Source organism: Felis catus, chromosome A2 (genome assembly GCF_018350175.1).
Source record: "Felis catus isolate Fca126 chromosome A2, F.catus_Fca126_mat1.0, whole genome shotgun sequence".
Lineage (NCBI taxonomy): Eukaryota > Metazoa > Chordata > Mammalia > Carnivora > Felidae > Felis > Felis catus.
The window spans coordinates 12,720,742-12,990,696 of record NC_058369.1 but is presented as its reverse complement, the minus strand read 5'-3'; the positions used below and the strand labels follow the sequence as shown (position 1 = coordinate 12,990,696).

Genomic DNA, 269,955 nt, shown 5'->3' with positions numbered 1-269,955 from the left:
CGTAGTGAAAAGTCACGCTGACGGCATGTGCCCTGGACACAGTGCACCAAGAAGGACACCTCACCTCTGCGGTCCTCCCCCAAACTGTCACCCCAGGCCAACCATGGAAAAACACCAGACAAATCCCAACTGGGGAGCATCTTACAAAACACCTGACCAGTCTTCAAAACTGTCAAGGTCATCAAGAGCAAGAAAGCCCAAAACTGTTTTTCAGCCCAGAAGAGCCTAAGGAGGTGTGGCAACTAAATGTAACCTGGGGTCCTGGGTCCGAAAGAGGACATTAAGAAAAACTGAGGGAATCTGAATAGTGTATAGACTTTAGTTACTAATAATGCAAGACGTTAGTTATCAGTATTGGTTCAGTCATTATAACAGAGGTGCCATAGACCTGGAAGATGTCAAAAGGAGGAGAAACTGGAATTGGAGCATATGGAACATTTTTGTACCGTCTTCGCTATTTTTCTGCAAATCCAAAACTATTCTAAGATAAAATGATCCTTTAAAAAAAAAAAAAAGTAACAAGGCTAAAATCAGAAAAATGGCAGCCCGTTTCCACTGGAATTTTAGAGGGAAAAACTTACTGTTTGCCAGGGCCAGGGCCAGAGGAAGGGAAGTAAGGCCCTCGCGTCAGCTGCAGAAATTAAGGGCGCACCAAAAGGTTCTATTATCAGTCACACCCATTTTACAGCTGCAGAAACCGAGGCTGAGAGGAAATCACTCGCCCAGGTCCTCCAAGGGCTCTTCACCCACAACCTCGGCCTCTGACCTGCAGTTGTGGTCCCGAGCCGACCCCAAAGTTTGAAGGCCAGCGCAGGGCAAAGTCAGCTTTGCCAAGGGTCACGTGTTTGCACTTAGGGGCCTGGCCAGGGTGGGAGACCCCTCCTCAAGGCGCTTCAGCAAGATCCCCCCCATTCTTTGTTATTTGGCTGCAGAGTCCGGCCCCTTCTGAGGCCTCTCCCTGGACCCCCGACACTCCCCGGGCACTTTGGGTTCACCGTATCCCAAATGGTCCAGGTTGTCTTTCTTCAGAATGGCCGTATTTCTGTGTTACCCACCTTTCTTCCTGCCCGGCATCCATTGAGTGCCTACTGGACACCGAAGCACTTTGCTAGAAACTCCTCACTGGCCCCTACTGACGAGGCCGCTCCTGTTATTGCCCCACTTTACAGATGACAAAATGGAGGTTCAGAGGGTTTACTTGGTGCCCTGGGATAGAGAGGCAGAATCTAGAAGTCGGAGCCTATTTCCTGCTGGAGCCAGGACAGGGACCTGGGCGACTTTATTTGTTGGCTGTGGCGGCCCCTGGTGGCCAAGTTGAGAACTGCGGCCTGCGTGGAGGGCGGGTTCGGAGGGTGGGGGGCATCCAGAGCCTCTCTGGGCTTGGGCTTTCATTTTCCCAGCCTCCAGTCCCTCCTCAGATACCCTGCATGGTTTCCTATAGTCCCCTCGGTGGGCCCAGGGACGCTAAGTGAGCCCCGGCTGGGTCATCACGGAGACCCCTAAACACAATATCCAGCCTGTTGGGTCAGAGCCAGGCCCTGCCCCCAGTCTTCCACACACCTCTCAGCCTCAGTTTCTCCGGCTTGAGGCTGAATCAACGGCAGCTTCTGCCTCCTCAGGTCCTGGTACACGTGAACAGCAGGCTGGCATGCACCAGACGCCTCGTAACTGCAGCTGTCACCCTCAGTTACCTGCAGGGGAGGTGCAGGAACTTGAGATGGGGTGTCCCAGGCAGCCCTAGCTCTCCGCCCACAGGAACTCATTTGCGGACACCAAGCCAGAAAAGCTCAAGGTTTTAATTCAGCACAAATAACCCACCTCTTTCCTGGGAAATAGAAACTGAAAGCCGAAACTTCTGCCTGCAAATACCCATTCCAGAGCCTCCAGGTCAAAGGATTCTCTCGAGCCTTTGTCATTGGCCAGGACGGCCGTTATGTTAATAAGGGGGCGGCCTCAGCCAATAGGACGTCCCAGCACCCCCCTAGCTCCTGCCCAAACTCACTCATTCAGGGGCAGATGTAGAGGCACCTGCTTTTTACCACTATTGGCCTGTGCCCAGGACTGACTACTCAGAGTCAATGGTGCCAGGTCGGAGTCTTGGGTGGCAGAGGTGGCTGGGGGGCTTTCTGATCCTGGCGGTGCTGGGTCTGTCCGTGGCCCTGGTCATCTTTGTTGTCAAGGCCAACAGCAAAGCCTGCAAGGATGGCCTCCTAGCAGAGGAGGAGTGTCACGGTGTCACCCGCCTCCTGGAGGTCCGGCTAACCCAAGCCTGGGAAGGCTTACTGAGGAACGAGGTCCAGGCTGCCACCTGCAACGAGACTTTGGTAAGCTACTGCAGTTCCTGGAGAGGCCCCCCCGTGCTTGGGTGGTCCCCACCGGTCTAGATGGAGATAAAGACAGACCTTGAAACTGCCCCTGGACCCTCATATAGGGACCTGAGTCCCAATAACCCCCCATCAGGCTTTGGGGACCTCTGAATTCTCTCAGCAGTGCTGGTGTGGGGCAGGGCCTTAAAACTCCTTGGAGCATCCAAATCGGGTGTGTCAGTATCCCCGCTAGGATGTGCAAAAACCTCCAGCCTGCTGTGGGGGGGCTAGAAACTCCTCTTGGCACCAATCCTGTATAGCAGAGATCCCATCTAGGGGTTGGGATGGGAAGGGGCTCTTTATACATCCACTGAATGAGAGAGAGACTTTGAAACTTTCATTTGGGTCCCGATATGGGACGCTGACGTCTAACTTGGGCTCAGAAATCCCCCTGTGTTCTGGGCTAGAGGGGACCTCTAAATCTTGGGCAAAAAGAGGTCTAGGAGTTTCTCCTAGGCTTTGGGCATAGGGAGCCTCCAAATTCCCACGTTGGGGGCCTCAACCCCCCTATTTCGAGGATCACATCCTTAGCGGCCCTGGGAGGATGGGAGGTTGTGGCCATACTTGGAGGCGGGAGACTGGGGTGCAGGGAGGATCGGAGGTGAATCTGAAAGGGGTTTGGACCTGGACCCCTCTGAACCTAGGGCCTGGGAAGGGAGTCTGGGGCCCTGGTCTGCAGCCCCCCCTCTAGGCCAGAACCCCAGTCTCTAGCCCTCCCCTCTGTCCCAGGTAACCCTGTTGGCTTCCCTGGAGATGGAGAAGGCCCAGAGCCAGGAGTGGCTCGCGAAAGGGAAGGAGCTTCGGGGTGAGAAAGCACAAAGCTTTCCAAGGAGACGGATTCGGAGGGATGGGTCAAGTATTGAAGAGGGGAGAGGGAGGGCCCCAGGGTTGGGGTCGCTAGGGAGCTGCCAGAAAATCCCAGTGGAGGGTGTGAAAGGAGGACGTCAGGTTTCCAAGATGGGGTGGCGTGGGGGCGGGGCGGAGGCGGTCTTAGGTCCCAGGATGGAGCCCGGTGAAGGACGGTGCCACTGTGCTGACGGGTTCCCCCCCTCCCCCACCCTGCCGTTTCTCTCCCACCTTAGGAGAGATTGAGGAGTTGAAGCACAAGCTGCAGAACGCTTCGGTGGAGGTGGAAAGACTGAGGTTGGCGCCACGCCCCCCCGACCACGCCCCTTCCACCCGCCCGTCCTACCCCGAGACCCCGGACCCCCTTTGCACGCAAAGTTTGAATCCCATCCTTGCCCCTCTGGTCCTACAAGCCCACTCTCCTCCCCACTGACTTGGTGCGGGGGGAGAGGGGAGATTCTGAGGGGCGACGAGGCTAGAGCTGGTGGCAATCAGTCCCGGGCGGTTGCCTGAGTCGTGCCCACATCTTCCCCCAGAAAAGGGACTGAGACCTCGAGCAAGAAAAAGGAAGTCGCGTCTGCCAGCTCCTTGAAAGCGCTCAGCCCCTTGGTGGTCTCTGTGCACCTGCTCCTGGCCTTCGTTGCTCTGCTGGCCTGAGGTCCCTGCGGGTAAGAAGGGGGCGGCCTGGGGTAGAAGAAAGCTGGGGACGGAAAGGAGGGAGTCCAGGATGAGCCAGGATTTGGGGAGGCGGCCTGCCTGCACAGGGAGGGGTTTGGGGGAGGGAGAGAGAGCTCACTGAGTGGGGAGGAGGCCTGGGGCCCGGGGCGAGGCGAGGCTTAGGGAGGGGGCGGGGCGTCTTTTGTTCCCCTTCAGTCCACCCTGAGTCCCTCTTATGATGCCTCTTAGGCCACAGTCTGGACTGGTCCGTTCCTGCTCTGCTTTCGCCTTGGAGGCTTGACCTGACCTGACCGGTTCTGAAGAGGCCACGCTGTGGCACAATTAGGGGAAGGGGGGGGGGGGGGCCGGGCAGCAGCTGGAGGTACACGGAGAAGCCTTGAGGTTGGACAAACAGGGGAGCTGGCCCAGGGCTGCCTCCCCCTCGGGCTTCCCCGCCCCCTCCCCCTTGCAGCGCTAGGCAGGGCGTGGGACGGGGAGACCTGCTTCTTGCTGTCACGGTTTCTGGAAGCTCACTGTCCTCTGAGGTCTCTGACCTCCTTAAAAAGTAAACACCCCTCGGGGCGCCTGGGTGGCGCAGTCGGTTAAGCGGCCGACTTCAGCCAGGTCACGATCTCGCGTCCGTGAGTTCCAGCCCTGCGTCGGGCTCTGGGCTGATGGCTCAGAGCCTGGAGCCTGTTTCCGATTCTGTGTCTCCCTCTCTCTCTGCCCCTCCCCCGTTCATGCTCTGTCTCTCTCTCTCTCTCTCTGTCCCAAAAATAAATAAACGTTGAAAAAAAAATTAAAAAAAAAAAAAAGTAAACACCCCTTCCGGGGAGAAAGACATTGCTCTGAAGTTCTTGGAGTGCCATTGTGTCACCCCGCTGCGTCTGGGCCCTGTCCTGCAGGCAAATGTGGACACCCACAGACATCCACACCAAATGCTGCTCCAGAATGTTCCCAGGAACCCCTAGGGTTTGGGCAGGCAGCATCCCACCGCCTCCCTGGCCCTCCTCAGTGGGACTGTCTTAAAGGACTGTATGTACACCCTCACCAGCTGTGCGCGGGGCAATCTATTCTTGCTCTCCTATCTACTCTCACTTCCTCACTGGATCTTCCGAGGCGTGTCCCAGTAAGGAAACCAAGGCTGTGATGGGGGGACATCCTTTTGTACTTTCCAATCCCATCCCACAGAAAATTCGGGGCTGGTACTCAAACCTGGATCTGCAGACACACACACGCCAGGTCTTTGTCACAAGGCTCGCCCCCGCCCCAAACTCCTATTCATCCTGCAGTGCCCCACTCTGGGAACCCCTCCTACAGAGAGTCCCTCTGCTTCTTCACCATTGAGAGCTGTTGTCCCGATAGACTCTTCATCTGCTTTCTGGGATCCTCGCAGGCTCTACAAAGCCTTCCTCCTCTGTTACCTCCCTTTCTCCAAGTTCTGCTGGAATCCCAACCATTGTCCAGGCAGCTTCCTGCCCTTGGCGCAGGAGCCAGGACCTTTGTGTCTATCAGCACTGCTGACTTTTGAGCTGAATTGTTCTCTGTGGTGCTGGGGGATCTTGAACAACGCCCCTGGCCTCCATCCACCAGATGCCTGTGCCCCTACCCCCGGGCGGCGACGACACAGATTGCCTTCGGGCATTACCAAGTTCCCCGTGGGGGTGCAGACTCCCTTCCTGTGAGAACCTCTGCTCTAGAAGCGGAGATTCTGGTCTTCCTCCTCTCTTGTGTCCCCAGCTCGCAGGAGGGCTCAGGAGGTTGCTTTATGATGACCAAGTCATTTCACCCGTGTGAAATGAGAAGTCCCTGGATTTGCTCGGGATTTCTCAGCTGCTCGAGCAATCGAAACTCCCGATGCCCAGAAGCAAACCCTTCTCGCCGGACCCGGGGCCTCCCCCCACCTGTTACCGCAGCCCATCGCCTGACGGGGGCTCACATTCAAGAGACAAGTTTTGATTGGAAAGGAATATGCGTCTCGTTCTGGAGGCCGGCCACCTGGGGAGAAGGCCGACTCTTGTCCAAAAGGCAACTCCGAGGTTTCTGCCCGGCCCAGAGATTTTTAAAGGGATTGAGGACACAGTTAATCAGTTAAGGGAGTGCAGGGGCCTGTGACAATTCTTAATTATGTGCCATCTCGATGGTGTCAGCTACAGACCTTGCTAGTGTGGTGCTCAGAGGTTGTGCAAGGGATCCTGGTTCCTTGGTGCCCCGGTGGGGGGGGGGAGCCCGGGAGGTGCTAGAGGGTTTGGGTCCTTGGTGCCCAGGGTGGTGCAGAAGCGCTCTGTTCTTTCTGGGAAAGAACGCATGATCTATAAATATACAAAGAAAGGCTTAGTTAATCATTCACATGGGCTCAGCATTCTCTTGCAAAAATTTAATGACTACTAGGGTGGCCTGCGGGCCCACCCACCTCTGTCCTCAACTCCCGCCCCCAGAGCTGCGTTTCGATGATAAAGGGGGACAGGCTTGCCCAACATGATGGACTCAACCCGTTCAGAACATTTCTCCTCCCAAGCCCCTATACGTGGCTGAGTATAAACTTCTCTCCCTCCTAAAGACACCCCTGTAGGGGCCAAGATGGGCCACTTTGGCAGGAAGACTATTTTGAGATAAAAAAGCAATCACGCGGCGCCTGGCTGGCTCCATCAGGAGAGCACGCGACTCTTGGCCGCGGGCTCGTGATTTCGAGGCCCACGTCAGACGTAGAGCCTACTTGAAAAAAGAAACTAAAATAAAAAATAAAAAGCAATCAGGGGCGCCCGGGTGGCTCAGTCAGTGAAACGGCCAACTTCGACTCGGGCCATGATCTCACGGTTCATGAGTCCGGGCCCCGCCTTGGGCTCTGCGCTGACAGTGCGGGCGCCTGCTTGGGATTCTCTCTCCCTCTCTCTCTCTCTCTCTCTGCCCCCCCACTTGCGCTCTCGCTCTCAAAAGAAATAAAGAGACTTTAAAAATAAGCAAATAATAAAAAACAATCAAAGCCCAGCAGATTCAGGAAAAGCTCTGTCCTCCCCACCCCCCCCCACCCCCCCACCCCCCCGCAACCTCCTAAAAAGAATTTAAATAGAGGACCCGCTCCAGGAAGAGAGCTATCACCACAGATGAAAACATCATACTAGATGTGATGTTCACTAGATGTGGTAGACAGGAACTGAGCAAGGCCTCTTTGACCCGAAATCCTCTGTGTCCCATTGTTTCTGAGTGGCCCAGGGCCGGAAGCCAAGCTCTCCAATCAGCCTGATGGCAGGGCCCCGGGGGGGGGGGGGGGGTGGACGGATCGGTGGACGGATCGGGACTGCACGGCGGCCCACGGACAGTGAAGCTTCTTGTACTCCCGCTTTTTATGTAATTTGGCCTTAGCGTTGGTCAGGGCAGCCCCCCCCCCCACCAATGAAAGTACCTGGGGATTTGTCGGTTGGGGAATTGCCCGCGACACGCCCCCCCTTCCCCCCGGGAAGAGAACCATTGGGGAAAGAAACAAGATTCCGCGGGGAAATTATGCCGCCCCACATGCAGCCCTTGCCACCCCCTATAAAGACTCCTCTGCCTAAAGGAAGGATAGCCTCCTACATTTCCCAGCCGAGGAGGGGGACAAATGGGTTGGAAATCCCCACTCCGGCACAAAGGAATGTATCCGTGGATACAAGTTACTCCAACCCCTAGGCCCACTTGGCCCCCAGGAGGCATTCCAGGTGATAGAGGGACCTGGTGGGTTGAGGTACAGAATGGTTCATTAGTTCCTAGGTATCCGTTGTCTCTCTGGGAGCGCATAAGGCGTGGGTTCCCGGGGCCCTCTTGGCTCCCTCCCGGCACCCCAGACCAAAGCGAATACTTCGGTTCCTTGTACCGCAAATGGTTCAAAGGAACAATCAAGAAGCCATGTCCTTGTAAACGTTCCAGTTGAGGCGCTAAATGACCTTTGAGTGTCGAGAGCTAGATGACCTTTCGTGAAAACGGCAAAGCAAATGCTTTAGAGACCGTAGATAAGCGTAGATACATAATGAAAGCAGTATGAAGAAATCAACCAACAAGCAAAGGGCAGGAGGGAACGTTACAGGAAAATAATCATGACGTTCCTTAACGGGTGATTGCACAAAGGGACGTTTCTAGAATTAGGTCACGCCGAGAAACAGAGAACGCGCGCTACAAGGAAATCGCTAACAAACGTAATGCCACGTTCGCCACAATAAAGCGGCCAGGCTAACACGCTGCTGTTGTCTGCATCCATTTGTTATTTTCGCTGACGCCGCCGTTCATCCTTCGGGAACCCCTGCACCTGCTGAGGCTGGACCCCGGCAGCCCAGCACGTATTTGTTTACTAAACGTTCACTCTTTTTCATCTTCCTGTGACTTGTGTTCCTTCCCTTTGAAGTCCCAGACCCCTACCCTCCTCCTCTCTTCAGTTTAGAATGACTTCTAGGGGCACCTGGGTGGCTCAGTCGGTAAAGCGGCCGACTTCAGCTCAGGTCATGATCTCGCGGTCTGTGAGTTCGAGCCCCGCGTCGGGCTCTGTGCTGACCGCTCAGAGACTGGAGCCTGTTTCAGATTCTGTGTCTCCCTCTCTCTCTGACCCTCCTCTGTTCATGCTCTGTCTCTCTCTGTCTCAAAAATAAATAAATGTTTAAAAAAAAAAAAAAAAAAAAGAATGACTTCTATACCCGGGACGCCAGGGTGGCTCAGTCAGTTAAGAGTCCAACTCTTGATTGCGTCTTAACTCAGTTAAGGGTCCAACCCAGCTCAGGTTGTAATCTCACGGGTTCGCGAGTTCGAGCCCAGAGTCAGGCTCCATTCTGACAGCGCGGAGCCGGCTGGAAACTCTCTCTCTCTCTCTCTCCACCTTCCCGCTCTCCCTCTCTCTCTCAAATAAATAAACTTAAAAAAAAAAAAAGGCATAGAATGACATAGATACCTGATTTTGCCTGGCTTTGGAATTTCCCTGTCTGTGTGGATTCCCCATATGTATGAAATTAAACTTTATGTTCTCTTGTTACTCTGTCTCGTGTCAGTTTGATTCTTAGTCTGGCTAGAAAGATGTAGAAGGGGGCAGGAAATTCTTACTCCCTGATAGCCCCCTTTTTTCCCTCACTGGCTGTGACTCAGCGGGGCCCTGAGAAGTCAGTCTTGCAAGTCTGTGGGGTTCCGGCTCCAGCAGGAATCTCCCAGTGGTCAGCCGCTGCTGTGTGACCCTGCCCTGCGACCGGGCCTCTCTGGGCTCTGGTTTCTTTCATGTGGAATGGGGGCAACGGGGAAGGGAGGACACTGAGCTTCTAGTTCACAGTCTCCACTCAGCTCACATTTCACATTTACTGCGTAACTACTGTGTGCCAGGCCCTCGCAGTGACGGTGATAAGGACACGTGCGTGGGCTTTGCTTTTAGGAGCTCACCCAGTCTGGTGGCGGAGGTGATGTGGTTTTTGGAGTGGTGAGCGTCCGGAGCTGAACGGCCAAGAAAGAACTCTTGAAGACGTCTTTGGTGCAAAAAGGTGACCTCATTAAAGCACAGGGACAGGACCCGCGGCCGCACTGGGGTTGTGAGGAGTGACTGATTATATACTATGGAGTGGGGGTAGGTAAAGGCAAAAGAGAGTCCTTTAAAAGGACTTTCACAGGCTAATGAGGGCTTTTTTGTTTTTTAATTTGGAGAGAGAGAGAGAGAGAGAGAGAGAGAGAGAGAAACCCAAGCAGGTTATTCTGAGCTGTCAGTGCAGAGCCCCATGTGGGGCTTGAACTCATGAGCTATGAGATCATGACCTGAGCTGAAACCAAGAGGTGACTTGCCCAACCGACTGAGCTCCCCAGGGCCCCCCAAAGAGGACTCTTAAGATACCAGAGGCCTTGCTACTGTCAGGCTGAGGTTGTGTTTCCTCTAGTAAGGCGTTAACATTAAGACAGTAGGAAGTTCCTGGAGAAATGTTTCACTCTGAATTTGCCTCAAGTATTTGTCAATGGGCTGCAGGTTATAAGGAAACTCAATTTTATTTACCATTTCCTTCCTGCCTTTGTTCTCCGCCTCACTATGGAGGAGAGGGTGGTGTTGGGGCTCCAGGAAACGGAGTCTACAGTCTATGGGTTTCTGGAGATTAGGCTGTTGATAAGATTGCCTTTTTCTTTAATTTTTTTTTTCAACGTTTATTTATTTTATTTTTGGGACAGAGAGAGACAGAGCATGAACGGGGGAGGGGCAGAGAGAGAGGGAGACACAGAATCGGAAACAGGCTCCAGGCTCCGAGCCATCAGCCCAGAGCCAGACGCGGGGCTCGAACTCACAGACCGCGAGATCGTGACCTGGCTGAAGTCGGCCGCTTAACCGACTGCGCCACCCAGGCGCCCCAAGATTGCCTTTTTCTTGTAATTCACTAAGACATCTGTAAACCGATGGGGACTCCCGTCCCGCAGGACTGTGATCTCTAGCAGTTAACCAGCAGGTTTTCCCATTCCTTTGTTCTTGGGCAACCGGGGGTGCCCGAGGAATGTCACCCGTGTCCCACCCTGGGTTGTTGGGGGGGGGGGCGGGTTGCAGGGTGTCAGCGTGCCTTATGCTCCCTCGTCGGCTGGGAATCGAACACCTCAAATGCAAAATTACAAGAAGAGCAGAGACAGTCGAAAGGGGCCTGAGTTAGTGATGAGGACGAAGGATCAGGTACTCCTCGCTGCCCTCAAGCGAAGAGAAAGAGAAAGCCTGATGGTTAACTGCTAGAGATCTCAGTCCTGCAGGGCGGGAGTCCCCATCGGTTTACAGATGCCTTAGTGAATTACAAGAAACAGGCAATCTTATCAACAGCCTAATCTCCAGAAACCCGTAGACTCCGTTTCCTCGAGCCCCAACACCACCCTCCCCTCCGTAGCGAGGTGGCGAACAAAGGCAGGAAGGAAATGGTAAATAAAATTCAGTTTCCTTATAACCTGCAGCCCATTGACACAGTAGAGGCAGGCAGAGTTAAGACATTTCTACAGAACTCCCTACTGTCTTCATGTTAATGCCCTACTAGAGGAAAAAACAACCTCGGCTTGACAATAGCCAGGCCTGTGGTATCTTGGGAGCCCCCTTTAAGCACGTGGAAGTCATTCTAGGTGTTGTTAGGAAAACGCCGTTTATTTACTGTTTAGTAAAACTTCAGTCGTGAGACCCTTCAGATGTATATCCGGGGCCCCGTATGCTTGGAGTATGATTGCCAGCATAGACTTGGGGGCTAAGGATATAGGAGGTTTGCAAAGGAATTTTTATGTGTTTAAGGACACTCACAGGATCCTGGGGGGTGGGGATAATGTTAAGTCAAGATTCTCTTTTGCCCCCAGCAAAGTGTCATCATCCAGGCAGCTGAGCTCCTAGAGGAAGGTCACTCTGCCTGTTTCAAGGACTCGCCAACGGGCCGCAGGCAGTAAGGGAATTTAATTTTTCATTTGCCTTAGTTTCCCACATCGCCGGGGCAAGCACTTAAACCCCCCCTTACGTCTCGATGAGGGTGATATTAGGGCTCCAGGAAATGGAGTCTATAGGCTTCTGGAGATTAGGCTATGGATAAGACTGCCTTTTTCTTGCAGTTTATTAAGTTCCCCACAAACTGAAGGAGACACCTGTCCTGCATGGCTGTGATGTCTATAAGTCAACCACTCCTTTCTCTTTCCTTTCCTTTGTTCTTGGGCTCCAGGTAAACGGGGCTGGAGCTGATTTACAGTGTCAGATCGCCCCCTGGCGGCCTAGTGGAGAAGGGGCTGGGAGTTGGGACCCATCCCCTCCAGCCTCTCACCCTCTCTGGCCCTCGCAGCCAGTCCCAGAAAGTGTGGCAGCTTGAGCCAGGCAGACCTCCGTCGGTCGTGTAGCCTCGCGTCTTTCAGCCTCAGTTTTTCCACGAAAAAACCCTTGCCGTGGGCCCCGCATGCAAATGGGCGCTTTGTGAGGATGGGCTCGCATGGTTCCCACTAAGCCCGATGGGGCAGGAGCCAGAGCACCCCCACTTCAGTGGGGGAGACTGAGGATGAGAGGACAGCACGTGCTGTGCTGGGCACATGCGATGCGGAGGCAGAACTGGAACCCAGGACCCCCAGTCCGGTCCTGGGCGTGGGTAGCCTAGGCTGGCCCCTGGCGGGGGTCCAGCCCCTCCCAACGCACTCGGGAAGCCACGGCCGGGCAGGGCGGAGCCGTGGGTGTCCCTGGCGCCCCAAGGTGCCAATTAAATGCTCGTGGCTGTCTGGGGCCAGAGCTGTGGACGGAGGCATGGCCGAGCTGGGGCCAGAGCCGGGACGCGCCTGGCGGGTGCTAGCCCTGTGCGGGGCTGCGGTGTTCCTGGCGGCCGCGGCAGCCGGCGGGGCCCTGCTGGCCTGGAATCTGGCCTCCTCGGCCTCCCGGGGACCTCGCTGCCCGGAGGCAGGTGCCAACGCCACGGCGCCCCCCAGGGACCTGGCGCCAGAGGTCGAGGAGCTGCGGCGCCAGCTGGCAGAGGCTACCCAACGCCAGGAGGCCCTGGCCAGACAGCTGAACCAGGCCAACCGTGTCCGTCGGGAGCTGGAGGAGGCACTAAGGGCCTGTGAGGGCCGCCAGGTAGGCGGGCAGGGTGGGAGACTGGGGAATCCAGAATCGGGGGAGAGGGCCTGCACACACAACCCCAGGGTTGCCCCCCACCCCCACCCCATGCATTCGTCTCCCTAATTCTTCACCCGAGAGTGGCACCGTCATCCCTTCCAAATCCTGCTGGTTCCCCCTTAAGTCTCCCTGCTGACCAAGGAGGCCCCATGATTCTCTGCCATTTGCCTAGTAGACGGTGGTGGCTAGAAGCCCCAGACCCCTGAGTCCACCTGGGGAGACCCTGTGCTAACCCTCCCCCTGGGTGCCCACTCAACCTCCCCCAGCCAGTGTCCAGCAGCCCTATTTCCAGAGAGGGACATTCACGTCACCTGTAATTAGGAGGCTAAAGTTGGCCTCTTGGGGGAGGTACTGGCCAGGTCCTCCCTTTTCCCCCAGCTACCCCTTCACAAACTCTCTCTTAACCCTTCCCAGCCCTGGGCCTTGCAAAAGAACCGTTCTCAAAGTCCCAATCTTTCATTTACTACTGTGGATCTCTGGGTACCAGGCCCAGCAGGGGCTGGGCGGTGTGAATTTTAGAAATCAAAACAGACCTCCACCCTTTACCTGCCTGCCTGAGGGAAGGGCCCCAAGCCGCCGAGGTCAAGCGCAGCCTGCTCTGGGTTCAAATTCTGGCTCTGCCCCTCAGTGGAAGATGTTCTGAGGAGGCCAGGCCAGTTGTTTTGAAGAACGTCTCACAGAGGTGAGGAAGCATACTCCAGAAACCCAGTCATTGTCAACCACCGGATTGGCTTGTGTTGGTTTGAAACCCCAGGGAGTCTAGATGCAGCTGGGACTGGGACCGCAGAGCTAAACGGTTTCCACATTCGGTGGCTTCGGGGGGGGGGGGGCGGTGGGCCCCGGGCAGAGCAGCGGTCACCACTCGGAACCCCAGGCCACTTCTGTTTTACAACCACAGGAGCCCCAAAGGGCATTGCAAGTAATGCTCAGGGAACGGAGTCACCAGGGTCAGTTCAGTCCTCCCCAGAAAGAGGCGAGACTTCACTTCTCTCCTGGCACCCCGCCCCTCCTTACTTCCTCTCCACTCCCCAGAGCCGGCTTCAGACCCAACTGATGACCCTGAAGACTGAGATCGAGGAGGCGAAGGCACAGGGGACCCAGATGGGGGCTGAGAACGGGGCGCTCACAGGTGTGTTGGGGCGCAAGGGGTGGCCAGGGCTCAGGGCGGGAGGGGCCTAAAAGGTTCCTAGTTATGCAAATGACATGCGCAAGTGCAAACGTAATGTAAACGACATGCAAATAAACGCGAAAACTTACGAGGGAAATGCACGTCACACTCACAAAGGCCACGCAAATGTCAGAAACACAACGCAAATGCAACCAAATACGCAAACGCCACTTACACGACTCCCAAAAGCAACACAAGCCTATGAAGAGCTCTGCAAATGACACGTAAAGGTCATGCAACCAACGCACACACTTAATTCAAATAAGGCAAGGCTGCAAACAGTATGCAGACTGTAAAAAACTCCCAACGCCGGCGTTAGGCGGGCGGGAGCGAGGTCTCGGACCTGACCGGGCTCCCTGGACCCGCAGAAGCGCTGGCGCGCTGGGAGGCGGCGGCCACGGAGTCTGGGCGGCGGCTGGACGAGGCACAGCAGCGCGCACGCGCGGCCGAGGCCGAGGCCGAAGCTTGCGCGGCCCGGGAGGCGGCGCTGCGCGAACGCGCGTGAGTGAAGGGCGGGGCCGGGGGCGGTGGACGGGCGCGGCGCGTGGCCAATGGCTGCGCGAGACTTCGTTCTTTCCGCCCAGCGTCGCCTGGTGGGGAAGGAGGGGAAGGGTCCCCGGGGATGGAGCAGCAGCCTGGCCGTGTGGGCGGGGCCTTGGGGTGTTGCGTGACAAGAAGGTCAAAGACGGGATCCTGGAGTTGGAACCTAGGGGTGGTCAAGGATGTAGGCTGTGTGGGGGCTGGACTCCCCAGGCTGGGGCCGGCACTCCGGAGGCATGAGTCCCTGGGGTCGGGCGCGCATAGAGGAAGGGCGAGGAGCGGAAGAGAAGGACGCAAGTAAAAGGAAGTACCGAGGGAGAGGACGGGGGTTCTGGAGGCTGAGCTCCAGGAAAAGGGGATGGGAGGCCCTGGGGAGGGGTCCCGGGAATGGCTGGGGGGTGGAGAAAGGTTAGGGGAGCTGGGGATCTCTTGGGAGTGGGGTTCTCAGGAAAGATGGAAGAGTACTGGGGGGAGGGTCTCGGGGGCGGGGATCCAGGTGCTGATGGACCCCTCCCCACTTCCTGTCAGTAAAGCCCTGGAAGCCGAGATGGGCCCCCAGCGCAGAGTGCCGCACCCCCGATCCCGCTCCGGGTCCCGACCGCGACCCAGCCCCCGCTCACGTTCTCGCCCAAGAACTTCGGGGGGCTGCCGGCGGCCGGCGCGGCGCGCTCGAGGGTGAGTCGGCCCCTAGCAGGATGAGGGCCCGAGGCCGGGAGGGCACACAATGTGGCGGCCCTGCTGGGACCCATATAGAGGTGTCCACGCTGGATGAGATGCCCAGTCGACAGCCATCAACGCTCAGCTTTGGACCCAGGAGCCACTCTGAACAGAATCTACAGAAAGGAGACTCGACTCTCTCTCCCCAACCAACTAATGCTTTTTTTTTACAGATGGGGAAACTAAGGCCCATTCGATGACCCAATGAGATAGTGCTGATTTGAGACTTCAGTCCCTTCTGATGACAGTGTTGCTTCATCCCACAGGCATGAAGAGTTAGGGTCCAGCCCTGGCTCAGGAGTGACCTGGAAGGGTCACTTCTCCTCTCTGGGCCTCAGTTTACCTTGTCTGTGTATCGAGTGATTAGAATCATGTTTGGCGAGCCAGCCTATCCTTGACAACACAGACCGACCAAGATGGCACAATGGGAAAACTACAGACCCCTCTAGCTATGAGGAGGGTACAGAAGTCCCAAATGGAATTTTAGCAAAAGAGCATTAAGCACCACATTTTAAAAATACATCACAACGAAGGGGCCTTATACCTGAGATGCAGGGATGGCTCAGTATTCAGAAGTCTGCTAATAAGATTTACCATGGTGATGGATCAAACGAGAAAAGTTCTGAAAAGGCCTCAAAATGAGGGCGAACGTGAGGATGACCACTGTGGAGTATTTAATATTGTTCTGGAGGTACTAGCCAACGCACTTAGAGAAGAAAAAGAAAGAAGGGGTATGGATAGTAGGAGAGTGGTAGGGAAATAACAGTTTGGATCGTGGGTAAGCCCTGTTTACATAGGTCAAAAATAATAGAAATACCAACAATTCCATATGGCTCAATTTCACATTAATTTCGTCTTTTACCTTATATTCGACATACCTTCAGACTTACAGAAAAACTGGAGGATTAGTACAAAGAATTCCTGGATATTCTTTATCCAGATTCCACAAAGATTAGTTACCACCTTTGCTTTATTCTTCTTCCTCTCTCTGAACCTCTTCTGAAAAACACACAGAAACGATGTCTCATTACCCATAACAGTTGAGTATGCATTTCCTAAAAACAAGGACATTCTCCCACATAATCACAGTACAATGATGAACATCAGGAAGTGGACATTGATAAAACACCATTATCTAATCTACAGACTTTAATCAGACTTTGCCAACTGTTCTCATAATGTCCTTTATAACAAAAGAATATCCTGGCTCACACATTGTATTTGTCAGGTCTTCTAGCTCTTTTAATCTGGAACATTTCTCAGTATGTCTTTGCCTTTTATGACGTTGGCGTTTTTTAAAGGCCCAAGGCAGTCATTTTCTGGTGTCCTAATTTGGGTTTCTGTGATGTTTCTGTAAGATTAGTTTCAGGTTGGCATTTTGGGCAGGAGAGCCTTGGAAGCAATTTAACATAATTTTACCTGCTGGTAGTGTGGTTTTATATAGAGAAAACCCAAGAGAACTAACTGAAACTTTCTTAGATCTATTTCATATAGTTACTTATCTCCAGGAATAAACTAATTTCCTTCTTACGTAAAGAGCTCTTATCAATTAATTTTTCAAAAAACAGCTCAGTAGAAAAATGGGCAAAGATGGGGCGCCTGGGTGGCGCAGTCGGTTAAGCGTCCGACTTCAGCCAGGTCACGATCTCGCGGTCCGTGGGTTTGAGCCCTGCGTCGGGCTCTGGGCTGATGGCTCAGAGCCTGGAGCCTGTTTCCGATTCTGTGTCTCCCTCTCTGTCTGCCCCTCCCCCGTTCATGCTCTGTCTCTGTCCCAAAAATAAAATAAACGTTGAAAAAAAAAAAAAAAGAAAAATGGGCAAAGAATATAGACAGTCATTTCATAGAAATATGCAAAAAAAAAAAAAAAAGCGACCAACCTCTTTCCTAGAAAAGAATTGCAAATTGAAATGACAAAGTGGTACCACTTTCTACCCGTTAGTCTGGCAAAAATGAAAACGAGCAAATCGCAAAGTACCATGCGCTGGCACTGCTGTGGAGAAACAAGTAATCCCACATGGGGCTAGTGAGAGAGCCCAGTGGTACAACCACTTGGAAGGGCAATTTTCTAGAACCTCTCAAAAAAGTAAAAATAGTATACATCCTTTGACCCATCAATTCCCCTTCTAGAAATTTTTCTACAACCATATTTACATGGGTACAAAATTATGGACCAGGGGCACCTGGCTGGCTCGGTCTGTAGAGCACACTCTTGATCTACAGGTTATGAGTTCAAGCCCCAGGTTGGGTGCAGAGCCTACTTATAAATAAATAAATAAATAAATAAATAAATAAATAAATAAATAAATAAATCAGATTGATGGACAAAATACAATGCAGAACCCTGGGTTGGATCCTGGCACAGAAAAACACTTAGTGAGAAGGTCAAATCAAGTCTAGAGTATAATTATTTTAATGCACTAGAGTTAATTTCTTAGTTTGGACAAATAAAATTTGGATGCCATGGTGTCAAAGAACTTGGCCATGGAAGAAGTTCAGTGACGGCTGTTCAGGGGCTCTGTACTATCTCTGCAACTGTTCTGTAAATCTAAAGTTATTCCAAAAGAAAAGGTTTACTTTTTAAAAAGAGACTAAGCGGGGGGGGGGGGGGGGGTGGGGGTGGACGAGGACATTTGTTATCACATTCTTGGTCATTGTTAAAAATTGGAAACAACCTCAATGTCTTCCGGCTGGTGACTGTTATAAATGAGTGTCCATACATCCATAGAGTGGGATACTATGCACTCTTTAAGGTGAAAAAGCAAATCTCCTCCGAGATACATTAATGTAAAAAGCAGGAGGGTGATAATTGGTGTGCATTTTTCAAAATGCAGGGACGAATGCAAATAACTCTGAAGGAAACACTGGTCACCGACTTCGGGGCAGATAGTACCTGCTGAGAGCTAGGAGCGAGGGGGCTAGAGGGCTGGGCTGGGGTGGAGGGCTGGGGGGTGGGGGGGACAGTCTCTTGTTTCTCTGTATGCCCTTTTGTAAAGTTTGCATTTTTAAAATTTTTTTAATGTTTATTTTTGAGACAGAGGGAGACAGGGGTGGGGGCAGAGAGAGAGGGAGACACAGAATCTGAAACAGGCTCCAGGCTCAGCACAGAGCCCGATGCGGGGCTCGAACCCACGAACCGTGAGATGATCATGACCTGAGCCGAAGTCGGACGCCTAACCGACTGAGGCACCCAGGCGCCCCCTGTAAAGTTTGCATTTTGAAAACCATGCACCTGTATGACATTTAAAATGATTAAAATTTGTTTTAAAAAATTCCTAAGAGGCTGATAATTGAGGGCAGTAGAAGCCCTCGGAACTCTTTCCCCCACCTCATCCAGCCCTGCTCATTACCCCCACTACCACCCTGGGGTTTAGACGTGCCGGATCTGGGGCTTTACCTGGGAGGGGCCCACGTGGAGGAGGAATTGGAGGGTCAACTCCCAAGGAGGAAGTGCGGCTGAGGGGAGGAAGGTCTAATCGCTTAGTTCTGCTGACAGCCACCAGGGGTCGCCCCAACTTGCTCACCCGATTGCTGCCCTTGAAGGCTTCAGCTGGAGAGGTTAAGGGTGGTTCTGAAAGCTGCCCTCACCCCACCCCCAACTCTGGCGTCAATCCAGAAGTGTGCAGGAAGTGGCTTCTTCTGGAGTCAAGCAGAGCTGGAGACCAGGAGACTGATCTTGCTTTGTCTGACTTAAGACCCCTTCACTGGGTCGCTGTGGGATCCAAGGGTAAAAGGGCTGGGCTCAGGGGTGTAAATGGCGCATAAAACATCATTATTACCAACTTACTCTGCGGGCTTCATCTTGGCCCTACCACCGGACCCCTGAAAATCAGTTTCGGGGAGGGAGGGAAATAGGGAGCCAAGGCAGGTGTGTGAGCAGGAATGGCAGTTAGATCTGGTGTCAGAAAGAATTGGGAAGAAAGAGAGGACACAGACTGAGCGAGGGCTTTGAACCTCCAGGGTGTAGGTGAGGTTTGAGGGTGACCTGGGGAGAACAAGCCCAGCCCCCCACCCCTCCTTGCGCTGAGGATCCCTCAGCTGCCCAGGGAAGTAAATAGCGCTCCTTGGTGGGACCTGCCTCCTGGACCCCCATCTGTTCCCACCTCACAGGGCCAGTCTTTGACCTGCCTTTGCTCTGTTCTGCCTCCCACTCTCTAATTATCCCTCCAAGTCTCTGTCTCTCTGTCTCCAAGTCTCTCTCTCTCTGTCTCTTTCTCTCTCTTTTTTATTTATTTATTTTATTTTTTTAACATTTATTTATTTTGGGGACAGAGAGAGACAGAGCATGAACGGGGGAGGGGCAGAGAGAGAGGGAGACACAGAATCGGAAACAGGCTCCAGGCTCCGAGCCATCAGCCCAGAGCCCGACACAGGGCTCGAACTCACGGACCGCGAGATCGTGACCTGGCTGAAGTCAGACGCTTAACCGACTGCGCCACCCAGGCGCCCCTCTCTCTCTTTTTTAAATGTTATTTTTGAGAGAGGGAGAGAGACAGCAGGGGAGAGGCAGAGAGGGGGACAGACGATCCAAAATGGGCTCTGCACTGACAGCAGAGAGCCCGACGTGGGGCTCGAACTCACAAACCTTGAGATCCTGACCTGAGCTGGAGTCGGAGGACGTTTAACCAACTGAGCCACCCAGGCGCCCCTCTGAGTCTCTGTCTCTCTTTATCTGTCCCCGCCCCTATCACCATCGCCCCCTCCTAGGTCCCTGCCCTGGCTTCCCATCCCTGGAGCCCCCCTCCTGTGGCTGTGGTGACAGTAGGAGGGGACAGAAATGGGAAACCTTGGAGCGGCTGCAGGAGAAGCAGGCTGGGACAGCAGCAGCCTGACTCGGTCAACCCCCCAGACCCAGGTAAGAAAGTGGGGTGCCTTTTATCAGCCAGTAACAAGGAGGCCCAGAGGGGACGGGGCTCCTCCTCAGTCACCTCCAAAAGCACAAAACTTAATTTTCATTTGAATTTAACCAAACACACCGATAGTAAAAGTAGAGGGTTTTTTGGATTTCACTGAAATGGTTCTTCACTAGAAATATTATTTCCTTTTTTTTTTTAAATGTTTATTTTTTAAAGGTTTTTTTGTTCTATTTTGTTTTAAGGCTTTATTTTTTATTTTATTTTTTAAATATTTATTTATTTTTGAGAGAGAGAGAGAGAGAGAAAGAGAGCATGAGCAGAGGAGGAACAGACAGAGAGGGAGACAGAGAATCCGAAGCAGGCTCCGGGCTCTGAGCTGTCAGCACACAGCCTGATGTGGGACTTGAACTCACGAACCATGAGATCATGACCTGAGCTAAAGTCAGATGCTTAACTGACTGAGCCATCCAGGTGCCCCAGGTGTTTATTTATTTTTAAGAGGGAGAGAGAGAGAGCACGAGGGGGGGGGGTGCAGAGAGAGAGAGGGAGACACAGAATCTGAAGCAAGCTCCGGGCTCTGAGCTGTCAGCACAGAGCCCGACATGGGGCTCAAACTCACAGACCGCAAGATCATGACCTGAGCCGAAGTCGGACGCTTAACTGACTGAGCCACCCCGGCACCCCAAGAAATATTACTTTCTTAAGGACCTTCCTGACGTTCTGTGAGAGTTTTTTAAAATGTTGCATCTTCTTGAGAACGTCAGTGTCAGTTTCTCGTAGTGACACAAAGTTGACTTACTCATGACACTTCCCTTCTCTGCCCAAACCCACAAATAAAACCAAATGGATTGTTTTTAATTTAGACAACAACAACAACAACAAAACATTGAAAATCAAAGCCTGATTTCGTGATGACCCTCCCAGTGGAATTCAGAAGGGTTCATGGGCAAAATTTCCTGTGAACATGACAAATTGTTTTCGGGAAAAAACCGAACGCTCACATCAGGACCGATGCATTTGACCTCTTGTGAATCGAAGGATCCGTCACTCGCTTCCTCCCTCTGGGATTTTCTGGCCAGGGACACGTGCAAAATGTGTCCAGAAAGCCTGTTTTTGGAGATTTTAGCCACTGCTGGCAGAAATGTCAATGGAAACAACCTTTGGAGGACAAACTGGTGACAAGCTATCAAAATAGAAGATGCGACTGCTCTGGGTCCCAGCAGTTTCATTTGGGGGGGATCTGATATTAAATCTTACTTTGTTCACAGAAGCAAATAATTTAGAAACAGTCTCAATGCCCATTGATAATTATCGTGGTAATGTATGTGGTGAAAACCTAAGCATCAGGCAAAAGGAATCAACTAATCTGGAAGATATTATGTTGAGCAACAAGAGGAAGTTTCATCTGTACTTTCTCCATTAAAAAAAAAATCTAGGTAATAGAACAAATTATTTGAAAAAGAAATATTGCAAAATCAAAGATGTGAGCTCAAATTACCAAAAAGAAACAGAACGCTGTTTTTGAACTTGATGCAAACGACATTAGTATGTCTATTTAAAACTCTGTTCCAGGTCAGGGCACCTGGGTGGCTCAGTCTGTTCAGCGTCCAACTTCAGCTCGGGTCGTGACCTCGCGGTTTGTGAGTTCGGGCCCCGCGTCGGGCTCTGTGCTGACAGCTCGGAGCCTGGAGCCTGATTCAGATTCTGTGCCTCCCTCTCTCTCTGCCCCTCCCCTGCTTGTGCTCTGTCTCTCTCTCAAATATAAATGAAACATTAAAAAAAGTCGTGTCCAACTCTTGATTTTGGCCCAGGTCGACATCTCATAGCTTGTGAGGTCAAGCCCCGCGTCCAGCACTCTTGACATTCTCTCCTTCTCTCTCTGCCCCTCCTCCTCTGTTCTCTCTGTCTCTCTCACTGTCTCAAAATAAATGAATAAAACATTAAAAAAAATAAAAATAAAACTCTGTTTCTTATACTGTGACACTTACTCAAAACTGTACCACTGGGTCTAGGGTGGCTTTTTCTTAAAAATTGTTTTAATGTTTGTTTATGTATTTATTTTTGAGAAAGAGAGGGAGGGAGGGGCAGACACAGAGGGAGACAGAGAATCCCAAGCAGGCTCCTCATTGTCAGCGTGGAGCCCGATTTGGAGTCCGAACTCATGAACCGTGAGATCATGACCTGAGCCGAAATCAAGAGTCGGACGCTTAACCGACAGGGCCACCCAGGCGCCCCTCTACGGTGGCTTTTTAATTTTCTGGGAATTTATGGTTTGCCTTCTTTTTCCTTGACAATAGATGTCAGGCTCAGTATATCATGAAGAGCAGCCAGGATCTCAAGTACCTATGGAGACTGTCACACCTGCTGATGTTGGCCCCGCCACTGCCCCCCCCCTCCCCCGTGTCTGAGCATCTCCCGCCGGACCCACGTTCCCCGGGCCAGACCCCTGTCCTGCCCTTTGTCCCCCAGTGCTCTCACAGGCCCCGAGCACCTGTACTTGGAGGCAGCGCCCCTCCCCCGCATATCAGTTTCTCCGCCCGGCATCAGAGGTGACACAAGACCCAGCCTCTGTGGCCTTAAAAAAAAAGTCCCGCCACTTATTAAGGTTGAACGTGTGCCAGGCGCCGTGACAAATGTTTCCACCCCTGGCTGCGTCGCCTCCGCTTTAGACAAGAGGAAACTGAGGCTGAAGAAAGGAAAGTCACTCGTCTGAGGTCACGCAGCAGTAGGGGGCACAGCCAGACCCGAACCCCAGAGCCCTAAATGGAAGCCGCGGGTCCACTCTGCCTACGCGGCCTCCCACCCTGTTCCAGGGGACTCGGGTGGGCCTGGCCAACCCAGAGAAATAGCTGGTTGGGCACCACTTGCAGCCCCCAACCCTCCTCCCCCCCACTCGCCGCTGGGAAGCTGGGAAGGGTCCGGAATCAGGAATCACCGGGTAGCTGCAAAGGCCAAAGGTCAGACAGGGGTTTCCTGCCTCCCCCTGGGAACTTCCTCTGTCCCAATCCAACTTCTGCCTCTGTGACGAACACCACCCTGGAGGACCCCCTCCCCGCCGTCAACTACCCCCAACTCCGTTGCCCTGGCCGACGGGGGGGGGGATGGGTCCTTCCCCCCACCCCCAACCTTACGCACACAGGCAGTATACAGCGATTGTGTTGTGGTCCAGCCTTCTTGCCACCTGCCGGCCCCTTGCCCGCCCCCCTCCATCCCTCCCTCCTACCAGCCTTGACCCCATGGAGCCAGGGGGCTGTGTCCCACGGTGTCTCCCTAAGACTCAGGGTCCCTCACGGCCAAGCCTGAGGCTAACGCCTCATCCAGCATGGAGCTCCTGGTTCTAAGGGAATGGACAGGAGGACGCACCCAGAATCCTTTGCCCTTGGTCCTCGAATTCCCTTGACGCCCACCTGGAGATGACCCACAGTGAAGTTCAATGCCCACCTATCTGGCACTGCCCCTTCACCGTCTCCCAGAGCCCCGAAATAACGCTCCCAGCACGAAACGATAGTAATAATAACAATGGCAAACCCTTTCTTACGGCCGCCCACCCCCCCCCTCCGGCCCGGTGACCGGGGACGCCACCCATACCCCGTCTCACAGAGGCAGAAACTGAGAAGGGGCAGGAGAAGCCCCTCACTCGAGCTCGCTTGGGTGAGCCTTCTCTCCCAGCTCCAAGTTCACTGCGGCTTACTCTGCTGCTCCCAGAGCACTTATGTAGCACCTATGGGAGCCGGGGCGTCGGGTGGGGCTGACAGCTTGGGGAGCCTGGGCCACTGCCATCCATGGATCAGCCCCTCCCCGGCCCGGGGAAGCACTACTGTGCCAAGTACCTACTGTGCCAAGTACCCCGGGGGCCAAGCACCCCAGCCGACTCAGCTCCCGATTTAGACACACCTCTGCAGCCAGCCCACGGGGTGGGGGAGGTAAGTCCCACTCTGTGCACCAACGGCGTGAGACCCCCAGACGGTCCCTTCACCTCCCCGTGCCTCAGTTTCCTCCTCCGCACGATACAGGGGCCACGACCTGAGATCCTGGGCGGCAAGCGCTGAGAACGGCGCTGGGCCCGGAGCAAGGGCAAGGTGGAGAGAGAGAGACCGAGGCTCGGAGCGGCGAGGAAGCCCCCCCCCCCTCGTCACCCGGCTGGCGCCCCCGCCCGGCGGGAGCGTCAGAAGTCCAGCGGGGGGGAGGGGGGGCGCGGCCCCTCCCTTCACAGCCAGGGTGGGAGTGTCGTGATAACCCGCAGCCCCCACTTCCTCCCGGCCAGGAAGGAGCCAGGCAGAGGAAGTATTAAGAGGAGTAATATAAACACTCCCCCCACCCCCCGTGGCAGGGTGCAGAGGGGGCAGCGGCCGCCACCCGGAGGGAGCAGGCCACGCTGGGCGGGCAGCGGGCGCTTGCACACGATGGGGCTGGCGGCGGAGCACGGCGCGTACTCCCGGGAGGGGGGCGGCCCGAGGGGCTGCTGGTACTACCTGCGCTACTTTTTCCTCTTTGTGTCGCTCATTCAGTTCCTCATCATCCTGGGCCTCGTCCTCTTCATGGTCTACGGCAACGTGCACGTGAGCACGGAATCCAACCTGCAGGCCACCGAGCGCCGGGCCGAGGGCCTGTACAGCCAGCTCGTGGGGCTCACGGCCTCCCAGGCCAACCTGTCCAAGGAGCTCAACCTCACCTCCCGCACCAAGGACACGGTCATGCAGCTGCTGGGGAGCGCCCGCCGCGATCTGGACCGGATCAACGCCAGCTTCCGCCAGTGCCAGGCTGACCGGGTAAGGCCGCCCGCCGGGCCGGAAACGCACCCCGGGGACCCTGGGCAGGTTCCCGTCCGCTCATCCGAGCTGCGGGGTCCTCACCCACGCGCCAGAGACCGTCACAGACGCTGTATTGCACGTGAGGAGCCCGGGGGGGCTTGTTAGTACGAGTATATCCCACACGAGGTTCGGGACACACTTATACTAAGACAGTGGGCTCGTTCTCTCTCTCTGGAATTTAAGGTTAAATTTTTTTTTTAAAGGTTTATTTATTTTTGAGAGACAGAGTGAGACGGAGCATGAGCGGGGGAGAGGCAGAGAGAGAGAGGGAGACACAGATCGGAGGCAGGCTCCGGGCTCCGAGCTGTCGGCACAGAGCCCGACCCGGGGCTCGGACTCACAGACCGCGAGATCGTGACCTGAGCCGAAGTCGGACCCTTAACCGACTGAGCCGCCCAGGCGGCCCCTGGAATTTAAGTTTAACTGGGCATCCTCACTGAATTGGCGGCAGCAACCCTGGGCCCATGACTTAATACGCGCGAAGCGCTCGGAATGTTCCAGCACACACCAGCTGCAAATAAGAACCAGTTAGATGAAAACTCAGAGCATTCGGTTCCTACTAAGAAGTACGAACAGCTCTGCCTTATGCCGGGAAATGTCCCCCCGGGGGCACATGTGGGCGTCTAGTCAGGGAATTGGCCCACTCCTTTCATCCAAGACACGCACCGCCATCCGGTCTGGGAGCCGTCGGGATCGTAAGGTTTTAGACACACGCATCCCGGAATCTGAACTCCCCCGTCATAGAAAATTAGAAGCCTAAGAATGTGGATCTTTACAACGATTAAATTTGAAAAACACAGTTGTTGTTTTTCTTTAATCCCCTTCGTGTTGACAAATGCCTCTGGACTGGAACAGTTTAGGGTTTTCTCCAAGGACCCTAGGGTTTCCCTAGTTTCAGGTCGCCTGCCCCTCGCCCCGGAGGGGCGCCCTGATGCCGGGGAGTATCTCTGCCCCCACCCCCACCGTGGCAGCCCCAGGTATGTGATGTTGGTGTTTCTGGGTCCTGGCCGTGCTGAGAAACAGGATTTTTCTTAAATTCTCTTCCAGTGCAACTGCATTTCTGGCCCTGAGATCCCGGAAGAGAAAAGAGAATTTAACTCACTGATATATTTTTTAAAAACGTGTTCATCTCCCCTGCTTGTTTCTTTTCTCTTTCTTTCTTTCTTTCTTTCTTTCTTTCTTTCTTTCTTTCTTTCTTTCTTTCTTTCTTTTTTCTTTCTTTCTTTCTTCCTTTCTTCCTCTTTCTTTCTTTCTTTCTTTCTTCCTTTTTCTTTCTTTCTTTCTTTCTTCCTTTCTTCCTCTTTCTTTCTTTCTTTCTTTCTTTCTTTCTTTCTTTCTTTCTTTTCCCATCTTATGTTATCCCACCTCATCTTATCTTATCTAGAGAGAATGTGAGTAGGGGGAGAGGGGAGAGGGAGAGAGAGAGACAATCTTAAGCAGGTCCCACATTCGGCCGACACAGGGCTCGATCCCACAGCCTGAGCTTTCCGCCCCTCCTTGTCCTTGCTCCTTTGGGGGCTGGCCCTATGCTAATGGGATCGGGGTCAAGGCAGAAATCGCTCTGGGACCTCCAGTGACTTCTGTTTTCAGAAATCTTAACTGCAAAAGAGGAAGATCTGTAGAAATCAAGAGTCAGACGCTAAACCAACTGAGCCACCCAGGCACCCCTAACTCCATGATATTTTTAGGGTCCGCTCTGTCCTGTCCGTGTCAAGGCAATGGGACCCTCACCTGGCACGTGGGGTCTGGAAGCAGCACCCCGGGACCCCCTTTTATCACTTCCTCCAACTGGAGAAAAACCTCTTTCTCGTTTCGTGTTTGGATCCAACTCACTTTGCTGAAACGTGCAAATCTTCCTCTTCTGTGACTAAGATTTCTGTTCTCTGATCCCCATTAGCATTGGGCCAGCTTCCAAAGGAATAGGACAAGAGGTGGCAGGAAGGTAAACTTCCTGCATTTTTTATATTTTTACCTGTTATATTTCTGCAGAGGATTCTGGTCCAAAGTTTGGAAAGCACACCTTGTTAAGTTGTAAAAACCTCCTTTAAAAACAGCTTTATCGAGATATAATTCATATGCTCTACAAGTCGCACATTAAAAATGTATAGTTCGGGGGCGCCTGGGTGGCTCAGTCGGTTAAGCACCCGACTTCAGCTCAGGTCATGATCTCAGGGTTTGCGAGTTCAAGCCCCGCGTCGGGCTCTGCGCTGACAGCTCGGAGCCTGGAGCTTGCTTCGGAGTCTGTGTCTCCCTCCCTTTCTGCCCCTCCCCCGCTCTCGCTCTCTTTCTCTCTCTCTCAAAAATAAGTAACCATTAAAAAATCTTTTTAAAGCGCACAGTTCAATAATTCTTAGTACCTTCACAGAGCTGGGCGATCATCCCAACTGATTTTGGAATGTTTTCATCACCCCAAAAAGATACCCCATCCCCATAAGTCACTCCCCCACCCCTCCTCCCCCAGCCCCTTGCAACCACTCATCTGCTTTCTGTCTCTGTGAATTTGCTTGTTCTGGACATTTTGTATAAATGGGATCAGACAACATGTGGCCTTTCGTGTCTGGCTCCTATCATCCGGCACGATGTTTTGAAGGTTCACCCGAGCGCGTGTCAGTGCCTCGTTCCTTTTTGTGGCTGAGCAACATTCCATTCTGTGGATGGACCACGTTTTGTTCATTCACCTGTTGATGGACACTTGGGTTGTTTCTGCCTTTTGGTGGTTGTGATAGGCGCTGCTGTGAACGTGCACGTGGAGGTTTTTGTGTGGATGTTTGCTTCAGGGTCTCTCGGATCTACACCTAAGAGTGGAATTGCTGGGTCACGTGACAATTCCCTGCTTAACATTTTGAGGAACTGCCGGGCTGTTTTCCAAGGCCGCTGCCCCATTTTTTACATATTCCAACCAGTACCGTCTGAGAATTCTCCTTTCTCCACACCCTCACCAACGCTTATCACTGCCCGTTCTTGTTTTCTGTTTCCTTTATAACCATCCTCATGGCTGTAAGGGGGTCTCTCATCGTGGTTTTCATTTGCCTTTCCCTGAGGAGTGATAATGGTGAGTATATTTTCATGCGCTTGTCGACCACGTGTGTATCTTCTTTGGAGAAATGTTTCAGTTGCTTTGCCCATTTTTCAATGATCTTTTTATTACTGATCCACAAGAGTTTACTTTTATACATTCTGGATACCCGGTCCTCTCATCAGATACACGCTTTGCAAATATTTCCTCCCGTCGAAGGGTTGTTTTTTCCCTTTCTCTTTTTTAAATTGGAGCATAATTGACATACAGTGTCACGTCAGTCTCGGGTATACAACTTAGCGATGTGATGGTCTTTTCCTAAAAACAAAAGTTTTTAATTTTGATGAAGTTCTCTTTACCTGTTTTCTCTTTGCGCTTTGGGTGTCACACCTAAGAAACCATTGGCAAATCCAAGGTCATGCGGAGTTAACACGTACATTTTCTTCTAAAGAGTTTTGTAGCTTTAGGTCTCGTGTTTGGGTCATTGAGCCATTTTGAGTTAATTGTTGTATATGGTGTGAGGTAGGGGTCCAAATTCATTCCTTAACACGGGGAGATCTAGCTGTGCCGGCTCCATTTTTGAAAAGACTCTTTTCTCCCCCATGAATGATTTTGGCACCTGTATTAATTTTCTTTTTTTGTTTTCTTTTTTCTATTATTTTTTAAAGTTTATTTATTTATTCTGAGAGAGAGAGAGGAAGAGAAAGAGAAAGAAAGCGTGCAAGCGAGGGACGGGCAGAGAGAGAGGAAGAGGGAGAGAATCCCAAGCAGGCTCGGGTCATGATCTCACGGTTCATGAGTTCAAGCTCCACTTTGGTTGAACCCTGCTTCTCTTCCTCTCTCTCCCCCTCTCTCTCTGCGCCTCATGGGATTCTCTCTCTCTCTCCCCCTCGCTCACCTGCGCCCTCTCTCCCTCAATAAAGTAAAATATAGAAAGATAAAACGTAATTCATTGGCCGTACATGTGAATTAATGTTTTCAAGGTTCATCCAAGTCGCAGCAGGTGTGAGGGCTTCATTCCTTTTTATGGCCCAATAGTATTAACTGTAACAACTTTTTTTTTTTTTTAATTTAATTTTGAGAGAGAGAAAGAACAGGAGCAGGGGAGGGGCAGAGAGAGAAAATCCCACTCTCCACACTGTCAGCCTGGAGCCCCACCCGAGGCTCGGACTCATGAACTGCGAGATCATGACCTGAGCTGAAACCAAGAGTCGGACACTCAACCGACTGAGCCCCCCGGGCGCCCCAGTTAAGGACTTTGAAAGATGCGACCAGCATCCCCCATAAAGGAGTCAGGCCCTTGCGAACTGGGTCAACACGGGCCACCCGGGGTGTGGGATCTGGGGCCCCAGCCCGGAGGGTCTGGGCAACCCAGGAGCAAGGGGACCGGCGGGGGCTGGACCGTGAGCTCTGCCCCGTGTCCCGTCTGGTCAGGTGATCTCCATGAACAACGAGCGATATATGGCAGCCATCATCCTGAGTGAGAAGAAATGTCAAGAGCAGCTGAAGGAAGCTAACAAGAGCTCCGATGGTGAGTCGTCTGGGCGGCGGGGAGCCAGGGTGGTAGACCCCTCGCCCGGCCTCTCGGACCCCCCCCCGCCCCCCCCCCCCGCCCCCTCCCCCGACCCTCCCGAGGTGTTTTCTCCTGCACCTGTAGCCTCGCTCCTGGCGCTGAACCAGAAGGTCCAGATGCTGGAGGTGGAACTGGCGAAGGAGAAGCAGGTGTGCGCCAAAGACAAGGAGGGCCTGGCGCTGAACAAGCGGCTGGTGGAGGAGCAGCTGGCCGAGTGTGGCAGGGCCCGGGAGCAGCAGCGGCAGGAGCGACAGCTGGCCGAGGATCGCCTGCAGAAGGTGCAGACCCTCTGCCTCCCGCTGGACAAGGACAAGTTTGAGACGGAGCTGCGGAACCTCTGGCGGGACTCCATCATCCCGCGCACCCTGGACACCATGGGCTACAACCTGTACCACCCTCTCGGCTCCGAGCTGACCTCCATCCGGAGGACCTGCGACCACATGCCCGCCCTCATGAGCACCAAGGTGGACGAGCTGGCCCGGAGCCTGCGGGCCGGCATCGAGCGCGTGGCCCGCGAGAGCTCGGACGTCCAGCGCCAGAAGCTGGAGGTCGAGCGGAGCCTGCAGGCCACTCAGGCGGCCAAGGAGAAGGCGGAGAAGGAGGCCCAGGCCCGAGAGGCCAAGCTCCAGGCCGAATGCGTCCGGCAGACCCAGCTAGCCCTGGAGGAGAAGGCGGCTCTGCGGAAGGAGCGAGACAGCCTGGCAAAGGAGCTGGAGGAGAGGAAGCGGGAGGCAGAGCAGCTCAAGATGCAGCTGGCCGTCAGCCGCTCCGCCTTGGACGCCTGCATCAAGGCCAAGGTGGGCTGGAGGGATTCAGGCTGTACGGGGGTCAGGCCTGCGGGCCCCGGTGGAGGCGATGTCGAACCCGGGCTCGAGGCGAGCCTCCCAGCCTGGGTCCGGTTAGTTAGGACTCACTTGAGAGATTCAATGACATAAGACCGGGGTGGACTTTGGAGTCTGGAATGACCCTGAGAAAGGACTAAGGAGCGGGGTTGAGTTTTGGAGGACGGGTGGACCTCGAAATGGGTGCAGGGGGGAGAACTGGGAACTCACGGTGGGCGGGTCGGTGTCAAGGTCGGGAGGTGTCTGAGGTGAAGGTTGCGGGGGTGATGGCTTAGGTTGGGAGTTAGACTGAAGGTTAAGGCAGGTCTGGGGGAAGGCTTGCTGTGGAGACAGAGCTTGTGTTTGGGTCAAGATGAGTTCTTAGCGACCGCTGTGTTTAGAGTCGGTTTGGGTTAACGTTAGGGTTCCATCGAAGCCTTCGTTGGTCTTGGAACTGGTAGAATTGGGGTCGTGCCGGATGCGGATTGTGAAGAAAGGTTAAAAGTTAAGTCAGGGGTCGCGTGCAGGGCGGCCGGTGGGTCTCACATTGGGTGAGGGGTGAATACAGGGTGTCAGTGGTGGCTGGTAGGGTTGCTTGGGGTTCCAGGGAGAGTCTGGGGTCTCAAGTTGAGTTGGGGTGCGTGGGGCATTGGGAAGCCATGGTGGAGCCCAGGGCTGGGCTGGGGCCATGGCTTAGGGGGCAGATTTTTTTTTTCAATGTTTTTACTTATTTTTGGGACAGAGAGAGACAGAGCATGAACGGGGGAGGGGCAGAGAGAGAGGGAGACACAGAATCGGAAACAGGCTCCAGGCTCCGAGCCATCAGCCCAGAGCCCGACGCAGGGCTCGAACTCATAGACAGCGAGATGGCGACCTGGCTGAAGTCGGACGCTTAACCGACTGCGCCACCCAGGCGCCCCGGGGGCAGATTTTTCATAGCAACCAGGTCTAAGGGATGGGTTGGGGTCAGGGTTGGTTGTAAAGTTCCGGTTGGATCAAGTTTGTCATTCGGATTGGGTTTAGATGAGGCTTTGGGTCTAAGGAAGGTTCTGTTTTCATGTTGGGATTGGATTTTAGGTGATTGAGTTTAGAGCTGGCTTTGGATTTCGGGTTCGGGGGGATTGGCTCAGTTGGGGTCATGGATTGGGATCCATTGGGTTGGCACTGAGGCAGTAATGGAGACTGAGGCAGGCCACAGTGGGGTCTCTGGGGGGCTTCTGAGGGAAGCCAGTCCCTGGAGTCCCCAGTCACTTGAGCGCAGGTGGGTGCAGGTGATCGGACATCCATTGATGTGAGGGTCCTTCTCTGGTATCGGTGTCCCTGCTCTGGAAGGAACTCAGCTCCAGGTACTATGGGGCATGAAGGAACAGGAGCCTCCCTGGCCCTCTGGTTCAGGGGGTCCCGGCTTCTGCCGACCTCCCTCTGTCTCTCTTCCCACAGTCGCAGCCGATACCTGGACCAAGACCTGTGGGCCCTGCCCCCAACCCCCAGCCCATCGGTAAGTGACAGAAGGCAGAGCCGGGAAGGGGTCGGGGGCGATCCTTTCCACTCTTTATCCCATCTCAGCCCTGCCGGCCCATCCTTAGCCCAGGGTTGGGCCAGTTGGGTGGACCTGACCCCTTCCTCTCACGGCAGACCCAGCTGGCCTCGAGGAATTCAAGAGAAGGATCCTGGAATCCCAGAGGCTTCCCGCAGGGGCTGCAGCCCCATCCAGGTGAGGCACTGGCAGACTGGGATGGTTCAGTCTCAGGGCTTCAGAGGAGGATGGGAACAGGACTACAGGTGGAGGGAGGCTCATCTCACACACGCTTGCTGCTTCCTTAATTGAGCGCCTTCTGTCTACCAGGTAACACAGCCAGGGAGTGGCGGGCCTGGGACACGAACCCAGGCTGTTGGACTCCAGGCAGGCAAGGGAGGGCCTTTGAGCTGGGGGATGGGGGCGAGCTGGTTTGGGGACGGGCAGAAGCCACAGTGCTCCCGGTGACATCTTGAAGAGCCAGGGTCAAGGCTCAGAGGCCAGACTAGGGTGGGGAGGGAGGCTGGAGCCGAGGAAGGGAGGAAGGAGGAGAGCGAGGTCAGGAGAGAGACCCTGGGCCTCTCACCCCACCTCTCTGAGCCTCTGTCTCTACCTCTGCAAAAACGGAAGTCTCTGAAGTCAAGGGCACGGAGACTCTCTGCCACCTGTAAAGTGCTGTCCACAAGTGCCTAACACAAGGGGCCGGGGGTTGCAGCAGGGTCGCTTCAAGATACCCCGCACACGCTCAGGTCAGGGCCCGATGCCCGTGCCGCCCTCACCACCTCCCAGACCACAGCCGGCGCATCACAGGGAAGGTGACTCAGACCCCGGCCCCAGGAACATCCTGTGGTCGCTCCCAGGTGGTGGCCAGGCTTCCGTTCAGGACCACATCGCGGACCAAGGAGTCAGCGACTGGCATTGCCGTTCCCAGTTTAGGACCCGGGGCTCCAGGACACCCCTGGGGGTTCTAAGTTAGATCCCACCGACCCCAAGCCTGCGTCAGGCCTTGGCGACCAGTAGACTTCCGGGTTTGTGGTCAAATCCCAGGGCTTCTCCGCATCCAGCTCTATCTCCACTGTGCCTTTTCTTACCTCCCCCCTCCGACGGGGACAGAACTTGTCCCTTTGCTCCAGATGGCTCTCGGCCTGGGAGGGATCCCTTAGCCTCAGGCAGCCTGCGGAGAGGAATGCAAGAGCTGGAGAGAAGACCCTGTTCCAAGCAAACAGTTTTCCTCTCTCCATCTTGGCCTAAAGCCATCATGGCAAGGAAGGAGGTTCTATTATTATCCCCACTTCTCAGAGGAGGGAACTGAGGCCCCAGGGAAGTGACCAGCCCCAGGGTTATGCATCAGTGAGTCAGGGCCAGAGCCAGGCTCCGGGCCCAAGCCTGTCCTAACTGCAAAAGGGGAAGCTCTTGACACTGTTTACCCCAAAAGACATCCCCCTGCAGAGAAAACAATGAGTAGTTAAGGCAGGCCCCTCCTGTTTCTTTCTGCCCGGGCTCAGGAAGGGCCTCTTGTTCTGGGCTCTAGCCTTGATTCGCCTTCCCCTGAGAAAGAGGCCATCAGCTCTGGATTGGGAGTCCCAGTGAGGCCAGGCACATCTGAATTTTAATGTATATTTATTTTTGAGAAAGAGAGACAGAGTGTGAGCGGGGGAGGGGCAGAGAGAGAGGGAGACACAGAATCCGAAGCAGGCTCCAGGCTCCGAGCTGTCAGCACAGAACCCAACACGGGGCTCAAACCCACGGACCATGAGATCATGACCTGAGCCAAAGGCAGACACTTAACCCACTAAGCCACCCAGGCGTCTCAGGCACGTCTGATTTTTAAATCCGTCCAACCGGGGGCCAGGTCTGAGGTCCAGCATCAAATCATCCACCCCCTGATCGGGAGAATCACTTTCATTTCCACCCTTACTCCTTCTGAGCCTTGAGGACGTCTCTGGGGGTGCTAACAGGCCCTAACGCCTCCCACTTGTGGGGATACCTGCGTTCCCAGGGCCGGGGCAAACCCCCAGCCCAGCATCAGCTGGACCTGAGCACAAGGTCTTGCTTTTTCACTGGATGTTTTTTTTTTTTTAATTTTTTTTTCCAACGTTTTTATTTATTTTTGGGACAGAGAGAGACAGAGCATGAACGGGGGAGGGGCAGAGAGAGAGGGAGACACAGAATCGGAAACAGGCTCCAGGCTCCGAGCCATCAGCCCAGAGCCTGACGCGGGGCTCGAACTCACGGACCGTGAGATCGTGACCTGGCTGAAGTTGGACGCTTAACCGACTGCGCCACCCAGGCGCCCCACACTGGATGTTTTTTTATTTAAAGTTTTATTTATTTTGAGAGAAAGGATTCTGCACCGTCAGCACAGAGCCTGATGCGGGGCTCGAACCCACGAGCTGTGAGATCATGATCTGAGCCAAAAACAACTGTCAGATGCTTAGCCGACTGGGCCACCCAGGGGCCCCATCCCTGGACATTTTTTTCAGTATTTATTTTTCAGAGAGAGAGAGAGAGAGAGAAAGACAGAGCACGAGCGGGGGAGGGGCAGAGAGAGAGAAAGAGAGAGAGAGAGAGGGAGACACAGAATCTGAAACAGGCTCCAGGCTCCGAGCTGTCAGCACAGAGCCCGACGCGGGGCTCGAACTCATGGACCGTGAGATCCTGACCTGAGCGGGTCGGACGCTTAACCGACTGCGCCACCCAGGCGGCCCCACTGTTAGACATTTTTAAGTTACATTCTCCTGATGACAAGTGCACTAGTTTTCCTTTTTACCTGATGAGACTGTGTCCTGTGGGTGTCAATTGATTCCCACGCGCGCACACACAGTGGATGTGAAAACAAGTAAGTAAATATTGGGGCAGGGGCTAAGGGGCTGGATAAAGCGAAAGCGGAAGGCTGAAGATGGGAGTCCAGCCCCGGCCCTGAGCCGGGCACGGGGCGAGTGTCACTCAAGTCCATTGCCATCACCGTTGTGATTTGTTTCATTTATTCAACCCGGATACCTTGGGCAGCGGCTGGGTGATGAGAACACAAGGAGGAATGAGGCATGGAAGCCCCCCCTCCCCTTGTGGGGCCCACAGTCTAGCGGGGGGAGACAGATCGCAAACCTGATGCGTGAGATGTCGCTGTGGGGCCCCTTGGCCATGGGCGAGGCAGAAAAGGGATGAGATGGCGTGAGGAGGTGAGAATTTTCCGCAGGAGGGGGCGCCTGGGTGGCTCAGTTAGTTAAGCATCTGACTCTTGACTTTGGCTCAGGTCACGATCTCACGGTTCGTGGGTTCGAGCCCTGCATCGGGCTCTGTGCTGACAGTGGGGAGCCTGCTTGGGATTCTCTGTCTCCCTCTCCCTCTCTGCCCCACCCCTACTCGTGCTCTCTCTCTCTCTCTCTCTCTCTCTCTCTCTCTCTCTCAAAATAAATAAATAAACTTAAAAAAAAAATTAAAGAATTTTCCACAGGAGGCCAGGCAGGCTTCTCTGCCCCGCGTGAGGGTGACCTTTGGGCAAAGAACTAGAAAGGTGAGGAAGGAGCCATGGAGAGTGGGGCATCCCTGAAAGGGTGAGCCAGGCAGAGAGCACAGCCTGTGCAAAGGCCCTGAGACAGGACCGACCGTGCGTGGTGAGGCTCGAGCACAGTGATCCAGGGGGTGAGTAGGAGGTGAGGAGGGGCGGGGGGCACACACAGATCAGGCAGGGCCTTGTGGGTGCGGTGAGAACTTCGGGAGCCCCGGCACAGCAGCGAGCAGAGAAGGACATGACCGGACTCAGGTGTTCCCAGGGACCCCCCCCCCCCCGGTCACTGTCGAGAGGTGAAGGCCGAGCAGCCGAGGACCAGGGCAAAGGCATCCAGACAAGCGATGACGGGGGAGTGAGGAGCCTCAGTCTCTGACAGATGGCCAGGGACCACCCTCCCTTGCAGGCTGGTGGGCAGGGGTGGGTAAAGAAGGAATGTCAGGGCTGGTCGGGAGCCGGGCGCATTCTGGTCAAGCCGGAGCCAGGGACGGGGATCCAGCACCAGCCAAGGAACGTGAGGCTGCTGGGGCCCCAGGGAAGAGCCAGGGAAGGAAGGGAGGGGGCCAGCGGAAGCAGGACTTGGCTGAGGCCCCCTCCTCCCCGACCAGGAAACAGCCTCTGAGCCAACCCCTGACCCCTCACGAGAACCTCACTGAGGCCAAGGAGGGGAAGGGCATCCCAGACGGCAGAGGCCGTTGGGGAGGGGTGAAGTGACAGCTCTTGAAGTTTCTGACAAGGGGGACTGCTGGGGACGGAGTGGGTGGAGCCTGGAAGGCCAGGTAGAAAGGATCTGGCTTTGTCGTCTCGAGGGCACTGGGGAGCCAGGGAGAGCGTGTGAGTCGGGGCAGGCTCGTTGGAGAAACCTTGGGCCACTTCAACGGAGACAAAGGAGGGAGATTGAGACCCTGTCTGCGGGGTGTGGGGTGTGGACAGGGGCTTTGAGGTAAACTCCCGGGATCCCCCGGGCCTTGGGGAACAAAGGTGAAAGTCAGGCCGGAGCAGAGGCCGGGAGCCCAGAAGGTGGCTTCTCCGAGCACTGTCTCGGGAAGGCCGAACCCCAAAAGAGCTGAAGAATCCTTAGGAGCAAGAGCGGGCCTGGGGTGGGAGGAGGCCGGCCCAGGCGAGGTTTGTCCTTCCGTCTGTCTGACTATTGTATCACCCTCTCCTTCCTGCCTTAGTGGCTGAGGAGGCTCCAGGCCCTGAGGACCGAGGCGTGGCCCTGACTGGCCAGTCTGCGGACAAGACGCCGTGAGCCACCCCTGGCACAGGCCGGGAGCCCGGGCCGCACACAGACCAAAGTGGGCGCCCTTGGCCTGCACCCCGCGCTCGCCCTTCCCCACGCCCCACCGCAGCCTCCGCTACTCCCTCACAGGCCCACACCCGCACCACGCGACCCCTCCCCCACCCCTGGATGCTGCAGGATGTCCCGGACCCACAGCACACAGATGTAACAGTGATGTCTCGAGCCGACGGCATCACGCAAAAGCACGGCACAGACACCGGGAGGACATCATACACACACACACACACACACACACACACACACACACACACACACACGAGCTTCCTGCCCCGCCCTCGCACAATGCCACACCCCTCCAACGCACACGGGCCGTCGCACCCACAGCGTCCCGCTTGTCTGCACGTGCCTGTGTCCCCACCACACCGCCCTCCCAATTTTCTTGTCTCCTGACTCTTCCTCACCCCCAGGGTGCCAGGCCTAGGGAAGTGAGAACAGGAAAACATGAGTCTCCCCCCCCTCACCCCCCCCCCCCGAGAGTCCCCAGGCTCCCCTGCCAGGCAGCACCGGTCCCAGGGCAGATGTCGCCCACTGGCCCCATAGTAGCCCATGGGGGCAGCTGTCCCTCCCTCAGTCCCTCTCCCCACCCCCCCTACTCAGCCCTGCCTGTGGCCCATAAAAATATGTTAGTGGCACGAAATAAATATTATTGAATCCTTTCAAAGACTCCAGAGTGGCGATTTCTGCTTGGCGACAAGAGAGGAAAGACTGAGAGCTGGAGAAACCCCTCCCCGCCGTCCCAAGGCCAGAAGAGCCCACAAACTAGAGCAAGCCTGGGGTGACACCAGATTCCCTCAAGGTATAGGCATCACCGTGCGTGAAGAGAAATGGCAAAAGTCATAGTCAATGAGGGCTTCACGAAACGGCCACGCCGGCCCACACCGTGACAGCTTTGTGAGTTGTTTCTTTAAAATAGCAGACGTTTAGGGGCACCTGGGTGGCGTAGTCGGTTAAGCGTCCGACTTCAGCCAGGTCACGATCTCGCGGTCCGGGAGTTCGAGCCCCGCGTCGGGCTCTGGGCTGATGATAGCTCAGAGCCTGGAGCCTGTTTCCGATTCTGTGTCTCCCTCTCTCTCTGCCCCTCCCCCGTTCATGCTCTGTCTCTCTCTGTCCCAAAAATAAAATAAACGTTGAAAAAAAAAATTTAAAAAGCAGTTCCTTAAAAACCAGATGACCCATCTGTAGCTTTCCTCTTCCTAAGATTTGCAAAGATGCCCCCCAAGTTACTGCCAGTTTAGTCCGTGGGGGAAAGCAGGGAACAGTACGTTAGTGGAACACAGGGAAATCACGTTGTTCCCAGGAGACTGGAGGGAAAAAAAGCTAAAAAGCCGTAATACGCCCTGCTGGTGAACATGTAGGGAAAGGGCACTTTCCTATGGGACTGGCAGAAAGGCAAATCTCACGGTGGCCCTTCTGGAAATTAGTTTGGTGACATTTAATAAAAGTAAAAGTGCGCAAACCCTTTGATTCAGCGGTCCCATTCCTGGGACTTTATCCCTGAGGAGTAAAACCTCCAGGAAACCAAGCAAATGGCCATCAGTAGAAAAATGGCCTAAAAGTTGTGGTCGAGAATCTCAACTTGTCGGCTCATCCCCCCCGCCCCCCAACCTTCCCCACTGCCTCAGCCTTGATTCCCTCTCAGCCCACCCCCTGGGACCCTACACGGGGAGGGGATGAGTCACAAGGAACCAGGGCTGGCGACGCAAAGCTTAAAGCAGGCTAGTCAGGAGGGACAAAGGAGCGACATTTCCTGGATACGGAAACTCGGGTGAGAGACGACCTACTGCAGGAAACACTCGGCTGGGGCCCCGCCAAGCCAGGGCAGGGGGGTCAGCCAGGCCAGGCCGCCCAGACGGGCCAGTCTGGAGGCCCCAAGGAAGCGAGGACGTCCCTGACCCTAAGCCTACTGCCTGGGTAGCTAGAGACCTGGAGAGGACGCTGACACCCGCCAGTCCCAGCAACCACAGGATGTCTGAGTTTGGGTTCCGGGGCCAGACATCCCTGGATTCAAATCTTGACTCCGTTGGTCTCAGCCTCCCTCTTCTCATCTGAGAAATAATCATTCTAAACTTTCTGGACACGTGGGCACAGGTCTGACTTTTGGTTGGTCTCTCCCATCCAGAGCATCCTAGGATGTCATCCCTCCAGCTGGCCCCCACTCCCAGCCCTGCTGGTCCAGAGAGACCTTTCCATCATGGGATCTGACCATGTCCCTCTCTGGCTCACACACCCTCCATGGCTCCCCATTACCCTGGGAACAAAGTCCAGCTGCTCATTGGCTCTTATGTCCCTCCCCTCACCCTCACTCCCACCTCCAATGCGGCTCTCGCCTCCAGCTGCCCTGGACCTTTAATTCTCTGGCTAAAGAGTATCTCTAAATTTGTGCTGTCAGATTACAATGCCTTTTTCTCGGCAAATTCTTCTTTCTCCAAGGCCCGCCCCCAGAGTTCCCTCCTCCAGGCAGCCCTCCTGATTGCCCCAGATATAGCCCTTGCTCCCCCTGGGGGAATCCCCAGCTCCGTCCCTCCCTTTTTATAGACCCAGAACATGTAGCTCTGACTCCCCCGAGTTGGTGGCTCCCCCAGGGGCAGGACAGGGACTGAGTACCTATCAGGGAGCATTTGGCAGACGCCCTCCCTGACTCTGCGGCCCAGCCACCGGGAGAGGTTCTGACTCTTTAGGGATTTCCTGTGACCTCTATAAATAACCCCCATGGCTGCTTCCCACAAACCGCCTCACCCTTCTTGGAAAAAAAAGGACTGTAGCCAAGGACCTCAGTCCAGCTGTGTGCCAGGGCCCGGGGGAGGTGGGTGGGGCCCAGGCATCCTGCCCCAAGAGCGGCTCTCTCCCCACCCAGACCCCGCTCACGCCTCCTGGGAGCTCTTCCAGCCCTCCCCATGTGGAGGACATCGGGACCCCCCCCCCCCCCCCACCAGACCTACGGTATTGCTTCTCGTCTCTGGGCATCAGTTCGTATTTCCGAAAAACAGGCATAATAGCGACATTCACGGACACCTAAACCTCACGGAGTGACCCTTTCCCTCCGGGAGCCTCCCATGCTGGGGCAGCCCCAGATGGCCAAACAAGCAAACAAATCAGTAGTGACATATTGCAGTGAAGTCCGTGAAGACACGGGGTCAGGGGGCCCCCGTCGGTTGAGTGGCGGGAGAATTCTCTTCATACCCTGTGTTGGCCCTGGATACCTCCCAGGCTCTGCTCACGTGCCCCCTGAAACCTGAGCGCTTGTATCTTCAATCACTGGAGGCAGGACCCTTTCTCTGATTCTGGAAAAGATCCTGATCCTATTTAAGATTCAGTTTCTGCCAGTGGCAGGGGAAGTTAACCATTTACCTGCTGCCACAGGGGTGTGGAAGCCTGGATCGCAGAGTCCTTAGAGGGCAGGAGCTTTGATAGGAGTTGCCAGGACGGCCTTTTGTTGGAGCAAGGCGCCCCCTGCTGGTCCATCACCAACATATCAGGCCGCTGGGCATCCCCGAATCAAAGGCCTCAACGCCAATTCAAAGGGACACATGCGGGGCACCCGGGTGGCTCAGTCGGTTGAGCTTCCGACTTCGGCTCAGGTCAGGTCTGTGAGTTCGAGCCCCGCATCTGGCTCTGGGCTGACAGCTCAGAGCCTGGAGCCTGTGCAGATTCTGTGTCTCTGACCCTCCCCCATTCATGCTCTGTCTCTGTCTCAAAAATAAATACACATTAAAAATAAATAAAAAACAACAACAACAACAAAGGGACACCTGCGCCCCTATGTTTATAGCAGCATTATCTACAGCAGCCAAATCACGGAAGCAGCCCAAGTGTCCATCCATAGATGAATGGATAAAAAGAGAAGTGGTATTTATACGTATATGATGGGATATCATTCGGCCACAAATTTTTGCGACAACACGGATGGAGTTAGAGATTACAATGCTAAGTGAAACAACTCAGAGGAGGACAAATACCACATGATCTCACTCGCGTGTGGAATCTAAGAAACAAAACACACGGGCAGAGGAAAAACGAGAGACAGAGAGACAAAGTAAGAGACAGACTCTTAACTGGAGAGAACAAACCGATGGCTGCCAGAGGGGAAGTGGGGGAGGGGAGGGGAGGGGAAGGGTAAACGAGGGGATGGGGATTCGAGAGTACACTGACCGCGGTGAGCCCTGAGTGATGTATAGAATTGTCAGATCACTATGTTGCACACCTAATATAATATGTTATCTATATAACATATATATAATATATTATTATATTACATAACATATATGTTATATATGTTATATATATTATATATAATATATGTAATATATATTATATTATATATAACATATATAATAACATATATACTGTTATAACTAATATAACGCCGTGTGTTAACTGCACTGGAATTAAAATGAAAAAACTTGATTCAAGGGCCACGTGGGTGGCTCAGTTGGTTGAGCATCTGACTTCGGCTCAGGTCACGATCTCGTGGTTCATGAGTTCGAGCCCTGCGTCAGTGCAGAGTCTGCTTCGGATCCTCTGCTCCCCTCCCCCCCCCCTTTCTGCCCCTCCTCTGCCTGCACTCTCCTAAATATTAATAAATTAAAAAAAAAAAAAAAGACTCCAAGGCCTCATTATCAGTCAGATCCTCCCTCTCCTCCTCCGCCCATCTCCCTCCTCCTTCCCCCTCGCACACTGCTTCTGCCATACCGGCCACCTGACTGCGGCTTGAACGCACCATGGCGCTCCTACCTCAGGACCTTTGCACATGCTGTGCCCCCTTTCACCAATCTCCTCCATCTGGCTTCCGTCTCACCATTCAGCTGTCAGTACAAACGTCACCTCTGTATGGCGGCCTGCCTTCAAGCCCCTGACCTGGCAGGACTCGTGATCACAAGTTCACACAGCGGCCATCAGCCGTCACTGTTAAGGAACGATGGCTCTAACGAGGGCACGGGCAATGCCTGCAACAATTGTTCCCCTCTGTGTTCCCAGTGTCCTGCACTCAGAAGGCCCGCAGGGCACTCAGATCGGGAGTCCACCAGCTGGGTGCAAATCCCAAAGCTGGGGACCTCCAGCAACTAGCTACTCTTCTCTGAGACTCAGTTTCCTCGTCCGTAAAACTATAACAAAACACTCACCGCCTTGTGCTGTTAGGAAAACCCAATGAAATGATGTGCACGATTCTAGCACATAGCAGGGGCTTGATAAGTCACTAAGGGAATGAAGCTTTTGGAAGGAACAGGGACCCGGGATTTTGCAAGTCTCTTAAAATGTAAGAGGCGGGGCACCCGGGTGGCTCAGTCTGTTAAGCATTGACTCTTGATTGTGGCTCAGCTCATGATCTCACGGTTGTGAGATTAAGCCCACATCAGGTTCTGCGCTGAGAGTGAAGCCTGCTTGGGATTCTTTCTCCCTCTCTCTCTGTGCCTCCTCCACTTGTACTCTCTCTCTCTCTCTCTAAACAAACATACATACATACATACGTTTAAAATATAAGAGGCTAAGGGGCGCCTGGCTGGCTCGGTCAGTCGAGTGTCTGGCTCTTGGTTTTGGCTCAGGTCATGATCTCCTGGTTGGTTCATAAGTTCGAGCCCTGTGTTGGGCTCTGCGCGGATGGCGTGGAGCCTGCTTGGGATTCTCTGTCTCCCTTTTTCTCTCTGCCCTTCCCCTGCTCATCCATGTGCACTCGCTCGCTCTCTCTCCAGAGTATTTTTTTTTTAAAAAGCGTCTTTAAAATACAAGAGTCTAAGCTTTAAGGTTAATACTAAATAAGGAAATGACAACTTCCAAAACAATAAACACATACTGTCTGTACAAAATACAAAACGTATATTTTATGGGTGTATCCACAAGTATGCAAAAGAGCAGAGAAATTTTGGGAGGACACAAGTTAAGCTGTGACCCCAAGGGATGTGGGGGGACGGAGTCTTCCGTGTTTAAGCATTTCTGAATCACCTGAATTTTTTATATTCCTTTGGTATTTGCAAAATAAATTAAAAACCACAAAGCAAAGAACTCTGAGGCCCTCCCACCTCCATCCCAGCCTTCCACCCCTGCTCCTCCAGCATCAGGCACCCAACGCGGTTCCACTCCAGAGCGGCTTGAACCCTGGCACGTCCCTGCAAGGGAATCTGGCTGGCCGTAGCTTGGTCACCGCCAGCCACAGCGGGCTCACCACCTCTGAAGGCAGCGGCTTTGCCTCATTGTTCTGGAGTCAGGCTCTTCCCCCAGGGATGGAGATTCTCACTTGGCCTAAGCTATTCCCACATGCTTCAAGGCTTCTGGGCATCCACTCTGCCTGGCTGAGAGCTCCAGGGGTCCCCTCACTTGCCCACGCAGAAGTCCCGGAAGATGATATCCAGGATCTCCTCAGTGCCCCCTCCGCCGGTGATGCGGGCCAGGTGCCCCCGGGCGAGTCGCAGAGCCTCAGCAGCCAGGGCCAGGTCCTTAGTCTGCGTGTAGTGGCCAAGAGCGTCCAGGCAGCCCTGTAGGTGATGCTGGTGCCTTGCACGCGTCAGGAGCGGTGGGCCTGTGGACGGGTCCCCACACCTGGAGGGGACAAAGGATGCGATCTCTCAACTTTCACAACTACCATTGGCAGGGGGAGGATCGTTTGCATTTTGTAGATACAGAAAATGGGCCTGGGCGTGGCGGGGTGGGCACGTACACGTCCAAAGCCAGAGGCTCAGCCGCGACTTGAACTTGGGTTGAAGGAGGGTGTGGGAAAGGGGGAGGGGATGGGCGCTCACACTTGGGCCAGCTCCTTCCTCAGCGCCTCCAGGAGGCCATCCAGCCCCTCTCCGGTCAAGCAGGACAGCAGCAGGTGCGGGCGCAGGTTGGGACTGGGGTCGGGGCCGCCTGGAGGCAGTAAGTCCGATTTGTTCAGCACCAGCAGGAGGCGCTGGCTGTTCCCATTGGGGCTCCCAGCTCCGGCGGGGGCGACAACGGTGTCCAGGAAGTTGCAGCTGGACGGAGAGGCCAGGTCAGAAGCATCCAGCACGGCTAGAACGAGGTCAGCCTGCTCAAGCCTGGGGGAACAGCGAGAACCAACTGAGCAGTGACCCCAGAGTTGAGCAATTAAGGGCACGGGGGAGGGTGGGGCACGGGCAGAGGCTGAATTTAAATCGCTGTCCTCCCCTCCTCCTCAGAGTCCCCACTGAGCTGAGCAGCCTCTCCGGATTCGGGAGGGATATAAAATAAATGCAGCCAGGACAACCGGGAGTGCCCGCTTCCCCATCCCACCACCCTACCCGCCTACCTCTCCCGGGCGCGCCGCACGCCCTCCTGCTCCACGGGCCCAGCGCCCTCCCGCAACCCCGCCGTGTCGCTCAGCAGCGCCGGGAACCCGGCCAGGTCCACGGGGGTCTCCAGCACGTCGCGGGTGGTCCCGGGTTCCGGAGACACTATGGACACAGGCTTCCGGCCTGGGACGGCGTGGAGAGTAGGGGTAATCTCCACGGAGGCGGGACGGAGGCGATGGAGCCCCTCCCTCGGGCTCCACCTCCTGGCGAGGCGGACTTTTCACCTCCCGGCTCCTCCCCCAACACCTGAACAGCTCAGTTCCCCAGCTCCCGGCCCCGCCCCCGCCCGCCACGCACTGAGTAGGTTCACCAGGCTGCTCTTGCCAGCGTTGGGGGGTCCTGCGACCACTACGTGCGCCCCTGAGCGAAGCCTCTGCCCGCGCCTGGCATCTCGAAGATGTGCGCCCAGTGCCAGCTGCAGCTCCCGCACTTCGCTGTTAGCTGTGGATGGAAGAAAGCAGAGGGGAGGGAGTGAGGGGGCCTCCGGGGGCTGAGATACCGATGTCCCCATCCCTTGGAGGACCCACCTTGCTCCAGGACGCCCTCCTCCAGGTTGTCATCCTCACCAAAGTCGATATAGGCCTCCACATGAGCCAGAGCCTGGGGTGGGGGGAGAGGGGGCAGTGGTGTGGCCACCCAGGAACCCACCCTCCAGTGTGCCCAGGTCCAGCCTGACCTAAGGGACCGGATCGGAGACTCCTGCAATGAGGAAGCTCTCACGCACAGGTTGGGCAGGTCGGGCCGGAAATGGACGCATAGGGGGCTTGCCTTAGTGAGGGTCCTGGCCCAGCCGTGACAGAGGTGGCCCAGTTCTCCGTCCAGCTGTCTCAGCGCCTGCCGCCGCTGCGCCTCGGTTTCCGCATGAATTAGATCCGCCAGCCCCTCCACCTCGGTCAGGCTCAGCTTCCCGTGGGCGAATGCCCGTCTGGTGAACTCACCGGCCTCCGCTGGCCGCAGCCCTGGCACGCAACCTGCGGGAAGGTCCTGGGTCCTGAGCTTCCCGGCCCCCACCCTGGGTCCTGAGCTTCACTGGCAGAGCCGGACCTCGAACCCAAGGCTGCAAACTCACCCAGGGCCTGCAGGACGCCACTCACCACCGCCGGGCCTCCGTGCACGTGGAACTCGGCGCAGTCCTCACCCGTGAAACTTTGGGGACCTAGTGCGGCGAGATGGGAGTCGAGGAGAGTACGGCTAGGCAAACGCCTGGAGGGGGGAAACTGGGTCACGAGAGCTACAGCAGGTTCGGGATCTGGAGCCCCTCACCTGGGAACCAGAGCACCAGCGCGCGATCCAACGGCTCCCCGGAACGGGGGTGGCTGAGCAGGCGCAGGCAGGCGCTGCGAGCCGGGGGCAAGTCCCGGGGCGCCGTGAGGCTCCGGAGGGCGTGGCCGCTGGCGGGGCCGCTGGTTCGGATCACCGCGATGCCGCAGCGGCCGTGGCCGGAACTCAGCGCGAAGATAGTGGCCCCGGAACCGGGGACCGAGACGCCGCTGCCCTGGCGCGTGCACGGTCTGGGACTGGAGAGGAGGAGAATCAGTGCCTCTGGGAGGCTCTTGTGGCAGAGTGGCAGGTGGATAGAGGGCTCGACGGGGGAGATGCCCCAGGTGGAGGGTCTGCGGCTGGAGGATGGGCAGATTGGAGCGTCTGAGGCCAGACCCGATTGAGGTCTCTGAGAGCAATAATTGACTCAGATGTGGGCTCTGCGGCAGGGGCATGGATATATATTGTGAAGCTGAGGGGGCTGATATCAAAGTGTGACTCTGAGGCCAATGCGCGACCCAGATGTGGGCTCTGCGGCAGGGGGATGAACGGATTGGAGCTTGGAAAAATGCGAAAGGTGGTTCGCCGCAGGGAACTGGGCCCTCAGATCCCAGGGAGAGGGTTTGAGCCCAAGCAGCACCCCACGCTGTCACACCCCTTTCCCTTATCGCCCCACCTGCGAGGCCCACGTGCGGCCCGGGCTACCAGGGTCCACAACCCCCGCCACATGGATTCACAACCGGCGATCCGCCTACCCTCTCAGCCTGGGTGACTTCTAGTCCTGACAGGAGGCCCCGCCTACTCCGCGGCGTGACTGGTAAACTGCTCAACGATTCCCGATCACCATTGGGCCCCTTAGAAGACGTACTGCCCACTCACTGAAGATCTTCGTTTCTATTGGCTGGTGACAGGGCAAGAGGCGGGGAGGGGCTGCACGCGGGGGTGCCGCGAAATGGCGTTCCCCCGGCAACCTTAGACCGAATTTTTAGGATCCTAGAACAGTGAGAATCCGAGACACCGGAAATGAAGGGTGGGAGGAAGAACCACGCATGGCCCAGGGCCGTGGGAATTACACCGAGACGAGGGTTCGAGTCCCGTATTTTCCATCGGGCCACTCCAAAGCTTTAGGCGACGCAAGAGATCTCAGGGGCGCAGACGGAAGGGGTCCGGGGAACTCACGCCCTGGCCCTGGTAAAGTCTAGTCCAAATCTCTGGGAAGATTCCTACATGTGTTCTCAGAACTCTCCAAGTTTCTCGCCCCTCCCCCAGCTTTCGCTCCCGCCGTTCCCTCCTCCTCGGATACCCTTCTTCATTTGACAAACTCCTCCTCAGACCCTAGCTCCCAGGTTCCCTCCGACCGGACGCCTTTCTGGAATCCCCAGCACAGCTCTCTCTGCCCTCTGGGCTTTTCCGGCCCAGGCCTGCTCCTGCAGAGCTGAGAATCCGGTCTCCGGTGTGTCCCTGGCTCCCCGAAAGCCAGAAAGGGGAATCTCAGGGATTACTTTCAGGTTAACCCAGGACAGCGCAGGACCGCGGAATAAAGCGCTGATGGAGGAATTCCAGGCACTGGCTGGGCGGGGTTTCCGCGGGCGCTTTCGCACGGCCAATTCTCTGGTTCTTGGACGGAGCGGGCGGGCGGCGCTCTCACAATTTTGGGAAGAAACTGTCGGACCGGCTAAACCCTGCCTCGACCCGCTCAACTTTTTCATTTGTAAAAGAGGGACGAATGCGGACACTCGCCGTCTCCGCGTTGTTCCATCTGCCACAAGTGTACATCAAGCGCCACCTGTGCGCCAAGAACCAGAAAGGGTCCCTGCCCTCCCTGGGCTCTCCGTCTAACAGAAGAGGCTACACAGAATGGTCAGCGGTCTGGATGTCAGACAAATTACAGGACGCCCAGTTAAATGTAAATTTTAGATAAACAACCAATAAAGTTTTGGTGTAACTATGGCCCATGTAATATTTGGGACATACTAAAAATGTATTTATTCGTTTGTCAGAAGTTCATTCACATTTAACTGGAAAGACTGTACTTTTGTTTGCTAAACTTGGCAACTCTATCGGGTCCTCTCTGGGGAGGTGACGTCGTCAGGGGTCCAGGGGTTAACTGGACGGAGAGGGAGCGACGAGGGCCCCATGTAGGTGAACGGCTCAAGCTAAGATTCAGAGGCAGAACCTGCTGTAACTACGTACTCGTCTTCTGTGGCGAAGTTATTGCTACCTGGAATCTCCCCCGACCCGGCCCGCCCCCTCCCACGTCCAGCCGTAGTCAAATCACGCCCAACTCAGATTCCAAACCCCGCACTTGCAGAGATGGGGAAACTAAGGCTCGGAGGCGGAGAATCCAGGCCCGGGGCGGGCGGGGACGAGACCCAGAATATGACGCGGGCAGGGACAAGGAAGAGAATGCACCTTTGGTGCGGGCGGAGACGAGCACCAGAGAGCGAAGTGGGCGGGCGAGAACAAAATCCAGAAAACAACACGGGCGGAGTCGAGAACCCAAGAGCGACGTGCGCGGGGACGAGAAGGAGAATCGAGGTTCCGCGCGGGCGGAGACGAGAAGCAGCGCTCGGGCACGCGGGGACGGCGGCCGGCGCGGGCGGGCGCGGCCTTTGTCTCCACCTCCGGCGCGCTCCGCGGCTGCACCGGCCCGATGAGCCCGCGGCCCCCCGGCGCTCGGGCCGCCCGCAGCCCCTGACCTGACCTGCCCTCGCCATGGCCGAAGCCACCTCCAACGCCGGGGGCACGTCCCTGGAGGGCGAGCGTGGCAAGAGGCCCCCGCCTGAGGGCGAGCCTGCAGCCCCGGCGTCCGGAGTTCTGGGTATGTGTGCGGCGGCTGGATCTGACAGGGTTGCAGGTGCCTGGGGTGCGCACGGCGGTTGGACCGGGAGGGGATTGGGGTCAGCTGTCCCAGGCCTGGAGTCCAGTCGAGGGGCCGGTTCTCCGGGCACTGCGGCTGCGGCGGGGCTAGAGAGGCTGGGAAGATGCAGGGGGCGGGGGTCCCAGAGCAGAGACGCGGACACGCCCCTCTGAGAGCCCCGGCCTGGGGCCGAGCCCAGTCACCCCTTGAGCTTCCGGATCGCAGCCCGGCAGGGGTGCGCTCGAAAGAGCCACTCCGCAGAGGATACAAAATCATACGGTCCTGGGTTCGAATCCCAGCTCGCCTTTGTGACCTTGGGTGCGTGACTTAAACGCCCCGGTCCTCAGTTTCCTCACCTGTGAAATGGGGATAAGAACCGCGCCCAGCTCTGAGGACGCGCTGACATGATGTGGTGTAGCGCTCAGGGCTGCTAGTGAGCGCCCCATCGATCGTGGTTTTGGAGGCGGAGCTGGGCCTCAAGAATGAGTAAGATTTGTAAGGGAGGACCTGGGGGAAGGGCATTTCTGGAGGAGGGCCTGGCTGGTGCAAGGACACGGAGGGAAGGAAATAAGCCGAGGCCAGAGCTTGCAGGCCACTGAATGCCAGGCTGAGTGCTGAGGAGCCCTGGAGAGTGTATGAGCAAGGGCCAGGGCTGGAGGGACTGAACCAGAGGCTGGGGTCCTGGTCTGGGAGTGGCCTGACCTGGGCCCTGCCCCACCTGCCCCCTAGACAAGCTTTTTGGGAAGCGGCTCCTGCAGGCTGGTCGCTACCTGGTGTCCCACAAGGCGTGGATGAAGACGGTGCCCACGGAGAACTGCGATGTGCTGATGACCTTTCCAGGTACTTGTGCCCACTGCCCTGGGCTCCCCTGAGCCGGGCCACCCTGAGTAGGAGTGTGTAAGAAGCCTCAGACCCCTTGTGACAAGAGCCATCAGTCCCTGTGCCCCTTGGCAGACACGACTGATGACCACACGCTGCTATGGCTGCTGAACCACATCCGCGTGGGCATCCCCGAGCTCATCGTACAAGTCCGCCACCACCGCCACACGCGTGCCTATGCCTTCTTCGTCACCGCCACGTATGAGAGGCGAGTCTCTGTCCCTAGCCTCTCGCTGACCCGGCTCCCCAGCTCCCCACCCTTCCAAGCACTAACTGTGAGGTCTAGCGCCCTGCATTTGTCCCAGCTGACTGCCAGGTATACCAACCCTAGCTCCAGGAAGGTGAGCCAGGGACTCTCCATGATGCCACCTCCCTGTCTCCCTGGCAGCCTGCTTCGAGGAGCCGACGAGCTGGGTCTGCGCAAAGCAGTGAAGGCCGAGTTTGGCGGGGGCACCCGCGGCTTCTCCTGCGAGGAGGACTTCATCTACGAGAATGTGGAGAGTGAGCTGCGCTTCTTCACCTCCCAGGTGCGGCCAGCTCTGGCTCCCAGTGTGCATCCCTAGCCCTTGGGCTGCTGCTCCCTGTGCTCAAACCCGGTCCCCTGCAGGAACGCCAGAGCATCATCCGCTTCTGGCTGCAGAACCTGCGAGCCAAGCAGGGCGAGGCACTACACAACGTGCGCTTCCTGGAGGACCAGCCAATCAGTGAGTGGGCGGGACCAACCTCCAATCACACGTGGGGAGTTGGGTGGGGCTGCTAGAGGACAGCCTATCAACGTAAGAGGGCGGGGCCTAGAGCCAAGTGATCAAAGGCTAGTGAAGAGTTGGGTGGGGCCTGGAGGCATCAATCAATGAGGTGAAGGGGTGTGGCCTTAACTAAGAGGTGGGGCTTACTCCCTGGGAGGCTGGTCCCTGAGAAACCTTTTTCTGGGTCTAGCATAAGGTAGGGGCAGGACCATGGACAGCACTCCATGCACTGGGTGGTGCGGCCCTGGGCCTCAGTTTCCTCTCCAAGAGACCAGCTACCCCAAGTTCACCTCCTGACGCCAACTTTGCACCGATCCTCAGACGTTCGGAGCAGTGACCTGAGGCCAAATGGCTTTATTTAAAAACAGGGTTCTACACTGGCCCCACCCTACCAGGTTTCCTGCATCCTCTCCTGCCTGCCTCTGCACCTCCAAATTCCGAAGGAGAACTAGATAATCTGTCCACTCAGAACTTCTCTCCTGGGAAGGGCCCCTGCAGACTTAAAAGCAGGGAAAAGCTGGGACATGGGTTTTGGCCAAGGGGGCTGGCCAGGTCAGGCAGAGGCAGAAGGGCGGGGCTCACGCATTCTTGTCCCCCAACAGTCCCTGAGCTGGCAGCCCGCGGGATCATCCAGCAGGTGTTCCCGGTCCATGAGCAGCGCATCCTGAACCGCCTCATGAAGTCGTGGGTGCAAGCTGTGTGTGAAAACCAGCCTCTAGGTGTGGCCCCAGGCTGGGGGGTGTGTGTGTGTGTGTGCGGGAGTCTCCGGAGCAGGCAGGGCTGACCAGAACACCCCCCACCCCACCCCCGCTGTGTGCCCCTGGCAGATGACATCTGTGACTACTTCGGAGTAAAGATTGCCATGTACTTTGCCTGGCTGGGTTTCTACACATCAGCGATGGTATACCCAGCCGTCTTTGGCTCTGTCCTGTACACGTTTACGGAGGCTGATCAGGTGCTGGGAGTGGGCTGGGCAGGGGCTGGGGTACCTGAGACACCCTCCTTCCTGGGCCAACCTGGCCAACAGCTCGGCCCTCCGCCATCCCCAGACAAGCCGGGATGTATCGTGTGTGGTTTTTGCCCTCTTCAACGTGGTCTGGTCAACCCTGTTCTTGGAGGAGTGGAAACGGAGGGGGGCGGAGCTGGCCTACAAATGGGGGACGCTGGACTCACCTGGGGAAGCAGTGGAGGAGCCACGGCCCCAGTTCAGGGTCAGTCGTGGGTGTCTGGGTCCAAGGACTCCGAAGAATGAGAGGTGGAGGTGGGGGGCCACTGCAGGGACAAAGACAAGATGTGAAATGGGGCTACGGCATCAGAAAGGGTGTGCCATGTCGGGGGATCTGCATGCTCGGAAGGGGAGGGGTGGGAAAATGCATTTAAGGGCCTGGGAAAGGTGTGCTGGGTCGGGGGGGGGGAGCGTCACCACAGAGGTAAAGGCATGGTGGATGGAAATGGAGTTCAGAGCACTGGGAAGGGTGTGTGGGGCAGGGTGCACCTCTGGCCTCACGCTGAGCCCCACCCCCACCCTCTGCCAGGGTATCCGGCGCATCAGCCCTGTGACGCGGGCTGAGGAGTTCTACTACCCACCCTGGAAGCGGCTGCTTTTCCAGCTGCTCGTGAGTCTCCCCTTGTGCCTCACCTGCCTGGCCTGTGTGTTCCTGCTCATGCTCGGCTGCTTCCAGCTGCAGGTGACCTCTGGCCTCCCCCCCCCACCCCCCCACCCCAGCCCCGGCCTTGGCCCTGACCAGACAGCCACCTGCCCGGGTCCACCCCCCAAGCCGAGCCCAGACGCCGGGGTGACCTGTACAACCTCCGCCCCTGCAGGAGCTGGTGCTGAGCGTGAAAGGGCTGCCTCGTCTTGCCCGCTTCCTGCCCAAGGTCGTGCTGGCCCTGCTGGTCAGCGTGAGCGCAGAGGGCTACAAGAAGCTCGCCATCTGGCTCAACGACATGGGTACGCCCTGCAAGGGGAGGTCCCGCTGCCCTGGGGAGGAAGGTCCTCACTGGCCTTCAGGCTCCCCGCTGCTCTCAGGGGGCCTGGGCCACCTCCTCACTCACCCCCTCGGCCCCCAGAGAATTACCGGCTGGAGAGCGCCTATGAGAAGCACCTCATCATCAAAGTCGTCCTGGTGAGTGGCGGCCAGCAGGCGGCCAGTGGGGGTGGCCTACATGGGGCACAGGGGGCGCTCCTGGGGTCAAATTTGCTTGCCTGTCTGCTTCCCACAGTTCCAGTTTGTCAACTCATACCTGAGCCTCTTCTACATTGGCTTCTACCTCAAGGACATGGAGCGCTTGAAAGAGGTGAGACCCCAGCCCACGGCAGTGCCCCCCACAATGGCGGCCAGTGGGGGGCCGGACTTGGCCAAGGGGTCCACGGGCTTTCCAGCCCCTCCCCCCCCTCCTCCATCCTTCTCTCTCTGTCCGTCCGTCCGTCCGTGTGTCCTCTCTCTGCCTGTCACCCACCCCCCATCTGTCCGTCCACCTGTCCGTCGGTCCCTCCACAGCTCCTGCTCGTCCTGTCCCTGTCCCAGAGCCTCGAGCGGCAGCTTCGGGCGGTGCTGGTCCCGCTCGCGGCCCTGCGGTTCCGCCTGCTCCTCCTCTCCCTCCGGGGCCTTCTGCTCGTGGCCCGGGCCAAAGTATGGGCAGGTGGCGAGCCCACAGGGTCTCGCCGGGGTGGGCAGTGTGGCTATGCTTGGGGCCTCACGCTGAGCCAAGGGTGCATGTTCCCAGGGGCTGGGGCTCTGCTGATGGGGTGCAGATGGCAGGGGCCTCTTGAGACCCCGGGCACCAGCTGAGCTCCTGGGCAGTGCTGCAAGCAGGGGACCTTGAGCCACGGCAGGATGAGACATGCATTACAACCCCAGGAGGTTGGCTAGGAGCCCTGGCCTGCCAGGCTATGGTCTGTGGCAGATGAGTGGTGGTAGAGGCTGAGTGCTGGGGTCTCCATGTCCCGGGACATCCAGAGGGGTGGCTTTAGCAATTGGGTTCAGGGCATGTGTCTGGAAGCTTGCTCCTGGAAGGCGGGTGCCCAGTCCCAGCAGCCTGTCCCGGTGCCCGGGGCCTCGCCCGCCCCCCACGTGGCCTCTCTCCACCCCCTTCCTGCCCCCAGATGCTGGCCACTCTGCTGATCACCCGCCAGTTCCTCCAGAACGTGCGTGAGGTCCTGCAGCCGCACCTGTACCGGCGGCTGGGCCGTGGCGAGCTTGGCCTGCAGGCTGCCTGGGAGCTGGCCCGTGCCCTGCTTGGCCTGCTGAGCCTCCAGCGCCCTGCACCCCGCCGCCTTGAACCCCAGGCCGAAGAGGGTGGCGGAGGCGGCAGCGGGGGCCGCAGGTGTCTCAGTGGGGGCTGTGGGGCACCTGAGGAGGAGGAGGAGGCTACCGTGGAGCGGCGGCCTGCGGGGGAAGGTGGGGAGATGGGGGATGGGCCCCGGGGAGGCAAGGAGGAAGAAGAGGAGGAGGAGGAGGATGAGGAGGAGGAGGAGGAGGAGGAAGATGAGGAGGAGGAGGGTGAGGAGAGCGGCCTCCTGGACTGTGGGCTCCGGCTGAAGAAGGTCAGCTTTGCTGAACGAGGGGCTGGGCGGCGGCGACCTGGCCCAGAGGCCCTCCTGGAGGAGGGGAGCCCCACTATGGTGGAGAAGGGGCTGGAGCCGGGAGTATTCACACTGGCTGAAGAAGACGATGAGGCCGAAGGGGCTCCCGGCAGTCCCGAGCGGGAGCCTCCGGCCGTCCTGCTCCGCCGGGCTGGGGGCGAGGGCCGTGACCAGGGGCCAGACGGGGGCCCAGACCCGGAGCCAGGTTCGGGCGACTCAGCCCGGAGGCAGCGGCGACAGAATCGGTCATCCTGGATTGACCCACCCGAGGAGGAGCACTCACCCCAGCTTACCCAGGCTGAGCTTGAGAGCTGTATGAAGAAGTACGAGGTGAGGAGGGGTCTGAGGGCCCAGGTGAGGCCCTCCCAGGGGCAGGGCCTGGGGTCTGAGGGGGGAGGTGGGAAGGGTGCGATAAAATGGGGCCCTGGATGTGGTCAGGAACTTCCTGGAGGGGGAGCTCTGGGTCCATTCAGGATCATCGGAGGAAGGCAAGTCTTGAGAGAGAGGAAGGTAGTCTAAGGGAGGAGGCATTCTGGTCTGAGGGAGGGCCGAAGGCCACACCCAGGCACCGCCCCGCCCCCTGCAGGACACGTTCCAGGACTACCAGGAGATGTTCGTGCAGTTCGGCTATGTGGTACTCTTCTCGTCTGCCTTCCCCCTGGCCGCTCTGTGCGCCCTGGTCAACAACCTCATCGAGATCCGAAGCGACGCCCTCAAGCTGTGCACGGGGCTGCAGCGGCCCTTCGGGCAACGGGTTGAGAGCATCGGCCAGTGGCAGGTGTGGGGGCGGCCAAGGACTCTGAGCCGAGGCCCCGAGGGAGTCCGGGTGCGCTGGGGAGGGGCAGGAGGCCCCGGGAAAGGGCGGCTGGACCCCACCGGAGCCCCCCCACCCCCACCCCGCGTGTTCCCCTGCAGAAGGTGATGGAGGCCATGGGTGTCCTGGCAATCGTGGTCAACTGCTACCTGATCGGCCAGTGCGGGCAGCTGCAGCGCCTCTTCCCCTGGCTCAGCCCCGAAGCGGCCATCGTGTCTGTGGTGGTGCTCGAGGTGGGGCTGGTGGCCGGGGAGGGGGGCGGGGCGGGGGGAGGAGCTGGGGGGGGGGGTCGCGCAGGGCGTCCGAGCCTGCAGCCTCATCCTCGTCTGTTGTCTCAGCACTTCGCTCTGCTCCTCAAGTACCTCATCCACGTGGCCATCCCCGACATCCCAGGCTGGGTGGCCGAGGAGATGGCCAAGCTTGAGTACCAGCGCCGGGAGGCCTTCAAGGTACACTTTGGGGGGGGGACGTTGGTGCGGCGCTGGGCTTGGTCTACTCCTTCACTCGGTGGGGCTTCTCCACCTCGCCCGGCTGGCTGGCGGCCGGGTTCTTAGCAGGAGGGAAGATGTGCGGAGCCCAGTGTAATAATTAGCACTCCGCACCGGCCGGTCCCCTCCCGGAATCCCGGTGGCGTCCAGCAGCAGGCTGGCACTTGTGAACATTTAGTCATCGGCCAGCTCACCGGCGGTGTCCCGTTTGGGGCCAAGGACACAGCTGATGCTTCCTAGAAGCCCGGCTTCTGCCACATTCCTCAGAAAGCTGCAGAGTGGGCCAAGGAGCTCACCAGCGCCGGGCGGCACTCTGCACAATGACCGAGATGGCCTCTGTCTGCGCTGCCTGGGTGGCCCCTGGCTCCGGGCGGCCGACGAGTACTTGAAATGGGGCCGGTACAGCTGAGAGGCGGAATTCGCATCGCACTTTATTTTGTTTTGCCATTTTATTCGAAATTATTGAAACCGACGTTGACAAAGCCACGTGGGGCTGCAGGCTCCTGGACTGGCCAGCGTGGAGTCTGGCCTGTGCCACTCATGACTCTATCGCTGGTTCTCCGGAAGGCAGGGGACAGTCAAGAACCAATATGTGTTTACCCCCTTTCTCAATTCTTTTTTTTTTTTTTTTAATGTTTGTTTCTTTAGTTCTAGAGAGAGAGAAGAGGATAGAGAGCAAGTGGGGGAGGGGCAATGAGAGGGAGACAGGGAATCCCAAACAGGCTCCGTGCTGTCGGTGCGCCCGATGTGGGGCTCAGACCCACGAACCGCGAGGTTACGACCAGAGCCGAAACCAAGAGTTGGATGCTTCACCAACTGAGCCCCCCCAGTCGGTTCTCTTGTCAATTCTCAGAAATTCTCTTCTCGATTCTCAGAAAGCACCGGCATGAATCCGGGAATGCAGTTGGTGCCTAATAAGGGGTTAGATCTCTCCCTACTACCTCAGAGAGCCACAGGGTGGGCTCGGGGATGCAAATGGTACCCAAAAAGTGTTTAGATCTCTCCCGACTTCCACAGAAAGCCCCAGTGTGGGTCCAGGAATGCAGCTGGTGCCCAGTAAGTGTTTGGATCTCTCTCGGCTTCTGCAGGGTGCACCAGCATGGGCCTGGGGGGGGGGGGGGGGGGCTCACACACCTTTTCTGCCCAGTCCCTTTAATGGCTCTGTTCTGCCCACAGAGACACGAACGCCAGGCCCAGCACCGCTATCAGCAGCAGCAGCGGCGGCGGCGGGAGGAGGAGGAGCGCCAGCGCCACGCGGAGCACCATGCCCGGCGAGAGCGCGATGCCAGCGGCCGGGAGGAGGCTCGGGCCGAAGGCTCAGGGCTGGACCCTGCTGCCCCTGAGAAGGCCTCTGCCAAGGCCAAGGGCAGTGGGGCAGGCGGCCACGGGCAAGAGCGGCCCAAGCGCCCGGGGTCCTTGCTGGCACCCAACAACGTCATGAAGCTGAAACAGATCATCCCGCTGCAGGGCAAGTTCCTGTCGTCTGGGGCCGCATCCTCACTGGCCAGCGCGGGGGCTGGCCCTGCCGCCCGGCCACCCCCTGCCCAGTCACCCACGGGTAGCGACACCCGCCTGCCAGCCTTCCTCAGCTTCAAGTTCCTCAAGTCACCTGAGACACGGCGGGACCCAGAGCGTAGCCACTCACCGCCCAAGGCCTTCCACGCTGGCAAGCTCTTTCCTTTCGGTGGGGCCCGGGCTGACGCCGGGTCCAACGGGGCAGGTGGGCAGGCCCGGCTGGATGGGACCCCCAGCGGCGGAGGAGGCCGAGCCCAGCGGAGTGGGCCGGTGGACGAGGCTGCGGCTGAGGAGCCGGACGCCCCCCGGCCTGAAGAGGAAGGCTCAGGTCACAAGCTTTAACTCGGGGGTGGGGACTCTGGGCTGGGCTTTGCGGGAAGGGGTGGGGTGGCCAGGCCTGGGGAGAGGGGCTGAAGGGGACAGAGGAGGCCCGGTCTCTGTACCGGTTGGGAACCTGGGTACGCGGTACGTGGAGCCTCTCAGTCAAAGCCTGCTCAGTATCTCCGGGACCCTTGACAGCCAAAGCCCCCTGTCCCGGCGGCCCTCCCAGGGCACCCTGCCCTCCATGCTCTGGTGCCAGGAGAGATGCAGGAGGCTTCTTCCCCACCTGGCTCAGCCTCTCCTGCCCCTATGAGACCCCACACCCAGCTCATTCTGGGGGGACTGGACCCCCCCCCGGGCCTCTATGCAAGTCCCTAACCTGCAGCCCTGCTGTTCAGGGAGGCCTTCCTTGGAGGTGGGGGCCAGGGCTGCCTACCCAGGGAGCTCGGCGTGCTCGGCCACAGGCTGCACCCGGATTCGCGCTGAGCAGAGGTGCAAGCCTCGTGCCCACCCGCCCCCTCCCCCTCCCCCCCCCCCCCCCAGCCCACTTTGCTAGCCCCAACCCCAGCCCAACCCAGCTCCAGGCTCCAGCAGCTCATCCCCCAGGGAGCCCGAGAGGTGGCAGCTGCAACACCAGGGACGCAGGTCAGAAATCAGAGGGACTTCCTCAGACTGTCCCCTCCCCCCCGTGACGGGGAGGGGCCCAGTGCCCAGAGGCAGGGGATGCACCGGAAGACGCCCACCCCTTGTCACTGATCAGAAGCAATAAGGCCCTCGAGGTGCCTGGAAGCCCGGGAGGGAGCGCGGGCAGGGTCCGAGCGGGGTCCGGCGGCGGGGGCGGCACCCCCCCGGAACGGCCCCTCTCGCCTCCGCAGGGACAGCGCTGGCCCCCGTGGGCGCCCCTGCCCTCCGCACCCGCCGCAGCCGGAGCCCCGCGCCGCCGCCGCCGCCGCCAACGCCGCTGCCCCGGCCCCCGACGCCGCCCGCAGGCTGCTGGCAGTGGGACGGGCCGTGGGGCTGCGGGGGCGAGGGCGCCGCCCCCCGCCAGGCCCCCGCCCCCGCCGCCGCCGAGTGCCCGCCCTGCGCCCTCGCCGGGCCCCCGCCCGCCCCGCAGCCCCTGCCGGGGGACGCCAGCTTCTACAGCCTCCCGCCCCCGCCGCTGCCGCCCACCTCCGAGCCCCCGGAGCCCCCGGCGCCCTCGCCCAGCCCCAGCCCCAGCCCCCAGGCCGTGTGCTGGCCCAGCGGCTGGCATTAGCTCCACCCGCCCGCCCTGCCTTCCTGTTCTCATATGCAATATCAGTCGTGGACCGGGGCGGCGGCCGCCACCCAGAAAACGCGCTTCGGCTCGACGGCCCCCAGTATTGGCTGCCCCATCCTGGGGCAGGGCCGGGGGCCGGGCCCACCCCTCCCCCCCCATCTGCCGTTTTCCTTTCGACCGGGATGGGGGAAAGGAAACCCCCCAAAACCAACAGAAAACACACAGAATAGGCGATTATTTATTTGTTTTTAATTTATTTTGTCATATTTTTGTAAAACGGCAGAAATGCAATAAAAAGTATATTTCAACAGTGCCCGAGGACAGAGCAGTGGAAGGGAGGGGGGTCAGAGGGCCCAGTGACTTGTAGTTGGCGCCGGCTTTTTGGGGACCTAGCAGGCCTAGGGTGGGTGCCCCTCCCATCCTGTGACCCTTGGGGGCCTCCTCCTAAGAACTGGGTCTTGAGGCCACAGATGGAAAACTCCAGACTGCGCCAACTCTGAGACGGCCCAGATTTGGGGGCCGAGTCCAGGCCTGGGGCCCCTGGGAGGAGCTGCAGAGCCTGAGGCCCTGGCTTCAGCTTCCTAGACAAAGGAAGACATCTCGAAAGTGTTGAAAGGACTCAGCAGTTTGGGTGCCAGGCCCAGGTCCTGAGTTGGCCTCGGCCCTGCAGGGTGAGGTGACACGGTCCTCTAGGCCGCACTTTCTGGGATAACTGCCTCCCAGGCTGCCATCTGAGGAGCCAGAGCAGTGAAAGGAACTTGGGGTATGAAAATCGGAAGGCACCTGGCACCCGAGTCTCGATGTTGAGGGGATGGCACTTTTGGGGATGCCATTGGGGAGTGGCCAGGATGCCCCACTGTGGGATTGCTGTCAGACCCAAGCTGCTGGGACTCTTTGTTGCGTGGTCAGGGATGGGACGCGGCCCCTCCCCCTCAAGCATGTCCACATCCAAAGGCTCAGAGCTTGATGGGCCCTGCCCCGTGGCTGAAGGAGACCAGGGGGAGCCAGTGTGAGTCAGGGGCACTTTGGAGGGCTGTGAAAGAGAAACCGGGGTTCACTGGAGGCAGGAGAGCAGCCTGTGCAAAGGCACAGAGGTGAGGGAAGGCAGAGTTTGGTGTCTGAAGGAGCGGAGGAATAAGGGGCGGTCCCAGAGGCAGGAGAGCTGGGCAGAGGCTGGCTGAGGGACACCTGCACCAGGGAGAACACAGGGAGGCCTAGGTGGGCCATGGCCACGGGACCCCTGCCCAAGCCGTGGCTGACACTGACAGGAGATTAACCCAGTCCCTCACAGGGGAACCGGGGCCACAGAGACGAGGGCAGGGGTGCCACCGGCTCTCACTATCCCATACACTTTGAAGCTGAAGTCTATTCACTAACCATCAGTGACACCACGTGCCTGCCTAGGTCAGACCAACCCCTGAGACTGGGGATTCCAAGGAGTCTGAGAGCCTCTGGGGCCTCAGTCCACCACAGCACCACCGAGAGCAAGCTTGCGTCTTGTGAGCACCTGCCTTGTGACCACAGGGACTCAACACAGGCGTAAATGCCACCCAAAGCTGGGAGGAAAAGCCCCTTGGCCCCACAGGGCACAGCTCGGTGGTGACCCCCAGAACCTTCCACCGTGGGAGGCGCCGGGCGGCCCAGGCTGGAGCAGTCTGGCTCAGGCAGGGACCTCCACGGTGATAATCTGGTGGCACCCCATAAAGCCTGGCATTCCTTCCAGCTCCACAGCCCAACCCCTCACCGCCCTCAAGGCTGCAGCGCTCAGCTCCCAGGCCACGGCCCCTACTTGGGGCTGGTGGGTGGGGAGAAGCAGCGTTCCCCCTGGCCTCAGGCCCAGCGTTTGAGGCCTCAGACCTTCTGCCTGGAGCCCGAATGCCCTCTACGTCTCCAAGCTCGGGCCCAAACCCAGCTTGGCTGACAGCCCGCCAGTGGCTGTGTAACTTGCTGACCGACAGCTCCAGGGCTGGGCATTCCTCAGAGCTCCATGTGCCTCGTCTCTGAACCAGGGGCGCTCAAGGCCATGCCACCTGGGCGGTCTCCACAGTGGCCGGTGGGCACACCACCCTGACTCAAGGCATCCAGGGTGTGGGGCTGACCACAGTTACGTCCTTGGCAACACGGACCATCTCTCAGGGGTGTCCTGGTCCTCTGGGACACCTTGACAGGTGAGGCATGGGGGGTGGGTCCAGGCAGGTCTTGGCTCTGAGCGAGGCGGCCACAGCAGGCCCGTGAGAGAATCCAGTGGGTCCCAGGGCCCCAGCATGTGGGGGGGCCCTCTTGGCTCCTCTTGGTGGTGATGAGATGACTCTCAGTGACTCCGTCCTCTGGGGCTGAGGCATACGGAGCCAAGACGCGAGGTCGAGTAGGAAAGATCCTTTTATTGGGGTGGACACGGAGCACGCACTAGTCCATGATAAAATGACTTAAGAGAAAGATCCGGAAATGCCGACTTCTCCCCCTGGCACACATTCAGAGCAAAGCCTGGGCACGACACAGGTCCAAGCCAAGTCTGTAAGGCCCGGACTGGAGAGCAGGAGCAGAGAGAAGGGCTCCCACGCATGCTGCCGGGCCACAGCAGGGCCCCGGCTCTAGGCCCTTGCAGACACGCTCTGGTTTTTCCGGAGGAGAACTGGGGGCTTGTGGGGGCACAAAGGGGGCTCTGGGGGGGGAGGGGTTGTGAATAACAATGTTTTTTAAAAAGCATCTACCAACATCACACTACTGGGTCTGACGTCCCCTTTAACCATCGCTTGGTACATTTTACAGCATAAATAAAAACTCAAGGAAAATAAATACATCGGCTCCTATGAGGTTGGAAGTGGTATGGATTGTAGGGCGGGGGGCGGGCCGGTGGGGGGCAGGGTGGGGGGCGCTTACACAAGGCGGGCGGGCGAGGAGCAGACAAGACAGGAGGCGCCTGTGGGGAGCGAGAGTCTTAAGTGTCCTCGTGCATGTCCGGGCTGTCGGTCCGTGCAACCTTGCGGGGGGGCGCCGAGCTCTCACCCTCAAGGTCCACTTGCTCCTGGTCTCTCTTCTTGGCGGCGTTCTGAGAGGCAGGGCAAAAGGGGGGGCGCGTAAGTCTTCATCTGGGTGAGCCCCTGAAAACCTGCTGCCAGGCCTGCAGCTGGGCACTCAGCCCAGGGCCTCCCCTGCCTGCCGGACCACCCCGGGCTAAGCCACAGTCTTCCGGACCGCCAGCCTCGGACTGCCAGGCATTTCCCGGGCCCTGTGAGGAGTCACCACAGCCGGCCATGACCCACGCTCTGCACGGAACACTCTGGGGAATAAGCCACCCAGCCAGAGGGCAAAGAGTACCCATGAGCCACCCAGGGAAGGCGTGCATTGCCACAGAAGAGGAAAGCAGGCCTGTGTGGGAAAATCTCCTTTCCCCCACGGTGGGAACCCAGGTCTGCCGGGGCTGGGGAGGAGGACAGGGTGGGCCACGCAGCTGAGATTTTCAGAGCAGTCACTTCATCGTGGGGTCCTCCTCCAACCTCACCCACAGCAGGCTGCTGTCTGATGCTCAGTGTTAGGCAAAACCCCCCAGACTGACTGTGTTGCAGAACGCACGCGAGTTTTCATTAAAGAAAAAGAAAAAAATGTCCTGTGTAAAAAGGCAGCCTCGGGATGGGGGTGGCAAGACCTTTCACTGCAACTACACCCTGTTGTGTTGCCTGGAATTTTTTTTCTTTAATGTTTAGTTATTTTTGAGAGAGAGAGAGAGAGAGAGAGAGAGCGAGCGAGCAGGGGAGAGGCAGAGAGAGGGAGACAGAAGATCTGAAGTGGGCTCTGTGCTGACAGCAGAGAGCCCAATGTGGGCTCGAACTCACAAACCACAAGATCATGACCCGAGCTAAAGTCAGACACTTAACCGCCCGAGCCGCCCAGGCGCCCCATATTGCCTGGAACTTTAATCATGTGACATTTCGCCATTAAACAAAGATTTTCGGCAATAACACTAAAGTCCGTTTGCTCCCCAGGCCATGCTGGCAGGCTGTGGAGAGCCAGGCCTCAGCGGCAGTCAGGCCTCTGCACCTCCTGACAAGCTCCTACCCACCCCTGGACGCAGAACTGTATGGCCTTGGCACGCCGTTCACTGCTCTGAAATGCTCTTCCCTCCCCTAGGCTGCCTGGCAAACTGCTATTCAGCCACCAAACATCCCCCACTCAGAGCCCCTCTGCTGGCCATCACCGTTGCCATGAGTTCCGGCACCTGACCCCAGGCACCTTACCTTTTTGTCCCATTGCTGATGTAGGTAGCGCAAAAGGATGTTTGTCTTTTCTGTCACAATGACTGAGGAGAAAAGGCGGAGAAAGTTGCAGGAAGAGGCTGCAGATGGCCCAGCCCCCACCCCGGCCTGCGCTGCCCCTCCCAGGACAGGCCCTCGCCCCTCCCTGGTCTCCAGCCTGGCTCTGCCTGGGTGACTGCGTGGGGACTCCGAGTCTGCACCCCCAGCACGGGAGAGCTCGGGAAGCCTGGTGTTTTTGCTCCAACACACAGCTACTACCGGGGGCCTGAGCCGGCTGCTCCAGCTGGGCCCCTGCTTCCTAGGGAGCCCCGGGACCTCCGCCGCACTTGGGGCTCCACCCTCAGGTCGGGGAAGGAAACCCGGCACACGGGTCCAGGCAGACCAGGAACACAGACCTACCCAGCACAGAACCCACCCAGCAAGGTCCAGGTAGGTTCCTTTCACAATTAAAATAAAACACAACCACGATAACCTTCAGGTCGTCCTGCTCTGCGCGCTCTGTGCCTTTCTCTGCGGGCCCCTCCACCTGGCCGCCCCCCTCCCTGAGCTGCCCACCCCAGGCTGGGCGGGGACCCCTCCCCACAGTACGCGGCTCAGGGTCTGCGACGCGGTGCTGGCAGGGGACACCCAAACTCATGGGAGGTGAAGGGGAGGGGGCCGGCGAGCAGCAGATGAGAGCTAAGGAGGGCCCCCTCGGGGCCGCATGTGGACGCCAGCATGTGGAGATCAGGAGGCTCCCGGAGAAAGCCAGGCTTCCAGCTGCTGACAGGCATCCCGGAGCTCACCACCCACACCGCCCTGGGGCCCTTCCCCTCGGCAGCCAGGCTGAGACAGGCTGACAGAGGCCACTTACTCTGTTCAGATGGGTACTCCCGCGTGGGCAGGTAGACTGAGGGACGACGGTTCTGCAGGAGAGTCGGGGAGTGAGGAGAGCAGGCGGGCTGACTGGGGCCCCCCACCCCCCCACAAAGACAACGGTGTGCAAGGATGTGGGCGGGGCTGGGCTCGAAGACCAGCCTGCGTTCCTGGCGGGACCTCGACGGTGTGTCCACGTCGTGCCCTGCCCCTGCCCCCCCCCCCCCCCCCCCCCCCCCCCCCCCCCCCCCCCCCCCCCCCCCCCCCCCCCCCCCCCCCCCCCCGGCAGCTCCAGAACCACTCCCAGCGCCCGGAACGCGTACTCACCGAAGCTTTGCACACAGAGTCGGCGTGAAATCGACTAAAATTGCTTTTGTTGTAGACAGGCAGGCCTTTCAAAAAATCTGCCTAGAAGACAGGGAAGATGGTAAGTGAGACAGGGCAGCAGGTCGGGCCATCCCTGGGGTGCCCGTGGGACTGGGCTTCTAGCTGACTTCCAGTTTCCTTCCTCAGGTCCTCCCATGACGTTTTCCAGAATGCACCCTTAAGCTGGCTACCTGAGGTGCACACCGTTGGGACCAGAAGAAAGTAGCCCTGGGATAAGTGAGCGTTCTCTTCTGGGGTCCTCACAACAGCCCTGTAACCAGCTGAGACGGGGGAGAATGGAGGCTGAGCAAGGAACGGGGCAGGGAGTCGAACCCGGGCCCAGACCTTCCCTCTGTGCTTGCTGAATATTAAACACCTGGTCTCGTTTCCACATATCCACCTTGACAGAGACCTGGGATGGAAAAGGGCTTGGCTACCCTAAAAAACCCTGTTGGCCAGAGTGACCGTAAACAGGGGTGGGGGAGCAGGGCCCTGGGTGAAGGGGAGAGGGCAGCCGGGACACAGGCTGCTGCTGTACGGACACGGGAACCCAGGGTTAAATGAGCTCCCAAGTCCTAAGAAAACTCAGAAATCCAAGTCTTAGCACGCCGTCACCAGGTTGTTCAAGGTGGCTGGGCTTTTCAGAAAATGCTATGTGGACCGAAGCAGACAGGTCTGAGAACAAGAGTCAGCTCAGGGGTTGCTCCTGGGGTCCACCGAACTGGAGGCCGCTCCGCGAAGGGAGAATGGCCCATCCGTGGCACGGAGCCAGCACCAGAATTCATTCACAGCCCTGACCTATCGAAAGTCCTTCTTCTCTGACACTTTGGCATGAGCTGGGCAAGAAAGGGTGAGCTTTCTGGAGGGGAAAGGCCCTGATTCTGGGAAGGAAGTGACTCTCAGCCATAAGACGGGGGCGATAAAGGCCAGTGAGAGCCAGGTCCACCTCAGGAAACTGAGGCACGAGAGCCTGAGGGATGCTTGGGGAAGGATGACGGCCAAGAGTTTGGGGTGACTTCTTAGCAGAACAGGAGGGCGGCACTGTCATCAAGCCTGGAGTGGGGCAGGTGGGCAGGGGTTCCTCACATGGCCCGCCAGGAGCTGGAGTCACCCCATAATAAAGACGAGGAAATGGAGGCAGAAAGGTCACATGGTCCTCATCTGCGTTCACCCAGCCCCACCAAGAAAACAAGAAACCAGATTTTACCCAGGTTCACCCAACCTCAGAGGCCAAGCTCCTTGTTTACACGACATGCCAGTGCCTCAGTTTCCCTTCCTGAAAACCAAGGCCTCAGAGGCCCTGCAGGTCACATTAACCCTCCCTTGGGAGATCCATCCGCATACCTGAGCCAGAGCTCAGCAACGTCAGGGAAGCAGCTGTCCGGGTGATGCCCCCCACCCTCTAGGGCAGGTGAGAGCAGGTGTTCCCACCTCTGTAGGGCCCAGCCCTCCCTCTCCTGGGCCCTAGCGAGACCTCGGCGGCACGGACCAGCTAGGGAAGCTGGAGTGTGGGTCAGCCTCCCCCACCCACTCAGGAGGCGTGACGTCTGGGTGACCCACTGCCCTGGAGCCAGCTCAAAGCCCCTCAAATTTGCCTCCTCCATCCCAGGACCCCTGCCCCAATTCCACCCCAGACGGCGGAGCCAAATTCATCCATCCAGCAAGGTTTTCCTCAGGCTCCTACTATGTGGCAGGCCCTGCACCAGGCAGCGGGGCCCTGGGGGCAAGGCACAACAGACCCGCTCTCGGCCCTGGGAAGCACGGAGTACACAGGGACACAGGTGAGACTCGAAGAGCTGGTGAGTGCTGAGTGGCCATGAGGACAGGGTGTCGGGAGGGGACTGTGAGATCCAGGACAGCACTGGGGAAAGCTGTGACTGATTTGGGGGCTCAGGAAGGGCTGCCCAGAGGCAATGATGCAGGCACTGAGACCTGAAGGGTGACGAGGGGCTCCTGTCCCTGCTCAAGCCCCTCCAAAGCCCTGGCTCGGCTTGGCCCATGCTGTCCTCCTGCCACAAAGCCCCTCCATCTGTGCTGGTCCTGGGCCACCCTCGCAGAGTGCCCCTCCCTTCTCCATGCCGGAAACACCCACCAACCTCTCTGCTCAGCTCCAAACCCCCTCGGCCCCTTCCCTCTCCCCACGCCTTGAGAACCTCTGCTAGAGCCAAAATCACACCCCGATGAGGTCACTTGTTTCTATGTCCACCTCCCTCGCTGGACTGGCTCCTCCCTGAGGGCAGAGGGCAGGGCAGGGCTGTCTCCATCCTGGACCCCTGGCAGGGCTCACATGGAGCCAGGTGGCGGAGTGGTGAGAGGTGCAGAAACCCCACAACCTGCACTCAATCCTGGCCGGGCCCCTCACTGGCTGGGTGACCTGGGGCAAGTGGCCCCCCAGCCCGGGAAAGAGTTTCTCCAGAGCTCCCTTGAAGGCCAGCTGTTAGCATCAGTGTGTCTGTGCTGAATAAATGAATGAAGATGGGATGACCGGTACTTCCTGCCAGCAGGAAAACAAGGCCTCGGGCACAGGAGAGAAATCCTCACGCCAGCCGGCCAAATCCTAGCCAGAGCTGGGCCCAGAAGCTGTGCACCTGGCTCAGCAGACAGTCACCGACCATGTGTGTGCCATCCCCGGGCAGGCAGTCCACCAGTGAACCCACCCAAAGAGAGAGGAAAAGAAATAATGTGCCAAGAGAGGAGAGACAAGGGGCCTCCTGAAGTCAGGAAGGGCTCCTCTGAGGGGGTGATGTTCACAGGAGAAAGAACATTCCAGGCAGAAGGAGCAACAGACGCAAAGGCCCTGGGGTGGAAGGGACTCAGAGTGTGGGGACATGAAAACAAGGACAGTGTGGCTGGAGCTGGCAGAAGAGATGAGAAGAGTAGAGAGGAGATCACAGAGGTAGACGGGGCCTTGGGGGCGAGGGGGCGGCTGGGGTCTCATCTGGGTCACAAGAAACCCCCAGAGTGGGGCACCTGGGTGGCTCAGTCGGTTAAACATCAGACTTCGGCTCAGGTCAAGATCTCACGGGTTCCTGAGTTGGAGCCCCACTTGGGGCTCTCTGCCTTCAGCGCCGAGCCTGCTTCAGATCCTCTGTTCCCACCCACGCCCGCCCCTCCCCTGCTCAGACTCCTGCACAAACTTTCCCTCTCTCTCTCAAAAATAAACATTAAGAAAGAAAGAAAGAAAGAGAGAGAGAGAGAGAGAGAGAAAGAAAGAAAGAAAGAAAGAAAGAAAGAAAGAAAGAAAGAAAGAAAGAAAGAAAGAAACCCCTAGAGTATCTTATATGCTAGAAAGTGGTATAATGAGATTTACATTTTAAGCTACAAGCTCGCTCTGGTTCTGGGTGAATTACAGGCTGCCGGGGGGGGGGGGGGGGGGGCGGGCAGAATGGAGGTAAGGTTACCAGGGAAGAGGCTGGGGCAGGCGTCCAGACAAGTGGTGGCAGGGCCTAGACCAGGGTAGGGAACTGTGGACGAATTCATGATGCAAAGATCCTAGAGGCAAAGCCATCAGAACTTCTTACGGACTGGACGTGGGGGACGAGACTGCAGCAATGAATCAAGGGACAACACCCAGGCTTGGGGACCCACATGCTAAGGACCCACTTTCGCCTCTCCTACTTCTTTTGCCTATCCCTCACCACATCCCGTGGGTTGTGGGCTCGGGCCCCGAGTCCAGGGACCACGGGGTTTTGACTTGCCCTGCAAAAGCTTGCATCACCGGTGTCAGCTCTGGGGTGGGGGTGGGGCCTTCAGCACAACTCTGATGCCAAGTCACCATCCCCCTCTGCAGGCTGGGGGACGCACCCCAAAGAACCACTACAACCAAAGCCAGGATGAGCGCATGGCCCAACCAGCTGGCATTATTCCCACCTCAAGATGAGAAGCCAGCTGGGAGAAGATGTCACCAGCCCCAAGTCACCCAGCTCATCTGTTGAGCGTTCACTGTCCTAAGCCCTTCACGAAATCAGTTCTCTCAATTGTCACAACTCTATCAAGTCTGGACTATTGCTACCTCCATTTAACGTAGAAAGGCCTGGGATCGGAGAGATGAAGTTGCTCCCTCCTAGGGGCAGGTCCGGGCTCGGAATCCTGGGGGTGGGATCAGGGCTCTGGGGGACCTGGGCAGTCTGTGATGTCGCACTTCCTTTGGCTACAAAGCCCCACATGTCACGAAGTCAAGCCCCCTCCCCCGCCCCAACGCCCAGGCCAGCTTTCCAAATCCTCATGAACTGGAGACACCCAAGCCGGGGAAGCTGAGGACAAGGCCTGAAATGGGGGGGGTCTCGGGAGACCCCATCCCCACCCCCACCGATTTCCGGGGGAGCAGCGACCCGGAAATGAATGGGTTGTCAGGGCCTGGAAGCCTACATGGGGTCAGGGGTCGGAGAGAAGGAGCTGGGGTGGGGTCAGCAGGAAGCTCACAGCAGGGTCCCGAGGTTGAAGGTTATAGGGCAGAGCGAGAGGCGGGGCGGGGCCTGAGGGGGCCGGGCTGGGAGGTGAGGGGCTTCAGGGATTACTAAAGGTGGGTGGGCCCGCGGCGCCATTTTGTCGAACGGAGGGGGAGTACGGGCCCGGAAGCCTCTCTCACCATCTTCTGTTTCCTCCGTCGCTGCCTCAGCCACCGCCTCAGCCACCGCCGCCGCCACCACAGCCGCCTTCTTAGCCGCCGCCGCACAGTAACTTCCAGCCACGGCACAGCCCACACTGATGGCGCCGCCGCCCCCCCTCATTGGCTTGCACTCTAGCCCCGCCCCAAGGATAGCGGCCTCTGCGCGCTTCCATTGGCCAGATCCCACTAAGTCACGCGTCCATTGGCCACCACACCTCCTCCTTTGGTGGTCAAGTTCGGTTGAGGAAGCAAAACCCCGCCCGGGAATTGGAGGCGAAGGCGCAAAATCCGGAAGTAGGCGGAGGCCGTGCCCCCGAAGTCTCTTGGGATTTGTAGTCCACAACTCCGGGAGGTTCCGCTAGTCTCTCGACTTTCTAGCGTTTACTTCACTTTTTCATGTGGTGGCTCATGGAGTTTCCACAGCAGCCCGGAAGACAAGGACCCACCGTAACACTCCCAGCCTCCTCCCCAGGGTCCTAACCTGTTAACAGATCTAAACTGTTCTGCACTTGCTGCTTAATATCTTTCAACCGACAGCTCAGATTCTCTTGTCCAAATGCCCCCGTGGCTCCCCAGTCCCCCAGGGATGCAGTCCCATCTCCCTGGCCCCGAATTTTGGAACCCTCCGGCATCTCTCAGGCACCTTTTATCTTGACACCTGGGTCTAATCCCTTCTCCCTTTGGGCCCTCCCAGATCCTGGTACTTCTCCCAGGAAGCCTTCTCTGATTTCATTCTTCCCAAGTCTAAGCCAGGCACTTCCTCTAGAGTCCCACAGCCCTCGCAATCCTCCTCTCAGCCCTGACTCCGCTGTCTCCGAGCTGCCTGGGTACAAATCAAGTGCTCCTACCCTGCCCATCAGACTGATAGCCTGCCAAGGACAAGGACCCGACACCCAGTACATAGGAAATACTCAGTAGTATTAAGTGGAAACTATGAAGTATTATTATTCCAACAACACAGCAAAGGAGAAACAAGCACCTCAATTCATAGAAGCCAAATGAGCCTCAGAGGGTTAAGGCCTTTGCTCAAGGTCATACAAGGCATCCCCAAGAAGCAAGTGAATTCCAACACCAACCCCCTCCCCACAAGCCTCCCCAGACCTGTGGAAAATTATGACAGGTAGAAGACAAATGGAAATTCGGACATTTATTAGACACTTAATGATATTAAGGAACAACGTTAACCATTTGTTTTAGGTGTGAAAAGTTGTTTTGGTTAGGTTCTTAAAAGGCCTGTCACCAGGCCTGGAGTGTTTAAAAAGGCTTTTTCTAGAAGAGATGCATTCTGATATACTTACAGAAGAAATAACCCGATGCCTGAGATTTGCTCCAAAATAACACAGGAGGGGGCAGGTGGGTTGGGGGTAACTGGTGGTCAGAGCTGTGTACAGAGTACACGGGGTTCACTGTGCTATTCAGTGGGCTGTTGCCGTGTGTTCAAAATTCTTCCTAATTCAAAAATCGTAGAAAGGGACTAGGTCTGACTTCCTACTCCCACTCTCAGTCCAGCCCCAGACTTCTCCCCCTGGGCCAACCCCACAATTTGAGGTGCACGCATGTCTGAGTCGTCCGGGCTCCCCACAAAAGCAAGAGCAAGAGAGGTCCCAGGAGAGACAAAGGCTTTAATGGGGGTCCCGCGGTCGGCGTCGCAATCCTCAATGGCTCAGAGACTTCCGGCCTTTGTGCATGCGGCGAAGGATGACCTGGACGCCGGCCGGCGTGCTCAAGCGCCGGATCCAGCCGTGTTTGTGCTTGCGTTTGATGTTGCTCGGCTGATACTCGTTCCCGCGCGCCTTTCCCCGGCTCTGCTGTGCGGCGAGGAGTCCCCAGGCGTCGGGGAGTCCCAGCCAGGCCCGGGGCTGGAGCCACCTGCGGGGGTAGAGAGACGGTGCGAAAGGTCAGAGGGGGAGCTCTGTGACTTCGGCGTGACGCTCAACCAGTCTGGAGCCTCGGCTTCCCTATCCGTGCCGGGACGGAGCCTGGCTGCAAGAGGCGCTCCATAAAGGCGCAAGGCGTTGGCAAGTCATGTTGTCCGTATACAGCTGGCACCAGCGCGGGACACCGCCGTTACTTCCAAATTTGGGGAAGGATCCCCGTAAGGACTCACCTCAGGCGGCCCAACTGGCGACCTAGGGATCCGACCAAGAAAGCCATGTCCAGCCGCACGTCGCGCGGTCCACACGCCGGCTATTCCAAAGCTTATAGGCTCTGCCGCTGCAGTGCGAAAACTTATGGGAAATGTAGTTTCTCCTACAGCGGAGCCCAATGGCCACCGGGTCCTCCTGGAGTTGCAGTTCTGCGCCTGCGTCCCATCTGTGTGCGCGTCCTTGCCGGCAAGGGAGTGTACTTCTTCATGTCGACCAACAGGTGGCAGACGAACGGCACCTCTTCGGCATGCGCCTGCGTACAAGACGTTGCTGGGAGCCGTCGTTCCTTCTCCCGTCGACCAGCAGAGGGTGCCGGGAGGTGACCGTGGGCGCAGCTGGGGGCAGCCTCAGGAAACGGCTGGTTGATCCTCCTTCCCCAGCAGGAGGCAGGCAGATGGCACACAGCTGGCTGGCAGCATTTCTAAGGGCCCAGCCAAGTCTCTGCTCTTTGGCGGGGTGCCCAGGAGACCTGAATTGATGTTGGCCGGATGTCCTTGGGGTGGTCCCTGCTCCTCTCCGGGATTCAGTTTCTCAGTGTAAAACTCATGGGTTTCAAGCTTGCCCTTGGTGGTGGCTCCCCTCAGGCCCTAGAAATTTTTTTTCTAATACTCATATCCGAGCCCTTTCCCTTCTCACACAGCTTCTATGGCTCCCCATTGCCCCACGAAAAATACCCAGCTCCTCTGGCAAGCATATGAAGCCCTCCATACACACACACACACAATAAATTTCAGCGACACTTTCCAATGCCTGATATTCCCCTATTCATCTCCCCCATCCCCATTCATCTTTTAAAATCCTCGGATATTTTCTTCTTCCCCAACCCCCTCCCTCCCTTTGGCCCAACCGTGCCCCCATATAGCTCTCCCCAGACTCTCCCAAAAGCCCAGGGACCCCTCAAGGGCCAGGCTTGGGGCTGAGTCGCTGCAGGCTCCCCAGAATCTCGCAACGTGGAGGGCCCAGAGAGGGGCGAAGGGGACTGTTTACTGCATGAATCAACTGTAGTCTCCCAGGAGCACCCTGAGTGGGCAAGAGTGGGTGGTGGGACCTAATCCAGCTCTGGCAGCAAATTCCAGGAGCTGGGAGTGGGCAAGGAATGGTTAACCCCTTGTCCTCTGAAGTCCATCCTACCTGCACCATCACTTAGCAAACCACTATTAAGTGAGTAGTATTATACTACTAAACCAGTACAATAATCGTGTCAATAATGTATTGAGCACTCATCGTGCTGGGTGTTTTTAGCTGCATAGCAAACTCAGGGGATTAATTTCATAGAGAAATAAGGAGTCTCAGAAAAGTGGCTGGCCCAAGGTCACATATCAACAAAGGGCAGAGACTCAATTTGAACCTTGGGATCTCTGACTCCAGCTGGGACCACGGAGTCACCGGTTAAATTGACCAACGGTTAAACTGGCTCGTCTGTGACATTCCAATTCATCTGTTTAAAGGTTTAACGAATAATAATTTCCGGGACTTGATATCACAAAGCCGTGGTTTTAAGTCCACTTCTGCCCTACAGTCCCACATCTTGCCTTGTGACTTTGTGCCCTTCATGAGCCTCAGTTTCCCCACCTGAAATTGGAAAGATCTGGGAACCTCTAGAACAGAAAGGTCAGCACAGAGAGAGGACCATGGGGCCCCCTTTGGAGGGTACAGGGCAGTTTGGAGGCAGAGGCTAGCCGAGGGGATCCTCTTCGCAGTAAAGGGCTCCAGCTGCTACCTCCCAGGAGCTCCGCAGACCCCGGTTTGGGCCCCCTTCTCGGCCTTGGGGCCAGGCCCAATCCCTCCCTCCACCTTGTTAAGCCCCTAAAGGGGGCGGGGTCGTTACTTCATGAGCCCGCCTCCATCCCCGAGCTGCGGCCTATGATTGGCAGTCTAACTAGGCCAGGTCGGTTCATAGCTGTGATTGGCCGAGGTGCCTGACCGTCGGCATGCGGCCCTTCCCCCCCCGGAGAGAGAATTAAAGGGCCGGCTCTCTGAGCGGCCGCGGGATGCCCCCGCGCTGACCGCCGTGGGCCCGAGGCTGCCCGCGTAGACGCGCCTGGGTCGACCCCGTGCCACCATGTAAAACGGCGCCGCAGGCGGACGCAGGATTCTCCGCCCGGGACCCCTCCGCCCTGCCCTGGGCTACGGGGCCCTCGATGAGGTGAGCGGGGAGTGGGCTCTGGGAGGGGGGACACGAGGTCCCCGGGGCTTCCACTTCGGAGGGGGGTGTGCACAAAGCCAGTGCTCGGGCTCTTAGGAACCCACAGAGCCCCAGTGGCCTCAACCCCGCCGCAGGGCTGACTAGCAACGGAGAGGCAGGGATCTGCCTCTGGGGAGGGGACCTGGCGTGGCGCATTTGCGTCCCCCTCCGCAATCCAGGGTTGGGATCTCAGTGGAGTGAGAGGCGAGACCTGCTCCCCCTCTATCATCAAGTCTGGGCCATCACAGGCCGTGCCTTTGGCGTGTCTTATCCCCAGGGCTCACAGGATGGGGACGGGGGTGGGGGGGAGGGGTTCGTCCCATCTCCAGGCCCTAGACAATGGGGGTGCGCTGCACGGGTATCCCCCTTGAGTTATGTAACAGCCTGTGGTTGCCATGGACACGGAGGGGGGGTAGCCCAGGGAACAGGATGGAGGCCTGGAGGCCCCCAGGGAGGGTTTTACCTTCTCCATCCTCATCACCTTTGGGGATTGTGTGTCAGACCCCCCCAGAAACCAGAGCACTGACTGGGGGTCGGGGGGGGGGGGCGCACAGAGTGTCCGGGCTTCAGCTTGTCCCTCTGTGAAACAGACCCAGTCTGGGTCTTGGGGAGCTGGACAAGGCCTTTTGGAGCTCAGTCCCTAACTCCCTCCCTGAGGGCCTCACCTTTCAGGAACCAGGTTCAGAGGCCTGGGATGGGGGCTCGCTGGAATCTGCACCTTTTTAGATGCCTTCAGAAGCATAAAGTAAGTTAGTGAGAGTGTGTGCCTGAATGGATGGATGGATGGATGAGTGAATGAGTGAATGAATGAATGAATGAATGGGCTTAGGAAGCCATAACTGCTATAATCCTCAGCTGGGGGGGTCCTCATTTGCTACAATGTCTCCTCCTCCAAGAAGCACCCCCTGACTATACCACCTTCCCTATGGACACCTCTTGGGGTCAGCCATAGCCAGGTCCTTCTCTCCAGGATAGACTAGGTTAGCCCAGGAGGGTGGCCAGCCACCATGCAGGCACTGACTAGACTAAACATCTTGGTGCTTGACTGGCTGTCGCCCTCCAAACACTGGGGGCCAGAAGGTACCTCCTAGCGCAGCTCACCTGCCCCAGGTGCAGGGATTGGGTGCTGTGGGGGTGGAGGGTTCCTTATGTAGATGACCCCTGAGATGGATGTGGCCCCACTTCCAGGACACGCCATGCTGACCGGGGTGACCGACGGGATCTTCTGCTGCCTACTGGGCGCACCCCCCAACGCTGTGGGGCCGCTGGAGAGCGTCGAATCCAGTGATGGCTACACCTTTGTGGAGGTCAAGCCTGGCCGTGTGCTGCGGGTGAAGCATGCCGGGCCTGCTCCAGCCCCCAACCCACCTCCACCACTGCCAGATGCTGCCCAGGGGGACCGGTCTGGCTTGGTCCGCTGCCAGCGCCGCATTACCGTGTACCGCAACGGGCGGTTGCTGGTGGAGAACCTGGGCCGGGCACCCCGTGCTGACCTCCTGCACGGGCAGAATGGCTCCGGGGAGCCGCCGGCCGCCCTAGAGGTGGAGCTGGCGGACCCGGCAGGCAGTGACGGCCGCTCGGGCTCGGGCAGCGCCGGAAGTGGCAGCGGTGGCCGCCGGCGGCGAACCCGGCGCCCCAAGCGCACCATCCACATTGACTGTGAGAAGCGCATCACAAGCTGCAAAGGTGCCCAGGCCGATGTGGTGCTCTTTTTCATCCACGGTGTGGGCGGCTCCCTGGCCATCTGGAAGGAGCAGCTGGACTTCTTTGTGCGCCTGGGCTACGAGGTGGTGGCACCCGATCTGGCCGGTCACGGGGCCAGCTCCGCGCCCCAGGTGGCCGCAGCCTACACCTTCTATGCGCTGGCAGAGGACATGCGCGCCATCTTTAAGCGTTACGCCAAGAAGCGCAACGTGCTCATTGGACATTCTTACGGGTGAGCCGACGCAGGGGCGGGGATGGGGGGGGGGGTGAGAGATGGGGGCGGGGGCGGCCAGGACGGGACACCCCCTCGCCAAAACGCTGCTTCCTCTCCTTGAAAAAATCTCGTTAACATCTGTAACAAGATAGGGATTGCCGCCACTGCTATCGTTTCGTATTGTTTGAAAGCAGTGTTTCTCAGCCCCGGCACCGCTGGTATCTTGGGTTAGGTCTTTCTTCTCTGTGAGGGGCTTTCATGTGGCTGTTGGATGTGTGGCAGCGGCATCCCTAGCCTCTACCCGCTGGTTGCCACTGGCGCAACGGCCTGGTGATGTTCATGACAACCTGAAGCGTCTTCAAATATTGCCCCGGGTCCCCTGGCCGGCAGAATCACCCCTGGCTGAGAACCACTGTCTTCAAGTTCAAAAAGCAGTTGCTCTGAAGACCCCAAGGCCTCCAAGGAAGGGCTAATTAGAATCCTGTAGAGTCTTTTTCCAAGGACGCGGGTTGCTATAATTTTCACTCTCCCTTAAAGGGGTGACAGGTAATACCATCTAGCATTTAGGTGAGTGCTCACTCCGTTGGAGACTGGACCTTGGTGCCTGATCACTGGAGAGAGCGTGAGCAGGGGAGGGGCAGAGAGAGAGAGGGAGACACAGAATCTAAGCTGTCAGCACAGAGCCTGACGTGGGGCCCAAACCCACGAACCGTGAGATCATGACCTGAGCCGAAGTCGGACACTTACTGGACTGAGCCACCCTGGCACAGTTAAGCCCACCTCACTCTTGATCGTATCCTGTCCCTCTTTACAGCAAGGGTTGGCAAGTTTTTTCCTCCATGGGCCAGAGAGTAAACATTTTAGGTTTGCAGGACGTATGGTCATCTCTGTTGGAACTTTACAACTCTACTTTCACCCTAGCAAAAAGAGCAGCCATAATTGTAAACCAATGGGTGTGGCTGTGTTCCGGGAAAACTTTATTGGCTAAATAATTTACAAATGTACCCAACGGTGAACTTAGTTACTAGTTTACAAAACAGAATGGCTATAGCCCACAGGAACTGGGCCGCTGGGGGCTCTCTCTTCAGGCTGCACCTCTCCCCCTGCATAAGGCAGGCTGACGTGCCACGTTCAGAAGCTGGAGACAGACTATCCTTAAAGGGAAGGGATACATAGGAAACAAGGACCTTCTCTGGGAAACCAAAGGATTTCATCGGATTGCTTCCTTAACACTTGACAATAAGTAACTCTTACCCCTCTGGGGGTCATGGTGGCTTTGAGGATCTGAGGAAAGTTCTGGATTTGGATCTTCTCTCCAAAAAAGAAGAAAAAAAGAATTTACCCTCAACACATATATAGTTTTACAATTTGGGGGCATTTCAAATGCCACACCCATCCCTCCCATCCAGTGCCCATGGGCCCCTGGGGAGGAATGTTGGCCCTCGAGGACCTGCCTCTGAGTGAGGGAGGGCATTAACTCCCTCACTTACTGCATCTTGCTGACTCCCACCCTTCAACCCTCCCCCCCCCCCCCCCACCGACAGTGTCTCCTTCTGCACGTTCCTGGCACATGAGTACCCAGACCTGGTGCACAAGGTGATCATGATCAACGGCGGGGGCCCCACGGCATTGGAACCCAGCTTCTGTTCCATCTTCAACATGCCCACGTGCGTCCTGCACTGCCTGTCACCCTGCCTGGCTTGGAGCTTTCTCAAGTGAGTGACCCTGGCCCTGGCCGACCCTGGCATCTCCCTGAGTTGGGTGGGAGGGAGGGGGGCTGTACTGCTGGACTGGCATTGGGGGGCACCCCTGGTGGCCCAAGCTGGCATGAGGGCTCCAGGAATGCCTCCCCACCACCAGGGCCGGCTTTGCCCGCCAAGGAGCCAAAGAGAAGCAGCTGCTAAAAGAGGGCAACGCGTTCAATGTGTCGTCCTTCGTTCTGCGAGCCATGATGAGCGGCCAGTACTGGCCCGAAGGTGATGAGGTCTACCATGCTGAGCTCACTGTGCCCGTCCTGCTCGTCCATGGCATGCATGACAAGTTTGTGCCGGTGGAGGAAGACCAGCGCATGGCTGAGGTAGGACCTTGGCACCCTGGCCCCCACACCCCGCAGATCCCCCTGTGTGTGCACCCCAGGTGGACTCTGCCTTGTGCTCCAGCCCCAGGAAACTGAGAGCTAAGATTAAGGGAGGAATCCAGAACGTGGGGCTGCCCTGGACAGGTATTAGGTTATGTGCTTTCCCCATTGCACATCAAAGGTGCTCTGTACCACTGGGGTTTGTATAAGTGACCAGGGACGCAATACAGAATTCTGGGAGAGGGTGGGCCAGAGATCTTTAGGTCAGGGTCAGAGACTACCAGGAAAGTGTTGTGGGATCCCCAGCACTTGGAATAGCTCTGGACCAGCAGTTCTGAACCTGCAAGGATTCTGGCCCCCGGGGGACATCAGAAATGTCTGCGGCCTTTTTTTTTTTTTTTTAATGTTTATTTACTTTTGAGAGAGAGAGAGCACAAGCCGGGGAGGGGCAGAGAGAGAGAGGGAGACACAGAATCTGAAGCAGGCTCCGGGCTCCCAGCCGTCAGCACAGAGCCCGACACGGGGCTCGAACCCACCTGAGATCATGGCCTGAGCCAAAGTCGGACACCCAACCGACTGAGCCACCCGGATGCCCCTGAAATGTCCGCAGACTTTTCTGGTTGCCATGAATGGGGAGGAGGGGCTTTTGCCATCCGGTGGGTGGATGCCAGGGATGCTGCTCAACATCCTTTGATGAACAGAATGGCTTCACGGTAAAGAATGATCCCCTAACAAGTGTCAGGAATGCCAAGGTTAAGATTCCCGGCATGAGAGACCTTGCCTTTCTGTCTGTCTCAGGGATTATCACCCAGCAGTGAATTTGCTCCCTACGGACATGAGGCAGTGTCTGGAGGCTTTTCAAAGTTGTCACACTGTGGACTGAGGGGAGTGAGACACTGCTAACTGGCATCTAGTGGGTCAAGGCCAGGGACGATGCTCAACATCCCACAGGGCATGGGACACAGCCCCCACCACGGAGAATGATCTGGCCCTAAATGTCAGTAGTGCTGGGGTTGAGAAAGCCTGCTCTGGACGTATCGTAGGCACCTAATAAATGTTGAATGAATACTGAGTCGAGCTCCACTGGGGCGGCAGGCAATTCTCTGCGTCCAGCTTGGATGGAAGTAGAGGGATGAAGGGTAGAGCATAGGAGGGACTTCCTAACGCTGCAGGCGTGGTGTGGGGGTGGGCTTGGGTGCCCCACGAGGCACCATTCTACGTTGGCCACCCTGAGCCTGTGCCCCTCCCCGCAGATCCTGCTGCTGGCCTTCCTGAAGCTCATTGATGAAGGCAGCCACATGGTGATGCTGGAGTGTCCGGAGACGGTCAACACACTCCTCCATGAATTCCTGCTCTGGGAGCCCGAGCCCTCGCCCAAGGCCCTGCCCGAGCCCCTGCCCGCGCCCCCAGAAGAGAAGAAGTAGCCGCTGGGCCGGCCGGGCATCGGGCATCGCTTGGTAAGCCGCGGAGCAGCAGGAGGAAGCCAGGAGCAGCCCCACGTCCGCCGCGCGGACCACCTGGGCGGGCTGTTCGCTCCGGTGGGCGGAGTCAGGGTAGGGAGACGCCCCCAGGCCGGCTGGGTGGGGCACGGCATTCTCCGGAGCCAAGTGGATACACCGCTCTCCGCTTCCATCCTGCCGGACCCATCGGTGTTTGGGGCCGCAGCCAGAACCCCCGTGGAGGATGACCTTGTACAGAAGTCCCTGACCCTCAACGCCACGGCCGAGGCAGGCCCCCCCACCCCCTCTCTGTCTTCCGTGTCAGCCGTGCTTGATCCTGGGACCCTCGGGGCCCCGCCTCATTGCCCGAGACCCCCCCTACCCCCCATTTCTTGGCGCTGGGAGCTATTGTTGCCCAAGGGAGAGGGGAGGGATGGGGGGGGGGGGCTGGCGCCACTGAACCTGCACATCTCAACTTGTAACTCAATAAAAAGAAGCGACAATCTGAGTCTCCGGACCTGTGCTGGGTGACCGCAGGGCAGGGTCGTCCTGAGCCTGAGTTTCCCCATCTTGCAGGCTGGGCTGATGAGGGTCCCACCCACTCAGAGATGAACTGCAGAGAAGTAAGGGCGTTGGCTGTCCAGGCTTACTTCCCGAGTTCTCCCTCCCTCCTCAGAATGCAGGGGCTTCTTGGGCAGTATTCCCAGAGCAGAGACAGGTGGTGAGCTCCCCGTCCTTGGGAGGCAGGAGGCCGTCCAACTCAGGTTCATACAGCGGTTAACGTGAGGATCAGTAGATGTTGCATGGGTTGCAGTAGCCATAATCGAGTGCCACCTGTATACAAAGCTCTGTGCCAAGTGCCTGACACCATGTTCGCTGAGTCCCTTTTATCCCACGCTACAGGGCAACTTGGTACCTTTTACTCTCCATCCACTTTATCTTCCAACTTGGTTCAAGGCCGCTTTTGTCGTGAAGAATTTTTATGTTGGAGCCAATGAATCTGTCTTTTCTCATTTTTGGCAGAAGGATTTCTTCTATATTTTCTTACTTTTTTCTTTTTAGTTTATTTACTTATTTTGAGAGAGAGAGAGAGAGAGCAGGAGCGGGGGGGGGGGGGGGCAGAGAAAGGAAAGAGTGAGAGAATCCCAAGCAGGCTCTGCGTGATCTGAGCTGAAATCCGGAGTCAGATGCTTAACTGAGCCACCCAAGCGCCCACTCCTCTATATTCTTCTTTTTTTTTTAAATGTCTATTTTTAAGAAAGAGCCAAGGCACATCTGCGCACACTTGAAGGGAGGAGGAGCGGAGGGGGAGGAAGAGGGAGAGGGAGAGAGAGGATCCGAAGTGGGCTCTGCGCTGACAGCCGAGAGCCCCACGTGGGGCTCAAACCCACAAACCCTGAGATCATCACCTGAGCCAAAGTGATTGCTCAAGGGACTGAGCCACCCAGGCGCCCCTCCTCTGTATTTTCTAATGTGTCTCGAGGCTTGTGTGGACGGTGAGGGGAGAGCATTGTCCCTTTAGTTACTGCATCTTTGGTCCTTTCCCCACTGGTTTGTGAGCCCACCTTTAGTTTAGCGTGGGGTTCTGGTTGAGACAGTGTTCCCCCTAGCAAATTCTGGAGACATGTTTTATTGCCACAACTGGGGATGGGAGGAAGTGGGTGGAGCCCAGGGATGCTGTCCTGACATCCTACAATGCACAGGACGGCCCCTACTGCAAAGAATAATTTGGCCTCAAATGACACTAGGGTTCACCTTGGGAAACCCCGTTAGACAAAGCCCATCTCTTTGGGGTCTTTTTGGGGGGTGGGGGTGGGGTCTCTGGATTCTTTCCCAGTGACTTCTTGGTGAATTCCTGGGCATATGGCACACTTTTCATTGCTATCACTTTACCAAGAGACTTGGGTCTGGGAGCCCTCCGGGTCTTACACGTGAGGAACGAGAAGCTTAGAGAAGTTTCTTTGGTTCGGTGAAAATGGTTGAGTCCCCCCACTCACCCACAAAATGGTAGAGCCCGACCCACCCCAGAGGCCCGGCTCCTAATTACCACACCAGCCACACCCCACGAGTAGCCCGGGGCTCAGCCCGCAGGAATCGAGGCGGGTGGGAACCTCAGCGCAGGTTACCTCCCGCCCCCTTCAGGCCCTGGTTCGCTGAGCCACGATGATGGGCAGGGGAATCAACCCAATGAGGCGGCGGATCCTCCCAAATCTAAATACACTGAAAGCTTGAAGAAGCTACTTCTGGAAACTAAAATGATCCCGCCAACACCTCACCAGGATGACAGCTTGGCATTTACTAAAGCTCTAAGCATATGGGAAGTCTGACGTGGTACAGCATCGCCAGGAAGTGGCGGTTAGTTATTCCGTTTTATGGTGGAAGAAACAGTGGCAGAGAAACAATGTCCGGAGGCCCGAGTTGCACAGCTATCCTGGGGAGGGCTGGTCGCTCACCCACACCCTGTCGACCTCCCCAGCTCTGCCCACATATCACCACACACAGCCGGCCCCTGGAGAGCATCATGGCACCTCCCTTCCCCAAGAGACTTTCCACCAGGGCAGACGGGCTGCCTCTGGCTCAGTGCCGGGCTCTGAACCACACATTGCACTGCATGGCTTCGTTTACTCCCATCTCCACAATGACCCTCTGAGGTGGCACTCCTCACTGTCCCCACTGTACAAAGTAAGGAAACTGAGCCTCAGAGCGACAAATTCCTGGCCCGGGGTCCCATAGCCGGGAAGCAGAGAAATCTGGCTCTTGACTTCGGCAGAGTCCCCCAGTCCAGCCCACACGTGAGTCCCCTGCGTCTGGGAGAAAAAAGCGGACTGTACAGACGGGACCAAACTGCCAAAGCGTTAGCATGTTCGGAAGCACTAGAACATTCCAAAGAACTTCTGCTTCCCTATTTGTCCTCCTCCCATGACAGGAAGCTCATTACCTCTCCAGCAGGTCCATCTGTAACAAAGTCCTCCCTCAGCTTGAGGGGGGGATATGCCATGCTGCCTGCCCCCCCCCACCCTCTGGGCTGCCTTCTGGAGATGGGGGGCTGATGTCAGCATGGGGCAGCTGAAGCATTCAAACACCCCGATCTCTACCTAGGCTGGACGGTCAAGTCCCCAGTACTCTGCCGCGGGCCTGGATGTCCTGGGGCCGCAGCTCTCGCTCACCCTCGGCCAAGAAGACAAGGAGGGCGCGGTGCAGCAGATGCACCCCCAAGCGGCGTCGCCGGGTGGGTGGCCAGCTTGCCACCACTCCATAGCAGTGTCCTTGTCTCTGGTTGGTCAGTGTCTGGATGCCTGGAGAGATTAGGGGTGAGGTCACAGGGACATCCTTGGAACCCCCTGGCAGAAATGACGGTGAGACCACTGCATATTACCCTTAAGCAGGGACAAACCAAAAGAGCAAAAATATGTGCACATGAAGGTACACAGTTGGTGCTCAATAATTGCTCATTGGCTGAATGAATGAACAGCTCTGAGAGGAAAGGGGTGAGGGGATCAGTAGATCAAGTGCCCCTCATGTGACTCCCCCCACCTCACAAGTCAGGCACCTACCTAGAGCATCCACAAGACACGCCTCTCGAGTATAAGCCTCCACAGCAACCACATGTTGGAAGCAATGCAGGGAGACAACACCACGACCACTGGCCCAGATGTCCAAGATCTGGCGCACTTTGGGGCAGGCCTAGTGGGCCAGGGTGGGGTCAGGGACTGTCCTCCAATCCCCTCCTTCCTTAACCTCCCCAAGACCCAGCTGCCCCTGCCATGACCCTGATCTATATCCTCACACCTGCTTTCTTGGCTGTCGACGGTGGCTGAGGGCCTCCCAGAGGTGGACATCTGGCCGGGCCCGTGTCCCTTTCCCCACATAGAAGATGGCATGGACAAAAGTCCGAAGGCGTTCAGCTGGGGTCAGTGAGAAGGCTCGGCCTGGCAGGTCCTGAGTCTCCCTGGATGAAAGGGGTCACTCAGAGAGGAAGAAGTGATGACAGCTGCCCCAGAAAGTTTCTAAGTTCGCAAAGCAACTCGAATCCGAGTCCAGTGAGCCCCTTCTGGGGCAGAGAGCGGTGGATGCTCTCTGAGGACACTCAGCAGCTTGAACGGGGTCTAACCAACCTTTTATAGATAAAGGAGCTGATGACCAGATAGGGCTAGTGCCCCTTTTAAAGATACAAAGCAGGGGTGCCTGGGTGGCTCAGTGGGTGAAGCACCCAGCTCTTTGATTTCGGCTCAGGTCGTGATCTCACAGTTTGTGAGATCGAGCCCTACATCGGACTCTGCATTGACAGCGCAGAGCCAGTTTGGAATTTTCTCTCTCCCTCTCGCTCTGCCCCTCCCCCACTTGCACGTGCACATGCACTCTCTCTTTCTCTCTCTCTCAAAATAAACAAATCAATACTAAAGATACAAAGCAAAGGGGCGCCTGGGTGGCTTAGTTGGTTGAGCGTCTGGCTCTTGATTTTGGCTCAGGTCATGATCTCACGGTTCGTGGGTTCCAGTCCCACGTCAGACTCTGTGCTGACGTGTGGAGCCTGCTTGGTATCCTCTCTCTCCCTCTCTCTCTGCCCCTACTCTATTTGCACTTGCTCTCTCTCTCTCTCTCTCTCTCTCTCTCTCTCTCTCTCAGAATAAATACACTTAAAAAGAAAAGGATACAAAGCAGACCAATCCCAGAATTTTCTATCCCTGCCCCAAGTACCTGGGGTCCAGCAGTAGATACGTGAAGCTGGACTTCACGACCCCCTCCCTCCACCTTCTCTTGGGGTCCGGCCGCTCAAACTGCTGGGCAAGCACATCCTCATCTGCCTGGGCATCTGGGATACAGCCTGTCCGCAGGGCTTCGGCCAGCTCTGGGCTGTGCCCTGAAAAGTCTGAGCCTGGGGCGGGCAGGGTGTGTGTGTGGGGGAAACTGAGTCAAGGCAGACAAACGAAGGGGTTGTTCCCAGACATAAAGAATAAAGGAGGGAGGACCGAGAGCCAGGGGTCTCCAGGGATCCCTGGAAGTTCCTTGGACTCTGGATGCCCAGAACAGACTAACCAGGAGCAGCACGGGCTTCTTCCAGCCGTCGGAGGTGGTACGTCCGAGTGAAGGGTGTGATGGGGCCAGGGTTCTTGCCAAGTGCTCGGAGCCCTCGAAGTATCTCCAGGTCCGTCATGGCAGGGACTGGAGGGCACCAGTGAGAGGGGGCAGGGTCCCTGCCACCTGTGGAGCTCGCCTCATCCTCTGTCAGCCAGAGGGCAGCCACATCACTGTCGGGGGACAACTCTTCGTCTTTTAGGAAGTGAACATGGGGGAGTCCAGGCAGTGGCTCCCGAGGGGGGCTCTGCGCAGGGCTCCCATCGGGGAGGGCTAGGGGGGAGGGGGAGGCATCTGGCGAAGTCAGAGTCAGGGCCTGCAGACAGGTATTTAGTTCTGCCTCCCTGTCTGCCGCAGCAGCTCGATGTACCAGCTGTGGGGTACCTGGGGACCTCGGCGTCCTCTGGGAAGGTCGAATAGTAGGCATGAGTCTCTGCTTGGTCTGGGGAGATGACCTAGCCCAGGAGGAGGTGTGCGGGGCTGGGTCTTCAGTTCCAGAAGCTTCAATCGCAGTGACAAAGGAGGCATCTGAGCTGCAGTCGCACTGTCCTGGGGGGTACTCCAAGCTGCTATCCTTGTCAGCAATCTCAGGGCGGGCCAGGTGGCGGGGGAGTCTGGGGCCAGCTTCCAGGCCTGTGTCCCTGCCATCACTTCTGCCCAGTGCTATGAAGCCCAGCGTCACACTGGGAAGTCCAGAGGGGCTGGCGTCCAGCCCCTTTCCCCAGGGGTTTGGGCCTGAAGTAGGGGATGAGAGGGAGGGTCAGAGAGGAAGGATGAAGAGAGCCAGAGCCAGAGATGGGTGTTGGATCAGACAGAAAGAGTCGCAGGGAGGAGAGAAAGAATCGGAGGCAGACAGTTTACCGGCCGAACCGCGTGTGAGACAGAACCAGAGAGCGGTCATCAGAGAGACACGCAAAACTAGATCAGAGCTTAAGCCCCGAGGACGCGCAGGCGCCACCCACCGCCAGGCTCGGGCTCAGGCTCAGGCTCCTGGCTCTCTGCCCGGGTCCGGGTCGATGTCTTCGTCCGAGTCTGGAGTTCCCGAAGGACGTGTGCGCAATCCTGGTGCCCCTGCAGCTCCGCCAGGTCCAGCGGCCCGAGTCCGTCCTGCGGCGGCTTGGTCAGCAGGGGGCACCCGAGGCCCTTTTCCCTCCCTTCCTCGCTCCCTCCGGGTCCGCCCCGCCACTGCGGGCGCTGGGCTCCCACCTGGTCTCTCAGCGTCGGGTCCGCTCCATGGCCCAGCAGCAGCTCCAGGCCGCGGCGACAGCCCCAGGCGGCAGCCACGTGCAGCGGCGTGAGCGCCTCGACCGATCTGGGGCAGGAGCGGAGGAGAGGTCAGCGGAAGAGGGAATGAGATCTCCGCCTCCGGACCCCGGAGACCGGGCTCTCGGCCCCCTATCTCCACCGCCCCCCACCCCACCCCCCAGCCTGAGACACCACTCTTGGATCCTAGACACTGCACCCTCGGCCAGACTCAAACCTCTGCTCTCTGACCCTAGAGCTCCTACCGCCAGATCCGAATCTTTGATCCCTACTTGGCCCGAGCGCAACCTCCCATCCCACTCTCAATCTGGCACCGTAGCCCCCGCCCTTGGATCTTTAGGAACCCGCCCCCAGGTCCCCAAGCCCCACCCTTGGGCCCCGAGTCTCCGCCCTCGGGCTGTGAGAGGCCCTCTCCAGGACTCCCAGTTTTCGTCCTTGGATTCGGGAAATCCCTCCCCTGCGCGGATCACTCCGCCCCGGGTACGGGCCCCGCCTCACCGAGCGTTAGCATCCCCGCCCCGGTGCAGTAGGGCCTCCAGGCAGCGCAGACCGCGCGAGTGCCGGGCTCTGGCCGCCAGGTGCATGGCTGCCACGCCATCCGCGAGCACCAGGTTGGGGTCCGCGCCGCGGCGCAGCAGTTCTTCCACGGCCCTGCGGACTGGGAGGTCAGAGTGGACCACGACCCTCGCCCCACCCCCCGGCCCGCCCAGCCCTCGCCCTCACCGCGGCTCCTCCTCCCGCAGCGCTGCCCGCAGCCGCCGCGCCAGGCCGGCCGCCGCGGCCATGCCCGGGATGCCCCCGGGCCCTGCCGCCCTGCCCGTCAATTTCGAACTTCCCGCGGCTCCCTTGTGCGCACGCGCCGCTCCACCCCTCGCCTCCGGTCTCCGGATGCCTCCGGAGCGTAGTGTCCCCAGCGGAGCGGAGCTACGGCGCACCCGCGTCCACATCAGGGTTCGGGACTTCTAGTGCCTGCGGGGGCCCGCGACACCGAGTGGCGCTCAAGCAGGGTCTGGGGCCGCCGATAAGGACCCGGGCGGGTGGAGGCCACCGAGGGTGTCATTATCTCCTCTCAAAAGCGGGGAAATGCGAACGCACCCTGACGGAGGAGGTGGAGCTGCGTCCCGGGCCCAGAGGTGCCCACATGCCACTGTGCCTCCTGGAACGTTTTGCCCAGGCGGGCTCCACCGACGGACACGACCCAGATACCACGTAAGGTTCCAATTAACAGCTCCCACCTCCATCTCCGTGTCGCCCGTTTTCACTCCTGGGGAAACAGGAGTCCGTTACTTTGGAGTGCCGGCCGCTGAGGGCCTTCATTTTCCCCTCTGCAAAATGGGAGAATAATCCCTTCCAGGCTGGTGTGAAATTGAACGGGTTTCACCACAGGGATCTGGTACACAGGTGCCCAATAAATGCTCATACGGAGGAAAAGCTGGGTTTTTTGTTTTTTTTCTTTTTTTTAATATAAGAATCTAGCTGCTAGGGGCACCTGGGTGGCTCACTCCGTTAATCGTGGGACTTCAGCTCCGGTCATGATCTCCTGGTCAATGAGTTCGAGCCCCTTGGGCTCTGCACTGACTGCTCAGAGCCTGGAGCCCTGCTTTGGGTTGTGTCTCCCTCTCTTTCTGCCCCTCCCCCACTCATGCTCCGTCTCTCATTCACAGTCGCTCAATATCCAGGAAGATAATTGAATCGTAGACCTGTTGTGTGTCTCTGGCCTCCCTTTCTCTGGAAAAAAACCCGCATTATTTCTTGAAAGAGCAGTAATCCCGTGGCAGAACAGAGGCATGGCCAACCGGAGCATCTCACAACTCTGGCCCACGACTGGCCCAACTGTAAGGTTACCTAACCCAGGCAAGACCAGTCACATGGAGGTGTTGGGAGCCCTTGCTTCACCTGGGCTGTAGTTTGGGAACAGTCACAGCCGTCACATCCCTTTCCGTGGTTTGGGAGAAGAGCAGGGCACGCTGAACTCCAGTCACGCAAGACAGTTCGGCCCACCCCAGGGGCATTATCGTCTCAACAAGTGAATGCAGCCTGGCCTGAAGCTGCACTTCGCTTTTCGTCTACGAGAACCTGGCCACTCCCTTCTGTTCAGTGGGTAGGTTTTCTGTCACTTGCAACTAAAAAGATCCCAGAACACAAGGTGACTGTTGTGGAGCTGGGCTAGGGATTCTCAGATTTTTACTTTGATGATCAAAACACACAAAGAAGAACAAAAATTACAGGTCACAAACTGGCGACGGCATGTGGTCTGGAAAACACCGGGAATGGGTGCCCAGGGTCCCTGGGATGCTGCCTGGAATCTTGAGTTTCTTGCCAAGGCCCCCAGGTGCCCCGGGAGCCTCCCGGAACCCTCCCCATCAGGGTGCCACAGAGCCTGGTTTGAGAACCATTCTCCAAGCCAAGGGTTTCGCTGCACAGGAAGGCTGAGAGGCACGGGGATGGTTCAGACAGTGGCTTCAACCTCAGTGGCTTCATCGTCCTCCTCCAGCAGGCTGTAGGAGGCGTGACTCTGGCAGGGCCGCTGCAGTGGGTGAGCCAGCAGCTTAGCCATACAGTTGTGCAGCTCAAGGGCTGGCCCAGCCAGCGCCACCTCATACTTGTAGCTGGTCCCCTTGGTATCCAGGCTGCCCATGAAGGCAAACATGTCCTGTGGGGCCAGAGAGGGGCTGTTCAGGCAGAGGTTCCCCTGACGGACCCTCTCTGCCCCTGGAGGGCTTCCCTGAGGAGGGGGCATCAGAGATAGGTTCCGAAGGATGAAGAGGCGTTTGCCAGAAAGAAAGCATTCCCGCAGTCAGCAGATGTTCCCTGCCACCCACCCAGTGTTAGGGACTCCAGGAGGTCTCAGGCCTGGAGCCCCTAGTCTGGAGAAGCACAGTTGGATGCAGACTACCGCCAGCCCCCACGCTAATCATCCCTGACGAACAGAGACTTTCGGTCTGGGTGCCGAGGCAGCAGTAGGAGCCAGTCTCAACTCCGCCTGTTCACAGGTGGGTAAACTGAGGCTCAGAGGGAAATAGCCTAGTCAAGGTCCTACAGCTAGGTCAGGGCTGGGATATAAAGGACCAGCAGGGCCTGGGAAGGCACGGAGGGAAGGGTGCTCCAAGCACAGGGCCCTGTGAGAGCAAAGGCAGAAAGAGAAGCCGGAGAGACTAAGGATGAGGTGGGCAGGGCCCTACGTGCTCAAGGGGCCACCGTCGCAACGGCCCCCGCTGGCTCACGGCAGCCAGGCAGAAATGGTTGTGGAATGACTAAATGACCACACGCAGCAGGGCCGGGGCTCCAGGGCTGCAAAATGGAGGTGGGATTCCCTAGGCCCAGGGCAGGGGGCTTCTGAGACACCCCATCTACACCGACCTGCCACCCACACGCACAACGGCCTCTCACCTTCCAGCTCACTTCCTCCTCTTTCTCGTCGGCGCCATTGTGGATGTAAACAACATCGAAGAAGAAATATGGGCACTGGAACATTTTCTGCAGCGGAACAGCAGCCTTCAGGGCTCGAGTCACCCCATGCCCCTATGACAGTTCCCCAGCTTCTGTCCTGGACTCTGGGAACCTGCCTATAGGCACCCAGCTCTCGTGATCAGGAAGTCCCTCCTCGTGTCTAGCCACCACTCTGCTGGCTGCATATATCCCTCCCTCTCCCGGGCCTCACTCACCTTCATGGGCTCCGTCAGGGAGAACTGGGGCTGGCAGGGCGGACGGCTATAGACCAGGATGGTGCGGACCACGTATGGGGGCGGAATTGTCTGCACATTCTCCGTGACTGGCAGCTCAGTCTTCTGCTGGCTGCATAATGGAGGGTGGGGGACAGGTCAGAGCACCGGGGATCCGCCCTTCTCGTCACCCTCAGAGAGCCCAGGCCTTCAATGGGCATGCAAAGCCCCACATGACCCTTCCCAAGTTCACTGCTGCCTCTGAGCCTTCCCACATGTTGTTCCTTCTGCCTCCCCAGCCTCACCCTTCTGCCTGACCTCTCCTGCTCTATCAGGGAGACTTCGCTGACCCCAAAGCTGGAGCCTGCTCTGACCGCCCTCACGATCCTGAACATCCCCCCCCCCCCCCCACATTGCTGACCTCAGGTGCACCTGTCCCACCAAGCCAGAAGACTCTAAGGCAGGGACCCAATCTTATCTGCTAGGTTAGCACCAAGGTCCCCCATCGGCCACAGCTGGATCTCACGTTAGGCAGAGGGCATTAGGCAGACAGAGGGCTGATGTCTTTAATATGTGAAAAGCAAATCTGATCATTAATAAGAAAAAAGCTGACACCTCCCTAGGAAGATAGGCAAAGGGGACCAACAGACAAATCACTGTAGGAACACTGACTGGCTTACAAATGAATGAAAAAAAAGGCTCAGGGAAAAGTACAGCGAAAGCAACAGGTGGCCTCTTGCCACCATCAGACAGAACCTTCAGCAGCACGAACAACCCCGGTGCCGGGGGAGGTCCACAGGGCTGGTTTCCCGGGAAGGTTCTCTGGCAGAGCCTAGCAGGTTAAAAATACACACCCCTTTGATCCAGCATGACTTCCACTGAGTATTTACAGGACGGCTTCACTGGCAAAGTTTGCTGAGACAGTTGTACCAGGTTAATCACGACGGAAGAGGCAAGACAAGGTCCGTACCCATTTTAGGGGGCTGGGGAAAACAGGGGTTGGACTACTAGGGCCCATAAGCTAAACTTGGCTTTCACGTTTTTAAAGGGCTGGGGGAAAAAATTCAAAAGTAGAACATTTTGCGACGCGTGGAAATGACATGAAGTTCAAAGTCCAGTGTTCATCAGTAAAGTTTTTTTGGTACACAGCCACAGCTACTTGGGATAGGTATGGTTTGTGACCGGTTTCAGATTACTCCAACAGAATCAGAGTCACTGTGACAGAGACCACATGGCCTGCAAAGCCGGAAATGTTTCCTGTCTGGCCCTTTACGGACACTTTGCTGCCCCCTGGATTAAAACAACGGTATGGGGGACCTCAGGGCGGTCGCAGACTAAAATGGAAGGCGAGATGAGGGGAAGGCAGTACTTACATGAGGCTGAAGAGACCTTCCAGATCTGGCAGGGATGCTAAGGAGAAGGCTGGCGGCAGAGCATGGGCAGAGCATCATCCTGGTGACAGGAGAGCCTAAGCACCTTCACACCTGCTGGGTACCACTGTGCAGGAGACATGCTGTGTGACCCTGGCCCAGTCACTTGCCCTGTCTGAGCCTGTTTTCCCTCAGCATAGATCACAAAACAGAAAGCCAGCACTGGATGCCCTGAAAACCCTGGGTGACTCAAAGTTCCTCTTTCCCTCCCAGCCAGGGCAGCTGTCCTCACAATGAGAGCCATGGGTGGGGTGTCCCCATTCCCTACCTCCTAACACTCAGCATTGTTTTCTTTTTTTTTTTAAACATTTATTTATTTATTATTGAAAGAGAGAGAGAGAGCGTGAGCAGGGGAAGGGCAGAGAGAGAGGAAGACACAGAATCTGAAGCAGGCTCCAGTCTCTGAGCCGTCAGCACAGAGCCCGACGCGTGGCTCGAACTCACGAACCGCGAGATCATGGCCTGAGCCGAAGTCGGACGCTTAACCGACTGAGCCACCCAGGTGCCCCACAGCATTGTTTTCTAACTTATTTTCTATCTAAGTTTTGGGCTGCATGTGAGCCTTTTGTGTTCAAATTAACATAAAATGTGCCCAGGTTGGGGGAGTTATAACAGTGATTGTGACTTTTCAGTCACGTATTGCCATTTATTGAGCACCAACTGTATACTTGGTCCTGCACAGAATGCTCCACACCACGAGGGTGGTTTTGACATCTAGAGTCTAAATCAGCTTTCTTTTTCCTTTTTCTTCTTTTCTGTATTATGACTTTAACAGCAGGGGAGCCTGGGTGGCTCCGTCGGTTGAGCGTCCGACTTCGGCTCAGATCTTGATTGCGCGGTTCATGAGTTCGAGCCCCGCGTCGGGCTCTGTGCTGACAGCTCGGAGCCTGGAGGCTGCTTCGGATCCTGGGTCTCCCTCTCTCCCTCTGCTAGTCCCCTGCTCGCGCATGCTCTCTCTCTCAAAAATACACACACGTTACCTTAACGGCAACCCTAGGGGGAAGAAGGTTTTGTGCCTCCCGTTTTACAGAGGGATGAAAACACTGAGGTTCAAGGTTACTTGCCCAAGTTTGTAGTGACACAACTGGGGTCTGGACCCGAGCCGGACTTCTGGGGGTTCCAAGACAACGGAACAGCCCAGCCCCCGCCACAGGGCACCCTGCCTGGAAGGATACCAAAGGTGGAGCAGGAAGCCGTCTCTAGGTCATAGAGGCAACTGCAGAGTTCGCGGGGATCAGAGGTCAGGCCGGACAGCTGCGGGGAAGCACAAGCCTCAGCGAGGTACTTCCCCACCCCCGGGGAGCCCCTAGGCGCCCCGATCCCTGCCCCAGCCTCACCCAGGCGATGTCATCATTCACCACCACCAGTGCGAATTCGTGACTCTTGTCGATCTTGTGTTTTGTCCGCACAAACATCTCAATCATCTTCTGGGAGACGTTGAGGGCGTTGGTTTTGGAGCTGGGGAGGCAGAGAGAGTTAAGGCAAGGCCTCCTGGCCTGGAGGGTGTCGCCTCACCTGCCAATCCTAGGGAACCCTCCGCTAACTCCAGGATTAGGCACTGGAGGCCCAGGTATTGCCGCGGGGAGGAGGCAGAGCCCAGGCACCCCTCTCCAGCTTCTGCCCTCTCCAAATGGCTTCCTCTGGCCAGCCTGGGTCTCACAACGGATCCGCATGAGGTCTCCCCCAGACTTTCACTCGGCCACAGATGTTTAGGGAAAGCAGTGAGGGGAAGGCAGGCTTGTCCTCGATATCCCCCAGGACTCCTCAGACCCCATCCAGGCCCTGCCACCCAGCCCCACAGAGACTCAGTTGCTCAAGCCGCGGGCTTCGGGCTAGGCCTGGGTCTGAATCCTGGCTCTGCCTTTTCGCTGTGAAGTCTTGAGCAAGTCACTTTACTTCTCAGAGCTTCTGAGTCATTGCTGTGACGTGGGTGGCACATGACAGCTCTCACGTGCTTGAAACAGAGCCCTGACGGGCTGTGCTCTATTGTTATCAGGTGTCATTGCTACTCTGATGGCGCCGAGCCCCAAGCCAGGCCAAGCTGTCTGGGTCTCAGAGAGGAAGCCCTGAGTTTTCTGGGCTCAGCCCCAAGCCGTGGCTGCGTATTCAAGCCCCCAAATGCTCCTCTCACCCATTGAAGGACTCCAGCTTTGACAGCGACATTTCTTCTGACAGGTCCAGGCAGATGATCTGCAAGAAGGTTGGAGGGAGGTGACGGCACTGTGCCCGGACATTAACCCCCGGCCCGCACGGCACGGGCCCTCTCTAAGCAGCTCTCTCTGAAAAGGTGGTATGATGGACCCGCCCCAGTTCTCAGCCAAGCAATCTACTTTGGAAGATAGCAGTTCAGGGGAAACTAGCCTAGGAGTCCGGGTTTATGAGGGCATCAGTGAGCCAGCGAATGTCTGGGATAGCGGGTTGAATTGAGTCCCATCCCCCACAAAGACACGCCCTATAAGAATGTGACTTGTGTTGAAATTAGGGTATTTGCTGATGGAACGAAGACAAAGGTCTTGAGATAAGATAAAGATCCTGATTCAATAAGTGTCCTTATAAGAGAAAGAAGACTCCAACAGACAGGAAGGCTGTGTGAAAGACAGAGATTGGAGGGATGTGGCCACAAGCCAAGGAATGTGTGGAGCCCCCAAGGACCGGAAGAGGCAAGGAAGGATCTTTCCCTACAGCCTCCAGAGGGAGTATGGCCCTACCCATACCTTGATATCAGACTTCTGGCCTCCAGAATAGTGAGAGGATAGATTTCTGTTGTGCTAAGTCATCCAGCCTGTGGTAATTTGTTGTGGCAGCTCTAGAAAATGCCTACGAAGTGACTGTTTGCAGAGTGACTCCCAAAAGGCAAGAACGTTAAACCTATGGTTCCCTAACACCTCGTAGCCACAGGCCAAGTCCCACACTTACCACCTTCTCTGGACAGTTGACCCTTGGCGTCCGCACCTGGACTTCGGGGGCTGTCGGGGGCACCTGCCAGGGCTTGGGGCCAGCTCCGGGAGGATTGGGAGTCCCATCGTCAGCACTGGCCGCCTCACCCTCACCCTCGCTGCGGCTGCCCACGCTGGCCTGGGCCCCCAGTGCCCGGTCCTCAGCCCCCTCAGGATTGGAGCGTGTACGGGGCCTGGGCTCCGCAGACTCTTCCTCTTCCTCTTCCTCCTCCTCTTCCTCCTCTTCCTCAGTGGGGCTGCTGGGCTCTGCCACCTCCATGGCCCCTGAGTGGCTGGATGGAGTAGGGTTGGGGGAAGCCAGGTTCCTCCCCTTAGGGGTTCTAAAAACATTTGGTTACCGGGCAGGACGCAAACTCTGACTTCAGGTAACGATCTCCCATTTTTTCTGTAGAGATAACCCCGCCCCTCTCCTTGGCCAATGAACAATGCTGGCCACCACGAATGGCTCAGAGATGCGACATGACCCAACACAGGTCAGTGAGGGGCCTCTCTGGGACTTCCAATAGTGCCATTAGGGAAGAGGGATTCGTTAGAGTTGCAGAGCTAGGAGGGCAGAAGTCAAGAGCTGCCAGGAGTCTCTTTTGCCTCCAAGCAGCCCTCCTGAAGTGCTGCTCACCCAGAGAATGGCAGCTGTATCTCTGCCCACCTGGGTCCAGCTATGCCTATGGGAAACTGAATACAGGAAACTTCATTTAAAATGGAGTGCAGAAGCCAAAAGGGGGCGCTCTCACGCGCTACTCCAAACGTAGACCCCAACCGCAAGAGAGAGACCTCGCATTCCCAACAGGAAGACTGTATTTTACTAACCCTGCAAGAAAATGAAAGATTTTCTCAGTGCCTGGCCAACAGCCCAGCCAATGACAGACTGTCATAACTCAGCCAGTGAAAAGCCACTAAACTGCAAATTCCCAGTGTACTCTGATGGATTTGGGGGTTTTAACAGCCCCCCCAATTCCCCTTTCCTCTATAAAAGAGCACTCCTCTCCTTTGTTCTGGGCTTGCCTAAGGTTTTGCTATAGCTCCTGTATTCTGCATTGCAATCCTCTGCTACTCCCAAACCTCTTTTTGCTGGTAAAATAGCTGACAGTTTTCATTTTAAGGTGAAGAGAATAATTAGCTGGGGTGGGCCTGGCTGGCTCAGTGGGTAGAGCGTGCACTCTTGACCTTGGGGTTGTGGGCTGGGGACCCACGCTGGGTGGAGCGATTACTTAAAACTAAAATCTTTTTTAAAAAAAGGTTTATTTATCTATTTTGAGAGAGAGGAGGGGGAGGAGCAGAGAGAGAGAGAGGGAAAGAGACGGGGAGACAGAGAATCACAAGTGGACGCCACATTCAGCACGGAGCCGGTCGTAGGGCCTGATCTCATGAACCAAGAGATCATGACCTAAACCGAAATCAAGAGTGGGAGGCTTAACCGACTGAGCCACCCAGGTGCCCCCTTAAAAAAAAAAAAAAAAAAGGACAAAGAAAAATAATTAAATAGTAATAATAATTACCTCTGGGTTCGTCTCCAGGGGACAGTGGGCTGTCTAGAGGGTGTCTGCACAAAGGAAGGGCAAGAATCTAGGTGTTAAAGGTCCCTGAGGATGGACACCAACAGTTGGTGGACACCCTGAGGATGGACACCAACAGATGGACACCCTGTCTGGGCATGGGTGTGGGCTGATGTCCCTGTGGTCTCTATGCGCCTTGCAACCCCCACAATCTCTAAGGAAAACAATGCTTTAGCTTCAGCAAGACAGATGGACGAGAAACCAGAAAACTGCAGGAGAAACCAGAGCTGAAGGCGGAAGCCTCAGGAAAGGCTAGGGGCTGGACCTCTAGGGACTGGACCGCAAGCACCCAACCGCTTCTCACCGTAGCCGGAGCCTCCCTCCAACTCAGTCGAGCGCTGGCTAGGAAGCCGCCATCTTTCGCAGCCCGGAAGTAGTGCGGCGCGGGCGCGACGCCTCCTGGGAAATGTAGTCCAGCAAGCCGTCAGGCGAGCGGATGGCCGAACCGGGGAAGGCTGGTGAGCCTTGAAAGCTGATAGGCTGGGGCTGTGCTAGGGGGTGGGGCTTGGAATGTGATTGGTTAAAGGAAGAATAGCCAGAGCTTTTATGTTTCTGGCCGAATCAGGTACACTGGTCAGCGCTTCTACCCTGATAGGCTGGAACAAGGCCTAGTGAAGTGGGGCTTTCAATAGAGTCGGCTCACATGGAGGGAGAAGGCCACTTGCAATGTGATAAACTGAACACAGGTGACTTGGGCGGGATTTAGAAGACGAGGTGGGGCTGATTGGTGATTTGTGGAGCTGACCTAGCCCTCAATGAGGGGCGGGTTTTTGCGGACCGAGGTGGGCGTGGCCCAGGCGCCAGGCCCTTCCCAGTTACTTAATTCTGTTCCTTATTCTACAGACCTTTGAGCCCAAACTATTTCAAACCACCCTTTCTTCTTCATGCGCACTCCTCCTCTTACCCCCATAACCATTTTTTTTAAAAAAGATTGTCATTTGCTTTTCTTTGTACTTTTTAAGATGTTTATTCATTTATTTTGAGAGAGAGAGAGAGAGAAAGAGAATCCCAAGGAGTCTCTGCAGTGTCAGAGCAGAGCTGGAATGGGGCTCCATCTCATGAACCGTAAGATCATGACCTGAGCCGAAATCAAGTTGGATGCTTAACCAGCTGAGCCACCCAGGCACCCCACCCCCAAACAATTTAAAACCCACTTTGAAGGGGGGCGCCTGGGTGGCTTAGTCGGTTAAGCGTCCAACTTCGGCTCAGGTCATACATATCTCAGTTTGTGGGTTCCAGCCCCGCGTTGGGCTCTGTGCTGACAGCTCAGAGCTTGGAGCCTGCTTCATATTCTGTCTGTCTCTCTCTCTCGGCCCCTCACCCACTTGTGCTCTGTTTCACTCTCTCTCTCTCAAAAATAAATAAACATTAAAAAATTAAAAGGAAAAACACGCTGTGAGGAGCACCTGGGTGGGTCAGTTGGTTAGGTGTCAGACTTTTTTTTTTTTTTTCCTAAGCGTCAGACTCTTGATTTCAGCTCAGATCATGATCTCATGGTTTGTGAGTTCTTTGAGCCCGGTGTGGAACTCCTCACTGACAGTGCAGAGCCTGCTTGGGATTCTCTCTCTCTCTCTCTCTCTCTCTCTCTCTCTCTCTCTCTCCCTCTCTCTCTCTGCTCCTCCCCCGCTTGCACTCTCTTTCTGAAAATAAATAAACAAACTTAAAAAAAAAATAAAAACCACGAGCATCAGTTTCTGTGTGTGTGTGTGTGTGTGTGTGTGTGTGTGTGTGTGTGTGTAAAAGGGTCAGTTAAACCTGCCCTCATAAGCCAGGCTCCAGTGATTGACATCCAGGAGGAGCTATGTAAGCTGAGTCTTCGAGAATGGAGAACTTGCCAGAAAAACAAGAGAATGAAGGGCATTCCGGAAAGAAGGAACCACCTTCGCAAAGATCCGGAGGCTTGCAAGAACTTTGGAGCGGCAGAGCCTTTAAACAGGTTAATATGGCTGGAGCAGAGGCTAAGAGCACAGATTTCAATGTGCCTGGGTGCCCCCAAGGAAGGGTGTTTCAGGCAGAGATTACAGCATAACCAAAGGTCCTGGGGTATAAGGATTGTGAACCTTCGACTGTTTACAGAGGAGAGGGGGGTCATCGTGGCTAAAGCATGGAGTATACAAGGGTGCAGGCAGCAGGCATAATTGTTAAGGGCCTCGAAAGCCAGGTAGAAGAGCTTGAAATATTTCCCAAGGGCAATGGGGAGTCATGGATGGTGTGTGAGCAGAGGAGGTGAACAATGAGGTCTCTGTCTCTGGGACCTGGGTAGGGAAGGGAGTGGAGGGGTGGCTGGAGAGTCCAGGGAGGGAGCTGGGCTGGCATCCAGGTGGGAGGGGAGAGGCTTGGGTTCTTATAATGGATGGAGATGAGGAGGGCCTTTAGAGACGGATGCAGGGAAAATGGGCAGGATGTAGGGACTATCTGGGCTCTGAGGAATCCAACATTTACACAGGAGAAATGGCAGCTGGCAGAGAAAGCAGAGATGGGAGGGCCAGGGAGGTAGGGAACAAGTGGAAATATTACAATTCAGTTCCTGGATGATGCTTGACCATGTGCAAATTGCTTGTTAAAATTTCCACGACATCGTAGGAAAATGCTATAATTACTGCCCCCCCCTCCCCGCAAACATTTTACAGATAAGAAAACTGAGGCTCAGAGGTGGAGGAGACTCGAGATCAGAGGCTGAGGTGAGGAGTAGCTGACACCTCAGGAGCCGGACACGTGTCCCCAGCTGATGGGACTGGAGGAAGCTGATGGCCTTGAGGAGGAAACAGCACAATAACAAGTCACATGACCAGGGGAGGGGGCTTCCTGTTTCCTGGCCCCTCCCGAGCCAGCCTTGGCCAGCCCAGGTCTCAGCAGGCAGTGGTCAGAGCTACCCCAAGAATGTCCAGGGATTTGCCCTGCTGACCAAGGTGCTCCCAGAGGCACAGAGGACTAGAATTTGAGCAGGCTGAGGGGACCCAATCCCAAGATTGGGGCCTCTGGCTCAAAAGAGCCCTGGGGAGGAGAAGTGACTCTTGAAGTTGTTAAGCCAGGCCCAGACTGGGGAGCACAGAGGGAGTGAAAGATAAAGGAGGCAGAGGAGAAGAGGAGTTCAGAACAATTTTTGGAGATAGTGAGCTGCCTGTCAAGGGAGGCATTCAAATGCACCAAATCAACATTGATAACCCAAGATCCCTTTCGAAGGGAGGAAATCAATGCCCATTTCACAGAAGAAGAAATTAAGGCTACCCAGGACAGCCAGGACAAGAGCTGAGATCAGGCGGTGGTTTTAGGGGGAGAGGAAGAAGTTAGATCCAGAGGACTGACTTCTGGACAGCAATGAGTTCCCGGGCCACACGACCCCGAAGCCGGCGAGGGAGGCACGCTCCACCTGTAAGTGGTCCCCTCCCTGCCACACCCGGCTCTTTGGGGCCACTCATAGCCCTGCCTGGCTTCAGAGCTTGGTCCCGTGGGTCATTTTCAGGGGGAGCTGGATCCTGTGGCAGAGAGTTCAGAGGAGGCTGAGGCAGCCGGCGGGAATTCTGAGCCGGGCCCTGTGCCATCTCAGGAGAGCTTCAAGCCAAAGCTGCCGGGGCCAGAGGCAGAGGCCAGGGGGCAGGGCTTGGGGGGCAGGTAAGGCCCACTTGGTCTGTGCTCCCCACTCTAGCTCTGGTACAATTTCCCTACCCCTAGGTCCGCCCGTGTTCCTCCCTTGCTCACGCACATGCCATAGCTTCCCATTGTCCTCATCAGCCCAACTTTCGAGGCCCTGGATAATACAGCCCCCGTGAGTTAGCCACCCCAGATGACCCCACTTCCAGAATCTTCCTTGTCTCACCTGACCACAGGCCCACCAAAGAGGCTGAAGAGAACTCTAACAGAGGACCGGCCCCATCTCTCAAGGGACCCCATGGGCCTGCAGAGGAAGGCCACCAGGCCACAGATGTAGCCCCACGGCCCGGGGAGCTGGTCCCCCCCAGGCCTGGAGCCTCTGATGTGTTTCAGATTCTCCATCATGCCCTGAGCTCGCTGGAGGCTGCTGCTGCGGCCTGGCACCGCCGGCCCCCAAGCTGTCCTGGGCCTGTGGAGGCAGAGGACAGAAGTGAGGCAGGACCAAAGCCCTGCTTGGAGGAGGAGGGGGCAGGGGCTTGCCAGAGGGAGGCAGCCCGCCTGGCAGAGAGGAATGCCTGGCTGCGATTGGCCCTGGGCAGCCGAGAAGAGGAGCTGATTCGCGTGCAGGCCTCCGTGCAGGCCATCCAGGCTGAAAAGGAGACGTTGCAGAGGGAGGTGAGTGGGGGAGCTCTGCCTCCCAGAGCTCTCTGTCTAAGGGGGGTGGGGGGTGGGGGGTGCGCCTGGCATAGGCAACGTTCAATCATTAGCTCCTTAGAAAAACTTTTATGGAGGGGCTTCTGGGTGGTTTAGTCGGTTAAGTGACCAACTTCAGCTCAGATCATGATCTCACAGGTTCATGAGTTCGAGCCCCGCACTGGGTTCTCTGCTGTCGGCACAGAGCCTGCTTCGGATCCTCTCTCTCTCTCTCTCTCTCTGCACCTCCCCCACTCGTGCGCACGCATGCTCCCTCTCAAAAATAAATACCCATTTAGGGGTGCCGGTGAGTTCGAGCCCCGCTTTTTTAAAATTAAGAATAAAAAATAAAAATAAATAAACTTAAAAAAAGAAAAAAAGAAAAACTTTCGTAGAGCATGGACTGCTGGGCCCTGAGTAAATAAAACTCCCTTGCCTTCTTAGTTCAGGTGCTCAGAGATACCCCCTGAGCAGGTGACACTTGAATGAGGAGGTAAGGGAGGAGCCATGCAAGGATCTGGGGAAAGAGCATGCCAGGCAGAGCAGGAACCCCCTCCCTGGAGCAGGAGTGTGATTCAAGGAAATGTGAGGAGGGGCGCCTGGGTGGCTCAGTGGGTTGGGCGTCCGACTTCAGCTCAGGTCATGATCTCACCATAGGTGGGTTTGGGCCCCGCGTGGGGCCCTTGTGCTGACAGCTCAGAGCCTGGAGCCTGCTTGGGATTCTGGGTCTCTCTCTCTGCCCCTCCCCCGCTCATGCTCTGTCTCTCTCGGTCTCAAAAATAAATAAAACATTAAAAAAAAAAAAAAAGAGGAACCGTGAAGAGGCCAAGGGGAGGGCAGGCTGGTGATGGGGGCAGATTTACAGGGTCTTGGGGATGCTGGGAGTTGAGCTTTCGCTCTCTGAGCCCGCGGGGATCCTGGAGGATTTTTCTGAGCAAAAAGGGGCGGGACCTGATGGTGCGTTCACAGGCGCCCTCTGGCGGCCACGGGGGGAACAGCCTGTGGGAGGGGCGAGGGCGGACTCCTGGAGATCCAGGAGGCACTGGTCCAGACACCAGATGGTGGAAATTGTGGAGGCGGCCCGAAGTGGGCAGATACTGGGTGGTGTGGAAGGTGTTGCTGGCAGGTTTGGGTCTGAAAGCTAGAGAAGGGTTGAGGACAAGTCCTGGTTTGGGAGCCCGCGGGGCTGGAGACGAGAAATGGGGATGCTGCAGGAGGGGCAGGTGTGGTGGGAGGGGGACCAGAAGCTGTTTGGGTCCTAACGAGCACCAGGCACCCATGAGCCACCCATGTGGGGCCATCAAAGAGACAGTTCTGTGCCTGAGTCCGGAGCTCAGGGAAGATGTCAGGGTAGGAGAAACACATTTGGGCCTCTTTAGCATGTGGATGCAATCTAAAGCCATGTGGCTGAAAGAGATCGTGGGAAACAGGTCCTCAACTCTGGCAGGACCCGGTGGCAAGATGTGGGACTGCCAGAGCCCAGCCTGAGGGGTGGGGCCCACTTCCTGACTGGGAAAGAAAATCTCCCCTCCACATTCCTCTCCCCACCCCCACCACCTCTGGCAGCCACCCCTCTGATCTCTGGATCAGTGAGTTTGATGTTCCGTCTTCTTTTGTTTGCGATTTCACATAGAAGTGAGGTCATAAAGTATTTGCCTTTCTCTGTCTGACTTATTTCACTTAGCATAATGCCCTCAAGGTCCATCCATGTTGTTACAAATAGCAAGATTTCCTTCTTCTTTTTTTTTTTTAAAGATTTTATTTTTAGGGCCACCTGGGTGGCTCAGTCAGTTGAGCGTCCCATTCTTGATTTCAGCTCAGGTCATGATCCTGGGGTCTTGGGATCATGCTCAGCATGGAGCCTGCTTAAGACTTTCTCTCTCCCTCCCTCTGCCCCTCTTCCCTGTTTGTTTGCTCTCTTAAAAAAGGGGGGGGGGCACCTGGGTGGCTCAGTCGGTTAAGCGACTTTGGCTCAGGTCATGGTCTCTCGGTTCATGAGTTCGAGCCCTGCATCGGGTTCTGTGCTGACAGCTCGGAGCCTGGAGCCTGCCTCGGATTCTGTGTCTCCCTCTCTGCCCCTGCCATGCTCATGCTCTGTTTCTCTCTGTCTCAAAAATAAATAAAATTTTTTTTAAAAAAAGGAGGGGCACCTGGGTGGCTCAGTCGGTTAAGCATCTGACTTTGGCTCAGGTCATGGTCTCATAGTTCATGGGTTCGAGCCCTGCATCCGGCTCTGTGCTGACAGCTCAGAGCCTGGAGCCTGCTTCGGATTCTGTGTGTGTGTGTCTCGCTCTCTCCCTGCCCCTTCCCGACTCTCTCTCTCTCAAAAATCAACATTAAAAAATGTATATTTAAAAAAAAAAAAAGGTTTGGGGCGCCTGGGTGGCGCAGTCGGTTAAGCGTCCGACTTCAGCCAGGTCACGATCTCACGGTCCATGAGTTCGAGCCCCGTGTCAGGCTCTGGGCTGATGGCTCAGAGCCTGGAGCCTGTTTCCAATTCTGTGTCTCCCTCTCTCTCTGCCCCTCCCCCATTCATGCTCTGTCTCTCTCTGTCCCAAAAATAAATAAACATTGAAAAAAAATTAAAAAAAAAAAGGGTTTTATTTTTACATAATATCTTGACCCAACGTGGAGCTCAAACTCACCACCCTGAGACCAAGAGTCACGGGCTCCACTGACTGAGTCAGCCAGACACCCCTCCTTTTTTAAGGCCAAATACTATTCCACTGTTTATACATCTACTCTTTAGCCATTCATCTGCTAATGATCGCCTGGGCTGCAGTGAACATAGGGGCACAGATATCTTTTCCAATTACTTTTTTCATTTTCTTCACACAAATACCCAGAAGTGGAATAGCTAATCGTGTGATAGTTTTACCCTTAATTCTTTTCTTTCTTTTCTTTTTTTTAATGTTTATTTATTTTTGAAAGAGAGTGCACGCATGGGGACATGTGAGCGAAGGAGGGGCAGAGAGAGAAGGAAACACAGAATCTGAAGCAGGCTCCAGGCTCTGTGCTGATGGCTCAGAGCCCGACATGGGGGTTGAACTCACCAGCCGTGAGATCGTGACCTGAGCTGAGGTTGGATGGTTAACCGACTGAGCCACCCAGGCACCTCTCCCAGGAACACTTCTTAAGGAGGACTGGGACACAGGGGGTCAGTCCGCTAAGCGCCCAACTCTTGACTTTGGCTCGTGGTTGGTGAGATTGAACCCCACGTTGGGCTCTGTGTTGGCAGTGCAGTGCCTGCTTGGAATTCTCTGTCTCTCTTCCTCTCTTTCTGACTCTCCCATGCACGAATGTGCTTGCTCTCTCTCTCTCAAAATAAATAAACTTAAAAAAAGGGGGGGGGGCTGCTGGGTGGTTGGAGTCTCCAGGCCTAACCTACTCCATCCTCCTTTCCCACCCACCCCCAGGTCCAGGAGCTCCAGGATTCCCTGATGAGGTTGGAGCCCTTTCCACTTCCCTCCCGTGGCCAAGCAGGTGGCTCGGGCAGTGGCTCCAGCAGTTCTGGGGTAGATGAAGAGCCCTGGGGGACTCAGGTGAGTGTGGGAAGCTCAAAACCACAATCTTGAGATCTGTGGGATTTGGAGCAGTGAGACTGAAATCCTGGTCATGCAATCCAGTAGCTTCTGGGCTTGCAAAAGGCCTAAATCCGTGATTCTGGGTTCTCAATGACAACCCGGGTGAATCAAGTAACCTCTTTCTGGCAGGACCCCTTCTCCCTGGCTCACCCCCTGCTCCGGCGCCTCCGGAGTGATTCCAGCACTCAGATGTTTGGGCCTCTCCGCACTCAACCCCTCGCCCCCGAGGTGCGCATCATGGAAAGCCAGACGGAACAGCTCCAGGGGTAAGGGCCACCCGTGCTGAGCTCGTAAGGGCACCGCTTCCTTCCCAGCTGGCCTATGAGCCCCAGTCTGGAGCTGGAATGGAGTGGGGAGGAGGATGGCAGTCAGTTGGGTCCTGGCTGCCCTGCGGGGCCTCTCACGTCCCCCCTTCCCTAACTTCGGAGGCAGGAGCATCGAGAAGCTCAAGTGTTTCAACCATCTGCTGTCAGCTGTGCTGCAGGGGTACAAGGGCCGGTGTGAAGCCCTTAGCATGCAGCTGGGCCAGCGGGAGGCTGAAGCCACAGCCCTGCGTCTGGCCTTGCAGTACAGGTCAGTGCATCCCACCCATGGTATCACTGGTGTGGAAGGGAATGGGCACGCTCAGGAGGAACCCCCATCCCAGAGAGAGTCAGGGCCCTTGCAGGAAAGCACTTTCCCCTTAGTCCCAGGGTGCTGAAGGAGTTTACATGCTCCCAGGGGTGGGGGCTGGGGGACGAAGTGAAGGATCCAGGAGCAAGTGGGGACGTCACCCACGCAAGATGGAGCCAGGTGTCCCAGAGCTCTCAGAATCAGTGTCTCACAGTGAGCACTGTGAGGAGGCATATGGAGTCCTGCTCAGTCTCCGGGAGGCAGATTCGGGAGCAAGAGAGGAAGCCCCTATGAGGGACCTGGAGGTGGCTGAGAAGGAGGCTCAGAGGCTGCTGGCACACGAGGAGGCTGCCATGGATGGAGGGGCACCACGGAATCCACAGCCAAGGTACCCCTGGGAACCTTGAGAACTGGGAGGGCCAGTGAGTAGGGTTCTTATTAGAGAATGGGTCTCCCACAGCTGGCTTCGTGTTGGGGTTTGGCCTGGCCGTGCCCAGCAAAGTTGGTGTAGGGACTCTCTGTGCTTGGTTGGCATGAGGCCCGAGTAGAGCTGGCTGGTGGCTACTCAAGAAAGTCGGCATGGGTGGTTGACAGCCACTGGGATTGGTATAGGACCCACCAGGATGGCTTGTTGATGGATGACGGTGCCTACTGATTAGAACTGGCATGATGGTGTTTAATGGGGTTGGCTTGATGCTGGTACGCGTGGGGGTTAGCATGATGTTGCCAAATAGAGTCGGCCAGCTGAGCAATGGTACCCATTGTGTTGGCGTGACGGCATCCATCACGTTGGCATAAGTGATAGGGCCTATTGAGTTGGTGTGGTGGCTTCCACTACGATGGCATGAGCAACAGTAATCATTGACACGATGGTGTTCACTACATTGTCTTGATGAATAATGGTGCCCATTGGGGTTTATATTATGTGTCTGCCATGTTGGTATAACAGCACTCACCACAGACGGCATAGAATCCATCACGGTCCGTAAGATGGAAGAAGGCAGAGCCCACCAGGGTTGGCATGAAGTTAGCACAACTATGGCCACAAGTGTTGACATTAGACCCCTCTTCGGTTTCCTGTAGCCCCGAGGGCAGCAGTGTGGATCGGCCCACACCACAGGAGCTGGCTACCCAGCTCTGGGGCTATGTCCAGCGTCTCCAGGAGCGCCGTGCTCTGGTGAAGATTCCCCCAGAGCCTGGCCCAACCTTGGCACCCATGCCCACTGTGCCCCATGCGGAGGCCATGGTGCAGGCCATTCTGGGGACCCAGCCTGGCCCAGTCCTACCCCGGTTGGAGAAGATGCAGATCCAGCGGGACCTGGCGGCCACACGGGTACACATGGGCAGCGGGCACCGTGTCGGTCTTTTCTGGTGGGACAAAGCCCTTTGCTGAGGCTTAGAGGGAGGATTGGGGGACCAAGTAGCAAAGGAGAGTTCTACCTGGCTGGGGGCAGACTTCCTGGAGGGAAGGGAATTGGAGCCTGGGATTTTGAGGGATGAATAGGACTTTGTCTTCTGGAATTCAGTGTCTCGGAAGATTCTGAATGTAGCTTTCTCAAATTGCCTTCTTATGGAAAGGAGATGATGGCAGGGGGACATAGTCTGAGGTTTATACCCTGGCATGAAAGATCTGAGGTTCTAGAGTTGGAGAAACTCCAGACCCTTCCTGAGATGCCACTTGACCTCGTCTAAGATATTTGTGCTCCCTGAACGATGATTTCTATAGCTGTCGTTTTTAGGAGATGATAGTTCCCACCACACAAGATCATGGTGAGGGTTTGAGTTCTTGCCTGACCAGTCCTCACTGGGTGCCTCCTGGGCCCTCAGTTTCCCCCGATCCCAGAGGCCCAAATTCTCTGCCCACTTCTTGTTCTCTCAGGAGACTCTGGCAGAACTGATGCTGCGGCTACAGTTGATGAGGCGGGAGAAGCGGGGTCTGGAGCTGAAGGAGGCTGCCCTCCGGGCCCAGGGCCCAGCCCATGTGCTCCTGCTAGAGCAGCTGCGGTGGGAACAGGCACAGCTCCGGACCGGTGGGGCCAACAGTAGTGGTGGGGACAGCAGTGGAGGCGGGAGCAGTGGAGACGAAGAGGAGTCGTCTCAGGTGAGTGGCCCTTCCTGGACCTGGTGGGGATAGCCATATACTGCTGGCTATGTGGCCCTGGTCAATCCCAGACTCCTCTGAGCCTCGGCTTGCATTTCTGCACAAAGAAATGTGTTGAACGGTTAGAGCGCATGTCAAGGTTTAGGGGAGCCTGGCTGGCTCAGTCGGTTAAGCGTCCAGCTTCAGCTCGGGTCGTGATCTCACGGCGCATGGGTTCAAGCCCCACATCGGGCTCTGTGCTGACAGCTCAGGACCCGGAGCCTGCTTCCGATTCTGTGTCTCCCCCTGTCTCTGCTGCTTCCCTCTCTGCTCACGCTCCGTCTCTCTCTTAAAAATAAATAAACATTAAAAAAAAATGCATGTCAAAGTTCATACCTGTACTTTGGGTTTTTGTTTTGTTTTGTTTTCTCTGAAGGTCTGGAGCCCAATAAGCCCCAAGGCGTTTAGCGTCTTCCACTCAAACCTGTACCTCTTGCTTCCCACCCCCAGGGTTGTTCATACTCTGGCGGCATCGCCACTCCAACAGCCCCAGCCCATGCTTCGTGTCTTCTTAAATTTTTGGCTCTAGCTTCCACCCTGAGGACTTCCCTTTTGCCCCTTCCTATCTAATCATGTCTGTCCTCTGCTTAAAGCCTTCAGCAGCTTATAGAACCCTCCTTTGGATCATCTCTGCTACCTCCAAGCCTTTGTAGGTGCTGTGCCCCCCCCCCCCCCAGGAACACTGGGCATCTCCCTCTTTGTCTAATTAAGCCCATGATCTCTTGCAGGTCTGTGCTGAGATATCACCTGCCTCCAGATGAGATTCCCCGTTAGGGAGTCATTTTGTCCTAATTAGGGTTTCTCATCAGACTGGGGGCTTCGTGAGGGCAGGGGCTGTGGCTGCCACAGCCTGGGTGACTTCAACGTCCGGCTTGGGCTGAACACACACTCCACCTGAGTCAATGTCACTTTCCTCCCTTCTGCCTCCCACAGGGCCCTCCAGCCGTTCTTGGTGGCAGCAGGGGCATTGATGGAGGCCAGGCGGGCAAAGCACAGGGCCCGGAGATTCTAGCCCAGGAACTAGCAGCGTCACTTCACCGGTGTGTGTCTCGATCCCGGGCTGGGACGGATGGGTTGGGCGGGTCTACGTGAGAATCCCCGGGGGGCACTGTGTGCCGCAGAGGGCGGGGCATCCATCTGCATACAGGTGTGTTCACCTGGGAATACAGGTGGGTAGGTGGAGGGAAGGAAGACTGGATTGGCTCTGGCCATGAGCTCCTCTCTCCTCACTCCTGCACCAGGGCCCTGAGGCTGCGGGAGCAGCTGCAGTCTCTGCGGGAGGAACTGGAACAGGTGGCTCAGAAGGGGCGAGCCAGACGTGCTCAGAGTGCCGAGCTGAACAACGATTTATGCAAGGCTCACAGGTGGGTCTCCCTTCCCTGTACTCTCCCCCCCACTCCCCGCCCCGTGACCTCAGAAGTGTCCCTGGCTCTCTCTGGCCTGCAGCCTTCCCCTGCAAGGTAGGTGGCAGGTCCAATCCATCCTGTGCCTCCCCCGATACCCAGTGTTTGCCGGCCCCTTTCTGAACGGGACCCCAGGAAAACTCAGGCTCAGAGAGCTCCCGTCTGGTGCTGGGAACACATAGCTCCTGATTTGGTGGGGGGGGGGGCTGTTTCCTGGCTCAGCCTACTCATCCCCTCTAGTGCCCTGGTCCTGGCCTTCCGAGGTGCCCACCGGAAGCAGGAAGAGCAACGGAGGAAGCTGGAACAGCAGGTGGCACTAATGGAGGTTCGACAGGCAGAGGAATTGGAAGTGCTAGAAGCCACCGTAAGGGCGCTGGGGAGGCCCAGACCGTCTTGTCCACCTCCCCGGCTGGGAGAGACCTTTCTGTAGGCCCCATTCTGGCTGTGTCTGGGTGTACCAGACAATTAGGGCAGGCCACATCATAAACTGTCCTGGAGTGATACTATATCATGTGTGACCTTGAATGTCGGGACCTGTTGGGTGGGATGGGACACTTGGGCGTCTGGAACCTGATGGATGGAGGGGTGACTGGGCATTTGGGAAGGGCTCCAGGTCTTTGGCCTGGCACCACGTGGCATGTGAATGTGATATGTCAGCGGGATCATGCCAGAGGTCATGACAGACCTAGGGCTGGCTCAAGGATTCAGGGGTCAGTGAGGCTACATCGCCAGAACGGAAATGCCAACACTCAGCTGCCTCCAGAAGCCCTGGGAGGGGTTCACGGGGAGATGCTGGGTTTGGCCTGGCAGATGCTCCCGAGAGGAAAAGGCCCACATCTCAGAAGGAAGACTGAGGGCCTATAGGTTCAGGGTGTAGAAAATTTGCTGGAAGAGTAATCGCTCCCAAAGGAGGAGGAGGAATCAGAGGGCTTTGGAACTTGTATTCGAAGAATACGGAGCTAAGTAAGATAAAGGGCTTTGGGGTTGGGGGCACAGCAAAAGCAAAAACCTGTAAGTGGTTACTCAGGGACAGGGACTAACTAAGAGAGGGCACACAAGGGTGGGCAGGGAGACACATCTCGCCCTTCAGGGACTGGAAGGCCCCTGGCCTGGCTAAATGCCAGCTTTCACCTGCCTGCGGCGCTGGGAGCTGTTAGTGTCAGGTTAATTGCAGGCAGCTAATTAGCATGTCGTTTGCATAGGCCACACCTCCTGGAGAGGGGGCTTAGGTGAGACCCGCCAGCTAGATTACTGGCCAGCTATTCCCCTCCTGGGTAAAGGCTGAAACCCAAGCCGTGGATTGGGAAGGTTTTCATCCCCAGCCTGGTGGTGGTGATTCCCAGCCCACACCTGTGCAGGCGTGTACGGTGACCGCCTTTCCCAAGGGAGGGCAAGGTGGGCCCGGAACCGACTTCAGGCCCGTCAGGGGCCTGGACTCAACCCTGGCCTTCCTGACACACAACTCCCCAGGGATCACTGGCGCTGGTGACCTTCCGACCGTGCAGTCTCTCTGGACGACACCCAGCTTTGAAGAAAGCAGGGAAACTGAGGAGGGCAAGGTCCTGAGGAGGGTCAGAGGAGCCGACCTTATCCCCTTTTGTCTGTGGCCAAGAGTGCAAGAGTGACTTCAAGCCCCCCAGTCCCACCAGTTTGCCCGCGGTAGGGGGAGGGCGCAAAGGGAGGCAAGGTCACCTGTTGAAGGGTGGGGAATGAGTTCGCGCTGTTGGAGGGGTCTGGGGATGGTTCTCAGGCCGCCGGGAGCCGGGTCTGGCCGTTCCCACGGGTGCCCCCTCGGCAGATGGGCCCTGGCCTCTTTGTCCGCGGTCCGCAGCCGCCGCAAGGTCAAATGTCACCGCGGGGCCGCGGGCAGGGGTCAAGGGGGCGGGGCCGGACTTCGACCCACCCCCAGGAGGGCCCCAGGGGTTCAGGGGCCCTGGCGCTACTAGGGAGGGCCCAGGCGGCCGCCAAGGGGTTGGACCAACGGGAGGTTCTAGGATCTGCAGCGGATATTTCCCTAGTCTCCAAAACGGCCCCAGACGGCCACTTCTGAGCCTCACCTCCCCTGGACTCTTGTCCCTCAAACCCCAGGTCCCTGCCCCCTGCCCTCTCCAGCCCCTCTTCTGAGTCGCTTCCCGGGACCTTCTCTCCCTTCCGAGACCTAACCCCTCCAACCAAGAATCCTGGAAAGCCCAGAACAGGGACCTAGGACCCCTGCCCTCACCCCAAAAAACCAGCCAGCACCTCCACATTCCCAGGCAGCCCAGAAACAAATGGTCCTCTCCAACCATCCAGACCCTCTCCTCCAGCAGGGCTTACAAGGGCAGAGAATTCCACTCTAGTCGGTCCCACGGAAAGTCCTTGCTCCCGTCTAACTCCAGTCCTTCTTGCTTCCTGTACTTGCTAAAACCTCCTCTAGCTCGCACCCAGCCAGATTCTCCCTGGGAGGTCCAGAGGCCCGGGGCTGGGTGTGTGGTGCCTGGCTTTTACAGAACCTTGGTATCCTCTTAAATGTTGCATGATCTCCAAGCTCTCCTCAACCCCCGACCCAAGGTGTCCCCTCAGATGTAATCTGGAGAAGGGAACCCTTTCCCATGGCCCTTTCCAGCGAGGGGAGGGGAGAGGGCAGAGGGCAGTTCTCCTGCCCCGCAGCCCTCAGAGGCCCAGCCACGTGCCCTGGTGTCCAGCTCTGGGCCCAGGGCCCAGGGCCCAGGGCAGGGCAGAAGATAAGGCCTACAACTGGACCTGCGGGACTCCAAGGTGAAAGGTCACCGTAGGAAGGGCTTTTCCAGCTGGTTAAATGTTAACAGGCCCAGAGCTAGAGGCTCAGGCTTCCCCAGCCCAGGGCTGCCTGGGCAGGAGTTGGGGTGGGGGCACGACAAAGAAAGGGTGCTTAATAAATGTTGGTCGGCCCAACGGGTTGGGGGGGGGGCGGTGGGGTGGGGAGAGGAAGCCAGGGATGGGTGGGGGGAGTCTGTAAGCCAGCCGCAACTGAGAGGCTCCAGGGAGCCTGGAAGAGACATCTGCAGTCCAGCCGGTGGCCTGGCCAAGCCCTTTATGTGAAGCACAGAAAAGGAGATTAAAGAGGAAAAGGGGCAGGCCGCAGTGGGGATGGTGGGCATTCCTGCTGCCTCCTGCCTCCCGCCTAGCTGGGCGGGTGGGTGCCCTGCCCCCAGAGGCCTAAAATTCTGGAGGGGGCCCCCGACCTCGCGTCCCCGCAGGCCGCAGACCACAACATCCCTTGGCCCTGGAGATTCCCAGCACCAGGTGTGAGCTCAAGCTGAGAAAGGGTGGGGTGGGGGTCGGACGCGGCGACTTTCTGGAAGAGGAAGCAAACACAATCCATCAAGCAACTGTGCAAAGAAATGCCCCAGGGTGTGTGTGTGTGTGTGTGTGTGTGTGTGTGTGTGTGTGTGTGCCGCGCAGGGGCGTACCCCCCGGGTGCAATTGGCCCCCCATTATTGCTTCTGCGGGGAATGGAGGGGTAAGGTTCTGAGGGGCTCCTCGAGGGCGGTTGAGCGACGCATCGTCCAAGGCCGGAGGTGGAGGGGAGGGCTTTGGAGAGACATCTTGGCGAGGCTGCGGAAGGGCAGAGGGCAGCGGCGGCCCAGGCTCCTGCCGCGGCCCGGCAGGGGTTAAGGCTGGAGTCGGGCGAGGGCGGGGGTAGGGGGAGAAGGAGGGGGGGGAGGGTCAGGCCGAGCGGCCCCGTGCTCCGCCCTCGCCCCTCCCGCCTGCCCGGGCGCCGGGCGCCGAGCGAGGCCACCCATGCCCTTATAAGGGTGGCCGTCGCCGGGGCAACGAGCGCCCGCCCCCAGCCCGCGGCGCGCGCCCCTGCCCCCGCCCCCGCCCCCCGCCCGCCCCGCGAATGGAACGTTGTGTGTCAAACCGGCCGCAGCGCGAGGCCGGCGCGCGGGGTCGGCGGCGGCGGCGAGAGCGAGGCTCGGGCCCAGGCGCAGGCCCAGGCCGGGCAGGCGCGGCCGCAGAGGGGGCGGCAGCTCGGGAAGCGCCGGACCGCAGCCTTGCAGGCCCCGAGCGGCCGCCTGGGGACCCGGGGAGGCCAGGGGGCGCGGCGACCGGCCCCGGCGCGCGCCTGCCGCCCCTCCCCCGCGCAGCGGGCGGCCGCGTAACTTGCGGCCAAACTTTCCCCCCGGCCTCCCGCGCTCAGATGGCGGGCCGCTAAGTTGGCCGCAGCCCCCAGCCAAGCGGCGGCCAGGCCAGAGGGCGCCCCCTGCGCAGCCTGGGCCGGGCCATGGCCCGCGCGCCCCCGCCGGGGCCCCAGGGCGGCGGGGCGCGAGTCCCCGGGGCCCCCGGCTCGCGCCTCTAGTGCGCCCCCCCTCGGCCCCAGGCCCGGCCCCGCGCACGCGTGGGAAAGTTGGCCTGGAACCGGCCCGACCAGTTCTGCCTGGGCGCGCGGACCGGCCGCAGGAAGTTGGTGCAAAACTTTTTTGGGGGGTGCAGCCGGTGCCCCCCGCGCGCCGGGCCCGGATGCGTGCCGGGTAGGGTCCCCCCGGGCCGAGAGGGGTGCCCGGAGGGAGGAGCACGGAGGGGGCGCCCCGGCCCCGCTGCCCTGGGGCTATGGCCATGGTGACCGGCGGCTGGGGCGGCCCCGGCAGCGGCGGCGGCGACACGAACGGCGTGGATAAGGCGGGCGGCTACCCGCGCGCGGCCGAGGAAGACTCGGCCTCACCTCCCGGCGCCGCCAGCGACGCTGAGCCGGGCGACGAAGAGCGGCCAGGGCTGCAGGTGGACTGCGTGGTGTGCGGGGACAAGTCGAGCGGCAAGCACTACGGCGTCTTCACCTGCGAGGGCTGCAAGAGCTTCTTCAAGCGGAGCATCCGCCGCAACCTCAGCTACACCTGCCGGTGAGCCCCCTATCAGCGCACCGCCGCTGTGCACCCGGCCCCGGCTTGAGCCGGGCCTCTGACCTGCTCGGTCACCTTGGGCCTGGCGCTGACCTTCCCTGGGCCTCCACTCCCCCTCTGAGATAGGGGCACAGCCCCCTCTCCCCACCTCCATTCCATTCCTGGGATTGTGTATACAGTCGGCGCTGTATCGATGCAGGTCCCCCCCGTCAGGTGGTCCCTTGCGGCTTCCGCCTCAGTTCATTGCTCCTTCTCCCTCCCTCCCTTTTCTCCGGAGAGGGGTGATCTCCGCGCGGGGAGGGGTTGGGGGTGCTGTCAGGGGTGGGGCCCTAACCCCAGGGCATCCCTTCTCTTGGGGATCTCGGTGCGCAGGGGACCCCTCGGGAATCGAACGTGGAACTTGGACTGTGGAGCTCGCAGCGTCCAGGGGCCATTGTCTGCGGCCGCGCGGATCGATACGGCGCGCCCTTGGGGTCAAATATCACTTCCAAAGTCGCCCTGGCCACCGAGGCGGCGGCGGCGGCGGGAGCGAGGCCGGGGTGGCACAGGGCGGCCTCTTTCGCATGAGGAGCCCTGCTGTGGGGAGAGATGGGCTTGTCCATCCGGGGGGGACTCCCCCCACCCTGCGCTCACCCTGGGCCTTGGGTCACCGGAAACCGCCGCTGCAGGGCTGGGAGGGCGGCGGGATTTGACCACACCTCGGCTGCTCCAGCCCTCCCCCCACCAGGAGTGGGTGCAGACCTGGGGCTGCTGGAAAATCCCTGAAACTTCAGTCGTCTCTGACAGGGTGGGGGTGAATGTTTCCAAGAAGGAGCCCTGGGCTGCCCTGGGTTGGAGTCCCCGCTGACAGGGTGTGGCCTTGCTAGTTTCTTTGGTTGGCGCTGAGGTGGGGTGTCTAGCCCAGGGCCCTCTTCCTATCGCTCTTCCTTGAGTGCCCTTTTGCTCCATTGACAGGCTCCTGCTCTGCTTCCCAGCATGAACATGCATAGGCTCTGCCGAGCCAGTATGGAGAGTCCCATTTTCCGGATGTGCAAAACTGAGGCCCACAGAGGTCCCGGCACTGCCCTGGCAGGGGAGTGCACTGGCAGGGGAGAGACCCTTGCCCCACGTGGGGCTTAGCAAGGGGAACTGGGGTTGGGAAGAGGGTAGGAGCTGAGTCCTGGTCAGGGTGTCCCCGGGGAGAGGGCAGCCGATGGAGGGCTTGTTGGTGAGGCCGAAGGGCGGGGCCCCAGGTCCCAGAGGCTGGAGTTTGGCCCCAGGTCTGCGGTCAGGGCCTTGTCTGGGGTAGCTGTGTGTGTGTGTGTGTGTGTGTGTGTGTGTGTGTGTGTGTGAGAGAGAGAGAGAGCTGGCTTACTCCCTCCTCCAGTGCTAACTGGGCCACCAGACTTTGGCCTCATTCTTGTTGCTGGAATAACTGCCTGATCTCTGGCCAGGTCTTTGGGGAGGGCAAGGGAGGAGCTTAGGTGGTTTTAGGGTCCCAGGGGCTCTCTGAGGGTGGGAGCGGGGAGCACCAAGACAGGGGAGGGGGGAGTTGTTTGGGGCCTGTAGGTTCTGCAGAAGCTCTGCACTGCGTGGCCTGGTGAAGTCACTGCTCCTCTCTGAGCCTCAGATAGATTCAGCAAGGTTCCCTCGGGGCCTCGCCTGGGTGATTTGATGCCAGTCCCCCAAAGAGACCCCAGCTCCAATCCCAGCTCTCTTCCAGCCTGGAGGAGACACAGTGAGACACAGACGCTCTCTGCCTGTGGAGTCTGGGCTGGGCCAGAGGGAGGGGACGGGTCTGAAGTCCCAGGACGGAGCGAGGGGCTCTACCCGAGGTTCAGGGAGGGCTGCCTGGAGGAGGCCCGTGGAAGGTGAACCTGGAAGCAGGAGTGGCTTGGCAGGTAGAGGAGGTGAAGGGCACTCCCGCAGAGAGCATGGCCCAGACACACACTCAGTGGCAGGTTAGGGGAGCAGCATTGTAGGTGGAGACCACCCAGGCATGGGAGAAGTTAGAGCTGAGTGGATCTGAAGTGCTGGACTGAGGGTGACAGGGAACCAAGGAGGGTATGTGGGCAAGGGAGGGCAGTGATCAAATTGGACCAAAGGCCAGAAGCCCAGGGAGGAGGCTGAGCGGGGTCATGGGGTTGGGCAGAGCCTGTGCTCTTTAGGGGGGGATAACAGGTGGAACTTACCGTTGCCCCGTCTGGAGGGACAGGAGGTCTGTCCCAACCCCACAGCTGGGGAAGTTGAGGCAGAAGCTTCAGGACCTCCCCTGAGGTCAGGGGCCCTGAGCTGGGCCCCTGCCTGCCTGCCCTAGGCCTAGCTGTTTCCACCCGGCTGCCCAGGACCCTCCCACTGCCTGCCTGCTGGGCTTTGTTCTGGTTCTGCCTGAGCTCTCTCCACCCTACCAGGGCCTCTTCCTGGGGGCTCAGGCCAGGCAGCAGACAGAGGCCCTGGCTTAGAAGCTGGTGCTTTGGGATCTGGGTCCTTGGAGACCCCCAGGGCCTCAGCTCTCCTGAGCCTGCCATTGAAGCGCCCCAGCATGAGCTTGGGTCCTGATGCCCTCCCCAAAGGCCCCCCAGATTCCCCCAGACACAGTGCATCCCACGTGGAGTGGGCATCGGGCCTCCCCATTTCCAGATGAGGCAACTGAGGTTCGGCGGAGAAGTTGCCGCCCCATGGTTGGGGCTGCGTGTCTTTAGCTGAGATGTGTTTGCTTTTCAACTCGATTGAACGTTTGTTTCACTCTGTGACTGTCGCTGGGTATCCTCTTGGTGCCCAGATGGGACGCTAGGGGTGTCTGCCCCAGGTCTGGGCCTTGGAGAGCCCTGAGTCCGGGATAGAGAGACACAGAAGGAGCGCAGGGGCTGGGGGCCAAGGGGAGGAAGTGCTGGGGGAATTTGAAAAACAAGGGCCTGAACCTTCCTGCTTGGGACTGACCCTGGATGGGGAGCTCATGGTCTCGCAAGGCGGGGCCACCTTCCCCTCCCTGGAACCGGCAGTTATCCCTGAGGGCCACCCAGAAGAAGCTTCTCAGGCTTAGCTGGGAGTTGGAAGGACTTCCCAGAGGAGGTGTGGGGTCTTCAAGGGAAGAGAGGAGTTCATTCGTTCGTTCACTCATTCATTTATTCATTGATGGTGGTCTCGTGCAGGGTGATAATACTGGGGCCCTACTGTGCCCATACCAGGATTGGCCCTGGCCTGGCCTGGCCCCTAGTCTCTTAGTTAACTCACAAAGCCCGGCTCCCTGTCCGCGTACCTTTGCCGTTCTGACATTGCCTTTGGGACAAAGACCCCGCCCCTTGGGCCAGCAATGAGCAAGTAACTATGAAACTGGGCTTTGGTATTTTTACATTTCCAACCTTTTGCTCTTGTGCACTCTCTGCCTGGAGTCGCCTCTCCGTTCTGGGGAACTAACTTCTGGGCAGCCTTCACAACCCCGTGCCAACACACCCTCCCGAGCGAGCCATTCTCCTTTGCCACAGACTCCATTCGTCACCACCTGCTCCCAGCTGCCCTCCTCCCCTTTGCAGGCTTAGCCCCTGTGCCCCTTTGGGGATACCTGCGCAGCCTGGGGTAGGGGGCCACTGGTATTTCTGGGGCGTAGCCCTCCACGGTGGCTTACGGGGTGGCTCAGGGAGCAGGATGTGGGTGTCACGGCGACCCTCCCGCCTGCCTGTAGGTCTAACCGTGACTGCCAGATTGACCAGCATCACCGGAACCAGTGCCAATACTGTCGCCTGAAGAAGTGCTTCCGGGTGGGCATGAGGAAGGAGGGTGAGTACCCGCTGGTGTGGGACAGGCAGAGGGTGAACCAGCAGCCCTCCCCTCTCTTCCCTCTCTCGGGGGCCTGGGAGCCACGGAGGGTGGGGTCTGGCGCCTGTTAACCTTGTTACCACCGATCCCAAGATCCCGTGGGCCTCAGTCTGGCCCCGGGGCTGGAGGAATCCGATTATCCGTGGTCACCTGGCGGCCGCGGCGGAACTGGGGACGCGAGGGACACCCCGATTCAGGCCCATGTTAGGACTGTTCTGCTCCCCAGCTCCTCTTCTCCAGGCCTCCTGGCCTCGGAGCCACATTCCTTGGTCCTGACACCTTGGTGGCTCCTTTGCCCCCTAGGTGGCCAACGCATTCCGAATAAGGATGTGTGTGTTTTGTTTTGTGTTGTGTTGTTTTGTTTTGTTTTGATTGGTTTCCTCCAGCCTCCACTCCTGGCTTTGTGTTTGCCCAAGGCAGGAACTCGCCGATTAAGGCAAAGGGCAGCTTACCCTTCCCCTTCCGCCTGACCCTGGGCACTGGGAGCCAGAGGGAGGCTCAGCCCCTTGTTTCTGCCCTGGGGACTTGAGTGGACACGTGCCGGGCAGCTGGGTCCAGACCTGGACCAAGCACTCTTAGAATTCAGTTGGAATCCACAGACTTCCACATGGAGCCTGGTGGGCTTGGGAGCTAAATCTGGCTCATTGGACCAGAATCCCAGGCTGGGCTTCCTGTCTTGGCCCCGGACTCTCATGGCCAGTTTGGCAATTCTCCCCTGCATCTTGAATCTCTCCTGCTCTAAAGTTGGTTTCTTCTCTGCTGGCCTCTGTGCAAGAAGCTGGCAATGGCTGCTCAGTCTTTCCCTTAAAACTGATTACTCTCTTTGGTCCTGCTAAATTTGGAGACGGCTTGCACCACCCCCACAACCTGGATTTTGCCTCCACTTGTTCATTTGACCTAAACTGCTGATACACCTCGGATCTCCAAAGTCTCAGGAGTGGGAAGTAATCATAATCCCAGCTCGTGCCCCAAGCACAGTCCCATCTCAGGGCCTTTGCACAGGCTGTGCCTTCTGCCTGGAGCACCCCAGATGCCTGCATGGCTTCCTTACTGCTTTTAAGATTTGCTCAAAGGACACCTCCTCAGAGAAGCCCTCCTGATTACTCTTCACCGGCCCCCTTTATTTTGCACCATCTGCCTTGCTCTGTAATTTACTTGCTCTCCCACCAGAACACATATCTACTCTTTGAGGGCAGGGACTTCTGTCTGTCTGGTTTTCTGACATATTCCCAGGGCCTAGAACACAGAGGGTACTTAATAAACGTTTTTTGGCTTGAATTGCTACCCGTTTAGCCCTTACTATATGCCTAGTGCTGTTCTAAGCAAGTTAGGTAGATTCTCATTAATTTAGTGATTGGTGTCATCACCGGTATTACCACCTGCATCGTACAGATGGGGAAACTGAGCACAGAGAGCAGAGAAGTGAGGCTGTTCGCTAGGGTCAGAGCAGCAGAGTTGGGTGGAGACTGGCACCCATGCAGTGTGGGCTGAATGAAGAGGAAGGGCTGGGGAAGGGGTTCTCAGGAAGGAGGAACAGTAAGTGCAAAGGCTCTGAGGTAGGAACAAGGCTGGGTGATGGACGAATGCTGGAGGTAGGGTTCAGAACTGGGCGAGCAAAGAGGGAAGGAACAGGTCACTCCCTGGGGGCCAGGATGTTGAGCTGGGATTCACTCTCTGACCTTATCCAGCTATACCCTTATGATAGTGGATCCTGAGACTTAGAAGTCACGTGGAGCCTCCAGCCTAAGCCCTCACTTCCCAGCTCAGCTCTACTAGCCCCTGGCTCCCACCCACATTCTCTTTCCCACTCATTCCATGGCTGGTTGACCAGGAGTTCATGGAGAGGAGACAGGGCATGCCAGCTCATTAAAAGATCATTACCTAGTTTCTGTCTGGCCCTCAGCTCAGTCTGCCCCTCCGTCCCACCCGTCCTGGCACAGGTCAGGTGAGCATGTGGCCACCCTGCCTCCTCTTTGTGCCTCAGTTTCCTTCTTCCCATCTACCTGAATCTTGGGGACACTGACTGAAGCCAGCAGTGGCTTCTCCCCTCTTAATGGGCAAGATAGTAATTTAATGTTTATTGAGCACCTACTATGTAGGGTAGGACTCCACTCCTGGGGTCACTGCAGACCAAGGAGACCTGCCCTAGGGAGCCATGACCTGGGGGTGGGGGTGGGGTTGGGAGCTAGAGAAAAGATCCCATCTCCATAGGAGAGATCACTTGCTTAAGGATAGGCTGGCCAGGAGCCCTGAGTAGTGTGAAGGTGACCCCTCTCTGGCCCCATTATCAGTTCCAGACTCCCATGATTGACAGATGGGGACATGATGGATGGATCAAGCCTCCATGGCTGCTGAGTGGAGCTCACACCGTCCAGAGGGAGGGGGCCAGGCATGAATTAGTCTTTATCTAATGGTCCCATCCCAACCCCCGCCCCATGCTCCTCGTCAAGAAGTGGGGGTGGGAGCGGTGGCTGGACGGGGGCTTAGGCTGAGGGCACAGGGCAGAGCAGGGTGGGGCCTGCAGGACCCAGGACGGGGGGGGGGGGGTCCCTGGTCTCCCAATAAACTGTGCACCCATGGGGTGGGGTTGGAGGTCCAGGGAGAGCCTGGGTGTGGGGAGCCTTTGAGGGGAGGGGTTGAGTGACCCTCTGATGACTTTATCTTTCCCCCTCTTTTCCTCTCCTCTCCCCCCCCCCCCCCCCATGACTCTGGATACCCACTTTCCCTCTTGTTCCTTCCCTCCCTCTCCTCCCTCTTCCTGTCACCTCCCTCTTCCCTCTCTGGCCTCTCAATGTCCCTCAATCCCTTTCCCGTACCCTTTGTCGCCATTCCACCTCCCGGATCCCCCTCCCCCCTCCCCTCCCGGTTCCCTGCGGCGGCGTGGGGGCACCTATCTCTCCTCCCTCTGCTCCTGCCCCCTTCCCTTCCCTCCTTCCCATCTCCATTCAATCCCCGCAGCCGTGCAGCGCGGCCGCATCCCGCACTCCCTGCCCGGCGCCGTGGCCGCCTCCTCCGGCAGCCCCCCGGGCTCGGCGCTGGCGGCGGCGGCGGGCGGAGACCTTTTCCCCGGACAGCCGGTGTCGGAGCTGATCGCGCAGCTGCTGCGCGCCGAGCCCTACCCCGCGGCGGCCGGGCGCTTCGGCGCGGGCGCGGCGGGCGCGTTCGGCGCCGGGGGCGGCGCGGCGGGCGCCGTGCTGGGCATCGACAACGTGTGCGAGCTGGCGGCGCGGCTGCTCTTCAGCACCGTGGAGTGGGCGCGCCACGCGCCCTTCTTCCCCGAGCTGCCCGTGGCCGACCAGGTGGCGCTGCTGCGCCTCAGCTGGAGCGAGCTCTTCGTGCTGAACGCGGCGCAGGCTGCGCTGCCCCTGCACACGGCGCCGCTGCTGGCCGCCGCCGGTCTGCACGCCGCGCCCATGGCCGCCGAGCGCGCCGTGGCCTTCATGGACCAGGTGCGCGCCTTCCAGGAGCAGGTGGACAAGCTGGGCCGCCTGCAGGTCGACTCGGCCGAGTACGGCTGCCTCAAGGCCATCGCGCTCTTCACGCCCGGTGAGACGCGCTCCGATGCGCTCCGGCTGGAGCAGGCGGTCTCCGAGGCCGCGGGAGGGTGGGTGGGGGGGCGACCCGGACCCTGACCCCGGCCCCCATAGCCCTCCACTCCCTGACCCTCGGGCTGCCGGACCTGGCGCCCTGCACATGCCTGAGCTTTGATGGGGGACAGTGGAGGAGGTGATGCAGGCAGGGTGGCCCCCTGATGCCCCCACCCCCCTGATCCCAGGTCTCCCTAAGGACCCAGAGCTGGGCCTGGACCCGTGACTCAAGTCCCCACAGCCTCTCTCCCTGATTCCCAGGCTCCCTGAGACTCCCACCTTCCACCCCCTCATCAAGGTGCTCTTCGTGCTAAGGGCAGAATGGGGGGGGGGGGATGCGGGAGGCAGGTCCCCGACATCTGGTTCTGGCCCGAAGTCCCTGATCTTTGTCCTCCCCAACTCCTGACCCTCTTGTGCCCCAACTCCTGACCTTGTTCTTCCCTCTTACTGCGCAGCTGTGGAGGGCTGCCTGGCAGGGATACCCTGACAACTGGTTCTGGCCTCCCCTGAGCTTTCCACTCCTCGATTCCTGGGCCCCCAGACTTCTGACCCAGGGCTCCCAAACTGCCCCCGAGGCGGCCTCCTGGCAGCCGGGTCGTCTGGGATTGCTTTGGGATTAGGCAGGGGCTGGTTTTGGAGTCCCTCCCACTGTGGGCGGGGCTAGGGCGGGGCTGTTCCAATACCTTCCTAGTCATTAGTTAACTGGCTTAGTAAAGTCCTACCTTAGTCCAAAGACTGGTGGCATAGCTGGCTCTGCTCTCTGGAAGGTTCCGGATCCCACTAGGTGTCTTCATGGGGTCAGGAATGCAAGAACCAGACCCAGACCATTCTGAGAGGTGGCTTTCATTTGATAAATATGGCTTTGCCCCTCTTTCCCCCAGAATATTCTTTTTCTGCCCCATCCTTCACGGGTCTCCAGTTTAGATGCTGTCACATTCACTAACACCCCAGGCCCCCCTGTCCGAATATTCTCTCAGGGCTTTGCCTTCTTTCCCAACTCCCCTCCCCGGCTTCTCTTCCCCTTGAGCCCGATTAGAACTTGTCACCCTGCCAAAGGCCTGTCTGAGCTTCTCTATCCTTTGACACATCACTGCCCACCCTCCTGTGTTATTGTCCCCAGTTGAGGCCACCTCAGTCTCTCTTGAGGACTGACACTGCCTGAGATATCCTACTTGTGCCTCAGGCCTCCGTTTCCCACCTCCTGAGTGCCCCCCTCCCTCCACACCCAGAGCCCTGAGTGGTACCCCCCAGTCACCCCCTGGAGCCTTGCGTTTTCCTGCCACTTCCCACCCAACTGACCTTGCCCATGTCTCCCCAGATGCCTGCGGCCTCTCGGACCCAGCACACGTGGAAAGCCTGCAGGAGAAGGCGCAGGTGGCCCTCACCGAGTACGTGCGGGCCCAGTACCCGTCCCAGCCGCAGCGTTTTGGGCGTCTGCTGCTGCGGCTCCCCGCCCTGCGTGCTGTCCCCGCCTCCCTCATCTCCCAGTTGTTTTTCATGCGCCTGGTGGGCAAGACGCCCATCGAGACGCTGATCCGAGACATGCTGCTGTCAGGAAGTACCTTCAACTGGCCTTATGGCTCAGGCCAGTGACTTCACGGGGCCCGGTGCGCTGCGGCTGGGTCTGCAGACCTCAAGGGATACGGATGCTTCGGCCTCGGGCGGGGCCCCCCAGCGGAGGACCCTGGCTTCTCAGACTCCTATTTTTTAAAGACTGTGAAATGTTTGTCTTCTCTGTTTTTTAAATGATCATGAAACCAAAAAGAGAGTGCTTGTCCAGGCGCCAGCCCCGGCCTCCTCAGAACTCCTGGCCAAAATAAGAAGGGGAGGGACTGAGGGCTCCCCTCCTGGGACAGCCTGTAGCTCAGCGCCCCAAGCACGAACTTTTGGGACGGTGGGGGTTGGCTTCCCTGGTGTGATGGACAAAGGCCTGGTGGCTGGACTAGCTGGGCGGCCGCAGCCGGGCAGGGGTAGTATCTATCAGGCAGACCCTCTGGACACGTAATCCACGTTGGACACTACATGATGAATGAATCAAGGCCAATAATAAAGCTATTTCCTAACTGCACGGCCTCCATCATCTTATCTTCCCGAGGGGAGGGGAGAATGGGGGGCGGCCTACCATGGCCACCTGCTCCCAGCCTCCTGGAACACCCACAGCCTAACGACAGCCCTACTTGCTGTTTGTTTGTTTGTTTGTTTTTTGTACGGTTTTGTGGGAAACAAGCCGGGGGCGGGGAGGGGACCCCCGTGGTCAGCTAGTGAGTCCGTAGGAGCTGAGTACTAAATACTACAGATGGCTCGGGTTCAGATTCAGGCCCTGGCCTATGAAGGTAAGCCTCATAGATTCACACACGCCCTGGACCAAACACCTTCCTGTTAACCTTTGGTCAGCCTTTGATCATGGTGTCTGAGCCCTGGTGTCCTCTGGAGAAACATTCGGGGTGGTTCTGCCACCTGATCTCAGCCTAGACAGTGCCCACAGCAGTTGGTTCAGGGAGGGCACGGGGCCCAGAACCGGCCACTGAGACTTGATGGCGGGATTTGGAAGCTGTAACTGAAAGCAGAGCCAAAAGAGGAAGACCAATTTCCCAGGATGCCTTTGAAGCCCCTGGATCAAGCCATTCCTGAAACCTTTCGGTTGCCTCTGTTCCACGATCCGAGATTTACTCTTTGGGGCCTGAGTCAGTCTGAGTTTGGTTTCTTCTCACATGTAACTAAGAAACTGTTTCAGAGATTGGCATTTGGAAGATGGGACAGCCAAGGACAAACTGAAACGTGGACTTAGGTCGATGTGGGGAGAGGCAAGGCACCACGGACCTTGCCATCCTGGTCTCAGAAGTTTGTGGCCCGGCCCTGGTGGCAAAGGCGCCTGTGGGGTTGACTGCCGGGACTGTGGCTCTAGGGGTGGGTAGTTAGGGCCTAGATGGCAGAGGCAGGCAGGAGGGTGGCACTCTTGGCCCTGCTGAGGTCTTGTCGGGAAGACAAAGATGCCCCTGTGAAAACGGGGAAGAACTCTGGTCTTGCCCCACAGGCTGGGCCTGTGCTCAGCCCTTAAACCTCCTCCAAAATGCTCCCCATTAGCACCCAGCCTCCTTCACGTCCATACTGTTGGAGGCCTGGGAAGTTGAATCCGTCTCCTGTGGAATAAAGGAGGGTCTCGTGGGTATGCTCTGCCCTCCGACGGGACTAAAGTAGGTACGGGATGGAGAGGATACTGGGCTCCCATCAGAGGGTGGGCTGTTTCGGCCCCGAGTCAGCATCTCCCACGATGTCCTGCAGGTAAGCGAATGTCACTCCCGTTGGGCTGGACAGCGATGCTCTGTTAGATTCACAGGACATCTGAGAACTGAGCAGGACCATTCTGTCTGTCCTGCTCTCCAGTCCCTGGGCCAGAGACCTGGATGTCTGTCTCGGCCTGACTGCAGAACTCCTACTCCTCCTACAAAACCCCACCCATATGGCCCTTGAAGACGACATCTTGAGGCTCTGGTTGACTGTCATCCAGCCTTTTGTTATTCCTCTTACCACACCGGGCCCAGGCCCATGGTCCCTGAGCGTAGAGACTCCATGACTACTGGTTCTGGGACTGAGGACTCGGCGACTGAGTGGCTGACCCTGCCTTCCCTGCCTGTAGTATGCCTCCCTGATCGTCCCCATCCCCTTTGCTCCCCTGGCACCCCAGCCCCCACCCACCCTACTCAGGGCCCGGCATGGGGTGGGCACCCTGCGACTCCCTCCCAGAGCCAGGCACAAGAGCTGTACTCACACAGTGCCTGGCATCAGTCACTGCCCGGCCTACAGTGCCCCGGTAGAAGCTGAGATTTTTAAGGGCTCATGTATCCGGGGTGGCCTCGGGGACTCCAGCAGGGCTCCTGGGCTGAGTCCGCCCCCTTCAGGAGGTCCCCAGTACTGCACCACATGAATTTTGTATCACACCCACGGAGCAAGACTAGGGAAGGTCCTCTGCCAGTCCTGCCTCTGTTACTGGACCTGCCGAGACTTGTGGCTCCCGGGGCTCCCCTAGACCAGGCCTGGCTGAGCAGGTGATGCCGGATGTCAGCCCCTCAGCTTCCCACCAGAAGACCACATGCGGTTCTTGGAGGAGAGGGAGCTCTCCGGACAGACAAGGGTTCACAGCCTGCCTGGACAAGTCTCTTTTCCAGAACCTTGAGTTTTTAACTCTGGAAGATGGAGTAACGATTGTTTTGGTGACAACTGAGTGAAATCAGGAATGTTAAACGGCTGTACACAGTAGGCATTTAATAAATGTTTATTACACTGGGATGGAAATGAGGAAAGACCTGCTTCCAGGGGATGGGCTGAGATCTGGGCTCAGGGCCTGGGGTCCCAGAGGAGGTTCTGGAAGGCTTCCTGGAAGAGGGGGCCATCAGAGCTAGGTCTCAAGGGCTGAGGCATTTGCAAAAGCTACCCCAGGAAGGGGTAGCAGCAGGAGCTAAGGCCAGGAGGTAGGAAGAGAGGCAAGGGCAGGGCGGACCCCCCACCCCGATGTGTCCCTCTGCCTGTCTGCCGGGGCGCTCAGAAGTACACGGAACTCTTCTGGTCTCCTTGCTCATCAAATTTCTGGATCTGGATCTTGAGGTGCCTTAGTTTGCCCTTCAGGTAGTGGCAGCGAGCCTGCTTGTCCAGGAAGCTGGGGTCCTGGGCAGGGCAAGAGCCAGGAAAGTCCTTGTAGCAGTCTGGCTTAACCCTCTGCTGCTCAACCCTCTGCCTTTTCCTCTCTGAGCCTCAGTTTTCTTTCCTTGAAACTGGGCACACTGAGCCTCATGGGAACGTCATGGGTGCAAAGCCCAGGCTGCGGGATTCAGGAGGCATGACTCACCGTCTGTTTCTTCTCGAATTCCCTCCAGACTCGGGCGGCAAGTTGGGCCTCCTTCTGCAAGTGGAAAGGGGAGGGGTGGGGTGGGGTGGCTCACAGAATGCTGAACCCAAGGAGGGATGGGGAAACTGAGGCTCAGATGGACAAAGTGACCCGTCTAGTGAGGACTTCAAGGGCTGACTTTGGCCCCGTGCTGTGGTGCCCACCCAGCCTAGAGGAGACAGAGGCCCAGGGACCTGGACCCAGGGGGTGTCCCAGAGGCCAGGGTCCATCACCGGGAAGGGCTGTGGGGTGGGGGTTTCTCCCGCCGCTGACCTGGCTTCGGGGCCTCGGCAGCGAGTTCAGCAAGGTCTCCAGCTGTCGGAGTTTTGCCCGGGCACAGCCCACCTCTTGCTGGAGCTCCAAGAACTCTGTGTACTGGTCCTGGAAGACTGCAACATAGCGGCTCCGTTCCCTCTCACTCCTCACTTGTGGGTACTTACTGCGGGGTTCAAGTGGGTCAGAGTATGAGTGTGAAGAACCCATCCCGCTCCCCCAATCCGTTTAATTTGTTTTCCTTTGCCCATGTTGGGCTCCCTGCCCCCCACACCCCTTTTCTTTTCTCTTCTTACTATCTGGTAAACTTTTATCCACTTGTCAAAGCCCCAGCCTCAGTGCACCTTCCCTGTTCCCAGGCATCAGGAACAACGTGGGGGACACTCACAGCTCATAGTCGGGCACTGGGTGGGGCCTTGGCCTACGCCCCCCAGGGATGGCTTCAATAGGCTTCTTGGTGCCCAAGAGGGCCCGGGAGGGCAGCTCATCCTCAAACACAATCTTCTTGGGTCTGGCCCTGTGGGCTCCTGGTTGAGGCTCGCACAGAGCGCGGGGAGGGCTGGTTTCCTGGACTGGAGGCACCAGTCGCTGCAGGTGCCGCAGGAATCATGGTTTGGAGTTAACCAGGGTATGGGGAAGCCGGAATCCCTCAAACGGCGGGGAAGGAATCTTTTGCCTAGGTTCGGCCTGGGAGCCCTCCTCCCGTCCAGACTCACCGGGGGCCCAGGGCCAGGCGGGCGGGTCTGCAGATCCCCCCGATAGCCGCGGGTCTTGGGGCTCTCCCGGGTAGGCATCCGCCTCGGGGAGGCGCCGCTCGGGCGTCCCTGGGGCGGCGGGCGGGTCTTGCGAGGGACGCCGCGGCCCGCGCGTGGCGGGGGTGGTCGGCGAGCTGCCTGTGGACGCGACAGAAGGACGCGCCTGGAGGCGGGCAAGGTCGGACGACGCACCGGCAGGTGGACCGGGAGCGGCCAACTCTCCGCGGACCCGCGAGCTCGCAGACTCCGTTGCTATTTGCATACTCGCGCTCGATTGGCTCTCAGAGCAGCCCGCCCCTGGCTGCGTAACCCGGAAAAGCACTACGCCCGTGACGTCACCGCGTACCCTGAGCCGGCCAGGCTCCAGTTAACCCCCGAGAGGCCGCAGCCTCGCCCACTACGGCGCGTGAAGCCCTCGGACACCGCCCCCGAGAAGACCCCCCGGGACCTCCGCCCCAGCGGCAGTCCGCAGGGACCGCCCCCGTCCGGGGTCACCTGTCCCAGCGTCCGGGTCTCCGAGCCTGGGTCCGCTCCCGGAGAGGCGCCTGAGTCCCGGTTGTGCATTAACTTCTAAGGCTGGACACAACCGGAGGGGTCGCTTCACAGGGCGGGGCGGGTCCTAGCGGGATTGGGCGGGGTGGGCGGGGTGGGGGCGGGGCCCGGCGATGAGGGAAGAGGATCCGCCTTTGAATCGCAGGTTCGAGTCCAACAGAGCCGGTGACTCACCTCCGACTCTCAGTTTTTTGGCCTGAAACACCGGTGGTTTTGGCAAACTTGTACTTATCTGCTTACTCAGAAATTATATTTTAAAACTATTTCTCTAATCACTAGATTATTATTCTCTGACCCGCTGTAAGAGAAATACTGGTTTTCCTACAACTTTTGTAACTCCAGTGCTATTATGGTTTCCAAGTATGTTTTCAGAGTTTTAAGTCTTGACTCATCTGGTGAGAGAAAAAGCCCAGAAACGATTTGTCTGTTTTCTTGCAAATTTGTTGTTGTTGATTTTTGGGAGCTCTTTGTTTAGCAAGGATGGTTATCAACCAAATAGTGTGTCTTTTCGTTTTACTATTATAAGCGAGGTCTTTCAATAAGTTTACTTTTTTTTTTCCCATGAGGGAAACTAAGTATTCGTAAGTCCTTTTCTGTTTTATTTAATTCTCTTAACTGAAACAGCTTTTTTATTTGGGTTTTTCATGTAGACAGTCGTATCATCCGCAAATAACTCCGCCTTTTTTTCTCATTTCTTCTTTCTTGTCTAGTTGTATTGACCAGCACTTCCAGACAAATCTCTGGGGGAGTTGGGTGAACTGTGGGCCTCCCATCTCCCCCTTCCTCACTTTGATGGCAGAATTGCCTGTATTTATTCATTAAATTCAATGCTGTCTTTGGCTTGAGATTTTTCAGTTAAATCAGGGGAATATCTATCTTTGCCTAATGTTTTTTGAGAGATGTTGAGTAATGGACACCGTACGGTCCAAAGTGCCATTGATTCACCCCACGATTTTGTTTCCTGATATGTTAATGTGGCTATGTTGACCCGTCTCTGCAACTTAGGTGTGAGCCTTCTTAAGATCTGTTTCCCCCCCCCCCCCAATTTTATTTTTAAGTAATCTCTGTGCCCAGTGTGGGACTCGAACTCACAAACCTGAGAGCCAACCAGGTGCTCCTTAAGATCTATTTAAAAAAAAAATTTTTTTTTTTTCTAACGTTTATTTATTTTTGAGAAGAGAGAGACAGAGCATGAGCGGGGGAGGAGAGAGGAAGAGGGAAACACAGAATCTGAAGCAGGCTCCAGGCTCCGAGCTGTCCGCACAGAGCCCGACACAGGGCTCGAACTCACGGACCGCGAGATCATGACCCGAGCTGAAGTCGGACGCTCAACCGACTGAGCCACCCTGGCGCCCCAATCATCTTCAGTTTCAAGGAAAGCCCAGCACGGACACTCCCTCCTCCAGGCCGACCTCCAGGCATAGCCCCATTTCTCCCCCACCCTCCCCTTGATCCCACAGGGCTGAAGGCACTGTTGGCCTTCGACTCTATCAGACCGGAGGCTCCTGGGGCTTCTTGGGACCCGGCCTTTTGCAGTGTGGGGTAGGTACCAGGGGGGAATCCGAGGGGGATGGTCCTCTGAGTCCCTTCCCAGACTGACCTTCCTCTCCGGCTCGTGCATCCTCTGTGGCTCTCAGGAACCTGCAAAGACCCTCCCGTATTGTTGCCTAGCCCAAAGGGCACCCGTGAACACGGGTGGAGGGCAGACGGATGCGGGGGGCCAGCACAGGTCTTTATTTGAGTTTGGGCATGATGCGGATGAAGAGGACCATGCTGATGAAGATGAAGCAGACGATAACAAGCATGGCCCAGAGCAGCCAGTTGACCGACTTCTGCGTGTGTTGCTCCAGCCGCTCCGACTCCGTCTTCAGCTTCTCCAGGTTCTGGTCAGCCATCTTGAGTGAGTGCGACAGGGTCTGTGGGGCAGGTGGGGAGAGTGTCAGCGGGACTGCGGCCAAGCGTGGCCTCTCGCCACCACCCTGGGGCAAGTCCCCTCCTCTGGGCCCTGGCTGGTACTGCGCCCCCTGCTGGGAAGTCCACTTTTGCCTTCTGTCAGACTCCTTGATCCAACAAAGCCCTGGCCCCCATGCCCCTCTGCTGGGAAGCCTTGTCTGGCGTCCCAGGGCAGAGGCTGAAAAGGCCCCACAGTCCTCACACCTGGTTGTCCTTCTTAATGACGCTCTGGGCGGCCAGTGTGTTGGTCTTGAGGCTCCGGGCCAGGCCTAGCATCTCCTCTGCCAGCTTCTCCTGGAGGTTCTGATGTCGCTGCAGGACGAGGTCTAGTTCGGCTGCTGACTGTTTCTCATCTCCTGGCCTGGGCCCTGCCACCCCACTGCCCTCACACGTGGGCGGACAGGCAGGCGTGGGATAGGAAGAGACCAACATGTTCCCAAGGAACCCAGAGGTTATGGCTCTGGCCACGGCCCTCCTTGGGCCTCAGTTTTCCCCTTCTTTACTTTGGTTTTTAGGAAGAACATCCCCACAAGTGGCTTCTGATCAATGGTTTAGATGCTTGTGGTGGCCCTCATGGTTTGGTGCCTCAGTGGCCCAAGGTTCATCCAGCCCCCCATACTGCCCCCCCCCTCCCCCAGTGCTCCCCAAGGGCTGAAGGCACTCACGTTCTCTTCCTCACATCCAGCTCGGGCTCTGTAAGTGAAAAAGGCCAAGCAGGAAGAAAGAGAGGATTGGTTTCCCGTTTTCCAACTTCCTGATCATCGCTTGTGCTGTGTCTGCTACTCATAATGTTGTTTCCTATCTTGTCTGCTGCCCAGTGAGCTCCTGATCATGCTTCAAAGCTCTAGGTCAAATGCCCTCTCTTTTAAGAAGTTTTCCTCATCCTTATCTGGGCTCCCCCAGGCCCCAGGTCCCTCTGCTAGCCTAACCTGTGGGCTGGGTGTATCCGGCTTTATTTCCTCTGGGGCCCATCTCCTCTGTCCTGGCACCCCCATCAGGCTTAACTAGGTGATGCCCCTGGGGATGTGCTCCCTGGGCTGTGAAGACCGTGGAGGAGGCAGGTGAAAGAGGCAGCACATGTCTTGTCCCAGACAGCTAAGCCTCAAGTCCTGTTTTATTCAGGTTGACTCACCTCCAGCAGAGTCCTATGGGAAAAAGAGAGAGGTATGAAGTCACCTACCTGGTAATGCCCCCAAACTGTCCTTTCTGCTCTCGGAAACTCCCCACTCTTAGTCAGGGCCCTGGGCAAGTCCTATGACCTCTGTGCCTCAGTTTCTTCATATTGAGGGTTTACCTGACCCACGTAAAGTGTTCAAAAGGACACCTGTCATCCTGTTTTACAGGTGAAAAAACTCGTCCACTTGTGGCAAGATGAGATAAACTCAGTCTGTCTGTGGCAAACTTGTCTATCTGTTGCTCTGGGCCAACTCTGGGGCTTAACGAGATAGGTGCCATTTTCGCCTTGTACCAAACTCCTAGATATCTAGCAAAGTCCTGTCTAGGCCCTTCTGTTGGGAAGCCTACTGTGGGCCCAGGGTGGAGGCTGTTGGGCCCCTTAGGGTCCCTGCACCTGCCAGGGTGGGGTGGTTCTGCTACGCACAGGCACTAATCTCCTGTCCCTGACCAAAGAGTTCCCAGGGATCAGGGAGAAAGCCCTACCGTGCCTAGAAGCTCACTCCGCATTTCGCTGGTGTACCGTGCCCGGGACTGCAGATGCACTGTCTTCGTGGCGGGTACCCGCTCCTTGGCTGTGGTTGGTACACGGCCAGGGGCCAGGAACTGGTTGGCTAGTGCTTTCTCTGAGGAGGAGGTCTGCAGAAGAGGGAAAAGGGGTCACCGGACGGGCAGGTCCTGGGCAGGTGAGCATGATGAGGGCCGAGGAAGAAGAGTACCCCTGCTCACCAGCTTCTCTGCCTGCAGCATCCCCTTCAGGAAATCTACCTTGCGGGAATATTCATTGATCACCTCGGAGGCCGGTTTGCTGGAAGGTGAGAAGAGGAAAAAGAAAACCTGCCCACTGCCTCCAGTTCTGGGAAGGGTGTCAGCAGGGGCTGGAGCCCAGGGATTCCCCAACAGGGGCTGGCCTTCAGGCCTCGACTCCCATCCCTGATTTGAAGCCCCTGTAGCCGCCGGCACTCACCTTGCCTGGGTTTTCAGGGCCTGCAGCATGTCCTCGAGAGCTCCCACGTACTGGGGAGGGAAAGTGGGGTGTAAGCCTGGTTCCCCCCCCCCCCATCCTCGCACTAATAACGCTCAAAGGTGGGGTGGTCAGAGCCATCAAGGGGCGGGACCAGGACGGGGCAGGACTGAAAAGGGAGGAGCCACGTCCCAGGGGGGCGGGGCCAGCTGAGCTTCAGGGAAGGGGGCGGGAGCTGCAGGTGGACGTGGCGGAGCCGACCGGAAGGGGCGTGGCCAGAGCGGCTGTTGGGACTGGGGAGTCGGGCCCGGTGGCCGTCAGCCCCGTAGGCCGCCTTCTGGGAGTCGAGTTGTACTCGGAAGTACAGGTTTCCCTCACCTTTTCCAGACGCCACTCGTCCGGGTCCCGCTTCTCCGCTGCCATCGTTTCGCAGCGGCAGAGCAGCCGCACCAGGTTCAGCTCCAGCCTCGACGCTGCCATCCCCTCTCGGCGGTACCCGGTCCCTTCCGCCGGCGCCATCTTGGAAAGGTCGGAAGCGCCCTCGTTTTGACCTCTTCCGGTCGCGTCCGCCGCTCGCTCGCGGTTCCATCTTTGTTTGGGGCGGAAGTAACGTCTTATTTCAAGGAGGGGCGCTGTGCTGTCCATGTTTATTCAGGACTGAATCGCTTTCCTCCCCCCCCCCCCCCCCACCCCCGCAGGCGTCTTAGCTCTTCCGGGAGGGTTGAAAGGACCGGATCCTTCGAGGTCAGGTCCATGTGCAGTATACGTCCTCTGCTTATTCTTTTCTTTCTGATCGGAATTCCTTCCCCCACACCCACTCCTGTTTGGGTTCTTCTCATACTGAGCTCTTCCGTATCCAGGCAGCCTTCCCGGTTCTTCCTGGGGTACGGCCCTGGGACTAAGGAATCCAAGGCTTAGGGGCCCATCCAGTTTGTGATTATGTTCTTCCGGGTCTGACGCTGACCCCCCCCCCCCCCCCCGGGGCCTTGAGCGAGGTTTCTTAATTTTTCTGGGCTCGGTTCCTCCTTTGGGTGGAACTTTGGGTGGTGTGACAAAGCCTGCCTCCAGGGGAACATTAGCTAGCCCTGGGGTGAGAGGTGGGGCGGGGTCACCCCTAACCCACCAGGCCTCATGGAGAGAACCCACCTGGGTCCCCAGCCCTCCAGCTGAAGCCCATTCTCTGAGCTCCTCCCACCCCAGGCTTGCAGACCGGGTGAGGAGGGGGGACTTTAGAGGGACTAGAGCCTGTCATGCAGCCCTCATCCATCTTCCCACTCCTCACGTCACTTGTGTCCTGGTCACACCTGTGGGCCTGGTGTTCTTGAGAAATACTATGGAGGAGAGGAAACCCAGGGTAGATGAAGGAATCCAGGGGGCAGATGAGGCAGGTTCTGAATCCCAGCCCTGTCCCATCCCAAATACGTGGCCTTGGACAAGCCTCTCAACTCTCCCTCATGTGCAGTCTGGACTAGGGTTCTTCACTGTCCCCCACCCCACCCCCATGGACCCCACCTGCCAGCAGGTTCCCACAACTGCCCATCTGATTTGCAGCCTGGGAGCTGGTCTGAGAGGGGATGGTGGGGGTGTGTGGTTTCTAGTTCTGTTGCCCTTCATAGGGCAGATGGCCCCTACAGCTGACATTTGAGCCCTACCTGGGGAGAGGCTGGGTGCTGAAACAGGGCACCAGGAGGCAGCTCCCAGGACAACAGGCTCTGCCAGCCCCTCACCCCCATTTCCAGATCAATTAACAAGCCCTTCCAGCAAGCCCACCACTCTAGCACCCAGAGTGCGTGTGAAATTCCAGCAGCAGCATTTGTGGGACAATCGAGGCAGGTCCTCCCAGACCGGGGGGCACATCCCCCTGCCCTGCACCCCTTTTGGCTGAGGTCACAGGGTGGACCCCTCCCCCGCCCCACCTGTCAACCCCTGCTCCTCCAACTCTGAACCAGTCCGAGCAGGAATTGCACGCAAACACTTTTCAGGCACTTTTTATTTCACACGGCTCGTGGGGCACCTGGGGCACCTCTCGTACCAGACCTGTGGCCGTGTGTCTGGGGAGCGACCCAGGCCTGAGAGAGAGGAAGCCCCTCTCCGGAGATTCCCCAGATCATCACTGTTGACCAGTAGGAATGTACAACCCCAGGCCTTGCCCTCCCTGCCGGTGAGTGGTCCTGAGTCGCGGCTCCTGTTCGCCACACGGAACGGGCGGCGTGCCAAGGATGGCCTCCTCCAGCCTCCTGAGTCCAGGGCGTGGTGGACAGAAGAGTGACGGCCACATTCAAGTCTCCCTGGGATGTGAGGTCTGTGGTGCTGCGGGCGGAGGCTGCCTACCACCCTGTGTCCTGACTCCAACCACCAGCCTTGATCCCCAGAGAGGCTCCAACGCTCCTTCAAGTGCATGCCAGCCAGGTGGCCGGTTGCCAGCTGGGCCAGAGGAGGAGTCTGAGACGGACTTGGGGCAGTCAGGTGCCCCAAGGGTCCAAATCCCCTGTGCACGGTCCTGGCCCTCAGACCACGGGCCCCGAGCCGTCCTCAGCGCGAGTCTGGGCCTCCTCCGTGTGGCGGCTGTTGCGGGCTTTGCTCCAAAGACTCATGTCCAGGTTACAAGGGCGATGCAGGGCGTTAATATAAAAGTTTGTACATACACGTATAAAAAACAATTTGGTCTCTTGTTAAGGCTGTTACAGTTTGAAGTTATGTAAACCACGCACGAAGAAACAGTTACCATAAAAACAAAAAGGGAGGTGGGAGATGCCAGGCTGCCCACCATGATTTGGTGCTCTGGGTGGGCGTGTCTGTGTGATGTGGGGGCCCAGCCAGGGCGACGGGGCCTCGGCTGGCCTCTCCCCGCCTGGACTCTGCGCTCGGAGCTGACGCCCACCTCACATTGCTTTCGGAGCTTTTCATTCGGAATCCTTCTCGGCCAGATGCTGGCTCTGCAGCTCACGCCCAGCTCCGGCACTGGGTCGTCCTCAGACACGCGGCCTCTGGCACTGTGTGGGCCCTCAGCCGTTGGCCTGGCCCGGGGTGGGGGGCAGGCAGTAGGTCGGGGGGTCCGAGTACCTCCGCTTGGCCCCGGGAGGCTGGGCGTCCTCGTCCGCGGGCTCCCGAGTGCCCCGCGCGGGCAGGTGCGTGCCGGGTGTGATATACACAGAGTGCACCTGGTCCGGGCGGCGGGCGGGCGGCTCTCGGCGCCTCACTAGGGCAGCACCCTCCTGGGCACCCGGTGCCCGGCCAGGGAGGTGGGAGGGTAGGCCGGGTGGGAGCTTGATGTTGGCTGTGGGCATGATGGGGGTCCGCCGGGGGGTCTTCACTCTGACCGTCACGAAGGACGACGGCCTTCGTCGTGGGGGGGCGGCTGCCACGGGGAGGGGGCTCAGGGCGGGCGCGCCGGGGCTGGGGAGAGCAGGCGCGGGGGGCCCTTTTGAGAGACAGACGGCAGGGTTACTGCAGCTTCAGGGCCAGTAGATGGACCCTTGCCCCAGGGCCTGCCGGTGGTGGACACGGGAAGGAGAAAAGCAGACGCCGCCTTAATACTGACCTTCTGAGGCCCCCCGCCCGGCCCGCTCTTCCAACAGGCTCTCGGTGCTGGCCGACGTTTCCGAGTCCAGGTTTTCCTCGTCGGAGCCCCGAGGGTCCAGCTCCGGCAGCCGGTAGGTGATGTCCTCCCTGGGGATGAGGGGGTCACGGTGTCTAAGGCTGTTCCCAAGGTGAAAGACCACCCCTCCAGAGTGCCAGCCGCCGGGTAGGGGGCAGAACAGGCCTTCCTGGTCCTGGATGGGAGTCCCTGCTCCCAGCACCCCCAACACCCGTCCCCAAATCACAGCCGGCCCGGAGAAACTCATGGGAGGGATGTGTCAGGCTGCTGAGGGAAGGCCCTGTACTGAGCTAGTGACCTGCTTCTGCCTCAGGGCCTTGGCAAGTGTTGTTCCCTCTGCCTGGCGCGCCCTACCTTGTTCCTAAGACTAGGGTGGCCGGGTGGCCCGGGTCACACCTGTTCTCCTGGCACGTTAATGGTGCCCTATTCACACGTCTTGGCGGGACGACAGACTGGTTGGTCACTCCAGCTAAGACCAACTTCCAGGCAGAGTTTGGGCATTACCCCTCTGCTGCCCCTTCTTTCTTTGTGGGCCACCACGGTTCCCGGTGGCCAAGTGTGGGGTTTAAACAGAGCGCTAGGCTGCGTGTTAGGACAGCAGCACCCCACGAGGTGGGTACTGGATGGCGGGAACGAGCCTAGCCCGTCAGCCTCCTAACAGCCAGGTCCGCTATGGCAGAGGGGCCTGGGGGTGGGGGCCGGACGGCAGAGCCGAGGGCAGGAAGGGGGCAGAGACACTTGCTTCTCCTCCTTGATGGACTGGATCCGTTCAATGAGGATCTCCTTCTCGCGGTCCTCGTCACCGCTGGGCACTTCCTCTTCTGGCAGCACCCCGAGGTCCTCCAGGCCGCCCACGCTGCTTCCCGGGGTCTTGGGGCTCTTGTTCTGCAACAGACAAACGGCAGGTCTGGCTGGCCCCTCTGGACGGTGGGCTCAGTGCTCACGGGAGGGAGAGGGTGGTGTGAACGGCTCCGGGAGAGATTAGTTCTGACGTGGAAGGGTGGGCTTAGTGAGGCTGCTCCGGGGATCAGGTGGGGACCGAGTGGCCGGTGCTCGGCTGATTAGTCATCCTCAGCGCAGGTGGGCAGCAGGCGACGGGCCTCCCCCAGCATGCACTTCCAGAAGGTTAGGACACGCTCAGTCTATCCTAGGAGACCACGGGCACGAGGTGAACCCAGCATGCACCACGCCCGGAGACATGCAGGGTGGGCCCGCGGAACATGTACATACCAGGACCCCCTCATAGGGAGACGAAAACCCCAGTTTGAGAGGCCATGGCTGGGAAAGAGATGAACAGAGGGTGACCACACAGGGCCACGATCACCACACGGGTGTAAGTCACGGGCACCGGAGCCACATCTGGCTGCGGGGACAAGGACGGGGTCCTCCCCCGGGAGCCCCAGACCTGCCTCCCCCTCAGCCCCCACCCCCACTGTAGGGCCACTTCTGCTGTGGGAAGTCTTCCCCGTAGGCGGGGCTGGTGGATGACCTGAACCATCACCAAGCGGGTGCCAGGTGCCCTGCTGCCCTTTGAGGGGCAGTCGGCATGAGGCTGGGGGAGGGAGGCGGTCGTTTAGCCGATGTGGGGGACCTGCCTCCCAACCTTGCTCCCATGAGGCCCCTGGCCAGGCAGCTTGTGGCCGAGGGTGGGCAGGGAGGGCAAGGATGGCGTGAGGCCCCGCCCCACGCCCAAGCCCCGCCCACCGGCCCCGCCCACCCCTCCACTCACAGTGTTCTGTCGCAGGAGGGAGAGTCTGCGGAAGGCGATGCTCTCCGCGGCTTCCAGCTGGCTGATCTCCTCCATCTTCACCTTGTACTTCCTCATCTGTTCCTTGATCAGCATCTCCACGCACCTGCGGAGAAGGTGACTCAGTCACTGCCCCAGGACGGCCAGCGTCAGGGCCTGGCGTCTAGAGAGGCACTGCCCGGAGACTGGGGCACGGCGGCCAGGCAGAGATCCAGAGACCAGGCAGGGCCACAGACACAGCCGTGGGCTGTGTCATCTTGGTGCCAGCTCACCGTGTGACCTCGTGCGGCTCACTCCACCTCTCTGAGCCTGAGCCTCGGACTCAACCAGCCTGGTTTGAAGGAGGAAGTACAGTACGCGGATCAGAGTGAACCGATCCCTCATAGTCACCCTGCGGGGTGGGGGTTCTCCCACCTCCCGTGGAAGCATGAGGAACGGGGAGGCTGGGCGATTTGTCACAGGGGCCGCAGGCAAGCCACCCCAAGGGCTCCAGAAGGTGCACTGTGAGTGGTTAAGTGTGTGGGGGGCTCAGCCTGCAGTGGTCAGTGGGGGGAGGGCGGGCAGCTCAGCCCGGAGAAAGAATCGCAGCTCAGGTCTCCCGACATCTCGACCACATGAGGAAAAAAGGAGCAAAGAGTGTGGCGGAAGAGGCCGGAAGGAACTCTGTCAACACCACGCGGCTACTGGGGTAGCGTCAGGGCCGCCCAAGAAACCGCCTAGGGTGACACGTTCTTATTTTTACAATTCGAAGCCTAAACAATGTCCTCTTGGTGGCTGATGTCTAACGACTTTCTTCTGAGTTCTTTTGAAGAACTTTGAAAACTTTTGAGGATGGCGCGGTGGGGAGAAGGGGAAGACACCCCCAGGCCACTGCTGCTTTTCCTGACGGCTCTTGTTGCTAACCAGAGGCCGGGAACGCGGGGCTTTGCCGTCTGCCCCTCGCCCTGCAACTGGAGACGAGGGCTTTCTCCTCCTTTCTGTGTTCTCCAGCCTCCAAAGCATTCGGAAGTGATGCCCTAGCTGCCGGAGGAGACCGCGCGGGGGCCCCGGCGCCTGGCACTCACGTGGTGACCTTGAGGACATCCTTCATGCTGGTCAGTGGGTCTGAGTTGTCAGGGCAGCGCAGGAGGCAGGGTGCGAAGATGATAGCGAGAGCACTGGGCGACATGCGGTTCACGTCCTCGAGCAGGGCCACCCTGCGTGGTGAGCGGCAGTTAGGGGTGGCCAGGGAGCCCCGAGACTGGAGGCCAGGACCCTGGGGCTGCTGCCAGGAAAAGTGCCTCCAGACCCTGGAGGTGGAGGCTAGCACCTCGCTTCCATGGGGCAGAGAGCCACCGCAGGAGAGCGTGGGGGGCCCCTCCCCGACCCCCGCCCCCAACCCGGCCCCGGGGCCTGGGGTGCAACCACCAGAGAACGCTGGCCCAGGGAACACTGTGGCGGGGCTCCTGATGGGGACCCCCACCCCACAAGAGCAGGTGGCAGGCACTTGCTTGACGAGGTGGAAGATGAGCCTCTCCAATGAGTTGTGGTTGGCCTCAGGCAGGTGCTCCAGGACGGTGTAGATGGCGGCCAGCTGCTCCTGCTTTCCCGGCAGCTCTGGAAGGACCCAGGGCGTCAGCTCCCCATAGCGCTGGCCCCCCCAACGTTCCCGGGGCGCAGGGGAGCCCCCCCGCCACGTGGGGCCAGATGCAGGGCCACAAGGGCTACGTGCCCTAGGCTGGGGACCCGCACCGGGCCGGCTGCTTTGAGCCTTGGCTTCTCAGCTGTGCTCCCCGATTAGCCGCAGTGAGCGCGCGTGGTTCCAACCCTGGCCGTGGCCACCTGCCCTGCCCTCGCTGCTGCTGTGGGACTCACCTACGGCTCGGAGGAAGTCGCCGTACTGGGCAAAAGTCATGAGGGGCTCAGGCAGCTCCCGAAGCCACTGCTTGAGCACGCCGGTGATGGCATGGATGGGGAAGTTCTCCAGCTTGACGGCCGCGGGGTCTGCGGGGAGGCGGGGGGCGGGGCTGGTGAACGCAGGCAGGGGGGCTGTGCCCCAGCCCCCTCGTGCCCACTCCCCCCGGACACCCACCTGTCTGCAGTGCCTGTCGGAGCTCCCGCGTGCGGTTGGCAGCGCCCGACTTGCGGTAGAGGCCCTCGGTGTACAGGCCGTGCATCTCCACATGTTCCAGAAGCTTCTCCAGCACAACAGGCACTGAGGCCTTGTCACTGGTCAGGCTGTCCACGCACACGCCGAAGTGGCCCGGCTCGGCGCCTGGCTCGCTCTGCAGTACCAGAGGTGGGGGGGGGGGGTCAGGTCTCCTGTGTGGGCTCTACCCTCCCTGCCCCTCACGCCCCCCATAGGCTGCTGGGGGCGCCTGGCTGGGGAGGTGAGCTTGCTGGCCGCTGGGCAGGGGCTCCCCCTGCGGAGCGGCCCCAGCTGCCTCAGGGTGGTTGGTCCTGCTTCCGCTGCAGCTCCAGTGCTTGGGACCCTGCCTCCCTCACGCAGAGTTGGGGACGCCCTCCTGGGTCTCGGGCGGGGCAGGGCTGGGGGTCTGAGACGCACGTATAAGCCCAGTCCTGTCTCAGGAGACCCCGAGGGGCTCTGACAGAACAGGGGCTGCAAACCAGCCCCTCGTCTGACACCCTACGCTGGCCTGGCACCAAGCACACCCTCTCCTCTGCATCGCTCGGGAGTGCCTCCCCTAGGTGTTCCGGAAAGTTCCCGGCCTGCTCACCTTTCTCCTGCATGCGTAGGCGCAGTAGGTCTGAATCTTGGGCACACACTTCTTGTGGCAGGTCATCTTGCACACTAGGAGGTAAGGGGGGGGGTGGTCACAGATGATGCATCGAGGACCCCGGTTTCCCGAGGCCGCCTGCCCTGTCGGCCAGGGACCCGCTGACCAGCTTCTAAATTGGAGTCCTACGAATCCCTGCCCTGATGCCCAGGTGAGGAAGCCACGTGGGCAGATGTTCACAGCTGGTGACTCTGTGTGGCCTCAGAGCCCGGCCGGCGGGACAGGAGCAAGGGCTCGGGAGGGGGGAGGTGGGGGGCAGGGGCATACTTGAGAGAGGAAATGGGCTGAGACCAAAAAGGAGAGGGCAGCTAGTGTCCTTGTCTCAGGACGGTGACAACTGCCTGGGTTTTTTTTTTTTTTTAACATTTTTATTTATTTTTGAGAGACAGAGCGTGAGCGGGGGAGGGGCAGAGGGAAAGGGAGACACAGAATCAGAAGCACTGCCTGGGTATTTGTGATGGACATGAGGGGACAGATCGCTCTTTACACAGGGACTGAGGAGACAGGAGACCCCGGGCAGAAGAGAGAGAGGCCCAGGGAGAGAAAGCTGATCCCTGCAGGAAAATACAACTGCCAGAGACCGACTGACCCGGCCCCGGCCTCCTGCCAGCTGGGTCATCCTGGGCTGTATGTTTCTCGGGGTTCCTGTGGGGCTGACTGACCTCGCCTGGCACATGAGGGAGGGACTCGGGGGGTCGAGAGAGGCGCTGGAGTTCAGGCAGCAGGGGCAGTGTGTTGACGGGCTTGGAGGAAGGACGTGGGGTAACCTGGCGAGGTGGAGGGCAGGCTGCAGAGGTGGCTGGGGGCCTCAGGGCTGGCTGAGAATCGGGATCTGCCCCAGGGTGACAGTGGGAGGTCTGAGTGCGTGAGGTGTGGCGAGGGCAGTGTTCCAGAAAGATCCACCGTGTGGCTTGAGTGAAGGCCCTGGTGCACAGTGAGGGGTTGGGGACATGGTGGGGGATCAGGGGGCTTGGTAGGAGGGTCCCAGGGCAAGGTGAGGGTCAGGGGGTGCAGCAGGTGAGCCAAAGATGTTGTGGAGGGTTCTTGGGCATGGGGAAGGGTCAGGGGCTGCAGTGGGAGGGTCCGGAGGTGTGGTGTGGAGGGTGGGGGGGGAGACAAAGTGAAGGGTCAGGGGGAGTGGTGACAGCGTTAGGGGATGCGGGGGTTTGGGGCACTCACCGCTGCAGAGCAGGGCCTTGTCCATGAGCCAGATGTAGGAGAGACACTGCTCACACGACTGAGGGATGCTCACCTGGTAGCTGGCGAATACGTGCCCGTTGTGGTGCTGGACCTGGGGGCGGTGGAGGAGGGCGCTGAGCGGCGAGGGCAGACCCTCCACGGTCTCACCACGGGGCCGCCCAGCGTGCACGCGGCCCGTGGCATATTGGGGCCGAGGTTCCCATTCACGGCCGGGTTCCCTAGGGCTGGGCGGGAAAACACGCTCACACACACACACACACTCTCTCGCACGCGTGCAAATACTCACAGCACGGTCCTGCTTCCGCTTCTTCTTCTGGGCTTTGCTCGGCTGTGAGGGGGCACAGAGGCGAAGTCTGTGTGGGCCCCGGGAGCGCCCCCGCCTGCCCCCGTCCCCGAAGCCGCGCCACCAACCTTGGGCGGCTCGAAGTCATTCTTGGTGTGTCCGCGGGTGAACTCGTCGAGCAGCGACTGGAAAAGGTTGAGGACCAAGTTGGTGTCCTTCTCCCCCCGCTCGGCCGCCAGGTTGTTCACGACAATCTGGTAGTTCTCCATCAGGTCCTTGTAGCCGACGTGGATCTTGCCATTCTGCAGGGATGCAGGCGTGACCCGGGGGGGAAAGACAGAAGGGGGAGGCGCCCGGGAGAGGCCATGGGGATCCCCACAGGGGCCCTCGCCAGGGCTGGGGGCTGCACGTACGGGGACAGAGTACATGGTTTTGAGGTTGCTCCTGAACTTCTCGGTGGCTTCGATGAATAAACTCTCAATGGGGGTCTTCTGGGAGCGCAGGTCGTTTATCTGTAGGAAGAAAGAGGTGCGCTGACCCTGAGTGACCTCAGGTTTTGCATCTGATTGGTGGCTGTTCCGCTCTGTCCCCAGTCCTTCCCTGGCTCCTCTGGGAAAAAATCCAGGCCCTCTGGCTAATCCCGGTCCTTCCAGTCCCCTTAGTTCGGGTTTACAGCACCCAACATTTGGGGCTGGATCACACTGGGGGCTGTTGATCAGCACCCCTGGACCCCACGCCCCAGATGCCAGTAGCACTCCCCAGTCAGGACAGTCAAAAATGTCTGCAGATGTCCCAGAGTATCTCCTGGGGCAGGACCATCTCTGGTTGAAAACCACTGGTCTAGCTGGGGCCCTTCCTGCCAGCCCTCACAGGCACTTAACACTGAGCCACGCCCCGGATCCATGCCGTGGTTACTAATTCAGCTCCACTGTATACACTAAGCACTCAATCAGCACCTGCCCTGAGACCCAACGTGTTTCGTTAAAAGTGTATTTTTTTTTTTCCTTTTAAATTTCTAATGTTTATTTTTGGGAGAGAGACAGGGCATAAACGGGGGAGGGTTGGAGAGAGAGGGAGACACGGAATCCGAAGCGGGCTCCGGGCTCTGAGCGGTCAGCACAGAGCCTGATGCGGGGCTCGAACTTACAAACTGTGAGATCATGACCTGAGCCGAAGTTGGGTGCCCGACTGAGCCACCCAGGTGCCCCGGTTCTACATTTTCTGTGCAGTCCCTGTATTAAGACCCGCTGACCTTTTTTTTCTTTTTTTTAAAGTAAGCTCCATGCCCAACGTGGGGCTTGAACCCACGACCCTGAGATCAAGAGTCCCATGCTCTACCGCCTGAGCCAGCACCTCAAGACCCACTGAGTTTTTACACGAGATGTAAACATCTGTGGTGAGCAACAGGAACACCGGCTGCAGGTGTTCTCACGTGAGCCCAGGGAGGGGTTCTCATCTGGTTTCCGGAACTTTCTGTGCCGGAACTGTGCACCTGGATTTTCTGTTCCCGGCGCACGAAGGGCTGTGGTGTGGCGGCTCAGAAAACGGCCGGGTGGTGAAAACCCTTCTGGGGAGGCCCAGCTCTGACACTGCGTGTCCCCCCGCGACGCCGTACGTGCCCCTGGGTGACCCACCTTGTTGAGCAGGAACTCATCCAGGTACTTGAGCTCGTTGGCGTTGGTGATCTGGCGGAACACCGACTCCCGCCACTTCTCTGACACCGTGATTCTGCCGATCTTGAGGTTTCGGTTCTTCTTCCCTTTGCCTCCTGGCTCCTTGGCGTGCTTCTCCCCGGCCGCGTGGCGGTGCTGGTGGCTGGAGGAGGCTGGAGGGAGAAGGAGCCGCTGGTGAGGTGGGTGCTGGGGGAGGCAGGGTCACACACACAGAGAACCAGGACCCTGCCCTGCCGTGAACCGGGGTCTGCAGCCAGAAAGTGCCCTGGTGGGGCTGGGACCAGCCCTGAAGCCCTGTGCCCAAGGCCCCACCTGGAGGTAGCACACGTCCCCAGGGACCCTGGCGGCTCCACCATCCATCCCTGAGGCTGCCAGCAACCAACCTTCTAGATTCTTCTTGGTGGCAGCAGCTTCCAGCACCGTGTGCCCTGGCACTGTGTTCTCAGTTTCCTCCACACCCTCCAGGCTGGCTTTTTTATCCTTGTTCTTGTGCAAGAAAAGTCTTTTAAAAGTGGATCTGTAGGGGAAAGTAAGGGGTTTCATTTAAGCCTCTGGAAATGACCACGGAAGCAAGGCTGAAGGAAAGGTCCTCTTACTTATAGAGAAAAAATAACGCTTTTCTTGGTTGTCAGCGCAATGAGATGCTACTAAAAATGAGATTGGTTTGTGTGAACTGACAAGGGGGGGGTCAGGTAAAAAAGCAAGATGCAGGGAAGCCACCACAGCATGACCCCATTCTCATTAAAAAATATATATATATATAACTTACGCTCTGCCCCCTTAATGTGTTTTTACGGGCCCAAGTTTCAGGGGGAAAAAATCAAACACATGCCAAATCATACACTGAATGGTGTGCCCCCCAAAAGATGTGTCCATGTGCTAAATAACGCTCAGGACCTGGGCGTGTGACTTTATTTGGGAAAAGGGTCTTTGCAGGGGCGCCGGTGGCTCAGTCGGTTAAGTGTCTCACTCTTGGTTTTGGCTCAGGTCATGACCTCGTGGTTTCTTTCTTTTTTTAATTTTTATTTTTATGTTTATTCATTTTTGAAAGACAGAGAGAGCACAAGCAGGGGAGGGGCAGAGAGAAGGGGAGACACAGAATCTGAAGCAGACTCCAGGCTCTGAACTGTCAGCACAGAGCCCAACGCGGGGCTCGAACTCACAGACGGCGAGATCATGACCTGAGCCGGAGTCGGCTGCTCGACCTACTGAGCCACCCAGGCGCCCCAAAGACCTCGTGGTTTCTTGAATGTGAGCCCCGCGTCAGGCTCCACGCTGGCAGCAAGGGGCCCGCTTGGGATTCTCTCCCCCCACCCCCACTTGTACTGTCTCTGTAGATCTCAAAAAAAAAAAAAAGTCTCTGCAGATGTGACTAAGTTCTATGTGCCACAATCTGAATGTCTTTGTCGCCCCAAATTCGTATGCTGAAGTCTAATCCCCAGTGTGATGGTATCAGGGGGCTGATTAGATCACGGGGGTAGAGTCCCTATAAATGGGACTAACACCCTTACAAAAAGGGCCCCAGCGAGTTCCCTTGCCCTTCCTGCCACATGAGGCCCCAGTGAGAAGATGCCATCTGTGAACCAGGAAGTCGCCCCCACCACATACTGCATCTCCTGGTACCTTGGTCTTGAACTCCTAGCCCCCAGAACCGTAAGAAACACATGTAGTTCAAGCCACTTAGTCTGTGGCAGTTTTGTTAGAGCAGACGCTAAATGAAGCACTTGGGGCTGAGACCATCCGGAATACCCAGTTGGGCCTTAAATCCAGTGACAAGTATCCTCATAAGAGACAGAGAAAGAGAAAACACAGAGAGAAGAATGTCAGAGAGAGAAGACGGGGGCGGAGATGGGCTGATGCAGCCACAAGCCAAGGACACCCGGAGCCCCCAGGAACCGGAAGAGGCGAGGAAGGGCCCTTCCCCAGGGCCGTCCGAGGGAGCCGCCCTGCGGACACCCTGATCTCGGACTCGTGGCCGCCAGGACTGTGAGAAGTGAATTCCAGTTGTTGGAAGCCCCCCTGGTTTGTGGGGCTTCGTTCTGCCTGCCTCTCCAAGCCTGTGCTGGCCCTTCCTCCGCCTCCCGTCTCTGCGTTAGGATCAAAGCCCTGCCTGTCCCATGGCCCATCCTCTCTGCTCTGTGATGGAACCATCTGGAGCACTTCTGTGGCGCTTTCTGGGGACAGAGTCTTGGCCCAGTTTCTTCCATCCCAGGACCCAGGAGGGGTTTCTAAGGTAGAGGGGGCTGGATTTGGATACCGTAACAAGTCAAATGGAAACCGTCTCTCTGTGGACCCAGAGGAGGGGACCCAGAGGAGGGGGCTCCAGACCTTAGTGGCAGTCATCAGGCTGGCGAGTGGCCACGCTGGCACATGAGGGGGGCGTGACCTGGGCTCTGTGAGGGATCTCTCATCACAGGCTGAGCGAACACCTGCCCCACCGTGCATCCTAACTGCCGTCAGTTCAGGAGACCAGACTGCTCTGAGATGGGAGGCCGTGGCAGGGACCCTGGGCATCCCCTGGTGACTTGAGCCACGTCCAGACCCCACACTTACTTAGAGTCTGCCTGGGAGCCTGGGGACAGCCCGGAATCTGTGCCGGCAGAAGCGTCGCCCGACTTCTTCTTCTGGACGGCCAGCTTCTTGGTGCCGGCCTCCCCGTCCACCGTTTCTGTAGAAGGCTGCCAGAGAACAGGGCTGGGTGAGCAAAGGCAGGCAGGACCTGCTGGAGGGAAAGCGGGGGTGCTCCGCTCCCCGTGCACTCCATCCACCGACTTCCCTTCTCTTTTACGTTGCCCTTCGGGCAGGGCCAGGGCGCCCCGGCAGAAGCGGGTTTGGCCCCTGACAGGTGGCAGCCGCAGCCTGAAGCTTTACCTGAGTCTTGGTGTGGGACGGGGACAGGAGGAGCTTGGAGACGTCGCTCGTGGATAAGGAAATGCGCCTCTCCCTGTGAGATCACAGAAATGTGGCTTTTGTTTACAAGAGCGAGTTGGACAGTTTTGGCGGTCCCGACTTGGGTGGGAGGGGACCAGGGATGCCGCTGGGTGCTCCCCAGTGTGCCGGACGGCCCAGCCCAGACAAGGAGCCCGACACAGGTGTCAGTGTGCGAGGCCCAGAAAGCCCGACCTAACAGCCCACATCCTCCTCCGGCCCTTTTGCCCTCTGGCCAAGCAGGTCTCTGGGAGGTCGGGCTGGCGACTCGGGAGTCATCGGTATGCAGCTAACTAAGGGTCAAGAGTTGGGCCCCTCTTCAATTCCTGGGTGAGTGCGATCACCCCTAATCTCTGCCGAGGAAACAGAAACCCAGGCAGGCCGGGGAGTGGGATTTTGCCCCGAGACGCTGCTTCCCACGAAGCCAGGGGATTTCTGTGTGAACACAGCTCGCTGTGGCGGGGGCCTCAGGGTCCCAGCTGGCCCCAGGCTCAGCGGCTCCTGCCAGATGCCTCCCCTCCACCTTCCTCTGCCCCCTCTCCCTCCGTCCTCAGGGCTCCCACACTCAGAGCCACTCACATGCTTTTGGGACGTGCGGCACTGCCCTGGTCCTGCGGCCAGGAATCTGTGTGTCCCTCCACCCTGCCCGCCCAACCCGGCCTGGCACCCCGGGTGTTCAGACCAAGGAGGGCCCGGGGCTTACTTACTCTGCGGGTGTGAGAGTGGCCTCCATAGCCCGGTACCGCTCGCTGAGGTCCAGGGACTGGCTCAGCATGGTGCTGGAACTGGCAGCCATCAGCTTCTTGCCCCGCCAGAGCTCCACGGCGCTGGCCAGCCGCTCAGAGTCCGGGTCCCGGTACCGCTGGATCTGGGTGGAGCCTCCGGGGCTCTCGGGCCTGTCCTGTGCCCTCAGGTCACCACCCAGCTTGCTCTTGTCCTTGGGGGTCTCAGGGGTGGTGCTGGGCGTGGGCTCGCCGACCCTATTGTCCAAGGCTAGGCTGGTTGGCCGTTCCACGTGGCCAGGCGTTGGGTCCCCACCCTGGGGCACCTTCGGGGTTTCTCCGGGCAGCTGGCCGGCTGGCACAGCCCGCGGTGGCTCCTCCGGCTGCTGCTTAAAAGTGTTCTCTGCCTCCGTGCCCAAGTCTGAAAGGGTTTCGTCTTCTCTGCTCTCCTTTCTGTCTTCTGGGAGGCTCTCTTCTTGCTCGAGGATGGCCCTTCCAGAAGGCTCTCTGAGAGCAATCTCTTCCTTGCAGGACTGGATGTGTTTGTTCTGGAGCTTCACGTGCTCCAGCCCTCTCTGCCGCCGTGACTCGCGCTTCTCTCGGCTGCTGGGCACCTTCTCGTGACTTTCAGCCGGGTTCTTCTGGGGTGCGGGAGGTTTCTCCAGGCTGGGGACCTCCTCCGGTGGGGAGCTCTCTGCCAGGGGCTCATCGCTTGGCCACACCTCGGGCTCCACTGCCGAAGGCTCCCTGTCCTCCGATGGTTCCGGGCCCTGCCTGGGCACCTGCTCCTGCCCGGCCACCTGGCCTGGCCCTCCCTCCGCTGTTTCTTCCCTCAGGGCTTGCTGGGCCTCCCTCTCCTTCTCTTCAGCCTTCTGCTTCTCTGCGACCATCTGCCTGAAGCTGGTGTGAGGCGTTAAGGGGGAAATTTCAGGAACAAACATGCATGCCACCTCCAGAACCCATGCAGGGCATCAGGGGCCCCTGTGCCACCCGTGGGCTAGGGGCCAGGCTCTGCCTCTGTTAAATGGGGTAACCCTGGCCCTCGGAGAGGCTTCTGGAAATGTGGAAACTCCTTAGCTACGAAAGGGGGATACAGGAGGTGGCCCCTTATTGTCATGGCCACCTCTGCCCTGGGTCTCCCTACCGTGGGAAGGATCTGTTAAGAAATCCCTGAGTTCCTTTGGGGTCCCTGGCTGGGTGGACGCCTGAGATTCACGTAGAAGAATGGGGCAAGGGGAACCGGCTATGGGCTGGTCCTAACAACCTGAACCCTCCACCTCTGAAGCCAAGTGTTTCATTAAGGGGCCCAGGGCGGGCAGGTGCAGCGAAGGGGGGGGGAGGGTTGGTCTCTGGTGGAGAGCCAGCCTGGCCAACAGTGACCTCTGTCTTCATCTGCAGGTGCTGCCCACCAGCCCTGGAGCATCTCTCTCTCTGGGGCCGCGCGTGCCCAGACGGCTAGACTCCTGCCAGCCCCTCCCGGCTTCCCTGCGCCTAGAATCACGTCCTGATGGCTCCACTGGCCAGAAGCCATCTCAGGCAGCTCTCGGGCGGGTGGAACGTTCGGGGCTGGGGGGAGCTGGGGGGCGAAGGGGGGCCGGCTCTGCTCACCTCTTGCGCTGCAGGTGACCCCGGCAGAGGCTCTGCAGGCGGACGATACTCTGTCTCTGGTGCCGGTAGGCCACCCGTTGCCGGTAGCCCCTCCACGCAGCCTGGAGGTACACAGCGGCCTGCGTCCTCTCCAGCGTCCGGCGGACACGGTAGGACCGCCAGCAGGCCTGGGGGCGGAGCGGACATTCAGGGACCCGGCACGTGGGACCCCCCCCCCCCGGGTGCCCCCACCCCCAGCCCTGCAGGGGGCCGCCCGGTACCTGGATGGCGACGGCCGCCTGCCTCATCTGCAGGAAGTGGCGGCGTTCCAGCACCATCCGGAACCAGCTCTGGAGGAGCAGGATCTTCCGCACGACCTCCCGGTGCAGCGTCTCCTGCAGGGCTTGCCGCTCGGTCTCCTTCAGGAAAACCTGGCGGGCGGGGGCGGGGGTGGGGGTGGGGGGTGGGGGGGCACAGGGGCGGTCAGCACAGCCCCCAGAATCCCCGTGCCCGGGAGGTCTCTGCACAGCCCACCCCGGAAGGGCGTGAGACCAAGCTGGCGTGCTGACCGACCCGACCAAGGGGAGCTTTTTAATACGGTGAGAGAATTCACGTAACGTGAAACTAACCATTTCAGTGCAAACAGTTCAATGGCATTTGGTACGTTCGTGACAATGGTGCAAACATCGTTAACTGTCTGGCTCCAGAACATTTCCACCACCCCCAGGAGAGGCCCATACCCATTAGCGGTCATCCCCCTGGCCCTCTCCCCCAGCCCCTGGCCACCACTAATCTGCTTTCTCTGGATTTGCCTGTTCTGGATGTTTCGTATACGTGGCATCACACACTACAGGCTTTTGTGTCTGGCTTCTTCTCTCGCTCACAATGTTGTCAAGGCCCCATCCATATCATAACCTGGATCAGAGCCGTACCACATTGCATTGTATGGATATGGATGGCCCGCGTGTCTTGAATCCGTTCACCAGCTGATGAACGGATGGCTTCTTTCTACCTTCCGGCTATTGTGACTCGTGCCCCTATGAACACGCGTGTATGAGGATTTGTTGGGACGCTTTCTTTCCAGGTCTTTTGGGTCCATACGTGTGGACGGAATTGCTGGGTCACGTGGTAACTCTAGGCTTGCCTTGCTGGGGAACTGTGCGGGGACTTTTCACATCAGATGAAGCCCTAACGGGAGCTGACCTTACCGCTGTTGGACGGGGACAGTGGCTGGTGCCACAACACTAAGAAGCAACCAGCATGTACCTAGAGGTGGGAGACGGCGTCTGGAAGGAGCACAAGGGAATGAGACCTTCTGCCAGACATTAAGAGGTACCAACTGGCCCCTGAGCCCCCTGCAGTAGCCCTAGGCTATGTGTGAGGAAGCAGGAAAACGGAGTGATGTCTGGGCCCCGCCCCTTAGAGGCACCCTTTGCCTTCTGGGAAGAAATAGGCGCCGGGCCCCAAAAAAGACACTTCCGCAGCAGAGTCCCTTGTCTTTCAGGCCGTGGGAGGACCCTGTGGACGCTGGAAGCCCCCCGAGGGGCCGGAGTCCTGACCTTGGTCTTCCCGATCTGGTAGCTCCTCTTGTCTATGTCCATCTTTTCCAGCAGGGCAGAGATGACCTCCCTGCAGGGCTGGGCGTTCTTGGGCAGCAGCACCTGGAACTGCTCTGTGAAATCCTGGGGGATTGGGGCCAAGAAAAGAGAATCTCTGCTGAGTGCTCCCGCCGCCAGCAAGGATATGATGCTCCAGCAACTCCCAAATTTCCGAAGCCGGGACCTGGTTTGACCGGAATGGCACTGACCAAGCTAAAATCTCGGACTCTCTGCAGCAGCCTAAAGCTTAGGAAAGACTGCCACACACACAGAGCACCAGGGTCTTTCAGCCACTTGCTGAGTGGCTCTCCAGGGCCTACTGGGGGCTGGCATAGTTGGGGGGCGTGGCCAGGAGACAGGGCTGCCTTTGCGGGGGCTCACGGTCTATGGCTCGTTGGAGGGCTGAGTCATAGCTGGAGATACAGAGCTTTTAAGTAAACAATTAGGTCAAATTTTTAGGAACCAAGCATTAGTGAAATACACTAGCATTTCCTCCCGTTTCTGGGATTTTGCCTTTTCTATTTATACAGGGTCAGAGAGATGCTATTTCCATTCTGCGGATGAGAAAAAGGAGGCAGGCCGTGATGGAGCCATGTCCCCGAGGCCATGTGGGGGCAGCTGGATTGGGGACCAGGTGCCACTGGCTTCAGGCCCGGGGCTCACGTCAGTGCTCATACAGGTGGTGCCAGTTCAGGGCACGAGCCAGGGGTTCTCAACCTAGGCCAGCTTATCACCGGGGACATGTGGTGATGTCGGGAGACATCCAGGGTTCTCCCAACTCGGGAGCGGTGGGTGTTACTGACATCGAGTGGGTGGAGACCCAGGGATGCTGCTCAACATCCCATAATGCACAGGGCAGCCCCTGCAGCGAATGACCTGGTGGCCCTCAGTGTCCATGGTACTGCAGGTGAGAAACTGCTTTAGCAATTTGGTCTTTGCCAACTTGAGGTTAGTAATGATCCTTTGTGGGTTTTTTTCTTCTTGTTCTTTCTCCTTTTTTTTAAGTTTATTTATCTTGAGAGAGAGAGAGAGAGACAGAGAGTGCGTGCACGTGCATAAACACATGCGGCGAAGTGGCAGAGAGGGAGAGAATCCCAAGCAGGCTCTGCACCATTAGCGTGGAGCCTGATGTGGGGCTCGAACTCAAACCATGAGATCGTGACCAGAGCTGAAGTTGGATGTCTAACCGACTGAGCCACCCAGGCACCTCTGATCCTTTTGTGTTTTTCTTTTCTTTTCTTTTCTCTTCTTTTGAGAGAGAGAGAGAGAGAGAGGAGCAGGCAAGGGGCAGAGAGAGAGGAGGAGAAAGAATCCCAAGCAGGCTCCATACTGTGAGCACACAACCTGATGTGGGGCTTGAACTCATGAACCATGAGATCATGAGCAGAGCTGAAGTCGGATGTCTAACCGACTGAGCCACCCAGGCACCTCTGATCCTTTTGTGTTTCTTTTTTTTTTTTTTTAAATTTTTTTTTTTTAATGTTTATTTATTTTTGAGACAGAGAGAGACAGAGCATGAATGGGGGAGGGTCAGAGAGAGAGGGAGACACAGAATCTGAAGCAGGCTCCAGGCTCTGAGCTGTCAGCACAGAGCCCCACGCGGGGCTCGAACTCACGGACCGTGAGATCATGACCTGAGCCGAAGTCGGACGCTTAACCGACTGAGCCACCCAGGCACCCCTCCTTTTGTGTTTCTAAAAAGCCCAGGGAGCCATCTATGAAGTCATCACCTCCTGGGGCTCAGTTTCCGCACTGGCAAAACAGAAGCCAGGACCGCCTGCTGTTGGTTTGGCAGAATAAAAGAGATGGGTATAAAAGCGTCTGTTGCCGAAGATGCTCAACAGAGGGCAGAGCTGTGCAGGGATCTGCTCCTGTCATTCCCTCTTCCCGGCTTGGCTTTACAACTCTGTATCCTTCCAGGCTTGGCCTGGGCCCAGCCACCTCTTCCAAGAAAACTTGCTCCCTCTCCCCACCCCGACCTCTGAAATGACTGGTATAAATGCCAACAGGGCCGGAGCGGAGAAGCCCTGGCACAGCGTAACCCCCTGGGCTCATGTTCCAGAGAAGCGTTCTCTCTCAAAGAGGGAGGTGGCCAGCCCTCTGCCCTGTCACGACGGCCACGAGTGTGTGGCTTACCTGGAACGTGTACTTGGCACTGTAGCCTGACCTCCGGATCCGCACTGTCTCCAGCATGCCCGTGTAGCGTAGCTGCTGCAGCACCAGCTCGTCGTCGAAACACAGCTCTTTCTGAAACGGGATATGAGCCATCAGGACGGGTGCCAGCTGTGGGACAATCAAGCGTCGGCAGCCGGGGACGGGGATCTGTAGGCACGAGGTCCTGTAGGATTCTGGACATGAGCATGGTCCGGGAGCCCACACGGGCCCCCCCGGCTGGTCAGAATGTCCCCAGCACGGCAGCCGCGGGCACCCGGAGGACCCTTCTTTCCTTGTCCCAGACATTCTTTTTGGAATCAAGAGCTGGGGCTGTTCAGCACTGGTGCTTAAGGTATTCATCTCTTCTGGAAAATCTGGCGTCTGAGCTGCTCTATTCCCTGCTGTCTGGGAGACAGATGCCATTTCTCACTGCTCAATTTAGGATAATTTGCTGCGAAGAGTTATTTCTTAAGGACTGCAATCAAAACCTGTGTTGAGCTCGTACTCTGTGCCAGGCCCTGGGGTAAACACTAAGGATTTGGCCAAGAGGGGAGTAAGGTCTGGAGGTGGGAGCCAGGCGCATGTGGGAATGGGGCAGACACTGCCTGGGCCCCCCTGGGAAGTGTCCAACAGGAGAGGGGACCCTGGGCCAGGTCCTGAGGAGGGAATAGGCAGGAGGAGGAGGAGGGCGGGGAGCAGCCAGGTAAAGGCCCAGAAGAGGACGGTCCCAGGAGCAGGGGAGAGCCAGGGAAATGGGAAGAGTAGAGACAAAGGGGGTAGGTCCAGATCCTGAAGAGCCCCCCGCCAAGCTCCCAAGGGGGCAGAATGGCCAGTGGACCCCTGGGGCAAAGGAAGCCTGGGAGTGAGGGCTGAGCCCACTACTAGGGCCCCCAGTGGTGCTCCACTGAGTCTTTCCAGAAGCTTTCCAATCAAATGAACAGCAGCCTCTATGCTTCTGCCGTGTGATCTCACCCTCTCCCTCTGCCACATTTTCTGCACTGGCTGATCCGGGACACGCTTGACCTGTCCCTTCTTGAGCAAACCTCTGGGGCCCCTCCATGTTCCAGACGATGTCGCTGCTTTTGGTTGGCCACCTGGCTGCCCTCGGCAGGCTATTTACCGCTCCCGGAACCTGGCTGAACACTTGGTTCCTTGAGGCTTTTCGCGGCCCCCAAGAGGCCACGGCAACACAGGAATACCCCCCGCTGAGCCACCAGACCTTGGCCTTCACTTCCCCAAGACACTGGAGCTACTCACCTTCTCGGCATTAGAGCGGATGCAGCGGATAAAGAAGGGCTCCGCCTTCCCCAGTGTCTCCAGGAGCTTGTTTAGGGACGTCTGGGGAAAGAGGGAGAAGGTCTTGAGCTGGGACCGCCCCCCCCCCCCGCCCCCAAGAGGCACGCTGCTCAGTGGGAGGGGACCCAGGTCACTTGCTGGCATCAGTAGTGATGCAGGACACGGGAGGTTGTAGGTGGACATTCTCATTAGAGGCTGAACTACCTCTGGGAGCCCCAAGAGAGCTGTAGGGTCCCCAGAGCTGACAGCTGTCATCTTCCCAGGGTCTCCTAGCTCTTTGTCTCAGCAGGAGTGTTAGGGGGAGTGGGACCAAACTTCTGGGCATTTAAAATGCTAGACAGCTTCAGAAGGAAACACAGATACACTGACTTTGGTCTTTGGCCTGCTATTTACAAAAAGGATTTTCAGGAGCTTCCAGGTGAGGTAATTTGCCAAAAAGGCCAAGATGGGCACAAAAGACTCAGATTGAAAAAGAGGAAAGGGACAAAAAAAGCTAATGGTGAGGGTTAGCGGCAGCCATTGAGCCCCCTTAAAAAAAAAAAAAAATGCCTCTGAGCTTCCTGGCAGCCACGGAGAAAAGGGAAACATGATGTAACATCATAACACGTTAATCCGTTATTTTAACTCAATGGTTCAAAACAGGGGTGATTCTGCCTCACCTCCAGAGCACATGGCCATGACTGGGAACATTTTTGGTTGCCACAACTGGAAGATGCTACTGTGCATCCCAGAATGCACAGGATGACCCCCACCGTGGAGAATGATCCAGCCCCAAATGTCAAACAATGCTGAGGCCAGGAAGCCCTAGGGTAAAAATTTGTTGGGTCTGTCGTGGCCAAGTCACGAGCGCATCGGGTTGAGTCTCACGTCACCTCTGGCCTCTCTAGGCTGCCCACCTGGAACTGGGCGCTGATGCTCGGCGGTTTCTTTTTCTTGTGTAGGTGCAGCAGGGACTTGGTGGTGCGATCGTGCAGCGTCATGCTGATGATGAGCTTCAGCGACTTGGAGTCCAGCAGGTTCTAGGACAGACACATGGGGGTCTGGCCTGCCCTCCTGGGGTCCCAGTGGGCACTGGGAGGCATCGTAGATGCCCCAGAGCCAGGACTGTGTTCTGGGGGGGGGGGGGCAGTTCTTGGGATCAGTCTCGGGACAGGGCTGCTGGAGGGTAGGGGATGGTGGGCCTGGCGGGAGGCGGGGACCGCCCTGGGGCCGAACCTGGGCTTTAGCCTGCACATGGTGCCGGCTCTGGAAGGACTGATTACAGCCTCTTTGGCAGCCCGAGTGCCCAGAAGCCAAGGGCTCCAGCGTGCCACCTCCCTCCTGTCGAGCTCCAGGACCGCCAAGTCTCCTGCACTTTTGCATGAGCTTATCCATAAGGCTGGTCTGGTCCCCCCACCATGTGTGCCAACACTTAGTCGCAGCTGACAAGAGGAATAGCACCGTCCCATCCGCTGGATGCACTGAGGGGTTTTTCTCACTTTTGCAGACTTCCTGATCCATCCGCACACCGTGTGTGGAGACTAGACAGAGGCTGGGTGCACTTCGGCCAAGGCCGGCTACTGGGGTCTTGGCTGCTGGCAACGCACGGTTACCCCCTTCCTGGTGGGGCTTCCCTGGCTGAAGGGCATCCTCTCCCAGACAGGCCAGGAAGGTGCTGCACCCTGTCCCGCCCTCCGGAGGTGGCTCGTAGCTAAAGACCCCCCAAGTGGGGGTAGGACAGAAGGGTCCCATCGCCTCTGGGCAGGAAAAGCTCTGTGGTGCTGTTCACACCCCGAGGCTCCGGTGGGATGAGGCCGAGCCCACCTCCTCGCTCAGTTCCCCCGCCCCAGCCTGCTTCTCCCCTCCACACGCTTCTGCAAATATCCTACCCCCATCACGCACCCTGCTTCCGGGAAACCCAAAGACAGCTCCAAATCATTTCCACGCGAGCACTTATTTTTGGAGGGGAGCGGAGGGGGGGGCAGGGGGTGATGGTGGGAAGAGGAAGGGACTACAAAGCTGGAGAAGTTAAAAGTGCCTCCTCCCCCTCTCCCCCTCCCATTTTCCGGAAGGCAGGTTGAGCCAGGCGCTCTCAAGACAGGCAAAAGCAAGGAGGTGGCCTCGGACGGTGTCGCGAACGTTTACCTTTGGAATGAGCTGCTTTTGTTTGATACCTTTACTTTTCCTGTCAAAATATTAAAAATGGTTTCGTGAATAGAGGGAACACGGTGTCCAGAGGTTTGGGTTAGTTCAGCAAGCCACGCCTTGCGGGTTAGAGGGAGCGGAGAGCAGAGGAAGCACAGTCGGGAGGCACAAGTGCAACGAGGCGCCCCCCCCCCCCCCCCGCCGCCACCGAAGCCCCGGCGGGCCCTCCCTGCGCACGTGTGGGGTGCTTCTGTAGCTGGACGTGAACTTTACCGGGCCAGCGGCGGCCCCCGAAGTGGCAGGGGCACCTAGCCTGGGGCCACTCGGATGTCCGGGGGGCAAGAGGGGCCGCTGGTGATCGGTAGGGCAGAACGTGCATCTGTACGGGGCCAGCTACAGATCTCAAAAAGTGCCCCAAACGGAGCTTTGGGGGACCCCGCGCGGTTCTGACGCCGGCCGGGCGTCCTGGCTTTATTCGCTACACATTGGGAAGTGCCAAGTAGGCCCACAGAGCCTCTTTGGGACCCCCTGGCAAGTGGAGTGGGGGGGTGTCTGCCCTGCAAAGAACTGCAATGGGGTTTGGGTAGGAGTGCTTTTCAGGCTCACGATGGTGGGAAGGAAAAAAACAAAAGCCAATCTTTGGGGGCAAGGGAAGGGGCACGGTAGGCCCCTCATTCTCAGACACTTTACGGAAACCTTGCAGGCGAAAGAAAAGTTTTCTATAACTTGCGGGGCGGCTCGCTTTGGAGAGCAGCCGAGGAGAGGGTGCCCCACAGATCAGCAAGACGCTTGGCTGTGGGCTTCGCTGTGCGTCAGGTGCCACCTCGATCCCCAGGAATGAAAACGGATTTGAAAACCGGTGCCCTTGCGGGCACAAGCTCTGCTCTCCGCCGGCTCGGGCCCGGAGCGGCCACGGGCGTCCCACCAACCGAGGCGGCCGCCCGCCGGGTGCTCTGAGAGTCGTGACCCTTGCTTTGGACACAGAGGCCGAGAGCTCAGAGCACTCAGGCCACATGGCGGGTTAGCCAGAGCTAACCGCGTCCAAACCTAGTTTGTGTGGCTTCTGGGCCCTTCCTACCACGTCGCACTGCTGTCCACACAGAGCAGGGCCACGGAGGCTCCGCTTCTGACAGCTTTTTTACGAGCGCACGGTGGCAGGAGGTAGGGAAAGACGAGGCCTGCTCTCTGCACGCCTGCGGGCAGAACAAGAGATGCTTTGTGGGAGGGGCGTTCCCGCAAAGCTGCGCCGGGAGCTGGCAAGGGCTAGGGGCACAGGGCAGACGCTGGGGTAGGCGTGTTACGAGCGCCATTGAGCAAAGGCTGGTGTACAAACGGAGCCACGAGACGTCACATTGGCAGCGGCCGACTCAGCATTACGGGCAGCCCGCAGGCCGGGGGTCCTGGGAGCGAGGGGGGGCGGCCGTTGCACTTGTTGCGGGGTCAGGGGGACAGGGAGGGAGGCGCCGCAGCCTTGGGGGGGACTCACAGGATGAAGGTGCGGGGTTTCTGGAGCCGACTGAGGGACTGGAGAAGCCTACGGGGGTCCTCACCCTGCCAGGGCAATCCTTTGATGGTCTTGATGATTTGGTCATGCAAATCGCTGAGAGTGGGGAGGGGGAGGGGCGCAGTGACAGGGAGAAGACCGAGTTAGAGCAGCAGGCCCGCCACCTTGGGGTCCCCAGCGCGGTCGGGACCCTCCCCAGGCCACTGGAGCCGAAACATGCAGCTGGCGAGCGTGTGCGCCACGGTCTCTCCATCCTGCACTGGGGAGGGGGGGGCGGGGTTCGGCCAAGAGTGGCTCCCCCTTCTCTGGGAGGGCCAGGGTCGCTCCGGGCAGAATGGGTTTTGCAACCTGGCGGCTCAGATCACTGAAAAAGGCCTCACGTAGAACAGGCTTCTGGAATCTGTGACAAGGCATCAGGGGCTACTGAAAAGAAAGGACCAGAGGGTGCCGGTGGGAGGTAGCCCCTCGGTTTTTCTTGAGGATTCTGTGGCCACACGTCAACCTCCGTGTCGGCTTCGAGAAAGGCCTCAGGAGGAGCGGACCAGGATTCGCACGGTGGTTCTCCACCAGCGGCTTGAGATGCTACCCTCCGGGCAAGGCATTTATGTTTTGGAGACATAAATGGTTGACATTTATGGAGACATTTATGGTTGTCATGACTTGGGGCGGGGGGGTGGGTGGGGCGGTGCTCCTGGCATCTGGCCGGGATGCTGCTCGACCCCCTCCAGTACAAGGGACGGTCCCACCACAGAGAGTGGCCCGGCCCAGTGGTGAGGGTGGGAGACCCTAGTTGAAGGAGATCTTTGCCCCAAAGAAGTCAATCTCATTCACTTCCTTTCGTTCAATTCCTGGGGGTTCAGGGCGGGGCGTATGTTCCGGGCCCACACTTCGGCACCGACGCGTGAGAACAAGAATGGATCACAGATGAAAATCAGATGCTCTGAAAGTGAGGATTCATGAAGGATGTCTAGATGACAAATGTCCTCATGGGGTTTCTGGGAACGAGGTGCCGGTGACTGCGGGAGGAGTCGGGAGGTTCTGGGTTTGTTTTGTTTCTTTCTAAAAATTCCTCATTCCAGTTATTTCAAATACATGTTTAAGCTCTGGGCAGTTGGCCTGGAAAGACCCCGACCGGCAGTCCCCGGTCTGTGTTCCATGCACCATGCCTAGGGCCTGGACAGCCACACTTACCTCTGCTCCCTCGCCCTCCAGGGAGGCACAGAGCAAAGACAACAGAGGGGTCACATTTCACCTCCACCCCCCGAGCGGTCAGCGCAGCGCCCAGAGCTCTGGACAAGGCCTATGGCTTCAACCCGCGCTCCCCTCCCTGCTTCCCGACCCCGCTAAATCTGGCTAGAGTGCTCCCAGCAGGCCCCGGCACCCCCATAGCCTGCGGATCCCCACTCCTGGCCCTGGACGCCACGCTGAGCGCCTGGGGACGGCGGCTCCTCTGTGTGCCTTCCTGGTCTCGGGTTCGAAGGCCCTTGCTTCTCCTTACTTCTTGCTTTCATAGAAAGCAATGATGTGTCCTCAAAAGCGTTAATATCGAACCTGTGTAAACTAAACGCGGTCCTGGAATGGGGACCCGCAGCCTAGGGGCCAGGCCCTGGGGAGACTGGCGTCACTCCAGCGAATGTGGGTCAGGGGCCACGTTCGGTCTTTGTGGTGGGGGGAAAACACACAAGCAAATAAAGAGAGGTGTTCGTTTTTCTCTTGCCCCCTTTTGGGTGAAAAAGTGGATTTAAAAATGTACCTCGTAAAACCAGGAAAAGGACACGCGGTGCTTTCAGACAAATGACTTAGGGTCACTTGCCTCGGTAGCTAGTTCCACCTCCAACGCGTACGTTGTTATGAATCTCTTGAAGAGGTTTTTGTTGTGAAGGGCTCAAACATAAAATGATCTTTTCAAGTTTCAATATTTACTGGCCTGCTCCTTGGGTATTTGTGAGTGTTGAGAAAGACGTTGGGAACTTGGCTGCCGCAGGGCCTTTGCATGTGCCGCCCGCACCTGCCAGCACACCCTGCCTGCCTCGTCTGGCTCAACTGGTCCCTTCTCAGTACAGCCTGCCTGACTCTCTCAAGACACCAGAAGTGTCCCTCCCCTGGCTTTGTCATTGCCTTGGATGTCTGTCCAGTATGGCCTATTTTTTTTTTTTTTTGTAACCCCACCTTCCTGAGAGTACTCGCTGCTCACTTCTACATTCAGTACAAACTGGGGTATGTGGGAGGCCCGTGGCCACAAAATACCCTCATCCTCTTGCGTGCAATGACACATGAAGTGACTCGGCATATCTCTTTCAGGACACCCCGGCCAGCCTAGGGCAGGATGTGCTCTTCAATCAAGCCTGTTGCTCGGTGCAACCAGCAGCTTCTGGGCCCCACCCGCCAATGGCCATGACCGGCCGTGAAAAGAATCCTTTGTAAAGTGAGCCGTGCAACATCTCCCGAAGGCAGCTGATGCATGGAGGCCTGTCTTTCTGTGTGCAGAAAAGCGGCAACCAGATGCCATTTGTTTCTGGGTCCTTTTTGATTCACGTGGCAGTTGAGTTCCTTATCCAGGTCAACCCCAACCTGGGTTCAGGGTGTAGGGTTTCTGGCATTGTTTGAAACAATTACTGCCACGGCATACTAGCTGCGGTTTGGACAAATCAAGGTCTCGCTCACCGGTACAGTTTTTCCGATGGGGTGCCGGGTCCTCTCTGCTGCTCTCCCAGGTGACTGTGGGTGCCGGGGCTGCCCAGACCTGCTGGGGACACAGAGCAGAGGGAGTTGGAGGCGGGGGTTGCCTGGGGACTTGAAGGCCTTTGTCTTTTTCACAAAGGCTTTGATCTCAACTTAACTCATTAAAAAACAAACAAACAAAAAAACCCCCAAAACACGGTGCCGGGCTGACCCAGTCAGTCGGGTGTGCAACTCTTGATTGTGGGGTTGTGAGTTTGAGCCCCACGCTGGGTGTAGTGATTGCTTAAAAATAAAATCTTAAACCCCAAAACAAAAATAGTCCCTCAAATTTGGGCAGAGCAAGGAACTATGAAGTGTTTGATTCCCCCCCCCCCAAACAGCACTATTTAGTCCCTTTCTAAAAAAAAATGTTTTTTTACTTATTTTTGAGAGGGTGCAAGCCAGAGAGGGGGAGGGAGGGAGGGGAATAGACAGCAACGAGCCCGACGCGGGGCTCGAACTCACGGACCGCGAGATCGTGGCCTGAGCCGAAGTCGGACGCTCGGGCCACTGAGCCACCCAGGGGCCCCTATTCCTACTTCTCATAAAGGCTCGATCCTCTCGATCCTCCTTCTAATCAAGGCCCTTTGTCAAATGGAACCCCGTGGCTGGGATCTGGGGCCGAGCTCCCTGGGGGGGCCACTCAGCTGTTCTGGGCCTTGGGTCGTCCCTACAGAAGAACAGGAACGTGACTTCCTGCCTTGAGAGGATGGGGAGAATGAATTACACACCCCGGTGCGGAATTTCTGTTTGGGACGATCCGAGCTCTGGAGCAACACGGAGGTGGGGATGGCCACACGACACGGTGAATGTGCCAAGACACAGAACTGTACATTTTAAAATGGACTGAGGGTCCCCCTCTCGACGGTGACACGTGGGCCCCTCCTACCTGCGGCCTTCTCCGCCCTCTCGGCCCGCAGGCGCCCGGCCTCCCGGAGCACAGCCATGGCCCGGATGGCGGCCCGGAGCACAGCCCAGCGGAACACGGCCACGGGGTCCATGCCGATGAGCTCCCGCACGTAGGAGCTGTCGCTGCCCCGCAGGAGGGCCACGATGTCCGGCCGCATGTAGTCCATGTTCTTTTCCCGGAAGTCCTGGTGGGGGAAGGAGGTGGGTGGTCACTCGCCTGTGACCGCCAAGGTCCCGGGGGCCTGGTGGCGCGGGGCCCATCTCCACAACACACAGGCGGGTCCTGTCCCCAGGGCCTTTGACGGTAAGAGCCAGGGATTTGGGGCTGGGTCTGAGGGTCCTGGACCCTCGCTCCGCACAATCTGATCAAGGGGATGGACCGAGCAGACACCAGGAGGTAAGGGGCCTCCAGGGCACCCCCCTGCCCCTGTCCTGCCTCCCCGGCAGAGAAGGACCGGAGCGGTCACGGCAACGGACAGACGCGTACCTTGATCTGGTATTTCACTTTCCCCGCAAAGTGCTGAATGATGAACGCCGGCTCCATGACGGGGGTGCCAAGGAAGTACCTGTTGTCTTCATGCTGCTGTTTGAACTTGGCCAGCAGCGTCTGGCTTGTGGCATGGGGAAAGCTGGGAGGAGGATTGGGAGCTTTTAGCTGCAGGAACAGCGGCGATCGCCGGCTCTGCCTCTCTCACGGGCCCTCTGTGGGTGAGGCCAGGGCCCTGGTGGCCCACGGGAACATTCGGCGCAGGCAAGACTGGGACCCGGGCCTCACCGCGGGCGGCTCCCAGGCATAATCCCAGGATGGGACTTCTGGTCTCAGATCTGTCTGTACCTGGATGCTGTGTTGTGGAGGGGGTCTTGCCCGCGCTCCCGTGTCATAGGGAGGGGCTGGGAGATGAAGGTGCCGCAGGGAGGGGGCAGGGAGGGCAGAATGAGGGACCTGTTGTAGCTGGCTACTTCTGCCCCCCAGGGAGGAAATGCTGCAGCTGGCTTTGACCCACCCTGCCGCTGCCCAGCCGCATCGCAAACGCAGGCTAAACAACGTGGCTGACTCCCAGTGCTGAACTCCACGACTTAATGGGGGTGGGGTGGCGGAGGGGGAGGGTCTGCGGCTATGAAGCACACGGTTTCCAGGGCCGGTGAAAGGGTATGGAGTGAGGAACCTGCTCACCCAGGTGAAAAAACAAAAATACCGGTTTTGGGGCGCCTGGGTGGCTCAGTCGGCTAAGTGTCTGACTTCAGCTCAGGTCATGGTCTCATGGTCCGTTGAGCTCGAGCCCCGCATCGGGCTCTGCGCTGACGGCTAGGAGCCTGGGGCCTGCTTGGGATTCTGTGTCTCCCTCTCTCTCTCTCTCTCTGCCCCTCCCCTGCTCACACTCGGTCTCTCTCAGAAATAAACATTAAAAATTAAAAAAAAAAAAAATACCGGTTTCCCGTGCTATTTTAGAAAATCCCAATCAATGCAAAAAAAAAAAAAAAAAAAAAAAAATCCACGATGAACAAAAACAGCAAGATTTTAAACAAAGACAGATCGGACCCTGCTCAGCCCAGCCCTGCCTCACATCCAGATCCAGCTCTGGGTTTCCCGGGAGTGACGATTTAGCCCTTCCTAGCACCCTGCCTCTTTTTTTTATCTAAACATTCTCTCCCTGGACCCCAGTTATGAACGGAGGTGTCTGTCCCCTGTCCCAGATGGGGACTTGGTCTGAGGCAGGAGGTGAGCCTGATTCAACCCAGCCCCGCAGGGGCTTCAGAAGCAGACAAGTGGTTGATAAGAAGTTGGTGACAGAAAGATGTGTCCACATCCTGACCCTTGGAGCCTGGGAAAGTGACTTTATTCAGAAACAGGGTCTTTACGAATATAATTAGTAATTCAGATGAGGTCTTTAGGGTGGTGGATTGGAACATCTATTTATTTCAAAGTTTATTTATGGGGCATCTGGGTGGCTCAGTCGGTTAAGCCTCTGACTTTGGCTCAGGTCACCATCTGGCGGTTCGTGAGTTCAAGCCCCGTGTCGGGCTCTGTGCTGACAGCTTGGAGCCTGGAGCCTGCTTCGGGTTCTGTGTCTCTGTCCCTCTCTCTCTCTGCCCCTCATCTGCTTACAATCTGTCTCTCTCTCAAAAATAAACATTAAAAAAATAGTTTATTTATTTATTTTGGGAGAGTAAAAGTGGGGGAGGAGCGAAAAGAGAGGGAGAGAGAATCCCAAGCCGGTCCTGTGCTGTCGAGTGCAGAGTAAGAGAGTCAGGGCTCAAACTCACAACCCAAAACCAAGCGTCAGATGTTCCACCGAGCCCCTGGAATCTTTCTAAGAAGAGGAGACTAGACAAAGACAGAAGAGAGGGTGCCGTGACCACAGAGGCAGAGATCGGGGTGATGTGGCCGCGAGCCAAGGAATGCCTGGGGCCCCCAGAAGCTGGGAGAGGTGAGGAAGGATCCTCCCCTAGAAGGTCTGGAAGGAGCACAGCCCTACCGCCACCTTGATTTCGGCCCACTGATGCTGATTTTGCACTTCTGGCCTCCGGGACTGGGAGACAGTATGTTTCTGCTGTTTCAAGCTGCCTGCGCTTTGTGGTCATTACAGGAGCTGCAGGAAGCGAATTCGGTGAGTGAATTTTGGGGACTCCAGCTAGGTGACCAAGCGGGAGGCACTTTACAAACAAAGTTTCCAGCATTCACTGTGTCCCGTGGATGAGGGGGTGCCAGGCTTATCGGTAAATCCGGCATCTGGGCCCCGGATTCCGTGCACTGCCCTTTGCGAGGATGCATCACCCCGGAGCCCAGTTTCTAGACTCGGGCCCCAGGTCCCTTTCTTAAGAACTCCCAGGTGCGGGTGTGTTTCAGAGTTCAGCCACTGCACGTGTTAACGTTTCTGTGATGACCGCTACGTGCATGGATAGGTCAGGATTTGTGGTTGAGTGAGTCGGACGAACTCAGAAGTTCTCGGGGACGGTGTGGATTCAGGGTGAGGCTCCAGGGGCTCGGGAACCAGCTCTGTGCGGGCACCGGGCCGCGGACACTTACTTGCTCTCTTCGTCCAGCAGATAGAAGAGCCCAGTGGGTTTCTTGCTGATCAGATGGATGCAGCCGACGTTATCCGTATAGTCAATGTTGTGCCACGAGATCCCTTCGCTCTGGTATTCCTCCTGCGGGGTTCGGCGGTTAGCTGAGAATGTCACTATCTCATGGCTACGTGCGTGTTTACATTGCACACGTTGTATATACACATATTTACGTATGCGTGTACCTATTTACACATACACATGTGAATAACACAATACACGTTAAGATAGCAATGGAGATCTATTAGTTATTGCGAAAGCACTAGTAACAGGAAACAAGAATGCACGTGTTTAAACACCCATCACATAAGATGCTTAAGATGGCACTTAAAACGTCCCGGGGGGGTGGGGGGTCAGTGAACTTCCTCTGTAAAGGGCCGTGGTAACGTGTTAAGCTTTATGAGCTAGACGGGGTCGGTCACGATTCTGCTGTTACAATGTCAAAGAGGCCACAGGTGATAGGTAGCCAAGTGGCTGTGGCCATGTGCCAATAAAGGTTTGTTTACAACAATCGGCCGTGGGGCCGGATTCGACCTGTGAGTTACCATTTGCTGGCCTCTGCTGTGGAACTGCCATGTCCAATAATGCGAGTGACCTACGTTAACTTCAAATTTTCTTATCACAGTTAAAAATGTAAGGGGAGGCTGGGTGGCTCAGTCAGTTAAGTGTCTGACTTCAGCTCAGGTCATGATCTCACAGTTTGTGGGTTTGAGCCCCGTGTTGGGCTCTGGGCTGACAGTTCAGAGCCTGGAGCGCCTGCTTCGGATTCTGTGTCTCCCGCTCTCTGCCCCTCCCTTGCTCTCTCTCTCTCTCTCTCTCTCTCTCTCAAAAATAAATAAACATTAAAAAAAAAACGTAAAAAGAAACTGGTGAAGTTAACTTTAATAATACACTTCATTTAGACCCAATATATCCAAACTACGGTCCTGTCAACGTGTAAGCAATGTAAAAGATATTGATGAGGCGTTTTGTGTTTATAATCTTTTTCTTCCGCACTACGTGTTTGCAATTGGCAGTGTTTCACTCTTGCCACACGCCTCAATTTGGACCAGCCGCATTTTGAGTGCTCAACAGCCAGAAAGAAAGTGTAATAGTAAAATCCGCTAGATATTTATGTAAACCCATCATTTTTTCCCCCCCTGCCAGAATCATCAGTGTAAAGGATAATACGTGGGTAAAGACGGCTGAGTGTTTGGTAGGGAAGAGACAGGTAAGCCACACTGACAATATTCTTGACCAAAGCAGATCCTTCCAGGGCCACTGCACTGCTCTCCCATTGAATGGATTTTCGCATCTGAGCCGAGGGATGGTGCAAAATTGCCCCATGGACAGAAATATCCCCAAGGTCTGCCTCATCCAAGGCTGGGCAGGATTTTCCCACACTTTCTCTTTTGCAGAGAAAAATCCCAGGGCTGGTTCATCCACAAACTGGGCCCCGAGGGAAATCCCGGCTCTGGCTCCTTCTGTCCCCGCCTTGGGCTGCACAGGCAACAAGACGGCCTTTCCTTACCTGTTCCAGTTTGAAAATGTGCTGGTTGAAATAATACTGAAGCTGCTCGTTGGCATAGTTGATGCAGAACTGTTCAAAGCTGTTCCTCTCGAAGTCTTCAAATCCGAATATGTCGAGGACCCCGATGGACAAGCACTGGGAAGACAGAGAAAATGGTTATTGCTGGTGCATCCTCCCGTGAAGCGCCCTGTTTGGTTGCGAGGGCTCTGTGCTCGGCCGGACACTCTGCTGTCGCTGCCCTGGGATCTGTAACGTGCACAAGGGGCCCCGTGTGTTCATGGTGCACTGGGCCCTCTGGACTGCACCCCATCGGGTTCCTTGGGCCTGCCCCTCGGAGAAACCCGCCTCTCACCCGATACCACCCAGAGCCGCCTCGGTTCCTGACATCGCAGGCCATCTGCCGAGGATGTGCGACACTGAGCACGTGGCCTTCCCCGGCCCTGCCTGGTGGAGCAGGCAGGGGTGGGGGCTCTCACCGAGACACATTCTTCCATGTCTTTCTTGTTGAGGAGGGCGTGGTTGATCCGCAGCACAATCCAGTCGAACAGGGCGCTGTACAGGGACTTGGCCATGGAGTCGCGGGCAGTGATGGCCTGTGGGCACGAAGCAGAGAGTGTCATACCTTGATGAGGTGGGCCCCGGGCCGCACCACGCCGAAGCCTGCACTCGCTGGAAAATCCAGGATGTGACAATAAACGCCCAACTCATCAGACACACCTCCTCTCACTTTACACACCTCAGTCAGCGTGGACTCCCCGAGGCGAGGCGTGAACTATGAAGCCGGCAGCCTAAGGTTTGGCAAAGGCTGTCTCTCCAGCAGCCTGGGGACTAAGGATGTGACACAGGCTCAGGGAGGGCGCCCGGCCTGCCCGTGGGGACAACCAGCCAAGAGGCCGAACTGGGCTTAAAGCCAGGTCCCCTGCGGTTCTGGGAGCATCATGGGGATGCCATCGTGTGCATAAAAGCAGTAATGCCTTTTAAATTAAAAAAAAGAAAAAAAGAGGGGGGGCGCCCGGGTGGCTCTGTCGGTTGAGTGTTGGACTTCGGCCCAGGTCATGATCTCACAGTTTGTGAGTTCGAGCCCCGCGTCGGGCTCTGTGCTGACAGCTCGGAGCCTGGAGCCTGCTTCGGATTCTGTGTCTCCCTCTCTCTCTGCCCCATCCCCACTCATGCTCTGTCTCTGTCTTTTTTTTTTTTTTTTTTTTAATTTTTTTTTCAACGTTTATTTATTTTTGGAACAGAGAGAGACAGAGCATGAACGGGGGAGGGGCAGAGAGAGAGGGAGACACAGAATCGGAAACAGGCTCCAGGCTCTGAGCCATCAGCCCAGAGCCTGACGCGGGGCTCGAACTCACGGACCGCGAGATCGTGACCTGGCTGAAGTCGGACGCTTAACCGACTGCGCCACCCAGGCGCCCCATGTCTCTGTCTTAAAAATAAGTAAAACATTAAAAAAAAAAAGGTTTATTGAGGTCTAATTTGCATACGAGAAATAAGAAATTCCTTCTCTGTATGTACTCAGATCTAAGTTGCGACAGATGTACCTGGCTGCAATTAAGATCTACAACACATGGCTTTCCTGGGTGGTTGTGGAAATGGGGCCACGAGGCCCACGCCTGGCACCTTGCCCTTGGCGTTGAGCCCCTAAGGGCTGGAGGCGCCGCTGGGGTCTCGGGTGTCCTGTAGCAACTTCCACATAACATCGCAGGGTACCTTTGCCCGTGGGGGCTCAGAATGTCCACGGTGCCTGTTTAAGATGCCCACGCGGCCTCCACCACCAACTAAAAATCCCCCCAGTGGCTAGGTACTTTCCTGCGGCCATCCAAGCGGCAGGTCCCATCGCTCTTGACATGTAAAAATGCAAGAAAACCACATTGCCGGGAAGATATCTGGGCTGGGGCAAAGGCCAGAGAGAGAGGTGCCTTATCAAGATTTAGGGACCCACGTAATGGTTGTAAAAGTCATGCTCTAGCCTGGAGGGGGGGGTCAACTATCTTAAATGCTGGCTACAAAGTCAGTAGTTTCCGACAGGAGGGCCAGACGGTCTGTGTTGTGATGGCCCAGCTCTGCCCGTGCAGTAGGAAAGCAGCACCAAAACAAATGGGTGTGGCTGTGTGCCCCTGAAACTTTATTTACAAAAGCGGGCGGAGGGCTGGATTTGGCCTGCGGGCTGCAGGTGGCCGTCCTCTGCTAGTGAAAACCAGCATGGGAACACCAAGACAAACACGTGCTTCAGATGGTGTGTCTCCCTCTCTCTCTGCCCCTCCTGTGGTCATGCTCTCTCTCACTCTCTTTCAAAAATAAATAAAAACATTCAAAAAAATTTTAGAGAGAGAGAAAGAAGGAGAGCATGTGCGCAAGCAGGGGGGAGGGGCAGAGGGAGAGAGAGAGAGAGAGAGAATCTTAAGCAGGCTCCGTCGTCAGCGCGAAGGCTGATGCGGGGCTCGATCCCAAGACCCCAGGACCATAACTTGAGCTGAAGTCGAGAGGCAGATGCTCAACCAACGGAGCCACCCAGGCGCCTCCTCCTCTGTCACTTTAAACATCGGAAAAAGACTACCCAGGCTGGCTGTTTCCAAAGCCCCCACCCTAAGTCATGGTTTGGGCCCTGGTGCCCCGTGACAGCCCAGGGTGGCGCTCACCTCGCTGAGACTGTAGGGAAGGATGAGTTTGTCATTGGCCGTCACGGTTTTTCTTTTGGTCAGAACCTCCACCAGGATTTCTCGCTTCACCTGTTTCGAAGTCCAGGAGGGAGAGAAAGGGACGGGGGATAGAGGGCTTGTTGGGCAGGTCCTCCTGTCACCGAGGAAGGTGAGAGAAGGACCCCCAGCAGCTGTACCGAAAGCGTGCCTCCGCCCACCCTGTGCTGTGTGCTATGCTCGCTGGGTTTCAGAACCGTTACTCCCACAGGCTCGATGGCCCTGGGAGTATGGTCACACGGGCCCAGGTGTCACTGCGGGCCCGTGTGCAGCCTGCCAACCTGCATTTATAGATGTCGCTGAAGGCGTGGGCTCCTGGCCTGCTCCCTCCTGACCACCAAGCCCCCTCCACAAGCTAGAGGCGGGGGGGTTGAGTGCCGGTGGATAAGGGACTGGCAGGTCCAATGAGAAAATGACCTTGCTGATCAAAGTATGGCTTTAAAGGGCCTTTCACAAGAGGGGCTGATGTGGGAGGCAGCCATGCCCAGGAGGCAGTCCTTTAAAAATAAACAAGGGATGCCCTTGAGGGCATTACGCTGAGTGAAATAAATCACACAGAGCAAAACGAGTACCGTATGATCTCACTCGTATGTGGAATCTAAACAAAAACAAAAACACACACCAAAAAAACCCCCCAACCTGGAATGATGTGTGGTGACAGATGTTAACGAGACTTATTGTGGTAATCATTTTGCAATACATACAAATAGCGGATCATTATGTTGCAACCTGAAACGAACGCGATGTTGGAGGGCAATTATACTTCACTTAAAGAGAGAGAGAGAGAAAAACAGAAACGAGGAAGAGGCTTTGTACAGATGGCGGGGAGGAAGCAGGCGGACAAGCCCCGGCTCACAGAAGCGCAGCCACCACGGCCGAGCCCAGCAAGCAGTACCTTCAGGAGCTGTGACAGCGTGTCCAGCACCTCGGGGGGCCCGACCTCCAGACCTTCGTCTCGGCCCGTGGCTCTCTTCTTGTACGTGACATTGCCCAGGTACAGGATGGCAGAGAGGACGGAAAAAATCCTGGGGGAGCAAAGGAGCCTGGGTTGGGGACGTTTCCAGAGTCGTAAGACGACAGAAGCTTCCAGCCAACTGGGCTGAATTCGTAAAACCAGCCAGGTCCGGTCAGAACATACGAAGTTTAAAAAAAAAAAACAAAAAACGTCCAATCTCATGGTCAGGGACCCTTTGTGGAACATACGTGACTTCGGAGGCAGATGGCACACCTCCTCCCTCTCCCCCCAGTGGGGGGGGGGGGGTTGGTTACAAACTTTTTGTATGGAGGCCTAACATGCATGAAAAAAAAAATTCCAAAAACTACATCACCATGCATAAAGAACAGGCAAAGAAAGCACACAACTCTCAAGCGCAGAGCTTGATGAACCGTCGCAAAATATACGCAGCCCTGTAACCAGCACTCGGAGCAAGAGACAGAACATTCCAGGCACTGGAACCCACCCCAGGCCCTGCAGAGGAACTGCTGTCCTCGTAGCGAACGCTGTCCGTGAACTGGATGTCACGGACATGACATGAACGGAACGGAAGTTCCGTCCGTGAACGGATATGTACTTGTATCCGGCCTGTCACTGGAACACTGTGGTGCGTGGGGGGGGACGGGGGGGGGGCGGGCTATGAATGTTACCGCGTATAGACCTGGCTTGTGCATTCTTGGCATCTTGGCCTTGGCACTGCTGATGTGCGCGACCAATTCATTCTTTGCTGCGGAGGGCTGTCCCCTGCACCGCGGGGTGCCTCCGCCTACGAGATGCTGGTATAGCATTGTCCCTCCTCCCCCACCCCTACACAGTGTGATAACCAAAAATGTCTCCAGATACGGCGCCCCGGGAGAAGACCAGTGCTGTGTGTGGAGTCCAGAGGTCCGCAATCTACGGTCCGTTATCGTCCGGCCTCTGAGCTGAGAATGGTTAAGTTCTTAAGAGTATGGTTAAGAAACTGAACACAACACAGAGAAGAACGTGTAACAGGGACCGTCTGGCCCTCAAAATGGAAAATTTTACTATCTGACCCTTTACGGAAAGTTTGCCAACCTCTGCACCGTATATAGCTGTTTATTTATTTAATCTCCTGCTGGTGGGCATTTGTGTGTGTGTGTGTGTGTGTGTGTGTGTGTGTGTGTGTGTGTGTGGCGGGGGGGGGCGCGGAATTCAATCTTTTTGGCTGTTAATAACGAGGCTGTCGTGTGCGTGTCTTTGAGCACACATGCGCATTTAGTTGTGCACACACAGCTCTGGTAGAGCCTGCAAACACTTTTCCAAAGTGGCTGGCCTGACGTGTGCCCTTCCAGAAGCGGGCAAACGCTCCCGCTGGGTGTACTGGCCATCGGGCAGGTGTGGAGAAGGCCCCCGTGTGGCTTCCAAAAACAATCAAAAAAAATTTTTTAATTGTGGCAAAAATACACGGCAGGGAACATTCAGGACCTGAACCACATTTAAGTGTTAAGCACATGTGCGTTGTTGGGAGAAAGCCCCGTGGTCTTGTGTCTCCCAACGACTAATGACGAGCGAGCCCCTCCTCCTGTGCCCATCATCACCAGGCAGCCCTCCTTAGTGCCTTAGTTCCTGCTGGGCCATCAGTCAGTGCCGGTAAGGTGCAGGGGGGGGGGGGGGGGCGCTGTCCGCGCAGGAGAAGGTGGGCCGGCCGGCCCGCCCACTTACTGCTTCTTGGTGGCAGGGAGGAAGCCCACCATCTCCATGGCCTGCTTGAGTCTTTCAAAGTCATGCTTCAGGTCTTCTCCATCTTCGATCTTCAAGTTATGCTGGAAAACAGTCAGGGGCACGCTGGGTATTTCTGGGCCGGTGAGGGTGGCGTGCGAGAAGGATTTTGGCTGGAACCGAGGGGGCAGGGCTCGGGACACGGGGGATGAATGGGCCCCTTTATGCCGCCTCCCTCTGGGCCGCCTCGGAGTCTGTTCGGAGGCCCAGCGAGGGCCCGGGCAGACAGCCTCCGACCGCCCGGGGGCGCGTAAACAGCCCGTGGGGAACAGAGGCAGCGTTTGTGGCCGGGGCTCGGGGCTGTTTACCTGGTTGAGGTAGAAATAATCTTCAGGCTGCTTGAGCTGAAATTCTTGACGCTCTTCCTCGCTGACCCCAAGTAACAAGTAATAAAACACGTGATAGTTCCTGTGGGTCCGAATGGGGAGGAAAAATGCGTTTTGGGGGGCCAAGCAGCAGTTACGCTTCAAGCCGCTACTAATACCGTTTATGGGAAGGAGGGCGCCTCGAATACGTACAAATTTGAGACAATACGTCGATTCCCGTTACGTCTTGAGAAGAAAATGAAGCTGTGAGCTTTGCCAGTGACTACGTTTCTGGGGCTGGGGGGGGGGGCTCACTCTGGGGAAAAGCCCGGGGGGAGGCACAGAAATAAGGGCGAAAGGTGGCTTTCAGGAGGTAGGAGTGCAAAGCTCGCGGCCACAGAGCAGCTCACTCCGGGGAGACGGGCCGCTGCCTCCCGTGGGGCCAAGCCACCTGCTTCTCTCCTTTGTGCGGGAAGAAGGCAGATATGGCGGGTCACTGAGAAAATTTCCTCTTACCTCTCATCCTTCTCTTGAGAGACCAGGCGAGACTTTTCCAGCAGGTATTTTTCCACCACAGCCCTGTCATTAAAAGGAAAAAAAAAAAAAAAATGAAGGGAGAAAATGTTACCTTTTGATACGCTTTTCTGGAAGGAACGGGTGTCGTCTGTTACACCATCAGGACGCCAGCTGTGGACTAACTTCCTTTGACCCAAGGTAAACCACGGGCGCCTAAATCACCTCTAGAAATACGATCAGCCTACGGGCGCCCGAATGGCTCAGGTGTCTGACTCTTGTCAGGTCGTGATCCCAGAGTCGTGGGGTCGAGCCCGTCATTGGGCTCTGCACTGAGCGTGGAGCCTGCTTGGGATTCTCTCTCTCTCCGCCCCTCTCTTCCTTGTGTGTGCACACATGCGTGTGCTCTCTCTTAAACATTAAAAAAAGAGAGATTCTCTCTCCACCCCTCCCCCCCGAAAAAAAAAATCTAACTATAAGATGATAACAGGTTCGTTTTCTACTTTTTCTACAGCTTTATTACCGATACAGACCGCGCGTGCTTCAACCGGGTGATTTTTGACTGGATCCTTCCATAATCTACACATTTTCTTTCGAGAGCTTTACCAGCGGTCCCTGACGTACGACAAGCAAAAAGCGTGTGAACTGGTGACTGGTGGTGACACCTGTGTGCCCGCCACCATGACCAAGCTTCCTGGGCCTTGGTCATCCCTCCCTGCCTCCCACCCCACCCCGAAACAGCCACCGATCGGCTCCGCTCTAGATTAGTTTGCATTTTCTAGAATTTGAAAGAAATACGAGCATTCGGTACGTATACTGTGTCTGCCTTGTCACCTCGGCCCAATGATTCTCGGATTCAGCCACATGGGGGCATGTACCAGAACTCCATTCCTTCTTATGGCTGGACCCGCCACATTGCGTCAGCCTGTTCATCAGCCGAGGGACGTCTGAATGTTTGCTGTGTGGCCCTAGGGCAGGGGCCAGGAACCTCTGCTGCCATACTCTGAATGCTGACAGCAGTAATGGCGAATTTTCCTTCAGCATCCTTCTTTTCTGTTAGTTTATTTACTTATTTTGAGGAGACAGAGAAAGCGCAGGCACGAGTGGGGGGGAGAGGCAGAGAGAGGGAGGAGAGAGAGAATTCCAAGCAGGCTCTGAGCTGTCAGTGAAAAGCCTGATGGGGGGCTCGAACTCGTGCACCGTGAGATCATGACCTGAGCCGAAGTCAGACGCTCAACTGACTGAGCCACCCACAAACCCCAGCATCTACTACTTTCTAAGCACTGGTTTGCAAGGATTAGGTGCCCTGAATCCTTCCCCCTGGGGGGCGGGCACTGTGGCTTCCACTGATAGATGAGGTACTAAAAACTGAAGAGGCCACATGTTGCCTGGGACTCCACAGGAGGGAAGTGGCCTGGCGGGGACCCAAGCCTGCATTGGCCCTGCTCCCTGCACACTCTCTGGGGCCAGAGGGGCTGGTCTTTCACGGGTTCCACCATCACCACGGGTGGGAGCTGGAGGGCTCTGCAGGCAACCCTTGTTTGAGCCTCTTGTGTTTTTAATTTTCTTTTTTTTTTAATGTTTTATTTATTTATTTAAAAAAATTTTTTTTAACGTTTTATTTATTTTTGAGACAGGGAGAGACAGAGCATGAACAGGGGAGAGTCAGACAGAGAGAGACACAGAATCTGAAACAGGCTCCAGGCTCTGAGCTGTCAGCACAGAGCCCGACGCGGGGCTCGAACTCATGGACCGAGAGATCATGACCTGAGCCGAAGTCGGCTGCTTAACCGACTGAGCCACCCAGGAGCCCCTTTATTTATTTTTTTTAAAAGAGAAACAGAGATAGAGCATGAGCAGGGGAAGGGCGGAGAGAGAGAGGGAGACACAGAATCGGAAGCAGGCTCCAGGGTCCGAGCTGTCGGCACAGAGCCTTGACGCGGGGCTCGAACTCACGAGCTGTGAGATCATGACTGGAGCTGAAGTCCGATGCTCAACCGACTGAGCCACCTAGGAGCCCCGGAGCCCACTGTGTTTTACAGGAGAGGCAGCTGGTGGCCGAGGGGTGGGGGCAGCACCGGGCCTCTGATCCAGGGCTTTCTGGAGGCCACCTGCCTCTCTCTTCAGGACAACAGTCTCTGTCTGCAGCCTTGCCTGGGACACATGCACACAAAACATGCACGGGTGGGGCTCCACGGGCTCAGCCTGTGTCCTCTCTTCTTTCAAGCCCATGTTTTTTCTATTTCTTGCCCCAGCTAGTAACTATTTTAGTTATCGGCGGTTTGTTCTCCTGGGGAGGGAGGCTGCATCTGGTTCTAGAATCAGACTCCTGTTTGAATCTACCCCTGTGGCCAATTCCCTGTGCTGTGTCAGCGTAAGGGGAGGACAGTGACCCCTCACTGGCACTGAGTTGTCATTTGACGATGACAGCCCCTTCCCTTTCCTGATCATTTTTGAGGCCCCAGGCCCCTATTGGCGGGTTTGTAGGGGGCCAGCGATCCCCCGACACGGAGCCACTGAACCCACAGGAAGACGAGGCCTTGCAGATTGGGGAACTGGAAGAAGCCTTGGACTGTCCCTGACCCTTAGCCTCCATAGGAAATGGCACTGAGAAGTGTCACCTCCCCAAAAGCAGAACCGGGTCTGGGCCTGCTCTTCTCCAGCTGGCCATGGCCACTCCCCGGACAGGAAGTGCACCTCCTCCTTGGAGCGTGGGCAGGCCACGGTCATGGGCCGAGGTGGGACTTCCTCTCCTGAATCTGAGGCCACGCATATGACTTTCAGAAGTTGGTCTCTAAGACCCTGCCACCGAGGCCTCTGGCCCTGAGCTTGACGGGAGACTGTGGCAGGAAGAGCAGGCTGTACCAGTTAGCGGAGGGCCAGCCCTTGCTGGCATACTGGGTCGCGAACGGTGGCCCCCAGAAGCAATGTCCACTTGGACCCTGTGAATGTCACCTTATTTGGAAAAAGGGTCTTTGGAGATGCGATTAAGGGAAGGATCTGGAGATACGATCATCCTCCATGATCAGGGTGAACCCTGAATCCAAGGACAAATGTCCTGAAAGGTAGAAGAGAATCACCGAGAGACACAGAGGAGAAGGCCACGTGATGCCACGTGGAAGCAGAGATTGGGGTGATGTGGCCACAAGCCAAGACAGGCCTGGGGTCACCAGAAGCTGCAAGAGGGGCATGAAGAACCCTCTCCCGTGGCCTCCGGAGGGAGCACTGTCCTGCCTACGTCTTGATTTCTGTATCTTCAGGGCTGGGAGACAACAGACTCCTGTTGTTCTGAGCCCCCGGTTCGTGGCACTTTGTTAAGGCAGCCCCAGGACACCAAACACAGGCCACACAGAGGAGTGAGCTGGGAGCAAGGGCTCTAGTGTCTGGCCCACGGCTGCAGAGCCAGTCTGGGACCCAGGAAAACATGAGGCAGCCTTCTGGCGTCTCTGGTCCCCTGACGGAGCCCCCAGGACTGTAGACAAGGTATAATTCTGGGCATCTCTGGCTGGTCAGTTGCCTTGCAACGTGGGTGGGTGGCAGTGCCCGTGGAGGGGCCCAGCAGTGCTGGGCGGGGGGACCACTGGATGGTCTGTGGGGGGGGGCTGAGGAGCCAGAAGAGAAGTGTCATTACTGGGGGGTCCCTCACCCATACCACCGCCCCCTGGAGCCAGTGGGAAAAAGCCAGTGGGAAAAAGCCAGAGGCTGAAGGACTCGGGAAAACAACATTCCTGCTTGTGTCCTGAACACGAACTGGCATTTGAAACGATCATCAGTCGGGTTAGAGGGACAGAAGAACCTGTATAATTTGGACCCTATCCCCGGGCCCTGCCACTTGAGGACTTCTCCATTCCCGAAATGCCAGAGCCTTCTCTAGGCCTCTAGTCCTGCTGCTTAGCTCTCCCCACATCAAACATTCGGGGCTTCTCACCCCGCTGCTCAGAGCATCACCTGGAACGGGTGTAAATCTGCTGCCACGGCAGACCCTCACATCAGTATGTGGAAGCAGAGGGGCGCCTGGGGGGCTCAGTCAGTTGAGCGTCCGACTTTGGCTCAGGGCATGATCTTGAGGTTGACGAGTTCGAGCCCCGCGTCAGGCTCCGTGCTGACGGCTCGGAGCCTGGAGCCTGCTTCGGATTCTGTGTCTCCCTCTCTCTCTGCCCCTCCCCTGCTCATGCTCTGTCTCTGTCTCAAAAATAAATAAACATTAAAAAAAAATTAAAAAAAAGAATGTGGAAGCAGGGAGGATCCCTTTGAATAACCTTGGATTATGCCAAGATGCCTTTTTTTTTTTTTTACTTTGAGAGAGTTTTATTGGCAAGGGCGCCTGTGTGGCTCAGTGGGTTAAGCGTCCAACTTCGTTCGGCTCAGGTCATGATCTCATGGTTCGTGAGTTCAAGTCCCACATTGGGCTCTCTGTCAGTGCAGAGCTCACTTCGGATCCTCTGTCCGTCCCTCTCTCTCTGCCCTGCCCTTGCTTGCTCTCTCTCTCTCTCTCTCTCTCAAAAATAAACTAAAAAAAAAAAGAGTTTTATTGGCCTATAAGACCTTTGCATAGTAAAAAATACCCAAAACACTGTGTAGTATTCAATCACAATTACGTTTTAACCAACTGCAACTACCCAGAATGCTTTTTTTTTCAGAATATATACTTAAAAAAAATTTTTTTTAACATTTATTCATTTTTGAGACACAGAGAGACAGAGTGTGAGCAGGGGTGGGGCAGAGAGAGAGAGGGAGACACAGAATCTGAAGCAGGCTCCAGGCTCCGAGCTATCAGCACAGAGCTGGACGCAGGGCGCAAACCCATGAACTCTGAGATCGTGACATGAGCCCCCCAGGCACCCCCAGAATATATACTTTTTAAAAAAGAAATCCTTCAGAATAGAGTTCTTAAATGACATGGCTTAAATACTATGACAAAACAGATAATTCCTTATCACTTTAATTCGCTGCACACAACTGCCAGATATTTTCATAAGCATAACTGCTACAGAGTGTAAATGAGCACGATTTCAACGTTACACATATAGCTGAGATAACCATGCCTCCAGAACTCACATTTTCGGCACAAAATGCTGGTCTGTTTTAACTTCCACCAGGCAATCAACTTCACAGCCCAGTTACCACCCACCCACTCACCCATCTACCTGATCCATCCATCCATCCATGAATCCATCAACATACGAACTCAGCCACCTATGAATTTATCCATCTAGCAATGAGCCTATCCACCTCCCCACCTCCCCAATCCATGAATCTATCCATCCATCCATCCATCCATCCATCCATCCATCCATCCATCCAAGCATCCATCCATCCATCCATCCATCCATCCATCCATCCATCCATCCATCCAAGCATCCATCCATCCATCCATCCATCCATCCATCCATGCATCCATCCATCCATGCATCCATCCATCCATGCATCCATCCATCCATCCATCCATCCATCCATCCATCCATCCAAGCATCCATCCATCACCCATCTAATGAATCCATCCACCCACCCATGAATCTATGCATCTATCCACTCACCCACATACCCAAGAATCTATCCATCTATCCATCTACCCACACACCCATGGATCAATCCATGAATCTATCTCCCCTTCCTCCCTCCCTCCCGTCTAGGCATCTACCCACCCTTGAGTACTTCCCTGGACAACCGCTTCAACTTGCTACCCAGCATTACGTCTTTTACGTCTTCTCCTGGCTAAAGGGGCACACCTTTGGCAAACTCCACGGTCCGCATCAGCTTTGCCTGTGGTATCTCCAGAGCCACCAAATTCAAAACCTCATCAAGACCAAGACATAGCTTGGCGTGTCCTTACCAGTTCTTGGCAGACTAGCACCTTCAGGTCATCGTACTTGCTTCTTGGGCACCGGGGCCCATGCTCCGTGACCGGGGGACAGAGGTCCCGCCCCTCCTGCACCTACACCTCCCACTTTGACCCACAGTTCAGATCTTCACATCAATGACTTCGGAAAAAAAAAAAATCACATTTGCGTCTCCGTACGATCCACACGTGTCTGCACGGCCGTAATGTCAACACTGAGCTCCCGGGCTGGCTCTTCCTTACAGGGATGCCCCAGGACCCCAGACCAAGGCTGGTGGTACACAGCTAGATGCCTACCAACTCACCCTCTCACGATGCCACTCTCCAGGTAGTTGACTTGGATGAATTTCCCAAATCGACTGGAATTGTTGTTGTGGGCTGTTTTGGCATTCCCAAAAGCCTGTGAGGAAAACGGAAGCAGGTTTTCAGATCACGAGGATGAAATGTCTACACGCGCCTCAGCCTGGAGCCTCGGAGGTCCCCCTGGGCGCCGTGGACGCTCATCTGGCTGAAGTCACCCGGCGGCCCGAGAACTGGAGACCCCGAAGGTGTGAGGCCCGGGTGGGCTGCACCATACTTAACGCTTTATCTCTGGGTTTGGGTTGGGTGAGGGGGGTTCAAGTGTTAAGTCTCGGACATGAAAAAGGCCCATCAGCGGCATCCTTTCTCAGTTACAATTGTTCATACGGTGAACTCTGGCCCGTGGGCGAAATCCAGTCTGTTGCTTATTTTTGTACTCCCTGTGAGCCAAGAGTGGTTTTTACATTTGTAAATCATTAAAAAAAAAAAAAAAAAAACAACCCAAGAAGAATATTATTTCCTGACACATGAAAATCCTATTCACATTTTCGTGTCTGTAAATGAAGTTTTCTTGGTGGATAGCCAGGCCCGCTCATTTATGGATCTTTCACGGCCGCTTCTATAGCGTTAACAGCAGAGTAGCCATGAGAGAGACCTGCGGGCCTGCAAAGCTGAAAATATTTACTATTTGGCCCTTTCTGAAAGGAGGTTGCTGGGCCCTGGGCTGAGATGGGCGCTGGGCTCCAGAAGAATATGAGGCTGGGTAGGAGGAAGCAGATGTGGAGACACGTCCCGTCCTGGAGGGGGTTCTGTAATTCTGTGGGATGGCAAGCCAGTTCACGGCAAATTTCTTCAAAGTTTATTTCTTTTGAGAGAGAGAGAGAGAGAGAGCGAGCAGGCAGGCACACTGGAGGGGGAGGGGGAGAGAGACGCAACCCCGAGCAGGCTCCGCACTGTCAGCGCAGAGACCGACTTGGGGCTCGAACTCATGAACCGTCAGCCAAAATCGAGAGTCGGTCACTTAACCGACGGAGCCACCCACGCGCCCTGGCGAGCTTTTTGACTGGAGTAAAACGGGCATAACGCAAACTTAACCGTTTTAAAATAAACAATTCAGTGGCATTTAGGACGTTCCCAGTGTTGTGTAACTGTCACCTCTGCCTCATTCCAGAACATTTCCGTCACCCCAAAAGGAGACCCCATCCCCATTAGAACTCACTTCCCACCCCCCCCTCCTGCCTCCTCCAGCCCCCGACAGCCATCAATCTGCTTTCTGCCTCTACGGAATTGCCTGTTCGGGACGTTTCACCTAGGTGGGAGCATACATACGTTATGTGGCTTTTTTGTCTGGTGTCCCTCACTCCGCATGATGCTTTTGGGGTTCATTCTCATTGTGGCATGAATCAGGGCTTCATTTCCAATACACAGAGGAAAGTATGAATAGTGCATGGAGTCTGTGACTCAGTGGGGTCCCCCTGGAGCCTCCTAAGGGTCCACCACCCAGATTAAGACAAAGCACACACCCTGCCCAGGTTTTTGGGGTGCCCCCCTTTCCATGAGGTATCCAACAGCCCTAAGGGGTGAACAGGCAGGGGGAACATATGATAAAACCTTGGGGGAACGCAGGGCAGGGAAGAAGGTGCTGGGGGGGGGGTGTTCCCTGTTTTCAGGGAGAAAGACACTGGCAGAGGTGGGGGCCACGGGGCTGGGCAGATGAGGAGAGAAAGGCAGAACTGGTCATGGAGACTGGCGCTCAGCTGTCCAAGCCCTTGTGTCTCCAGGCGCCAAAGAAGGGGTGACATGGGGTGGGGTGATGCCCCACTCACACACAGAAAGGGAAGCCTGGTGGCCACATGGAGGGTCAGGCCAACAATGTTCCAGTTCGAGAAGGCTGAGCTGTGTGGAAGGCTGGGAAGGCGTGAGGGCAGCGGGAAGGAAGTGGCAAGGCCACTGTCAAGGTCTGCAGGGGTTTGGGGGCTGAGTGTAGGTGTGTGAGGGTCTGGTGGGCCAGGGGGATGAAGGCAGGGCAGGGAGAGGTGGAGAGGCTCGCAGGGGACTCAGGGACCGGGAGACGCGCCCACACGGAGAGCAAGCAGGATTTTCTTAAAGGCTTCATTCTGCAGAGAAATGGATGTAGCAGATCCCCGATCAGAGCTTCTGGTGTCGCGATGTGAAGGCCCCATGAAGAAGCGTCTGCCAGGACACTTCCTTTGAGAACGGCTCCAATCAGCAGAGCCCGGAACCAGGACAGCGGCACCGGGCTGTCAGGTGCCTGGCAGATGGGGATCACAGGACAAGCAACTTCCTGCCCCACTGCTCCAGGGGCTCCAGACCCCAAGAATGGGCCCTGCTGAAAGACCTGAGGCCAAGTCACCCAGCAGGAAGGAACAATGAAGGAGGTGCCCCAGGGAGGCAACCTGGCCCAGTACTGGAAATGGGGGCTCTGCTTGGGGCAGGGGTGGTGGCTGGGCACTTTTGGGATTGGGGGGGGGCTCCCCACGGCCTTATGGAGGCAGAACCCAGTCTGAGGAGGCACTTTCCCAAGTCAGCGGCCACAGGGGCCCCTTCTCGTCTTCACAAATGCTTCCTTAGGACGTGTCCATTGGCCGGGTTTTGAAAGCCTTCGAAGAGCTGAGTTAAACACACGGGCTCTTCAGCCAGTGGGAACGACCAGGTCCTGATGTGTGACTGAGCTGCCGGCCCAGTGGCTGGGTGACAACAGCCTGGGGCCAGGTCTGGGACTGCCTGCTCTCCCAAGTGTCTGTGGAACCCAGCGCAGGGTCCCCAGCCTCGGCACTGCTGATCCTCGGGGCTGGATCCTTTTCAGCGATGGGACTGTCCGTGTGCTGTTGGGTCCTGAGCAGCGTCCTTGGCCTCCACCTGCCAGAGGCCAGCAGCATCGGCGACAACCAAAAATGTCCCCAGAGCTGGCTGAACTGTCAGGTAGCCCTGCTATATACAGAGGAAGGTATGACGGGTCTGCAAGGCTGGGTGGTCGAGGGCTCTGCGGGCCCTTCATCCCGTCCTGAGGGTCCCCACGTGCACTGCAGGCCTGTGGAGTCCTGTGAGGAAGCAAACTGTCTTTCTAGGTTGAATCCCTCGCTCCCCCCCAGTTCGGCCCTGGGATCGTGTTTTGTTTGTTTGTTTGTTTGGAATGAAGTCCGTAGACTCCTCAAGTTCTGCTCTGGGAATCAGCGGGCAGTGGGTCCGCTGCCTCCCTTCATCCCTTACGAGACCCTGCGGGGTGGCATCGGAGCGGAGGACGGGCCAGGGCCCTCCCCCTGCGCCAAACGAAAATAAACTCGGTGAGCAAGCCCTCCTGCCTAACTACGAGCAGATGGGGAAGCGATGCCCGAGCCCGTGTGGGCTCCTTCCCCCGGGGACCAGGCCTCTTTCTGTGCTGCGGCCCCTGTAGTCGGGGCCCCGCTACAGAAGCTCACCAACAATGTGCACGCACAGCCCAAGAGCCCACGGCCGTCCCCCTTTTGAACTCGGGACAAGTCTCTGTGGGATTTCTAAGGAAACAGGGCTGGCGTCCTGGGGACCGCAAGAGGGAAAGTCTTCGGGATGTGAGGGCCCACCAGCCCCGTGCAGCCCAGGCTTTGGTGTGGGGGTGGGGGGGTGGGCAGTGACCTCATGTGTCTGGTATGCGGTCTCAGAACACTGCGACTTTTCAAAGCCAGTCTAAAAATATCCGGTTGCCGCTATTATACGTCCGAGGAGGAGGAAATGCCGGCCTGGCGCGCGCGGCCCGGGGAACTATTATGTAGCTGCTCTGGGGGCTGGACCGGTGCACGCACGGGCTCAGAGCGCAAGACGGCACAAGGGAGGGCGGTGTGCATGGTGGTCATGTGGGGCCCGGGGTGGATGGGGGGTGAGGAGGAAGCTGGATCAGGGTGCCGGCAATGATGCGATGTGATCTGGCATGGGGGCTGCGGAGGCCACATGCTAATGCTGCCTTCCCACCAGGCCAGAAAACCCACAGCGCTGGCAAAATGCTATGGGAGAACAGGCCTCTCCTTTCCTGCACACATTTTCCACCCCCCTCCTTATATAACATAAAAGTACACATCTCTGATACAAGTTACACGCTTTGGGAAGAAAAAAAAAAAAATGGAAGGAGTCCTGATAGAAGAAGAAACCCATTAAGAGACGACTCTGTAATTTAAAATTCTCCAGGCACGGTTTTTAGGTCACACTAACAAAGGAGCAGCACCCCCGCCCTCCCTCTGATGGGGCAGATGACACCTGGGCCTGGGGGGGGGGGGCACGGCGTGCCCACCAGGCCACTGTCCCCCTCCCCCCCCCCCCGCCAAGGATGCCAAGAGCTGGAGGCCACCTGATTGTCTTCCAACTGTCCTGATCTTTGAGGTTCCTCTTTTGGGAAATTCAAAAAGGTTTCTTAATTTGGAGATATCGAGGCAGAGCCTCTCACTTAGGCAGAAATTTTAGAAGATGCCTTTTCTATTGAAACAGGATGCCTCTGCTCCTGGCTGAGACGCGTGGTAAACATTTTAGGAAGGATGGTGATAGGATCACAGAACGACCCGTGGGGAGTCCAGTCCCACGCCAGGCGCGATTGGGAGCTTCTGGCTCTTTCTTCTGCTCTAAGAGACACCTGTGCCAACCCCCATTTCAGAAGCGGAAACCGAGGCACAGAGAGGCCTGCCGACCTCCCCGAAGTCTGAGAGCAGGCAGGCGGTGGACGTGACCCTGGGTTGGAACCCAGTGTCCTCGTTCCCAGGCCATGCCCCATGCATTGGCCCCCTCAGTCCTCACAGCCTGGGCTCCCTCTTCAGACCTATTGTTGGTGCCTGCCTGTTCCAGCTGAGGCCGCTCCCCCTGGGCCTGGTGAGCAGGCAGGTGGATTCCCGAGCCCCTTCTGAGCTTACAACCCTGGTCTCTTGTGCATCCCGCACAAAAACCAAACAAGTCTCGATGGACCGTATCAGGCGAACACCGTTTTACTTTCAGATTTCAAAACCTGAAAGCCCCATGCGATGAGCTCACGGAGGCAAACGCACTTGCCCACCTCCCGTATTGACAGGTGAGCCCCAAGGAGGGATTTCCCCTGTTGAGAAGTCCCCCAGGATCCCTGCCCGGGGTGGCTGTCCTTCCAGCCAGGCTGAGGTGGCCCAACCCAAGATAACTCTGCTGCTCCCAGATTTACTTGTGGCCATTCTTTCTCAGCGGAAAGTTCTAGCTTACTCTAACGGCTTTGTCTTGGTTGCGGGGTTGGCCTTCTCTGTTCTCCTGACCTTCTAGCCACAGGGACGACCTTACTTCCCAAGTGTTTGTGAGGCTTTGCACATAAGCTCTCATTCACTCATTCGTTCACCCATCCATCCACTTGACAATTTGTTGACTGGATGCTGTGTGCCTGGAACTGTTCTAGCTTCAGAGAGCACCCTCCGTGATGGGGGTCTGAAGGGGATGCCTGCACGTCCGTGGATCGGGGGTCACCCGCCCAAGCAGGGTGGGCTGCCCACCGCCTTTTGTGGCCTTCCTGCTGCCCCTCCCTCTGCAATGCCACCTCTGGGTGAAGCCTCCGTCCCTGCCTCAGACCACGAGCCACACAGGGCTTCCGGATCTCTCGTGTCCAAGCCAAGACTGGGCGTGGGGACGGAGGAGTGGCTGGGGTTGCAGGCAGAGGCTGAACTTGGTAAAAGAACATCAGCGTATCTTAGGCAACAATGAAACCCAAAGATGGGGTCGAAAGAGACTGTCCCTCGCTTGCTGGCCTGCGGGAGCCGTCTTGATCGCATCATTGGTGGGGGCGGAGAACGCGACACCGAGATCAACTGGAAGCTGGTGCTGGCATGGTGGGACCAGACTTCTTTTGCTAGATGTTTCAGGCATACTTTGCTGTGTGAAACAGCGCTTGGCCTGCACCCACTGACGGGTTGTGCCCGTCTGGGGACACAGACAACAGTCATACATGGCAAGAGGCACCCGGAGGTGTCCCGTGGGCTCGATGGAGCACAGAAGCACCACAGGTAGTGTCTCTGCCCAGGTGGTCCATGGATGGAGGACCCTGGTGGGGGACTGCTCTGCCAGGTCTGCTGAGCAAACGGCCCGGTGGCGTCCACTTGAACCTGGGGCTTTCCGGTGTGGAAATGCTCGGAAAATAACCCTGCGTGGGGTGGAGGGCTATTGCTGGCAGAAAGCCCAGGAAAACAGCTCTGTCTGCAGGGGATTCCAGTGGGTCCTGGTGGCTTTGGGGGAGGGCTGCAGGCCCAAGGCTATCATTAGCAGGTGCCAACCGGGGGGGAGGGGCAAATTAGTTCAAAGCTCTTGGGTTTCAGATTCCTCTCCAATAAAATGAGGGAGAGAACCTCTGGCTTCCCAGGGTGTTTAAAGATGAAGTGAGACTGTGCGAACCACGGGCAGGCAAACTTGTTCTGTGAGGGGCCACGTACTAAAGATTGGGGCTTTGTCAAAGCGACTCAATTCTGCCACTACAGGCCGAGGCAGTGACAGAGGCTCTGTACACGACTGGAACGTGGCTGTGCAGAGGACCCCCTCCTGATGCCCGGCAGGGTAGGGCGGCCGTGGGCACGGACCTCTCCTCAAGTTGGCAACTTATAGCCTGTTTCTGTATAGTCTGCGTGCTAAGAATGGTTTTCATGTTTTTAAACACTTGTTAAAAAGGGCGCCTGGGTGGCTCAGTCGGTTAAGCGTCGGACTTCGGCTCAGGTCACGATCTCGCGGTCCAGGAGTTCGAGCCCTGCGTCGGGCTCTGGGCTGATGGCTCAGAGCCTGGAGCCTGCTTCCGGTTCTGTGTCTCCCTCTCTCTCTGCCCCTCCCCTGTTCATGCTCTGTCTCTCTCTGTCTCAAAAATAAATAAACGTTAAAAAAAAAAACACTTTAAAAAAAAATAAAAAAGAACATTTAAGAACATGTGAAAACGATACGAAATTCACCTTCCGGTGTCCATGAATAAAGTTCTGTCTAGCGCACAGCCATGTCCCGTGTCTGTTAACATACGGTCTGTGCCCGTTCTCGGACTACAGCGGCAGAGCTGAAAGTGACCTGGGGGTCCTTCATGAGACAAGCGTGCCGGCCACTGTTCTGGGGGCCCTCAGGTACATGGATGCTCAGACACAGGGTGGGTGAGCATCATCTAGACAGACTGGTCTCCCCAGGCACAGCAAGGACACAGAGAAACAGGACCTTAAAGCACGGAGGGCCGGACAGGCCCGCAAGGTCCCAGGAAGTACAGAAGTAAGAAGTACAACTAAAGCGATTCCCACAGAACTGCCACGTGGGGAGCAGTGGAGGGGGAGGCCAGTTCTCGGGAGGGAAGATGCCGGGGGGGACAAGGATGACGATGGGGGGGGGGAGGGTGGTAATGCTGGTGAGAGGAGGGGGCCGTGGGGTGGGAGACAGGAGCCTCCCCGTCACTGCCAGCCTGCCCAGGAGGCACAGCTGGCTCAGGGGGCCTGCAGGTATGGGGCAAGAAGTGGAGGCTTTCCAGGGCCCTGCTGACACCCTGCCTCTGCCTGGATTCTGTTCCCTTCCTGTTGCCCATGGGGCTTGGGGCAACCAGCAGCTCTCATCAACAGCCAGCTGCTGGATGGATGGACAAATGGACAGCAGGCATTTGCAGAGAGCCGAGGGATGATGGGATGTGACTCTCACCCTACCTCCGTGTCCCCAGTTTCTCACAGGCTCTGTCACTCTTATCTGGACTGGCACCAACGATCAGCCACAGACCTGGCCAGAAACACTGAAAACCAGCAAGGGCTCCTAGGGGGACCAAACCAAGGTCCTGAGGGACCGGAACAAGGAGGAGGAAGAACAGGACGAGGGGGAGGAGAAAACCAAGTATGAAACAAGTTATCGTATCTCATATTTCACTACATTTTTGTTTAGGTTATAATGAAACCACGTGCTAGACCACAGAAAGACTAAAGAACAGATCAAGCTTTGATAGGGAGAGGACTTGCTTGGTTCCTATTGCACCAAAAATATTTGAGGAATTCATCAATTTCCCCGCAGGCTCATCTTATCTGTTGTGACAGCCAAATCATTCTCTTGGGGGTTTACTTGGTCCTTTTTCTCAGGTTTTAGAGCTGGGAAATTAAGTCATTTTCATTTGTTCATATTTATGAATGTAAAGTGCTTATGGCTATGAATTGTCCTCTTGGTACTGCTTTAAAGGGTCTTGTGGATTCTGATAATACATAGTTTTGGTCATTCATTTTTAGAAAATCTGTAATTTTGATTTATAGATCCCCCTTCATCCAGGAGTTAACAGAGACTTATGATTTATTTTTCAAAAAAATCTCCATGTGGAAGGGCCTTTAAAAAATTTATTTCTGGGGGTGCTTGTGTAGCTCAGTCAGTTAAGCGTCCAACTTGGGCTCAGGTCATGATCTCACAGTTCGTGGATTTGAGCCCCACATCCAAATCTGTGCTGACAGCTCAGGGCCTGGAGCCTGCTGTGTCTCCCTCTCTCTCTGTCCCTGCCCCACTCGCGCTCTGTCTCTCAAAAATAAACATTAAATTTTTTTTTAAAATTAATTTCTAGTTTTATTCCATTGTTAAAGGTACTGCTTGTAGTGTTCCTACTTGTGGAAGTTCTAGATGCTTTCTCCGTGTCCTGATATAGGAATGAGTTTTGTGAATGCTCCATAAGTACTTAAGATTTATTCTCATATCACAGTCAAGGATTTGTGATATAGCCACAGATTTGTCTCAATACATGGTTTGGGCATATTAATTACATGCCTGTGATTTGCTGTCCACTCAACCAGCCTCTTGCTATGTGTTCATATCTGTTTCTCCTGGTATCTTCTATAATTTCCACTTTGTAATGACAGCATCTGTATTGTCTGGTGCAGACATTGGCAACTATTATACCTTAAGTGTAAACTGAGGCTTTTGGCATTATGATGAATGTCGTCACATGTAACCTTCGGAGCCCCAAGCTCTGCCTTCTCCGTGTCCATGGACCGCAGCTCTCTTCGCTCCTGTTTCTATCTGCCTGCTACATCTGGGCCTGTTTTTTTCATTCTTAGCACCCTGAACCACTTTGATTTAGGCGTGTCTTCTTCATAAACCACACAGTCGAACTCGGCTTGGTGAGCCAAGCTGAAAATCCTCTCCCTTTAGTAGGCAGATTGCACCCGGTCACATTTAACAGCACGACAGACTCGTTTCCTCCTGAAGCTCAGACTGCTATCATTAGCTCCCTTCCCCACCTGCTGCTCATGGAGGTGACCGAAGTCACTCATGAGTGACTGAAGTCGGAGCAAAATCCGGATCACGTGAGGATGTCCTGGAATCCTGAACCTTTTCAACCTCACCTTGCAACTGATTTGCATGGCGTTTGTGTGGCGGGACGTACCCAGGAGAGAGCACGCTGACAGGAGAGCGTGAGTAGAGGACTTGTTCTGTAAGTGGGCAGTTCATTATGGAAGGTTTCATCTTGGGAGGACAACGACTTCCCTACCCAATTCCCAAACAGCATGCACTCGGGTGGCAATCGTGAGAACAGTGAGGGCTTTTGGTACTTTTTATGCAGCAAAACCAAGCATTTGCACGCGTGAGGGAAGGTGAGCTCCCACGGGTGGGCTGGGGGGTCTCCGGAGCATCCCTCCACCCTTGTGGAGGCACTACGGACTCTCTCCACATCCCTGGAGAAGGGGTTGCCTTTGACCCCATCCCCCATCCCTGGGGTGGGCGAACCTGTTATCTTGGGGCTCCCCTGCTTATAGGAGGGGGGAGTTAGAATTGCCAATGAGTCACCACTACTGTGCCACTCTGGTGGGTTGGGGAGACGGAAAGAAAGAAAAAGTTGAGACCCCAAGTATGAGCTGTGGGAGCTTGGTAGAGGTAAGAGTCTTGGGCCCCATCCCAAACCTGCAGAATTTCTGGAAAGGCCAAGGAATCTAAATTCTTAAGCCAGAGCCTGAGAGGGTTCTTCTCATTCACGGTAGGATAACAACTATGGCTTTAGGATTTATTATGAAAATGACGTATCTCGGGGGAGAAATAAAGCAAGAGAATGTCTACTTACACTCCCCTCTTTCCTGGACGTCTGGAGTAGAGGTCTCAAGAGTCAAGGGCAGAATGGAGCAAAATACTTGGGTGTTCAATGCACTTGGTTTAATCAGACTGCTTTCCTGACGTTTAGCCCTGAGAGAAGGGCAGCTTTCATACTACAGGGCTTTGCCAGGATTGGCCACTCCCCACCTGCACCCCGACCCCAGGCAGGTCCAGCCCCTGTCCCACTCGACAACCTTGTTCTGCCAGGCACGGTAAGGTGGAGGGGTGAGGGACGCCCTTGTGATGATGATGATGCCCGAACAGGCACAGGAGGAAGAATCCTTGTTGAGAACCGCCTCCTGGCTTTGGACCCTCACAGCTCTGAGAAGCGAGGGCTCGTCTGGGAAACACCCCTGGCAGGGGGCTGTGCTGTGTGCCCAGACAGGCCTGGACCAGAAGCCGCTGCTCGGGACGTCGCCCTGGTTGTCCGACACTGTCACCTGCCCATAGCAGCGGGGCTACTGTGGCCAGGGTCCCGGCCGTAGCGGAAAATATTTCAGAGGAAGAGACAAGGATATGGAGGCAGCGAGCATATGGGTGATGGAGGAAAGGACCCAAGAAGACCACTGGTGATGGCTCTGCCCGACAGAAACGGGGAAGCGGGAGAGGGTGGAGGTGCGTGCAGTCCAAATTCACTGTGCCAGGATCTTACCTATCTGAGGTTTACTTTGAACATTTCATTGAGGTGGTGGGAACTTATCTAAGCCCAGGGTCTGCAAACTATGTCCCACAGGCCAAATCTGGCTGAATGAATTTTTTTTTTTTTTTAATTTAAAGTTTCTTTATTTTGACAGAGACAGAGCATGCGCAGGGTAGGGGCAGAGAGAGGGAGAGAGAGAGAGAATCCCAGGCAGGCGCTGCACCGTCAGCACAGAGCCCGATGCGGGGCTCGAACTCATGAAACCACGAGATCGTGACCTGAGCGGAAATCAAGAGTCGGATGCTTAACCGACTGAGCCACCCAGGCGCCCCTGGCTGAATGACTTCTTACCAAAAATATGAACTTTTAATTGTCGAATAGTTTCGGATTTATGAAAAGCAATATATAAGAATATTCCAGCAAAATTCCCGAGTACCTCACAGCTTCCCTGTTAACCCTGCATTTGTCACAATTAACAAACCAATATTAAGTTATCAGTGATTAAGTTCATGCTCTATTCAGATGTCCTCAGTTTTTCCCTAATGTCCCTTTTCTGTTCCAGGATCCCCTATCACATTCAGTCATCCTGTCTCCTTGATGTCTCCGTACAAAGTTTCTCGGACTTTCCTTGTTTTTGAGATTTTGACCAGTTTCGAGGGGGACTGGTTGGGTGTTTTGCAGGCGACCCCTCAGTGTGAGTCTGTCTGATGCTTCTCTCCAGATGCACCACCTGTTTTTTATAAATAGCTCTATGGGCACGTGGCCCCACCCATTCATGTATGTATTATCTGTGTCTGCTTTTGCTCTTTGAGGGCAATGTTCCATAACTGATAGAGACTGCATGGTCCTAAAATCTGGAAATGTTGACTACGGGGCCTTTGACAGAATCAGCTTGCAGAATTGTGGTCCAAGCCTCTCTACAAGGGCAGCGGCCTCATCCAGGATATGTACCCTGGAGTGACCACCGCTGACCCACTCTGGCCAATTTTACCATCACTCGGCCCCTGGAGTTTCAGCAATTGGCATAATGGGTGTTCAAAGTGGGCTTCCATGGATGGAAAAGTGGGCTGGAAAACACATTTTTGAGACATTTGCCTCCCTTGAGAAATTCCTTCTAAGCGTCCTGTGGCCTCTTCTTGAGGGATGGGGCTCAGGGACATGGAGACACTCCAGTGTGCCCGAAGCCACCAAAGAGGTCAGAGCCAGTAGAACGACCTCTAGGATGTCTGGGCTCCCGTCTGCTAAGAAACGGTGTCTGTAAATTTCATCTGGGACTTGTACTCATTACCACCCTCCCTGGTCTGGCTACTGATGGCAGCAAGGTGCAAGATCTATGGGAGGGAATCAGGGAGGGGACGTGGCAGGTCCCCATGGGGAGTTCCAGATGTGTAGAGCCCCACTCTGCATTTCTGTTTCAATTGTGAAGTCCCTGTGACATAAAAGTCACCATTTTAACGATTTTTAATGTGTAATTCAGGGGCATGTGGTATGTTCACCATGTTGTGCAACTGTCACCTCTAGCTAGTTCCAGAACATTTCATCACCCCAAAAGAAGGACCCCCCCACCCCCACGAGCAGTCACTCCCTGCCCCCCTCCCCAGATTAGCCGATCACTACTTTCTGTCCCTATGGACTTGTCTGTTCTGGACACATACAGATGGGATCACAGAATATGTGGCCTTTTGTAACGTGGCTTCTTTCATTCACCTTTGCTGCTCTCGTGACCCTCTCCACGGAGTCTCCCCACGAGGCATCCTCCTCACCTTGGTGTTACGGTGACCTCATCTCAGCACACACTTAATCCCTGCTCTTTCAGAGCTGGGGCTATCAAACTGGACTAGCTTGCTATTAGAAACAAACAGCCCTTGGGGCGCCTGGCTGGCTCAGTTGGTTCAGCGTCCGACTTCGGCTCAGGTCATGATCTCGCAGCCTGTGAGTTCGAGCCCCGCGTCGTGCTCTGCCCTGACAGCTCAGAGCCTGGAACCTGCTTCCGATTCTGTGTCTCCCTCTCTCTCTGCCCTTCCGCCGCTCATGCTCTGTCTCTTTCAAAAATTAAATATTTAAAAAAATATATTTTCTAAACAATAATAATAATAATAAAAATTAAAAAAGGAACAAACAGCCCTGGAACACCAAATGGCCTCAGGATGTGGGGTGGCGGGAGCTCTGCTGGCATGACTCTGCTGATCATGTGACATTCTGGACCTCTGGCTTTCCCAGAAGGCCTTGGGGTGGGACTCAGCTAGATTACTGGGGGCAAGAGCCTTCTAGACTGAGGATGTAGTGCATGCAAAGGCCCTGGGGTCAGAGATCAGCAGGCAGAGCAGAGATGCACACTTGCCGCAGGTCACACAGCACGTGGCAGCTCCTGTCTTCCTGGCCTCCTGGCAGGGGCTGGCTCTGGGCCCTGAAGTCCTACGGGTGGTAAATTATGGTGGAACGGGGTGCGGTCACAGGCTGAAGGGCAGGAACTGGTCCGGGCACTTCGGTAGAACGAAAGGTGTTCCCTCAGGGGCCGCGTGTCCTTGTCATCTTCTCTCTCTCACAATCTCCCCCACATTCATACCTCCAATGAGTACCTTTGTCCAGGTAGTAGCTCCAGAGCCCCAGGCTGGATTTTTAACTGCATATCCTAGAGGCCCCTCAACTACAGCATATTCCTCGGCCTTGGCACTGCATTTGGGGCCAGATCATTTGTGTGTGTGTGTGTGTGTGTGTGTGTGTGTGTGTGTGTGTGTGTGTGTGTGTGGTGGGGGCTGTCAGGGGCTGTCCTGCACGCTGTAGGACCTTGAACAGCAGCATCCCTGGCTTCGACCCTCTAGATGCCGGTTTGCAGTGTTATCACACGCGCCCTTGGGGCAGGATCGTGCCAGATGAGGACCAAGCCTTAAACTCCATTAAAAAATCAGCTACCCTGGGGATCCCCGGGTCCCAGAGATCCATTTAGCCAGGAAAGGCTACAGGCCTGTGTCTGTTGCTGCCACGTGGTGTGCTATTCTCCCCTCCACCTAAAAGGAACTGGTCAGCAACCCCATGCTGGGGTCACAGGGCTGGTCAGTAGCTGGGCAGGTGACCGCGAGCCTCAGGCTCAAGGGGCCTCAGGTAAGTGGAGCCTTGCAGGGCTTGGCCTTGGAAGTTGGCTGTGGCCAGCGGGCGGCTGACCGACACGGGGGGGAATTTCAGAGGGCAGCTTCCCAGAGATGCTGGGGATGGGACACTGGAGTCCCTCCATCCTGGGTAATCGCGAGGAAACAAATTGGCTGCCAGGCCATGTGGCTGCATTGCCCAGCTGTGCTCCCGCCCCAGACAGCAAGGCAGATGTAGCTGATAGATGGCCCGACACTCCCCCGCCCCGTCCAGTCCTGGTGCAGCCAAGTATTCAGAACCTTCCGAAAGGGCGGTGGCTGTGGCAGGGGTGTCCCGGGCCCCAGCTACGCTTTGCCTTTTAATCAACTTTTTCCGTAAATCCCAAAGAGGCCTTTCTGGGTGCTTAAAATACAACCCATAATTTTCACTTTTCTCTTAGATGCGGCGTTCCCAAAAATATATAAGTTCCCCTTTTGTCTAAAATACCCTTAGATGGTTGCAAAGGGTCAGGGATCTGCACTTTTTCTATGCAGAGACCAGAAAGGCAGCCTCGTGGGTCTGCAGGGCCCAGGGAGGACAGAGAGCAACAGCGAGCCCCGGCATCTGGATGGCCACCCCTTCCGCAGCATTCCCCCCCCCCCCCCCAAACCCACTGCCATAGGACACACGGTCCTCTGCTGACATCCTCTTATCACTCTGCAGCTGGGCTGAGTCCCACCTCCCCCCCACCGGGCCACGAGAGTCTAGTCCTCAATGTCCTCTCTCTGGCTGAGTCACCCCCCCCTCCCCCCGCTCCAGCCGTGAGCTCCAGTGCGTCTGTGTGGGCACACATCTGACATCTCGGATGCTAGCTTCCTCCAGGGATGCCTCGTCCCTGGGTACACACTTCTGACCTGGCCTTGTCAAGCTCTAGCACCTTCCCCGAAACCGGGGGATCCAGGGGTTATGGGGGAGGGTCCAGGTGACAATGGGGTCTCACTCAGCGTCCTCCTCCCACTATGGCCCTAGCAGGTGGTGTGGCCTTGCAGGCAGGGTGCAGAAGGTCTCAGGGCCTGGGGTGTGGCTGGAGACCCTCCAAGGGCCCTCCGTGAGGGTACAAGGCTGGGAGGAGGACCCACACAGCCCCCGGCACCCTCAGCCAGAGCTCAGATGCGCTGGCTGTAAAAACACGCCCAGTGGCCCGTGGGACCCAGAGCGGGTGAGGAGGACAGCAAGAAGCCTGAGCAGAGCGCTAGGGTGGAGCCGGCCCTGCTGGACTTTATGGGACATCTGCATCCCAGCCTTCCTTTCCTGGCCCCCCCAAACCGCTCTGAGACTCTACAGTTCTGCCTCCAACTCCGACGTGCGCGTCATCCCCACCGCCCCCCCCCCCCCCGCCCCACGCCAACCTAGCCTCCAACGCCTGCTGGGCCTCCTACAATTCAACTCAATTCTGATGCCGCTGACCCTGAGATAGCGTCACATCTCACGGGTTAAGGGCTCAGTCCCATAAAGGCTGCATCCTGCCCCCCTTCAGATGCCAACTGAAAGCCAGGTTGTTATCCACGCTTCTGACCAACTGGTTATCAGTCAGAAGTTCCTACAAATCCCTCTTTGGGTCTAATTAGTTTGCAAGAGTGATTCACGGAACTTGGGAAACCAGTTTACTCACTCCATTTCCAGTTTCTTGTAAAACGATGTAACTCAGGAATGGCCAGATGGAGGAGACGTACAGGGCAGGGTATGTGGGAAGGGGCGCGGAGCTCCCATGCCCTCTGGGTGTGCCACCCCCCAACCCCCAGCACATCCATGTGTTCACCAATTCAGAAGCTCTCTGAACTCCCTCCTTTTGGGTTTTTATGGGGGCTTCTGATTAAATCACTGGCCGTTGGTGACTGTTCTTTTTTTTTTTTTTTTTTTTAATGTTTATTTTGAGAGGGACAGCAAGAGAGTGTGTCTGCGCAGGAGGGGAAGGGGCAGAGAGGTAAAGAGAGAATCCCAAGCAGGCTCTGGTGCTGTCAGAGCAGAGCCCAACGTGGGGCTTGATCCCATGAACCACAAGATCATGACCCGAGCCCAAAATCAAGAGTTGGACACTTAACCAACTGAGTCACCCAAGCCGGTTTTGATTTCAACTTCCAGCTCCTCTCCCCTCCCCAAAGGTCAGGGGCACAGGGCTGAAGTTCCAACCCTTTAATCACACGGCTGGCTCTGTTGGTAACCAGCCCCCATCCTTAGATGCCTTCCAAAAGCCACCTCATTAACATAACACAACCGTATTATCCTTATCACTTAGGAAATTCTTAAGGTTCTAGCAGTTCTGTGCCAGGAACAGGAGGAAAACCAAATATATATTTCTTACTATAAATCACAGTATCACAGACCCCCCTCCCCCCCACGGGTAGATGTTTATGAACACGTGCTTATACCTGGTATGGATACAAATGCAGAAAGATTTGAGCTGGTGATGCCAGTTCACCAACGAGGGTAAGAATCTGGTTTCCTATATTTGGGTATGGGGAGCTGAGCAGAAGGTGAGAAGAGGGCATGAAGAAAGTTGTGGAAAGTTCCGGAATGTTCCATGTGAACGTAGAGGTATGAGGGGTCAGCAAACCTCTCCTATAAAGGGCCAGGTGATAAACAGTGTTGGTTTTGTGGGCTATACGGTGTCTCTGTTGCAAAGGCTCTGCTCTGCCTTTGTGAAAGGCAGCGTGAAAGCTACCACAGACTATAGGTAAATGAGGGAGCGTGGCTATGTGCCAATAAAACTTTATTTATAGAAACCGGCTCTGGCGGATTTAACTCGTGGGCTGGAGTTTGCCAATCCCCGGTATATACAAAAAGAAATTCTACTTCAAATAAGGAAAATGATACTAATAAAAAAAAATGAAGCATTAGATGAAAAGAGCAAAGACAAGCACCTACGGAGTAGAACCAAAAGCAATAATAAAATGCGTCACAGTTTTGCCAAAACGGGGCAGATAACCACGCATGCTCCCCAGCAGCAAAAACCACCATGGTGGCCCTGGCTTGTTTCCTGTCGGGGAGACGCTTAAAAGAGACATAAACCAAACCACAGCCAACACCTGCCATTATGTTCAGGAAGCCGCACCAGGAGGACAGGGGTGGAGGGGTGATAAAATTCCAGAGCTCTGGAAGCAGTACTAACTGCCTCGGGAAACTGCTCATGTGCTTTCAAGAAGTTCCTCTGCAGGAACACATAGGGAGCGGGTGACTTCTCAGCTCTGGGGGGGGGGGGGCCTCAGGCTGGGCAGCTCCATTCTTCGGTATCGACAAGCAGCTCTTAAAATATCATTTTAAAATGTCACTCAGAGTCTGCCTGGAAGGCCAAACCCAAGTGCTTGAGCGGCGACAAAGCCACGAGATTTCTGGGCGTAGGGCAGGGGCGGGGGGGGGGGGTTGGGGGCAGTGACCCATTTGCTTGGCTCTGGCTGATCTCAGGGCAAGAAACAGCACCAGCCTCCTCTTTCCGGGAACGACTGAGAAAGCCAGCAGGAGATTGCCTCCCTGCCTGCCAGCCGCCCTCGGTGTTGGTGCTGAATATAGTTGGGTTGATGTGGAAGCACAACGACATAATGTTACCAAAATCATATCTGCAGCCATTTAGGCATGAAATGTCATAGGCATGAAACGTCTGTGACACCGACAGTGTTCTTTGCATGCGATCAACCTAAAACTTACTCTCCATGGGGGCAATTCTGCCCTGCCAGGGGGACACTTTCGTGAGGCCTGGACACATTTTGGGTTATCCTGACTGCCTTAGGGACTCCTACCAGCACGCAACGGGCTGAGACCCGGGCCACTGCTCGACATCCTGTGGTGCGTAGGATGGCCCTTCCAACGGAGAGTGATCTGGCCCCAGGTCGGTGGCATGGAGGCACAGCCTTTGTCTCTGCGTGTTTCTGTCTGCGAGGTCTGAAGCCGACCCCCCACGTGCCTTATTCGTCCTCTTGTCCCCTGTGTGATCCGCCCTGCCTTGTCTCCCTCCTGCTCCGGGTTCTGACTTCAGCTCCTACCTTACCTTCAGGCCACTCTACTGACCTGGGCCCCCGCCACCCCAACTACTTCCCGAAACATCCTGAGGGAGGCCACACTGGGGACAGAAGCAGCCAGAGATTTGATTCCTTGCTCTGTGGAGTTGCCCAGGGTGGGCCCACCTCCCCCACGGGCTCCCAGTAGCTTGGCCTCCAGACCACACCGCACCTTCCCTCATTCTTGCACCACTGGATCTCCCTACGATGCCCATTTTCCCAAGATCCCACCCCTGGCTCTCCCTTTCTCTCCCCTGTTGATGGCTGACTCTGATGTTCGCATCTGTGACCTTCTAGCCACCCGGCCTTGAAGGTGGCTCAGGATAGCTCGAGCCTTGACTGCTGGCTGGGGTGTAGGGGATGACTTCTGGGAGATCTTAGTCTGCCCCCCTCCCCCCTGGCCAAGCTGCACGCCCATTCCAGCTCACCCCCAGCTCAGGAGTGTCTGGTGACTCCAGCCCAAGGCCCAAGGTGGCCTGTGTACCCAGACTTGGCCTGGACTTATCTGATCAGCATACTTCCCTCCAGAGTGTTCTATGCTGCTGCCCGAGACCCTCTCTCACCCAAGCCCCACCCCCTACCAGCTGCCAACCTTCCCCTCAACACACCAAAAGAACAAGTGGTCTTAGGACTGTCTGAAACACCTGCGTTCATGTAATGCAGACACAACCAGGCTTTTGGGCCCTGAGATCTGGGAACTGGATGGGCATCGGATAAAGACTCCCGGCCCAAACACTTCTCTTGCTGCAAATGCTCTGGCTCTCCTTTGTGGGTGGGCAACGCCAGCGACCTTCCTCCTTTCTCCCTAACCTGAGCCTCCTTCCTGCTGAGGCCCATGCCCTGAAGCGGGTCCCTGGAGGCCTGTCCTTGGCCACCTGCTCCTTTCTCAAACCCTCATTCCTCCTGGCAAGCCCAGCTCCCCCCGTGGCTAACACACACTAGGGATGAGCGCCTGGCCAGGAGGCACCCCAGCTGGTCATCTGCTCTTGGCCTCTCTCCCTGTGCTGCGTGCTGGGTCATGCAACCGGACAAACCCTAAGGCCCAGCAAGCCCCGGGGTCAAGAGGTCTTTGTGCTGCTTGTGCTCAGGTCTGCCCTGGATGAAATACCCTGGATGGCAGTCCACACCAGCACCCAGCTCCAGGCAGCCCTGTGCGGCCGCTTCTGACCCTGTCCCATCCTGACACCTTGGCTCCGGAAGCCCAACAGCATGCATAAATGCTCTTGTCTGCTTCCGGAGGCCTTGGGCAGCTTGCCCTATGTGTTCACTGCCCCTGTTCCTGAGCGCCAGCCTCTCTCTGACTGCCAGCCTCTTAGCAGGTGCAGCAGGCACATAGAGATGACAAACACAGACAGGCCGACCTAGGCGTGTCTACCTGTCCTACCCTGCCCTCCCAGGGGAGCCTGCATTTCCAGAGTAGGCTGCTGGCCAGGCTTTGCTTGCCTCCCGTTGGCATGGCTCGGTCAACCCTGAGAGTCTCTAGTGGGATCGCCTTCACATGCGCCCCTCCCCTCTACCCTCCTGTCACTGATGGGGTAATGCTGGCCTGGCCGGGGAGGAAACCCAACTGCAGACTCAGCCGGCACAAAGGAACAGAGCCCCGAGGTAGCTGGTGAGGGAGAAACACAGTGCAGCCTCATTCGCAGGATGGAAGTGCTGCTCGGCCACAGAAAGGAACGAAGCACTGACTCACGCCACAAGGTGGGTGAACCTCGGAAACACCGTGCCGAGTGAAAGAAGCCAGACACAAAAGGCCACACGGTGTATGATTCCATTTATAGGAAACGTCCAGAGCAGGCAGATCCATAGAGACAGAAAGCAGACTGGTGGTTGCCAGGGGCCGGGGCGGGGGATGGGGAATGGCTGCTCATGGTGTATCTTTTTGGGGGGATGGAAATGTTCTGGAACTAGATAGAGGTGGTGGCTGTTCAACACGGTGAATGTACTGAATAGTACCGAATTGTACACTTGAAATGGGTGAATTATGTCTCAATAAAGAGCTTAAATAGAAACCCTAACTGCAGGGGTGCCTGGGTGGCTCAGTCAGTTAAGCGTCTGACTCTTGATTTTGGCTCAGGTCACGATCTCATGGTTTGTGAGTTTGAGCCCCACATCCGGCTCTGCGCTGACAGAGGGGAGCCTGCTTGGGATTCTCTTGCTCTCTCTCTGTTCCTCCCCTGCTCACTCGCTCTCTCTCTCTCAAAATAAATAAACTTAAAAAAAAAAAAAAGAAACCCTAACTGCAGAGGCATACACCTGTTTCTGGAACCTTCTATCGGGGTCACCCTGGCTGAGTGGCTTCACCTGTGTGCCCTCACCACTGGGCTGGCCCATCCGTGCAATTGTGGGAATGAAGGATATAGTCTGGGCAGGTGTCCCTGAGAGCAAAGGGTAGGGAGGACGATGGCATGCAGTCCTGGGTGGACTGAACTGGTGCTAATGGATGGTAGTAGGAACAGAACCAGTAGTCTGGTGGGTGGAGGGGGGCTGGGAGCTGTCGAGTCACAGGAGACTGGATTTGTGGGCCCCAAAGGGGGCTGGGGCTCAGGACCGAAGTGGGCATAGATGCCAGTCCCAGGACTGGCTCCTTCAGCGCCCCCGGAAGTGGGTGAGGGGCAGCAGTGAGCTCCAGGACCCCCTTGGTCCCACATCACGCTGAACCAGGTCACCGGCCTCCCACGGGTGTGCCAGATGGTTCAGGGTGTCACCATCTCTCAGCCAGGATCCTGTGTCTGCATGGGCCAGGCCGCGGTAGCTACATGAAGGTCCCGAACCCCAGCAAGCAGCGGCCTTTGGCTGCTTGGGAAAATGGCCTGGCCAGCAAGCATCCTTGTTTCATTTCTGCTTTCAAAATTAAAATTCTGTGTGCATCAGCAAATGCTGGTGGCAACTGTCACAGTTCAGGACAGATGAAGAGAGCCGCCTCAGCCCTGAGGCTGAGGTCTGTGGGCCCAGGGAGAGGAGCGCGCCTGGGCATGCTTTGTGGCCAGCCCAGGGGCCGACGCCTCAGTTGCCCGTGTCTAGAGTCGGCAGGTTCTCCGAGGGCACCCAGGGTGGGCAATGGACCCCAGCACACAGGAAGGAGGACCCCGGCCACTCGCTGCCCTAGTGAGCCTGCCTGCCTTCTGCAACTTCGGTGTTGCTTTCTTTTTTCCTGCCTTCAGTACATCTGAGCCGAAACAACAGTCCTGCACAAATGTCACGCTTCTAGAGGCAGTTTGGGGGCCGGGCTGCAGGGGGGCAGAGCACGGCCGAGTGACATCGTGTGAAATGGTGACAATAAGTGACAGTAACAGTTAACTGCAGGGGCGGGCGGATCAGCTGATTGGAACCGGCTTTCCACAGTGCCCCCTTCCTGTTTTCTGGTCAGAATTGCATAGCGAGGCTGCAACCCACAAGTGGGGGGAGCGGCCTGGCGACACCCAAACCTCAAAACAACTCAACTTCTCCTTTCAGGGAGCTGAGAAAAAGTCCCAAAGGCCACAGGACGTGTCGATCTTTGGCCTCCTACAGCCCCCGGGGCTGAGGAAATCTCTCGTGAAGACAGAGACGTACCATGAACTCAGGCTCAGACTCAGGCCAGGTTCCAACCACGGTCCAGCCATGGCTGCCTGCGGCGTGGCCTGGGGAACCCAGACCGTAGCGGGCTGACTTGTGCCCCCTCGAAAGGTATGCCCGAGTCCTGATCCCTGGAGCCTGTGAAGGAGACCTTATTTGGAAATAGGGTTTCTGCAGATGTAATTAAAATAAGGATCTTGAGGTGAGATCATCCTGGGTTTGGGGTGGGTCCTAAATCCAGTGACAAGCATCCTTATACGAGGAAGTAAATTAGAGACACAGCGACACAGAGGGAAGAAGGCCATGTGAAGGCAGAGGCAGAGAACGGAGAGGTGCTACCACAAGCCAAGGAACACCAAAGGACTGTCGGTGGCCAACAGAGCCAGGAGAGGGCCAGGGACAGACTCCTTCAGAGCCTGCAGGAGGAACCCACCAAGCCCACAACCTGATTATGGACTTCTGACCTCCGGGACTGTGACAGAATTAATTCCTGCTTGTTTTAAGCGCACCCCCCCCCCACCCCGTCCCCACACCCCTGTTGGTGGCGCTTTGTGACGGCAGCCCCAGGACACTTGCACACCAGCATGCCCCTCCGGGACCCTGTTTCCTCATCTTTAAAATGGGCAGAAGTGTTGTCAAGGACCCCAACGGATGGAAAGTGTACCCAAAGGCACAACAACAAATTATTCCTGTTATTAGAAAGTGACTCTTGGCGTTTTGCTCAGACTGGCTGGAACTTGTGAACAATTTCTCAACGGTCGGGGCTGGAAATAAACAGCTTGGTCTCGTGGGATCCGGAGCTGTGACTCTGAGACGGTTGTTCTCATCTGGGGGATAATCTGCCCCCATGGGACACTTAGTAATGTCTGGGGACATTTTCGGTTGTCACATCTGGGGGGAGATGGTGCCAGTGGCATCTGGGGGGCGGAGGCCAGGAGCACCGCTCGACAGCCCGCAGCGCACAGGATGACCCCACCGGGCAGTGACCTGGCCCCGGGCGCCGGTGGTGCTTTGGCCGAGAAAGCCCAGCTCTACACTACAACAATCTTCTCCCTTTCCAAACGGTCGCCCCAGGAAGCACGTTTATGGCCGTGACGTGGACTTGGCTCAAGCCTGTTTTGGAAGCCAGCGTGGGCACCGCCCTCCAGGAGCTCCTAACCGCTGGGGAAACTTGGCCTTGCTGGCTCACGCCGCCGAGGCTGGAGGGAGGCAGCAGGGCGGGGTCGGAGGCATCTGACTCATGAGGTGCAGACACCAGGCAAGGAGGGTGACTAACGGCCCTCGAAGAATGTGCCAGAATCCCTTGGGGCAACTGCAGGGGAAGAGCTCCCAGGACAACTGCTGTGCAAGGGCGGCCCTCAGAGAAGAAGGCAGCGAGGCTGACAGCTCTATGTCCAACAGGGGGTTGCTGTGGGTGGGCCTGTCTCCTAACCCGTCCGTGTGCTGAGCCCTGTGGACGTAGCCTTCTTTGGAAACGGGGTCTTTGCTGACGTAATTAGTTAGGGTGAGGTCATCCTGGAGTCGGGTGGGCCCCAAATCCAATGACTGGTGTCTTTATCAGAAGGGACAGGCCACGTGACAACAGAGGCAGAGATTAGGGTGACGCGGCCACAAGCCAAGGAACGCCGGAGCCTCAGGCTCAGGAAGCTGGAAGAGGTGACGAAGGACCCTCTCCCAGAGCCTTGAGAGGGGCCGGGCCCTGCTGGACACCTTGCACTCAGACTTCCGTGAGAAAAAGGCTTCCGTTGTTTTAAGCCACCCGGGTTTGCGGTAACTTGTTACGGCAGCCGCGGGACCTCACCCCGGGGCTGGGGATGGTCCTCAGCTAGAAAAGGAAATGGCACCGTGACGTCACTCCTGCCTCTTCACTGTGTTGCGTTGAGACCTTGGGGCTTGGCGTCCACACCGAGCACGGGCAGATCTACCTGCCTGCCCGGTTCAGTGAGGGGTAAATGCTTGATTTGGCCAATGCTGTGTCTGCCCTCTTGTTTCCGTACTTAACTTCTAACACCGCCAGTGGCCTGCTCCATTCTACCTGGGACCACAGAGCCAGGCACTGCTGCTTTGGCCTGGGGTGCCTGTCATGGCCACGGACTATCGCCGCGAGGCCGCGGGATCACCGGGAGCTTCGCTGACGCTAAGTTCCAGAGCTGGGATGGAGCCAGACCGACCGATGGGCGCCCTTCGTAGCTCCCACGTCACATGAACCCTCCCTGCAGCACACAGCGTCCCAAACGATCTGCTCGTCACTTCCCTATCACCTCCCTGTCCTCACTGCCTCTTGCCCTGGCCCTTTCTTGTGCCCTCCAGGCCCCAACACGCCAGGCTCAGTCTAGCCTCCGAGGCTTTGTGCTGGCCGTGCCCTCCGTCTAGATGCCGTGTGGCTCACCTGACCTCCTTCTGGGCCCAGCTCAGCACCACCTCTCACCTCCTGTCCCCTTAACCCTTCTTCCTTGGGCATGCGTGCCATCCTGGCTGGCACTCAGCTCGCACACGAGGCCTGCTGTTTGTTTCGCTGCCTGCCGCCTCATTGCTGGGATGACCGCCCTGCGAGGGTAGGCTCTGTGTCGATTTGGGCCACCACACAGCCCAGTGCCTAGAACGGTGGCTGGCATGTGGCAGATGTACGCGCAGAGTATTTGCAGAAGGAACAGATGATCTGAACAGAGGAGGCGACAACACGTGCAGGGTACACAGCTTTAAAAGGAAACACACGCGCGGTGGCTGATCCCTCAGTAGTTTTTAAAACGCTTGCACAAAAAACGATGGCTGATCTCTATGTTACGTGTATAGGAGAAGAAACAGGCCGGCTATACGTGCTGGCACAGGGCCAGACTGGACAACCCCAATTAACTTCTTGCTGGTGATCTCGGACATCGTCAGGGGGGAAGAGGAACCGAAATGTGCTCGGCAGGCGTAGGCTAGATGCGCTTTCAGTGAATTTGCATGGCAGCAGAGTGGCTGTGTCAGGCCTTAGGCTTGGCGGGGAGGGAGGATCAACCAGAGGCTGGAGGTCAACACTTCAGGGTGGGTAGGCCCCCACCCCCCTACCCTGCGAAAGGAGGGTCTGGGGTCCTGTGGATGGACAGACTACAACACACCCAGATGGTGCGGTATTAGTCCGCGAGATGAAGGAACGAGCTCTTAAGCCACGAAGGAACCTCAAATGTGTGTTACTAAGTGAAAGAAGCTGGTCTGGAAAGGCTACGGCCAGTACGAATCCAACTCTATGGAATCCAGGAAAAGGCAAAGCTATGGAGCCAGTAAAGGGATCAGGGGCTGCCAGGGCTGGGGGGAGGGATGAGTAGGCCGGAGGACTTGAGGGCAGTGGAGTTACTCTGTATGACGGGGTATTGGCGCCTAGTTGGTGACGCTGTGCCTTTCTCCAAACCCACAGAATACGCAACACCAAGAGTGAACCCCAGTGTAAATAATGGACTTGAGTTAATAATCGTATGTCAACACTGGCTCATCTACTACAACAAACGTAACATGCTAACGTAAGACGTTAATAACGGGGAAAGCGGGGGCGCCCGGGTGGACGGTTTAAGCGTCTGACTTCGGCTCAGGTCATGATCTCCCGGTTCAGGGGGTCGGGCCCCACGTCGGGCTCTGTGCCGACAGCTCAGGGCCCGGAGCCTGCTTCGGATTCTGTGTCTCCTTCCCTCTGCCCCTCCCCTGCTCATGCTCTGTTGCTCTCTGTCTCTCAAAATAAATTAAAAAAAAAAAAAAATTTTTTTTCCCAATTACAAGAAAAACATAATGGGGAAAGTGTGGAGAGTGAGGGGATAAGTGGGCATTCTCTGTACTGTCTGGCTCAATATTTCTATAAACCCAAACGCTCTAAGAAATAGAACTTCCATCGTTATATTTAATAAAACTTAATTATTTAGAAACACTTAATTCTGACACAATCTACTTGGAGGAAAAAAGAGCAGAGCCCTGAACTCCAAACCCACAGGCACAGACCCCCGGGCCCATGCGTTGTCCCAGCCCTCACCGGGTGGCGAAAGTTACACCGTGATCTGAGACACGGATGCATCTGGCACCAAGACCCCAAGAGTGAGGGGTGCTGGGTGGTCCTTGCCACTGCCCCTGCATCCAGAGGGCTCAGTCACAGTGATGCACCAACGGCTTCTGTGGGGTCTGGCCAATGGAGACGTCGGATGGAGGGTGGAGGGGGCTTCCTCACCCACCGCCTTTATGGTGATGCCAGGAGGCCCCCTCTCTTGGCCTCACTGTCCCCTAGCCCCCCAGGCCCGCACCCTGCCTTGCCGGTTTCCTTCCGAACACAGGCTCCATTGCCGAAAACACCCTGTCACGAACTGTTCAGTTTGGACACGCCCGTCCTTTTCTTTCTGGAACTGGAGTATAGATCACCGCCCGCCCGGTAGAGATTAACAGTGTATTAATCAGGCCCTTTATTCCCTACAAGCTGATGCTTTGATATCAGGAGGCCTGGCCGGCCCTGAAGGCACTGCCCCTCCCCTAGGCTAGCTAATTCTTGAGAGCAAAGGACTCACCCGTGAGTGTGCCTCGCCTAGGCAAGCCAACCATGCCAGGGCCCATGCCGCCACCACTTCTGTTACCAGGGCCACCTTCCCCCGCCCTGATCACCCCGGGGGCCGAGTACCAGGCAAGCAGCGCAGCCCCTACCTCCCGGAGCCCCCGGAATTCTCCAGCCTGGCTAATTCTAAGCCTGCCCACCCCGGCTCCCCCGTTGCTTCCCGTGAAAACCACAACAGAGACCGTGCCCATGGTTTCTCCTCGCTCCAGCCCCGGTGCTTCCCGGCGTGGCCCCGCGTGGCCGGCCGAGCCCCCCCGCCCCCCACCCCGCCCCATTTCCAGGACACCCGGAGTGTAAGAAACGGTCTTCTCCACGGCAGTGGTCCCGGCGCAGCTGGACGAGAGTAACACCCACGCGTTAGCAAGAGCGACACCTCACCTCCAGCACGGGGCCGGCGCCCAGGATGGTCCTCTCGACGCCGCTGGCGTAGCCCTTCTGGCTGAGCGCGGTGAGGCAGTGGATCAGGAAGTTGGTGCTCTGCGTCTTGCCCGAGCCGCTCTCGCCCGAGATCACGATGCACTGATTGACGTGCTTCCGGAGCATGGCGTAGTAGGCCACGTCGGCCAGCGCGAACACGTGCGGCTCCAGCTTGCCCAGCTGCTGGTTCTCGTACATCTTCACGTACTTGGGGTTGTAGATGGGGAGGAACTTGAAGGGATTGACGGCCACCAGGATGCTCCCCGCGTACGTGTAGATCTTCTGCTGTAGGAAGCGGTGCCTGAGGTTCTTCAGGAGGTTCTCCTCGGTCAGCTCGGGGAGGTTGCACAGGTCGTCAAAGTCCGCCTGCGGCCGGGGCAGGAGGCCGCGCTCCACCAGGCGCCGCGTGGCCGTGGCCTGGGACACCAGCTGCATGTGCACGTACTGGATGGTGCCGTCCGCGTTGCGCTCCTGCAGCAGGAAGTAGTAGCCGTCCTCCTGCGGGTGCTCGTCCTGGGCCCGCCGCGGCCACAGCAGCACGCGGTGCACGGGCGAGTCGTTGGCATCCAGCACCCACTCCTCCCCACCGGTCTCCTTCACCTCCACCAGCACGTAGCACTTGGTGCCATCCAGCTGGAGGCTGGCGATGGCATCCTGGATGACGTCGGACGTGGTGCTGTCCTTGGTGGCGGTCACGCGGCACGAGGCCTGGCTCTCGCTGGTGGCCAGCTGCGGGTAGATGTGCAGGTGGTAGGCCGCCTGCCCCCCGCGGCCGGAGCTGCCTGCCTCGTTCACACTCATCCTGCCGCTGGCCTGGCCTCAGCATGCCTCCCGGGCTCGGGGCGCGCGTCCTGGAGCTGGAAGGGAGAGGGTGGCACGGTCAGAGTGGTTGTGGTGGTGGAGGGGGGGGACACGGTCCCCAACCCTCGGCCGACAGTCTCAGACCCGCGGCCGGGATGGACTTCCCTGCCCCTAACAGGGCTCTCTCGAAAAGCAAGAAGGGGGCGCCTGGGTGGCTCAGCCGGTTGGAACGTCCGTCCGACTCTGACTCAGGTCACGATCTCGTGGGTTCAGGAGTTCCAGCCCCGCATCCGGCTCGCTGAAGCTGTCAGCGCTGAGCCCGCTTTGGATCCTCTGTCCCCCTCTCTCTCTGCCCCTCCCTCCCCTGCTCACAGTCTCTCCAAAAACAAAGAAAAAAAAAAGGCAAGAAGGGTAGAAGAGCCTCTGTCTGTCCTTAAATGTGACCCGATCCAAGGTTTGTGACTCTTGCAGAGTGACATCACCAGATTCCTGCCCCCCCCCCCGTCCCCCAAGGTCAAACTCTTCCCCTAGAGTTTGCTTCATCCCAGCCCCTGTTCCTGCCCCCCACCCCAAGTCAGCATCTTAGACCCTCAAGTCCAATGGCCATAACTGTCTCTCAGTTAAGCCCTTCCCGGCCCACATCCTTCCTGGCCTCTCCTCTCTGATAGAACCTCCCCCAGAAGATCCCCAAGTTCCCCTGTGGGCCTTGGTTATGTCCCCCCAACACACGAGGGGCAGCAAGAGGCACGTTGGGTTGAGCAAGACTGAACCTGCCCCCAAACCTAGAGATTCCGAAACCCCACAGAGGAGGACTAAGGCGGCGAGAGCCCCCCAAAACTCATTTGAGAGAACTGCTCAGACTGCATTTGCTTCTAGAACCCACAACCTCACTCTAATCATGACAGTACCATCAGACACACCTAGGCAGATCAGGGGCATCCTACAGGCCCCCTGGCCAGCCTTCCCCAAGACCACCGAGGTCTTAAGCAACACAGAAAGACGGAGGAACCATCCAGACAGGAGGAGACTGGGGACATGTGGCAACCACGTGCAGTGGGTTCCCCGGACGGGGTCCTCAACCAGACAGAGGACATGAATGGAAGGACTGGTGACATCCACATAACATCAGGAGGTTGGTTAAAAGCCATGTACCAACGTCCATTTCTTAGTTGTATAAACACGCCCCGATAATGTAAGATATTTACATTTGGGGAGGCTGGGGGAGGGGCATAGGGGGCTCTTGTACTGTCTCTGCAACTTTTCCGTAGATCTAAAATAACTCCAATAGAAAAAGTTTATTTAAAAAACAAAACGAAACCTCATTTGCTTCTTCAGACATCGCAGGAAAAAGAGACCATGCAGCCAACGCTGGCAACAGTTCATTTTGTGTCTTGGAGCGAGAGGCACGCACGCAGCATGGGTCATGTGTGGGCTCGGTGTGTGCCACGTAAGCGTAGCTGAGGATACAAAGATGAACCAGACCTTGGTTCAAAGCCCAGCGGGAGCAGCTGGTAGGCAAACAAATGTGAGTGCATCAGCCACGCCAGCAAGAAGTTACTATCCTCGAGAGCCAGAGAAGGCTTTAGCGGAGTGGCAACATCTAAGAGGGGTTCTGAAGGATGAAGAGGAGTTCGTTCGATAGGAAGGCAAAAAGAGGGAGAAGAGTATGGAAGGCCCGCCCCTTGTTTTTGGAAATAAAGTTTCATTGGAATGTAGTGCATTCGTTTACACATCTACGGTGGCTTTTGTTGTAACAATCAAACTAAATAGTTATGAAAGCCTGTAACCTTGAGGCCCGGAAAGCCAAACATACTTATTTTCCAGTCCTTTACAGAAAAAGGTAACTGAAAACAACAACAACAACAAAAAAATAGAAAAGAAAAAGTTTGCTGACCTGTACCCTAGAAGGAAGTATGACTCAGCACCCTGAGCTTGAGGGCCCGCTGGAGGCTGAGATGATTCGGACTCTGGGAAACCAAGTCCTGCAGCATGTGGGCAGGGCAGGGGAAGGAGAGGCTAAACAAAATTATACATTACGAAGCTGTTACAATAGTTCACGTGGCCAGCTGTAGGAAGGTCCGGGGTGGGGGGAGGCGGGAATATTTATTTTTTCAAACTTTCTCCAAAATTAAGTAATTTTGGTGAAATTTTCTCCCAGTTTAACAAATGTCACACGTATGCTAACAACACCTGGATTGTTCTTTATGCGGTATGTAGGTACCTGTGAACGTTTCTCCGTGTCATAAAATACACCTTGAAACATGATTTTTCTTTTTTTAAATTTGAGAGAGAGCGAGCGAGCAGGGGAAGGACAGAGAGAGAGAGAGAGAGAGAGAGAGAGAGAGAGAGAGAACCTTAAGCAGGCCCTATGCTCACCGCAGAGCCTGCCACAGGGTTTGATCCCAAGACCCTGGGATCATGACCTGAGCCGAAATCAAGGGTCAGATGCTCAACCAACTGAGCCACCCAGGCGCCTGCAACATGATGTTTAATGATGTTGCTGCACATAGAGAAATTGTGAAGCGTGGGATCCTTCTGTTACCAACGGGCAGCTGGTTTCTGATTTCCTGGACACACATCTTTATGCGTAACTCTGAGCAACTCCCTGGGATTGATGCATTTATGCAGGGTTAGCAGATAAATAGATACCAACATTGCTAAGGGTCTTCAAACAGCCACAGTATACTGCAGAGACTGTATTAGATTACGTGGCCCATCTAGTTGGGACCTCACTTGGCAATTTTTTTAGAAGTTAGTTCTACAAGTAGCATGTGACCCAGCAGTTCCCCCCCTAGCAGTCACTCAAGAGAAATGAAGCAGATTCCCCCAGAGGGATTGGACACGAATGTGCTTTGTGGCATCTTTTCTAAGAGCTCCAAACTGGAAACAACCCGAAAGTTTATCGACCAGCGAATGGACGAACAAACCAGCCGCACAACGCAACGCTACTCGGCCACGAGGCGGGACCAACCCCTAATCCTCAGAACAGCATGGAACAACACGGAACAATCTCAGGATCTGTGTGCTGAGAGAAAGAAAGAAGACAACCAAAAAAAAATACGCACAGACCTAACAGTTCCGCTCCTAGGTACAGACCTGAAAGAACTGAAAAGTAGGTGTTCAAAGAAATGCTCGTACACGCATGTTCACAGCAGCACGATTCACAAGAGCCGAAAGGTGGAAACGACCCAAGGGTCCAACAGCTGATGAGTGAACAGAATGTGGTCCATCCACACAGGGGAATACTACTCAGCCATAAAAAGGAACGAAGCCCTGATACATGCCACCATATGGATGAGCCTTGAAAACACTGTTGAAAGAAGCCAGACACGAAAGGCCGCACAGTGTATGATCCCATTTATTATTTTTATTTTTATTTTATTTTTTTTTGTATGAGCCCATTGAAATGAAACATCCAGAGCAGCAAATCCATCGAGGCAGGAAGCAGATCGGTGGTTGCCAGAGGCCGGAGGCAGACAGGTGGAGGGAAGAGGAAGTGACTGCTAAAGGGGAGGGGGTTTCCTTTTAGGGAATGAAATTGTTCGGCAGCCAGAGAGAGGTGAAAGTTGCCCGACACTGACGATATATTAACCACCACTGAATGGTACACTTCAAAATGGTGAATTCTACGTTATGTGAATTTCACCTCTGTAAAGGTTTTTTTTTTTTTTTTTTTAAGGTTATTTATCTTTAATCTCTACAGCCAATGTGGGGCTCAAACTCACAACCCCGAGATCAAGAGTCGTACATTCTTCTGACTGAGCCAGTCAGGCACCTGCAAATTCAATACAGTTGTAAAAAGAGTGTATACAGTATGATTCCACATATATATAATTCTAGAAAACGCAGACTATAGAGACAGAAAGTGGATCAGTGGCTGCTTGGGGGGGAGGGTGCAGGTTGGGACGACAAAGGAGCCCAGGGAGACTTTTGGGGTGATGAATGTGTTTACTATCTTGGTTGTGGTGGTGGGCTCATGAGTGTTTACATGTGCCACAACTCCCCAAACTGCACGCTTTACAGAAGTGTAGTTTACAGTATATCGGCTGCAGTTAATAAAGCTCTTTTTAAAATATATATATTGTTGCGGCCCCTGGCTGGCTCAGTCGGTTAGGTGTCTGACTTCGGCCCAGGTCATGATCTCACAGTTCGTGGGTTCGAGCCCTGCATCGGGCTCTGTGCTGACAGCTCAGAGCCTGCAGCCTGCTTCAGATTCTGTCTCTCTCTTCCCCTTTGCCCCTCCCTAGCTCATGCTCTGTCTCTCTCTCTTTCTCTCAAAAATAAACATTAAAAAAATTAAAAAAATATATATATTATTTACTTATTTGGAGAGAGAGTGGGGGAGGGGCACAGGGAGAGAGAATCCCAAACAGGCTCCACAGTGTCAGGTTGGAGCCCGACTCGGGGCTTGAACTCACAAACTGTGAGATCATGGCCTGAGCCAAGACTGAGTTGGGCGCTTAACCAAGAGCCACCCAGGGGCTCCAATAACGCTCTAAAAATTACGTGCATTACAAAGGAACCCAGTCCCCCAGGAAAGCATCTTTTCAAAACTTCTTGCTTTCTTTCCAAAACGTCCAACCCGTGAGCCCCGTCACGGAGTTCCTCGGATGTCACAGTGGACAAGGGGTAGGGAACCCCTTGTGTTCAGAATGCCAGCTGCCCTCCTGGCTGTCCCCCGACTGCAGGACATTTACAGGTAGCACCATGCCCGCTGCGGAAGGTGGAGAGTGTACCAGCTTCCAGGTCGCGGATGTGCACCTTAATCGCAGCCACGCAAACGCACACACGTGCTCATGAGCACACAACACGCGCAGACACGGACACACGTGGGCAGGCACACTCTCCCATACAGACACACCCACACGCGTGCACACACACACCAAAGCACATGCACAAGCACGGACACACCCGCGTGCAGTTTCATATGAACACTCCTACACACACACACACACACACACACACACACACACACACTCACAGAGCCAGGGCTTCAGACACAGCTGGCCCCTTCTGGCACTTGTGCAGACACAGCTGATGTGCGCCACAACTTTGGGGGGGGGGGTCCGGCTCACAGACTCGGGGCTCTGGACTGTCTCACGTCCAAGTGCAGGGATGTGGGTGGTGGGAAGGTCACACGGATGCACCTGCTTTCTCCTCCCAGCAGACACTGACCTAGGTGAGGAGGCATCAGAGCCCGCCGATGTCACCTTGCTCTTGCTCACGAAGCCTCCCTGCCCTGCCCTGGAGAGGGTCTGGTCAAAGCCAGAATGGGCTAAGGGCCGCGTGGCCGGCTGCCCTCAGTGCCACCCCCTGTCCTCCAGAGCCAGTCAATCATCAGGTGCCGTCACAGCCCCACAGGGGATGTTTGTAGGCCTGGGCCCCTTGGTGTGGGGAGCAGAAGACAACCGCATGCTCAGAGACTGGGGGCCATGCGGGCAGTCACAGGACCAGCTGATGTGTGCTCCACCCCTCCAGGCCAGGAGGAAGGAGATAAGACTCGCTCAGGGTAGCTGCTGACCACCAGGGCTGCAAGGAGGGGAGGGGTAACCAAAGAGTAGGGGAGCGCGGGACAGATAGCATCTGGGGCCCCTTGCAGGAGTCCCCACAGGGCCCACCTGCCCCACGCAGGCCCACCACATCCACGTCCTGGGAAACTCCTCTGCCTTGGACCTGTCTTGGGGCCCTCCCTGTCCAGCCTGGCCTCACCTGGCCCTTTTCCCCAAGGAGCCTGCGCTCTCCTTCCCCCGCTGCCCCTTCCCTGGTCATCTGGGGCAGGACCCTCCCATTGAAATGGCTCATGTGCCTGAAAACCAAAGACACTAATAAACCCTTTTCCAGCTTAGGGAAAAGCCTGGTTGCCTCCTCACTTCCACGTGACTTGGAGCTGGCCCTGCCTACTCCCACCTGTCCCTCAAGCCACCATCCCCCCCCTGCCCCCCACTGTAAAAATCGCGGTGCCTCTCCCCAAAGATGCCACCGAGCTCCCACCGGTCACATCGGCTGGCCACTGGCTTCTCCTGGTTCTGCTCGCTTGCTCTGCAGCCCCCGGGGATGGAGGCATCACCTGCACCTGCTCTTGTGCAGGGGACCCCCCGCCCAGGCTCTACCCCCTGGGGCCCGTCCACTCTGCTGCATGCTCCTAGGGGCCACACTCCACCCCCAGCCCACCACAGCCACCTCTCCTGGGCCCCAAAACCCAGAAGGCTTGTTCCCTACTCCCCCCCCCCACCACCCCACATCCTCCCTGACCACATCCTGACTGCTGTCACCGTGTCCCCAGAACTGTCCTCTTCTCACCAGCCAATCAGGAGGGACCCCCTGGCAGCACTGGTCTAGGTGTGCGTGTCCCAGCACAGAGTCCCTCGAAGGCACCCCACGGCCAGCCCTCAGAGCCCCTGGTCATCGGGCCTGATTCAACATGGCCACTTGTTGGTTTCTGGAAACACTCCAGCCACTGCCCACCCAACCAGAACCTTGCAGGGCTTCTCCAGGCCAATCAGGGACACACTGCCCAAAGCCCCTGACCCCAGCAGAAAGCCTAGTTCTCCTGGCCTGGGCTGTTTCCCTGCGAGACACCAGCCCCGCCTTCACCACAGGCCTGGAGGGCCAGCCACCAACCCGCTCCCAGGCACCCTGCCCCCTCTTTCCCTCATCTGTACCTCAGATGAGGGGCTCGCCCCACCCCGGGGGGCTGTCCTTGTCCCCTCAGGTCAGAAGGCTCCTTGAGCCCCTCCACCGGCTCTAGGACGGCTCTGCTCTCAGGGCAAAATCTCAGGGTACACTGTGTCCCCAACAACGGAAGCACAGACCAAGAGTTCCCTTGTTCCTCCGTGTGCTGTATCATTTCCCCTACAACACCGCGCTGGTCGGATTCGCTCTGCGCTCTCGCTTCGACGGCCCCCGATCCGATCCATTCTGCCCCAGCGACTTCCCGAGAGCCTCACCCAGGCGAGAGTATGGGTATGGGGTAATACGAGGGTGCTTGCCTCACAGCTTCCTCGCTGGCACCAAGTGTTAATATTTTTCTCAACCCACAGGCATCAGTGGGCACAAAAGAGCATCTTGTCATTGACATTCCTTCGGCTGTCAGGCAGGGCTTCAAAAAAAATTTTGTGTCGTGAGCAACTATTTTTCTGTTTCTGTTAAGTTGCTCACGTCCTTTGTCCATTTTGCTTGTTGTTGTTTTTTTTTTGTTTTTCCTCCTGCTCATTGCTGTGGAACAGCTCTTTGTATAGGAAGGGTATTGATGGTGTGTCAGGGTCAAGGGCACTTGGCTTCCACTTCCGGTGTTTTGGGGATACAAATGTTGTATTTTCCAGGCAGTGGATCTGTGGGTCATTTCTTTCATGTCTGTTGCCTCGTCCTCTCCCAGGTCTGATTAACATGGAATTGTACTTTTTGTCTATACCCCTCTCCTTCCCTGGACTTATTCTTTACGTTGAAACTCTCACCCATCTGGAAATTCTTTGGGGGGTCTGGGAGTTTTCCTAGGGCCGCTGTGATAAAGTACTACAGACGAGATGGTTTAAAACAACAGGAATTCATTGTCTCACGTTTCTGGACGAGTCCAAAATCAAGGTGTTGGCAGGCAGGGCTGGCTCCTTCTGGAAGCTCTGAGGGAGAATCCTTCCCATGCTCCCCCCCCCCCCCCCCCCCCAGCTTCTGGCAGCTTCTGCCAACTCTTAGCGTTCCTTGGCTTGTATGTGCGTCACTCTGATCTCCTCATCCATCATCACGTGCTACTTTCCTGTCTCTGCGTCCTCTCCTCTTCTTCTAGAGATGACGGTTACCGGATTCAAGATGAGTTCGTCCTGAAACCTTTAACTTATTATATCTGCCAAGACCTTATTTCCCATCAAGGTCACGTTCTGAGAGGTCCCGGGTGGATATGAATTTGTGGGGGACACCAGTCAACCCAGAATAGTGTGGGAGGTGAAATGGGGATCCAGATGATCTCTTTCCTTAAAGAATCCTCTCCCTTGACCAGGGAGTCTCTTTAGTTTGTTAAATACAGTATATGAATTGTTTGACATGCGTGGGTCTGCTTCCGGGCTGTCAATGCCTGTGAGGTGCCATGTTGTTTTGATGAACACAGCTCCAAGGGACATTCTTAAATGATGACATCCCTCTTGGAGGGGGTAGGCCATTTTCTCTGGCTTCTGATCGCACCTTCCTCATTGAGTCTTAATGGAGCCTGAGATCTGGAAGTTGGTCACACTGTGGCTTGAAGGTCCTGGTCACAAGTGGATATGAAACCTGTGCCCCAAGAATCTCCAGCCTGTGCCCAGAACAAAAGGAAGTACGTCTGGGGCTGAGGGAGGGGGGACGGCTCAGCCAACCGGCGACCGCAGGCTGCAGCCATGCTGGGGGCAGCAGGTCCCGAAAACTTGCGTGTTCACCCTTACTCTGAACCGTGACACCGTTCTACCCTCCAGGTGACGCTCACTGAAGCACTCACAAGTGTGAGAAGGGGGAAGTGAGACCCATCTCTCCGCACTGATTTGATCTGTCTACCCGGGCCTTCACGGGAGAGATGTGCCCTCATCACCGGACGGAAATCGAGCTGCCAGGTGAGAAACCTGGCCCCTGGAAGAGCCAAATGGTGGAAGCAAAATGCCCGTCGAAGCATGAGTGGAGAAATAAAATGTGGTCTATTCACCCAGTGGAATATTACTCAGCCAGAAACAGGAACAAGCACTGGCATGCACTACAACGTGGGTGGGCCTTAAGAACGTCGTGCTCAGTGAAAGAAGCCAGACACAAAAGGCCACACGTTGTGAGATTCCATCTACGTGAAATGTCCAGAACAGGCAAACCCACAGAGACAGCAGAAGGCAGAGCGGCAGGTGCCAGGGGCCAAGGGAGGGATGCTTCCTTCCGGGGGAGACGGAAATGGTCCACAACTAGACAGAGGTGGGGGTTGCACAACATGTCCACTCGATGCAGCTAACGCGAATCCTCATGTTATGTGCACTTTACCACAGTTAAGAGAGATTCCTGCTGAAAAATCCGAGCCATGGAAAATTAAAGGGCTTTGCAAACACCCTTTCTGCACTGTGAAAAGACGTGGACCTCAATTCAGGGCCTTTCTCTTATGTTCTTGGAGGAAGGAGGTGCAGGCAAAGTGGCGGGGGGGGAGGGCACACAACCAAAACTCAGGCCCTGATTGGGGGCCGGGGGAGTGGGACAAACGTGAATGAGCTGCTCTCAAGGCCCGGCCAAGGCCCCATGCTCAAAAATGCAAGGTTCTGCCTATCAGCTTGGCGAATAATTCGGAATTTACTGGAAAATAAGGCGGACAGGGCCTCCAGAAAGTGTAGTGTAGCTGCTTCGTTTATATAAGGCCATAATTTTCAGCCACATGTTTATCAGATGAAATCACTCTCCAGCTAAAAGGAGAAGGCCAGCATTACAGCAGGATCATTTAGGAAACGCCACTTAACAACTCTGGGCGCCTCCATTTTCCAATGCTCGCTTCCTGGAGCCTGTGGAGGCTTTTTAAGAAGAGATGATCACGTGAAATTATCTTCAAGATGGACACGCTGAAAAACAGGCACAAACTGAGCATATTTCTCAGGTGCGGCGGCTTGGAGCTGGAGGATGGCTTAAGGTTTACGTAGGCGTGATGTGGCCACAAGCCGAGGAACGCCAGGAAGCTCCCAGAAGCTGGAAGAGGCAGGGAAGGATCCCCCTGTCCCCCTGGCCTCTGGATCCTTTGGAGGAAGCAGGTCCCCACTGATGTCTGGATTCTGGACTTCTGGACTCCAGAACTTCAAGAGAATAAATTCCTCAATTTTTTTTTAATGTTTATTTATTTTTGAGAGAGAGACAGAGACAGAGACTAAGCAGGGGAAGGACAGAGAGAGTGGCTCAGAATCTGAAGCAGGCTGCAGGCTCTGAGCTGTCAGCACAGAGCCCAACGAAGGGCTCGAACCCACGAATGTGAGATCATGATCTGAGCCGAAGTAGGACGCTTAACTGACTGGGCCACCCACGCACCCCATTAATTTTTTTTTAATGTTTATTCATTTTTGAGAGACAGAGCACAAGTGGGGGAGAGGCAGAGAGAGAGGGAGACACAGAAGCTGAAGTAGGCTCCAGGCTCTGAGCTGTCAGCACAGAGCTCAACACGGGGCTTGAACCCTCGAACTGTGAGATCATGACCTGAGCCGAAGTCAGACGTTTAACTGACTGAGCCACCCAGGCAGCCCAAGAGAATACATTTCTATTCTTTAAGCCACTGGGTTTGTGGTACCTCAGACCACAGTTTACGGCAGCCCCAGAACACGAATCCAGGTGCCCAGGGCAGAAGATACCAGACGCTCCGAGCAAGGCGCTGATCTAGAAGGACCACTGCCTTTCTTCCGTCCGCTCTGAATACCCCCTCCCCGGCACCCCCCCCCCCCCCAGAAGCCCATCCCAAATGCTCTCTCACAACTGTCCCTTTCTTCCCTAAGTCTTGTGCTCCAACTTTCCAGTCTGGACCAACCGGTCTGAGCCCTGGAGAGAGCCCCTCCCTCAGGCATATGCTGGGGCAGCATGTTCTATTCTATTGGTTCAGCTGCCCTCGGGGCTGACACAGGCTGTTTGGTCTCCCTGGGGTCTGTGACTACCTCTCCCACCCCCTCTGAAAAAGAACAGGCTGTCTTTTTCCAATGTCCCCGCTCGTCAACAAGTGTTTCTCCGGACGTGGATATGCAGAGGTGAAGGAGGCCAAAGGGCTCTGGCCTTTAGGGAGGCTGATGACAAACCAACCTATGAGCAAAGAGGCATTTCCAACAGGGACAGCTCTCGGGAAAGGAAAAATCCCGCGTGGTATTACACCAGTGGTTCTCACCCAAGGGCAATGCTGTGCTGCCCCAGCGGACACATGCGTCTCCGATTGGAGGCTGGAGACGTTTTGGTCGCCACCACTGGGGGAGGGGGGAGGTACCAGGGCATGTGGTGGATGGAGGCCAGGGATGCCGCTCAACATCCTACCGTGTACAGGATGGCCCCCACCGTGAAGAATGATCCGGCCCCCGGACGTCAGCAGTGAGGCCACGGGGACAGAAACTGACCAGGGCAGGGTGGTCATCCTGGATGAACCAGGAGGCAGAGAAGCACTCATCGGAGATGGTTGCTGATGCCTGTGCAGTGGGAGGGGGCACACGGACTGAGGTCCTGGGGAGGGCCGCCTAGGCGAGGGCGGTGAGCGCCAAGGGCAGGGGCAGCTGGGGCTGGTCTCAGAACAAGGAGACCAGTGTGGTCAGCAGGGCTGAGGCTGGAGGGGGAAGGGCCGAGGTCAGGAAGGTCAGATCCCGCAGGGCCTTGCGAACGTGGGACGGGACGGATGGAGTTTCAATTTTCATGCAAGTCTGATGGGGAGCCTGGCTGGTTGGAAGCAGTGAGAACCAGGACAAGAGTGACATCTGGAAGGGGTCAGCTAGGCTGTACGTGGCAGGTGGACTGTGGGATGGGGGCGGCGGGGGTGGGGGGAGTTGTTGGTCCACAGCTCCAGCAGGTGTCTGGGGCTAGGAGGGAGGGGATTGCTGGTGGCTGTGGTCGGGCCATAGCCTGACACAGGACAGTTCCGGTTACAGGGGGAAGTAAGACAGGCTTTCAAGGTCCTGTGGGGACCCGCGCTTCAGATCCTTCCCTGGTGACCAGTGGGCTCCCTAAATGGAGACTCGGAAGGCTCCCAGGGAAGAAGGTTGAGATGGGCCGAAGAGACCCCTTTGGGGGTCCCTCTCCAAATCACACAGTCCCCCTGCCGCCATGCCCAGGCAGAAACACACAAAAGCCCTGCTTGAGACCTTGGCTGAGAGGCCCCTGGAAAAGGAGGGGCCGCACCCTGCCCCACTCTGCTCTTAAAGGCAGTCTGGATCCTCACGGACCTCAGGCGGGGCTCGAGGGGCTTCTGTGCCAGCCCCTCACAAGGGACAGAGCGGGCCCACTCCTCGGCCTAAGTGCCCCGTACGGGTCAGCCACCTGGGCCCGTGGGAATCCCCCGCCTTGGGGCCAAGTCCCTGTGGAACCCCCTGTCGCAGTGGGGACACTCTGCCTGGGGAGCAAGTCCTGCCCCACTGGTGGCCCACAGAGCCATTAGCCTCCGGGAACCTGGAACAAAGCAGCTCCTCACTTAACCTCTCCAAAGACTCAGACGAGCTGTTGTTGTCCCCTCAAAATCCACATCGCCTGCCACCAGGAGCCCCGCGTGGCTGTGGTTTCTTCAACGACACACCCACTTCGACTCGATCCTTCCGGCGGCCCACTGGTTTTCGCTTCAAAATGGCATTTTGTTCTGATAAAACTCTTCCTTTGAACACGACTTACTGGCGTAGAATCCACAGATCACGCGGCTCACGCCTTGGGAGCGCCTGGGACAGCAGTCTGTACTATGGTCAGACGCCTGCCATCACCACCCCATCCGCTTCAGAACATTCCCACCCGAGACAGAGACCACGGATCCTCTGTCCTGCCAACAAGACCCTCGAGCCCCATCCCTGTTTTCTGTTCCCGTGCAACTGGCTTCGTTACTGATCACCAACCACACTGGCCCCTCCCTGTGCGTGGCCGCAGGGCGGGCAGCCTCCAGAGTCGCCTCCTCTCCTCCACCTGTGACCCAGGGCCTCGTGGCCTTCGTCTGGGCAAGGGCTCCTCCTGGTCACAAAGTCCATCCCCTGGCCCAGTTTCTGCCGTGATGATCCTGGTTACACTTCTGGACCCAGTGAGATGTCCCAGGCAGCCCACAGCCCAGGCTTTTGCCTTGTCAGTATCTTTGGTGACAGCCCCCACCTGGCTCCCCTCCCAGCCTATCTACGCATCACCACAGGGCAGGGGCAAAGGTGTCCCTGTGGGCCAGTCACAGGTTTGACACACAGTGTCTCAGCCACCTCTTCTTGCCCTGGAGCTCAGCATTCTTTCAGACCCTCCTCTCTCCCAGGCCAACGGTGGCCCCGGGGGACATCTGGCAATGACAGGAGACATACCTTTGTGATTGTTCCCACCCGGGGAAGGGGGAACTGGCATCCAGGGGGGTAGAGACCAGGGATGCTGCCCGGTACCCTACAAGGCACAGAACAGTCCCCACCACCGAGAGTGACGCGGCCCTACATGTCAGCAGTGCTGAGGTCAAGAAACACTGTGTTCATCAGTTGGAAAAAAATATCGATTTACGTCCCTAACTCATAGACACACCAGAATAAATTCCTGGGGACTTAGATGGTACAAGCCAGGGTGATCCCTCCTAAGGATCGCTTTTTGCTGAATGATTTTCAGATCTTCCAGAAACTTTTTTTGTCCAATTATCTATGGCAACGGGCTGGTCCCAAAGTCATTTTGGTTCAGCAACAGAGTCATTTTTAGATCCCCCTCCCGTGACCATGGCAACAACGGGGCCAGATTCCCTCCTGGCGTCTGTGAGATACCTCCTCTCTCCCTCCCCACTTGGTGCATTTACATGAACGCAGCATCCTAGGACCTCTATTAATTAACTGAAGTTAATTAATGTGTTAATTTTTTTTTTGAGAGAGAGAGAGAGATGGAGAGTGAGCCAGGGAGGGGCAGAGAGAGAGGGAGACAAATCCCAAGATGTGGGCCTCAAACTCGCGAACCGTGAGATCACGACCTGAGGCGAAATCAAGAGTAGATGCTTAACTGACTGAGCCACCCAGGCGCCCCCAGTAACATAATGACAGGACGCGAAGTCTCCTAGACTCCACAGAACCCCTCAACCAATGGTTCTCATTCTGGGGTTGACTTTTCTCTGAGGGGACACCTGGCAATATGTGGAAACATTTTAGCTTATCACGACTCGGGGGGTGGGAGGGTTGCTCCGCATCCAGTGGGTGGACAGACCAGGGATGCTGTTCAACACGCACGGGACAGTCCCCACCGCAGAGAAGGACCCAGCTCAGGTGTCCCCAATACCGAGGCTGAGAAACCGTGCTTTAAATAAGAGCAAAGTTCACACACTTTGGGGCGTCCCCAGGGCCTCCCAGGCACAGCAGACATCAGCAAGATTCCAAGCCCAAGTTCACCTACTGCACAATATTCAGAACGAGGGAGCAAGAGCGAGCCGGCCTTGTCGGGGGACCACGCCAGCTGCGGGGACCTACGGACACCTGCCCCAGCCAGTTCAGGCTCCTTTCTCTACCCGACACCCCATCCCTTAGCTTCCGTGCCTTCATCTTGGCTCTCTGCTAAGCCAGCAGGCAGACTCCTCGGGGACCACCTAGGGGAGACACGGGCTTCCCAAGGGCTTACGGGCTGGGCTCGCCTCTTGCACTTTTTTTGTGCCACCTGTTCTCCCACTAGCTCCTGATAAATAGCATCTCCACGCATAGGTGAGGATCCCAGGGATCTTCCCAAGCAGTGGCCGGAGACCCTGCTCGCCAGGAAATGAAAGCCCCGGGTGCATCCCAGAAACCTGAGAAGCGACATCTCAAATGTCACCCCTCCACTCCCTCTGTTCCACCCATCCTAGGACGGGATGGAGATGCTCAGAGAGACGAGCAGGAGGACCGGGGCAAAGCCCCAGCGGGCCTGCCGCTGACGCACTGCTCTGACTACACTTGCAAAGATGCGGTGGCATCGGCCTCCGAGGGAGACGACCTTTGCCAGGGCTTGCTGGGGGAGCTCTCGTGTGTCCCTCTTCCTCCGCCAACAAGCCCTGACCGGGTCACAAGCTCGCCGGGTGCTGGGCGCCTCTCCGCGGGCATGACTCCTGACATGTGCACTCGGGGGAAAGAGGCGAGGGCCGTTCTGCTCTCACGGTAACCCTGAAAGCCAGCTCTGCACCTGCCTCGTTAACCCTTTTTGCTGAACGATTTTCAGATCTTCCGGAAACTTTTGTCAAATCAGCTATGGCAGCGGCTGGTCCCAAAGTCATTTTGGCTCATTAACAGAGTCGCTCTTAGATCCCCCTCCTGTGACCGTAGCCAACACTGAGGCCAGAGACCTCCGTGCGTCCCCGATCACAAATCTTCGCCAGCCCCCAGGTGGGCACACACAGTCTCCCAGGCCTGGTTCTAAATACACCCCTGGTAAAGTCCCACGAGATCCGCTCTTCCCGAGCCGGGTCCTTGTCTGTCTACTGTCACCCCAAACGTAAGGACGTGTGCGAGATCTGGAAGATTCCTAATGGGATGCTTCCAAACTTGATGTGGCCAACTTGGCCACCTCCCTTAAAACGCTTCTTTAAATGAGTGAGACTCAACAAGATGAACTCTACCGGTGTGATTGTTCGTCCAAAATTGCTTCACTAAATAAAGACGAAATTTGTCCCTTACCCAGTGTTACGGGCTGAAGTGGGTCCCACCCACCTCCGCACCCCAATTCCTCATGTTGAAGCCCTACTCCCCAGTGCTCCAGAATGCGACTGGAGTCGGAGACAGAGTCTTTAAAGAGATGGTTAAGTTAAAATGAAGTTATTAGGGTGGGCCTGATCCAACAGGACTCCTGTCCTGACAAGAGGAGATTAGGACACAGACACAGAAGGAAGAAACCAACCGTGCCAACACCTTGATCTTGGGCTTCGGGCTTCCAGATCTGTGAGACAATGCATTTCTGTTGCTCGAGCAGCCTGGTCTGTGGTTCTTTGTCACAGTGGCCCTGGGAGATTCGTACACCCAGCAGAGACAGAAATGAAATGCCTGTAGCTGGGTCCCCTCTCGCACATGCAACCCTGCTGCAGCAGGGCAGAGCTAGGGTATAAACGAATGAGTCAGACCTGGACAGCTTATTCATTGCTCCGACTAACCCGCAGGCCGAACCCTTGAATCACTACTTTATTTATCATCAGCCACGGGCTCAGAGAGTCTCGACGAGGAAATGAGTAGAACCCAAACTCATCGGCTGTGTCTCTGAGACGTGCCTAATCGCCGAGGCCCCTTCTGGGCCAAACTGAAAAGAGGTAGAGTGACAGGGCCCGTCGGGGACCCGGTGGTGCTCAGACAGAGCCCTTTGTTCTGCTATGCTGTCCGTCCGGAGGAGGGCAGAGAGAAGGGCCTGTCTTGCTCTGCGGGGAGGCCGAGCAGGGGCTGCCTGGCACAGTTGGTCAGGGATGCTGGGCACACAAAGGGCTGGTGGATGGGGACTGGTGGGGGAGGGCAATGTTCAGAAGGGGTCGGGCGGCCCCAGAACGTGCTGTTTCCTCCCGTGGAGTTAAAGCAGCTATGGCATGGCTGGGGAACAAGCAGAGAAGGACGCACAAAGAGCAAAAGCTAGACGGTCTGTGCTTGAGGACGTTCCGGCGTCTGGGGCCAAGGGCCACACTGATCTGGGGCCACCTCCAAAGTAGCTCTCGGGAAGAGAATCTAATACCTCTAATCTCGGAAGAAAACCAGTGGTTCGTTCTGAGATGAGGGACGGTTCCTGCAGAAATCCAGGTCAGTTGTAAGACAGACAGAAAGACAACGGCATCTGCTGTCCCAGTGAGCGAAGATGGCCCTGGCCCACCTCTTGGTCCTCCTCTGCTGTCCATTCTTGGGGCACGCTGCCTAACTCCCCCTCAGTCCTTTCCCAACCGTGTCTCCTTTTTATCAGGACTCTAGATTAAGAACTGACCGGATGGCAGAATTCAGTTGCTGGCCGCTCTACCCCACGCCTGCCCTTGGCTGCCGTTCCCTGGGAGCGGACCAAACACCAAAGAGTCACCGAGGCGAAGGTAGGCCTGGGGCAATAACCAGATTTCACCCCAGAGCGGGGGTTCTTGAGCCCCCAGAAACCCACAGCCACATCTGGTGGGCACAACTTGAGGGGTATTATTGACCTCTAGTGGGCGGAGACCAAGGATGCTGCTTGCTATCCCTGTAACGCGTGGGGTGGCTTCCACAGCAAAAAATAACCCAGCCCCAAATGTCAATGGCGCTGCAGCTGAGAAACATGCTCTAGCAATTTGGTCTTTGCCAGTTGGAGGTTTCTAATGACCCTTCATGTTTCTGGAAAGCCCAGGGGACCATCTCTGAGCTCGCCACTATGGAAACTGAGCTTCAGTTTCCACACTGAGAAAAGAGGAACCCAGACCGCTCACGGCCGGTTGGCAGAATAAAAGAGATGGGTATAAAAGCTTCCGACACGGAAGACGCTCAATAAAGAGCAGAGCTGTGCAGGGATCTGCTCATGCAACTCCCTCTTCCTGGCTTGATTGAACACCTCCATATCCTTCGAGGCCTGGCTTGGACCCTGCCGCTTCTTCCAAGGAAACCCGCCAGAACTCCCCCAAGCCCCTGATTATCCCTTGCACTGCTTAGCCCTGATTCTGTCTTCACAACTTCCTGCGCCACCTCTGTTGCTGCACTGACCACGCACTCTGAATTTCATCATTCCTCGGGGAGGGAGAACACTAGAATGTCCCTCCTCCAGGGCATGAGGGCTCATCTCTGTCCCTGGGGCCTAGCCCCCAGTGCCGGAAGGATCAGCCCCGGCTTAACTGAACTCTAAGCTCACCCAAGACACAACTTTGGGGGGGGGGCAGACAAGGAAAGGGAAGTGGCAAGTTAACAAGCCCCTGTTGGGGACAGAAAACAGACCACACAGCCAAACAGAAAGGGGACATTCCCAAGTCTCCACCCTCTTCTCCGAGCCAGAGGCCTGGAACGGAGAGAGGGTCTCAGGGACGACTTCCAACCAGAAAGATGCAGCTGAAGCTCGGGGAACAGGTGTAACGTGCAAAAGCAAAGGTGGAATTTGTGGAATTTTCCACGTGGAAGATAAAGGAGCAGTAAAAAGATCGTCTTCTGGAAACAAACCATACAATGGAAAGTTGAACAAAACTGGGATCACTGAAGTCAGGGGCTGCATAAAATACGAGGGGGATGTATGCCAGAGACACGAAGGTTATCGAAAAGGGCTTGGGTCTTAAGGTTGAGAAACGCTGATTGAGGCCAATCCATTCATTTTGCAGGTGAAGACACAGACAGAGAGACTTGACCAAGGTCAGGACCCTCCGTGAAAGCCTGCCTGGCTGCGCTCCAGGGAGACAACGACCAGGGCCACACAACCAGAAGATTCCAGTCCTGTTCGGGGGGGGGGGGGGGGCATCCTGGCCAGGGCAAGCCCACACTGAATGTCTGTAGAAGGCATGACTTTGGGCTCTGACAATGTGTCCTGGGGCAAGCAAGGCCAAAAGCTACCTTCCGTAAGGGCCAGAACATTCTGGAAGCAAAGGGAGCAGATATCTCTCTGTGGCCCTCTTTACATTCCATCTATCCAGATTCATCTCCTGAATGAGCTATAAACCCAGACTCCCCAGCCCTTCTGGCAGATGCCGGACAAGGATCCCCCACAGTTGGGAAAGAAGAGAAATTAATGCTGATTAAAACCGCCCAGCGCAAGGCCCTTGCCAGAGCCGGCCCATCGGACGATGAAACAACTTCCCAGCTCAGATGCCCAAGGGGCCCCCCCCACTGCTCCTGGATGCCTTAAGAGACTGGAGCCTCCAAGGCCAGAATACACGTCAGAAAGGTAGGAGCTGGGACCCTCCACCTGCAAGACACAATGTGCCCACCAGCTCCCACCTCAGACAAAGAGGTGTGAGTGAGAGGCTTTCCCTTAAAGTCCCCTAGCCTACAGGGCGCCCGGGAGAGAAGGGAGAGGAGGGAGCGCATGTGGGCTGGCTGCTGCTGGCTGCCGCCGTGGCTGCCCTGCCTCTCCCCGGCTGTGAGCTCAGCCGCCGCCGGGGGACAGATTTCCTGTACGTCGTTTTACCCATTTAAGTCCAAGGATGCAACTCCGAGGAGGTGGTGACAGCTTAGCACACGCGTTCCCTCCCCCCTAAACCCAGTTCCGGGCCCCCGACGAGGTCCGGAGTCTCCTTCTTTGCTCCCTGGGACCCCAGGGCTCCAGCCAGCCCTGTCTTAGGAGAGTGGTGTGGTTTTCCAAATAGCAGAACACCAGCCTAGAGGGCACTGGGACTCGCTCCGGTTACCCAGTGGTTGGGGATGAAGTCGGGAAATAGGAGAATCCAGAGAGAAAGGGGACCCCCCAAATGATATGGGCTGCACCCCAATGTCTGCACAGGGCCACTCTTGTCCTTTCCTCTCCTCTCTATCCCCCGCACCCCAACTGGCCCTCAGTTCTTGCCACAGTTTTTTCCCCCTCTCCCATCCCCCATTTCCCCCCTCCCCATTCCGCCGGCCTCCACACCAGGGAGTTCAGACCTCCAGGATTTGAGCACCCACTGAATCCCAGGCGCCTCCCTCCCCCAGGAACCATTCCCTACCCCGTCCACCGAAGGCAGACGGTCCCAGGCCGTCCTATACCGTTTCCCTCAATCGCATCTCAGCTGTCCCCCCACCGGCCTTGCCCCACGTCCCCAGCCTGGGCCTCTCAACCCCGCCTCCTTGCCTCCCCGCTCCTAGCCCGGTTTCCTGCGACCCCCCAACTACCACTAAAGCCACGTCCTCCAGAGAAGCTGCTCAAAGCCACAAGACCTGCTCCCTCCCCATCCGTAAACTCCCTCACCAGGCCCTTCCCATCAACTTTCTCCTCAACCATCCCGCTCCCACCCCATCGCCAGCAACCCCTTCGCGACCCCCAAGCTCGTTCCCGCTCCCTCGACTCCTGCCTTCGCGCCTCCTCCCATTAATCCCCAGCTCCGTATCCTCCAAGGCAGCCCGCCAATGCGAGCCTGGAGATCGAGCCCCCAACCCGCGGCCGCCGCCACTCACCTTGGCCTCGGCCGCCGCGCGCCGCCGGTCCCGGGCCGGGTCCCCGCCCGGCCGCCCGCCCGACCGACCGCCCACCACTGGTCGGGCCGCTCCGCCCCGCCGCGCCCGCCGCTCCCCCGCGCGCTCCCGCTTCCGGGTTTCGGAGGGGCGGGGCTGGGGCGTGACGCCAGAGCGCCGCGGGGCGGAGCGTCCCGAAGACCCGCCTCCTCCCTACGGGCTCCGGCCACCGCCTCCTGCCTCTGGTGGATGAAACCAAGTGTGAGGGGAACACAGCGAGGCGCGCGAGCCGGGTTCGCCCGCTCCACTCGCAGGCACGCTCCCCGAGGTCCGTGGCCACCCCTCCTATGGCGCCGCAATATGGCCCGGTCCGGAGCGAGGGGGCGGGCACACGGACTTGAAGAGCCGGCCTTTGAGTTAAAGGCGGGAAATGGCGGATTCGTCGGGGCGCAGTGCTGGGTGAGTTGAGGCGCAGCGGGCCTGGATTTTGTCGGTGCCGGCGAGAAGGCCATGGCCGGGAGCTGGTGGGGGAGGGCCAGCAGCGTTGGGGGTTGGGGATTTGATCCCTTCTGGACCCACCGAGGGTGCACAGGCTCGGGGAGGCGGGGTGCGGCCTCTGCGCATGCTCGGGAGCGTGGGCGCGGAACTAGACCTTGAGTCCCGAGTCAGTTATGTGGGTGCGGGGCGAGCCTTGGCTAGCGGCTTAACCTTTCTGTGCTTCCGCCTTCCTCCCCTGCGAAATCGGCGGAATGACGCCGCGGCTCAGTCTTGTAGGCCTTGTGTGAAACTGAAAAGCTCTTACAACAGTGCGTGGCTCCTGAATGTGATCTGGGGTTATTACAGTTAACGTTTTGTAGTGGACAGTGCTGGGCCACTAAACTATCTCTAATCTTTCTAGTCTCTTTTTTCCTACGCATCCCATTTACAGGTGGCATAATAGAGGCTCAGGGAGGGAAGGTCATTTGTCACAGCAGGAACAAGAGAGACAGACTTTGAACACTTGGCGGTGCCAGGTGTGATGCTTGGGCTGGGTTTGTTTTATTTGTGCTTTCGGCCCATGTTTATTGTTCCAGTGCAAATTGAAGTTAAATAGGCCGACTGAAATCGGTTGGGTTTTCTCCACCCTGCGTTATCCTGAGATTCCCATTAGTCTCTCCGACGTTTTGGGGGGGAGGGGGGTGGTACCAGAGGCTGGCACAGGTGCAATGAACTCCCCTCCCCACATTCAGTTTGACTCCAGAGCCCTAGCTCTGACCCCATAGGGAATCTTTGCTCTGTCCCTTGCCAGCTCTGAGACTTGCCAGGGGTGACCTGTTCAAACCCTCAGGTCCTCGTCTGGAAAACAAGGATAAAGCAGGCCAACAGTGAGGTAGTTGTAGGATTGGGAGGATTTTGCGAAGGAGCAGAGCTTCCGGCACCTAGTGAGCATTTGTGAGGTTGCCTCTCCCCCCTGTGGCCCAGCACCGACTTGGGGTCCTCAGAACCTGCCACACAGGAGGTGGCTGCCGTGAGCTGAACAGGTCACTTTGTGACCAGTGGGGCTTGTGTCCTGATGTCAGCAGGGGTTACAGCACCAGGCCCCTGCCCTGCCCTGCCCCTCAATGTGCACCTTCCGAGTTGCTGGTCTCTGTTCGTGGCATTCCCCCTTGCCCAGACGGGACACCTGGGAGGCATCGCTGACTCTCCTGATTCAAGGTTCCCTCTCCCCCATGACATCAGGCTTCATTCTTTCTTTCCTTAAATAGAGATGAAAGGCACATAACATCAAATTAACCATTTTAAAGCAAGCGATTTAATGGCCTGAAGACCTTCACAAGGTGCAGCCACCAACTCTGTCTAGTTCTAGAACATTTTCACCAGCCCAGAAGGAAACTTTGTATGTATTTGCAGTCACTCCCCGTTCTTCCTGCAGCCCGCTGCCCCTGACAACCACCAATCAGCTTTCTGTCTCACTCGCCTGTTCTGGACTTTTCAGATGGAATCATACAAAATGTTGCCTTATGTGCCTGGCTTCTTTTACCTAGGATAATATATATACTTTTAAAAGGTTTATTTATTGAAGTAACCTCTACCCCCATTGTGGGGCTCGAACTCAAGAGTCGCATGCCCCGTCAACTGAGCCCAGCCAGGTGCCCCCAGGATAATATTTTTGAGATTCATCCATTTTAGCATGTATCAGTACGTCTTTTTAGGGCTGAATAGCATTCAGGGTTCCTTGTTTTCTGGCAGGAACCTACTGGCCCTTTACAGAGAAAGGTTACCAGTAAGGAGCCTATAGAAATAGATCTGAGACTTTAAGCTGGGAAGTCAGGACTCTGCCAGCCCAGCCCAGCCCAGCCCAGCCCAGCTTTCTCTCCTCCTGATCCCGTATCCCTGCCTGGGTTCCCTGCGAAGCCATAGGGCTGATCAGTTGCCATTTCGACATCATTCTTCTCTGCCCTGTGCCCTTGGCCTTGTTGATCCCTGTCTCTGGACGTCCTTCGCCACGAACCTGAGCAAACAGGGCTTTGTGTCTCGCCTACCCCCCACCTCTTTGCCTGTCCGGGGCACTCTTCACATTGCCTGACGGGAAAACGCTGTTTCTGCCTCTCAGGAAGGAGCTCCGTCTCCCTTTACCAGGTGGCATCAGGCGCGTACAGTTGGCACTTAAACGCCTGATGAATTAATGAACCCCTGACCGAAGTTGAGATCTTTGAGGCTTGGCAAACATGCTCATTCTTCTCACTCTTACCCCTCTGGGCCCTCCTCAGCTTCGGCCGGGCAGGAGCTCTGTGTCTGTGTTCCAGTGAAGGCGGCCCGGACTCGCGGACATCAGGGTGCCAGGACTGGGTTGTCCCGAGGAAGCCCAGGCTCCTCGCGCTGCCTTCCCTGGGCCTAGTCAACTATGTTAACAAGACCCCCATCTCCCTCTTCTAGGAAGCCTTCCTCGGGGGGCCCCGGTACTCCTGGTGGCGCTAAGATGAAAGGAAGCAGAACACAAGGTGAGCAAAGTTGCAAGCTACCTCACGATCCAGTTTCAGAAAGTGCTTTTGGGGAAGAAAAGCCCGGGCCGGAGCAGGGAAGCTAGGACTTTATTTCACACACACCTTCGTGTGATGCTGAATCTGGTCACCCAGGCCTGCAGCCAGGGGTCCGGCAGGTCCCGGCGGACATCATCCAGGGCAGCGGGCCCTTCCAGCCGTGGGGGGGGGGGGGGGGGCGCGTCACGGGCTGTGCGCAGGACTCGCCACTAGGAAGTGTGGGTGAGGAGAGCATGAGCCGAACTTGTTATTGAACCCGGGAGTCTCCGTTGCTTCTCTGTAAGCGCCTCGGGGGCGTGCCCACATCTGGGGTCCCCGTGTGGGTCTGCAGTCACTGCTCACAGCCTCCCTTGACTCTTGGCAGTCCGTGCCACTTGGGGCAGTAGACTGGAGGATCCCCCTCGTCGGAGCTCAAGCCTCTGATACAGTGAACTGTTTTCCTCTAAGTGTGCTGTGGGCCAGTGCAGAGTTAGAGCAGGATTCCAGTTCCAAGGGACTGGAGGTTCATACGCTACAGTGCTGCTCGATGATCTCGTCTCTAACGTTTATTATGTTTACACGTGGTCTGGTTCTTGAACGCAAATTATATCCTTCGTCACAATACTGCTTCTGTGGAGAATCCACCCCTGTTTAAAACAAACATGTACATTTTAGTTTCTGGAAACTTGAAACTGCTTGTCAGAGATGTTCAAGGAACCCCAGGCCTCCGATCCTTCCAGAGGAGCAAAACTCTTTGCTGATGGTGTTGGACTGAAAGCAGGATGGTTTCCTGTGCTTGGGGGTGGGGGGTGGGGGTGGGGGGGTAGGGTGTTCTTTGCCTTGATCCTCACTTGACGTCCAGCGGCAGACCCTTGGTGTATCTTGATTTTTCTCTCCCGGCCCCTGCCTGTTCTTGGCCTTGACCCTTAATGCCTCCTGCCCGATCGTCTGAGCCCGCTCACCCCGCAGGCGTGGCTCTTCCATATCCAGGGCTCACTCGGGCCAACCACTAGCTCCTCGTCCAGCTCCATGCTCCCCATGAACTCTGGATGTACCTCCTTTCCACTCGGGGCTGTGACCGCATCTCCAGCCCCAGTGAAAGATGAAATCCTGCCATGAAGATCCGGTTGAGATCACCGTGTCACTTAACCAAGTTGTCAAACTGTGTGATGTTAATCGTGTCACTCTTTCTGGGTCTCTTCAGTAAAAAGGGGACATCTCTGAGCTCTGGGTGTACCTAGAAAAAGCGTAGAATCGTGCACTGGATGCCTGGCTGAGCACCTACTCCCTACTGGGCAGTGGCATTTAGCCTTGAGCAAACCAGACTGGCTGCACATCAGATGGAGAAGTAAGGCGACATGGGGTGTGTTGGACCTTGTGGATAAAACAGGATGTGGGTGCCTTCCTGGTCCAAGGGAGGTGCTGGGCTGAGCGGAGCTGGGAAGGAGGGCAGGTGCAGGCACGTGCCTGCTGGTTGGGGGACAGCAAAAGTGGTCACGGTGGCAGGAACAGGAGTGAGGGCAGCGAGGTGGGAATAGGAGATGCGCGAGGTGCCTGGAGGCGCTCAGGCTTTACCAGCTAATGGATCTGCAAGGCAGCCCATTCTCAGCCACCAAGAGGGCAGCCGGCCAGGAGGACACAGGGTGTTTTAGGGAGGAGGGTGCCAGCAAGTGCTGTGCTCAGAGTGAGGACTAAGAATTGGTTGGTGGGCTTTGGGGCGGGGAGATCTCAGCAGTCTTGCCGAAAGGGGTTTCTTTGGTGCAGTGGTGATCGGGAAAGCCAGACTGGACTGGAGTGGGATTCGGGAGAGAGGAGAGGAAGAGGAGCTGGCATCGTAAAGGGGAGTGGAGAAGTGGGGGGAGAGGGTCTAGGTGGAGGGAGAAATAATGGCAGGAAGACCACTGGAGAGGGGGACTGGGATTGGGGAGCGGGGGTGAGGGCCGGGCTCTGGCACCTAGAGTGGAGGGTTTGCTTTACCCCAAAGCACAGAGGTCCCTCCACGTGGTGGGGCCGGGATATGGCCCTGAACTTGGGAGGCTGCTGGATGCTGAGGTGGGAGGGTCTCCTGGGGCTGCTTCTGTCTTGCCAGTGAAGTAGAATCTGGTCCCTAGCTAACTGGAGGGATGGGCCCCTTGTGGGACGTGGGAGGAGAAAGTGCAAGGGAGGGTCCAGGAGAAAGGGTGGGGGGAGACAGAGCAGAGGACTGTGCGTGGTCACTGGGTCTGTTGAGAGACACCCCCTTGCTGCCACAGAGCAGCAGGAAGGGTGCCTGGGGCTGCGCTGTCACCAAGATGTATGGCTTGGTGCTGAGCATGGCTCCCGAACAGTCCTAAGCTAGGTAAGGGGGTAAAGAGGCGTGAAAGTCCTGTACCATGAGTGGGTCAGACACAGACCTGGGTGAAGGAAGGGGTGGTTGGGGTCTTGACCGCAGGGAGTGAGCTGGGAAAGACAGGAGGAGGCAAATACGTGCGCCTCTGTGGAAAGTCTTGCTTCCTGTCCCTTCCCTGCCCCTGAATCCACTTTCTGCTTTGAGCTTATTCCCTCATATTCCTCCATCATAGCTCCTGCAGCTCTCTGGGGCTCTGTCCCTAGCCCAGCGACTTGGATGCCGCAAGTATCCCATCCATGTTGTTGTATACAGTTGGTGTCCCATACATGCTCGAGGATGCCAAAGGACAGGATCTGAGAGGAGCAAGGAGGAACAGTTCTGTTGTCCCTGCTGTTGATGGGGGGGGGGGGGTTGGTGAGGGGGCATAGTACCGGACTCTCCATGGCAGGGGCGGGGGGCTGGGCCAGTTCTCACACTCCACTGTTGTAGTTTTGTTATAAACCAACAACGTGTCCCCCACAGGTGGAAGAGTGGTTGAGTCCCGATACCTGCAGTACGAGAAGAAAACCACCAAAAAGGTAACGACTGTTTTTTGAACGTTCTGAATAGAGTTCCGTCAGAACTTGGAATTCTGACACAAGTCACGTGAGCCAGGCACAGCATGGTCCCCGAACAAGCCTTTCGGGGATTTTACCCAGCAGCCTCTGTGATTGTCTCGTCCTTCGTTCCCAGTCTTGAGTCTCTTTTGTGAGCAGCGGTCTCTCTGAGGATCCCCTTTGCAAAGACGTGACCTCGACTGAAACCTGAAATTGTTCCTGCCTTTCAACCTGATAATTCCTTTCTGGATTCTGTCCTGAAACAGTTCTGTCGGGTGCCCAGCACACAGTCTTTGGCCTTGGCGGGTATTTATAGAATTTTAAGTTTATTTATTTTGAGAACTAAGGTGAGAGCAGGGGAGGGGCAGAGAGGGAGGGAGGGAGAGAAAATCCCAAGCAAGCTTCGCACTGTCAGTGCAGAGCCTGATGCAGGGCTCAAACTCACAAAGTGCAAGATCATGACCTGAGCTAAAATCAGGAAGAGTCAGACGCTCAACCAACTGAGCCACCTAGGTGCCCCCTTGACTGGTGTTTGAAAAACACCTACCGGGTCTTCGAGAAGGACTACATACATAAACAAACTTAAGTAATAGTGTGACTTAAGATCCAACTTGAGGAAAAAGGAAACCTTTTCACAAACTGATGTCACTCCTTGGGCGTGGTTTGTTGTTTTCAACAGACTTAGTTTTTTTTTTTTTTTTTTTTTTTTTTTTTTTAGAGGAGTTTTAGGTTCACAGCAAAATTGAGCAGAAATCCAGAGATTTCCCGTAGAATCCCTGCCCCACACCCTCATAGCCTACCTGGTCAACACCCCCCCCCCCCCCACCAGAGAGATGCACATTTGTAACTGATGAACCTACACGGACACGTCATCAGCCAGAGTGATTTTGTTGAAGTGATTTTCAACAAAAGATCACAGTCCGTGCCTCATAATTTTAATGTCGCCTTGCAGACTTGTTTACAGCGCCCTATGTGTCTCCCTGCTGAGGTAGTTTCCATCTCTAAGAGCTTGTCCATTTTCTTTCTTCTTTTTTTTTTTCCATCTCTTAACATACAGTTTACGTAGAGTAAGGCGTCACTCTCCAGCCTACAGTTCTGCGAGTTTGGGCAAAAACTCACCCAGTCACAGACACCACAGTCGAGATACCGAACAGTCTGTCACTCCCAAGATCCCTCGGTGCTCCAATGAAGCCAGCCCCACTGCATCCCAGGCGGTTACCTGTTTCTGTTTCTGTAGCCTTGCCTTTTCCGGAAGGTCATTTAAAAGGTGTCACACGGGATGCAGCCTCTTGCGTCTGGCCTCTTTCACGTAAAGGAGAGGAGGTCTCTCCCTGTGGTTGCCTGTCACAGTGAGTGTTGGTTCCTTCTGATGGCTGAAGAATGTTCCATGCTGTGTTTAGCGTTTGCGAGGGAAGGACATTTGGTTTGATTCCCATTTTGAGCAATTGTAAACAAAGCCACCTCAAACATTCCTGTTGTGGGATTCCATGTAGATGCGTTCTCGGGTCTCCCAGGAGAGGAATTGTAGGGTAGGTGTATTTTTGGCTTCGTAGGAAACTGCTCACCTGTTACCCAAAGTGGCTCCAGGTCAAAGTGGCTCCGCTGTGGAGAGTTCCAGTCAGTACTTTTGAGATGGAAACCATTCTGGTGGGTGTGAAGTGGTATCTTGTTGTGGTTTTAATTTACATTTTCCTTAACAACCGCTGATCTTGAGTATTTTTTCTTTTTAAAAAAATTTTTTTTTTTTTAACGTTTATTTATTTTTGAGACAGAGAGAGACAGAGCATGAACGGGGGGAGGGTCAGAGAGAGGGAAACACAGAATCCGAAGCAGGCTCCAGGTTCTGAGCCGTCAGCACAGAGCCCGACGCGGGGCTCGAACTCACAGACCGCGAGATCACGACCTGAGCCGAAGTCAGACGCTTAACCGACTGAGCCACCCAGGCGCCCCTGATCTTGAGTATTTTTTCATGTGCTTACTGGCCATTCCTGTATCTTTGTTGGTGTGTTCTTTCAGATCTTTTGCCCGTTTTTAAATTGGGTTGTTTTCTCCTTGTTGAGTTTGGAGAACTCTTTCTCTCCCCTGGGCCCCAACCCTTTATGGTGATTTTCAGATATTTTCTCCTAGTGTGTAGCTTGTCTTTTCCTTCTCTGTAGGGTCTTTTGAGGAGAATTGAATCCTCAATTTTGATGAAGTCCATCTTAATGGATTTCTGCTTTTATGGGCCACGCTGTTGGTATCTCACCTAAGAAATCTTCGCCTAACGCAAGATCACAAAGGTTTTCTCCCATGTTTTCTTCTATGACTTCTGTAGTTTTAGATTTTACATTTGGGTCTGTGATCCAGTTTGAATTAATTTTGGTATCTGGTGTGATAATGGAATTGAAGTTCATTTTTAAGTGTATGGATGTCCTCTTGTTCCAGCACCATTGGTTGAAAGGACCTTCCTTCTCCCATTGTATTGTCACCACCTCTGCTGACAAGCACTTGACCTTTTTTGTACGCATCACTTCTGGATTCCATTTTTTCCCCTTGATCTACGTGTCCTTAAGCCAGTTCCAGATGCCAAGCTCACTGTAGTCTCTAAATCAGTTAGTGTGAATTCTCCCACTCTATTCGCCAAACACTGGCTCTCCTAGTCCCTTTGCTTTTCTATGTAAGTTTTAGACTTCGCTTGCCGTTTTCTACCAGAATTTCTGCTGGGATCTCGAATGTATTGAATCTGTGCATCAGTTTAGGGAGGACAGCATCCTAAAAACACCAAGCCTTTCAATGTATGGATGTGGTACACCTATCCATTTATTTGGTCATGTTGGCCTTCCTTTCCTTATAGGCCTTCCCTATATTTTGTTAGGTTTATACCTAAGTATCTGGTGGTTTTTAGTGCTGCTATACGTGATACTGTGTTTTCTTTTTCTTTTTTTTTTTAATTTTTATTTATTTTTGAGAAAGAGACAAGGCAAGTGGGGGAGGGGCAGAGAGAGAGGGAGACACAGAATCTGAAGCAGGCTCCAGGCTCTGAGCTGTCAGCACAGAGCCCCACGTGGGGCTCGAACCCACAAACTGTGAGATCATGATGTGAGCCGAGGTCAGACGCTTAACCAACTGAGCCACCCAGGCACCCCTTTCTTTTTTTATAAATGAAGAAATTGGTTTTTAATTTGAGGTACGATTGACATAAGTTATATTAGTTTCAGGTATACAACATAATGATTCAGCATTTGTATATGTTGCAAAATGGTTGCCCCAGTAAATCTAGTCAATACTTATCACCATACATAGCTTTGTTTTTTCCTTACTGAGAACTTTTATATAGTACTGTCTTTGAATTTCACTTTCCAGATTTGTTCATTGCTAGAAATGAGCTTTTTTTATGTTGACCCTGTATCCTGCAATCTTGCTAAATAAACTTTATTAGTTTGAGTAGCGTTTGGGATTTTCTTTGTAAATCATGTCATATCTGTAAGAAGAGAGTTTTACTTCTTGCTTTTTGATCTGTTTACCTTTTATTTTTTATTCTGGGACCTCCAGTAGGGGGTTGAATAGGAGTGGTGTCTATGCATTGAAATATTCTTGCTCTTTACGAGATTTTCTTTTTGCTTGTATGTTATTGTAATGGTTTGCCAACTCTGCATGTCTTTTTTTTTTTAATGTTTTGAAGATTAATACCTGTACAAAACTTTTATTTTTCCTGATGACTGAAGTAATATGTTGTTTGTCTAAAACTGGCAAATGCAGGGCAGGGGGGAGGCATCTGGCTGGTTCAGTTGGTAGAGCACGTGTGACTCTGGATATCAGGGTCGTGAGTTCGATCCCCATGATGGGCACGGAGCCTACTTAAAATAAAATAAAATAAAATAAAATAAAATAAAATAAAATAAAATAAAATAAAATAAAATAAAATAAAATAAAATAAAAATCTTGTAAATGCTATAAAGCATGTAGAATATCAGTCAACTGGAACCTGCCGTGCCAGAGATAATCCTTGGTACACTTTTTGGTGTTTTCCTATATTCTGTGCATGTGAGGGTATCCTTTTTGACAAAATTAGTTCATCCCGTGTATATGGTAATTACAGGTCAGAACTCTTTTTGTCTACACCTTGCTTCCAAGTAATAGCAGGTGCAAATTGCACAGACCATGAAGGGGCCCCTTCTCGTGCAGGGGAGGTGTCTTTTGCCCTAAATGTCATGTGTTCCCCTAACAGGCTTCTGCAGCAGATGCATTAAAGACCAGTGGGAAGATGCCTGAAGGTGCAAGGAGAGTCCACCTGCTTCAGAAGAGCAAAGGTGTGTAAAGATGGAGGAGGGTGGGAGACAGCTCTGAAGTCCATTCAGTAAGGGATGAACACGGTGGTGAATTTTGTTTTCAAGTACGCTAAAGTCAACCTCCCTCTTTCTGAGAAGCGTCAGAAGCAGCAGCTAGTTAAAGTGTTTCCGTGTGAGGACAAATTTGCAGCATGCGGGGAGCTATAGGGAAATGGCAGGGGGAAAGGGGAGGTTACGTCCTGTATGGCCCCGGAGAAGAGCCACCTTTCCAGCATGGCGCTTCCTTGGTCACGTGACTATTTCTTGGGTGGGACTTCCGGAAGCAAGGGGCGTGAGGCCTCATCTCCCTGTCTCTCGCCACCTTGGGTTAGGTCTTCTTCGTAATGGTGTCCCCTGACCCGTTCTAGAAGCTGTCCCCAAAGTGATACGAAAACCTTGCAGTTTTCCTGATTGTAGACATAGGTGTTCCTTGTAAAAAAGAAAGGAAAGTGGACAAGGAGGGTGGAAACTCCCTCATGATCCCCCACTCAGATCGTCACTGTGTATTAGGTGTTCCGTTGTAATCCGTGTGCCCATCCCGGACTCTGGGAAGGCCTCTCCCCAGGCGCTTCCTCCAGCTCGTTAAAAATGAAGTACAGTTGACCTTTGAACAACACGAGTTTGAACCGCCTGGGTGTACTTATGTGCGGGTTTGTCATAGTGCAGTGGCGTGAACGTGTTTTATCTCGTGACTTCCTTAACGTTTCCTTTTCTCTAGCTTACTTTGTCGTAAGGATGCGGTACGTATAAGAACGTACATAGAAGAGGGATACAGCGTGTGTAAGGATGCCGTGTATAATACATACAACATAGAAAATACACGCTAATTGACTTTATTTTGTCAGTAGGGCCTCCGGTCAACAGCAGTAGTTACATTTTGGGGGCTTGAAAATTTGCTGGTCCTGGTCTAGATGTTTGTCAGCATTTGTGCTGTTCTTGACCCGGGGGCATGACTGAGAAACAGCACGTGAAACTGGGGCCGGCTGTCTGGTCTCTCCTCATGCAGTTGGGTTGAGGGCCGTGGGTCAAGCCGGGAAGGCTGGAGTACAACCCAGAGGGGTCAGAAATGGGGCCGGCCACATCCGGGGGCGCCTGGGTGGCTCAGTCCGTTGAGTGTCCAACTTCGGCTCAGGTCATGATCTCACGGTTTAGGAGTTCGAGCCCCGCGTTGGGCCGTCTGCTGTCAGCACGGAGCCCCCTTTGGATCCTCTGTCTCCGTCCACCCCACCTCCCCCACCTCTGCCCTTCCCCCGCGCACGCTCTCTCTCAAAAATAAACATTGTGCTCGCTTCGGCAGCACATATACTAAAAAATAAATACACGTTAAGGAAAAAAGCATAACCATGATAATTAAGAGAGACTGCTTATTCGAGCTCCACCGTGTAGCTCCCTAGGAGGTTACTTTTCTCAGTGGAAATGCTGTCTGTACATGTGGATGACAAAACCTATAACCAGTGCAAAAACAATAGCAATAAAGTCTCATCTCCCTCCTCACCCACGAGGTAGATCGATTTTTGTTTCTCTAGAACTTTTCAAAAATCCTAACAAAGGGCAGCATACCCCACAGATTGTCATTTCGCTCTGTTTATCTCCACATACTCATTTCCTCAACTTCACGGCTGCTCATTAAAAATTTTTTTTTTTAACATTTATTTATTTTTGAGAGAGAGAGAGGGAGAGAGAGAGAGGCAGACAGACAGAGCTTGAGTAGGGGAGGGGCAGAGAGAGAGGGAGACACAGAGTCCGAAGCAGGCTCCAGGCTCTGAGCTGTCGGCACAGAGCCGGACGCGGGGCTCGAACTCACGGACCGCGAGATCATGACCTGAGCTGAAGTCGGACGCTTAACCGACTGAGCCACCCAGGCGCCCCTCACGGCTGCTCATTAAATCACTTTCTGTTTAGTTCCTAACACGACAGAGAATTCCAAATACTGTCTGTTCGTTTTGCAGCCTGCTGGAGCCCTTGCCTAGTTGAAGCCCGCAGTACCCCAGGGCCCATTTTAGACGGTGTAAGGCATAATTTCCCAGTTTTAAATAGAGGTAAAGATGAAGGGAACTCCCAGGGAAGATGAACAGTCCAGAAGCCGCTGGAGAAAGAAGGGAAAAAACACAGGGAAGGACAAGTACGTGGCGCGTACCAGACTTCCTACCCAGAACACAGCATTTTTTTATTAAGCTACGCAGAAAGGCTTATAAAGCCTGCGTCTCATTTCTAGTTCTACTTAGAAATCCATTCAACCCGCTGGCTGGGGAGTTGCAAAGCTTTCTCAGCCTTCAGTGCTGCTCACCTCCCAAGAAGCTGAGTTTTTGGAAGCAGGTGGTAGCATCCAGAGAGGTTGCCGGCTTCCCGGCGGAGGCGTGTGCAGTACCTTGCAGACCGTGCTGACCTCTGGGGGTTCTCCCTGGGCCCACAGACAGCAGTGGCATTGGGAAAGGAGACCTGCAGTCCACGTTGCTGGAAGGGCACGGCACCGCCCCGCCTGACCTGGACCTCTCGGCCATCAACGGTAAGCCATCCGCCCTGCCCCTGGTTTCCCTAGCGGGGGGTTGTCCCATTCGGCTTCCAAAGGAAGCTCCTCTCACCTTCAAAATGCTCTCCTTGGCCTTAGACAAAAGCATGGTTAGAAAGACTCCGCAGTTAGAAAAAACGATGTCAAAGAAAACCGAGTCGACGTCCTTTTCGGCTTCACAGAAGAAGAGCCCAGTAAGTGTCCGAAATGAAAGGGAAGCTACTCAGTCAGAGAAAGCTGATACCAGCTCCTGCCCCATTCAGGTGCCACTCGAGGCCCTGAGGCTTTATGACTGAACAAGCCAGCCGTGCGTTTTAGGACAAACCGGAGACCACGCGTGTTCTCAGAATGTTCCTAGAGCTTACGTTTCCCCAAGTACACATACAGGAGTAGTTACGAATGCGAGATCGCGTGAAAAATGAGATTTGGGGCCTTATTTGCTGATGCCGTGCTCGGGGAGGCCCGGGGCCAGGCCGTGTCCCCAGGGGAGGACACCTGGGCTGCGGTCTCACGGGGGTGGGAGGCCCAAGACCTGGTTCCGGTGCGGCGGTGACCGGATGGGTGCCCCCTGGCTGGCCCTTCACCAGCCAGCCACGGGAGGGGGCCAGACCTTCGTCTGCCTTCTCCCAGAGTGCCCAAAAAGACTAAACTGGAAAGTAGACACAGTGGGTTGACCTACAGGAGAGAATCCTCAAACCCCTGAACGGAGTAAAGTTTGTAAAGGTTAGGTTTCTGCCCCTCTGGGGGAGAGAGCTAGATTTATACGAATTCGTCGGCAACCAAAAATGTCTTTTTCTCACCCTCGAGGGCCCGTCTGAGTCGATGGAAATGATGGAATCCCAAACGTTGCTCCTGACTCTACTGGCCGTAAAGGTGAGAACGGAGCCTCGCTCCCGCGTGATGCGGGTGGAAAGCGGCCTTTGTCAGCCGCAGAGAGGAGTTTCCTCCGGCCTGAGCTCTGGTTGCACACTCAACAGATGGAGAACAACCTGGTTCCGTTCGAAGAAAAGGCAGAGAGAAACTTATTACTAATGTGCAAAGAGAGGGAGAAGCTGCAGAAAAAGGCCCACGAGCTGAAGCGCAAACTTCTCCTCTGTCGGAGGAAGCGGGAGCTGGCAGACATCCTAGACGCGCAGGTCAGCGGTGACTGGTCTCCGAGCCACGTGTCCCGGAGGGGCGGTCCCGGCGGGGAAGTTGGAGGGACTGTTGACGGTACGTGTCACTGCCGCCGGGCGCTCACTCTGCGGCCAGCTTTTGACACCGCTGGGTGTCAGTCTGTGACGGCTTCTCAGAGGACGGGGCTGTGACGTCAAGTACCAACCAGCCGCAGGGACCTGTCCCTTCATCACACACGTGCACGTATTCTTTAGGCACCTGTCGCTTGTGCTCAGTGACACGAAGATGCGGTCCGGGCCTCCCTGCAGGGCCAGGGTGCTGGTGGGAGACGAGGTCTTGGTGGCGTGTGGTCAGCACTGGGACAGAGCCCTGGGAATGAGAAAACTCGAGTGGCGGAGAGGCAGAGAGGGAGAGAGAGGGAGAGAGGGAGAGAGAGAATCCCTAGCAGGCTCTGCACCATCAGCGCAGAGCCTGCTGCATGTCTCGAACTCTGATCAGGGCCCACTTACCCTAACGACTTCATCTTAACTCCGTTACTTCTGTGAAGATCCTGTCTCCAAATCAGGTCATGTTCTGAGGTGCTGGGGGTTGGGACATGAACAGAGGAATTTGGGGGAACGCGATCAACCCATAATACCGTGTGTGTGTGTGTGTGTGTGTGTGTGTGTGTGTGTGTGTGTGTGAGAGAGAGAGAGAGAGAGAGAGAGAGAGAGAGAGAGAGAGGAACAGAACACCCTGCGGCCAGGCCCTGACCTAAGATCGAGGTCTCAGTTCTCATGGAACTCACAGTGTTAGGAAAAGGAAAGACAAGTAAGCAAATGTGTCCTTACAACCCCCCACGAGGACCCTGACAGCATGTATGAAGGAGACGGGGGATGCTGGGGTAGTCTTACAAGGGGGCAGACATTTCAGCTCAATTCTCTGAAGCAGGAGGGCCCAAGCTCCCTAGGGTGAGGGCCTGGTCCTGGAATGTTCTGGAAACCATGTTCGTAGGCGGCCTGGGCCACTTTGCTGTCGCTGAGCCTTTGGAGAGCTGCCACACCCACGTAAGCTTCCTGGAGGATTCCTTAGGAGATTCTGAAAGAACGGCGTGTCTTCACCTCACACGGACCGTTGGACTCCCCAAGTGCGCGACTGAGTCTTGTCTGACAAAGCTCGTTCCCTCCTGCCTGCAGATTGAGATGCTCAGCCCCTACGAGGCTGTGGCCGAGCGCTTTAAGGAGCAGTACAAGACGTTCGCGACGGCCCTGGACACCACGAGGCATGAGCTTCCGGTGAAATCAATCCACCTGGACGGGGACGGGCAGCAGTTCTTAGGTAGGAAACAGGGTGGCTCCTGGACAGGGAGCGGGTCCAGCGAGTGGCCCATGCGTGTTGGCACTCCTTGTGTGCCAGCCACCTTTATCCGCTTGTGTCGCGTCACGCGGATGGCGCATCTGTCATCAGATGGCAGAGGACACGGGGGCCGGCAGAGCTGGGGTTTGTCGAGAGTTGTGCCCCAAGTAAGGACCGTGCTGGGATTTGAACCCGGGTCGGTGGAACGGGCCAGTAATTCCCAGCCCTGCTGAAAGGCACTCCTGGGGGCAGCTGTAATTCCCTGAGACTGGTCTCTTCAGACCTGCTGATCCCCTGCCTGTCCTTCCTTCTCAGCAGCTCCGTGGGATCCCTCGCTTGCCTAGGCTTCCCGCCTAATCCTTTGAAGAAATCAGCAGGCGTGCAGAGTGCCGTGCTCGGTCTTAAAATTCTCTTTAGAGCAAGTGTCCTCCCCAAACAAGTTTTCAGCCGTCCTGGAATCCGGTCATTTCCAGGCAGGGCCCTTGCCAGCCATCTTAAGTATGTTTTGTCTGAGGCTGATGTACTAGGACATCTGCACCTAAAATCAGATGGACTTTCCTTACAGAACTTTCCATAGACACAGTTCAAGGTCACAGAGGGTGTTGCTGAATTGGTAATCTCGGACAGAGATGGTTTTTAATCCAGCTTTTCCCAGTATGAAATAGGAAGCCAGTGGCGTGGAGTCTTAAGGAAGGAGCCTCGTGGAGCAGTTCTCTGTGTGCAGGCGTCCGGTTTTAGGATTACTGCAGTGGCCGCGCACGCCTGTGGCTCCTGGACTCCGCTTCTCATAAGTGCCATGGGCAGTTGCCAGGAGTTGGGGTTGGGGAGTGTACGAGTGTCCTGTGGCTCCTGGAATCAGTGACAAACTGGGCAGCTTAAAACAATAGAAACGTATTCCCATCCGTTCAGGGTCCCGAAGTCTGAAATCAAGGCCTCGGCCGAACTGGACCTTTCTAGAGGCTCTGAGGGAAGAGGCGTTCCATGCCTGTCTCCTGGCTTCTGGTGTTGCCCCCGGTTCTTGGCTTTCCTTGGCTGGTGACAGCTTCGCTGCGGTCCACCTGTGTCTTCGTACAGCCTTGCCCTTGAGCATTCCGCTTCTGAATTCCCCTCTTCTCTGAAGGATGCCGGGTACCGATCAGACCCTGCCCTGTGACCTCATTCTAACTCAGTTATGTCTAGCAAGACTCCATTTCCAGGGAGGTCACATTCACAGGCACTCGAGATTAGGTCCTGAACGTGTCTTTTGGGGAGGATGCAATTCAGACCCCCATTAGAAGTATTAAGAGGTCGGGTGTTTGGAAAAACCCTTCTCGAGGTCTCAAGCTGTTACTGTGTGCAGTTGTGACGTGTGTACAGGTGTGTGTGCCAGAAGCGGACAGGTGCTGGTCTCCTTAGAGCAGATGGGACACAGTGTGGATACAGGCTGCTGTCTCGGGGGTGGGGGCACAGAGATCCTGCGGACGGAGAGAGGGAACCACGGGCTTGGGTTTAAGCCGCTCGTAGCACAGACTTCCTTGGCCTTTTGTGTAGGTTTCTGTTGAGGACATCCAAGTGGCTTTCCAGGTCTGTTCCAGTGACTGCCTGCATGGCGGACAAGCCTGACCCCCGGTCTCAGGCCGCCATGACCTCCGGCAAAGGGGCACAGAGGCGGTACCAGCACGTGAATGTCGCCCTCCACCCGATCCTCTCTGGTTTTGAGCTTCACGATGCGATGCGAGCGAGCATAGCCTAAGAGCATTCCAGCGAACGCGAAAAATCTAGTCAGCTGCCCAACCTTCGCATCCATTGCTTGGGGCACCTTGAAACCCTTGGCTGACCCTCCCTTCTCCCCTCCAGACAGTTTGCAGCGTGAATTGACGACCACATGCCACCTGCTGGGAGAACTTGGGATCGGCAGTTTAGAAGAAAACTTGAAAGCTCTGAACCTGCTGAGCGAACTCAAGGAAATGACCCAAAAGAAGGATCTAGAGCTCCGAAGGTATTTCAGAAAAGATTTTAAGTTGGGAGCAGCTTGCCACACTCAGGAGAGCAGGCAGCTGTGGTTTTGCAGAGGCCAAGGGTGCAAGGGTCCACTGAGGCGAGGGGGGGCGGTGGATAAAGCACCTCCCAAGTCAGTGCCAACCCCTGTGTGCGTTCTCCAGCAGACATGGGAGAAAGGGGGCACTAACAGCCCGAGCCCTTTACTTCCTCAGAGTGACAGCACTCCAGGTGCCCTTGGATCGGCTGTTCACGCTTTAAGTGTCTCCTGGGGTGATCTTAGAACTTGTTACTGGAGCGTAAATGCATGTAGAACAGGCACAGACCTTGACAGTATAGCCCGATGGGTTTCACATGCGTGTGCCCCAGGTCCCAGTGCTCCCCACAGCCAGCTCCCCCCCCCCCCCCGGCATCTTGCCCGCAGGGGATTTTCTTCACTCTGGGGCTTTCCTTCTCTTCTTCGGTATAAGAATCTTGTGGTGTTCTCCTTTGTGATGTTCAATTTACTTCCTGAAATGCCTAGAACACTGGAAAGGTACTCTTGAAGAACAGCCGGGTGCATACTGGGGCATTTGCTGCCCCTGTACGTGCCCTGAGATTGAAGGGGGACCCATCAGAGGGCTCCAGATTATAAGGGTCTCAGGTTCGGCTGACCAGATACGCTCCTTTAGTGTGGATTTCCCCGCCATCGTGTATGCTGCGTGAGGACCACCCGGTTCCTTTGTGGCGTGGTTCCTGACACGGCGTCAGTGTTCCCGAGATCGTCTTTTATGCCTGCCCAGTCCTGTTCTTACAGGCGTCTCTGGGTTCTGTTCAGACGGAGCTTCCCGCGTTTTCCCATGAACACACAGGAAGTAACCCCTTTCCCCACACTGCAGCTGTGAAGGCCGAGGTGCCCCGGCTGTCTGGCTCTTGGGCACAGAGAGCGAAAAGGCCTCACCTGCCCTGTTGTTTCTGCAGGAGCTTTGCCCAGGTGCTGGAACTTTCTGCCGAGGCAAGTAAAGAGGCGGCCTTGATCAACCAGGAGGCCTGGGAAGAGACCCAGGGCCTCACGGCCTCCAGCCAGTGGTATTTCAATCAAGAAGGCGCCTGCGGGGAAACTCCGGGACACGTCAGGCCTCCGCTCTTGCTGGCCACTAGTGAGCCGCGCACGGTGTGAATCTGTGTGCAGGCCGTGTCCCCTGACACAGCTGGGGACCTCTGCAAACTGTCGGGAAGAAAGCCCGTCCCCTGCCACTGGCTCAGGGCACACGTGTGCTATGGTGGCACATGTGTGATGCTCTGGGAGCTCAAGCACTTTAGACGCTAATTCAGCAGAATAGCTGTTTTGTATGAGCATTTCGCCTGATATTTAAAAAATAAAACTTTTGCAATCGCGCCTTAGTTTCTACTTAAGCGGCCAGTGGAAGGCACGAGGTATCTTAAGTTCTAAACAGCTGGTTCTGAGCCTCGGGACGTCTGGGACGTCAGGAGTGTTTCACTTGCAGGGTGGTTTCACGTCCGTCAGTGATTGGGGTGCTTCTGTCTACTGTCCGACAGCAAGTTGGAAGTTGGACGTTCTCCACCCAGTCCAGAATCCCAGCACTGTTTGTTGCTGGACGCGCAGACGGGCTTTTGCCATAAGCTGCGGTCTACACTCCACACCCAGGAAGGCGCAGAGACTCGGCCCAGCCAGCCCACCAGCCCCTGTCTACACTGCGTGGGCTCTGGCCGTCTTGGTGCTCCCCAGGTAGCGAGCCTCCATTGGTGTTTGCCGGTTCCCGTTTACACGCCTGTGCCACACTCTGGGTACCGGCACGTTCCCCAGAGAGACCCAGTATCCGTCCCCATCACGCGTTCGAGTAAGACACAGCCACTGTCCCTCACACCGTTCAAACGGGGCCGCTCTTGTTCGGCTCCCACCTTTGTCCCACCGACCCGAGCAGCCCTATCGGGGCCTCCCCAGCAGGTTTGGATTTACAGCTGCGGGCAGACCTGGGGAGACGTCCTAGCCGTTCTCTCAAACAGCCAGTGACCGAGACCAGCTCTTCCATCAAGCCTGTTGAAACGTTCCAGTTTCTGTCCACACGTCCCCCATCATTCTCAGCCTGCACATTCCCAGTCCCTGCGTCCATTCAAAGCCCTCTCTGGGGCTTCCCGTGGAGTTTCTGTATCAGAGTTCCAGGAACTTCTCTCCCAGCCCCTGACCGCTTCCCACCCCCCTCCCCCATTTGTGTGCAGAAAGTGTTGGGTCCATAGAAGGGGACACCCAGGAACCCGGGTCCCTTTCTCGGTCGTTACATGCAGGTACCAACCCGCTTATTGCCCTGCAGGCCCTGTCTCCCCGGTTTTTAACAACCAGTGTTTCCAGTTTGCTGTCAAACTGTTACCCTGCGGAGGACCTCTCTCTGCCTGTTGCTGGATATTATGGGATATAAGCGTGTTCCCGGTCTGATGGAACGTGACTTGGGTCCAAACTCACAAGTTCCGTTCCGGTTCTCCTATAGCACTCTGGGCACCCACGTGTACCACGGGGTAAGCAAAGCCCCTTCAGAATTGGTGTCTCTTCCCGTCAGGACCCATTTTTTTTGTAATTTTTTTTTTTTTTTAATGTTTATTTATTATTGAGAAAGGGAGACAGAGTATAAGTGGGGGGTGGGGCAGAGAGAGAGGGAGACACAGAATCCAAAGCAGGCTCCGGGCTCAGAGCTGTCAGCACAGAGCCCGACGCGGGGCTCGAACTCACGAGCCGCGAGATCATGACCTGAGCTGAAGCCGGACGCTTAACCGATTGAGCCACCCAGGTGCCCCAGGTATGTCCTATTCTAATGCACCCCTCAGATTCCCATAGTGACTTCCACAGGGCTGCGCCCCGCATGGGCATCCCTTCTGTAGGCCGGCTTTCCCCTGCCATTTGCCGGATTCTATGGCCAGTGGCCACGACCCCGAGTCTAAGACCCCAGAGAGAGGGACTCTTGGTACTGCTTAAGTCTCCCATGGCCGCTGAGAAAAGAGTGCGGTTCAGCCCCCCCCCCCCCCCCCCCCCCCGGACTGATTTGTACCTTCTTTGGTGAGAGTGCTGGCCTTCCAGACAGGCCAGTAGCTTGGCGATTGTTTTCCATGAGCCGCGTGGCTCCTCGTCAGTTGAGAGCTGCTTATAGGGCACGCTTTTAGTGACAATAGAATCTGGCAGCTGTTCGCACGGCTTCACAGCCCGTCCCAGGGGAAAAGAGGCTCCCTGCCCACTCATATCTCGGGTATCTACTCCTCTCACTTCCCCAGTAGCACGGTTGTGCGTGGAATTCGTAAAGTGTGGGCATTGCTGTCACCGATAGAGTGTTTCTCCGACACCATCAAAAACACGATGGGAATGGCAGGTTTCGAGAATATTTCACATCCTGGGCGCCTGGGTGGCTCAGTCGGGTCAGCATCTGGGCTTCAGCTCAGGTCGTGATCTTACGGTTCGTGAGCGCGAGCCCCGCATCGGGTTCTTCCCCGATCAAGATCCCCAATTCGGATCCTGTGTCCGCACCCCCCACCCCCCGCCCCCAGTGCCTCCCCCTTGCGTGCACATGCACTCTCTCTCTCAAAAATAAATAAACATTAAAAAGAAGTATTTCATATCCTTTAGTTACAGAAGCAGGCTTCATTAACCAGAAGTCTGGGAAGAGAACAAGGAAGTCCATTAGTATTTCAAGGGAGAGAGCACCACTGGGAAATCTCTGGGAGAGCTCGAGAGCATGCTCCCCTCAGGTGACAACGTGCTTCGTGCCTCCTGAACCCACACCCAGGCCACGTTCACTAACCCGAGTGAAGACCTCCCTGCAAACAGCTGAGAAAAGCACATTCCTACGACGCTTGTTCAGAGAGGGCTTTTCAGTGATCGGTATGTGATACTCAGTGAACTTGACCACTTTATGCACTTGTTATAGCTATCTGTATGATCACTGGGTTTTTTCGATATTTTAAAAATGAACCTCTTTTGCTATTCAAGCCTCTGTTTTTTGTGTATAGGGGGCTGCTGAAAGTTATGATACTTTTTTTTTTTTTTTTATGATACCTTTTTAAGTTTACTTACTTTGAGAGAGAGCAGGTGCATGTGAGTGCCCGAGCAGGGGAGGGGCAGAAAGAGAAGGAGCGAGAGGATCCCAGGCAGCCTCTGTGCTGTCCACACGGAGCCCAGCTCGGGGCTGGATCCCACGAACCGTGAGATCATGACCTGAGCCCAAATCGAGAGTTGGACACCTAACCGACTGAGCCACCCAGGTGCCCCACGATATTGTGACTGATAGTAAGAAATAATATGTTTGGTCTTCACCTGGATTTTGGGCAGAGCTCCTACCACCCTTGCAAACCACTAAGTGATGAGAAGGAAAAAGGTGTATTTTGCTGTTAACCGGGCGACTTTTGGAAAGCCCCTAGGTAACGTAAGGATGGGGAGAACCAACGGTGGTGGTTAGAGGGTTGGAACTTTGAGCCCCACCCGACCCCCAACATCCCCGTCTTCTGGGAGAGGTGAGGGGCTGGTGATTGAGTTCAGTTGCCAAGGGTCAGTGTTTGAATCAGCCATGCTCGTGGGATGAAGCCTCCATAAAACCCCAAAAGGATAGGATTCAGAGAATGTCTGGTCTGCTTGGTGAGCTTAAGGAGGTGCTGGGAGGGTGCACGTGCAGGGAGGCCATGGAAGCTACATGCCCTTTCCCCCCTACCTTGCCGGACGCATCTATTCTATCAGGCTGTCCCTGAGTCATATCCTTTTATAGTAAATTGGTGATATACTGAATGAGTAAGCAGTTTTTCTTAGTTCTGTGACTCACTCTAGCACATTAATGGAACTCGAGGGAAGAGGTCGTGGGAACCTCTGATTTTATAGCCCGTCAGTCAGAAGCGCGGAGAACAACCTGGACTGGTGATGGGCAGCTGAAGTGGAAGACAGCCTTTTAGGACTGAACCCGGAGGCAGCGGGCCTGACACTGTCTCCGTGTAGGTCGTGCCCGAGTTGAGTTAAATTGTAGGACACCCAGCTGGGCGTCCTAGAATTGCTTGGTGTCGTGGAGGGGAAACTCACACATTGTAATTGGTATCAGAGTAAGACTTGTGTTGTCTGACACTCTTTGAACAGCCCGTCCTGAGCCTTGGGTATGGGGCTCACTGTGCGGCCCCTGTGTACAATGGGAAGGTTGTGCTCAGAAAATGTTTATATTGGAGGAGGCTTAAAGGGTAGACAGTGTTTCGTGAATGCACCCATCTAACGCATCCTTTCTGCTTTCCCTCTTCAAACACTGATAGGGCTGAGGATAAAGAAAAAAAGAGGTTTATTCAAACAAGATGGTGGGAAATAAAGCATGATTATATCAATTGATGCAGAAAAGGCACTTTGCAAGATGGAACACCCTTTCACAATAAAAGCGCTCAACAAAACGACTTAGGGAAGCTACCTCAACATAATAAAGGCCATATATGAAGAATCCACAGATCACATCACACGTCATACTCAGCATACTCAACAGTGAAAGACTGAAAGCTTGTCCTCTAAAATTAGAAGCGAGGATCTCCACTTTCACCGTTTTTATTAAACATAGTACTATGGAAGTCTCAGCCAGGGCAATGAGGTAAGAAGAATAAAAGCCATCCCGGTAGGAATTGAGGAATTAAAATCACATCTGTTTGCAAATGACATGATAGTATACGAAGAATCCTAGAATTCCACACACACACACACACACACACACAACTGTGAGAACTAAGAAATGAATTCAGCAAAGTTGCAGGATACAAAATCAACACTCAGAATTCAGTTGTGTTTCTGTACACTAACAATGAACAATCCAAAAGGGAAATTAAGAAAATAATCCACTTGCAAGAGGACCACAAAGAATAAAACGCTTAGGAATAAACTTAACCAAGAAAGCAAAAGACGTGTAAACTGAAAACTAGAAAACTTTAGTGAAAGAAAGAAGACACAAATAAATGGAAAGACATCCCATGTTCATAGACTGGAAGTCGTAGTGTTGTTAAGATGTCACTATTACCCTAAGTGATCTATAGATGTAATGAGTCCCTGTCAAAAGGCCAACAGCATTTTTTAAGAGAACGAATAAAATCCTTCCCAAAAATGCATATGGCACCTCAAGGGTAACAAAGTTGGGAGGTCTCAATTTGTGATTTCAAAACTTACTCCAAAGCTACAATAAAATAGTATGGTGCTGGCATAAAGACAGACATGTAGAACAATGGAATAGAATAGAGGGCCCAGAAGTAAAACCTCATATATAGTCAAATTCTTTTCAATGAGGGTGCCAAGACCATTCGGTGAGGCAAGAGGAGTCTTGCAACAAATGGTGCTGGAAAAACTGGATATCCACATGCAAAAGAATGAAATTGAGGGGCACCTGGGTGGCTCGGTCGGTTGAGCGTCCAGCTTCAGCTCAGGTCATGATCTCGTGGTCTGTGGGTTCGAGCCCCGCGTCGGGCTCTGTGCTGACAGCTCAGAGCCTGGAGCCTGCTTTGGCTTCTGTGTCCCCCCTCTTTCTCTGCCCCTCCTCCACTCATGCTCTGTCTCTCCCTGTCTCAGAAGTAAATAAACATTAAAAAAATAAAAAAAGAATGAAGTTGACCCCTTAGCACCATACACAAATGGTAACTTAAAATGATCAAAGACCTAAACATTAGACCTAAAATGATAAAACTTAGAAGAAAACAGAGGAGGGGGGGGGCCTGGCTGGCTCAGTCAGTAGAATGTGCAACTCTTGATCTCAGGGTTGGGAGTTCGAGCCCCATGTTTGGTGTAGAGATTACTTAAAAAAGAAAAAAAAAACTAAACAGGGAAAAGCTTCACGACATTGGATTTGGCAAGGATTTCCCGGCTGTGACACCAAAAGCACAGGAAACAAAAGTACAAACAGACAAAGTGGACTGCATCAAAATTTTAAAATTCTGTGCATCAAAGGACATGATGAACAGAGTGCAAAGGCAACCGTGAAATGGTAAACAATATTCACTGAATATATATATGGGAAGGGACTAATATCCAGAGTACATAAAGAACTCCTGTAACTCAACAACAACCAAAAAATTCCCAAATAATCGAAGGAAGAGACAAAGGACTCGAACCGACCATTCTCCAAATGTGGTACACAAATGGCCAACAAACCTATAAAGATGCTCAACATCATAGTCATAAGGGGAAATGCGGATCAAAACCATAATGAGATACCACCTCACACCCATCCGATGGCTACAATCAAAATAGCAAGTGTTGGCGAAGATGGGAGACGTTGGAACCCTTGTGCGCTATGGGTGGGAATGTAAAAGTGATGTGGCCACTGTGGAAAGTAGTATGATGGTTCCTCAGAAAATTAAGAATATAACCGCCATAGATTCAGCAATTCTACTTTTGGGTATATATCCAAAGGAAATGAAAGCAGGACCTTGAGGAGATTTTTGCACACCTGTGTTCACAGCCACACTCAGAACAGCCAAGATGTGGAAGCAACCCATGTGTCCGTAGGCAGACGGATGGATTAACAAAATGTGACCTATCTACACAGAGGAATATTATTCAACCTTAAAAGAGGAAGGAACTTCTGGCTCATGCCACAGTGTGGATGGACCTTGAGGACATTATGCTAAGTGCAATGAACCAGCCACAAAAGGATAAATACTGTGTGATTCCACTTAATACGAGGCCCCTAGAGTAGTCACGTTCAAAGAGATTGAAGGTAGATTGGGGGGGGGGGTGCCAGGGACGGGGGTGGGGGAGGGTTGGGGAGTCAGTGCTTCGTGGGGACACAGTTTCAGTTTTGCAAAATGACTGGTTGCATAACAACGTGAATATACTCAACACCACTGAACTGTCTGCTTGGAAGTGGTTAAGATGGTAAATTTCATGCATTTCTCACCACAATAAAAAAATGTAAACGATACGGGGAGGGTCATTCTTCACACTCCAGGAGGAAGGTAGAGAAAATAGCGGCAGAAGAAACTGCCAAGATGTGTGTGTGGTGAAGAATTAACCTGGCCTAAGAGAGGTCGGGCCTTTGCTCTTGGCTCTTGGGAGGTGACCTCCAGTCCTCTGGAATGTTCTGCCTGACAAGAATGTGTGTTTGTCTGCGGGTTATGGCCCACAGCATTTCAGTACTGCCTCTGGAGGAGATTGGAGACAATGTCAGCCATGTGGGCCATAGATGACCAAGCCCCAACAAAACTGGGCACCAAGGCTCAGGCAAGATCCCTTGGTCGGCAAGATTGGTGCGCATTGTCGTGCCGTGTGGTTGGGGGGGAAGAACTGCCATCTGCGACACCCCGGGGAGAGGGTAACTGGGGGCTCTGCATTTGGACCCCCTCTGCGCCCTGCCCCGTGCATCTCTTTCCAGCTTCCAGTGAGTTCTGTGAGCCCCTCTGGTGAATTACCAAACCTGACAGTGGTTTAGGTGTCAGATATGAGGACAGTGGTGCTGCCTCTGTGGAAAGCAGTATGGCGGCTCCTCAAAAACTTGGACATAGAATTACCATGCGACTCAGTCCTTCCAGCCCTAGGTATGGACCTCAAAGAACCGAACACAGAGAACTCAGAGATCCTTGAGCACATCGTTCATAGAGGACTATCCACCATAGCCAAAAGGTGGAAACAACCCAAATGCCCATCAATGGGTGAGTGAATGACCAGAATGGGGTGTGTCCAAACAACGGAATATTGGTCCTAAAAAGGAATAAAGCAGGGATATACGCTGCTATGTGGATGAACCCGAAAGAAGCCAGACATAGAAGGTCACAGAACGTGTATTCCATTTGAACATTTCTATGAAATGTCCGGAATAGGTAAATTCATGGAGACAGAAAGCAGGTTAGTGGTCAGGGGCTGGGGGAGGGGGGTGGGGAGGAGTGACTGCTCACGGGGATGGGATTTCCTTCGGGGTGATGAAAGATTCTGGGACTAGATAGAGGTGATGGTTGCACAAGTCTGTAAATATAGTAGAAACCACTTGTAGGGGGTCACATTGTGCCCCCCCCTCCCGCCAAGATACATTCATCTGGACTCACAGTGAGACCCTAATTTGGAAAGAAGGCTCTTTGCAGATGTGATTCACATAAGGATCTCAAGGTGAGATCATCTTGGATTGGCAGTGGGTCCTAAATCCAGTAACAGGTGACTGTATACGAAAAGCATAAGGGGAAACAGACACAAGGCACAGAAGAGAAGGCCGTGAGATGAACGAGGCAGAGGCGGGAATAACGTAGCCAAGGGCTCACGGCAGCCGCCAGAAACCGGGAGCATGGGACGGATTCTCCCTCGGAGCCTCCGGAAAGAATCAACCCCACCCTCACTCTGGTTTTAGTTCGTTTTTTTATTTGTTTGTTTGTTTGTTTGTTTTTTTGGCCTCCAGAAGAGTAAATTTCAGTTGTTTTAAGTCTCTCGTTTGTGTGAATGTGTTACGACAGCCTTCGGAAACAATAACACCACCCAACGATACAATTCACAGTGGGCAGCACGCACACATAAGCGCACACCTGTGCTTGCACACACAGACACACACACACATAAACTCTGCTCCTCCTGCGGCTGTCCACACGGTCCAGACTCAGCCCTGATGGCTGCTGCTGCTGCTCTGTCTTCAGGATGTAAGAGTGTGATCTTCTGCCATATGCACGTTCTTCCCTCTGCTCTTTTTCTTTTCTCTGGCAGGTTTTGGATTATTCATCTTCCCTGTACTTCCCTCCATCTTTTAGCCTCCAATGATGATTGTGAAATTGTGCCTCCCACCGTGTAAAAGTACATACTGCATGCTTCAGTCAAGCAAGGGCTCCAGAGCACTGCGAAAGGAACAGATGGTGCGTAAAATACCCTCTGTTGTGCCGGGAACTAAACTTAAAAGTATTTAAGGCACCACCGTGCATTGTGAACATGAATCACGGGGGAAGATCGCCATGATTTCTTACAGGAAAACAGAAGGGGTCAAAATAGTGTGTAGGATACGGAACAGTTTGTGTGGAGGCTTCTAAAAAAAAACCTGGAAAGAGAAACAAAAATGTGTGGAGAGACGCGGCCTCCAGGGTTGGGGGTTGGGGACTCTGGGGGAGGAGGGACGCCTGCTTGTTATCCTTTTTGTTGCCTTTTCCACTCCCTTCACATTTCCGTCAAACATTTTCCCATCCGCATGTATCGCATTTCCACGAGAAATGCGTGCAACGGAAGGAAAGCCAGCAGGCTTGTTAATTACCGCCGTTCTAGTGGGTGTCTGGTGGTATCCTTGTGGGTTTGATGTGCATTTCCTTAACGACTGGTGACTGTGGGGCGTCTTTTCAAGTATGTGTCGGTCACTTGTGTATCTTCTTTGGAGAACTGCTGTCTTAGTTTGGGTTGCTCTAACAAACAGGCCAGACACTGGGGGGCTTAAACCACAAACATTTATTTCTCAGGCTTCTGGAAAGCTGGGGAGTCTGAGATCGTGTTTGGATTCTTGCTGAGGGCCCTCTTCCTGATTTATAGACAGTCATCTTCTAGAAGCCTGGCAGAAGAGGAGAGAGGTCGTCTCTCTGACGTCTTTTCTTACAAAAAGGCACTGATCACACTCATGAGGCTCCACCCTCGTGACCCAATCACTTCCCAGAGGCCCTGCCTCTTAATACCATCACATGGGGAGATTTAAATTTCAACCCCTGAATTTTTTGGGGGGGGGACACAAATATGCACTCCATAGCAAATCTCTCTCTTTTTTTTTCTTTTTTTTTTTTTTCAACGTTTATTTATTTTTGGGACAGAGAGAGACAGAGCATGAACGGGGGAGGGGCAGAGAGAGAGACAGACACAGAATCAGAAACAGGCTCCAGGCTCTGAGCCATCAGCCCAGAGCCTGATGCGGGGCTCGAGCTCACGGACCGTGAGATCATGTCCTGAGCCAAAGTTGGAAGCTTAACCGACTGAGCCACCCAGGCGCCCGAAAGTATCTCCCCCCGTTTTTTTCTTTTAAGTTTATTTATTTATTTTGAGAGAGAGGCAAATATCTCTTCAGATCTTTGTCCATATTTTTTGAAGATTCCATATATAAGTGAGATCATACAGTATTTGTCTTTCTCTGACCTATTTCACTTAGCATAATGCCCTCAAGATCCATCCATGTGGTCACAAATGGCAGGGCTTCCTTCTTTTTTTATCGCTGAATAATATTCCAATATATATGCATTATATGTGTGTGTATATATGTCACAATCATATGTGTGTGTATATACACTGCATTTTCTTTATCCATCTATCATCTATTCATCTATCAGTGAGCACTTAGGTTGTTTCCATGTTGTGGCTATTATAAATAATGCTGCAATGAACTTGAAGGTGCAGATGTCTTTTTGAGTCGGTGATTTTGTTTCCTTTGGATAAATACCGGAAGCAGGGTGGCTGGATCATACAGGTGTCCGATTTTGACTCTTGTGAGGAACCTCCTTACTGTTTGCCACAGTGTGGCTGCCTCCGTTTACACTGTCTCTCTCAAAGGTTCAAAATAGCCAAAGGGAAAGCAGTGAATCACTCAGGTACTGTTGAGTAGAAATTGTACACACACCAAAAACATGGTTTGCAAGCCGGGAGCACTCAAACTAAAACACGGGGTGAGGCTCAGGGGTACATTGCTGTAAAGCAGCTTTTTTTTTTTTCAACGTTTTATTTATTTTTGGGACAGAGAGAGAGACAGAGCATGAACGGGGGAGGGGCAGAGAGAGAGGGAGACACAGAATCGGAAACAGGCTCCAGGCTCCGAGCCATCAGCCCAGAGCCCGATGCGGGGCTCGAACTCCCGGACCGCGAGATCGTGACCTGGCTGAAGTCGGACGCTTAACCGACTGCGCCACCCAGGCGCCCCTTAAAGCAGCTTTTACAGGAAGAAAGCAATGACTGTTTATGCCTCAAGGTGATTGGTTACAATGTTACAATCTTCAGCGGGGCTACGGTCATATCAACCTTGGGAAACAGTTCAAGTTTAACTTACCATTTCCAGAGGCACAAGCAAAGTGATCCAGGTCAAGTTAGCCTTGCAAACTAAGCTGAATTTTAAGCTTTGCTTGCAGGCCTCAACTGGTTCTGTCTCAGGGAACTTTTCAAGGCCGGTCTCTGTCCTTGATTTTAACACTAGTGCACAGAGACTCCCTTTTCTCCGCACCCTCGCCAACACTTGTTATTTCTTATCTTTTCGAGAATAGCCGTTCTGACGAGGCGTGAGGTGGTATCTTGTGGTTTTGATTGGCATTTCCCTGGTGATGAGTGACATTGAGCATCTTTGCGTGGATCTCTGTCCACTTTTAAACTGTGTTGTTTTTTTATTGAGTTGTGAGGGTTCTTTATATATTCTAGATAGAAATCCTTTATCAGACATATGATTTGCAAATATTTTCTGCCTGTTGTGGGTTGTCTTTTGACCTTCTTGCTGGTGTCCTTTTGAAGCACAAAGTTTTGGGGGCGCCCGGGTGTCTCAGTTAAGCGTTAACTTAACACTCACTCGGTTAAGTGTCCGGCTCCTGGTTTTAGCTCAGGTCATGATCTCGCGGTTCGTGAGTTCGAGCCCCGCGTCGGGTTCTGTGCTGACAGCTTGGAGCCTGGAGCTGCTTCAGATTCTGTGTCTCCCGTTCTCTCTCTGCCCCTCCCCCCACTTGCACTCTGTCTCTCTCTCAAAAATAAGTACACATTTAAAAAAATAAAAAATAGGGGCGCCTGGGTGGCGCAGTCGGTTAAGCGTCCGACTTCAGCCAGGTCACGATCTCGCGGTCCGTGAGTTCGAGCCCCGCGTCGGGCTCTGGGCTGATGGCTCGGAGCCTGGAGCCTGTTTCTGATTCTGTGTCTCCCTCTCTCTCTGCCCCTCCCCCGTTCATGCTCTGTCTCTCTCTGTCCCAAAAATAAATAAAAAACGTTGAAAAAAAATTAAAAAAATAAAAAGAAAAAAAAATAAAAAATAAATGAAGCACAAAGTTTTTAAATTTAAGGAAATCTTGTTTCCTATAACCTATGTGTCCCAAAGGCTGCCTCCCATGCAGGATGCTGGTGGTGTTTCTGGGGGGTAGTGTGCCCCGCTTTGTACACAGCCCCTGTCCATTTCAGGCTGTGATTCTCACCCGGGACAGTTCTCCTCCCCGACCCCCAGGGGGCTTTGGGGGATGTGCGGGATATTTTGGGCTGCCACAACTCTTGGGTGGGGGAGGCTACTGGCCCCTAGTGGGTCGGCCCAGGGATGCCGCCTAACATCCTACGATGCACAGGGCAGCCCCCGCCCCCCACCAGCAAAGAATGATCCCGGCCCCAGATGTCCGTAGTACCCAGCTTGGGAACTGCCTGTTTAGGGTAATTTCACGAGTGAAGCCCAGTGATTGGTGAGTATCAGGCGGCAAGATGAAGGCTGTAATTGGGCCCCCTGGTCAGCAAGAGGGGGGCTGAAGCAGGTGGAGGAGAGGAGACCCAAAGGAAGAAGTCACAGAGAGGCAGCCTTGAGGTCACTTGGGCCTCAAATCGTCCCGGGCGCCCGGGCTGGGAGGTGAGATAGAGCCTCGGTGCTCTGCAAAGTCCTTCTCAGCTGACAGGTGAACAGGGGTCCAGGGGGAAGGGAGCACGGCACCCTCCAGGGGCCACTGTCCGGCTGAGTGTTCACGGAGGAGATGAAATCGGGGCAGTGGACAGAGGGCTCTTCCAGCCTTGCCGTCTGGCTTCAAGGAACTTTCGTCCCGTCTTCTGCTGGAGACTCTCCTGGCGGACTCTAGGGGGCAGCAAGGCCCCGGCTCGCCAGTATCTGCGTTTATCAGCCCTCTGGCCAGTTCTGTCAATTCAGATGAAATTGCTTGTGTCTTTGCACGCTCTAAAAAAAAAAAAAAAAATCAACGTTCACAGATGATATTCGTATTTTACTATTTCTTCTATCTTAGTGGACTTCTGCTGACAGGCTTATTGTAGAAAATTGAGATAATCAAGGGGAGAGTTATCAACCATCCAGAATTGTCACCAGTAAGACCAGCACGATTCACATTTTGGAGCACAGAATTCCAATCGAATTTCAGACAATACAGAGTGGAAACGTACGTTCGTAACCTGCCTCTCTTTCGTCTGTAATATCATGGACATCTTTTTGCGTCAAGTACCCTTGAATGCCTTCACTCTTTTTTTTTTTTTTATGTTTATTTTTGAAAGAGAGAGAGGGAGAGAGAGACACCGAGCGTGAGCAGGGGAGGGGGTAGAGACAGAGACACACACACACACACAGAATCTGAAGCAGACTCCAGGCTTTGAGCTGTCAGCACAGAGCCCTACGACCGTGGGGCTTGAACTCACTTGAACTCACAACCCGCAAGATAGGGACCTGCGGGGTTCTCCCCCTCCAATGCCATCACTCTTAAAGGCCTAGTGCGCTTTGTTTCACGTTTCGGTGGTGCACCGGGGCATTGTGCCTCTCCTGGAACCCCTCAGCTGAGCACTCTGGATGGTCGCCTGTCCTTGTCCAGCCTGTCCAGCTCTGTAATGTGGAACATTCTAGCACTGGTGGAGGTTTCAATGCTGGGGTTGTCAATCTTTATAGAGAACGCCACATCATGAGAAGATTAGGTCTGTTTGGAGCACTTCCAAGAAGGGAGATTTAAATTTTTTTTTTTTTTTTTTTGCCAAAGAACTTATAAGCCTCAGGCAGACACCTGGTCTTCAAGAAGGATGTGCTTGGGGGCCCCAGTGGGGTGAATGGCAGCCCCCCAGAAGTTACATCCATACCCCGACACCCAGAACCTGGGACTGCCTCCTGGTTTGGAAAAGGGTCTTTGCGGATATAATTAGGTGAGTCTCTTGAGATGAGATCATCCTGGGTCATCCATGTGGGCCCTAAATCTGATGCCGAGGGTCCTTAAAGGAGAGGCAGAGAGAGACTGAGACGGAGAGGAGGAGAAGGCCGTGTGGAGGCCGAGGCAGAGACTGGGGTGACATGGCCCCAAGCCGAGGACACCAGGAGCCCCCCTGAGCTGGAAGAGGCCAGGGAGGACCCTCCCTCCCCTAGAGCCTTCAGGGGGAACATAACCCTGCTGGCACTTTGCTTTCAGACTTTTTGGCGTCCAGAACTGCGAGAAGGTAAATTTCTGTTGTTTTAAGGGGCCCATCTGTGGTTCTTTGCTGCAACAGCCCCAGGAAGCTAATACAGGATCCAGTCAGAGAAACGAAGGGACTTCTGTGTGGAAAAGAGGGTGCCGTGACTTTGGCCATGCCGGTTGGTCAGCTCCTAGGGACTCTGCTGCCCCCTGGGCTGACCCCTTTACTGGGGGGATCCTCTGGCCTGAGATTGTCTAGTGAGTTTGGACAGGAAGCGGTTTTCTTTCTTTCTTCTTAAAGACTTTATTTTATTTTTTTGGAGTTTATTTATTTATTTTGAGAGAGAGAGAGAGAGAGAGAGAGAGAGAGAGAGAGAGAGAGAATCCCAGGCAGCCTTCGCGCTGTCAGTACAGAGCTCGATGTGGGGCCTGATCTCATGAACCATGAGATCGTGACCTGTGCCAAAGTCGTCAGTCGGACTCAACCGACTGAGCCACCCAGGCTCCCCCAGGAAATGGTTTTCAAACTCCTCCCCAGGCTGCCTCGAATCTAGGACAAGAACTGTGGCCACCAGGCTCTGAGATGAACCGGGAGATGCAGGGAAGAAACAGCCTGAACCTTCGAGAATGCCCTGATGTGACCAGTTAGAGCTGGATGCAGGCCGTCACCTGAGCACTTGCCTTGGCCAGGGGCCTGGGACTATGCCCAGGGGGTCGTGGCCCGGGGAGTGCGAGGCTGTGCTTGGATGCTTGCCCACCATGCTTGGGTGACAGTGGGCTAAATGCCTCCATCCCCTTGGACTGCACACATATGTCCCCTACAAACGGGGATGGCGACAGCTACTTCCAAGGAAGCCAGCTTCTATATGCAGGCATCCGGCTGGATTTTTGTTTTCTTTTCCTTCGATGAAGGCAGTGTGATAGACTCTCCACGTAGTATTTATCATTTCTAGGGTCTGAAAGTGTACAAACGGGTGGCCTCTGTACCCCCCAATTTTTCATCAACCCCCGCTCATCAAACCGTCACTCCCCACCAGCCCCTGCCCCCAGCCCCTGGTAGCCTCTGTCCTACTTTGGACTCTATGGGTTTGCCTATTCTAGGGACCTTGCATAAGTGGAACCGTGCAGTATTTGTCCTTCTCTGGCTTACTGAACCATAGCTTTTGAACGAGCAAATTAACTATGAAGGGTGGTGTGGCTAAGTCACCTGGCAGGCCCCCACCGACCGCGGGCCCTCGGTTCCCTCCCTTCCTTCCTGTGCCTCATCTCCTGTGGAGAAGCCCTTCTACCCCCCCTGCTCTGTCTCCAGCCCGCATTCCTGCCTTTTAGGCTAATTGGAACTGATTGGGTTCCAGAGAGTTCCGGAAGCCCCCCTCGGCGATCAGAGAGACCCCCGATGTCCCAAGGATTTGCTCAGTGAACTGCCAACCCCGAACAATTAAGAGCATTTGCTGGGATTGTGACCAGACGCTGTGGACCCAGAACTCAGGCCAGGCGCCCTCTCTGCGGACCCAGATTGCATTTGGCTTGTGAACGAACCCAGCATCCAGCTGTCCCCCCACCCCCATAAGGGACCCAGGCCGATGTTCATCTTTTGTCTTTCTTTGTGTTTTTTTCCTCCTCCCTGTGCTGAATCACCGGGTTCTGGTTCACGGCTGTCTGAAAGATCCGCTTAATTTTCCTTCTGGGGCGCCTGGGTGGCTCAGTCGGTTAAGCAGCCAGCTCTTGATTTCGGCTCAGGTCATGATCTCACGGTTTGTGAGTTCAAGCCCAGTGTCGGGCTCTGCACTGATGGTGTGGAGCCTGCTTGGGAGTCTGTCTCTCTTTCTCTCTCTCTCAGAATAAAAATAAATAAACATTAATTTTCTTCTCACAATTGAACATTTTAGCAAAATCAGACTTTTGGGGAGTGCTGTGTTCTCCCACCCCGTGGGTGTCCCCGTGGCCATGAGGTGTCCCCTGCTGATAAGCGTGTGGCCGGCACAGTTCTCCCGGAAACACTTGGTTCGCAGCTGAAGCCTGTTCTCTCTCCTGAATCCAGCAAGGCAGCCGGGAGGTCCAGAAGGGGCATCGGCCGCTGCAGAACACGCCGTCCTCAGTCCCCAATGTAGGCAGATGTGTTTCCTCTCTTGCTGCCCTTTGAGGAGGACACAGCCTCTGTCGTGGGCCGAATTGTGTCCCTCACCAATGCTACTACTGACCCCTGGAATTGCACGGCGCGACCTGATTTGGAAAGAGGGTCTTTTTGGATTTAACCAGGTTAAAGTGAGGTCATTAGGCTGGGCCTTGATCCAGTGTGACTAGTGTCCTTAAAAAAAAAAAAAAAAAAAAGGCGAAATGTGGACACAGAGAGAAGAGACATGCACAGAAGGAAGACGGGGAGAAGAGGTGGAGGCAGGAGGAGGTAGAGGCAGAGATTGGGGTCACACGGCACCAGCCAGGGAACGCCAGAGTCCCCAGGGGCCGCAAAAGGCCTGGAAGGATCCGCCCCTAGAGCCTTCAGAGGGAGCATGGCCTTGCTGATACCTTGATTCTGGACTTCTGGCCTCCAGAACTCTGGGGTAATAAATTCCTATTGTTTTTTGTTTTTTAAAAAAATGTTTTTAAACGTTTATTTATTATTGAGAGACAGAGCATGAACAGGGGAGGGGCCAAGAGACAGGGAGACACAGAATCTGAAGCAGGCTCCAGGCTCTGAGCTGTCAGCCCGGAGCCCGACGCGGGGCTCGAACTCATGAGCCATGAGATCATGACCTGAGCTGAAGTCGAACACTCAACCGACGGAGCCACCCAGGCGCCCCAAAATTCCCATTGTTTTATGCCCCCCAGTTTACGGTGCTTTATTCAGTAGCCCAGGACACTCACGTCGCAGTAGAAGCCGAGGGCTCCTGAAGCGGCTGACCTTGCAGGTGCTGCTTCCCATCCGAGGGGCGACCCAGACCTCAGACGGCACCCTCCAGCCCAGGGCCTGCCCCAGACAAGGGGTCCCCACACACAGAAACACTCATTCCGACCCCCACCCCCGCCCCACTTCCCATGCTGAGGTTGGCCAGTTTGCTCAGTCAGGACATTTTTAAAAAATATATTTATTTATCGAAGTCATCTCTACACCCAACATGGGGCTTGAACTCACAACTCCAGGATCAAGAGCTGTGTGCTTTTCTGACTGAGCCAGTCAGGCGCCCCCAGGGCATTTTAACACATGGCTTCCTCATCACGTGACTTCCAACACCAAAAGCAGATTTCGAAGAGGTCCCAGCTATTTTGCCCATTTTTCACGTTCCCAGAAATCCTGTTCTTTTTTTTCTAACTGAAATGCACCTCCCAAACAAGTATTTCTCCCCTATAAAGATTTTTCTGTTGGTTCTGGGCCCTTAGAAAATATTTTGTGCCTTTGAGAAACATCCCTGTGTTTTAATTTGCATTAGAACAGGGGATACGCTTGTTGCAAAAAGCACGTGAGATCAAGAGGGTCTCTCTAGTTTTCTCTGAGGGTTTGGTGTGGATCCTTTCCGATACGTGTATGTACCTATTTTTATTTTTTTAGAGAGGGGGAGAGTGTGTGCAGGGGAGAGTGACAGAGGAAGAGAGAGAGAGAGAGAGCGTGTGTTTTAAGTAGGCGGGCTCAATTCCACGACCCAGGGATCATGACCCGAGCCAAAATCGAGAGTCAGACGCTCAACCGACTGAGCCACCCAGGAGCCCCCTGCGTATGTATCTTTCCACGGGTGCACGCTTGTTATTCAACCGAAAGGTATTCATGTGCAAAGAAAGGTCGCCCAAAGATCCCCGCCTCGTGGGGCTTACCCTGTAGTGAAGGGAGCTAGACAACACATGGTAAACACGGTAAATAAGTTATCTGTTACATCAGATGGTAGTTCTGTGAACAAGGAACGGAGCTGAGAAAGCTGAGAAGGTGAGGACACCGGGGCGTGAGAGCAGCAACCGTACATCTTACCAAGAAGAGGGTGAGGAGGTTTGCCACGAAGGCGTCCAGCTGACGTGTGTTCCAGGCAGCGAGAGCAGCCAGTGCAAAGGCCCTGAGGCGAGAGCGCCTGGGTGGGAGGAGGAGCCTTCGGGAGTTTTGGAGCAGAGGAGTGAGTATTCTGCCATCTGTTTGCCAGGACGGGGACTGGGAGACCTGTGGGGGCCGCGTCGTCTAGGCAGGTGATGAGGGGGCTCACCCGGGGCAGGGGACAGCAGAGGTGAGGAGAAATGGTCACATTCTGGAAACTCTTTAAAGATAGAGGCAGCATGACTGCCCCAGAGGCAGCAGGGAGCTGTTGCCTACAGTTTTTGTCCCGTTCTTCAGTTTCTGTACAAAAATGGAATTATTGGGGCGCCTGGGTGGCGCAGTCGGTGAAGCATCCGACTTCAGCCAGGTCACGATCTCGCGGTCCGGGAGTTCGAGCCCCGCGTCGGGCTCTGGGCTGATGGCTCGGAGCCCGGAGCCTGCTTCCGATTCTGTGTCTCCCTCTCTCTCTGCCCCTCCCCCATTCAGGCTCTGTCTCTCTCTGTCCCCAAAATAAATAAAAAACGTTGAAAAAAAAAATTCAAAAATGGAATTATTATCCTCAAATTGTGCGGGATGGCCAGGAATTGGCAAACTAGAGCCCCCAGGCCAAAGCGGACCTGCAGCCTGGTTTTGTAAATAAAGTTTCATTGGCACACAGCTACTGTCATTCATTTACACACTGCTTGTGGCCGCTTTCCTTCTCCGACGGGGTTGAGCCGTGAACTTCCTGTACGGGCTATCCCTGACTTTACTGCGCCTCGCTTATGCCGCTGTGCAGATGACATGTTTTTCACAAACTCAAGGTTTGTGGCAACGGCAACCTTGCATTAAGCAAGTCTGTCAGCACCGTTTTTCTAACAGTGTTGGCTCATTTTGTATCTGTCTGTCATATTTTGGTGGTTCTCTTGATATTTCGAACCTGTTCGTTATCGTTGTGTTTGTTACGGTGATCTGCGATCAGTGATTACAACTCACTGAAAGCTTAGCACTTTTTAGCATTTATAAAGTATTTAAAATTTTTTTTAATGTTTATTTATTTTTGAGAGAGAGAGAGAGAGAGAGAATCCCAAGCAGGCTCCGTGTTGTCAGCACAGAGCCCGACACGGGGCTCCATCTCATGAACCACGAGATCATGTCCTGGGCTGAAATCAAGAGTCGGACGCTTAACCGACTGAGCCACCCAGGCGCCCCCGCCCCCATGTGTCCTTATGAGAGGGAAGCAGAGGACAGTCTCACACAGCATAGGCGATGAGGCCACAGAAGCAAGAGGTTAGAGTAAGGCAGGAAGGGGCCACGAGCCTGAAACTCAGGTCACACTGCTTCTATTTCCATCCAAATGCCAGGGAAGGCAAGGACACGAATTCCCCCCTGGAGGCCCCAGAAAGAGGCAGCCTTGTTGACACCTTGACCGTAGCCTGATGCCGCTGACTGCAGACTTCCGGCCTCCAGACCGTAAGGGGATACATTCGTTCGTGTTGTTCCAGCCGCCAGGGTCACGGCAATTTGTTACAACAGCCATGGGAAGCAGATACAGTGGATCCTTGAACAACGAGGGGGTAGGGCGGCTGACACTCCCTCCCCCCACCATCCCCCTTAGCCCACGGTCAGAAATCTACAGATAACATCCGACTTCCCCAAGACTTAACTGCTAATACCCCACTGGTGACCAGAAGCCTTACCAATAGCACACATAGTCAATTAACCTACACCTCGTATGTCACATGTATTCTATTCTGTATTCTTACGATAGAGCAATCTAGAGAAAAGAAGATCTTAGTAAGAAAATCATAAAGAGGATGGGGGCGCCTGGGTGGCTCAGTCGGTTGGGCGTCCGACTTCAGCTCAGGTCACGATCTCACGGTCTGTGGGTTCGAGCCCCGCGTCGGGCTCTGCGCTGACAGCTCGGAGCCTGGAGCCTGTTTTCGAGTCTGTGTCTCCCTCTCTCTCTGCCCCTCCCCCGTTCATGCTCTGTCTCTCTCTCTCTCTCTCTCTCTCAAAAATAAATAAACATTAAAGAAAATGTTTTTAAATGGGGTGAACTGGGGGTGCCTGGGTGGCTTAGTCAGTTAAGTGTCCGACTTCAGCTCAGGTCAGGATATAATGGTTTGTGGGTCCGAGCCCCGCGTCGGGCTCTGGGCTGACAGCTCAGAGCCTGGAGTCTGCTTCGGATTCTGTGTCTCCCTCTCTCCCTGCCCCTTCCCCGCTCACCCTCTGTCTCTCTCTGTCTCTCCAAAATGAATAAATGTTAAAAAAAAAATTAAGGAAAAAAAAAACGAAAATCATAAGGAGGAGAAAACACATTTACAGTCCTGTACTGTATCGAAACAACCGTGTGTCTTAAGTGGACCCGCCCACGTGAAACGCGTATTGTTCAAGGTCAGCTGTACAGCTGGCACAGATTGTTGGGCAAGTTGTTCTTTCACTGAACAATCTGTCCTGTATCTTTCCGTGTCAGCATATCTGGCTCCTCTTTGCTCTTTATATCAGCTACCTGCTATCTCGTCGGGTGGATGCGACCTTGTTTACTTAGTCCTCCTCCCCGCCTGATGGGCATTTAAGGTCCCTCCAAGGTTTCGCTGTTGCCCCGTCCGGTCACAGCTTGGTATGCGAGCGTTCATTAACTGCATTTGGTCTTTTTCCCTCTTTTTGACTGATGAAAAATGACTCATGTGTGTTCCTGATGAAAAGGGCCCTGGGGCTTATCCGTCTCCACCCCCGCCACCCCCCCCCCCCCCCCCCCCCGCCCTACCCCCACCCCTGGCTCTGCTCCCTCCACGACCGGCCTGGGACCCGTTCCCAAACAGCTCACTCAGCAGATGTTTGATGATTTCAGAAAGCGAGAGGGTCGCGGGTCACGTCCATCACCTCTGTGCAGAGCCCCCTAGGACCGCGCCCCCCCCCCCCGTGCTGCCTGGCAAAGCCGAGTCGGGAGCCTCGCCAACATCGTGACCACACGGGCTTCCACCTTTCTTGTCTCCTCAGTCCCTTCCGTAGAGGGCTAGCTCCGCTTACAAACCAAACAAATATTTTCCTGTCGGCACCACACTTTTCCCCGGAGACCTAAAAGCTTCTGGGCTCCGGGTCCCGGGCTGCCCTGGCCACGGGCCAGCGATTCGCGCGCTCACACAGCAGCATCCCATCCGCCCCAGCCTCCCCGAGCGGCTGCGAGAGGCCTGGGGACACCAGGCCATTAGGATCAACATCCTAGTCTGTCCTGACCGTGGATCTAGCATCAGGGATGAACAGGTGAAGGCAGATAAGTGGAGTTCCAAGGGGGACCTGACCAGTGGCCCAGCCAAAGCGCTTTGCAGTTACTCTGCAAACGAGACATGTTCTTACGGAGTTTCGGAGACACGTTAGGCAAAAAGACGTGTGAAACGACAGGTATCCCTCGCAGAGAGAGAGACAAGCCTTTATGCGCTTTCCTATCCCAATGCCTGTGTCCTGGTGGCTGGAGGGAGTTTGGGGTGCTGCCCGGCCTCGTTCTGAGCTGTTCCCCGTAGCTCGTCTTCACCCCCTTGAATGTCTTGGCATCTCATGTCTCCTTGTGTCTCCTTTGATAACGAGGCATCCAGGTAAGATGTGAGCACTGGAGCCTGAAGACCCTAACTCCAATGGAGGCCGCATTCTCCGGTTCCAGAGTTGGGATTAGGACTCAGACATCATTTGGGGAGATTGCGGGGGGGAGGGGGGCAGGGGGATGGACTTCAGCTCACTACAGAGGCCAAGCTCAAGATTCCCCAATTCTGGGGCGCATGGGTGGCTCGGTTGAGCAACCGACTTCGGCTCAGGTCACGATCTCACGGTTTGTGAGTTTGAGCCCCGCGTCGGGCTCTGTGCTGGCAGCTCAGAGCCTGGAACCTGCTTCTGATTCTGTGTCTCCCTCTCTCTCTGCCCTTCCCCTGATCATTCTCTGTCTCTCTCTCAGAAATAAATAAACATTAAAAAAAAATTAAAAAGAAAAGATTCCCCAATTCTAACAGCACCCAACTTTTTACTGACCAAGCTTTCAAAATGGCGAATGAAATAATCGTGGCTATTATAAAACAGATCATTTGCGGATTATTAATGGTAAATAAAGGATCTCTTTCTTAGTGGAAGTATTGTAGACTTAAATTGGGCTCAGTTATACGCTCCTAGTGTAGCAAACAATCAGGGGATGGCTTACTTTGTGTATGAGGTGCAAAATGTAGTCAGAGCACTAATACCAACAGAGGCTTTAACATTTCTTTGAGATCCTCACAGATTAGTGCATCAGACTGAAAAACAGCCCCTTGCTTTCTTTTGTGTTTTCCTTCCTTCCTTCCTTCCTCCTTCCCTTTTCTTTCTTTCTTTCTTTCTTTCTTTCTTTCTTTCTTTCTTTCTTTCTTTCTTTCTTTCTTTCTTTCCCCTTCCATTTCTTTCTTTCTTTCTTTCTTTCTTTCTTTCTTTCTTTCTTTCTTTCTTTCCTTCTTTCTTTCTTTCTTTCTTTCTTTCTTTCCTCTCTCCCTTTCTTTCTTTCTTTCTTTCTTTCTTTCTTTCTTTCTTTCTTTTCTTTCTTTCTCTTTCTTCTCTCTCCCTTTCTTTCTTTTCTTTCTTTTTTTCTTCCTTCCTTCCTCCTTCCCTTTCCTTCCCTTCTTCTTTGTCTTTCTTTCTTTCTTTCTTTCTTTCTTTCTTTCTTTCTTTCTTTCCCTTTTCCTTCCTTCCTTCCTTCCTTCCTTCCTTCCTTCCTTCCTTCCTTCCTCTCTTTCTTTCTTTAGAACATTTAAGTTGCGGCCAAGTCCCAAGGCTGCCATTTTGGGGGACCCCCACAGGTACAGAGGAGCTGCCAGCCTCCCATCCCCCCACGAGGATAGAACCAGCCATGCAGAGGCTGCTGGGAACAGTGTTCCAAGCAGAGAGGGCAAGGCCAGTGGCAGAAGGGCAGAGTGTGGCTGGAGGGTGTGTGCGAGGGGGTCGGGGTGCTGTGAGATCCGGGCTCTAACTGGGCAGCCAGTGTTTCTGGGATGCAATCCCCTTGTCTGAGGACTGGGGACAATAGTCGTCCTTGCTGAAGGTGGTTATAAAAAAAAAAATGACATGATTCATTCCTGCTATATGGTGCTCACTCCATAAAAGCCAACGGTTACTGTTATTGGTGGTTTCACTGTTGCTGCTGTCTTTGGGACTTTGGGGCCCTTTCTTATTCTCAGCAGAACCACTGTTGTCTCTCTCCACCGGTTTGATAAGCTGTGAAGAAGGCCTCAGGAATGAACCTTGAAACATCGTGCTGAGTGAGGGAGGCCAGTCCCAAAATCCCACATGATGTGTGATCCCATTGACATGAAACTTCCAGAAGACCCAAATCCATAGAGACAGAAGGCAATTAGTGGTTGCCAGGGGCTGGGGGTGTGGTGGGGGGTGGATGGTGACTGCTCATGGGAACGAGCTCTCCTTTCGGAGTGATGAAAATATTCTAGAATTAGGTTATGGTGACAGCACAACTCTGTCAATATACTAAAAACTATTGAATTGTACATTTGAAATGGGTGAACTTTATGGGAAGTATATCTTTTTTTTTTAATGTTTATTTAAAAAAAATTTTTTTTCAACGTTTTTTATTTATTTTTGGGACAGAGGGAGACAGAGCATGAACGGGGGAGGGGCAGAGAGAGAGGGAGACACAGAATCGGAAACAGGCTCCAGGCTCCGAGCCATCAGCCCAGAGCCTGATGCGGGGCTCGAACTCACGGACCGTGAGATCGTGACCTGGCTGAAGTCGGACGCTTAACCGACTGCGCCACCCAGGCGCCCCATTTAATGTTTATTTTTAAGAGAGAGAGGCAGAGCGTGAGCAGGGGAGGGGCAGAGAGAGGGGGAGACACAGAACTCAAAGCAGGCTCCAGGCTCTGAGCTGTCAGCACGGAGCCCGACACAGGGCTTGAACTCACAGATCATGAGATCATGACCTGAGCCAAAGGTGGAGTCTTAACTGACGAGCCACCCAGGCGCCCCAAGAAGTATATCTTGATAAACTGTTAAAAAAAAAAAAAAAAAAAAGAAAGGAATGGAAAGAGTCCCATGGAAGAGGTAGAGGGTGGTGAGGCCTGGAGTCTGCCCCCTAGAGCCGAAGTCCATTGGAGACAAGGCAGGTGACGCTGGGGAGGTAGGAATGACACCCCCCGGCTCACAGGGCAGCAGGGGCTGAGGACCCAGGGTGGGGTGGGACATGGGCCTGGGGGGCCAGAACAGCGAAGCAGCCTTGGCAGCTTTGCATGGAAACATCTCCTCCTGCAAACCGGCCCCTGGGAGCTGCTTCCTCCCACTCCCAGGCCACCTGGCCCCTGTGTCACACCCAGGAGGCCCCCCACCTGCACTATGGGAAACAGGTGCCCTTTATGGACCACTGGATACATCCTGGACATAGAGCTGACCTTCTACCCTCAGTTCTGGTCCCCACTGGTGCCCTGTGAGGTGAGTTCTGCTGTCAGAGGTTCTGGAACTCGCCTGTTTAGAACTGATTTCCCTAAACGTTGTGGACCCTCAAGGGCTGGGCCAGTCTGGTTCCATCTTTAAGTACCTGGTTCACTGGCCTAGTGGGTGGTGACCTTGGATGCTTGGTGAGAGAAGAAGAAGACGCGCTCGCCTCACCCGAGGGCTGACTGCACCTGCCCACCTGACCCAGGGGGTCTTGTCCCTGCCTACCTCAACTGGCCCAGACATGCCATTGGCCCGGTGGCTGTCTTGGGCTCTGTCCCCTGCAGACCCAATGTCCTGCAGGGCAGGGTGAGTCCCCACAGGGAGCAGAGGATGCTTACAGCCAGTTGCCTCCTGGCCCAGGGTGTGTCCGGAACATTCCTGGCACCGAGATGGCATCTTCCCCAGGACAGAAGTGGCCGGCGGAGCTGAGACGGGCCAGGGCGTTTACTGTGGCGCTTTTGTTTCCAGCCTGTTTGCCCAGAAGGCAGAACCAGCCAGGGCGCCCATTCTGGGGGTGAATTGTCTGGCCGTCAGTTTTCTCACCCGCCAGACCTCAGAGCTGGCCGGAGTACCGTCTGAGGCTGGTCCCTGCTCTCATCTCACTGGGGCCTCCAAGAATGAGTGGTTGGGCCGTGGTGGCAGCCCAAGGGACATAAAAGCCTGGGGGTGTCTGACTCCCTGCCCTGCCCAGGGCTCTGGCGGTGTAAGAAGGGCTGTAGATGGTGCCTCTACCCTCCTCCCAGCACAGGCACACGCATCCCAGGATCACTCGTTCCATCGGTGCACGGGCCCCCGGGGAGGTGGGCCAGGTGCAGCACAGGTTATAGGGATTCATTTGGAGTCACAGCCACTCAGCTGAGGGACCCCCCCCCCCCGGGCGGGGCTTCACGATGTCAACGCACCTGGACAGGACCTATGAGACCAGAAAGAGCTGTGTGGGAAAAAAAAAAAATGGGGCACCTGGGTGGCTCAGTTGGCTAAGCATCTGACTTCAACTCAGGTCATGATCTCACGGGTCGTGGGTTCGAGCCCCGCATCGGGCTCTGTGCTGACAGCTCGGAGCCTGGAGCCTGCTTCGGATTCTGGGTCTCCCTCTCCCTCTGTTCCTCCCCCACTTGTGCTCTCTCGCTCTCTCTCTCACAAAAATAAAGATTTAAAAAAATTAAAAAAAAACAAAAAGGAAGAGCGAGCTGTGTGGGTGCAGAGGCCACATCAGTGAGTGATCTCCTGAGGGTGGCCTGCGGGGGTGAGGGGGAGGTGTCTGGGGTCTGTCCCAGGGACAAGGGGACAGCTGATGGGCAAGCTGGGGCCTGAAGATCATAGCTTATGCCCTGAGATGAAAACCTAGAAATTGGGGTCTCAGGGAGGTGGTTCTGGGGACGTCCGACCGGAAGTTTCTGCTATCAAGTCTGGAGTAGCGAGGCTGGTGCGTGTTCCCAGAGTGTGGGCCGGGGTCAGCTGCAGGCCGCCAAGACCAGCCTGACACTGCCCTGGGGGCCCACAGGTGACCCGAGAGCTGAAAGGTTGGCTATGCCTGACCCCGGGGATTATCTGCCCATCGTTGCCTCGCCAGGGCCTGCAGCCCACGGGTGGGGACCCAGGATGGCTTGAGATCTGGGTTCCTGCACCCCAAGAGGGCCCACCACAGCTAGACTCACCCCTCCCTGGTTCCCCATGCTCCTTGCAGTGGGCACAAGCTCCTTCCTGTCAGCAGGATGCTCTGTGACATTGCTGTGGCCAGGGCAGCATCCGGGGACTGCTGGCTTCTCCCCAACCCAGAGCAGGCAGAGTCCAACAGCGCACTTCAGGCCCGTGATCCCACGCGGCAGGGTTCTGAGATGCCTCTCCCTCCTCCGAAAGTCCTCGCCCTGTGGCCCAGTCTCATACCGTAGCTCCTGAATCCAGAAAAAAATGTATGTTTCTGTTTTTATAAACAGATTTATCGAGGCACAGCCAGCACACAATAAACTGCACACATCTGTGTAAAATATCGGATTGGCTAAGTTTTGACATATGTACTTGCCCGTGAAACCGTCACCGCGGTCGAGATCCTGAACACAACCAGTGCCTCCCCGCCCCCCCAAAGGTCCTTGGGACCTAAAAGCAAACTTCTGTTTCCTGTACTCTACTCACAGTACTTCTGACACCGAACGTGGGTTTTCCACACCGAGCAAATTATTATACTTATTATTTTTTTAAAGCAGACTTCATGCCCAGTGCGAGGCCCAACACGGGGCTTGAACTCGCAACCCTGAGATCGAGACCTGAGCTGAGATCAAGAGTTGGGCGCTTACCACACTGAGCCACCCAGGCGCCCCCACCCTGGGCAATTCTGACACCACCCGGAGATCGCACAGACCCCACAGGTGAGAGCCTTCCTTGGTCCCACAAGACGGCCCCCACTTCCGACCTCAGCTACAAATCCGGGTCTCCAGGACTTCTGACAGACTGGCTACAAATCAGGGGGGGTCCAGTGACCCCCTTTTGGGATTCCATCATCTGCCAGATCTGCTCATAGAACTCAGAAAAGCGCTTTACTTACTGTCACCAGTTTACTGTAAAGGATGCCACTCGGGAACAGCCAGAGGAAGCGATGCATAGGGCAGGGGATGTGGGAAGGGGTATGGGGTTTCCATGCCCTCCCCGGGTGCGCCCCCCACCAGCACCTCCACGTGTCCACCAAACCAGAAGCTCTTCGAGCCCCGTCCTTTTGGGTTTTCACAGAGGCTTCAAGACATAGTCATGATTCACGCCATCCTTGGCCATCGGTGATAATTTCCAGCCCCTCCTGCCTCTTTGGAATCTAATCACAGAGTTGGTTCCCTGACAGCCAGCCCCCATCCTTAGCTGTGTTCCAAAAGTCATCCCGTTCACAGAAAGTTGGGTGTCGTTGAAAGGGTTTGTCGTGAATAACAAAAGACCCTCCTACTTCAGAAACGGGGGACGGAAAGTAAATAGTACAAAAGATGCTTCTATCGCTCATCGCTTAGGACAAGGGTTTTAGGAGCGCTGAGCCGGGAACCGGAACAAACACCAAATATGGTTTCTTGTTGCATCACGATAACAAGAACAATAGTTCTAATCCGTCCTGCCTGCCCCTGCCTCTCTTTCTCAAGCAGCCACTGGTCAGCTTTGGGCCACTCTAGATTAGTGTGCATTTTCTAGAATTTTCTATAAGCGGAACTGTGCAATGTGTGCTCTTTTTTGTCTTCTTGCACTTAGCACCACATTATCGAGATCCACCGACGTTGTTGCCCCATCAGTATTGCTTCCTTTTTCAAATTGCTTCATGGTATTGTTCCATTGGATGAACACGATTCCTTTCTATCAAGCGCTTTCTGTAGGTCAGATACTGTCCCAGTGAGTCTAATCTCCAACTTCAGGTTTTGTTTTTTTTTTTTTTTAATTTTTAATCTTTACTTATTTTTGAGAGAGAGAGAGAGAGAGAGAGAGTGAGACAGTGCAATCTTTATTTTTGAGAGAGAGAGTGAGTGAGAGCACAAGCAGGGGAGGGGCAAGAAAGAGAGGGAGACACAGAATCTGAAGGAGGTTCCAGACTCTAGAGCTGTCAGCACAGAGCCTGACGCGGGGCTTGAACTCATGAACTGTGAGATCATGACCTGAGCCGAAGTGGGACACTTAACTGACTGAGCCACCCGGGAACCCCTGAAATTAACCATTTTAAAGGGAACAATTCAGCACTTGGGTGGCTCAGTCAGTTGAGCCTCCGACTTTGGCTCAGGTCATGATCTCGTGGCTTGTGGGTTTGAGCCCTGCGTCGGGCTCTGTGCTGACAGCTCAGGGCCTGGAGCCTGCTTATGATTCTGTGTCTCCCTCTCTCTGCTCCTCTCCTGCTCATGTTCTCTCTCTCTCTCTCTCTCTCAAAAATAAATAAACATTAAAAAAATTCAAAGGGAACAATTCATTTGTATATTCAAGATGTTGGGCAACTATTACCTCTGTCTAGTTATATAGAACATTTTTATCACCCCTGAAAGAAACCTGTACCCATTAGCAGTCACTCCTTATTCTTCCTTGAGTCCTGAAAGTAGCCAGCAATCAGATTTCCAGTGTGACCCCCCTGCCCCCGCCCAGATCTGTCCCTGTTGCAAAGGCCAAGGGGAAGGAAATGCCCCCGCCTGCCCCTCCCTGGCAGGGTACCCTGTGCGGAGGGTACCCTGTGCTGGGGGGCAGTGGAAGAATGTGCTCAGGCTCTCCGTGTCCTGCCCTGAGATTTCCACTTCTGAGTGGTCCCCTGTATCTGCCGGGCCACCGTGGCCTGGAGCCAGCTCTGCTGCTCGGCACAGACCAGCACCGCCCCCCACGGCCTGTCCAGGTTCGAGCGACGCCGAACATCTCAGCGTATTGCCCCAGCGAGCCAAGCAGGGCCTGTCACTCCTGGAACAACACCATGGAGAAAAGCTTTGGCCTCGTGGGGGCGGTGGGGGCGGGGCGAGGCGCTGGGGGTGCTCGGGGTTGCTGCTCCAAGCCTAGGGATCTGGAGCAGGATGGACTTGCTGGATCCAAATTTCCAAAGCAAATTCAACAGGTTGAATGTCCAAGAGGCACATTGGGCCTGGGTGGGGCCACATGGGGCCCAACACTCCCTGCCAGCCACCGAAGAGCCAGGCTTCTGTTTCTCGAATAACAGCTTTATTGAGATACGTCATACAATTCACCCTTCTATTTAATTTAATTTTTTATTTTAGAGAGAGAGAGGGAGAGAGAGAGATCTCAAGCAGGCTCCACGCCCGGCAAGGAGCCCAACACGGGGCTCGATCCCCCAGCCCTGGGATCCTGACCTGAGCCCAAATCAAGAGTCGGATGCTCCTCTGACTAAGCCCTCCAGGTGCCCTCCAATTCGCGCTTTTGAAGTGTTCAATACGCTGGTTTCTAGTATGTTCACAGAGTCGTGCAACCGCTCCCACTTTAGAAGCTTTTAGAACATTTCCATCACCCCCAAAGGAGACCTTGTCCCCACCCCCTTGCCCCAGCCCCTGGCCACCGCTCATCTTTCTGTCGCTGTGGATTGGCCTGTCCTTGATAGTTCATATAAATGGAATCACACCCTATTTGTCTGTTGTGCCTGGCTTCTTTCTCTCCGCGCGATGTTTTCGAGGTCCGTGCAACCTTGTAATGCGAGTCAGGGCTTCCCTCGGCTTATGGCTGAGTAATATTCCGTTGGTTGCGTGCTGGTCGGACCACATTGTATCCATTCACGTGTTGATGGACATTTCCGCCGCTTCTGCCTTTTGGCGATTGTGCCTAGTGCTGTTGTGAACACGTGTGTTCAATCCATTTGAACACTTGCTTTCAAATCTTTGGGCACGAGCCTAGGGGTGGAGTTGCGGGGTCCTTTGCAAACTCTGTATTTAACTTTTGAAAGAATCATTTCCTTCTTTGGTTGAGGTTATTAAAAAGATGATAATGAACACCTTACTCTCTGTCCCTCCCCGTTAGAGTTGTCAAATAAAGCACAGGACAGACACCCTGTCAAATGTGAATCTTACAGGGGCGCCTGGATGGCTCAGTGGTTGAGCATCTGACCCTTGATTTCCGCTCAGGTCATGATCCCAGGGTCTTGGGATCAAACCCCATGTCAGGCTCCATGCTGAGTGTAGAGCCTGCTTAAGGTTCTCTCTCTCTCTCTCTCTCTCTCTCTCTCTCTCTCGGCGCCTGGGTGGCTCAGTCGGTTGAGCGTCTGGCTTTAGCTCAGGTCATGATCTCACAGTTTGTGAGTTCGAGCCCTGCATCGGGCTCTGTGCTGACAGCTCAGAGCCTGGAGCCTGTTTCGGATTCTGTGTCTCTCTCTCTCTCTGCTCCTCCCCTGCTTGTGCTCTATCTCTCTCTCTCTGTCAAAAATAAACATTCAAAAAATAAAAAAAAAAAGATTCTCTCTCTCCCTTTGCCTCTCTCCCCTACTCGTACTCGCTCGCTCTCTCTCTCTCAAATAAAAAAAATAAATTAAAAAAATGTAAATCCTATATAAGGGACAAATATGTTAATTTTTAGTGTAAGTACATCCCAAATATTGCATTGGATATACTTATACACACATCCAATTTTTTTTTGTCATTTATCTGAGATTCAAATTTAAATATATTTTTATTTGCTAACTCTGGCAACCCTGCACCTAATTCATGCCTTTTCTCTGCTGAGAACATTGTTATTTAGCCCCATGCTTACCTAAAATCTCTCTGTCTTTTGTGTATATACCCCAACACGGAGTTGCTGGGTCATATGGTAATTCTACGTTTAGCTTTCAAGGGACCACCAAACTGTTTTCCATAGTGGCTGCACCATTTCACATTCCCACCAGCCCTGCACCAACTTTTCCACCTCCTCCCCAAAACTCGTTATGGTCTATTTAAAAAATTCGCAACAACGTTGTAAGAGGTGTGAAATGGCACCTCATTGTGGTTTTAATCTGCAGTTCCCCTGACGCTTAGTGATGTTGAGCCCCTTTTCATGAGCCCGTCGGCCATCTGTACGCCTTCTTTGGAGAAACATCTGTTCAGATCCGTTGCTCGTTTTTTGATTGGGTCGTTTGCCTTTTGCTGTCATTGAGCTGTTGGTGCTCTTCCTTTGCCAGATATATGATTTGCAAATATTTTCTCCCATTCTGTGGGTTGTCTAAGATACTGTTGTTTACGTCACCCGTTTATGGCGATTTGTTACAGGAGCCACTCGTGCAGAAACTCATACAGTGTTCTTCCTCCCATGCCCCTGCCTGGCCCGGGACGCACGTGTGACGTGTGCATGTGCGCACACGCACCCCCCCCCCCACCTCGCCCAGACATTTTGGCTGTTGCCGGGGTGGGTGAATGC

At 55.9% G+C, this 269,955-nt stretch overlaps 16 protein-coding genes and 6 long non-coding RNA genes across 42 annotated transcripts; 11 read left to right on the top strand and 11 right to left on the bottom strand.

The window, feature by feature from the left end:
- Positions 1–2,023: 2,023 nt before the first annotated feature.
- Positions 2,024–3,869, top strand: BST2 (bone marrow stromal cell antigen 2; the record flags this gene model as incomplete). Its single annotated transcript, NM_001243085.1, is given in 4 exon segments — positions 2,024–2,324; positions 3,096–3,171; positions 3,449–3,509; positions 3,749–3,869. Coding segments are annotated over 4 exon segments (559 nt in total), but the record flags the coding sequence as incomplete, so codon positions are not given.
- LOC123382619 lies at positions 3,789–16,463 on the bottom strand. The gene is made up of 3 exons (XR_006591250.1): positions 15,757–16,463; positions 6,028–6,181; positions 3,789–3,912 (listed from the first exon to the last, which is right to left on the bottom strand). It is a non-coding gene; the product is annotated as an uncharacterized LOC123382619 (long non-coding RNA).
- CCDC194 (coiled-coil domain containing 194) lies at positions 11,537–16,414 on the top strand. Its single transcript, XM_019819303.3, has 5 exons — positions 11,537–12,411; positions 13,486–13,582; positions 13,990–14,122; positions 14,690–14,836; positions 15,052–16,414. The coding sequence occupies exons 1-5, from the start codon at positions 12,088–12,090 to the stop codon at positions 15,062–15,064; spliced, it is 714 nt and encodes a 237-aa protein (XP_019674862.2). The 5' UTR covers positions 11,537–12,087; the 3' UTR covers positions 15,065–16,414.
- A 7,572-nt stretch (positions 16,464–24,035) lies between the features above and the next one.
- Positions 24,036–36,935, top strand: PLVAP (plasmalemma vesicle associated protein). Its single transcript, XM_006928583.5, has 6 exons — positions 24,036–24,500; positions 28,993–29,089; positions 29,216–29,928; positions 31,393–31,450; positions 31,588–31,666; positions 36,155–36,935. Exons 1-6 carry the CDS (start codon positions 24,135–24,137, stop codon positions 36,159–36,161), a joined length of 1,320 nt encoding a protein of 439 aa, XP_006928645.2. The 5' UTR covers positions 24,036–24,134; the 3' UTR covers positions 36,162–36,935.
- Positions 36,936–42,067: 5,132 nt separating this feature from the next.
- Positions 42,068–46,413, bottom strand: GTPBP3 (GTP binding protein 3, mitochondrial). Its single transcript, XM_006928582.5, has 9 exons — positions 45,499–46,413; positions 44,826–45,079; positions 44,632–44,718; positions 44,331–44,533; positions 44,090–44,162; positions 43,860–44,003; positions 43,520–43,685; positions 43,011–43,289; positions 42,068–42,810 (listed from the first exon to the last, which is right to left on the bottom strand). Exons 1-9 carry the CDS (start codon positions 45,549–45,551, stop codon positions 42,585–42,587), a joined length of 1,485 nt encoding a protein of 494 aa, XP_006928644.3. The 5' UTR covers positions 45,552–46,413; the 3' UTR covers positions 42,068–42,584.
- Positions 46,414–47,287: 874 nt separating this feature from the next.
- Positions 47,288–57,602, top strand: ANO8 (anoctamin 8). 4 transcript variants are annotated; one of them, XR_002739007.2, is made up of 19 exons: positions 47,292–47,643; positions 48,412–48,522; positions 48,637–48,769; positions 48,950–49,088; positions 49,169–49,265; positions 49,910–50,026; positions 50,135–50,262; positions 50,357–50,518; positions 50,843–50,995; positions 51,132–51,258; positions 51,378–51,433; positions 51,531–51,605; positions 51,809–51,940; positions 52,414–53,223; positions 53,480–53,671; positions 53,809–53,940; positions 54,046–54,156; positions 55,372–56,810; positions 56,907–56,984. XR_002739007.2 is itself a non-coding variant. In XM_023247026.2 (18 exons), exons 1-18 carry the CDS (start codon positions 47,538–47,540, stop codon positions 57,284–57,286), a joined length of 3,696 nt encoding a protein of 1,231 aa, XP_023102794.1. In that variant the 5' UTR covers positions 47,290–47,537; the 3' UTR covers positions 57,287–57,602. The 4 variants fall into 4 exon arrangements, 3 of the variants coding, with proteins under 3 accessions (XP_044903908.1, XP_023102794.1, XP_044903905.1); XM_023247026.2 differs by lacking the exon at positions 51,809–51,940 and having other exon boundaries at positions 47,290–47,643; positions 55,372–56,038; positions 56,907–57,602; XM_045047970.1 differs by having other exon boundaries at positions 55,372–56,934.
- Positions 57,603–59,650: 2,048 nt separating this feature from the next.
- DDA1 (DET1 and DDB1 associated 1) lies at positions 59,651–67,504 on the bottom strand. Of its 2 annotated transcripts, none has more exons than XM_003982037.5 (5): positions 67,352–67,504; positions 62,725–62,805; positions 62,396–62,447; positions 61,525–61,586; positions 59,651–60,338 (listed from the first exon to the last, which is right to left on the bottom strand). In XM_003982037.5, exons 1-5 carry the CDS (start codon positions 67,352–67,354, stop codon positions 60,228–60,230), a joined length of 309 nt encoding a protein of 102 aa, XP_003982086.1. In that variant the 5' UTR covers positions 67,355–67,504; the 3' UTR covers positions 59,651–60,227. The 2 variants fall into 2 exon arrangements, with proteins under 2 accessions (XP_003982086.1, XP_019674821.1); XM_019819262.3 differs by lacking the exon at positions 67,352–67,504 and adding an exon at positions 66,776–66,922.
- LOC109494743 lies at positions 61,074–63,158 on the top strand. The gene is made up of 3 exons (XR_002149775.3): positions 61,074–61,971; positions 62,687–62,824; positions 62,911–63,158. It is a non-coding gene; the product is annotated as an uncharacterized LOC109494743 (long non-coding RNA).
- A 1,000-nt stretch (positions 67,505–68,504) lies between the features above and the next one.
- MRPL34 (mitochondrial ribosomal protein L34) lies at positions 68,505–69,685 on the bottom strand. 2 transcript variants are annotated; one of them, XM_003982036.6, is made up of 2 exons: positions 69,480–69,685; positions 68,505–69,241 (listed from the first exon to the last, which is right to left on the bottom strand). In XM_003982036.6, the coding sequence occupies exons 1-2, from the start codon at positions 69,524–69,526 to the stop codon at positions 69,028–69,030; spliced, it is 261 nt and encodes an 86-aa protein (XP_003982085.1). In that variant the 5' UTR covers positions 69,527–69,685; the 3' UTR covers positions 68,505–69,027. The 2 variants fall into 2 exon arrangements, with proteins under 2 accessions (XP_003982085.1, XP_006928641.1); XM_006928579.2 differs by lacking the exon at positions 69,480–69,685 and adding an exon at positions 69,341–69,473.
- A 682-nt stretch (positions 69,686–70,367) lies between these two features.
- Positions 70,368–77,646, top strand: ABHD8 (abhydrolase domain containing 8). 2 transcript variants are annotated; one of them, XM_011290588.4, is made up of 6 exons: positions 70,368–71,665; positions 72,377–72,449; positions 72,893–73,640; positions 75,167–75,337; positions 75,483–75,699; positions 76,953–77,646. In XM_011290588.4, the coding sequence occupies exons 3-6, from the start codon at positions 72,901–72,903 to the stop codon at positions 77,121–77,123; spliced, it is 1,299 nt and encodes a 432-aa protein (XP_011288890.1). In that variant the 5' UTR covers positions 70,368–71,665; positions 72,377–72,449; positions 72,893–72,900; the 3' UTR covers positions 77,124–77,646. The 2 variants fall into 2 exon arrangements, with proteins under 2 accessions (XP_011288890.1, XP_003982084.1); XM_003982035.5 differs by lacking the exon at positions 72,377–72,449.
- Positions 77,647–79,978: 2,332 nt separating this feature from the next.
- ANKLE1 (ankyrin repeat and LEM domain containing 1) lies at positions 79,979–85,510 on the bottom strand. The gene is made up of 10 exons (XM_006928575.5): positions 85,374–85,510; positions 84,201–84,741; positions 83,976–84,128; positions 83,421–83,526; positions 83,177–83,321; positions 82,176–82,949; positions 81,837–82,014; positions 80,928–81,087; positions 80,693–80,822; positions 79,979–80,434 (listed from the first exon to the last, which is right to left on the bottom strand). The coding sequence occupies exons 2-10, from the start codon at positions 84,422–84,424 to the stop codon at positions 80,247–80,249; spliced, it is 2,058 nt and encodes a 685-aa protein (XP_006928637.3). The 5' UTR covers positions 84,425–84,741; positions 85,374–85,510; the 3' UTR covers positions 79,979–80,246.
- Positions 85,511–85,644: 134 nt separating this feature from the next.
- Positions 85,645–93,511, bottom strand: BABAM1 (BRISC and BRCA1 A complex member 1). 3 transcript variants are annotated; one of them, XM_045047963.1, is made up of 10 exons: positions 93,384–93,511; positions 93,023–93,066; positions 91,486–91,836; positions 90,701–90,759; positions 89,907–90,027; positions 89,745–89,823; positions 88,513–88,537; positions 87,143–87,272; positions 86,868–86,954; positions 85,645–86,130 (listed from the first exon to the last, which is right to left on the bottom strand). In XM_045047963.1, the coding sequence occupies exons 3-10, from the start codon at positions 91,783–91,785 to the stop codon at positions 85,927–85,929; spliced, it is 1,005 nt and encodes a 334-aa protein (XP_044903898.1). In that variant the 5' UTR covers positions 91,786–91,836; positions 93,023–93,066; positions 93,384–93,511; the 3' UTR covers positions 85,645–85,926. The 3 variants fall into 3 exon arrangements, with proteins under 3 accessions (XP_044903898.1, XP_044903892.1, XP_006928638.3); XM_045047957.1 differs by having other exon boundaries at positions 91,486–91,798; XM_006928576.4 differs by having other exon boundaries at positions 91,486–91,846; positions 93,384–93,510.
- Positions 93,512–95,899: 2,388 nt separating this feature from the next.
- USHBP1 (USH1 protein network component harmonin binding protein 1) lies at positions 95,900–105,608 on the top strand. Its single transcript, XM_003982033.6, has 12 exons — positions 95,900–96,451; positions 96,543–96,691; positions 96,907–97,345; positions 100,780–100,905; positions 101,077–101,213; positions 101,380–101,520; positions 101,774–101,947; positions 102,643–102,892; positions 103,439–103,660; positions 104,633–104,739; positions 104,941–105,063; positions 105,343–105,608. The coding sequence occupies exons 1-12, from the start codon at positions 96,398–96,400 to the stop codon at positions 105,530–105,532; spliced, it is 2,112 nt and encodes a 703-aa protein (XP_003982082.3). The 5' UTR covers positions 95,900–96,397; the 3' UTR covers positions 105,533–105,608.
- Positions 105,609–109,009: 3,401 nt separating this feature from the next.
- NR2F6 (nuclear receptor subfamily 2 group F member 6) lies at positions 109,010–119,411 on the top strand. Its single transcript, XM_023247004.2, has 4 exons — positions 109,010–109,961; positions 113,623–113,717; positions 116,715–117,302; positions 118,662–119,411. The coding sequence occupies exons 1-4, from the start codon at positions 109,675–109,677 to the stop codon at positions 118,934–118,936; spliced, it is 1,245 nt and encodes a 414-aa protein (XP_023102772.1). The 5' UTR covers positions 109,010–109,674; the 3' UTR covers positions 118,937–119,411.
- Positions 119,412–121,600: 2,189 nt separating this feature from the next.
- OCEL1 (occludin/ELL domain containing 1) lies at positions 121,601–123,870 on the bottom strand. 2 transcript variants are annotated; one of them, XM_011290569.4, is made up of 6 exons: positions 123,749–123,870; positions 123,215–123,391; positions 122,887–123,086; positions 122,499–122,664; positions 122,187–122,240; positions 121,601–122,005 (listed from the first exon to the last, which is right to left on the bottom strand). In XM_011290569.4, exons 1-6 carry the CDS (start codon positions 123,815–123,817, stop codon positions 121,883–121,885), a joined length of 789 nt encoding a protein of 262 aa, XP_011288871.2. In that variant the 5' UTR covers positions 123,818–123,870; the 3' UTR covers positions 121,601–121,882. The 2 variants fall into 2 exon arrangements, with proteins under 2 accessions (XP_011288871.2, XP_044903879.1); XM_045047944.1 differs by having other exon boundaries at positions 122,499–122,614; positions 123,749–123,832.
- Positions 123,871–125,516: 1,646 nt separating this feature from the next.
- Positions 125,517–128,437, bottom strand: USE1 (unconventional SNARE in the ER 1). Of its 2 annotated transcripts, XM_006928574.5 has the most exons (9): positions 128,274–128,437; positions 127,899–127,948; positions 127,661–127,739; positions 127,418–127,570; positions 126,891–126,903; positions 126,688–126,795; positions 126,424–126,451; positions 125,963–126,137; positions 125,517–125,721 (listed from the first exon to the last, which is right to left on the bottom strand). In XM_006928574.5, exons 1-9 carry the CDS (start codon positions 128,412–128,414, stop codon positions 125,539–125,541), a joined length of 930 nt encoding a protein of 309 aa, XP_006928636.2. In that variant the 5' UTR covers positions 128,415–128,437; the 3' UTR covers positions 125,517–125,538. The 2 variants fall into 2 exon arrangements, with proteins under 2 accessions (XP_006928636.2, XP_003982081.3); XM_003982032.6 differs by lacking the exon at positions 126,688–126,795 and having other exon boundaries at positions 128,274–128,435.
- A 1,430-nt stretch (positions 128,438–129,867) lies between these two features.
- Positions 129,868–220,604, bottom strand: MYO9B (myosin IXB). 7 transcript variants are annotated; one of them, XM_023246941.2, is made up of 41 exons: positions 220,492–220,604; positions 199,997–200,892; positions 173,688–173,782; positions 167,547–167,609; positions 167,034–167,133; positions 166,669–166,769; positions 164,887–165,016; positions 163,935–164,024; positions 161,769–161,885; positions 161,293–161,427; positions 159,745–159,866; positions 157,204–157,345; positions 156,697–156,901; positions 155,751–155,832; positions 153,069–153,182; positions 151,583–151,622; positions 150,355–150,477; positions 149,420–149,500; positions 148,145–148,255; positions 145,970–146,092; positions 144,692–144,841; positions 144,432–144,598; positions 142,809–143,723; positions 142,045–142,117; positions 141,727–141,851; positions 139,557–139,690; positions 139,135–139,325; positions 137,914–138,012; positions 137,629–137,802; positions 137,504–137,545; positions 137,197–137,308; positions 135,958–136,031; positions 135,312–135,504; positions 135,095–135,223; positions 134,731–134,836; positions 134,305–134,436; positions 133,223–133,346; positions 132,724–132,771; positions 132,236–132,378; positions 131,437–131,564; positions 129,868–131,316 (listed from the first exon to the last, which is right to left on the bottom strand). In XM_023246941.2, exons 2-41 carry the CDS (start codon positions 200,834–200,836, stop codon positions 130,901–130,903), a joined length of 6,489 nt encoding a protein of 2,162 aa, XP_023102709.2. In that variant the 5' UTR covers positions 200,837–200,892; positions 220,492–220,604; the 3' UTR covers positions 129,868–130,900. The 7 variants fall into 7 exon arrangements, with proteins under 7 accessions (XP_023102709.2, XP_023102714.2, XP_006928631.2 ...); XM_023246946.2 differs by having other exon boundaries at positions 155,751–155,829; XM_006928569.4 differs by lacking the exon at positions 220,492–220,604 and adding an exon at positions 207,499–207,905.
- On the top strand, positions 133,346–139,141 carry LOC123382593. Of its 2 annotated transcripts, XR_006591183.1 has the most exons (4): positions 133,346–133,593; positions 134,231–136,168; positions 136,509–136,644; positions 138,775–139,141. It is a non-coding gene; the product is annotated as an uncharacterized LOC123382593 (long non-coding RNA). The 2 variants fall into 2 exon arrangements; XR_006591180.1 differs by having other exon boundaries at positions 134,231–136,644.
- On the top strand, positions 150,477–151,656 carry LOC109494731. Its single transcript, XR_002149753.3, has 2 exons — positions 150,477–151,109; positions 151,514–151,656. It is a non-coding gene; the product is annotated as an uncharacterized LOC109494731 (long non-coding RNA).
- Positions 219,171–239,033, top strand: HAUS8 (HAUS augmin like complex subunit 8). Of its 4 annotated transcripts, none has more exons than XM_019819160.3 (11): positions 219,171–219,286; positions 223,405–223,469; positions 226,339–226,394; positions 230,620–230,701; positions 233,133–233,225; positions 233,328–233,422; positions 234,036–234,101; positions 234,206–234,364; positions 235,520–235,661; positions 237,516–237,657; positions 238,617–239,033. In XM_019819160.3, the coding sequence occupies exons 1-11, from the start codon at positions 219,186–219,188 to the stop codon at positions 238,813–238,815; spliced, it is 1,200 nt and encodes a 399-aa protein (XP_019674719.3). In that variant the 5' UTR covers positions 219,171–219,185; the 3' UTR covers positions 238,816–239,033. The 4 variants fall into 4 exon arrangements, with proteins under 4 accessions (XP_019674719.3, XP_006928630.3, XP_019674724.3 ...); XM_006928568.5 differs by lacking the exon at positions 219,171–219,286 and adding an exon at positions 220,724–220,947; XM_019819165.3 differs by lacking the exon at positions 219,171–219,286 and adding an exon at positions 221,143–221,294.
- On the bottom strand, positions 223,543–226,402 carry LOC111558280. Its single transcript, XR_002739000.2, has 2 exons — positions 226,248–226,402; positions 223,543–224,134 (listed from the first exon to the last, which is right to left on the bottom strand). It is a non-coding gene; the product is annotated as an uncharacterized LOC111558280 (long non-coding RNA).
- Positions 232,866–238,078, bottom strand: LOC123382597. The gene is made up of 2 exons (XR_006591185.1): positions 237,983–238,078; positions 232,866–234,713 (listed from the first exon to the last, which is right to left on the bottom strand). It is a non-coding gene; the product is annotated as an uncharacterized LOC123382597 (long non-coding RNA).
- Positions 239,034–269,955: the final 30,922 nt, after the last annotated feature.

Excerpts from the sequence above, each read along its gene's own strand:
- PLVAP (XM_006928583.5), top strand. The coding sequence starts at position 24,135 with ATGGGGCTGGCGGCGGAGCACGGCGCGTACTCCCGGGAGGGGGGCGGC. Across the intron at positions 29,090-29,215 it reads AGCTAACAAGAGCTCCGATG|CCTCGCTCCTGGCGCTGAAC; the intron begins GTGAGTCGTCTG and ends CTGCACCTGTAG. Across the intron at positions 31,451-31,587 it reads CCCCAACCCCCAGCCCATCG|ACCCAGCTGGCCTCGAGGAA; the intron begins GTAAGTGACAGA and ends CTCTCACGGCAG.
- MYO9B (XM_023246941.2), bottom strand. The coding sequence starts at position 200,836 with ATGAGTGTGAACGAGGCAGGCAGCTCCGGCCGCGGGGGGCAGGCGGCC. Across the intron at positions 167,610-173,687 it reads GAGAGTGGCATCGTGAGAGG|GGCTGTGGTGGAAAAATACC; the intron begins GTGAGTTGGTAG and ends TTTTAATGACAG. Across the intron at positions 131,565-132,235 it reads CAGTCCATCAAGGAGGAGAA|GGAGGACATCACCTACCGGC; the intron begins GCAAGTGTCTCT and ends CCTCATCCCCAG.
- ANKLE1 (XM_006928575.5), bottom strand. The coding sequence starts at position 84,424 with ATGTGGACGCGGGTGCGCCGTAGCTCCGCTCCGCTGGGGACACTACGC. Across the intron at positions 80,823-80,927 it reads GTCGACAGCCAAGAAAGCAG|GCCTGCCCCAAAGTGCGCCA; the intron begins GTGTGAGGATAT and ends CTGGCCCACTAG. Across the intron at positions 80,435-80,692 it reads GTGTCTTGTGGATGCTCTAG|GCATCCAGACACTGACCAAC; the intron begins GTAGGTGCCTGA and ends TAATCTCTCCAG.
- BABAM1 (XM_045047963.1), bottom strand. The coding sequence starts at position 91,785 with ATGGAGGTGGCAGAGCCCAGCAGCCCCACTGAGGAAGAGGAGGAAGAG. Across the intron at positions 88,538-89,744 it reads GGCTTCCTGCTCCACCTTTG|ATCTGGAAGGTCTCTTCAGC; the intron begins GTATCCTTCCAG and ends CATCCCTGCCAG. Across the intron at positions 86,955-87,142 it reads CCCTGACGGAGCCCATGAAG|AAAATGTTCCAGTGCCCATA; the intron begins GTGAGTGAGGCC and ends GTTCCGCTGCAG.
- HAUS8 (XM_019819160.3), top strand. The coding sequence starts at position 219,186 with ATGAAACAACTTCCCAGCTCAGATGCCCAAGGGGCCCCCCCCACTGCT. Across the intron at positions 223,470-226,338 it reads GAAAGGAAGCAGAACACAAG|GTGGAAGAGTGGTTGAGTCC; the intron begins GTGAGCAAAGTT and ends TGTCCCCCACAG. Across the intron at positions 230,702-233,132 it reads CCTGCTTCAGAAGAGCAAAG|ACAGCAGTGGCATTGGGAAA; the intron begins GTGTGTAAAGAT and ends CTGGGCCCACAG.
- MRPL34 (XM_006928579.2), bottom strand. The coding sequence starts at position 69,399 with ATGACTTGCCAACGCCTTGCGCCTTTATGGAGCGCCTCTTGCAGCCAG. Across the intron at positions 69,242-69,340 it reads TGCAGCCAGGCTCCGTCCCG|GTGGCTCCAGCCCCGGGCCT; the intron begins GCACGGATAGGG and ends CTACCCCCGCAG.
- OCEL1 (XM_011290569.4), bottom strand. The coding sequence starts at position 123,817 with ATGCACAACCGGGACTCAGGCGCCTCTCCGGGAGCGGACCCAGGCTCG. Across the intron at positions 122,665-122,886 it reads CCAGTGCCCGACTATGAGCT|TAAGTACCCACAAGTGAGGA; the intron begins GTGAGTGTCCCC and ends TGAACCCCGCAG. Across the intron at positions 122,241-122,498 it reads TGCCGAGGCCCCGAAGCCAG|AAGGAGGCCCAACTTGCCGC; the intron begins GTCAGCGGCGGG and ends TTCCACTTGCAG.
- USHBP1 (XM_003982033.6), top strand. The coding sequence starts at position 96,398 with ATGAGTTCCCGGGCCACACGACCCCGAAGCCGGCGAGGGAGGCACGCT. Across the intron at positions 96,452-96,542 it reads GAGGGAGGCACGCTCCACCT|GGGGAGCTGGATCCTGTGGC; the intron begins GTAAGTGGTCCC and ends GGTCATTTTCAG. Across the intron at positions 101,948-102,642 it reads CCACGGAATCCACAGCCAAG|CCCCGAGGGCAGCAGTGTGG; the intron begins GTACCCCTGGGA and ends GGTTTCCTGTAG.
- CCDC194 (XM_019819303.3), top strand. The coding sequence starts at position 12,088 with ATGGCCGAGCTGGGGCCAGAGCCGGGACGCGCCTGGCGGGTGCTAGCC. Across the intron at positions 12,412-13,485 it reads GGGCCTGTGAGGGCCGCCAG|AGCCGGCTTCAGACCCAACT; the intron begins GTAGGCGGGCAG and ends TCCACTCCCCAG. Across the intron at positions 14,123-14,689 it reads GCGGCGCTGCGCGAACGCGC|TAAAGCCCTGGAAGCCGAGA; the intron begins GTGAGTGAAGGG and ends ACTTCCTGTCAG.
- GTPBP3 (XM_006928582.5), bottom strand. The coding sequence starts at position 45,551 with ATGTGGCGGGGGTTGTGGACCCTGGTAGCCCGGGCCGCACGTGGGCCT. Across the intron at positions 44,719-44,825 it reads GCTGGTGCTCTGGTTCCCAG|GTCCCCAAAGTTTCACGGGT; the intron begins GTGAGGGGCTCC and ends TCGCCGCACTAG. Across the intron at positions 44,534-44,631 it reads TGGCGTCCTGCAGGCCCTGG|GTTGCGTGCCAGGGCTGCGG; the intron begins GTGAGTTTGCAG and ends ACCTTCCCGCAG.
- NR2F6 (XM_023247004.2), top strand. The coding sequence starts at position 109,675 with ATGGCCATGGTGACCGGCGGCTGGGGCGGCCCCGGCAGCGGCGGCGGC. Across the intron at positions 109,962-113,622 it reads AACCTCAGCTACACCTGCCG|GTCTAACCGTGACTGCCAGA; the intron begins GTGAGCCCCCTA and ends GCCTGCCTGTAG. Across the intron at positions 117,303-118,661 it reads CATCGCGCTCTTCACGCCCG|ATGCCTGCGGCCTCTCGGAC; the intron begins GTGAGACGCGCT and ends ATGTCTCCCCAG.
- ANO8 (XM_023247026.2), top strand. The coding sequence starts at position 47,538 with ATGGCCGAAGCCACCTCCAACGCCGGGGGCACGTCCCTGGAGGGCGAG. Across the intron at positions 48,523-48,636 it reads TGTGCTGATGACCTTTCCAG|ACACGACTGATGACCACACG; the intron begins GTACTTGTGCCC and ends GCCCCTTGGCAG. Across the intron at positions 51,606-52,413 it reads ACATGGAGCGCTTGAAAGAG|ATGCTGGCCACTCTGCTGAT; the intron begins GTGAGACCCCAG and ends TCCTGCCCCCAG.
- USE1 (XM_006928574.5), bottom strand. The coding sequence starts at position 128,414 with ATGGCGCCGGCGGAAGGGACCGGGTACCGCCGAGAGGGGATGGCAGCG. Across the intron at positions 127,949-128,273 it reads ACGAGTGGCGTCTGGAAAAG|TACGTGGGAGCTCTCGAGGA; the intron begins GTGAGGGAAACC and ends TTCCCTCCCCAG. Across the intron at positions 125,722-125,962 it reads TCATTAAGAAGGACAACCAG|ACCCTGTCGCACTCACTCAA; the intron begins GTGTGAGGACTG and ends CCTGCCCCACAG.
- ABHD8 (XM_003982035.5), top strand. The coding sequence starts at position 72,901 with ATGCTGACCGGGGTGACCGACGGGATCTTCTGCTGCCTACTGGGCGCA. Across the intron at positions 75,338-75,482 it reads CTGGCTTGGAGCTTTCTCAA|GGCCGGCTTTGCCCGCCAAG; the intron begins GTGAGTGACCCT and ends CCCCACCACCAG. Across the intron at positions 75,700-76,952 it reads AAGACCAGCGCATGGCTGAG|ATCCTGCTGCTGGCCTTCCT; the intron begins GTAGGACCTTGG and ends CCCTCCCCGCAG.
- DDA1 (XM_019819262.3), bottom strand. Across the intron at positions 61,587-62,395 it reads GGAGTACCCATCTGAACAGA|TCATTGTGACAGAAAAGACA; the intron begins GTAAGTGGCCTC and ends TTTTCTCCTCAG. Across the intron at positions 60,339-61,524 it reads ATCAGCAATGGGACAAAAAG|AACGCCGCCAAGAAGAGAGA; the intron begins GTAAGGTGCCTG and ends CCTGCCTCTCAG.